At 41.3% G+C, this 261534-nt stretch overlaps 8 protein-coding genes across 17 annotated transcripts in view; 1 reads left to right on the top strand and 7 right to left on the bottom strand.

The window, feature by feature from the left end:
• Positions 1-11442, top strand: part of raph1a (Ras association (RalGDS/AF-6) and pleckstrin homology domains 1a) — a 65298-nt gene extending 53856 nt beyond the window's left edge. The window contains 9 exon segments of the mRNA XM_063888560.1: positions 1-98; positions 233-298; positions 611-754; positions 1363-1473; positions 2188-2286; positions 2436-2556; positions 3073-3203; positions 6025-7662; positions 7664-11442. The exon segment at positions 1-98 is cut by the window's left edge and continues 24 nt beyond it. Of these exon segments, the coding sequence (XP_063744630.1) occupies positions 1-98; positions 233-298; positions 611-754; positions 1363-1473; positions 2188-2286; positions 2436-2556; positions 3073-3203; positions 6025-7662; positions 7664-8287 (3032 nt within the window). The 3' untranslated portion in view covers positions 8288-11442.
• A 1013-nt stretch (positions 11443-12455) lies between these two features.
• LOC134867693 (acetylcholinesterase collagenic tail peptide-like) lies at positions 12456-19117 on the bottom strand. Of its 2 annotated transcripts, XM_063888446.1 has the most exons (15): positions 18944-19117; positions 17386-17471; positions 17190-17302; positions 16315-16356; positions 16142-16168; positions 15977-16048; positions 15605-15670; positions 15193-15219; positions 14849-14893; positions 14724-14759; positions 14544-14624; positions 13888-13984; positions 13585-13697; positions 13322-13441; positions 12456-12783 (listed from the first exon to the last, which is right to left on the bottom strand). In XM_063888446.1, the coding sequence occupies exons 2-15, from the start codon at positions 17459-17461 to the stop codon at positions 12769-12771; spliced, it is 930 nt and encodes a 309-aa protein (XP_063744516.1). In that variant the 5' UTR covers positions 17462-17471; positions 18944-19117; the 3' UTR covers positions 12456-12768. The 2 variants fall into 2 exon arrangements, with proteins under 2 accessions (XP_063744516.1, XP_063744518.1); XM_063888448.1 differs by lacking the exon at positions 15193-15219.
• A 2346-nt stretch (positions 19118-21463) lies between these two features.
• On the bottom strand, positions 21464-43218 carry rif1 (replication timing regulatory factor 1). Of its 3 annotated transcripts, none has more exons than XM_063888401.1 (36): positions 43026-43218; positions 42149-42197; positions 41752-41904; positions 41589-41667; positions 41379-41475; positions 41147-41277; positions 40956-41050; positions 40087-40276; positions 39803-39895; positions 39519-39657; positions 39271-39422; positions 38455-38569; positions 38178-38357; positions 37763-37873; positions 37500-37562; positions 36458-36558; positions 35418-35504; positions 35255-35328; positions 34388-34568; positions 33653-33760; positions 32632-32781; positions 32158-32257; positions 31794-32077; positions 30619-30821; positions 29789-29882; positions 29575-29703; positions 28733-28875; positions 28550-28639; positions 28408-28462; positions 24567-27788; positions 24347-24475; positions 24169-24255; positions 23250-23362; positions 23019-23169; positions 22807-22933; positions 21464-22233 (listed from the first exon to the last, which is right to left on the bottom strand). In XM_063888401.1, the coding sequence occupies exons 3-36, from the start codon at positions 41865-41867 to the stop codon at positions 21971-21973; spliced, it is 7452 nt and encodes a 2483-aa protein (XP_063744471.1). In that variant the 5' UTR covers positions 41868-41904; positions 42149-42197; positions 43026-43218; the 3' UTR covers positions 21464-21970. The 3 variants fall into 3 exon arrangements, with proteins under 3 accessions (XP_063744471.1, XP_063744470.1, XP_063744472.1); XM_063888400.1 differs by having other exon boundaries at positions 41752-41888; XM_063888402.1 differs by lacking the exon at positions 42149-42197 and having other exon boundaries at positions 41752-41888; positions 43026-43209.
• An 852-nt stretch (positions 43219-44070) lies between these two features.
• tnfaip6 (tumor necrosis factor, alpha-induced protein 6) lies at positions 44071-54548 on the bottom strand. Its single transcript, XM_063888292.1, has 6 exons — positions 54410-54548; positions 50967-51104; positions 50190-50351; positions 45005-45233; positions 44394-44434; positions 44071-44274 (listed from the first exon to the last, which is right to left on the bottom strand). The coding sequence occupies exons 1-6, from the start codon at positions 54507-54509 to the stop codon at positions 44153-44155; spliced, it is 792 nt and encodes a 263-aa protein (XP_063744362.1). The 5' UTR covers positions 54510-54548; the 3' UTR covers positions 44071-44152.
• Positions 54549-62381: 7833 nt separating this feature from the next.
• On the bottom strand, positions 62382-108056 carry itgb5 (integrin, beta 5). The gene is made up of 16 exons (XM_063887649.1): positions 107432-108056; positions 106371-106456; positions 106052-106259; positions 105158-105407; positions 103570-103738; positions 101134-101295; positions 98859-98954; positions 98642-98731; positions 96497-96631; positions 89812-89986; positions 88580-88834; positions 69452-69674; positions 67136-67236; positions 65209-65328; positions 64718-64884; positions 62382-64519 (listed from the first exon to the last, which is right to left on the bottom strand). Exons 1-16 carry the CDS (start codon positions 107508-107510, stop codon positions 64424-64426), a joined length of 2412 nt encoding a protein of 803 aa, XP_063743719.1. The 5' UTR covers positions 107511-108056; the 3' UTR covers positions 62382-64423.
• A 943-nt stretch (positions 108057-108999) lies between these two features.
• Positions 109000-118927, bottom strand: rbm44 (RNA binding motif protein 44). 4 transcript variants are annotated; one of them, XM_063887648.1, is made up of 22 exons: positions 118799-118927; positions 118309-118408; positions 117391-117418; positions 116258-116364; positions 115845-115919; positions 115710-115767; positions 115583-115617; positions 115187-115338; positions 114520-114728; positions 114263-114369; positions 113814-114139; positions 113702-113733; positions 113300-113443; positions 112757-112922; positions 112505-112539; positions 112349-112421; positions 111646-111766; positions 111449-111571; positions 111295-111362; positions 111030-111103; positions 110458-110674; positions 109000-109469 (listed from the first exon to the last, which is right to left on the bottom strand). In XM_063887648.1, exons 1-22 carry the CDS (start codon positions 118811-118813, stop codon positions 109188-109190), a joined length of 2547 nt encoding a protein of 848 aa, XP_063743718.1. In that variant the 5' UTR covers positions 118814-118927; the 3' UTR covers positions 109000-109187. The 4 variants fall into 4 exon arrangements, with proteins under 4 accessions (XP_063743718.1, XP_063743715.1, XP_063743717.1 ...); XM_063887645.1 differs by having other exon boundaries at positions 113814-114369; XM_063887647.1 differs by having other exon boundaries at positions 111470-111571; positions 113814-114369.
• Positions 118928-125529: 6602 nt separating this feature from the next.
• On the bottom strand, positions 125530-138260 carry etv5a (ETS variant transcription factor 5a). 4 transcript variants are annotated; one of them, XM_063887753.1, is made up of 13 exons: positions 138128-138260; positions 135719-135874; positions 135485-135581; positions 135075-135122; positions 134608-134658; positions 132167-132290; positions 131615-131887; positions 131131-131438; positions 129114-129176; positions 128698-128766; positions 127864-128033; positions 127644-127751; positions 125530-127386 (listed from the first exon to the last, which is right to left on the bottom strand). In XM_063887753.1, exons 2-13 carry the CDS (start codon positions 135764-135766, stop codon positions 127156-127158), a joined length of 1590 nt encoding a protein of 529 aa, XP_063743823.1. In that variant the 5' UTR covers positions 135767-135874; positions 138128-138260; the 3' UTR covers positions 125530-127155. The 4 variants fall into 4 exon arrangements, with proteins under 4 accessions (XP_063743823.1, XP_063743826.1, XP_063743824.1 ...); XM_063887756.1 differs by having other exon boundaries at positions 127650-127751; XM_063887754.1 differs by having other exon boundaries at positions 135485-135578.
• Positions 138261-145114: 6854 nt separating this feature from the next.
• Positions 145115-248613, bottom strand: LOC134867322 (diacylglycerol kinase beta). The gene is made up of 25 exons (XM_063887802.1): positions 248402-248613; positions 232599-233110; positions 227776-227852; positions 223148-223298; positions 219280-219534; positions 218927-219079; positions 218289-218338; positions 217303-217377; positions 216986-217105; positions 216500-216617; positions 216240-216328; positions 214390-214506; positions 212812-212910; positions 211360-211470; positions 211199-211272; positions 209924-209998; positions 206424-206509; positions 205865-205954; positions 201098-201258; positions 187413-187477; positions 177802-177892; positions 172982-173183; positions 154264-154384; positions 152753-152813; positions 145115-150802 (listed from the first exon to the last, which is right to left on the bottom strand). Exons 2-25 carry the CDS (start codon positions 232663-232665, stop codon positions 150704-150706), a joined length of 2607 nt encoding a protein of 868 aa, XP_063743872.1. The 5' UTR covers positions 232666-233110; positions 248402-248613; the 3' UTR covers positions 145115-150703.
• Positions 248614-261534: the final 12921 nt, after the last annotated feature.

Genomic DNA, 261534 nt, shown 5'->3' with positions numbered 1-261534 from the left:
ACCTGGTGGAGAACCTGCTGAACTGGACCAGAGACAGCCAGAACCGCCTGATGTTCACCGAACGCATCGAGAAGTACGCAGTGTTCAAAAACCCCCAGGTGAGATCCACACACACACACACACACACACATACATCATCATCATCATCATCCAATAATGAAATAATAGAGATGTTGTATTTCTTCACATTGCTAACGACTCGTCTCTCTATCTCCTGCTCCGTCTGCTGCAGAACTATTTGCTGGGGCGGAAGGAGACATGTGAGATGGCTGAGAGGAACAAAGAGGCTCTGTTGGAGGTTAGTTTGTTTTCTCCTCCTGCACCACACAGCTGCTTCCTCACATGCATCTTCACACAGAAATCCTGCAGAAACTCTCAGGCTCACAGGCTCTAGGATGACAACCAACATTTCCAGACTCTTAGAACCTTTATAATCCCATTTTAATCGTTAATATAAATGTAATTGAGGATAATAAAGTTTGCGGAACTCCTTAATACCCACAACAAACGCCACTTATTGTGACTTTGTTAATTTTAAAGAGCTCTTTTATAATAGCGTTGATAGCATGTTTTGCACTGAAACTGAAACCTATTTGTGTGTGTGTGTCAGGAGTGTTTTGGTGGCAGCACCGTGTCCGTCCCGGAGATGGAGGGCGTGTTGTGGCTGAAGGAGGACGGGAAGAAGTCGTGGAAGAAGCGCTACTTCCTGCTCCGAGCTTCTGGAATCTACTACGTTCCAAAGGGAAAAGCCAAGGTATGTGTGTGTGTGTGTGTGTGTGTGTGTGTGTGTGACTGTATTTTGTTACAGAAATTACTCTAAAATGACTGTAATCTTTAAATCTAGAAGTCATTTTTACTGGTTGCAGCTAATTTAATGCATCTTCTGTTATTTTTTGAACACATTTTAGACACAAAGGCAATTCAAAGTGCATAGGCAATAACAGAGTAATTAAAAACTGAATAAAATGATCAAACAAACCATTTTAGAGGGAGAAACGAGTTTAATAAAGACATCATAAATAGAAATAAGTGTTTTACTTCCTGCATACAGTCGGTAATTGTACAGCAAGGCAAAATGGGAATCCTTACTTCTTCATTCCCTTATTTCATTGGTGTTTTTTCTTTCAAAGCTCCATATATCTGGTACAACTGGCTAAACTTAGATGCATCAACTCCTTTCATTTCTTCAAGCCGTTTGTTTTTACTCATTTTTAAACAACCGACTTATATTCTGTCTTTTCCTTATTTTCTCACAATACCTTAGAAATGTAAATCTGGATTTTTAATGAGTAGGTGCATGCAAATGTATGTTAATATCTTTGTATGAGTGTGTGTGCATTTACATTTTGTGTGTGTGTGCAGGCATCCAGAGACCTGGTGTGTTTCCTGCAGTTGGATCACGTTAATGTGTACAGCGGTCAGGACTACAAGAGCAAGTACAAAGCTCCTACAGACTACTGCATGGTGCTAAAGGTACTTCCACACACTGATGCATGCAGACACACACAGAGGGATGCATTCTGGGATACGTTGCTACTCTCTGGTCTGTGGCACTGTGGTCTCCGATGCCACCTATTGGAATGAGTCAGTAATGACAGCTACTTCAGAGAAAACACAGATGCTCCAAGATGTCTTTGCAGTAATTCCCAATTTTTGAAAAAGCTAAATGTTCAGCCTCTCATGTATTTAGATATTTACTGTTTATTCTTCTCTGTTTTATATCATATTAAGTGGATATCTTTGGGTTTCTGATTGACACAACAACACATGTATAGACCCCAGGCAGACAGTAGGCAGATTTTAATTATGAAGAAATATAATCGTAAGCTGCACTTTTACTCGGGCAGGTAGGGATTGTGAGGTGATTTGCAACAGCTTTTTTCAGCTCTCTGCTCGGCTAAAACAAGCAACCTCCTCTTTTCTATTGGCCTTTGCCTTGGTTTAATAAACTGGCATTCATTAATAATAAACTCTTCTAAAGTTAGGAACAATTCAAGATGATGAATCCCAGTTTTTTATCATCATTGTTGTGATCTTGTTAAAAAGTCACAACAATACAAGCATTCTGTAGAGGTTTAATACTGTGTGTGTGTGTGTGTGTGTGTGTGTGTGTGTGTGTGTGTGTGTGTGTGTGTGTGTGTGTGTGTGTGTGTGTGTGTGTGTGTGTGTGTGTGTGTGTGTGTGTAGCACCCTCAGATCCAGAAGAAATCTCAGTACATCAAGTACCTCTGCTGCGACGACGTCCGAACCCTCCAACAGTGGATCAACAGTATTCGAATCGCCAAGGTGGGAACATTTTGCTTATCAGCGTCGCGGTGTCGAGTGTTGACAACCTCTGACATTCCCAAATTGACCAATCAGAATTGAGTATTCAACTAAGCCGTGTAATAAATGTGTTTATTCTCATGTTAATGTTGACTTTCTGTGTGTGTCAGTACGGGAAGCAGCTGTACATTAACTTCCAGGAGGCGATGAGGAGGACGGAGGCGGCCTACGATTGGTCCTCCCTCTCTTCCTCCTCCATCAAGTCAGGATCCAGCTCCTCCAGTCTTCCAGGTCTGTCCGTCCTCCTGACATAACTCTCAGTTTAATATTTCCTCTTTATGCCTCAGCACCAGGCTTTATGTTTTCGGGTTGTCTGTCTTTCCCTCCCATTCTTTGGATTTCTACATCTCTATCACAAGCGTCCTCTTAGACTCAGAAATTCAGTGTCCAAAGGTCAAAGTCACTGTGACCTTCTTAGCCAAAACTCAGAAATTAATCAGATAATTTGGACAATAAAAATGCTAAAGTAATGACGTTTTGAACAGACGTGGATTTTAAAAAGCAACTTGATTGTTTTGCTTACAATTTTGCATACGTTTTAAAAAGTTGTACAGTAATTAGAATTTCCCCCGACTTTCTCCTAAATAATCTACAACTGTTTTATTATATTTTGACTTTTTTAATCAAACTTTTTACGTTAAGATTTTAAAAATTAATCATACCATTACTTTTTCCCAATATTAACTTTATCCTTGTAAAAATAAACTGCAATGAGCATCAACCCTTCCTTCCCCTGTGTCCTGTCAGAGTCCCAGTCCAACCACTCCAGCCAATCAGACAGCGGCGTTTCAGAGATGACATCATCCGGTCACGCCCGCTCTCAGAGTGCCGTCAGCTCGATATTCTCCGATGCCTGGAGGAGAGGAACGCAGGGCGAGGTGTGAACACACACACACACACACACACACACACACACACACACACACACACTCTTCCCTGTCCTCTGTCATTGTCCTGTTTACTTGTGGACTACATTTCCCATCTCTGCTTCCCTGCCAGCGGTCAAAGGTGAAGGGACGAATGGCAGTTCCTCTTTGTGCTGGAGGAGGAGGGAGCGGAGGTTAGACAGGAAGTGATGTCACAGGCATGTTAACAGTTTGGCTGCAGCCTTTAACACACTCTGATGTTTGTGGTGGTGTTATTGTTGCACTGCTTTAATCAGAAGGCAGAGTTATTCACACCTTTGGATGTAGAGTTGGATAATACACTGAAATTTAGAAGAGAAAGATATATACTTTATTTATCCAAAGTCAGGAGATTATTTTGTCCTAGCTGCATTTTTTACAGTAATTTTCAAAGAATTACAATATTTTTAATTTAAATTAAAAGCAAATATATACATATTCAACGTAGAACATACGATGAGAAGAGTAGCTGAGAATACACTTTATAAAATATACAGAAAAGATTTAAATACTCTCTAATATACCAATCTACTAAAGGGACACAAAGAAATACGTATATATACATTAAAAAGTACTCAGATCTTGTACTTTAGTAAAAGTAGAAGTACTCAGATCTTGTACTTGAGTAAAGTAGAAGTACTCAGATGTTGTACTTGAGTAAAAGTAGAAGTACTCAGATGTTGTACATGAGTAAAAGTAGAAGTACTCAGATCTTGTACTTGAGTAAAGTAGAATAGAAGTACTCAGATCTTGTACTTGAGTAAAGTAGAAGTACTCAGATCTTGTACTTGAGTAAAGTAGAAGTACTCAGGTCTTGTACTTGAGTAAAGTAGAAGTACTCAGATCTTGTACTTGAGTAAAGTAGAAGTACTCAGATCTTGTACTTGAGTAAAAGTAGAAGTACTCAGATCTTGTACTTGAGTAAAAGTAGAAGTACTCAGATCTTGTACTTGAGTAAAAGTAGAAGTACTCAGATCTTGTACTTGAGTAAAGTAGAAGTACTCAGATCTTGTACTTGAGTAAAGTAGAAGTACTCAGGTCTTGTACTTGAGTAAAGTAGAAGTACTCAGATCTTGTACTTGAGTAAAGTAGAAGTACTCAGATCTTGTACTTGAGTAAAGTTGAAGTACTCAGATCTTGTACTTAAGTAAAGTAGAAGTACTCAGATCTTGTACTTGAGTAAAGTAGAAGTACCAGAGTGTAGGAATACTCTGTCACAGTAAAAGTATTCTAAATGTTCCTCCAGTGAAAGTAGAAAGTACTCTCCTCTAAATGTACTTAAAGTAGCGACAGTAAAAGTACTCATTGTCTGATTGGTCCATTTCAGAATAATATCTCTGATATGTTTTATAATGATTGATCATTAAAGTGTTCTCAGAGCTGGTAAAGGTGCAGCTAGTTTGAATGGCTTTGTATACTGCAGGGTAGCTGCTGGATTTACTGCAGGTGAACTACAGTCTGATTTAAGGGTTCATTATATTTACCATCATTAATCCAAATCTGCCTAGCAACTAAAGGGATTAAATAAATGTAGGGGAGGAAAAGTAGCGTAAAATTGAAATACTGAAGTAAAGTAGTTGATGTTTATCCCTGTCTTTAAACGGCTGCAGCTGAACTGTTGATTTTTTTTAACTTTGTGGTGTGACGAATGCCCTAACCAACAAATCGTTTAAGAAAAATGACACGGTTTGAAAGTTGTTTGCCTTGTTTACAGCAGTCACCTCGGGTTAGCCATGTTAGCATTGTTAGCATCACAGGTTGATATCTACGCTTTATTTTGTATTTTGTGAACAGCATAGCAACATGTCCACAGATAGAAGATGAGCAGTACCATATGTACAGTTGGTTTAATGTGGCACAAATAACACAGAAGAGCTAAAAATGTTATTTATCAAAGTGTTTTCTTAATGGTAAAATACCGAGACTCTATTCCGAATGATGGTCTCGGGTATGGCGAGGTATCTCCGAGTTTCACAGTAGGAAGTTTGACCTCAGAGGGCTTTCCCGTGGAAATTTCCGACTACGATCTTGGATATAAAAATAACTGAAGTCCATCCCTTCGGTGTTTAGGGACGAGGCGTAGCACAGCAGGTCCATGGTTGGGATAGATTTGTGTTTTGATTATAATTGACCTTTAATGTGTGTGTGTTCTCACACTGCACTGTTTGCTGTTTGATTCCTGCATCTTGTCTTGGATTGTTTTCATGCTCTTAAGTCAATTTATTGAATTTGTAATTTTTTACAAAGTATAAATAATAAAGTTCATGTACAAAAGGAGCAAGAAGAAGAAGAAGAAGCGTAAAAGTGTTTGTAGTCCTACCCCATCAAACATTGCTAATTGAAAGTCATACAGAGTTCAGTTCATGGTCGCCAGCGGCCTCGTTTTAAAAAATAAATCAAATTCATCTCTTAATACAGAAATAGTAATAAATAAAATAAAATAAAAGTAATAAAAATAGAAATAATACAGAAATAGTATAAATAAAATAATAATAATAAACAGTAATCCTGAGATCCTCGGTCCTGCTCATTTAGAGTTTGGTTCTGAATAGTTCTTTTTGTTTGATAAAGTTCCACAGTGTTTCGGCTCATCGATACCGTTAACACCTGTTGTTGTGATGCAGTGGAGTTGGGAATTTGTTCGTACAGGTGGTTTTCTGAATATGCGGTTTCCTCTCAGCATGTGTTTGTTTCTGTCAGTGTGAGACAACGCTGGAGTGTCTGTTGTAATTGTGTTTCTCTCTTTGTTTGCTCCCCTTCCTCTCTTTGTCCCCCCTTTCTTCCTCCTCCCCAGATGATGAGGATCGACCCTATCAGTAGGCCCATCCCTGTGCAGATCCTCTCCCCCCAGCCCCCTCCCTCCCGCTCCAGCTACACAGAAGGCCTCGTCCAATCAGAGGACTCCTCTCCATCTCCGCCCTCGCCTCCCCCGCCTCCTCCCCCCATCGCCAGTGTGGCCCATCAGACATCTTCCACCCCGTCGTACGTCAAGTACAGCACGCTGGCCCGCCTGCAGAGCCAGAACCAGTCTGCTAAGCCCAACTACAACACCCTCCCCGCCGCGTACAGCGCCTCAACCCCCCTACTTCCGTCTCCCCCCCCTCCTCCCCCACCTTCAGAACCGACTCCCGGCTCCGCGATGGCCGCTCTGAAGTTCGGTCCACCGAGCCCTTCTGCTCTCCCACCTCCACCCCCACTGGAGGAGGACTTGCAAGAGCCCTCCTACCTCCCTCCTCCTCCTCCCCCGGAGTGCATGAATGGTTTACCCCCGCCTCCCCCCCCAGAGGTCCTCATCCCCGCCTCCCACCTCACAAACAGCGGCCTCCAGGAGTTCCTGTCGCACAAGTTCCCCCACATGGTGTACGACTTCACCCCGGATATGTTGGAGGATTCTCCCCCTCCTCCGCCTCCCACTGAGGTTTCTCCCCCAGCCTCCCTCCCTCTGAGGCCTCTCTCCCCCAACGCACCCCCTCCCGCACCTCCCAAAACCTTCACGGGTGGTTTTCCTCCTCAAACTGCTCCCAAACCGTCGGGTCCTTCCTCCCTTCCCATCGCCCTTTCACCCGTTTCTCCCACGCAGCCGTACAGCAACCAGCCGCCGTTTAAGAAGCAGCAGAGCTTCTCCACGGGACACTCCCCCAATCAGCCTCCCCCAACTCTCCCAAAGCAGCACAGCCTCTCCTCCAAAAACCTCACCCTCTCTCCCTCCTCTTCCTCCTCTTCGGTCTCCATCGCGGCCGCTACCTCCTCATTGGTCAAACAGATCGTCAATCAGTTCCCAGGGAACGCCTCCCCGTCCTCCCTGTCCGCCTCCAGCTCCATGGAAGGATCCAAGTTCTCGGCTCCCCCGTCTCCCCCGGCGGTCAAAGCCAAACCAAAATGGCAGCCGGGGGGGGGTGTCGTGGCTCCACAATCCCCGGAGTTCCCCCCGCCACCTCCTCTGAACAACTCAGGAGATTTCCCTCCTCCTCCGTCTTCCTCCTCCTCCTCCAAGACGGGATCGCCGATCAAGAAGTCTCCCTCCTCCTCGTCCACCTCCTCCAACAAGCGAGGGCCCCCCCCCGCCCCGCAGAGAGCCTCCTCCATCCAACGCCACTCCGGCGGCGACCCCGCAGAGGAGAAGCCGAAGAAGGTAGAGAGCCTGGTCAACAAGTTCGGCCAACAAGCCCCTCAGACCGGCACCTCCTCCAGCTCCTCCTCGGCAACCGGATCTCCTTCCAAGGAATCCTCCTCGCTCCCCGCTCCGCTCCCCAAACCCGGGAAGCTGAATCTGGCGAACCTCCCGCTGGCGCTGCAGGGTCTGCAGGCGGGTCAGCACCATCAGCCCGCCGAATACCCCTCCCCTCCTCCCCCGCCTCCCCCCGCCCAGCCTCAGCACCTCGACTTGGATTACTTCCCGCCTCCTCCGAGTGACTTTGAGCTCTTCCCGCCGCCCCCCCCACCCCTCGGAGTTTCATCAACCGCCCAAAGTGGCCGTGGTGAACCCGCAGCCTCAGATGCAGCCCGCCCCCTCCACCTCCTGGAAGCAGAGCTCCCTGAAGAAGGGGGCCATCCTCCCTCCCTCTATGAGCCGGAGGACCAGCAACACCACCCAGTACGACAACACCCCCCTCTCGCCTCCCCCTCTGTCTCAAACCCCGCCTCCCTCCCTGTCTTCTTATTCCACCTCCTCCTCTCCCGTACCCCCCACCTCGCCGAAGTCCCCCGGTCCGAGCAGCCTGACGCTGAAACCCCACTTCCTGGAAGACCTCAACCGCACCCTGAAGAGGAAGTCTGTGTCTCGCCACGGCTCGCTCACCTCCTCCCACCTCACCCTTTCCACCAAGATGGAGCCGATGGGCACCATGGACGACATGGCGCTGCTGCCGCCTCCCCCCCCAGAGCTCATGCAGCAGCAGGGGGGCGTTCGAGGACACTCCCAAACTCTGTCTCGCCACCACACACACTCCCACTCCACCAAACACGCCAACATCTCAGGCTATGCAACGCTGCGGCGAGGCCCGCCCCCGGCTCCCCCGAAACGGGACCAAAGCACCAAACTGACGGGGGAGTGGTAGGGAGGGAGGAAGTGGGCGGAGCCTAAACAAAGTGACTATTTAGGAAGAAGAAATAATCCGTGTCTGTGTTGACTCGTCCGTCTCTCCTCATCCTGAAAGCATCCATGCGTTGGATTCCCGAACAAGTAGCAAGCGTCTCTCCTGACATCATGATATGATTGTTCCTATTATCCTCATTATTAGTATCATTACCGATCATTACATGAGTAAAAATATATATATATGTATATATATCTGTATACAAGCAAGCCAGAAAAATCACCTATCAAGCTTTTTTCACAACGTCCGTGCAGCTTTGCATCGAAACGAGAGACTGAAGGACAGCGGGACGATGTGCTGCACAATAACCGGTACTGCATGGAGCCGAGGAAGTACATTTACCCCCCAGCGGGCGGAGGGGTCATGGGACTCAGAGATGTGTATAGAAGTGTATGTTGTGAACTCGGGGAGGGAACAGGGGTTGGTGGGGGTGGGGGGTTAGCATTGCCATTTATTTCAAACTTTTGTGTGTGTGTTTTTATATAAGATTATTTAATACTGGAAAGATATTATTATTATTATTATTATTATTTTAAAAGAAGTGTCAAAAGAGAATGACTGGTCTGTGTTCTCAAAAAGTGTCTGAAATATTTGGATCATTTCTCAGATTTCTTTTAATTTCACGAGAGCTTCATGACAGGATAACATGCACAACAACGTGTAAGGCTGTTCTCAGATTACAGGACTTTTTAAAGGATTTTTCATAGAATTATATCGTTTTTTTCACATTTCTTCACTAGCCAGAGGCCTCGAGATACAATATTTGTACAGCACCGTATTATTGTGAAGATAAACATGGCCAGAAAATCTGAATTTGGAAAAAAAAGAGGTTATTTTGGCACTCTGGCGCCACCCAGTGGTAGTATCATAAAAGACACTGTGTCCCATATCCATACAAATACCATCTAATGCTATTTATAGACTTTATAAACTGCAAAATGTGCAGTTTATCATCAGCTGTTTTATCGAATAAGATAAAGGTTTCGTGCAATATTTGAATTTTCCTCTTTGTTTTGATCAATTTTCCTGCAAACCCGATCAGAAAAAAAACTGTACAGAATAACCACCATGTAGTAAACTGTAAAAGCACTTGTTACCAAAAAAGTTTAATTTGTATTTGCAGTATTAATAATTTAAACACAATAAAAAAGACTTGCCTTTACAATATATTGCAAAACATCCTAATACCATATTCATTTTCTTCCCTGCCTCTAATCAGGACAGTGCACATGTCTCATTGTACAGTATGTTTATTTATATGTTTATTATTATTCAGGACGGTCCTGCAGACGACCTCCTTTAATCTGAGCGCAGCCTTAGTTTTAATTTGCATAACATAAAACTAATTGTTGCACATCTGGTAACAGAGTAGATGAAACAGACTCTACTGTGTTCGTCACAGTCAGCTTTACAGTCAGTGTGTCAGGTGATTGTTTGGTAGCTATTGTTCCATGCAGCTACACGGAAGTCAGTCAGTTTGCTAGTTAATAAACCCGTCACTTGTCTGTCATCTGATCGCCTGGTCAATCGCTTTGCTTTTAAAAGGTGTGTGTGATCAGAGGAGCCCAAAGGAAGCCTTGGGAACAAGTGCCTGAACAAGTAAACGCTCAAACTGCTCACTGTGTGTGTGTGTGTGTGTGTGTGTGTGTGTGTGTGTGTGTGTGTGTGTGTGTGTGTGTGTGTGTGTGTGTGTGTGTGTGTGTGTGTGTGTGTGTGTGTGTGTGTGTGTGTGTGTCTGTGTCTGTGTGTGTGTGTGTGTGCTAACATCACACCTCGACTGTGACTTCTGTGATATCGACCGTCAGCTTTCTGACCTGCTGAAACCTGGAGTTTATGTGTACCATTCACACTGCCATCGTTTTTAAAAACTAATCTGAATTTGGGAAGAAAAATAAGGAAGCCTGAGGAGCTGATGTGAGACACGCAGCGGCTAAAACTGGTGGTGCCTCCCTGTGGTGTATCTAACAGACACTGTGGTCCATTGTAAGACTTTATTTGACCTTTATTTGGGTAAGAATTTCTGTGTTTTGCCTCTGATGTTTAACATGTTTAACTCCAGCTTCCTCTGCTGTTACAACACCCAGCCCCTCAAAATTAGACTTCAAATCATGAGGTGTTTCTGATGATCTGGAACAAGTTTATAAATATTTAAGTAGAGCTAAAATAATAAGAATGCACTGGTTGCAGCCTCTGAAATATCACCGGTTTTCTTTAGCAGCTTTGATTGGTTTTCAACTATCGTTCGGACAAAATGTCAGAAAGAAGAGCACTCAGTCGCTCGTAGCACTTAGGGAAAATGCCTAATGGATACACACTTTGGGAGTAATCCTGTAAGCAGACGATTATGTCAGACAGATTTTGTCTTACGAAACATGTCTAAAAAAAAAGTGTGTTAAAAACCCGGTCAGTTCATCAGAGGAACACTCCCTGAAAAAACTGAAACGTTGACTTTAATTAAATGCAATGTGAAAAGATCTCACATAACTGTATTAGGTGGATTGAAAGCAATAATATTAAGATGGAATTGAAAATATGTGTATTATTGCTTTTATTGAACCTAATACAGTTATGTGAGATCTGTTGACTTAGTACATTTAATTAAAGTCTGTTTTTGTGTCATTTTGAGGATCAAACTGTTTCCAGATCAGCTGATAAAGGCTTTCTTAATACATGTTCTCATTATAAGGTTATTAAACTCTCAGCTGACTTCAGGTCTGTTTCAGTAGATTTAAATGATCCACATGCCATGTCATCACCAGTTCAAAACAGATGCCAAAAATGTGTTATCGCTTCTCCAGCTTTGTTTTTTTTTGTATGTGCAATCGTTTCGTTTTTGAAGATTTAATTCGAATGTATAATTATTACGGTTACAAATTGACTTTCATTCGTTTTGACATCAGATGTGCTTTGTGATGTATGTTGGAGGGGGAGAAGAGAGAAGTACTTCCGACGCCCTGTGCCGGCCTGCAGGAGAGAGATCATCACACGGTGACGCTCGAGAACGACTCAAAAGTAAAACTGATCCATGTCTTGCTCAAGGACACCACGCAGACATCATGGCTGCTGATGGTGTCAACCCTGCTGTTGCATTTAAAATAAAAGAGAAATGAGTCAAACCGAAGTGAGAGTCTTTACACGGGTTGTTGTAACTGTGTTCAGAAATGGATATCTTTACAGAAATGTGTTTCAAATGTTTGCGCCACTCAAAAAAATGCCAGTGTCAGAGATGTTCAGACTTCACTTTTGGAGAGAACGACACCCTGGCTTTGCAACCGGCTTCTGCTATTGGCTCTCTGAAAATTGTCATAGGGTCATTTCGACCCTCTATTTGTTGTCTCTTTTCAACACTAAACTGTGATTTTTATCCCATTTTTTTTAACTTAATATACACTGACTTTTTTAAACGTTCCATAAAATAATTTTTGAAATTCTAAAATTCGGCTTTTCTTTCGAAATGAAATTTAAAATTTAATAATAGAATTCACTAAACTGTGGAAAATATCAAGAAAACAGGGAAAGTGCCGTCTTTTCAAAATCATGAAACATTTTCACAGTACTGTATGTCTAAAATATAATCAGTCATAAAGTTTTCTGATTCTTTAGGACTGAAAGGGAAGTGTAGTATAGGATGTTCAAATATCTACATGCCACTTGTTGGACGCTTTTACCCAATGCAACACTTCTGTGGACATTCCCCACAGGAGCAACTTGGGGTGAAGTGTCTTGCCCAAGGACACAATGACATGCTGACTGCAGTGGGGATTGAACCAGTGCTCTAACCCACTGAGCCACATCTTCCATAGCATAACAATGTGAAAAAAAAGTCACAGTACATCCATCCATAATCAGACCCTTGGTACTTATGTTCCACCTCAAACTACAACCTCATGTTTACACACACACACACACACACACACACACACACACACACACACACACACACACACACACACACACACACACACACACACACACACACACACACACGCATTATATCAATACATCTTAGAAAGTAAAACTAAATAACAGAAGAGCCAAAACTTGAATCTGACGGTTTATTTTAATCCACAGTAATCTGAACTTTATTCATCCTGCTGTGGGATCCCTGCAGCAGCATATATTGGGCAATACAATCAATAAATAATGCTTTATTAATGAATGTGTTAAAACTGTTCAGAGGTATGACAGCCAAAGAGAAACACTATGGAAAAACAGCCTCGAACTTTAAACATGCATGTGTAAAAAAGAATAAGGAATGTTAGAGTTAGAGTTTACTGTAATATATATTTACACTATATTCTTAAAGATGTACAGAAGACAGGCAACTTTTATTTTGACACAGGCAGATTTTCAGGACCCTTTACAGTCACTAAATTACATATTTTGACACCTGGAGGCTTGTTGGGGCGAGGGCACTTCAGCTGCTGTGGAATGGAGAGGCGTCAGTGTCTGGAGTCCTGCCGGTCCACAGGGAGCAGCATGAGACAGGAAGAGGAAGAGTTGATGAGGATAAATACAATAAAGTCATTTAAATGAACATCCATCTCTCGTTCTGAGCACTTTAAGGTGTCCATGCCACCTCCACAGGTCAACTGTGAGCCTCACTTTTAAAAAAACCTCTACAAATATTGAATTATTTTCGGTTCACTAAATGATTTTATTCATTGTAGTTTTCGGTGCAGATTTAGATTTGTTATAACCATAGAGCACAAAGATATCCTCTTCCCAAAACTGCTTAGAAAACTGTTATATATTCGTATTATTTTACATTTTGAAAAACCTGATAATAAATACGAATTATAAATGATTATTTAGAATGAATTTTAACCCTTTAAATATTAGTTTATTTACTGTCATTGTCACTAGTGAAGCTTTTTTTTGTTACCAAAAAGACGACTCAACCCAGGTAATGGGAAGATACCCACTAACTTCTAACTGCTATTGATTTTGGAGTGATTTCATCCTGGTGTTTTTGCATCTCCACCACGTAGTTACCAGTACGTTGATCCACTGGGAGTCGGAGTAGATGAACAGAGCGTTCCTGTCTGTCCGCAGAACCATCACGTTCTCCCCCCGCAGCCTCCGCATCTGCCTCTCCCCGTCTGCAATGAAGATCTGAACACAGACAGCAAGAATTCAGTGTGTGTGTGTGTGTGTGTGTGTGTGTGTGTGTGTGTGTGTGTGTGTGTGTGTGTGTGTGTGTGTGTGTGTGTGTGTGTGTGTGTGTGTGTGTGTGTGTGTGTGTGTGTTTCACTGACCGTCTGGACTTTATCCATCGACGGTTGAGGTGTCTGACCCTGACGTGAGCAGTTGCATTTGGCTGCAGGACCTCCGTCTCCTGCGTCTCCCTGCAGGCCGGGCAGGACGTACACTGCAACAGAAGGTATCAAAAAACAAGAGCTGATCCATGCAATCCCATCCAATAATAATCTCACATTTGTGTTCAATTCAAAACCAACCAAACCCTACTTCTAATTATCTTATCGGTCCCAAGATTAAGATAGAATCAGAGTCATATTTGTTCATGATGGTTCATTTTTTACATCCCGGCTGTCACACACCTTGCCCAGGTAGTCCAGGATCTCCAGTCAGACCAGACCGTCCTGCAGAACCGGGATGACCTAGCTTTCCTGAAGTTCCACGAGATCCCTTCAGCCCCTGCACACAGCAAACAGTTAGCTGGTTGGTAGGGATTAGCAATACGCCGTACTTTGCACTGGAGTTATAACTAATTAGATAAATCACAGATGGATACATACACACAAACGATTTGGATGTTGACGAATCAAAACTGCAGCTAAAAGTGAATCAAAACAAGCAGTGGTGTTGCATTAATGAGTGGGCTGTGCATTTCTTCCTTCAGGGAAGTACAATACTTGTGTCACACAGCAAAGTGCATCCCCACAAATGTATATCAACCAAGGGGCGTCTAAGAGAGGAAAAATAGTCAGTGTTGGCCGATACATGAGGTTGCATTACATCATCGGACAGTGTGTCGTCTATACTAGCGGCAGTAAATCAGAGACTTCAACCAGCTGTGTCGCTATAGGATCGTGGAAGAAAGTACGGCCAATTCTTCAATTAGCAAGTCTTGAAATAATGCCAAAAAACTGCAGCGAAAACTGAGTTATAGCTGACAGACTGGCCGGGACCAGCTGCTGCACGTCAGCCTTTAATATGAATATTTATTCACTTGTATTTATTTGAATGCACCCACCAAGGGTCCCCTGGCTCCAGGATCTCCTCTGGGTCCCGGTTCTCCCCTCTGCCCTGCACCCCCCCTCTGGCCCGGGTCTCCCTGGAACAGCACAGCACAGAACAGCATGCCTTCACAGCTTCACTCACTTTAATATTGATTAAACTGACTTTTATTTTATGTTCATTAGGGTTCCTCTACCTTCTCTCCTGACGCTGCAGGCAGGCCGGGCTCACCCTGAAGAGGAATTCATAAAAATGTTTCATGAATTCAGATATTTATGGCACATTTCCAGCATCAGCCAATAAAAGAGAAGTGTTCCTCACCATGTCTCCAGTGGGTCCTCTTCTTCCTCTCACACCTTTATCCCCCTGATGGAAAGCAATTAATACACAAGATGTGAATAAGTGGGGAAATAAGTGGTTTTCTCCAGAAATGCCACTTACTGTATTATCATTGCTAATTTTGACAAAAGGTAATTTAAGACAGAGAGACAACGCGTCAAAGAGACACGTTAGAAATCAAGTCAAATACATTTAGAGGTTCCAGGAAAATATTAAAAAAGGATAAAAATGGAAAACTAGAGAAAAATAAATAAGAAAGAAAGAAAAAAGTCTTAGAATAAATTGCAGTGCTGCGTAAGACATTGATAATTATATGTATAACCTACCCTGAATCCTTTACCCCCCTTACTGCCCTGTGAACAGAAAATACAAATGTTAATCTTTATATCATTTTTACCATAAACATTATGCTGCACATCAGTCCGCACTGACCTGTAGTTGCTCTGCTCATCATATCAGAATATACCGTTAAAATAGAGTTTAAAAAGCATCTTCCTTTTTGCAAACCAGTATAATACTGTGAGCGATGAATGAATGAAAGCCTGCAGCTAGAAGGGACCTGGTTCAATGAAGAGCTCTGCACCAGGTCAATGGTAATCTGTCATTATACATGTCCTTTCTGCGTCATAATATGTGTAAACAACAGGTTATTTATTTAAAAACAAGTCTGTAGGGGGCCAGCTTGTATTATGAACAATCTTGCCTTAGTCTGGATTTGATATGAAGTAAACCAGCTACCTTTATCATGCCGGGAGTTCCTATGTCTCCGTACAGGCCTCTCCAGCCTCTGTTGCCCTTCTCTCCCTGTGGAAACACAACATAACAATCATAAAGTTAAGTGAACTAAATAAATACACATTGTTTTCGACCCCAATAGGATCAGAGCGGTGTCAAAAGATGTGGAGGACTTTATTTTTGTCGTGGATGGATCCTTTGAATGTTTACTGGTTTCCACAGATATTGTTTAAGGGACTTAGTAAAACCATTCAGATTATCTGGATCCCTAGACATGCCTCCCAGGTCAAGAGCTTTCTAAAACAAATGTTATATCACATATTTTTCTAGATGCGAGAACGCTGTATATAAGGACATAGATGGTATTTCTGTGACCTTTGGACCCGGCTGACCGATGGCTCCTTGTAATCCATGTTCGGCCTCTGGACCCCTCACACCAGGGGGACCCTAAAGCAAAAAAGAAGTGTGTGTCAGAGGAAGAGCTTCCATAGTTTCACATGCAGAATAAAGGCATTTGTTTGTGGTTGTGTCACAGCGTACCCTCCGTCCTCTGGGTCCTCTGCAGCCCTTCAAACATAAACACCATTAAGAAAAACTGTTAGAGTAAAGGAGTAACGAAAAGGGACAGCTCACTACTTTAAATCACAAATGCAATTAGTTAAATAACTTTTCATTTATTGTCTTATGGTATTAATAACTGAGGTCTGTCCTACCTTGTCCCCTTTTGGTCCCGTTATGAGTTCTGTTATATCCACCTGAAGAGAGACACGCCCATATTCACACAGTGAGACTGTGTGTGTGTGTGTGTGTGTGTGTGTGTGTGTGTGTGTGTGTGTGTGTGTGCGTGCGTGCGTGCGTGCGTGCGTGCGTGCGTGCGTGTGTTTCTGTAGGCGGGAGGCATGTAAAGCGATGGAGAAGACGAAGCAGGAGCAGCAGGCCAGCTGCACCTGGTTTGGCAAGGAGACGCGTTTTGCGTTTTGTATTTGCAGTGCTTTTAGCAAAAGGTGTCTCTTCATTTGCACGTGTTTTGGCACATTTGTATTTTAATTTTTGCATTGTTTCTGAAGCTGCAGTGTCTCAATGTTAATATTTTGGGTCGTTGTAGCTCGTTTGCACCTGTTGGCCTCCGTACCTACAGTAATACCACAGCAGTCATCGCCTTGGTAGGCTACGGTAAGCAGCATAATATTTCATCTTTGTACAACTTATAAAAATAGAAAGCGTACAAAGACAAGTACCTGGCCAAGCACAACGCAGGTACCCTCACTCACACACACACACGCACACGCACACACACACACACACACACACACACACACACACACACACACACACACACACACACACACACACACACACACACACACACACACACACACACACACACACACACACACACACACATACATAATCAAATGCATGTGCACACGGAACTTCATGCTGCAGATCTCAGTGCATGCATGCTTTTTACATAATTTTTACGTGAGTGAGAGTGTGTGTGTGTGTGTGTGTGTGTGTGTGTGTGTGTGTGTGTGTGTGTGTGTGTGTGTGTGTGTGTGTGTGTGTGTGTGTGTGTGTATGGGATCACCATCAGCTCTTCTTGTCGTTTGACCGTAGGAAACATCGGTGGAGGAGGTGGAGGAGAGATGAAGATTTGGCATTTTGCAGCAGACCCCCTGCTGTCTCTGTTAGAAGGTAATCCTACAGACAGACATTCAAAATAATGCAGTTAGACCAACCAACATATCAAACTTTATATTTCTACAGTCTCTTGTTTTACTCACTGCTTGTGATGGAGGCAGCAGCTGGCTGGAGGCCGCTGAGCAAGGCAGTCCATCCCAAAACCAGCTGAGTCAGCATCGCTTTTTTCCTGCAACAACAACAACAACAACAACCAGATGTTAAAAACATCACTCACATGTTCAAATAAAGCTCTTTATTGTTCTCATACTGCCTGTGCTGCGGCACCTCTGTTCACCCTCTGTCTGAAACCAGAGCCCAGTCTGTTCTGATTGGTCAGCTGGCGGGCTCTGTTGTGATTGGTCAACCGCTTAGAGATGTCCCGCCCCCTTAGCCTATCACGTACAATGTGTTGGAGCTCAAGCCAATAGAAGTGCAAGTGTAACGTACTGTAGTGATGTCACTATGATCAGGAAATAAACAAAGGAGTCCAATGGAGGCGTTTCATGCAGGAGGGTCGGAATGTTTGGGAGAGAAGCTCATGGATTTTAACCTCTGCAGACCATTTACATGCACAGAAACCTTTATAGCACTACATTAACAGTACGTCTTTATGTTGTGATGAATAATGTACAGACATTTCTCCTGAGAAAACACACGACCTGACCCTGAGTGGGAGAGGCGCAGCAGACAGGTTTAATGCCCGCTCTATAAGATACAGCTTTCTTGTGTAATGGCGAGTTCTTTCAGACAGATTTAAAACTTGTTCCACTAATGCTGCACTACATTAGACCCCTTTACATTTAACATTGATTTTCCTGTCTTTCAGTGGCGTGTTAGCTTAGTTGCACGCTCAGCAAAACACAGATCATGGATTAAGTCTCTTATAGTGACAGTAAAATACTGTAGAAATACAGAAGAGTATATTTGACCATCTTTAGACACAGTTTCACTTGTTTTCAGGCTGCATTTTTCTGGAAAATGTAATTAAAAGCAATAAAAAAGGCGTGAAAAGACTTGAACTGTATCTGAAATATACCGTTAGACTTCCTCATGCCCTCTGATTGGAATTGAATTTGTTGATAGCCAAAGATAATGAATCATTCGTAGATAGAAAGATATAGATGGATGGGTGGACAGATAGATAGATGACACTGAGTGTGTGTGTTGTAGTCTTACCTCAGTGTGTGTTGTAGTCTTTCCTCAGTGTGTGTTGTGGTGTTTCCTCAGTGTGTGTTGTAGTCTTTCCTCAGTGTGTGTTGTGGTGTTTCCTCAGTGTGTGTTGTAGTCTTTCCTCAGTGTGTGTTGCGGTCTTACCTCAGTGTGTGTTGTGGTGTTTCCTCAGTGTGTGTTGTAGTGTTTCCTCAGTGTGTGTTGTAGTGTTACCTCAGTGTGTGTTGTAGTGTTTCCTCAGTGTGTGTTGTAGTGTTACCTCAGTGTGTGTTGTAGTCTTTCCTCAGTGTGTGTTGTGGTGTTTCCTCAGTGTGTGTTGTAGTGTTTCCTCAGTGTGTGTTGTAGTGTTACCTCAGTGTGTGTTGCAGTCTTTCCTCAGTGTGTGTTGCAGTCTTACCTCAGTGTGTGTTGCAGTCTTACCTCAGTGTGTGTTGTAGTCTTACCTCAGTGTGTGTTGCAGTCTTTCCTCAGTGTGTGTTGCAGTCTTACCTCAGTGTGTGTCCTCAGCGCTGTGTGTCCGCTCTCCTCCTGCAGCATCCGTCTGTTGGAGTCGTTTCTCTTCCTGGTCATCCTCCAGATCCAGCTGGAGCTCGTTCTGCTGGGCTTGCACGCTGAGTCCCACTTTCCCTCGATAAACTGTGGAAATGCAGCGCAGGCCCTGGCAGCGCTCTGCAGGAATAATCAGATAATTACCAACACAGCGAGCCAAAGAGGATGGAGCCGCGCCGTAAAGAGGATGGAGCAGAGGAAGGAGGAAGTGGCACCTTCTGTCAGATTGTATTATATTATCATTAATGCTCTCCATTTACAGTCCAGGCTGTGAGTCAAGATCCTCTGCTCACACTGCTCAGTGAGGTCCTATCAAGCTGTCCTCACAGGGGGGTCAACCGGGGAAAGATACTACACACGTTTGATTTGATTCATTTAGTGTTCTTTATAACCATAAAGCTTTATGATGCTCTGGTTCAGAGGTGGGAGAAGTACAAGTACAAGTACTCAGATGTTGTACTTGAGTAAATTAGAAGTACTCAGATCTTGTACTTGAGTAAAATTAGAAGTACTCAGATCTTGTACTTGAGTAAAGTAGAAGTACTCAGATCTTGTACTTGAGTAAAGTAGAAGTACTCAGGTCTTGTACTTGAGTAAAATTAGAAGTACTCAGATCTTGTACTTGAGTAAAGTAGAAGTACTCAGATCTTGTACTTGAGTAAAGTAGAAGTACTCAGGTCTTGTACTTGAGTAAAGTAGAAGTACTCTGATCTTGTACTTGAGTAAAGTAGAAGTACTCAGATCTTGTACTTGAGTAAAAGTAGAAGTACTCAGATCTTGTACTTGAGTAAAGTCAAAGTACTCAGATCTTGTACTTGAGTAAAGTAGAAGTACTCAGATCTTGTACTTGAGTAAAGTCAAAGTACTCAGATCTTGTTCTTGAGTAAAGTAGAAGTACTCAGGTCTTGTGCTTGAGTAAAAGTAGAAGTACTCAGATCTTGTACTTGAGTAAAGTAGAAGTACTCAGATCTTGTACTTGAGTAAAAGTAGAAGTACTCAGGTCTTGTACTTGAGTAAAGTAGAAGTACTCAGATCTTGTACTTGAGTAAAGTAGAAGTACTCAGATCTTGTACTTGAGTAAAAGTAGAAGTACTCAGATCTGTGTACTTGAGTAAAGTAGAAGTACTCAGATCTTGTACTTGAGTAAAGTAGAAGTACTCAGATCTTGTACTTGAGTAAAGTAGAAGTACTCAGATCTTGTACTTGAGTAAAGTAGAAGTACCAGAGTGTAGGAATACTCTGTCACAGTGAAAGTATTCTAAATGTTCCTCCAGTGAAAGTAGAAAGTACTCTCCTCTAAATGTACTTAAAGTAGCGACAGTAAAAGTAGTCATTGTCTGATTGGTCCATTTCAGAATAATATCTCTGATATGTTTTATAATGATTGATCATTAAAGTGTTCTCAGAGCTGGTAAAGGTGCAGCTAGTTTGAATGGCTTTGTATACTGCAGGGTAGCTGCTGGATTTACTGCAGGTGAACTACAGTCTGATTTAAGGGAGATTATATTTACCATCATTCATCCTAATCTGCCTAGCAACTAAAGGCTAAATAAATGTAGTGCACAAGTACCTAAATATTGTTCTTGAGTAAATGAACTTAGTTACTTCCCAGCTCAGCTCTGGTTATTATCTGGGTCGGGGGTGTAAGTGCTATAAATAGTTTGGTTTGATGTCTGCTATAGTGTGGACTTTTAATATTTCTAAATACTTGCAAGGTTAATAACATATATTTTATTGTACCATAACTTGCTGATTGTTGAGTCATTGCACAGACACTGTCCTGCAGGGTAACTCTACCTCAAACATGCATTTCAGTATAAACCCAACCTTTAACAAACACTGTGCGCTACCGGCTGCATATTTGTGGATCTGTTATTAGAAAGCACGTTTTTTTTTACTGTAATTCTGATTCCTTGTGTAATACAATGAAGAGGAAATCTTCCAAAAGAGTCTGGTTTTGTAGGAGATATCCCTCCACTAACAAGGAAGTAAAGATGGTATATACCCTTGGAAGATAATCTACTTCGATTGACAATAAAACCCAATGTTATTAAAGGTTGGAATATACTTTTTTTACCCAAAACAAATTCTTTGTCCGCTATCAGTTGTATTTAAATCACTTTATGGCCATTTGTATTAGCATTGAGCTTCTTGTACCCCTCTCCATCACAACGCTTAAACAAGACACCCGTCAATGCGATATAATAAACTCCTATAGTTCGTATTCTTTAAGTTTGTGTGCATGTAAATGCTCTTCAAAAGCCAAAATCCCTCCAGAAGCATTTAAACACGTCACAGTAGAGACACGAAATACATGTATGAACCTGAAAATGAGCAGAAAAGGGACCCTTTAACATTTGTTTTAGATCCAACCAAAACGTTATACCCTATACGGAGACGTTCTGTCTTTTCTGTGAAACAATCTTCGCAAGATTATGAACAAAGTAATTGAACTTCAACTCATTACAGGTTTTTTTTAATACAGAGTTCATTTAATTGCTTCAATAAAAATACAGAAGTGCAGACCGTCTACCACCACGCAAAGTTTGCCTCAAGACTTTAAAAATGACAGAATTTTGTACAAAATATACAAAAGCGCTGATGGGTTGAATTGTAAACAGCCTAGAAAACAGGCACATGGATTTAAATGAGGGGCAGCGTATGTACACAACCTAAACATTAGTCAACAGAAGCAATTCACTGTGGACACTAGTCATAATAATGGCGCTTTAAAAAGTGAGTGTGCTTCCCTTTGAGTGTTTCCTAACATTTTAGAAACTATCCAACAGCCCAGTCTAAAAACACAAAAAAAGTGCCGCTAGTATTTATTTTTAAAAACACTAAGGAAAATTCTTAATGCGATTCGAGGCATTCAGAGTTAAAAGCATAAAATGTTCTTCTGTGAAATCCATCAATGTAACACTTGTTGCTGCAGATCTGTCTTTATGTGCCGTTCAACAGGCGCCGTCAGCGTTTGCCCTCTTTTTCTCCGAGGCGCGTCTGCAGCTCGACCACCACCTGCCGCATCATGCCCGCTAGCCGGTCGTGCATCTGGACCAGCTGCTGAGCGGCGCAGTGATTAAGTTCCTGAGGCGTCATGCTGCAGCTCAGCGCCTCCACCTCCGCCTGCAGCCGTCCGGCACGTGCGTGTTCTCCAGCCGCTGTGTCAGGAGTCTGGTTTCTGGGGCAGTCGTGCTCCGCGGGAACCGCCTCGTCCATCAGCGCTGTAGCTGCAAAAAGAAGGATGGCGTTAATACACATTAGTTTGACCTTCTACTCGATGAGTGTTAGAGAAGTTTGGCTTAGCATATTGGCTGGAAACAAGTATTTTTAATAAGACTCTGGGGTTTTTTAACGTCTCTTCCGGGCTAAATTAAGCCCCGCCCACTTTCAGGTGAAAATCCTGCATTAGATCGAAGCAGAAAATAAAAGCTCCTTCATGTCTTAAAGCTGCTGAGTCATATATTGCACCTCAAACAACAAATAAATCCAGAGCTCTGGTTTCTTTGCTTCCTCTCCAGAAAAAAGGAGAGTAAAAGAAAGGATCAGAAATCTCAGTCTCAGTCTGCTGCCTGCCACTCGTCCCCCAGCAGACCCACCGGACATCCATCCCCTATTTATTCTCCGTAAGCTGTCTCTGCCGTCTGACCAGACATCTGACCCCATCTTCATATTTCTGGAGTCATTAAACCCTTTCTGACCAACAGAGAGATTGTTTTCTGGCATCACTTTATATGGTATTCTTCTACCTTAGAGTACAAATTGACTCAGCAAGCCTCACTTTATGAAGAGTTTGTACACACCTAGCGTCTCTCCTGAGGTCTTGTCCTCCTCGTCCTGGTTGTGAGGAGCCCTGACCTCCTCCAGTTCAGAGGTCAGCATCTCCATTTCATCGAAGCTCTTCAACTCATCAACGCCTCGTCCTTTACGCTGGAAGACAATAATCCAAACGGTCAAAATACACACCTTTATGTGTTTGTTTTGAATTGTGCATCCCTCATTTCCCCTGCCATACCTGTTGTTCATAGTTCTTAAGTGCCTTTTTGACGTTGGAGATCTTCGGGGAGCGGATCGGTAGAGTCTTGATTTCGGTGGGAGTGAGAGCGCTGAGGTCGCCGACGGTCTTGATGTTTCTGGCTCGAACCAGCTGCCCGAAACCCCGAGACCTACGAGGAGGAACGACCGCAGTTACAAACAGATGCTTCTGATGAAACAATAGATAGGGATACCAATGTACTTCACTCACCACATGTTGGAGGATATCTGCGGCAGCACGGCTTCTACTGGTGCCGAGCAGCCGACCAGGGCCGGGTAGATGCAGTCTTTGGAGACGGGGCGCTCTTGGCTCATTTCGGAAATCTAGGAGAAAAATGTGCATCCATCGGGACTGTAGCTTCTAACTGTAAACCAACACCTGCACCAATACATACTTCTATATTAAACCTAAATGATCATGCTTCCCCATGGAGCTCTGCAGTGAAACAAAGTATGTTTACCAGTCAAGACAACAATGGCCAACCACACTTGTGTTTGACCGGCAAATTGTTTACAAGTGCATGTCAATAAGACAGCTAGTTGGCTAAAAGTGTCTTTTGGATATCACAATCTCCACCTCTTAGAGCCAGACATTTCCCTGAGAAGTTGAAGGAAGCCCAAATGTGATGGAAACTTCTGGAGCAATGGAGCGGAAACTCAGAGAGACACGGTAGTGCTGGAACTTTGATAGCAAACACTGAAGGTTTATTATAGAGTTAACGGCCGGCGAATTGACAAGACATTTGCTGCAGCCGCGAGTTGACAGAGCGGTTACCCGACCAACTCTGAAGATCTCTTCCACAGTCCGAGGTTTTAACTCGTTCAGGGTGTATAATCAACATTCCTCACTAGCGAGACTAAACAAATATGGATCTTAAATCTACAGCAGTCGTCCATGGAAAATAATGTATGCCAGGGGAATCCATAAGAGGGGCATCTAGACGTCCCTAAACAATAAACTATATCATGTCAGCTTGTGCTCGGTCAGAAACTGAACCGCAAAGCGCCCAAGCTGCCCCTCAAGGGAGATTACAGCAACCCCAAGGCCGAAGAACTATGCCATTAACTAACTAAGCAAAATACTCCTAACACCAGTTATAGCTACAAGTTAGTAAAGTTTTGTTGCATACCAGGCATTTCTTGGAGCTCTTGTAACCTGGACTGTGCAGGCTTCTGGGGCTCAGGATCAGCAGGCCCTTTGTTGGAGTCGTGACGTACTAGAATAAAGAGAAGAAGGGATGTTAGATCGGGGTTCGTGTGGAACAGAAATGAAAGGCAACGTAAAACAAACGCACGCTTCCTGAATACCTTTGGCTGTGGGATGCCGCTGGCTTTGCTTCTTCTGGGGGAGCTGGTCCGGACAGCGGGGCTGCGACGATCAATGTCGTCCGCGATCTCCTGATGTTGGATCGGATTAGCGAAAGACACACGCCTTGACTGCCAAAGGTAAATACAAAACAAGTGTAACTTCACAGACATTAGAAACACATCCTGCATTTTCACATTTTACCAGCGAGTCGTCACTTACTTTGACGCTGGGAGAGGGAGTCTCGTCCTCCAGCGGTCTCTTCAGACCCTTCTTAAGGATACTTGTGGATGGCGAGGCTGTGGGAGACCAGGTTCCTCTGGTCCTGTCGCTGCTGCTGGGGCTTTGGCCGAGATCTGCCGCCATTAAAGCCTCCAGGTCCCTCTGCTTCGCTGGAGAAACATTAGCCAAAGCAGCCTCCAGATTTACGACAACGTCGGTCAAATTGTTGAGGGCCTGAGATTCCTCTTCGTACTGACGCTCCACAAAGTCGCGTTCTGCACTGGTTTCTGTGTGCTGGTTCGTGGATTCGCTTTCTTTGCCTGGAGCAGACCGTTCTTCCTCTTTTGACATATTGTCAGTGACATTTTGACAATCAATAGAGACTTGTTCAACGGAGGTATTGTCACCTTCTTCAGCTGCTTCCTCCGCCGGGGCGGCATCAAGGTCCTCCGCCGGGACGACCTCGAGTTCCTCCGCCGCGACCCCCTCCAGGTCCTCCGCCGCCGGGACCACCTCGAGGTCCTCCGCCGCCGGGACAACCTCGAGGTCCTCCGCCGCCGGGACAACCTCGAGTTCCTCCGCCGCCGGGACAACCTCGAGTTCCTCCGCCGCCGGGACAACCTCGAGTTCCTCCGCCGCCGGGACAACCTCGAGTTCCTCCGCCGCCGGGACAACCTCGAGTTCCTCCGCCGCCGGGACAACCTCCAGGTCCTCCGCCGCCGGGACAACCTCCAGGTCCTCCGCCGCCGGGACAACCTCCAGGTCCTCCGCCGCCGGGACAACCTCCAGGTCCTCCGCCGCCGGGACAACCTCCAGGTCCTCCCCTGCCGCCGGGACGGGATGTTCTTGATCGTTTGAATCTGAATCATCCTCTTGTTTGTCTGCAACTGCGTCACTAGGCTCAGCAGCTTTCTCCCCTGAAACCTCGGAGACCTGCAGTTTTTCTATCGCCTCCTCAGAGGGCTCCAGTGGGTCCTCTACAGGAGGCTCACATGGCAACTCTTCATGAGTCTGTTCCGTAGAGATTCCAGCTGATTCACGGATATCAGCAGAGGGCAAGTCTCCAGCATCTCCTTCCTGTGAGAAGGTCTTCTCAATGACTTGCTCCTTGCGGGGTGAAACGGTGAGCAATTGGCTCTTTGAGTCGTCAGCTTCAGTTTTCTCTTCAACCTGTACCTCCATCGGCGCTTCTACGCTTTGTGATTCTGCCTTTTGTGAAGCATCACCTTTTACCATATTGCCGGTAATTTGGCTTTCTTTAGATTCAATGGTGAGAGGACCTGGAAGAGACAGTCTAGGTTTCCTTCCCCTCTTTTTGGGCATTGGGGGATTTTCTTTGGCCCCTGGGTTTTCAGACTCCGAGGACTCTGCACTGGCGACTGCTAACCCTTCAGATGTTCCACGTCTTGATAATCTGCCTCGGGAGGACTGGGCGGTATCTAATGACTGAGAACTTTCAGGGGCTGAGGTAGGACCCGACTTTGACGGATCCTCTTGTACTTTATTCTTTCTGGGCCTACCTCTAACTTTGGCCTCTGGCTGACTGTCGGCCGACATTGAAGCCCGAGAATTAGACCTGCTCCGCCCTCCTGATGAATCCTTGTTCTCACTTTCAGACTCTGTTGCTTCAGACGATGCCTTGCTTCTTCTGGATCTACGCCTAGACTGGCTTTCGGAAGATGAGGGATCGATCACTTGAGAGTCCTCTTGAAGGTCATCATCTGTGGCTTCACTTGTCTTAAGTTGGCCTTTAACCTCCGATTCAGTCGCCAACGTCTTTGTTGTTTCTTTGGACTCGTCATTAGTTGAAGGAGAAGCGACCATTTGAGGCTTTTCTGTAAGCCTAGACTTGTGGGATTCACCATCAAGTTGAGGAGAAGCGATCATTTGAGAGTCTTTTTCTAGCTTTTCACCATCTTGTACAGTCTGAGAATCAATGTCATTGTTGGTCTGTTCTACAATCTCCATCTCTTGGGTGATGTCACTAGTTTGAGGGGAAAGAGTGATTATTTGAGACTCTTTCTTTGACTCATCCTCAGTTTGGCTGGACTCTTCTTTGTCAGACAAAACCTTCTTCTCCTTGGGCTCCACTGATGCTTTGCTCCTCCGCCTTGACTTACCCTGCGACTGACTTTCGTTATCAGACAGCAGATCAGTTTGGCTGGACTCTCTGGTGCTTCGCCTTCTGGGCTCGGGCGTGTCGAGGAACTCCTCCGAATTGCTGAACAGTTTGATCTTCTTGTTGGCTTTTTTCTGAGACTTGGTCAGGCTCGACTCACTCTTGTCCCTCTGAGCCCTCGTCCGTAATCGGCTGTTGTCCTCCTCGGCAGCCTGTTTACTTCTGGTGTTTGGCCTGCTTGACTTTGAAGAATCGCTTTTAGGTTCTTCTGCAGAACGTCTCTTCAACTGCGTGTTTTTATCCTCCCGTTTCTCCGGGTTCTTTCCAGGCAGCAGAGGTCTGACCTTTGGGCGCCCAGAACGTCTTGGTTCACTTTGAGAATTCTCAGATTGAGAATCATCCGGAGTCTCATCAGATTCCTTTTCTAGGCTTGAGGATTTTGTTTCCTCTGATGAGGAGGTCATTGTTGTACTTTCTTTGCCCTCACTTTCAGTTTGGGTGTCGGGGATAACGTCTTCGTCCTCTGTCGGGTCGCTGGTCAGTCTCTCAGTCAACTTCACTGGCTCACTTCTTTTTCTGGAGTCTTTTGGTCTTTTAGGGGACTCAAAAGCGTCAGTCACAGGACACGCCGGGCTCACTTTCCCTGTCTGGGAGGACTGGGAACTCTGGGGGTCAGGACTAGGGGATGTCTGTGAAGTCAGAGAGGACGACTTCTTGTTGCGGTTAGAGCGTTCTTGGCTATCGGAGGTCTTATTTAGGGGACCTGTGAAGGTAGACGCACTGCTGGGACTACAAGCTTTGCCCTCAGCATACTTCTCCAGAGTGATGAAGGACTGACGGCGGCTGTTGGGTTTCTGAGGAGTCCCCGAGACCAAATCTGAACATCCAGAGATATCAGGGCCTTCTTTAGACTGCATTTCCAAGTCTTCTGCTCTATCACTAGTGGTATCGTCCTCCATGGAAACATCTCTCGAATCGGGAATCATCTCTTCCTGCACATGGTTTTCAGACATAGCATCAACCGCTTTTGGACTGGCATAGTCTTGAGTGTCTTTCATTAGAACTTCATGGTCTTCCTCTTTTTCCACATCTTCCTGAGGAACCTGGAAGAAACCATGTGAAAGTAATGAAATAGATATCTGCAAAAAAGGACAAACAATAGCTTTTTATCTGTGAATATGTAGAAAAGGAAAGTTTATTCTGTGTGGCGAACCATTTAAAATGAGGTATTGTTTAGTTCAGAACATATAGAGTATCATCTGATTGTAATGCCTCCTCGATGCCTCATGGGGAGACGACTCCGGAGCAGCACATTACATAGAGATTAAACATCTGGCCCTGATCCCCCAGGAAGAGCTGGAGGGCCTGTTAGGAAACCCGATTAGAAATGGTTACGTGACTGACCTGATTTATTTAATGTATTTTGCCTTTTTCGTTCAGCAGTCTCCCTGGATACTCGTATAGTGTGTGAGCAGTGAGCTGGTATATGCACAATCCTGTCACTGTAGTTTGTTGTTTGGTTTGTTTACAGCTCCAATTATGTATGTAGTAGCAGTGTTACATTAATTATGGGAATATCTCAAACACAAACACAAGAGAGTTTCAAGTGCCAATAAACAAGGGAGTTTGTGTTTTATTCATTCTGGATTCAGAGAAGGACAAAACCAGCCCCCTGTGGAGTCTTTCCCGTCATTATTTTTTGCCTGTTGTGCATTTCATTACCTTGCCAGTAGCCTCTTCTGTAACCTCGTCAGCTTGTTCAGTTGCCAGTTTGTCCCTGTGGGGGGAGGGGGGGGGGGAGTTTTAGTTTATGACTGCTGTGTTTTTATCAGAGCAGGGATTTGTTTTTATTCTCAGAACTTACAAAGACTCCTCTTGGCTCTGCGTGTACTGGGTGAACACCGTGGTATCCAGAGAAGCGTCGAGGTTGTTGTACATGGCAGGGATGTCGACCCTGTGAGCCAAAGAAAAAAAACAGCTTTACACAAAAGACGTTTTTACAAACACCACTGACAGACTAATGCAAACAAAGGGGACAAAAACTGACCTTTTTGTCCTCTTCACCTCCTTCTGGTGCTCTGTCAGAACTCGCTCCTTGGTCTCGGGAGGAATAAAGACGAAGTCGATGGAGGCCTCTTCATCCAGAACTCCTCTGCTGGGGGGCTTAGGAGAGCCAAAGTCCAGCTTTGTCTGTTGTAGAGAAAACCGTGGAAACACAGTGGTGCAACGGGGAGATGATTAGTAATGAATAAAAACTCTCATCACACTGTAACACAACTCATCTTACTTAACACTGGATAAACATCTTTCTGCAGCACTCAATTTTAAAGTATATCATAGCCAGTCAAAAAACGCTGGCAAAGAAACTGGAAATGACTGTCTCTCTTGTTTACAAATGTATGTGCCAACACAAACAGCAACTTTTAAACACAATCACATCCATAAATCTTGGAGAAATCGCTTACTCTTCACCATCTGTAAAATACCTTTAATATATGAACTGCCGTTATTATCAAATGATCAAGAGTTTCCATCGCAGGTTTTCAGTACAGAATACAATGACAAACACCTGAGAGGATACGATCTAATTTGTCTACATATGAACATGTTAGTTTGTCATGTTATCCACCTCACAGTATGCATGCATGTTGGTTTAGGTACACACTTAAGAGCATTTTGTCTTAGTGAGACTGTAAACAGAAACAGAGCATCTGTGTCTTTAATTTGAGGGAGTCTCCAAAGATTTAGTCGGCTTTCCAGTCATTATAAATGATGTTTAGTATTTAATTTGCAGTCCTGTCGTTTTCTAACAGCATCATTTCCTCTCACGCAGTTTAGACGAATATTTAGTGTTTCCCCTCATGATGAAACCAGGTCTGGTGAACTTACAGAAACTAGTTTGGAGGTTTTTGGCGAGCTCTTGCTCTGGAGCTCAGCAGTCTTCAGCAGAGAGTCTCTCTTCCCCACAGACGCCATCTGGATCCCACTGAGTTTCGTCTCCAGCTGGGAACTCTCGCTCTGAAGGAACACACAGGATCAGCCACAAATAACAGCGACGAGAACTAAAATATCACAACAATAAAAAGTTAAAAAAGGAACTCACTGAATACTGTCCACTGTGATCATCGGGAACGTCGACCACCTCGAAGCCGGGGAGGATGATCGGGGTCTTCTGCTTCACCTGGCTCAATATTGGTCTGTGAAGAATATGGGAACCTGGATCAGACTGCTGTGATTACACCTTAATAAATCTACTGTTTGACACGTCACGAAACCAAAAGCCTTTCCATTGTTGCATTGCCATTTTAATTTATATGTTGGAAGTAAAATTGTGGCACCTAAGTTGGATTCAGTTATAGTTGATTTTTGCTGTTTCATTTCTACTTTGTTTACAGTTTTTAATAACGGTGTTCATTTCCCTTCATTTTGTTTCTTATTACGAATAAATTCTCAAGCCTGGATTATTTTTGTTCCATTTAAAATTAAAATAAAAGTGTGACGCCAAGTGTACTTTAAAAAACAATGTGTGATAAATAAAAGATTTAAAAGAAAGCCGGATTTTATTTATCACATGACACAGGTGAGGAGAGTAGACCAATGAGGAGATGTATTGTCAAAGATGGGAAAGAATTAATTGGCAAAACGTGGCGTTCAAGTCAAACGCTAATTGGCAGCCTGAGGATAATCTAATATATCTTATTTATGAAGCGCTTATCCCAGTGCTCAAACTAGGTCTGATGGAAGTGGAAGCTCCTGGAGGCATCTACACACACCTTTTACACACACCTTTAAGCAAACTGAAACCATGAGAGTACCAAAATTTGCTTTCCTTTCTGTGACTTGCCCGGTGTCACAGTGTCATGAACTCCCCTGGCTCTGTCTTCCCTACACTGCCGCATTAAATGTGACCTGAACATGACTTTGTTTTTTTACCTGATCTCCTCGGGGTAGGTGAGGCTGACCGAGTTCCCGAAGGTGGCGTTCCAGAAGTGAGCGACGGCGGTGCGCAGATGCTTGCTCCTGTGAGGAAACATCACGCACAGCAGGGGGGAAAGCAGAGCCAGGAGTTCGTCGTCGTACGCCAGAGTGGAGCGGGTCTGCAGGCAGCCGAGGACGTCGCCCAGGAGCTTCTCCAACTGGGGGAGAAAGGGAGACTTCAGTGGATTGACATCATATTTAAGATGGCAAGGATTACTTTTGCAACAGGGAATCTTTAGGGGAAGACGGATAATGTATGGGACACCAGTGCGACCATCATGTGGATTTTTCTTGTTTGAGGATCATTGAGGTACACCCCCATAACCGTGTTCATGCTCTTTATTTCATAGCAGGGTTAAAGGTCAGTGCCTCTGTATCGTCTGCACAACATGCAATAAATTGATGTGTGCTTTCATTATGAACTACAGAAAGCACAAAGAGAATACCGATATGAATATTTGAACAGGGTTTTGTGGATTACATTATTTAGTTGGACTATTTTTCATGAACTGAATATATATTGCAAACACCTTTCCACTCTCATGGGACTCCCTGATCATTCCTTACACACTTAATGTATATATAATATCCTGCTTCATATTTAGTTTACTGTAAATTTGTATTTCAACATGTTTCAACTTTTATTAAAAGCTATTTTATTTCTATTGAGATCTATTGTTTATTTCTAGTCTTCTTTTTCCTCTAATGTACGTCGCCTTTTCTTTTGATGCTGCTGCAACGCAAGAATTTAGATCAATAAAAGCACTCTTATTTGATCTTCGGTGCATTTAAAGAGATGAGTTTTGGTTCCAGTGTATTCATTTACCAGGGTTTAAAACTGAAATATTGCACTGGTTAAGCGGGGCATGTGCTGGATGGGTAACATGTAAGTGTTTGTAGGGTTTGACACGACCTTAAGTTTAAAAATGGTCAGGTCTGACCTCAGTTGCACCCTAGAAATGTTTGATCAAACCTCTTCAGTTAACGACGGTTGTATAGACTTGAAAAACTGAATAAAAACGAGGAAGACTTAGGAAATGTACCTGCAGGATTCTTTCCTTTGAGTTTGATCTTCACGGTTGAATGCAAATGTAATGATAACTGCACTGCAACTTGACAAAGAAACCCACCTTCGCCTGCAGCTGTGAGGAGAATTTGGGCGGCTCAGCGGCTGCTTGTTTGCAGAACAGAGTGAGCGGAGGAGCCAGAGAGGTCAGAGCCTCTGTGACGGTGTTGGGCAGAGTGAGGTTTGTGAAGAGAGCCGACATGATGGACACCAGAGCGACTCCTGTGGCTTCAGAGGACGCCTCCTCCAGAAACACCTCCAGACAGAGCACCAGCAGGGACTGGAAGGTGGACAGATTTCCGAGGACCTTGTTCCTCTTCTTCATCCAGTTCACCGGAGTGTGAGGAGCTGCAAGAACGAGTGATGACAAGTTCAATTATGGATTTTACCAGGGTGTGAAGACTGGAATAAGAAGGTTAGGTTCTTACATTTTAGCTTCTGCTGAAAGTGAGGAGTGTACGGGGAGAAGTTCACACACTCCACCATGACCTGGAGGATACTGGATACTGCGTTCAATGTGGAAGGAATCTGGAGGATCACAGCAGCAATGTGTTAGAGCATTTATTCATATTTTCACCTCTTTGAATGAACCTACCATGTTTTATTACGAGTACATTTTCTTTTCATGATGTGCTTTGATTAATGACATTTTAAAAGCCCTTTACCTACAGGAATATATTACATTATTGGAACTATTTTCCTGCAGATGGCACAGCAGCAGCAACCCCTCAATGTTATTATGAAAACTCCTGAATGCAATATGAAAACAAAACCAAAATGCACAAATCACACGATTAAGAACTGAAGGAGCGATAGGGTCGTTTCCTTTCTCCCTTCAGGATTATATTTTCTACTTTGATGATGTTCAATGACCAACACGCTGCCCTTCTCTCTCCACTCACCATCAGGGCATCTCTGTCGATCACAGTGCTCATCTTCACGCACAGCTCCTCGCAGCAGATGTTCTCCTCGGCTGTGACCACCAGCGCAGAGCAGCGAGCGAACACTCTGTACAGCTTGGACCACGAGGACAGCATCGACTTCTGAGCCGCCTGGACAAAAAAGCAACAATCGCAAAGATCACAAATTAAAACAGAAGAAGAAAATTCACTTTGGGTCAAACATGCAGCATTTAAATATAATATAACAATTCAATAAAAGTGACACAAGAAGGTAAAGAGTGTTATCATAAAGACATAATTAAAAAACGGATATACAATAAAATATAAAAACTAATCTAATAAACAAATAAAATAATAATAATAATAATAAAGACCAAATCAAAAAAGAATGTCGCTAATAAAACTATAAATTAACCTATAAAATAAATAAAAACCTATAAAATAAATAAAAACCTATAAATAAATAATATAAATTAACCTATAAAATAAATAAAAACCTATAAATAAATAATATAAATAAAAACCTATAAAATAAATAATATAAATAAAACCTATAAAATAAATAATATAAATAAAAATATAAATAACCTATAAAATAAATAATATAAATAAAAACCTATAAATAAATAATATAAATAAAAACCTATAAATAAATAATATAAATAAAAAACTATAAATAAATAAAAACCTATAAATAAATAATATAAATTAACCTATAAAATAAATAAAAACCTATAAATAAATAATATAAATTAAAAACCTATAAATAAATAATATAAATAAAAACCTATAAATAAATAATATAAATAAAAACCTATAAATAAATAATATAAATTAACCTATAAAATAAATAAAAACCTATAAATAAATAATATAAATTAAAACCTATAAATAAATAAGAACTGGGAGCCAATGCAGTGCAGCTAAAAACAGGAGTATATAGGCCCTCTTTTTCTGGGGTAAAAACAGGGCAAACCGTGGATTAAAGAATGCTCTTCATGCAGTAAAGTTATAAACGGACCTGCTGTAGTGGCGTATTGCGCAGCAGGTGTGTGACGGGGAACAGCAGCGCAGAGTGCACGGCGCTGAAGTTGTGCTCCAGAGCGTCACCCTGGTTGACTTCATTAGACTGTAAAGAACAAAAAGAGAGAGAGATTGATTAAACGTAAAGTTTATTTACCGCTGCTGGCAGACTCACAGCGCTGTGAGAGGAAACGCTTCGGTTTAACGGCAAAACAGCTTCACACACACGTTCAGGATTATATGTTTAATCATCCCAGACGAGAGCACGTATATTACCTTATAGCTTTTCATTATGTTAAACCATCTGTACTGGAATACAAATAGTAACAAATTATGAATACACACAAATGAGTGATAAAAACAGTTCCAAAAAATCATTTAAAATGAAATAAATACTAAACTAAAACTGTGAGGGGTCCTGTTTTTGTTTGTGCTCCTCAAATGATGTGCTTCCTATTAGACACAGGATCAAGTGGGTTTATAACTACCACATGCGAGGCAAATAAGTCCCCACTAACTTCTGTTCTTTACGTGGGGGGTTAGTTGTTGCACAAGAGTCTTACCCCAATGCTGATAAATAGATCAACACCCTTTCACTGACAATGACGCACAACAATTGGCTTGATTGGGACAAAAAAATCCACCCCAAAACAGATGTTGTCCTCTAGCCAAAACAATTGCGCTAACCCTTATAACGTTCTAATAAAGCCTCTAAATGAAAACCTCCGCCCACCTGTGTGATGGTGTCGGTGAGCGGGCTGACCACCACGCTCCACGTCCTCCACAGCTGGTCCTTGTTCTGCACGGACGCTGCGCTGCGTCTCACGGCCCCCAGCACCGCCTCCGCAAATGCCAGAGGGGAGGTGGGGCCCGACAGCCCGCAGCCCACCAGCGTCTGGAGGCACTGGAAAAACCTGCAGACGGAAAGGAAGCAGAAGCAACACACCTTTAGGACTTTTAATATGCAACCTGTACAACGTATTCTATAAACAGTTTAAAGAGGTTTATACATTTGATTAAATGAGTGTAATTGAACAAAGAATTAGAGTGATTTACTTTTTTAAAAGAACACATTTTTCTGCATTAAATCCAACAAATCCTGCAGGATTCTTTGGCTCTCTCGAGGCCAACCCTCTGTAGTCTACGACAACGCAGTTTAAATAGTAAGAAGTTAATTATTAAAGTGCATTAAGAAAAAACAGTTACTTTCACTTTGAGCCATTTGAGAACTTCACTCAATTATGACGGCAACCTGTGTTCAGTCCTGAAGTGAAGAAAACGGATTAAATACATAATTTTAAAAGCCAATTTAGCAGGACGTTCCAAAAAGGACTTTGTCACCACAGTAATTTACGTTTAACACTAATTATCAGGTAAATTGTGGATTCAGATTAGATTTCCCAGATTTTCCAGATGAAAATGAGCCTTTATGGTTAAACACATTTACAGGATGAACTGCAGTGCTGCCGTGGATTATTGTGCATCGTTGTCATTTCCTAAATGAATAGAAGTACACAGAATACAAATAAACTCAACTACAAGGCAACCATTGATCTTTAAGCACAGATTGATGAGACATGACAATGAACGTCCGCCCCACCTCTCGTCCTCGATGTAGGCGGCGAGCATGCTGCTGTTGTAGACGAGGAGAACCAGGAACAGAGCCGGCGTTCCCTGAGGAATCAAACGTGCATTTCAATAAGCCATCGTATTTTTACAGATTGTGAATATGAGCTTTAAAGAGGACAACGGGAAGTTCTTACATTCAGCACGTCCATCTTGCCGACCTGATATGAAGCAGAGCCCAGGACTCTCTGAGGAATACCTTTCACTGTCGCCTCCAACAGGATCTGAGATGTAAAGAGATTTGGTTAAACGGAGGTATTTGGATTTCAGCCATTTCAACAACTACTAAAAACTGTAACAGGACATCAGAAATTAAAGATATATAAATAATAAGCCATTTTAAAACAGCCAGACCAGCTTTAGGTCAATGAAACAATGAATGAATTTTAAAAATGGCTCTAAAAGTTGAAAAAACAGCAAAAAAGTGGAACAATATTTTTATATAATGAAGATTTCTTTGGTTTAACTAAGACTTAAACTAACACCCTTAATCGGACTTAAAATAAAGACTCTAAGGCTTTAATTTCATTTATTTTATCATCAAATCCTGAAAGATCTGTAGTGAATCATTCAAAAATACTCCATGTTGTGAAAGTGTTCAGTCTCACTTCTATACCGGGGGTATAGAAAATATAACATGAAGGCGCTAACGTGGCTCCTGGTGAGATCCTGCATCAGAGCGAAGCAGAAAATAATCATGTCTTAAAGCTGCCGAGTCAGATAGTGCTCCTCAAATAAACCCAGAGCTCCGGTTCCTTTACTTCCTCTCCAGTAAAAAGGAGAGTAAAAAAGAAAGGATCAGAAATCTCAGTCTCAGTGTCAGCCTGCTGCCTGCCGCTCGTCCCCCGGCAGACCCACCGGACATCCATCCCCTATTTATTCTCTGTAAGCTGTCTCTGCCGTCTGACCTGACACCTCTCCATATCTCTGGACTCATTAAACCCTTTCTGACCCACAGAGAGATTGTTTCTGGCATCACTTTAACATTTTACGGGGGAAATCTGCATTTTGGTTTGAGGGGGGGACACCCACAGTCAGAGGGAGCAGAGACCCTGACACCTGGTTTAGACAAATGATATATTTTAAGGATTGCAAACGTCATTACTAAAATCCAGACTGTCTTTGTGCCACCCTTAAGTCTTTTGCCTGAGTGAAACATAACAAAATGAAGCCTCACCAGCACTTTGGCTGCTGGCAGAGCTTCTGAGGTGACGATGGTCTGCAGAGCCTGAAGCATCAGAGTCAGGACCTCCCCCCCGTGACGATCCTTCTTACTGCCTGCTGACGCACAGGGACAACATCAAACTCAGCAGCAACAACAACAAACCTCTTTCCTATACTTGTATAGTTTAAGATAGTCATCATCAGGGTCGAACCCCTCAGAGTTTTCCTCTCTTCACTGCGGTCGAGACCACGAGGATCGGACCGCTCTGACTTAAACTGATGTAACAGTGGGAGGGGGACGGGTGGGGAGACGAGGACGGGGGTCTCTGATCCTCCTCTCATGTGACAGCCCGACCCAATCACAGTGCTCTATGTGGCGCTGCGAGGCGGGGACCACGACTTTAAGATCCCCACGGTGCTGAGCAGCAGCCACAACATACATGACTCACTATTAAGACGGTCACATAAAGCAGCAGGAAAATCACTCATTATTAAATCAAAGTTCATATTTATAGACCAATATCACAGATTAACCAAAGACATGACAAGCAAACAATGAAAAGACAGGATAAACAAAGTAGGGTGAGATTAAAAACAACAGAAAGATTCATTAGGAATAAATGTAGGACTCAGGAGGACAAACATGGTGTAAGGAAAGCCTTGAGCACACTCTTCACAGGTCCTGTGTTTTAAAGCCGGAGTTTAAGTCATCCGTGTTACAAGCACACGATAAAAACACAGGGTAAATAAAAGACAACAACATCAAAAAGAACGACTCGGAGGATAAAACTTAGGGTAAGGAAAGTCTTAAGCACACTCTTACCAAGTTTTTTAAGACCCTATGTTTTAAAGCTGGAGTTTGCATGTCATGGAAGCAAATAGGGGACGTTGTTAAAATGATAATGTCAAACTTTAAAACGAATACCTAAATAGAATTTCTTTTTTTTAATGTTTGCATTGTCGAAGACAGTAAATCCAAGAGCGTGGCATGCATTTCTTTGCTAATACTCTCCTGTAATTGCACATTAAAGAGGAATAAAGCATGAAGCACTCACCAGACTCTATGGATAGGTTGACAAAGCGGATGAGACTCGTCCATAAGACGGACAGAAGAGAATCTGTGAGGACAGAGGAAAACATTACCGTGTTGACTTTAAAAGCAGGGCTGATTTTGTTCTAGCTGAGAGAAGAGCAAGTTTGATTCAACTGGGAAAACACATTATTCCAAACGATGACGAAGGTGGAGAGGGTGTTACACCACAAAATGTAAACGTTACGCCACTGAAAAGAAAAAGGTGGAGAGTTTCTTTCGACTTACCTGGAGCGTCTTTGCCGATGTTGATGAATCCGTCTCTGAGGCTGGAGGTGAGCACAGCGGCGTGTTTGGTGAAAGAGGAAGAAGCGGAGAGGAGCGGGTGGTTCAACGGCTCTGGGGAAAGAAAGATCCAGAAGGTTGAACAGATGGGCGGTAACAAAAAGACTGAAGTGGCGTGTTCCCTCGATCGATTTCAAATGTCAGTCGACTTCAAAGCTGAGATTTGATTATTGGAAAAGTTCATATCTTTCATGCTAACCTAAGAGGAGGTAAACAAGCCACCTGTACTGCTGCCACCACCGTGCTTATTGCCATATTCCATCATTTTCAGTAACTTTTTGATACTGAAAGATGGACGTTCTGTTACCAACAAATTAAAACTGTAGAAGCCGTCTGAGTAGTTATGTGTGACTCTCACCGAGACTCAGGACGAGTTTGTTCTTGGTTGCTGCAGCAGTAACCTCCGGTCCCAGGAAATAGTGGAGCAGCATCTCCAGACCCAGCAGCTGGACGGAGGGGAAGCTGCAGGACACGTGGACGCTGGAGTTCAGACTCGTGCGGGACGTGTTGGCCGAGCTGTTGAAGCTCGGAGCGCCGCCTGAGATGGGAGGAAGGAAAATATAAATTAGAGGCTCCGTCAGCGTTATTGATGGGAGTTCAGTCTCTGGTCTACAGGCCTGGGGGTGTGAGCGTACCAGTCTGTAGTGTTCCAGGTGTGGCGGCACCGTTCTGACCCCCAGCTCTTGAGGGAGTTCCCGGGACTGAAGAGGAATCTGACCCTATGATGCATTGGAGCAGAGGAACAGAAACCTGCGGAGAGAAACACTGATCATCTACAACTCTGCAATAACTGACAAGATGCATCTCATTACCTCCCAGCATAAATTCAATTCTGCAGGGTTCATGAGGTCAAATGAGACTATCTAAGTCTTTCAAATGTAATGTATAAAGAGAAATGTGTAATTGCACATTTGGAACAGCATTCAGTTACATTTAATGAAGATGAGTTGGAATAATTCAGTTTATTTTGTTATGATTTCCATTTAGCATTAGGGAATAAGAAGCATCTGCATTTAAACATCCTGAAAGTTGTTTCATTGTGAAAGAACTCGAGTTATTAACATACTGCACCTCTTTTCAATACACTCAATGTTTCCTGACACTTGTAAACCAACGCTGACATGTTATGCATGTAAAAAAGTACTTAGAAAGGCATGTGCATGATGACAGCTTTCAGATTTGGCTAGCAAAAAAGGGAAAGAAGTTTGGATTTTTTAAAAAGGTTTTTAAAAGCATGATCAGAACTTTGAATTGGGTTTGGGCCTTTTGTTTGCTGTGTGGTTGATTTGGACACCAAGACTCCATCCAAAGACAAGAAGCAATGGCAGTAACGCAATTTAACTCCAACCAGAAAACAGGGAGGAGTTTGTATCTTCTTAAAATTCAGTCCAAGAGAAGTTCATTTTTCCATTGGTGCAGGGGTGTGATGCATTACAGTAGGCGTGACTAACCTGATCAAAGTTGGGTGCAAGGTTCGGCCCGAGCTGCACCACCAGGTACCACCAGACCTCCACCTTGGTGAGCATCAAGACCTCCGTCCTCACGTTGATGGAGGCCAGCGGCTGCATGAGGAGCTTCATACGCTTGCTGCTGCACAGGATGTCTTCAGGAGGGACATGGAAGAAATCAGAACACAGCAAAGCTTAATACAGAGCTCAGAAAGAGGTGACATCTGAGGGAACAAAAGCTGGGAGCTCACCTGGATTCAGTGCAAAGTTGTCGATGAGGCTCTTCCAGGCGATGAAGGCGATCTTCTTGATGGTCGGAGACGAGCTGCGGAAACCCAGCTCCTCCAGGTGCAGCAGAGAGTTGATGAAGGGGCCGCCTCTGTGCAGCATCTGTGCAGGAAATACAGTTCAATGAACCAAGTCCAACCACACGTTATACACTTATTGAGAAGGCTTACATCAGAAACAGTCTGACTTAAAAGCCGAACACTTGATCCACATTGAAAACAATCTAATAAATGAAAGCAACTTTTACCTTCCCTAGCAGTTTTACAAATAAGGGCCAGAGCTTCAGGACGTTGGTTTCATTCTTGGACATGAACAGCTTCTGCAGCTCTGGGATCAGCTTCTGTGAAGAGAAATATTAAAATGCAACATCAGTAGAATTACTTGTAGTTCCCATATCTTCTTCCTCTTTTGAAAAGAATAAAGCATCTTGAATATGGATCGTGTATGTTGTCAGTCACACTTCCTATCATCCCATATGCACAACAACAACAACAACAACAAGACTCTAAGCGCTACGACAGAGCTACTCACAGTGGACATCATGGGCTCGATGATGGCTGCCACCTCCGTCTGTTTCTCCAGCAGCAGAGGGAGGCCCATCTCCATGGCTGCTGCGGCACGGAGACGCACCTTAGAGGCAGAGTGCACCACCAGCGGGATGACCATCTTCGCCCAGCACAGCGCTCCGACACCCATCTGAGCCGGGACCTGCTCCAGCATCCTAAAGAACACCAGGTAAACAACAACAATGGAGACTTGTAACTGAGGAGGATCAAACTCCTGCTTTAGATCTGAACCAAATGTTATTTTTCATACATTCAGAGCCTCAATTTGGGTTTATGAATTAAGCTTTGAACATTTCTGTGCATATTGTAAATGTGGTTATTAAAAAGTAGATTATGGTGCCGTTAAATGTCTCATAGATCTTACATTTTTTATATTATTACGCATGTGCCTTCCCGTTGTGTGCAACAATCAGGGGAGCAAACTGAGTTTGAAACCTCATGAAAAGGCTGTTTTTCTTTAGGCTGAATCTCAAAAATTGCAAAATACTTTTGTTAGATAAAAACATTTGGGGAATTTTTCAAATGAATAAATCTCTTTTTTCAATACATGTTGACTTTTGGAGTTAATAGCACTCGAGTTATTTGAAAAGTGCATTAAAAACCAAACATTAGCCACCACAGGAATCTCACGCTACTACTAGCATAATGTTAATTATTTTAGAATAGCTTAATGTTTACCTGCAACCTGTGCAGAAATACCTGGTTCAGACACAACGAATAGACGGGCAGAGAATAAATTAAACTGTGCAGCATCCACATACTGATTTAAAGCTCAGATGTTATTCAGGAACAATTTAAGTATAAAGGTTTTGGGTTCAGGGTGAATAAATGTACCTGATGATAACGTTTAAGACCTCGTGCTCCATCACCACAGACTGGATGTCCTCTCTGCTCAACACACTCTCCAGTGTTCCCAGTATGGACGGCACCTGGAAACAAAGCGGCACGGATCAGTCCTGCAGCATTAAAACCCCCCCGAACCCGCCCCCCCCCCACTGCCTGGTTTTCAGCCATTAAAACCTCACCTTTTTGCCCACCATCTCTGGAGGAAAGCTCTGTTTGGAGATGACCCATAATGCTCTGATGCATGTGTTCTTATCTGTCCCCTTCACCACCAGGGAGCAAAGTGCTGAAAGTATGTCTGCGGCGAAGGTTTCTGGAAATAAAACCAAACATAATCCCCGACATCAGCGATTACATTCTCATAGAACCTAATCAAACGATGAAAAATTACGTTAAATATGTGAATGATCGTACCTGGCACTGCAGAGCTGACGTGAGAATGGTACAAACAGAAGCCTAAAGCCTGCAGGGCAGCCTGGGTCAGCTCTGCATTCGGACCGACTACATGAGCCTGGAAACCACATGAGCGGAAACAGGTTATGCATCATAGACATGAAGAGCTTTGATTTAAATATGGGTAAACGTAGAGGTTTTTATTTATGAATGAAAGTGCAGAAGACTCACCAAGATAACTTGGCCCAAACGAGGAAAGTGTTTTTCAACTGCAGGGAGAAACTGCCGGCCCTCGTCTCCACTGAGCCGACTGCAGGAGAGGAAAGATGGATTTTCTTACTTTACTGAGGCAAAGCATCCTCTGGCGCATGCAGATGCTGCACAAATACCGTACCTTGCGATGGTGAGGTAGGCGTCCGTCTTCTCAGACTGTCCCGTAGCGGCGTCCTCCAGAGACTCCAGCAGGGGGAGGAGGCTCGATCTACTCGGAGGCTCCGCCGTCGCCATCATTATTACTCCCCTCCTCGAGGACTGGAAGAACAGAAGCCTGGTTTGTTTATTTGCAATACTTTCTATAACACTTTTTTACTGTATTTTACACTTGAAGGCATTCTTTATGAACTTGTAACACTATTTGATGGCTGGTCTGATTTGCTGAGTTTGTAATGCGTAATTAATGAGCATTATTGGAGGGAGTCTACCTAGATTGCCAACGACAGCTACCCTGATTTTATGCATACGACAAAATAAAAAACTGAGTTGGCATGACAGGAACAAGGAACATAACCTACCTCAGTGAGAATTATGTAGAGCTGCGTTCACCCTCCACTGTATCCAGATCTGTAAGTATAATAGAATTAAGATCATTACGAGAAAAATACAGAGGTGGGAGAAGCACTCAGATCTTGCACTTGAGTAAAGTAGAAGTACTCAGATGTTGTACTTGAGTAAAGTAGAAGTACACAGACCTTGTACTTGAGTAAACTAGAAGTACTCAGGTCTTGTACTTGAGTAAAGTAGAAGTACCAGAGTGTAGGAATACTCTGTCACAGTAAAAGTATTCTAAATGTTCCTCCAGTGAAAGTAGAAAGTACTCTCATCTAAAAGGTGCAGCTAGTTTGAATGGCTTTGTATACTGCAGGGTAGCTGCTGGATTTACTCCAGGTGGACTAAAGTCTGATTCATGAGTTAAATACAATTCATATTCTGGAAAATGTAAAGTACTTGATTGAATGTTGTTACTTTAAACCACTGCAAACATGCGAGTGGATGACGCGTGTTTTTGGATGCTACCAGAGGCCAGAAGTCCTAATACACAACTTCCTCTGGGACACCCAGATGGACCAAAACAAGTCAAGTGTTTTCCAGCTTTAAGCATCATATGAAACCTTTTAAAAACACGCATGTGAGAAATGCACCAACTCAGGGACCGAGTCAGTGAATGTATCTTGTAGCACTTAGCAGCCTGCTAATGTAACCTAGCTTTGACAAGTTAGCCAGCAGCAGGCTGCAGAAAGTACCGACTCATCCGGGTAAAAGTGGACTAATCCCGGGTGACAACGCCTCAACAGCTGGCTCACATGTTTTGCTATATATATATTTCCTTAAAAGGATATAAACAAACATAAGGAACACAAATGTACACTTTGTTTTGACCCAACTGCTCACCTCGGAGGAAGAAAGGGAAGAAGCAGAAAGGACTCAAACACACCATGAAAACCAGTAAAACCACAGGCCACCCAGTCCACTCAGTGCCGGGGGTTTGTGTCGATGTCCTCCACTTTTTTAATGTTTAATAATTTAGCTTCCTTCTTCTCTTGTGCTTCTTCTTGCCCCGCGAAATAGCTGGCGCCAAACCACCACGCCGACGTACAAAATTACCTCTGACCCTGCGTACGTCACATCCGGGTCCGCCTCTTTTACCTTACAAGGAAAGCTGCAAAGTGACAGTGTTTTCATCTCAATTCTAATAATCCCTATTTCTCTGCAGAAGAAATGGAAACAACAAACATGATTAATAACATAAATGAGACTGCCCTCCTTCTGTGCTACAGTTAGCAGTTTAAAACATGTGTGAGCTGCAATGAAACAATTAAATATTATGAAATAAAGCAGGGGAAAGTACTTTGTTGGCTTTCAATATTATTATACATTTTAATGTTTGTGTTTACATTAACAAGGCTTAAGACATACTATAAGGCATGTTTCCTTGTTTCATTTATGCTGTACCTAAAACCCCAAAACCTGAGTTTCTAGTTTGAACATGTATAGATGAACTAAGTTAATACAGACTTTAAAAGTTTGCTTTTTTATTTATTTCAGATGTACTACAGTTGTCTAGCAGACCTCAAACCTTTCATTTTTGTTATTTTTACCTTTATTTTTTTTGTTACACAGCAACATTTATTTTGTACTTTTATTTTTTTGTACTTTTAAATGTCTCAATAAATAGTCTTTTACATGTAAAACCACCAAATCACAACCAGTGCTGCAAGAACAGTAAACACAACAACAAGTAATCCTTAATAAATGAATCCTGCATTATTAATGAGTGCATGAGGCTTATATGTACCCTGTACCCCCCCCGGTTGGGAACCACTGCTATAGAGTCAGCCTCAGGGAAGGTGAAAGCTAGGGTTGCTTATTTTATCTGTTAGGAAAGCAACACGAACTGCAACACAATTGAAGACAACATCATTTATTTAATGAGCTAAAGAACATATTAATTACAGCACAGAATGAAATCAACAGCATGATGAACACAGCAACAGTTTCACAGTGTATGGAGGAGTCTGTCAGTGGAAGTAGGGTGAGGGATTCTGAGGAAACAGAGACGCATTCATAGCGACGTATTGTAACTTGAAGCCTCCGGCTGTGACTGAAGCGTCAGACAGGAACTTCAGCGTCATCACGTTTCCTGCAAAACAAAAACATCACAGACGTTTTATCTGTTTGTATATTCGGTTATTGAGAGATCCATTAGTGTGCAGATAGAAAATAATGATGTGTTTCTTATTAAAGATGAGGAAATCTCACCTGTACTGATGATATCGTCAGGTAGATAATCGCCACAGTATCTGAAAACATGCAAATCAAAACCGTTTTGAACATTAAACTCATATTCCTTCAGTTCAAACACATGCAGGAGAAAGACATACGTGAATCAAAACCTTAATTGATCGTTTTGTACACTTTTATTCTATCTGTATTTTAACTTGATGATATTGTTTATATGTTGTACTCATTCATTATCTCGAGCCCTATTTATTTTAGTCTATTTTATGACAAAACAACCTTTCATTTTGTATTTTCTGACATTTGTTACGTGATGTATTTTGATGGCTCCCACAGGATTGTTGACATCCAAATGGATTCATCTTCTTCTGATTGATAGACACATGCGTTCTCAAGCTTTTGGACTACCTATGTTGTACATGTATTATCTCTGTGGGGTTTCTTTGGAAGTTTGTCCTTGTCCGATGTGAGGGTCCAAGGACATGGCAGATTTCAAACTTTTGTATTATCATATCATCATCCGTACACCTTGCACCTTATATCACCATATTGGTCAAACCCTGCTTAAGTTCTATAAAGATTTTGGAGCTACAAGGTAAGAATCCTCCCACTTTTCCTCTGAATCTCCTCACCTGCCAGCGAACCCGAAGACGTCGTCGTAGCTGTCGTAGACCTCCAGGTAATCGGCCAGGCAGCCCGAGTCCTCCTCCACGTCAAACTCCTGGAAGTGCAGCTGGATCCTCTGGCCCAGACGCACCCGGATGTGCCAGTAGCAGATCTGCTCGTCCTGGTACTCCTCCGGGAAGCCGGGAGACTGGATGATCCTCTGAGGGTCCGTCAGCACCCCCCCACACTCCTTAGCTGGAAAACACACAAATCAAATCCCAAGGTTAGAATTACATCAGCGTGTTTCTTCAGTTGCACTCATAAATGATTAATGACCTCCTTCTAAAAACTGTGTTCACTCGAGGGAAATTGAGTACATATAAATGCATAATGTGTTTATTGTGTGTAGAGGGTGAGGGGTTGTTCAAATTAAAATTAAAGTCTCTTACCGTTGATGTTGAAGACAATGGAGACCCCTTTTAAGAAGCTGCAGTGATCAATGATGTATGTGCATGTTGCAATTGATATGCTGCATTTATTTGAACCTAATTGTTGTGATTATTATTCAGTGTTTTGAGTGCATAAAACCATTTCATTTTTAAGTTTGATCTTATTTCTAAATGTGTTTTACTCCCATAATCATCCTTATTATTATAGTTATTATTGAAATAACTTTAATTAATTAGTGTATAATAATAATAGTAAATATATATGTCTAGAAAATATGAAGCATGGATAATTAAACATTCAAAGAGAGGTGGAAGGTCATCCTAGCCTGTGCATACCAGAGTGTATGAGTAACTCAGCCTGTGAAGGAACTTTAAAGACATAAAGAAATGATGCAAACCACCACAAAATAACATGAAACCTTCTCTGTTTCAACCAGTAAACATCCTGACACACTGGAGGCGCGCAGCATAAAGGGTTGGAATATTCATGCTAGAGAAAACATATTTTGTCTGCTTTCATACCCTCAGGTATTTCAGGAGTGTAGTATGCTTTCCTGCAACTCTTGTAGAGTCTCTGTCTTCGTATATAAGGGGAACATTTGAACATCAATGCAGTAGAAAAGGCAGCTCTGCAGTCAGCTAAGGACATGTGCATAAATGTGTGTTCTCAGGCAGAATTCAGGACTTTAATTTAGTGGGATCGTGCATCTGTTCACGTGCAGCCCTTTGGTTTGGGGGGTCTTTCTCCTGCGTGTGAGCTCTGGATGAATTAGGAAGAGAAGAGCTCTTTTGTGAAGCGGAGGAAATGAAACACATATGTGGAAACTGGTAACAATGGCCTCTAAAGCTTTTCCACTACATGTCCTGCAGGGAGAAGGACCGTTATGTTGTTAGACGGAGTTTCTCATTTGTGAATCATTCAAAAATAAACATATGCATCCATCACTGTGGCTCGAACCAGTTAACATGTCTCATTTAGACACTGAAATGAACTGGCGACGTGAGGAAAATAAACTTTATGGAGCTGAAATAAATCAAAACATGGAATTCATGCGATCATACTTCAATAAGTGACTTTCTTCTCTAACAATAAATATCAGAACCACTAAGTACGGATAACAAACTGTAAGAAATAAGAGTAATTATGTTAGAATTCATGCTCTTGAGGGGAGCAAAATCAGTTGTGTATATCTATATCATGTTCTGTTCATGTCAGCCAATCAGTAATTAGAATAAAGTGTTGCAATGACAACGTTTGTCCACCAAGCGCATCTACAGGTTTGTTTTTCGACTGTAAAATGTGTTGCTTAGCACTCATATAGAAAACAGTGCTTTGATAATCAAGTTCACAGCTGTTATAATTAATACTTTGCACATTAACAACAGATCACAGTGCCCTTCACCTTCACTAACACACAGTAATCCTGTCATTTCACCCCACTGTATTGAAGATATTTTCATTTATCCATCCGTCTTCTACCGCTTATCCGAGTCGGGTCATGGAGGTGGCAGTTCCAGTACAGAGCCCCAAACTTTCCCTTCCCCACGGCCACATCAACCGGCTCTGACTGGGGGATGCCAAGGCGCTCCCAGGCCAGTGAGAGATATAACCCCTCCACCTGGTCCTGGGTCTGCCCCTCGGTCTCCTCCTATTTTATTTATCTGTTTATGAATATTGTATCTATTTTAATTGAAACTCTTGTGAATAATGTTTTTGTAATAATTGTGTTTTAATTGCACACTTGATATACAGTGGGGCAAAAAATTATTTAGTCAGCCACCAATTGTGCAAGTTCTCCCATTTAAAAAGATGAGAGAGGCCTGTAATTTTTATCATAGGTATACCTCAACTATGAGAGACAAAATGAGAAAAAAAATCCAGGAAATCACATTGTAGGATTTTTAATGAATTAATTGGTAAATTCCTCGGTAAAATAAGTATTTGGTCACCTACAAACAAGCAAGATTTCTGGCTCTCACAGACCTGTAACTTCTTCTTTAAGAGGCTCCTCTGTCCTCCACTCGTTACCTATATTAATGGCACCTTTTTGAACTCGTTATCAGTATAAAAGACACCTGTCCACAACCTCAAACAGTCATACTCCAAACTCCACTATGGCCAAGACCAAAGAGCTGTCAAAGGAGACCAGAGACAAAATTGTAGACCTGCACCAGGCTGGGAAAACTGAATCTGCAATAGGTAAGCAGCTTGGTGTGAAGAAAATCAACTGTGGGAGCAATTATTAGAAAATGGAAGACATACAAGACCACTGCTAATCTCCCTCGATCTGGGGCTCCACGCAAGATCTCACCCCGTGGGGTCAAAATGATCACAAGAACGGTGAGCAAAAATCCCAGAACCACACGGGGGGACCTAGTGAATGACCTGCAGAGAGCTGGGACCAAAGTAACAGAGGCTACCATCAGTAACACACTTCGCCGCCAGGGACTTAAATCCTGCAGTTCCAGACGTGTCCCCCTGCTTAAGCCAGTACATGTCCAGGCCCGTCTGAAGTTTGCTAGAGGGCATTTGGATGATCCAGAAGAGGATTGGGAGAATGTCATATGGTCAGATGAAACCAAAATAGAACTTTTTGGTAAAAACTCAACTCATCGTGTTTGGAGGAGAAAGAATGCAGAGTTGCATCCAAAGAACACCATACCTACTGTGAAGCATGGGGGTGGAAACACCATGCTTTGGGGCTGTTCTTCTGCAAAGGGACCAGGACGACTGATCCGTGTAAAGGAAAGAATGAATGGGGCCATGTATCGTGAGATTTTGAGTGAAAACCTCCTTCCATCAGCAAGGGCACTGAAGATGAAGCGTGGCTGGGTCTTTCAGCATGACAATGATCCCAAACACACCGCCAGGGCAACGGAGTGGCTTCGTAAGAAGCATTTCAAGGTCCTGGAGTGGCCTAGCCAGTCTCCAGATCTCAACCCCATAGAAAATCTTTGGAGGGAGTTGAAAGTCCGTGTTGCCCAGCGACAGCCCCAAAACATCACTGCTTTAGAGGAGATCTGCATGGAGGAATGGGCCAAAATACCAGCAACAGTGTGTGGAAACCTTGTGAAGACTTACAGAAAACGTTTGACCTCTGTCATTGCCAACAAAGGGTATATAACAAAGTATTGAGATGAACTTTTGTTATTGACCAAATACTTATTTTCCACAATCATTTGAAAATGAATTCATTAAAAATCCTACAATGTGATTTCCTGGATTTTTTTTTCTCATTCTGTCTCTCATAGTTGAGGTATACCTATGATAAAAATTACAGGCCTCTCTCATCTTTTTAAATGGGAGAACTTGCACAATTGGTGGCTGACTAAATATTTTTTTGCCCCACTGTACTTGAAAATAATACATAATAAAACGTAATTATTCAAGATTAAATATGATATAATATGTGTACAGTTTTTATTTGTTTAACTTGTGAGACACATTTCCATCTCCTTTAATAGAGAATACAGTTTTTTTCTGATGCTGATCTAGTGATTATTCTAACTCACTGAAGTCACGATGGCTAGAAAATGCAGAGCTGCTTTTCATTTGGCTGTTTATTTCCAGAATATTGCTTTTAAATGTGTTTAAGATGCGTTTACAAAAAGGGCAAAGGACATATCGAAGTGCTTTGGCTCGTAATGAATTGGGAAATATGGCTGACATTAAAGTGAAAATGAATCATTCAGGCGTGTTACTTCTTAAAACCACTCACTCACTGTTCCACTTCCTCAGTTACTGTTATCCTCACCTCCGGTCCTGCAGGTTTATTCCTGGGCTCCTCAGGATAACTCACAGGGTGGGACACAGATTGTGGTTTGAAGTGAGTCTGCAGAGCCTCAGACAGGATGACTATTCTTAACCACCGCCTCAGTCATCACCTACGCTTTAAACCACAGTCTCTTTAAACCACTCAGATATTCACTAGCCGGGACGCTGGTTCAGTGTTCACCTTGTGAGTGTGTTTGTGTGTCATCAACGGGAATCCCCACAGAGGATTTGTTGTGTTGAGTTTATATTTCTCTGTCTGTCACCTCGGTTGCGTTGCAGCGGTGCACGATGCAGTCCCTGAACTTCACAGAGGTGTAGTTCAGATAAAAATGAAGGTCAAAGAAGGGTGTTGTCCGAACAAAGGATGTCTTTCAGTGCTCGGACAGCTATTGTAAGAAGTGGGGGGGGAAATTTGGCATTTGCGTGATCCCATTGCAAGACATTTTGCTTACGTGAAACCAGTATCAGTTCCACCTCTGAATATCCTCTTTGTGCATGCGTCAATGTTGGATTTGTCAATCAGAAGCCATCATGAATGGACTTTCTATCCAATTTTAAGCAATATCTCAAGCGTGTTACTCCCTTTGTGTTGGTCCAGTATCTATGCAGTAGTGAAGTTGACTAGTAAGGTTTTAGAGAAAAATGCATGTATTTGGGAAGTTGTGAGCATCCAACTGGATAAATGAGACTTTGACATCGGTCTTACTTCTTAAATGAATTGCTTGAAGCAGTTTTGATGTTGTTATATGCTGCCTCCATTTACGTACTCCTCACTTCATGATACTACTCTTTTTCCTATCTTGAATGGTTACTTTTATTGCTTGCCACTTAACTCAAAATTGGTCTAGCCTGTTTGCTTTGTCGATGACTGCAGAAGAATCTGAGAATGGTTACGCGTGGTTAGACATTGATATAGAAACGATCATTTTGTGGGTGAATTATTCCTTAAAGCCAACGTTTACTGCTATATATAAAGCATGTACTCACAGTCTGGGTTGTAGCAGTACACGTCCCATCTCTCACTCTTGTTTATTCTCGCTCCGTAGTCCACGATGCCGATCTTCCCGAAGCCACAGTTAACGCCCGGTTTAACGATGGGGTACCCAACATGCCCTCTGTCGAACCATCCGGCTGCACACACGTGGAAACCTGAACACGCGCACAAAAGGATATATATCTGCTTCATGCAACCACTGATAATAAACCACTGTGTTCTGCCAGGCGAGCACGGACAGTCTTAACAGCCTCAAAGGTAGAAACCTGGACTCTCTGTTTGTTATTTTGTTGTGGGGGCCTCAGAGTTACACTCAGCAGAGCCCCAGATAAAACAGGGACCTCCTGGGTGGACCGCTGTGGGAAAACTGTTCTGTCGGGGAGCAGGATCAAGTGACTGGACTCAATCTCCATGCCAACTACGAACGGGGATGTTACCCACCCAAGAAGGTGTTAACGGACTTTAACAATGCTCCTGAGGCCGCTTAAAACCTGCTCATGAAACAGCAAAGCACTCCTGGAAAGACGTGTTTCATCCTCGACCTTTACCCTCTGAACATGTGAGGTCTAAGAGCATTCCTTGTATGTCTACCCTTACAGGAGACATGGTGTTGTAAGTGTTTCACGGGAGAAAGGAAAGGTAAACCTCCCTGCTTTCATTGGGTGTTTCCAGTATGAGTCAAGTGATGAATTATGATGCATTCACTGCCCGATAGTAAATCTCCTTTAACAGGAGCTCTGCATGTGTTTGGGGTTTGAGTTTCTGCAGACCTATTTGACGAGCAGCCTCCAGTTGTTTGTGAGTGGCCAGCTTTCCTCCCTCGTACTTGCAGACGGCCTTGGCCTCTTTATATGTCAGCTGGTATCTCCCTTTGCGTGATTCCCGGTGGTAAACTCCAGCTGCTTGTTCTGTTAGAGAGAGAGAAAGAGAGAGAGAGAGAGAGAGAGAGAGAGAGAGAGAGACAACAAAAAGCTGTTACCTCCATCCAAGAGAGGAAGGACTGTCTGCAGAAACCACAGGTAACTACTTACACACTTAAAGGGGCCCTATTCTGTTCATTTTCAGATTAATATTAGTATGTAGTGTCTCTTCTGGGACATGTCTCCATGCTTTAATGTTCAGAAAGCTCTTTATTTTTCTCATACTGTCTCTCTTTCACCCTCTGTCTGAAACCAGAGCCCAGTCTACACTTTTGTATTCCCTTCGTGGCCATTGAAAACATTTTATCTCCATGTGTTGACTTTTGTTTGTTAAAGATTGAAGGATGAAGTGTTTCTTTATGTGTTTATACTCCTCCTTCTCAACATAAATACAGTCCTTAAAAGCCTCTTGGATCAGCGGGAAAATGCTTTGTCACAAAGCTGAAAACAGGCTGAAAAACTCAGTCGACTTTTCAGAGTTGATCTTAGAGAATATTAAGCATTGCTGCAGATTTCACTTTCCACAGTATGTTTAGGAGTTAAAATGAGCAAAATCATAAACATCTACCACAGTAAAGTCTTTTATAAACATTGATGCAATAAAAGAAACTCCCATATATCAATAACACACTGAAAGGGAACATGTTGCTGCACAATGACCACGTTTACATATTGTACTTTAAAAAACAGTGAGGTTTTAAATGAAGGGCTTTCATTCATTCAGTATTTTTACAATGACATTAATATCAACTAAAAGATCTTCTTCCATAAGTGCTGATCAGTTTCCAAGCTTCAGTGGGCTACTTAAAGTATTGCATTTTTCAAAATAGGTGACAAAGTTTAGTGAGAGGTTGAAGGCTAAACATATGAAACATTAAAGAGAGAGGCTTCCTGCGTGAGATTGTCCTACATTTTAAAAGCTCACCGTTAATTTGATCATTTGCTCGGTGCTCGTATCAGTGGGAGCTCTGATCCTGTTCTAGTTTCACTCATGGATGACTGCAGAACTGGGCACTCAGAAATGAGCCTCAGTTGATGTTTTGATCTGTTTAACCTGTTTGATGAATGTGTTCTACACTAATTAAACTCTTGTGCTCACAACTACAGGAAGTACTGCCTTTTAAACCCATTCAGTTTGTAAAAGTGCCCATATTTAGTGAGAAAACATGAAGAACTGTCCAAAACAGACATGAAAGAAATGTGATTCAGATATGTTAGGCCTATAAGCAATATGAAACACCTTTCACCTCGTAAAAACAACATTTGGGGGTTTATAAAATGAGTTGCAGGTGTTTGTAGAGTAATGCACTCGAGGAAAGTCTCCTGTAGTCGTTACAGCAGAGGTACAATAATGTAAAGCCACTCCTGAAGTTGAAATGTGTTGAGCTATCTTTTCTCAGATGTGTTTACATTTGGAAAGTCCTGAGATGAAGTCACTCCACCGTGTTTACTGGGCTCCTGCAGCACTGCCAGCCCATAAACATGCAGTTTGGCAGAGCTGCTGTGTTGCCCTAATTACTATTCCTCGTTAGTCCTCACAATGTGCCTTTATGTGAGGGGGTTTATTGCTGAGCTTGCAAAGACACAACACCCTTGCATGTAAAGTGGGTTTAGTGTAACATACATGAAGACTACATGTGAAGGAATTTGTCACTCTTGCATTAAAACAAAAGCTGGCTAAATCCAAACTGTGAATAAAAAGCGTGATGGAAAAACTGACACAGGCTAATAAAGTTGAAACTAAAGTCTGAAAATTGGAATAAACTGCAGGTTGATTTTGATCCATAACAAGAAGGAAAACATCTAGTAATCCACTCGAGTTATGACACTTATTAAGTCAATTTGGGTTTTAAGTTCAAATTGTAACCAACTTTTTTATTTACAGTAGCTTGAACTACGACAGCAAAGCAAAAAAAAAGTAATTTACCCAAAAATACAGAAATAAATCACAATAGATATCAAATGCATGTCGAATCTAATGTCAGATAATTGGAATAAATCGCAGATCTTTCATCTATAACAAAAAGGTATTAATCGTGTCTATTAAAGCCCTCAAGCTCTAATAGTTATTCTGTAAATAAAACCTCTTTACATCTCAATAATTAGGCTTCAACCAGTGGTGTAAAGCTACTAAGAACATTTACTCAAGCACTGTACTTAAGTAAAGTGTTAAGGTACTTGTACTTGGTGGTAAATATAATCAGCCCTTAAATCAGACTGTAGTTCACCTGCAGTAAATCCAGCAGCTACCCTGCAGTACATAAAGCCATTCAAACTAGCTGCACCTTTACCAGCTCTGAGAACACTTTAATGATCAATCATTATAAAACATATCAGAGATATTATTCTGAAATGGACCAATCAGACAATGACTACTTTTACTGTCACTACTTTAAGTACATTTAGATGAGAGTACTTTCTACTTTCACTGGAGGAACATTTAGAATACTTTTACTGTGACAGAGTATTCCTACACTCTGGTACTTCTACTTTACTCAAGTACAAGACCTGAGTACGTCTACTTTACTCAAGAACAAGACCTGAGTACTTCTACTTTACTCAAGTACAAGACCTGAGTACTTCTACTTTACTCAAGTACAAGACCTGAGTACTTCTACTTTACTCAAGTACAAGACCTGAGTACTTCTACTTTACTCAAGTACAAGACCTGAGTACTTCTACTTTACTCAGGTACAAGATCTGAGTACTTCTACTTTTACTCAGGTACAAGATCTGAGTACTTCTACTTTACTCAAGTACAAGATCTGAGTACTTCTACTTTACTCAAGTACAATACCTGAGTACTTCTACTTTACTCAAGTACAAGATCTGAGTACTTCTTTTACTCAAGTACAAGACCTGAGTACTTCTACTTTACTCAAGTACAAGACCTGAGTACTTCTACTTTACTCAAGTACAAGACCTGAGTACTTCTACTTTACTCAAGTACAAGATCTGAGTACTTCTACTTTACTCAAGTACAAGATCTGAGTACTTCTACTTTTACTCAAGTACAAGACCTGAGTACTTCTACCTTACTCAAGTACAAGATCTGAGTACTTCTACTTTACTCAAGTACAAGATCTGAGTACTTCTACCTTACTCAAGTACAAGATCTGAGTACTTCTACCTTACTCAAGTACAACATCTGAGTACTTCTACTTTACTCAAGTACAACATCTTGTACTTACGTCTTACCTCACCTCTCAGTGCACTTGATTCAGAACAAAGTGAATCAGCGCAGCAAACTTTTTTTCTCGCTAAATTGACCAAAGCCAAAGAAAGTGATTTACCCAGCCAGATGGAGTTATGAAATATCCCGTCCTTGTAGCCCCATGCCTGCGCCTCTTTGAGCACGAAGCCCAGCAAGCAGAGCAGAGTGAAGCAGTTCATCCTGCAGCTGTTCCTCCAGATGTGTCCGAGCTCTGCTATTCTGCTACTGCCTTTATACTGCTGCTGCCCCCCCACAGAGACACACACACACACACACACACACACAGCTACTGCAGGTTTCCGACAACCAGTGGTCACTTACAATAAACCAGGAGGAGGAAGTATTCAGATCCTTCTCTCAAGTTAAAGTGCCATCACCGTCTAACTTATCTACAACATTATCATGTCCTTTCCACTGTAGACATGTCTAGTTGCTGCTGTGTATTTAATACCTGAACACACTGCTGCTGTAACTAAATCACTCCCAATTTGGGATCTATGACAATACTCTATAACACATAAAGGTCCTTTTTTTTAACTGAATGAGTGGAAGTTTCAGTACACTATTCAAGATTTCAACATGACACCAAACATGCACTCACTCAAACAATTATTAAACGAGATAACACCGAGAAATGATTTGCAGAACAACAAAGCTGAAGACAAAACAGTTGTCATTGAATAATATTTCATCCCCACACATCATTTCAAAACAAAGGAAAAACAAACCCCCACAAAATTAAAGGTCTTACCTTCAGTAAAAGTATTATCAGTATCTAATCTGCAAAATAAAAGGCCTCTGCATGTGATGTGTTATTATATATACAGCATTACTGGATTGTATTCTCTGATTTGAATTAACATTAACTTTGATTTTCCACCACTAGCAGGCAGGATTGAGAAAGGAACAACATCTTGACACACTTATAATCCAAAGGGACAGATCACAATGAGTAAACATACCATCAAAGCGATCCAATTAAGACTAAGTGGTTTTTTAGGTCCTGATCAAATCCAGGTGGGACAGTTTTCTTCTTTTTGGAGGTTACAGTGCATCAGCTGTTTTGTGTGTCCATCCAAAGTCATAGTGTATTCTTATTGTTTACCCTGGTGTTGTTTCTGCTTCTGAGTCATAGTGTGTGTGTCATCATGTCACTCCTGGAGACACCTACTGTGGCGGGAGCTACAACAGAAGAGGTTTTCAGTCATTTAACAGATGTTTATTTTTCTATCTGGATGTGGACCGATTGGGTCACCACTATTGTGTTGCAACCGTGCAGGAAGCATCCTTAAAACTTTACAGATGTTTAGTAGTAAGTAAGTAGTAAGATCAAAATAGAAGCCAACCGGGAAGATCCGATAGATGTTCTCTGGTTTTAAGCAGATGTGGAGAAAAAACGTAGATCCTTTACAAGCAAAAAAGGGACCCTATCATGTTGATATTTGTATGTAGTGTCTCTCCTGGGACATGTCTCCATGCTGTAATGTACAAAAAGCTCTTTATTTCTCTCATACTGCCTGTGCTGCAGCACCTCTTTTCACCCTCTGTCTGAAACAAGAGCCCAGTCTGCTCTGATTGGTTAGCTGGCCGGCTCTGTTGTGATTGGTCAACTGCTTAGAGATGTCCCGCCTCCTAGCCTATCACGTACACGGTGATGGAGCGCTACACATCTTCTGGAAGTAAACAAAGAAGTCCAATGGAGGGGAACACGGGGATTTTAGCCTTTATAGACCATTTACATGCACACAAACCTACATAACACATAAGGGAAACGCATAATAGGACCCACACACACACACACACACACACACACACACACACACACACACACACACACACACACACACACACCAATGGCTGTTGGGGAAAATTGTCCTGAATTGGTTCCAGATCTGGGAGGAAATGAGGCTGCTTCTTAATTCCCAGTGGCCTCTCCCAGTGAAACCCACACATGGAAAGTGGGTCTCAGACGCACTGAGTGTGACACACTGTGAATTACAGCTGCTCTTTAATGGGAGATTCCTCACCATTTCCATGAGTTAAACAAATAGAGCAGGGAGACATGGTTACAAGACAATAAACGTGCATTAAATCCTTTATGCTACTGACATCATGTCCGTCATGAGTAACACATGCAACACATCGGGACACATGAAATAAGGAGACAGCTTCCCGTTGAGTTTGAGTTAAATCTAATCTGACGGATGTAGTTACTTTTAATTGAACACATTTGTTTCAGATGTTAAAGGTGGACCGATGATGTTGAACAGAGAGATGCATATCAGTCAAATTAGGCTCAATCAATCATTTAAAAAGTGCAGCTGAGGCGCTGGCCTTGTAGAAATACTGAAAGAGTAGACATCCTAAATAATGAGTGTGAACTTCTAACATTTAGTGACACAAACAAGCTTTTGTAACCCCGACAGTTCAAGGGTTTATGCTTCTGTCAGCTAATTAGCTTTAGCATGGGATGTGATTTACTGAAACCATAATTGATCTTGACGTTTTTTAAGAGACTGAGCTAAAATGTGTTAAGACTTACACGTAACAGATTTAATTATTTATCCAATTAACTTTCAAATGTAGCATTAGCATTTACACACGCTGTTTTTCTCACTACTAAATGAATTTGTAGAACATGTTTTCTCCGCTTTAGCTTCGTTTGAATGCTAAAGGCTCCATTATGTCTCAATAACTTTGCTTATTCTTAATATCAACATTTACTTCATAGCGTTCATATACTATCCTATGTTTATATACATTTTGTAGTGTATTCTGACTTATCCTGGATATGTTATCTTGTGTAATCTTTGGATCACCTGTAGATATACATCTTAGTTTGATGTTTAACTTATGGGCATGCCTTGTTCAGCTGGTTAACTAAACAACTACACAATGTGGGGTCAATAAAGCACATCTACTCTAACGTAATCTAAACACTGTAAAGAAAATAATGTCAGTGTTTCTTAAGGCTTATTTCTGTTGCACAGTTTATAGAGCTTTAAAGTTATCCACTACATGCTAAGTTTGCATTAAACTCACTACAAAACCTAAAAGAACCCGTTAAGGTAAACTTTAGTTTGGTCTTCAAAGTTTTTGTGAACTTGAACCATTGGGAAATCCTCGGCTCTACCAGGAAGTCCCAGAGTTTTCTGAACGTTGGGGGTAACTGCCCTGAGACGACGTCCTCTGCACACATGTCCAACACGTTTCTGGAGAAAAGCTTGTTTTATTGTTCTTTTTGTATTGTTTACACACATCCAGCCCAGATGGGGGGGGTGGGCTGGATGAGGATAATAGTGCCTTTGTTTTGTGGACGTTTCTTTTGGCTTTGACTTGGTTTTCTGTAACTCTCCTGGGCTCTACTCACCGACTTCCATGACTTAACATCCTGGCACTGGCATGTGTCAAACTGGAGCTGCTGCTGTTCCTCGCTCTGATGGTCTGACAAACACACACACACACACACACACACACACACACACACACACACACACACACACACACACACACACACACACACACACACACACACACACACACATACACACATCTGTTTATAGTACACATATCTATATATTATACATATCTGCCATATACATCTGTTATACATAATATATGCATCTGTTTGCATCCTCCTCATTCAACAGTGTAAAGTATTTAAATACTCTCAATGTATTCCACATACGTATATATTTCACATCCTCAAATCTTTATTGTTGTTATTGTAAATATTCTTCTCTCTTTTTGCACTATTTTATTATCTTATTTGCACCGTGTATGTTGAGTTGTTGCAGGAGCACGGGATATAAGATTTTCATTGCCAACATATACAGTACGTTGTATATGCTGTGCATATGACCAATAAAGCCTTGAAACCTTGAAACACACACACACACACACACACACACACACACACACACACACACACACACACACACACACACACACACACACACACACACACACACTCCCCAATGTATTGCTTAAGATCCCTCCTGCATTGCAGAACTCTCCCTTGTAGAATATTCAGAATGTATTCGTAGGTCTGAATTGTCCCAAACTGTGTTCTTCGTTCACCCCATCATGTTTTAGTTTTTTTATAGTAGCACAAAATCTTAACTGTTTGCAGACTGATTCAAATTCACAATGCAACCATTTAGAAGGTAAGGGCTTTGGACAGAGGACTTACAAACGTACTTCTGAAAATACATCTGACTTCCATTGTCAGCAGTCTGGAATATTTCACCTTCTGTCACTTTTAAAAAAACTTCCTCTGCCATGACCTCTGACACTCACTGGTGCTGGAGCTGAAGAGGGTTTTTTAAAACGGTGGTAGCGCCTCCTGGTGTTCACTGAATAAAACTACAATCTTCAAACTGATCTTTGTCTAGTTTAATCTTCAGACATATCTTATATTATACGTTTATTACTTTGTGTTTGCAGATTATTTTCAGATGCTTTTAAATGAATGTAGTTGAGTAAAAATATACAAGTATAAAAGGAGCATTAAATGGAAATGGGAGTAAAGTACAACTACTTTAAAATAGTACTTAGGTACAGTACTTAATGTACTTGTGCTTAATGTCCACCCATTCACATCTAGTGCTGGTTATTCTGCTCAATCCTGATGATTGTTATTTATACTGTATTGTTGTTTTCCTTGTGTAGTGGTAACCGCCCTGATCCATCCCTTAGAATCACATTGCTGTCGAGTGTGAAGGTGAATTCACAGATTTACTTATACATGTTCATTCACTAGATGGCAGCAGAAGGCAGGATCCTGGGAGCTTTAAAGGCTTCTGTGAAAAACAAGTCTGCCATAAAATCACCTTGTACACTCATGACAAATGTACGTTGTTGGCACCAATCCTTCTTAAGTCCCATCTAAAAACATGTTGCACGTCAGAGTCCTGTGGCCAAAATGAGAATAACAGCAAAAGATAAAACAATAAAGATTATTCACAGAAAATGAATCACCATAATTATGCTTTTTCTCATTTGCCAAACAAAGCATAATCTCCTTTAATAAATGACATATCCAATCTCCTGAAACTGCAGCTCTGGAGGTATTTCTGTCAAACAACACGACAGCTAACTCTCGGATCAGACTGACAAAAACAGCATTCAGCTCCATGAGGTCAACGGTCAAAACATAGTGACTTTCTAACAATGTTTATTTACAGGGTCACGGAGCTTTTGTTGAGGCCGAATGTGTTTGTGGTGTGAGATCAGGCACATCAATCGGGTTTGGGGGTTCATGTGAAAAATCTCCAGTTCCCCAAATTGTCTTGGCTTTCAGACCTGGGAACTGAATCCCGGGTTTCAACCAAACATTTCCATCACAAAGAAGTTAATGCTCCATCTCCCTCCTCCCGATTCGGAGGGAAACAGACGCACTTTATCAGAGAGGAGTGTGATAAAATAGCTTGATTTACAAAGTTATCACATCATCCTTGGATTCTTTTTCATCCCTCTTGACCCTCATTTCCTGTCATCTCTCCTTTTTGTATTAAAAAAAAGGAGAGATGTCCATAACGTTGACAGGGAAGTAAACAATGCTGTAGGCCTATTTAAAATGTAAATAAATGCAAATGTTTTATGAGAATAGGAATGCATTTATTTAACCTGGAGTAAATACAAACATAACATTTGGATGGATAAAAAACACACAGGCTGCCTTTAACTCTGCTTATGCTGCACATAATCTTCCTCTTAAAAACTAAAACATGTTCATGGAAACATAAGAACCTTATATTCCTTATGTACCTTGTTCTAATAAGACCAGATGCTAAGCTAATGTTAGCACATTTCAGATGCATATTCTTGATGTGACATCCCAATTTATGACTATTCTCGAATCCAGCTACAGTACACTACGCTTTAGCATTTAGCATTATATCACAACTGTGATATACATTTAGGCGCCTAAGCAAAAGTAACTTTGAGTGAAAGCTGTGTCCTGCTGCCTCATTTTCATTTCCTCTTTGTATAGAGAAAAAATGCAACCTGAAAATAAAGATGCTTTGCAAGTGAAATAAAGCAGAAGGGTGGTGGAAGGGAACTTTACTCTTAAACAGGGAAGAGGCAAAATAGAGGAACTGACAAAGGTCTGAAATAACTCCTCCAGTGGAAAACTTTGTCTCACAAGGGTGTGAAGTGTGGGAGGAGGAGGAGGAGGAGAAAGTATTACTTCAGCTGCCTGTTCATCACAATATAGCATGCAAAGGAAGAAGTTAGCATGCACACCCAAACACAGAGGTTAACACACAGCTGGATCCATGCTAGCTGAACTGTCAACCTGAATTTAGGCACAGAAGTGCTTTGAGACAAATACTCCCATCGGTATGCTAACATGCTCACCATCACAATTACATACACTAATGTTAAATGACGTGCTAAAAATAACACACAAATGTTAAATAACCAGGTTTACCATCTTAGTCTAATAGCTACTAATCACTAACACAAAGCTAAAGCTAATGGGAATGCTGTTGATCAATCAAAGCGTTCCTCCGATTGAATGTTTGACAATGGCTAGATGAAAAGTCAGAGTGTCACAAAAACCAGTAGGATTCATCCATGAATATATGTACAAAATGTCCAATCCCTTTTATAGATGTTGAGATGCTGCTAGCAGGGCTAAAATTAGGAGTAGGCCTATCAGTAGTCAAAATACATGTTGAAATTAGCACAGATTGTTTGAAAAACATTCAACCCTGAGGAGGGAATCCTTCTTAAACAACTGGACTGAGAGCATGTGGCTTTAAATATCATTAAACATAAAGCACATGTTATAAACTCTGTGAAATGCAGAAATGGACACCGGAAAGTGCTTTGAAAGGTAAGGCAGGTACCACTGTGTGAGTGCTTCAGAGACATAGTTGCACAGAAAATATAAATATGTTGGTGAAACTGCTGTTTGAAGTGAACACTCACCTTGAAGAGTCAGGTTTCTTAAAATAACAAATGCATACTTTGCAGAGACTCTCCTTAAAATATATTTCCCATCATCCCCCTGAGCCATGTGTAGTGTCAGGTCAGATAATTAGTACATTGATTTTGTTAATGAGGGTCAGACATCTGCTTTGTTAAGGCTTTATTTTCCTCCCAAAGACAGATTTAACCTGAGCTCTGTGACTTCACGTCAGCAAGCCGGCAGCTAGCGACCCTCACCCAGTCAAAGGGGGGAGAGAGGGGGAGGAAACCCACACGGAGAGATTTATGAACTCACCTCAAACAGGAACTACAGAACAAACATTGACTTGTTCCACATCACAGCTGTGGTTTCCTCATGCCTACGGAAATAGTTAGTGTAAGAAGTCAGAAAGAGGGGCTCAGAAGTTATTTTTCATCCTCAATCTTTGTCTTTCTGGCCTATTTTGTGACTTTAATCTCACTAAACTTGTCATTTATTTCTTGCAAATGTCTTACTTTATAATCTTGGAGTATACTCGAGTGTTCCCGTAAGTTTTTCAGAATTTTCTCCTGAATTTACCACTCAAATCTCAGAAAATATCAACGTTTTTTTCTCATAAACTCCTCACTTTAATCTCTTAGATTGTACAAATGTATTCTTGAAAATTGGAAAACTTTAGAAAATCTATACACCCCCCCTGTGCACACCATGGAAAAAAATCAAAGCAGGATCACACTGTTTGAGACAGTGGCTCTAGTAATGGCCCATTGAAGTATGGTACTTAAAAAAATGTCGATATGTTATTTTTGACGTGACTGAATATATAATTAAAGGGTAATTCTGTAAAAACTTCAGTGTCATAATGATTATCACACAGGGAGGGGTCTAACCAGAGATGTGTAAATTACAGCATCAGAGACATCAGACCGCCTTCCTGTCTGTGAGATCGCACATCAAACATGTAAGAGCATGGTTAGCACCGCAAACAGATGTTTCACTAAACTTTGAAGTGTGCATATATACACAGAACAGGCAGTAATATGCGATGTGTAAAATTAGCCGTCAGATTTACGCCACTCCTCTTAACGCCGACTTTAATTATGTAACGTGCAAAAACAAAACAGACTCCCCGCATTTTGACATAAGCAGATTTATTGTTCTTGCTCTGTGCGCAGTATTACATAGACATGAAGGGGTGTGAGTCTGTTCATCCATGTGAAAATGTTCACGTCTGTACAGGAAGACTGAAAGAGATGTGGGTGATTTTTCTTAGTAAATGTGCCAAGACACACAGCCGAACCTAGTCAAAACTGCACAACAGGAAACATTTCATTTGGCACGGTATGTACATACAAACCCATGTTATATTATTTACACACACTCTTTGCACTCACTCACTCCCTCAAACACACACATAAACTCCAAGTCCCTGCCACTTTTACTGTAAGACTGTGACAGAAAAGGCCACAGAGCACCCTCGTCACACTGTCAGATTTCCCTGCGACAGTTCAAGCTATTCCTGTGGGTAATTGCAGATTTATGACTCTATGTCTTTGAGCTTTCAAGAAGTTTCCACCCATTCCCAGTGGAGGCAGAGTGGATGCACCATCATAAGGACTTAGTATGGAAGTAGCCCTTCATTTTTAAAAATGTTTATTTATCCTTAATTCACCCAAGGATATCCCACTGAGATTTAAGATATGTTTTTCCAGGGATTTCTGGTCATACTGTATTTCCAAATCCACATTTTTTCAAAGTACTGCATGTGTCCAAGTTCCAAGGATCTCCAAGGATCTACTTTATCATCATATAAATGTGCTTTTACCACAGTGATGGATATACTCTATTAATTTAGGGGCTAAGGGTTTAGAGGCTGGTCATATTTCAGTTTTTTATTCAACCAAAAGACCAAAACCAACAATGATCTGAAGCAACTAACACGAGGATATCTCACTCCTCTGTGCCATGAAGCCCCCTTAACTACTACTGACCGTCTATCAATAAAGTCAGGGGTTAATCTTCATAATATCTGTCACTGTCTCATAATGCCTAAATGCAGCAAATTTAATTTTCTGAATAATAAAACTGGGACTAAAGAATATTGAATGTTTTTAATAATAAAAGAAAGACATTTAAATTATAAACCATCATAAAAATGGCTGCAGATAAACTATTCCCTAATTGACCAATCAATTAACAACTGGTTGAGCTTTACTGTAAATACTTAACTAGAAATATAAATGTGTATTCATCCTCTGCAGAAAATAGTCCCCAACATACTCACTGTTTCCTACTATATTTGAGCAAATTACTGCAAGAAAAAATGAACATTTTTGAAGTATTTCAAAGATTTCTGTCTCAGGAACAAAGGAATTTGGGTCTGTCAGAAATCTGAGAGTATTAAGAGACTTCCATATTCTTAGTTTTGGTCTTTTCATGGGATTAGTTAACAGAAAGACATTAAAAAAACCACTCGCTTTAAGGCGGGTGAGCTGGTACCTTATGATTCAGCTTAAGAGAAGGGAGTGCAACTGGAGTTTACCACAACACACACACACACACATATGCACACACACTACATAAAAGAAAATGTAAATCTTTATGAGACTTGACTCTTAATTTTCTCTGTGCAAAATGAGGGTAAGAAGTCTATTGCTTAGTGAATGTTAGTAGTACCACAACGTCATCATAGCCCACTTCAGACGTATGTGCTTTTGAATCATCCTGTGAATTTGAGAATATCTCCTGTTGGGTGCAAAGTTTATACTAAACAAAAACAACAAAAAAAAGGCATTTTTAGTGTTTATAAAAATATACCAATATAAGCCAATGTTCTGCCTGCTCTGTGCAAAGACTGAATGGTGGTTTTACGTTGGAGTTTTTATTTTGTGTAGCTGCAGACAAACTCACCGCTGACTCTATTCTCTCTAAACCTGACCAAGGAGTTCATGTTTTGCTTTTGCTGCTGCTCCTCCGACGGTTGTGCTGTCATGAAGAAAATAAAGATCACGTCTCTGTGGGAGGCTCCTAAAGATAAAAAAAGGCCACAGATTTCCCCTCTTGGAAACAGGAAGTTCATGTCACTTCAGTTATCAGGTGAGAAGTGTGCAGAGGGATGTCCTCCAGGGATGTGTTGTCGTCGGACCGGTCCTGCCGTGCCCCCGTGCCGAGGGATCAGTGGACCCCCCCGTTGTAGGACTTCCCGTACATGTCAAAATCTGTTTCTACAAAATGTGTCGTGACAGGATGCTTGTACAGAGGGTTGCAGGCCTGGAGGGGTGAGGGATGAAAACAGAAAGTCACACAAAGGAATGAAATAAACTTCAAAAAGCTCCCAATACATCGGCGCTGCTGAGGTTAGAGTTCTACTGCCAACGTTGCTCTTCTGTAGCTTCAGTTGGTTTATAAATCTATTCTATTTTTACTGAAATCGGGTTTGGTTTATCGGCAGAGTGTGATCGTCCTCACCATCTCGTATCGGGCTCGTGAGCGTGCGTTCTGGAAGCGTGAAAACTCCCTCCGGTCGTGAACGGTGATCGCCAACTTCCACACAGCGAGCAGCACCACCCCCACCAGCAGGATGCTGCCCACCACCGCCAGCAGCACCATCAGAGCGTCCGGACCACCACCACACTCTGGAAAAAGAAGATTCAATTTAGAATACGAAGTACAGCTTCTCTCTTGTGGAAAAGAAGGACATCTACAACTTGGACAAAGAAAAGTAATATTTTGTCAGTAAAACCTTTAAAAGTCAAGCTATTGTTCAAATGGAAGGTTCCTTTATTGTCATTTTACAACAAAAGGTTGCACAAATGAATGAAAGAAGTCCTCTTTTTATGCTGCAGGAGAAAAAACAAACCTACTGTTGTGGTGGTTGATGAATAATGAATACATCTGATCTAAATGCCCTCAGAGGAATGGAGAGTAAAGGAATATGTGATGTGTTGTTGTTTGCTGACCTGGTTCTTTCAGAGCGGTGAGGATGGATAGTCCGCTGGCGTGTTCAGAGTATGTGAACTTCATGACACAGTCGTTTTCTGTCTTATAGAGACAGAGCACAGCGGCGGGGTCGTCTGTGTCTGCGAGGGAAAAGACAGAGAGAGACACAGAGAGAGAGAGAGAGAGAGAGAGAGAGAGAAAGGGAGAGAGCGAGAGAGAGAGAGTTTTAATCATTTAAAGATAAGAATAAGAACATATCTTAGGTTGGATTAGTTACAGACAAACAGCATGTTAAAAACCGGTCTGATTAACTGTGACGGGCGTGTTTTAGTTCACTACCTTTAAGCTTATTTGCTCTACTTATTTTAGGGAAATGTACGTGTAATTGGATACAGATCCATCTACAGTTCGAATCGCTCCTTCATCCTGCAAGACCTCCCCTTTTATACTTGTGTTTTGGAGAAGATATGATCATCTTTATAATCTGTCGAGGTTTGGCTTCAGATTCAGGAGCAAATATGTGAAAAATGAGGTTGAGGGAAAAGCAGAAACCCCTTGTGAATGCTCCTCAGATATCCTGAATTTCTCTGCTGTGAAATCATATGAGAGAGCCGAGACACTGACAGTTTGGGTGCCCTTGTTTTCAGTCAATCTTCATCACCCACATACACTCAAACAGCTCCCAGGCGAGGGGTGAGGTCACTCTGCCCCTCTGTCAGCCCCTCCTGCTCTGTTTCATGCACAAAGTATCTGGAATGTACATGTGGAGTCCATTAAGGTCGGGCCGATGGCTGAACTAGCCGGGAATGCTGTGAAACATGTTGGACCCGGGCCAGGGCCACGCTCCGGACTGCTCTGATAATAGTTTCTGAAACTAAACACACAGCCGTCAGTCTCCCCTCTAACGGCACGCAGCATCCCGGCAACATGAAGGCCATAAATCACTGTGTGCTTATTAATGCATTCCTAAACATCTGCTGACTGATTCGCTCTGGACTGAAGAAAGTATTTTACTCAGCGGGATGCACAGTCGGACCTTTGGTTTTAAGAGGACTTTGTTTCATATTAGTAGTTAATGTCTCCACTGGGACATGTCTCCATGCTTTAATGTTCAGAAAGCTCTTTATTGTTCTCATACTGCCTGTGCTGCAGCACCTCTTTTCACCCTCTGTCTGAAACCAGAGCCCAGTCTGCTCTGATTGGTCAGCTGGCCGGCTCTGTTGGGATTGGTCAACAGCTTAGAGATGTCCCGCCCCTTAGCCTATCACGTACAATGTGTTGGAGCGCTAGCCAATACGAGCGCGAATGCTACGCAGTGATGTCACTTTGTTCTGGAAGTAAACAAAGGAGTCCAATGGAGGCGTTTCTGGAGCGATCTTTGGGATTTTAGCCTTTGCTGAAAGGCTGAAAACCTACATGACACACTACAGGAAAGGGAAGCATAATAGGGCCAATATATTATAGCATAAATCAGTTTTAAGTCTATGTAAGATTCAAGTGACATGACTTTTATAAAGGTCCGTTTATAATGCAGCTGCTAAAATCACATATTTAAATACACTTCATCTTGATTTAATTATACAGTCAGGGTGATTTGAAATATCTTGCATATTCGACAGCATGGTGTTAGGCTATAGTGTGTGTGTGTGTGTGTGTGTGTGTGTGTGTGTGTGTGTGTGTGTGTGTGTGTGTGTGTGTGTGTGTGTGTGTGTGTGTGTGTGTGTGTGTGTGTGTGTGTGTGTGTGTGTGTGTGTCACATCAGAGGTGTTAAATATGTCACATTAACTGAAATGACTGGCTGAACATTCACTCTGGCGGAGCTGAAGAGAGAAGTCTAATAAAAAGTGACAGAGGAAGAAGTATGTAATGTGAAAACTGTTGCAGATGCTTCAGATGTGAACACTCGTCTGGGCCAGTGTGTGTGTGTGTGTGTGTGTGGGAACTCACCGAGTGTCTCCACGGTGATGATTTCATCCTTGCAGAGGCGCTGGCAGGTCTGGTTGTCTGCAAGCCGTCCAGAGTTGAAGAGCCGGCACTCGATACACTCCCTGCAGCCGAGGGGAGACAGTTTTAACGGAACTTAACATCTTCTACAACAACTTCTTTTATCTTTATTCATGAGCTATAAAGCCCTCGGAAAGCACATATCAACACAACGCCTTCTTCCAAATGTGTTTTTTTTACTCTGGGTGCGTCAGCTGTTAGAAATGCCCCGCTGCACTGGGAACAAACACAGCAAACTGTCAGCAGCTGGAAACACAAATAAACTGCAGACTGTGACCTTCATTTCTGATGCTGAAGAAATGCGGGTGTTATATCATTGAGGCTGGACAAAAAACAGAAACACCTCTCTGTTGTCGATTTGTTGTTGAGTCAATGCAAGAATATCCAAAAACACAAATAGATGTTGTTGACGGACTGCAGGGAGACCACTGGAACAACCTCGAGATGCATTACTCTGCAGACTGCATTCGTTTTAACGGGTGTGCCAATTAAACTGAATGCATATTAAATATTGACTATATTGCATTACAAAATATATAGTATTGACTTTGTCATGTTACACTATTGCTCTACTATTAAACAACTTCTCTCGTTATTAGCCTACGATTTTGGATGCAGCTTCTTTGCAAAACTGTTGTATTGGACTAAAAATTAAAACACATTGACTTTAAAATAGTGTCTGAAATCAACTAAAAGCTGTACCTTCCCAATGCATGTTTGAACTACTCATCTAATGCAAGTCTCTATGGAAAAAGTAAGAGACAATTAGAATGTAGGACTGATTTGTGACACTGTTTACTTCAAAAAATGCAGTATCATGTTACACTATACCAATACTATTAAACTACTTCTCCTGCTATCAGCTTGAGATGTCTTTCTGCCGTTCCACTTCATCTCTGAATTCCTCCTCACTGCTGTTACAATTGACGACATGTCTCAGTCAGCGGTCAAAGGTCGTCCCATAAAGATCGCCACTGCTTTGGAAAGCTGGAGCCATGTGTACGTTAGGATGACTCGGCAGTTATCCTGTCCTGAGAAGAATCCTCTCTTTTTACTCGACGTCTGACAGGCGTTTAACCTCGACCTCTAACACGAGACCACACCGAGTGAAGCTCAAGTTCAAACAGGGGGGGGGGGGGGGGGGGACAGCTTCATTTCTGAAGGTCACGAATGGCATGAGAGTTATCTGAACAGCGCTGCTAGACCGCAGTCATCAAAGCTGCGATTGGTCGATAAGTGAGTGAGTTATGTGAAGGTTTTTTAGTCTTTTTGAGTTTGATGGTTTGACCTTTCCCCTGCAGCCTGTAGTTTACTGAGGGCACCTTGTTTTGATTCTCCACATTTCCTCACATCATAAACCCATCCACTGCCTCTACACATGATATACGCCTCACAAACAGACAGGGTAATGTAACTCAGTACATTTACTCAAGTACTGTGCTAAAGCAAAGTGATGAGGGACTCAGTAGTTTATTTTCATGCTACTTTATACTTAAACTTCATTACAATTAACATTAGAGTCATTTTTACAATTTATTTTGAATAATTGTGAGTTTTTTCCAGGGTTTTAACATTTTTTATTTTAGATTTTTACTTGAATCTATCAACAGTTCCAAAGCAGGAATGTTTTATTATTACTATTATTATCATTTAAACGTTTTTACTGTGTATTAACTCTAGAAACTGAATGCAGGGGTGGAATGTATTTAAGAACATGTATTCAACTCAAAGATAAATACTGTATTTTTGTCCTTAAAGAAATTTATTTGACATTTTTCTTTATTGGTTTGCTTTTTTCCATTAAAGAAAATCGTATTTTCATGATAAATAAATGTTTTTATTGTCGATTAATCAACTCGACACTAATACATTGTATTTCTCAACATACAGAGACTTTTCTAATTCATTTTGATGAATTTTGTTATCAAAATAAAAATAGTGTTGAGTTTTCGATGTTTTCTGAATTTTTTTGAATTAGATTTTTCTAAATTTACATTAAATGGTTTAGGAACATTTTGATGAGTACACTTTATTTCACTTCTAACATCATCATAAACCATATAATAATATTCCTAATGCAGGAATTATAATTGTAATATAGTATTTTTACGGTGCGTTATTTGTACTTAATTAAAGGACTGTATTATTTCTTCCACTGCTGTAAAAAAATCATGCAATTAAGCCGTTTTTGTCTCCATCAGAGGTGTAGAGTGCTCATTATAGAGGGTTTTGATCATACAGTCCACGGTTTTTATTTACCTTTTGGTGCCACATGCGTCGGGGCAGGTGGGGCACTTCTCGCAGGTGTCTCCGAACGCCCCGGGCTCGGTGCACTGACAGTGGCCACACACGCAGCTTCCTCTGCCGCTGCACATCTGCCCGTCGTCCGCGATGCAGGTGGACGTCTCTGTGGAGCAGTTACAGTTGTCCCCGATGAAGCCGGCGTGGCATTTACACTCCCCGCAGTGACACTCTCCGTGACCTGGGCAGGAGAAGGATAAAGAGGGTCAGAAATCATCACTCTGGGGGACAGGTAGTATAGACATCACAGAGAAGCAGTCTGTAGCAGATATCATCAAAACAAGTTAACTTTTCGGGAAAAATATAACAAAAATAGTTGGAATGTGCGTCAAACAGGAGTATAAGAACTGCACAATCAATAAAAATGAAAATAAAAAGGAATGCAGTAAATATATGCATAATGGCGAGGAATACCTTTAGATAAACATGGATTTAAACAGGTTTTAAAACAATAGTAAACATATAAGAAGGTTTTTAAGATTTCAATTGGATTTATTTTATTCTGAAGGTATAAAAACCAAAAAGGCAAAGTTCAAGTTTCAAATAAATCCAGTGCAACAAGAACTAATTCATTTTTATGATGCTAAAGCAGAACAAATTCCCTCTTTCTGGAATGCATTTTTCCAGATTTCAGATCCTGGCTGCAGGGATCTGCCCCCATTCAACGTTTCAATAAATCCTGAAGGGTGTTGAATGGTGTTGACGTCAGGCCAGTAAAGTTTTTCCCACTTCGAACTGAGGAAACCATTAAAAAAAGAGCCTTGAAAAACGTCATTACTTGCTAAAGCATCACCTTTAAGGAGCGAGGCCAAGACATGGAGGAACAGGCCCAGAAATAAAGTAAACAAAATGCCAAAATCCTACAAGCAACGAGTCCAATGGAAAAAGAAAAGTCACTTAATCCAGATATTTAATTTGAATTAAATAATCATATAATTGGTTTTTCGGGCATCTAAAAATGTGTCCTCACACACACAGATACACACACACTCTTCCTGAGAGAACATTTTGAATTTCCTCTGCAACAGTGAACAACTGGAGCAGCTGGAGCTTTGCACCATGTGCTGATCCACATCCACACGGATCAAACCGCTCCTTCCCTACCACACTCATTACCGTGTTATCTGCAGTGGAATAAATCCAACTGAAAGGCAAGTCTTTTGGGGGGAAGGCTGTGTACCACTATGTTTGTTTAGACTCTGATTTCTCTCGGCCGAATGTGTGTCCGCTGAGCCTCTGCAGACAAGAGCGCTCCTTGATGGAGGGAGGACAGCAGCTGTAATCAGGGAGGCATTACATGACAAGCTTATTTCACACTCGCTGTTCCAGGACCCTCCACAAAGACTACATTCAGCCGGCTGCTATCAGAGGGATAAGCAGCAGACAGGAAGCCCGCACTTTATCAAGACAGCGGGTCAAATCCAGGAGTTTACAGTCTGTATCAGGAGAAATATGCAGAGAAATAGCAGGAGGAACATCAGTACTGCGAAGCGATGGACACACAAAGGCAGCTGCAGATCTTCAGGCCCTGCAACGACGGCTGGTGATGATCCTGCAGTGGGAAACTGTTCTAATCCCAAAGGATCTGAGCTGCTGAAAAGAGTAGCATATGGCTTTATTAAGGGTCCTAAAATCTCCCTTACTGTGTGAAAACTGACTTTTCTGGATGTATTTCAACAGTCTTGGACATCAAGGATTAGTATATTGATCAATCCTTTTGACGCACAGGAAATAAATCAGCAGCTTTTTTGAAAATCCCAAAATTATTCGTTTTTTATTTTATTTTTTGTTTGTTCAGACAGAAAAATCTGAACAACAAACCATTAATTGAAGGAAATTAATTGATAATGTATTTCATCAAAATAATAACATGAGATGAGTATGGGGTTGTGAAGATCCATACTATTGTTTATTGTTAAGTCTAACGTTGGAGGAGCCTGGGATGTTAGATTTTCATTGCCAAAAACTACGCTGTTCTGTTGTGCATGTGACAATAAAGTCTTTCTCTGGAATCGTTGAAGAAACACACAGTCTGAGATTGAATCTGAGGTCAGAGACTTCTTGAAAATCAACAGGAAACATAAAGTTTAATCATCAATTTGGTGGTCAGGGTTGTGCAACGTACCGTCTGGAATTGCTGACACTATTCCTGTTTTTGTATTAACATGCCTCCATATTTAATTACGCTTTCTGTCTGTATAGTTTCAGAAACTGGACTTCGAGACTGATCAAATTAATCCTTACTGGTTTGAGTCTGGAGCACCACTCCCACACTGAGTCATGGTACCAACCCTGGGAATGTGTCCTGAAATGACAACCGAGAGGGCGAGAGGTTTGTTTAGTTTTTTATTGATGGGTATGAGTGCAAGATCAGCTTCAACAAGTCCTGACGAGCTGCTGTCTGCAAACACTATGTTTGTCTGAGGGATTATGCGTGTCTGAGCGTATGTTCCACAGCTTTTCATTTGGGAAGAAGTCCCCTGGTGCACCGTCTCAACTTTAAAGCTGCAGGAATGAACGATAAATGACCTTGGCTTGTATGAAAGGGTGTCAAAACTGTGCAGTTCCTCTAAGCTCTACCAAGCGTTTTAGCGTCTATCAGTCTGTTGTTTTGGTTTTGTCGTCCACAATAATACTGTCACACTTCAGTTTCATTTCCAGATGCAGCAGGCAGCCTATTTCAGCAAAAACAAGTCTCTAATAAACCCACTTCCATAAACGTGATGGGAAATATGTAAGTGGTGAACACAGTGAAACCTTTAGCTGCTGAATAGGCCCGATCAGGAGGTGGTGGAGACCAAAACAGAGCGACAAGGAAACAATTACACATGTATTTCCCCATAGAAAAACTATCCTAAGGGAATATTGATGTGTAAATATACAACTGGCTGCTTAAACTTTACAGCAAAACACAGATTAGTAAAGATATACTAACAGATGCAGGTGAAAGGCAACCTACTGAGATAATGTGACAGCATGACACACAAACCTGATCAAATTTGGTAGACATCAGGTCAACAGGGGATTTAGACAGCCATACCACCTCTCATCTGCAAGCAGCTAGTATATTATACCAGAATAACGCTCTTTGTCATGCTAAATAACAGCAGTATGAGTCTGCTAGCTTATTTCTTATCCCTGCACGAGTTAAAGTTGTCTCCACCTTGCCAGACTCGGCTCAGGTACTGCCTCTTTATCCGGATACTGATAGCTTTTGGCTCAACACACCATATCTCTTGAGAGGAGCTTGAGCATACCAGCACTACAACAGAGAATATTTCAATAATCCCATGCCTAAAAACAGATGTTTGGAGCAAGTGCACAGACCCTTTGTCCTGCCATTCATTTCTGTTATTGAGCTGCTGAAGCGTTGTTCCATTTCTCTTGGCTGTACTATGACGGTGAGATTAAACATGGCTGTGGAGAGGAGGAGATATGAAACGTGTTCAGATGATTCCGAGCTTCCTCTTTTTAACAACTTTTCCATGACGTGTCTCTAGACATTCAGAGGAACACTTTTCCCCTGACGACAGAAAAGGCTGTTTCCTCTTTTCCTATTTTAAATCTACTCCTGACAAGACAGCTGATAGTTCCAACTTTCTGTTCGCTCCATTAGCTATCTGCAAATGGAGAATGGTATTGAAGTATTTTGAGGAAAAACAAACAGATTGGAGCGTGATTTAGTCCGAGAGTGACGTTTGAAAGCACGCTGGTATGGCTTTTTAGAGCAGAAGAAGATTTGTGTGCAAGGGAGGACAATATCGTGAGCACAACTGAAGATTTTAGCATGCAAGAGAAATTGTGTGACTGCTTTTGAGTGGATCTAAAATGTTTGAGAGTCATGAAAACAGCTGGAGAGGATCAGGATTGCACGCTCAAATTGAATTCTGCTCTTAAAGGTCACATTTTATACACTTTTGTGGTTGCTTTGCCACTAGAATATGTTGAAATGATGTATTGTTACGCTTTATTATTTATGTATTCATCCTCTGTTTGAACCTGCTGATTCCCCTGAAGACCCCACCCAAAAGAAGCCTGTATTTGCTCGTCTCAAATGTTGACTCTCTGTCGTCACTGTACTCTCCTCCGTTGTGGCAGAAAATAAGCAAATAGAAACGGGGTCTCCTCCTCTCGCTGCTCTCTTCCTCTGCTGAGGGGATTACAGACCACTGACTTAATTCACATCTTGCATCATGATCGCAGAGCCGGAAAACCCAAGTGCTTTTGATGCATTGCCTTTCAGTTCTTCACATTACACCACTGGCTTTTTAAATCTTCTTTAAATGCTAGGGACTGGATAGGACTATGTAGGATTTAACCACAGATTTTGGTTAAAAAATACACACGAGTGACTCGAATAGCGCTTTCTGTCTCTGTCTCTATCTTAGCATTAGATACAGAACAGAGGCGGCTGCTCCTAAATGCATTCCCACAGTTTTCTGCCTGGAGAAGGCTGGATTTTAAAATCACTTTCGAAAAGGCTTATGTAAATATTTGGAGATTAACTGAGAAGGAAATGAGTAGCGGGTTATTTTTAGAGGGATAGTTGTTGCACCAACTCATGCAAATGTGGGCGAGAGCTCTGAAAACAAACGGGGGATACGTCTGAGGCTGATCTTTTCAAAAAAGCATTCAAAACAAACAAAATGTCACCAGAGTAAATTATATCTGACATCTGGAAGCAACAGACCTTTGTGCATATCAAAATATTTTCCATGTGCAGTGATAGAGCGTACCGAGGAGCGTTTGAGACATCATCGTCTCTTCTGCATGTGATGGGAAAAACAAGTGAGACAGGGATGTGTTATCCTTCAAATGACAACAAACCTTCTCCAATTTTTCTAAGGGAGCCCTATTATGCTCATTTTCAGGTTCATATTTATATTTTGATATGAAAAAGCTCTTTATGTTTCTCATACTGCCTGTGCTGCAGCACCTCTTTTCACCCTCTGTCTGAAACCAGAGCCCAGTCTGCTCTGATTGGTTAGCTGGCCGGCTCTGTTGTGATTGGTCGACCGCTTAGAGATGTCCCGCCCCTTTGCCTATCACGTACGATCTGTTAGACGCTAGCTAATAGAAGCACAAGTGTCACAAAGTGATGTCACTATGTTACTGAAGTAAATAAAGGAGTCCAATGGAGTAAATTCCCTCTGGAGGGACTTTAGGAAGTTAGCTTTTGCAGATATAACACGCACTACAGGAAAGGGAAACCCCCAAACAGCAGGATAGGGCCTCTTTAAAGCAACATCATGTCTCGTTTTGTGAGAGTTATTCCACTTTCTGCTTTTGGATTCAAACCTATGATCGACATTTTTAACCTACATGCTGCTTACAGATTTAAAAAGAAGACTTAAGCATCCCCTTTTCTTTTTATGTCGAGGAAAAAATGTTCATCTAGTCCGGAGGAATCACGCTCGAAGCTGCAGAGGAGGTGGCTCTAAACCCAGTAACCCTCATTAGGAATGCAGCGTGTGATATGAAGAGGGAGCATGCAGAGGGTCGGGATGGAGGGATGAAGTGCTCCCTCTCCTCCCCTCTGTTGACGTAAAAAAGTCACTTCCTGCAGTGGCGGTCAAAGAGCCGCTGTGTCCCAGAGATTGTGTGTGTGGAAAGAAAAACGTGCCCTCTAACCTCTACCATCTCCAGTTGCAGTCTGAAGCTTTGCCCTATTTTCTGCTCTCAGCTGATGAAAAGCCTCGCTGAATATTTCAAATACTTGTGGTGCACCCTGAATCGCCTGTTAAGAATTCGTACACTTGGAGACAAAAAAATCCCAAGGGTGGAGGAAGAAGGCGTACAGGCTTTACTTCCTGCCTGCCAGTTTCCCCTGGGAAATCCTGCACTGATTTGTTGGCAAACCTGCAAAAAACTTTTCAATTATTACTGCTGAAAAAACCTGGATTATATCGGGTAGATATTGAACCAAAGGAGCCGTCTGTTTCAAACTGAAGGCTACACAGTCCCGTATTCCGAACATACACACAGCACACTCAAAAATATTTTCTCAGAAGAAAACCGATGGACTGTCCACTCCAGGTAGGGAATGAGGCCTTACCCCAAGTGAAGGAGTTTAAGTATCTCGGGGTCTTGTTCTCGAGTGAGGGAACAATGGAGCGTGAGATGGGCCGGAGAATCGGAGCAGCGGGAGCGGTACTGCAGTCGCTTTACCGCACCGTTGTGACGAAAAGAGAGCTGAGCCAGAAGGCAAAGCTCTCTGTCTACCGGGCCATCTTCGTTGCTACCCTCACCTATGGTCATGAAGGATGGGTCATGACCGAAAGAACGAGATCGCGGATACAAGCGGCCGAGATGGGATTTCTCTGCAGGGTGGCTGGCATCTCCCTTAGGGATAAGGTGAGAAGTTCAGTCATCCGGGAGGGACTCGGAGTACAACCGCTGCTCCTTCGCGTTGAAAGGAGCCAGTTGAGGTGGTTCGGGCACCTAGTGAGGATGCCACCTGGGCGCCTCCCTAGGGAGGTGTTCCAGGCACTTCCAGCTGGGAAGAGACCGAGGGGTAGGACCAGGTGGAGGGATTCTATCTCTTCGCTGGCCTGGGAGCGCCTAACTAACAACTAACACCACACATGTGTGTTCGTGCTTCTTTGTCTGACTCAGTTTAAATAAAGCCAGTAGTAGGAGTGCTTTGTGTATTCATTTCAGAGAAGCTTCAGCTAGACAGATCTATCATAGCACCCGGCCCCTCCCAGCCCCTGGGACGGAGTGCAGAATATGAGTGTGTGTGATTTTAGACGAGAGCTGTGACAGCAGAACAATATCTCCACAAACACGGCTGCTAATTACACGGTGCGCTGCGGGGGGAGATTACGGTTTGGTCGCAGACTCAAGACGGGTTTCACAGGCTGTTTACTTTCTGTGTGTTGGAAAAATAAAAACACACATGAGAGAGAAATTAAACAGAAGCTTTCAAACTTGGTCCGAAGTCAGAACAGCTGAATTGAAGGGAGGGTTGTGAGCTCCAGCAGACGGTTATGTTTGTTTCTTTGTCAGGAATATTATAGAAAAACTACTCGCCTGATTTTTATTAAAACTTGAAGGAAAGGTGTAGCATGAGCCAAATCAGAATCCATTAAAATTTGGAGCCGATAGAATCATGAAGCAGATCATTTTCAGAGGTCTCTTTCATTTATTGTTCTTAAATCTTAAAATTACCCACTTTATAATAGCCACTAACAGTGAAAAGGGGAATTTTTCGTAGGTTTTTAACTTCATATCCTCTTTTTCTATATTGTACATGTTTTATTTTATGTTTGAAATGAGCAAATACTGTGAAAAACCTAATAAAAATCTACTTTGGGAAGCCATGTCTGTTTTCAGACGAGCGTCAAAGACACACAAGAACAAAGAGGAGCAGTCAGGACAGGTTTTAAAGAGAGGTAAACAAAGATGTTGATTGTTTAAAATGTATTTCCAGTTGACTTATTGGGCACTAGGGAAAATATTCCATAAAAAAATGCATCTTTTTTCAATTTTTGTTCAATAAATGATCAGAATCTTGTGTATTTTTTGATTTATAAATGTGTAAAAATGCATAAAAACATCCAAGAGTTGTCTTTACTTCTAGCTGTGGTTGTTCTGTTTCCAAAGAGGTGTGACACTTTAATATAAAAAGAAACCTGAGTAAAAGGTGACACACACACACACACACACACACACACACACACACACACACACACACACACACACACACACACACACACACACACACACACACACACACACACACACACACACACACACACACACACACACACACACACACACACACACACACACACACACACACACACACACACACACACACACACGATGGGTCTGCTGTACAGAAACCTGCACTTTTGTGGTCGACCATGATTTTAGCCTCTCAAACTCCACATCAGCAGAGCTCCCCTCCCAAGACCGTCAGAAACAGAAGTGATGCTTTCAATACGACCGTCAGAAAAACCACACAAAAACCTCTCAGCTACCTCTGCGAAACCCCCCGAGTGACAGCGGCTTCTGTAAACAGCCAAACTGCTGATCAGGCAAGAAGGGGTTTTGTTTTTTTTCACGGAGAAGAGACAGAACCACATCTGTAAGCACAGCTGGTTTAATATCATTTTGCAGAGATATAATTCAGGTCTACTCCAAGACAGGGTGAGGGTTTCAACGCTCACATTTTCTGTCATTCATGAGGAATGATTCGCTTCAGGGCTGAATAACAAACTGTCCCGATAAGACGGGAGGAACACACTGAGGCTCTTGTATCTTCCTCTGCAGACACACAACTACTGGAGATATACCCAGCAGGCTCAATAAGCAAACTCAATAAAAAGGAAGCTGTAATAACTGTCAGGAATCAAACGGCTATTTGAGCAGCTAAATACTGCACAAGATTAATAGCGTTTTCAAGAGGCTTGCACAAAGTGAAGCCGGATGAAACCAATGGATTTGGAGGATTTGATTCATATGAAACCCACGTGTGATTTAGAGACCCTTCAGTAGTGTCAACACCCAGTATTACAGCAGGTGAGGGAAGTGAAACATCTTTCTGTGGGGAAATCGACAAAATGAAGCCCAGTTCCCGACAGAAACGAGACTTGGTTTCTTTCGGGCTGGTCTCGGGTTGGTTCCTTTATCTATGGAGTTACATACAACAAAGTTCAACAAACAGGAGGGCTTCATCTTTGCGTGCAGGATTTATTCCAAGTAACTGTCCCTAAAGTTTGTCCTGAACTGGGGTAAAAAGGACCATAACATTTGAAATCAGCCAGAAAAACCACCTGATTTTTGAAGGACCTGTTCTTATTAAACACATCCAAAGGAACTTTGAATCAGGAACACCGGGCTGTAGATGTTTGAGTGTTTTTGAAAGTATTTTGGTCGGTTATAATTGTCTTTCTTTGTGTCTTTGTTTCATTTGAAATGGTTTGTTTTTATGTCTGACACCTTGTCATTTTTTTGGATTCTCAATAAAAACAATTACAGGGTTAAATGGAGATAAAATTACAGTTAAAAATGTAAAAATGTGTTGGAAAGACAATCTTTTCCCATTGCTCTCCAAGAACAGTCAAAGCCCGGAGCTGGCTTTACAACTCCAGTCATTTATACTCCTGTATGTGAACGCATGAGGTAAACATGACAACGTTTTAACTACTTATTGTTATCTCTGCTCCGTGTCCAGCCTTAGCTAATCATCTTTTGTCTCCAGCTCTACATTTAAAGTGTTGTGGATCATCTTTCAGACAAGAAAGAAGACAAAAGAATAACGTGTGTTTCTGCAAGTGTCAAACTTCTTTAAGGGCATCTAAATAAGCTTTAAAAGTTACAAAGGCAAAATGAACAGTACTGGCAGAGGACAGTTGTAAAAAAATACTATTATTCCTAAGCAAGACTTCATATACATTTACAGTAAAACATATTACAACTAATTCCACTTCAACTTACATTTCACTGTAGGAATCCAAGATGTGTGTTTTTTTATATGCTAACCAATTTTCATCTGATGTGCTCCTCTCTGAAGCATTTCTGAAAAAAACAGTAATACCCCTGTGTGTGTGTGTGTGTGTGTGTGTGTGTGTGTGTGTGTGTGTGTGTGTGTGTGTGTGTGTGTGTGTGTGTGTGTGTGTGTGTATTCAATTTTACTTTGGGACTCCTAAGATGTGTGTTTTCTACATGCTAACCATTTTTCATCTGATGTGCTCGTCTTTGAAGCATTTAAAAAAAAAGAAGCAATACTACCCTCTGTGTGTGTGTGTGTGTGTGTGTGTGTGTGTGTGTGTGTGTGTGTGTGTGTGTGTGTGTGTGTGTGTGTGTGTGTGTGTCTCTCTCTCTCGTTCTGTCAGAGAAAGGGTAAAACAGCTTAAAAAATGTGGGCTATTAAAATGTGCAAGCCAAGACAAGCTCTGTCTTTGTGAGCAGAGCCAAGCTGTTCATCTTCAGAAAAATAACCAGAGACAAAATCTGCTCTTTATGAGACGTGGGGGGGTGAACGCCTCCAAAGACACACTTCTTCTTCTTTGGTTCTGGTTATATTTGTGTAACCGGTAAAAGAAGAGGAGTGCCACAGAGCTCACTGCAGCGGGATCAGATCGACCTTCAATTACAGGCATCAGCGGCGGCTCCGACGTGTGCTTGTTTTTTTACCTGGGTAACATCACCTGGCTGACAGACAACAGTCATTAGCAGCCGTGAAAACAGTGTTTACTTCTATCGTAGGATACCTTCACACTACTCAGAGGACAAAAGCCTATAAAAAGAAGAATGTTAAAGGCTGCGTAAGCATTTCAGTTGTTGACACGGCTAGGAGAAAGGTGATAATTATCTGACTGCGTTCAACAGCAAAGAAACAGAGAGGGATTTTGCAAGCTATGCATATTTGTTGTCAGACTATAAAGAGGGATTTAAGCTGCTTTTGTACTGTAGATGGGTGGCGTCGCAGTAATCCCAGTCAAAGGAATGAAGCAAATCTCCTCTGAGCTACCAAAATATGAGAAAGGTCATTACCCTCTATCTCAGTAAAGCATGTTTTCTGTTAATGCAATAAACAATAATGATCTTTATTGATTTTCTCCTCAAGATGCACGGATCAGGCGGCTGAGATGTGAAACAATCACAGCTAGCTGCTTTGAGGATCTAAATCCCCGTGACCCAAGAGACTGAGCCCGACAGACTGTCAAATAAGCCCTGAAAACAGCTGCTGAGCCCACTGAATCAAACCCAAACACCTCCAACACTTCTTTAGCCCTTTTACAAAACATCTGGAGATCCAGGTCTTCAGGTTTGTCGGAGTTTCCCTTTAAGACCTGTAGCACCCAACAGGACGCATTTCAACTAACCGAGGTAGTGAGCGTCGCTGTACTAGGAATCAGGCAGGGTAAAGTTTGTTTAATGTCTGATCAGAATGATTTAGACATCTCCTCAGAGTGGATTCCTGAACCCAAAATTGAGTCAGCATTTAGGCACTCCCAGGCACCCTCATTTCAAAGTCAATGTAGGTGAGATGCCTGAAATAAGGTCTGTGGTTAAACACAAGCTGAAGACATTTCCACGTTTTTACAACCTAAGTGATGTCAGTAAACACTACACTGGTATACTTAAAATAATGTAGTGATGAAGTGTCTACTTGAAACTACTAGACGTCATTACGGCGGCGGACATTAGCCGCCTTTAGCTTAGCGGTTGTGGCGTGAAGGCATGTGACCGTGATGTAGTTCGTTTGATTCCTAACTTCAGCTTTATAGTTGCAGCGAGTGCATCAAAAAGCTGTAAAAGTGGTTTTAAAATGTGGAGATTGTCCGTCTGAACAACATGTATGAGTAACTTAAACCCAGCACTTATTTTCTGCAATATGTGATCACTGCAGCCGTGTATTTCAGGGATGTGGTGCATGTGTGCAGGGCATTCATGTCCGGTAATACATGGAGACTGTTGCTGCGAGGCCGGTGTCAAACTGGTAAATATTTGAGCTTTGCTAAAAAGAAATGCAAACCTGTAGACGATTTCTAATTCTTGGGGCATAAATGAATATTTCTGCATTGTCCTGTGCCACATTTTGATGCTGACCTCTTTTGTTGCCATTCTAACTCCAAGCACACCCTGATGAAGTCAGATTGAGGCCTCAAAACACACCACAGCTCAAAGAAACACCTGCAGGTTTCTGAGGAACTTTATTAGCACACACAGCGGTAGGCTCAGGGTGCGGCCTTGTCTCTGCAGAGAGAGCTCAAGTCTTTGTCTGCTGTGGTCAAGTTCAGTCAAGTCTCAAAGAGAAGAGGAGGAGTCGTCCGATGTTTGTTTTACCCCGAGGGGGCGAGGAGACTGTCAGCTGCTGCTCAGGTAGCTTTGTTTAGTCAGACACCGCCTTTCAAGTTCAGTACGCCCCGAGACTACGTTCCCATTCAACGTGGAACCACTACTGTGTGCACGGTTGTGATTTAAATACTTCCACAGAGGCAAGAGGAGGAAAGGTTCACAGTTATTGATGACATGAATGCTGCCTCAAACTGACACTCACATTTTATCTATAGCTTAAGCAATACTGAGAATCAATTTAACAAATATCTGTTTCTTTTTGTTGACTTTTCATCGCTTAGAAATGAAAATCTCACATAGAAATGATCAAAATTGTGCAATTAATCCATTTACAAAGTTAAAACAGCATTTTCAGAGACTGATATATTGTTTTTATGTCACTTTTTGTGCCTGCAAACCCTCTAAGAATTAATGTTACGTACAGAATTGACAACAAAAATGTATGAACAAATATTAAACGGTCAGATTTTTGTTGTATTTTGGTTTAAAGTCGTCACTTTTCTATCATTTACTAAACTTTTACAATCAAATTTAACTCATAAATGTGGAAATAAGAAGTGAAACGCATCCAGCAACAGGTCAACATAATAACCAAACCTGCTCCATCCAAACAGGGGATTTTAATGTGTTCCTAAAAGACACTTCGGGATGTTTGATAGACGTTTACCTCATCCTCACTTTGATTTTGTTGCACCTACATACGTTTAAATGTAATTGCCTCCCTTTAATTGGATTATGACAACAATTATGTTCTTCTACTTCAATCAATTAATTCCCATAACCCCTAGCTTAACTCCACCCAGCTTAAGACAGAGCAGAGGTCAGGGGCACGTCCTTTGAGTGTGAGATGACGGGATGAGAAGGTCACTTTTTAAATATGTGAAGCAGTTTAACATTCAGAGAGTAGGATTGGTTCTGGTGTAGCCGGTGATGTCCCGGTGACTGTTAGCCAAACATTAACAAAAACCAGACTCACTAATTGCTGTGAGTTTAACTAACGACACATAAAACAGTAAAGTGAACCACAGCCACTGGAACAACACACACTCTACACACACAACACACAGCAGCTCACATAAAACCAGGCTTCCATGATGACTCGCTCCTTTCAGTAGATGATTTGATATCCATTGCGACACGCTTTAAAGCACCGTTGAAAACAAATTTCATACTGTATTTCATCGTTCATCTAACGGGCGAGCTGCTAAAGAAGCAGAGAAGGGAAACAATGATCTCATTGAACCTCCAAACAAACAAGACACTTGTGGCTCGGACAAAACAAGATACTTGTATCGTAAGACGACAAAGGGATCTCAGTCTGCAGGAGCGTGATGACACAACAAGCTTCTGATAACGGAATAATGCAGCATCTTTTAATGTCTCTCTGGTTAAGAGCGGGGCACAACTTTCTCCCTCGACATACCAATGACCGTCCTATTCTGTAATAATGTACAAAAGCAGACTGGTATTAGCTCTTTAAGGAAGTAAAATACCTCCTTTGTGCCCCCCCCTTTTATTTCTCATTCTTGCACTTATTGTATTTTATTTCATTTTATGTCTTACGTATGTTGTATGTAGCATTGTTGGACAGTCCTGGGACTTAAAGGGGCCTCCACTGTGACATGTCTCCATGCTTTAATGTTCAGAAAGCTCTTTATTTTTCTCATACTGCCTGTGCTGCAGCACCTCTTTTGACCCTCTGTCTGAAACCAGAGCCCAGTCTGCTCTGATCGGTTGGCTGGCCGGCTCTTATAGACCTTAGAGATGTCCCAGCCCTTAGCCTTCATCAAGTACGATGTGTTGGAGCGCTAGTAAACAACGGAATATTATACATCTTCTGTTGTGACAGCTCGTCTGGTCTGAAGCTGCACTTCAACATGTTTTTCTGCGGCTAGGAATCTCTCATGTCACCTGCTCTGTCCCTGCCACTCAGTCTGGTCTCTATTTAGATCATCTGACGAGTCCTCAAACAAACAGATCACTTAAACGTAAAGGCTGTTTTCCGTCAGTGAAGTACGGTAATGTTTGGCACGAACACGACTGCTCACATATGTTCCCGTTTACCCTATAAGGAGACGGACACGTGCTGCACATGCATGCTCCCTAACAGGCCACAGCTTCGGGACAGCAGGTTTATTTATGGGGTAAAAGTGGGTTTGTGTCTGGAAATAAAGTCATGCTATTTCTGGAAACCGCTGAGCTCTTAGATCATTATTTAGAACCAGCTGCAGACAAGATGTGGGTCAGGGGGGCAGGAGGACAGTACTGAAGACAACAAACAGCAGAGGAGAGCACAAACAACAACGGCCTTTAAAGGCAAACAATGAAACGATTATAAAGAAAACACAGGGTAAAAGCAGGCCTCAAATATCAGCTGTTTTACCGAAGAGTTCACACATGCTTACCTTTAAGGTGGTGACCCTTTACATTTGGTCATAAAAAGATAGGTCCTGAGGCAGTAAATGCTTCAGCTCAACAATAAACTTTACTGTCTCAGATTAGATTTACAGTAAATATCTTGTGCTGTCATATGAAAGCTAAGTATGTAAGCCCTGGTTTAAGCTGAGCGAGTACAGAAAGGGTTTAAACCATTAAAAGGAGCATTTCATCATTCGGTTTATATGCAATAAATTCCAAAAAGCGATGATAAATGTGTCTGTTTTGAAGATTACACGTCACTATTTGCTGAGTCTCGCAGTAAATCTACAGCTACACCAGTTTAGATGGACACTGGGGAGTTGTGTGATCTGCTGGGTTTGGCTGCCTCGTGTCACCACAGCTCGCACACACACACACACACACACACACACACACACACACAATTACAGGTCTGAAGCCAGCAACCAGTCCGTCCAGCAGGTGTGAGCCACAGCTGGGAGTGGACTAGTGTCATCACATTCAACTCTGAATGCATCACCTGCAGATTTAAAGTGGACAGGAACTTAAGGGAGAAGTTAAGTTAAGTGTACTATGACTTAGTCACATCCCCTTAACAGATATAGTATAGTAGAACTGACTAGTTCTAAGTGATTTTGAGTTGGTTTTTATTTATTAAACTTGTATTGCAGAGGCGGTGGCAAAGTCCATAGGGGCTTGGCCTGGGAACTGGAAGGTCACCAGTTCAAGTCCCCGAAAGACCAAGTGCCACCGTGGTGTCCCTGAGCAAGACACTGGTTACCTACACTGCTCCCCGGGCGCCGTACATAATGGCAGCCCACTGCTCCTAACACTAGGATGGGTCAAATGCAGAGACCACATTTCGTTGTCCTAGTACTTGTACTCTGTGCAATGACAATAAAGTTGAATCTTTCATCTTTCTTTTAAATATGGACTAGAATGCTCATATTTTAAACTACCACAGACTAGAGATCCTCAAAGTGCTATGAATAAATTCCTCTAACATTCACAGAAGTGTCTCCACATGATGAAACTCTATCCAGTGATGAAGACCATGCAACACTGAGTAGGTTTTATTTGGTGGAACTGCATTCTTTCATTTAGAAAAGCCAATAAATGAGGCCTAATCTCCTTTAATTTCCTCTCCACAAAAGAGGTTTGAGTTGAAGCAAAGTCAAATACAGTACAGCAGCGGAAAACGGACGAGGCAACAAAGACGGAGAGAGAGACAACAAAGTGCTGACTGAATGACACTATCAAAGATAAACAGAAACATTTCACTGAAACAGTAAACAGCGACACAGTGTTGAGATGCACCGAGGACAGGCGGAAGATATCCTCTAAAAACAGGAACAAATTCAGAAAATTACCTGAATGTCAAGTCTGAGCTTTTCAGAGATACAGACAGAGTATATATCGGCTCAAAAATAACTGCCACAATGCACAGCTGTCATTAAAATCAAGGCAATATATTGATTATTGGACCCTGTGTCCCGTCACCTTGACAGAAGGACAAGCTGTCTGTTAACTGATTATCTGTAGTGAGCTTTAGTGGTGAATGGCAGAGCGTATTACAGCAGTACTGTATTTAATCTAGAAAAGCAACATATCTAGTTTAATAAATGTAGAGATTTGTGGTAAACAGTGTCTAAGTTTGCACATAAAGTAGTGCAATGATGTTCAGTGTTACTTTGACTAATGCACAGATCTGATTGCCTTAATGTTTACTTTCTTCCTTCCCCTTTGTGTCTGAAACGTGCTGTATTAATAAAGTTTGATGGATTGATTGATACGTGACTCGCTCTGTAAGTATGTCTTCAGATTCCCAGGCGAATAGCTGCACCTCGGTGAGCTCCATGGGAAAACTACTTTCAGGCATCCACGGAGACCAAGTCTCATTTAAGCTCCTCGAGGAAACAATGCCAGCTGATTTCCTCTTTAATAAAACCTGCGGTGCCTTCAGGCGCTCATCAGTCGGATTTTCCCAGACATGAAGCTACAAATGAGCGGCAGTGAGACCAACGCAGGTGGAGAGATTTCTGCTTGCTAAGGGAATCCAAACAGACTTTAAATGGTATTTCCTCTTGGTTTTTAGAAACATGCGTGCACTAAATAGTTTATCCAGCATGTCTCACACAGGGCGCTCTGCTATAATTACCTGTCAGAATTGGGAGGACAGTGTGGAGGAGGCGTAGCGTTTGGTATCATTAGGAACTCATTACAGCTGCAGAAACAGGGAGAGGGGAGCAGCAGAAGGTAGTGAACCGTTAAGATTTAATGACTGCTTATGGATGACCGGCACAGACAAACAGCCCCTCTGCATCTGAGCGCTCAGCGTGTCCTGCTGACTCAACCAAAGAGTTCTGTTTCCAAACCGGCCGTAGATAAACACAGGCGGCCATTGTGTGAGGAGGGATCGCGCCAAAGATGGCCCCCGCCGGCACAAAGCCCTCTCTGTGGTTTGACGGCAACAGTGGCTGGTCTGGGGATGAGCCAGGAGGTCCGGAGGCCTGGACCCAATGTTCTGGGAACAACAACAACCCCGGCCTGTTCGGTGGAGCCGAGACACGGAACCAAACCTGGCTTCTCATGCCGAGCCTGTTCGGGCCGCAGAGGAATGCTCAGGGAGAGGAGGGGGATTTCACCTTGGCACCGAGACATCTCTGAATCTCTGAGCGTGTTTATGCCGCAGGATGGCATCAAAGTGTCACCGTACAATCACCATGTTGTTGCTTTTTAATCAGAACCTTTGATTTATCCTTAGGCGTTGGACAGTTGCTACAGTTTAGAATGAAATAAAATGCACATAAATAAAACTAAAATACAACTTTAAAAAATGTATATAAACATAAGATGATAAAGTGAGAAGTTAAATTAAAATACAATTAAGATATTAATATAAATATAAGAAGTGAAATGTCCTATTACTAATCTAAAAGTGACAAATTTGAACAGAAAAATATAAAGAATTTGAAGTAAAAACGTGCAAAAAGTACAAAGATGTATAATAATATCTTTATATTACAATAAATCTGTGGCACATCTCTTGTGGTCAATCTGTCTCACACTTTAACTTTTTGAACATAAATCACTGGAAAAGTCCAAGACACTATCTTTAAACTATTAAAAGCCTTTATTGTGAAGGCTTAGTCATATTGGCAGCTGTGGTCTTTGAACCAGAAGGTTGTGGGTTCAATCCCAATGCAGTCGATGTATCCTTGGGCGAGATACTGAACCCTGAGGTGCTCCCTGATGGCCAACGGTGTGTGAGTGTTAGCTTCCCTAGAGCAAGTGTTACTGCTCTGTATGAATGGGGTGTGAATGGGTGAACGACTCGTAGTTTGTGAAGCGCTTTGAGGGGTCGAGAAGAGGCCTGATGAAGAGCTGTATAAGTACAAACCATTTACCATTACCGTAGTGGACTTAAAAACTAACTCTTTAATACTGTACTGTAAAATAAATACTGTATACTGCAACAAGGTGTAAATAAGTGGAATATGTCAAATGAACACTGAAGGTCTACATGCATCCCTCTCCAAAGAGCGCCTCTAACAAACCAGTTTTAAGTCCTGGAAGCTCTTCTACTAAATCCCTGGATTTACCTCCATCTCTATTCCTGCAAAACAACGAAAAGGAAGTGTCTTTCCACCTCTCTCAGATCCTCCATCACTCCAAGACAAGCATCGTACCAAAACAAGCCCTCCGAGGCACACAAGAAAACAGGATCCGAACATCTGAACAACTACTATCACAGCTGCGGCTTGGAGCTTCTCTTGGGAGCGCAGCCAGCCGCCCTGCAGGTGACTGCAAACATCACATCTGGGTTTGGCTGCAGAGGAGTCAAGAGAAAGGCCAAACCACCAGGACACACCCAGAGCAGGTATGGCAACGTGAGCCGACATCACGCATCACTTTTTAATTACAACCCGCAACAAGAAGCAGATCGGAGGAGGTTACAGCATGTTTGACGTCAGCCTGTTTTTCTCATTAAGGCGAATATCCAGGGAGCAGCTGTGGTTCAAAACACCGCCTCACTACAGGAGCACACACTCACACACAAGGACACAGCTTCAGAGGAAACGTACAGCTTTGTTTGGATGTTACCCAGCAGTCAAGTATAGTAAAGTATGTATTTACTGAAGGACTGTACTCACATTAACATGAGTATTATCCTTCCATAGTACTTTATACTTCTATTAAACTACCTTTCATATGTACATATTGTACTTTTCACTCAACGACATGTATTTAATTACTTTATAGATTCAGATTATGAGCTAAAACTACATTTTAAAAATAAATAATTAACATTGATTTTATTTAAGGGTTAATTAGATCTCAATGGTCATTTTTATTTGATTTATTCCTGCATTATATTTTTATTTTAATCTGTCACTCAGGTGTAATGCCTGTTACAAGCTGCTCTGACAAAAAACACACTTTAATTTTGGATGAATACATATAGTATAACATCATTTAATCAGTACTTTAAAACATCCAGCTACTTCTACTTAATTCTCCTGCCATGTCTGTGGCAAATCTGACCAATTTACTGCTTTCATCATCACTAATATTGTGATTTCATTTGATTGCCTCATGATATCTTCCGCAGTAAGCATCAGAACATTGCTGATCAACACTTCCATTTCATTTTGAGTCAACGTTGTAAGACCTATGATGTTCCCGGTCAAAAGCGACAGATAGAACACACCCACAAATGAATGAAATGTATATTCACTGCAGTCCCTCGTACAAACCAGTAGTTTGAGGTATTGTGTGCAATGGAGATGATTAATGGATTTTGTTTCAATGTAAGAGCAGTTAAAACAACAGTCACCCAGTAAGATATCTGGGTACGTCTTCCCCCGCTGTTCCTACCTGAGCAGAGGATGCCTTTGTGTCGGGCGCAGGAGAAGTCATCACACTCGCAGTAGCTCCCGTAGATCTTTCCGAACTCGGACTCGTAGCAGAGGCACTGGTTGCAGCTGCACTCCCCCCGCCCGCTGCACACCTGCTTCCCCTCGGCTTCGCGGCAGGCGCTCAGGAACGAGCTGCCGGACTCGCCCTCCTGACACTCGCAGCGGGCGCCCAGGTACCCCGGCTCACAGTGACACGTCCCGCAGTTGTAGGTACCTGCAGGGGGGGGGGGGGGGGGGAAACACACTTTAATGTTGTGATCATTTTAATTATATTCAGTAGTTCCTGAAATCTGAAATGTTTCCTGCCAGATTATAGTGTTTTAAACTTACCCACTTAGTCATTTAAGGCACTCACTTGCTTAAAGATCGAATGAAAACTGATACGACCGTATTGTATTTAGAACATCTCAACATCCAGAGTGTAATTTTGGCTTTAATGTCCATCATTATCTCAACCACAAGTGACAGCCTCTCCATCATTATGCCAAGGAAAGTGGTTCAATTTGGGGGTAAAAAGTAGAAGTTAAGTTGAGCTGAAGTACAAAATACCAGGTCTGCCATCCCTGATTGAGGTGTTTGACTTCCTCGAAGGCGTAAACACTACAGGAAGCTGAAGAGCAGCAGGTTTCTGTCCTGTGATTAACAAGGCTCAGGGCTGTGGTGTGTTTTACAGGAGGGTATTTTCACATGGATATTTGTGTCCCCTTGCTCTTGAAATAGCTTTGTTTGCTGCTGGGAGATGCTGCTAATCTCTGCTGTTTAACTTAAAAATAAGGTAAAACTAGCTGCTCATAGTTAGCGGGATTCACAAAGACAAAAACAAATCTGAAGACTTTTTACTGCAGATGTCAAACTTTTAGCAGGCAAGTGATATTTTCACTATTAAAACCCAATGCAGATACATCCTAGAGTTGTATTTAGGGGGTAAGAACATATGCTAATGTAGCATTTACTCAATATCTCATCTTTTGAATGCATCACCCACCTTTCAGTGTTGAAATTAACTCTTTTGTCCATTGGCCAAATATGCAAATCTGCAGCCACTAGCATGTTCTACTAGCATTTAGCCTGTACGTTTGGCTAGTTTTGTGCCCTGCCGCTCTTTAAAACCATTTAAAAGCTATTATTCTTATTATATTTGTAACATTCAGCTCCTTAAATCCATGTGAGATGTCCAGTGTAATGCTCTACCTATGGAGCTGCAGATACTGCTGTTGGTTTTGGCCGTCCGGCTGCAGCCGCAGTCACACTGGTAATCCACAGACACCTGCAGATGGTCTTTGAAGCCCACCGGCTTGATGGTGAAGCTCTGGTCGGTGCCACGGGGGGGGCAGCTTCTCGCCTCCACACTCACGTTGAACGATACCTAAAGAGAAAGAAGGAGTGGTGTCATTAGAAAAATGTACAAACACTCGCACTGATAAGAGAGAAAAGATAGTGACTTCCTGTTTGTGGAAGTTCAACTGAAGTCCAGATGATTTGAGAGATAGAGGAGACTTTTCTGACTTTATATACACTTTTAACTACAACACCTTTAATCTCCTCTCTTTCTACGTGATGTGTTCCCACCCTACTTCCTTTTCATGGGAGCAAACACAGCCTCACACAGAACTGAACGTGCTGCCAGCTAGCCTGTGGGCGTGACCTCCACATGACCCCGTGTTCGCTCACACCAGCGGGGGTTTTTTTCACACCAAGACCAGTTTACAGGGTGCAGCTGATGTGGTTTTTGCCTGTGGCAGAAAGCGTGAGATGACATAAAACCAACACCCATCTGATTGCTCACAGGAAGGAAGTCTTGACAAGAACAGAAACCCAACCCCGCTGTTCTGTTCCAACATGAGCACGTTCGTCTGGTATTTTCCTCAGCAGCCATCCTCAGCGCTGTCTGTTCAACGGAGAGCTTGGGGGGGTTTTCTTTTATGTTGCCTCGACTTAAGTTGATGAAATCATGCTGCTACAAATGTACAAACCCACTGCTTAAACACCATATACGAATATGATGAAATGCTTAAAGAAACCCACATTTTCTCTTGATAATAAGGTGTATTTGCCAGATTTCCACTCTTTAAAGCTGAGAAGGCATGAGGTAAGGTTGCATACTCTCATCAAATATCCTTCATAGGCTAAGAATATTTCATACTTTGAAGCTCTGACTAAAAAGCGCTTAACACACAGAAGACAAACTGAGGTTTCGCACCAAAAAGCAAATATCCAGCCCTCACAGCACCTGCTGTTCTTGGCAGGAACATCTGAGTGATTGGATCTGAGTCCTGTGAGTAAAGGGCACGTCGAGACCAGACATGTCACAGCCTGGGCAGGGTGCTCAAATGTGTAGAAAAAAGGTAAACATAACCTCTGCCTGGGTATGGAGGATACACGAGCTGTATGTCTGGCAGCCAAATCTTTTCATTCAGGACAACAAAATTGTGAACAGCACGATAATCGGATTTTTGGTAAAGCCACTACAGGGCGCAAATTAGGCTATTTCAATTACTTTGATTATTTGATGCAGCTTATTCTCTAGATTAATCATTGAATATGGTAGTCTATAAAATGTCAGAATACAGTAAACAATGTCCAGACCATTTTTCAAATCCAAGGAGATGTCTTTAAATATTTAATAATTAGTTTATTGTGTATAAAAAGAAAGAGGAAAGCAGGAGATCTTCATTTTTAGGCTAAAAACCAGCATTTTCTGCCATTTTTGCTTGAAGAGTAAAACACATTTAATTGAAATAGATAAATATATGGCAATTTTTCTATTTCTTTTTAGCTTATTTTCACATCTGTAGCCTAAATGATCTCCACAATAAGATTCCAGGAGGTTAAAAATGACTGTAACAAGAAATGTATGCAGATTATGATGGGAAAACAAAGTAAGTATGATAGGTAAGCTCACTGTAAACTCTGGTATCATTAACTCACTTTGATTTAATCACTTTATTTCATCTTTAAGAGTTAGATATTTAATGCATCAATAGCTTTGCTCAAAGAAATCCAGCAGCAAAAATCAAACAGCCTCTCAAACATTTGAGCCATAAATACCAACGACTTCCTTCCCAAAAAATCCAGATATCGCTTTTAATTTCTTCATACATAAAATGCCCATTTATTTCCATTTATGGGGATTTTGAGATGAGATATAAACGCAAGCTGATTCATGACAGAAAGGGGCCTACGTCACATGCTGCCTGGACTCCCCCCTGCACTTGAGCGCGGGAAGCTTAACGAGATAACGAGGGACTCGATTAGATTAACTGTAAATATAAGTCAGGAGGATCATGTGGCTGCTGAGGACAACTGGGAGGTTGTGGGGGAGATAAAGGTTCGAAAAGTTAGCAGGAAGTAGTAGTAATGAAGCGAGGGAAAGAGTGAGGAGATGATGCATTGAGGCTAAACTCATTGAGAAAACGGTCGGGTGGGTAATGTAATTCCAGGAGAGATGTATAGTAGGGAATCAGTTCAGGGAAGGATAGGAGGGAGGCAGTGTGTTGAGTTTACTATGAACGAGGCGGGACTTCTGAATGTATACAGGACAACGTAATACAAGAGCAGAGCAAACCTCCACTAAGGACAAATGGTGCATTCAAGTACTCTTTGGATCATACTTTCACCAAGTCTTGTTCCAACTTCAGGGGGAGGTCCAGCTCGTTCGTTACAGACAGAAACACGTTTCAAAATGTAATGTCTTTATTTCTTGGTCCGTGCTACACACTAAGACCAAATTAGAAGAACATTTGGCCAGTCATTTTATATTAAAGAGGACATTTTATGCGCACTTTCAGGTTCATATCAGTACTTAGTGTCTCTCCTGGGACATGTCTGCATGCTTTAATGTTCAGAAAGCTCTATATGTTTCTCATACTGCCTGTGCTGCAGCACCTCTTTTCACCCTCTGTCTGAAACCAGAGCCCAGTCTGCTCTGACTGGTCAGCTGGTCGGCTCTGTTGTGATTGGTCAAACTCTTAGAGATGTCCCGCCACTTAGCCTATTATGTACAATGTGTTGGAGCACTAGCCAATAGATGCGCAAGTGTTACATTGTGATGTCACTATGATACAGATGTAAACAAAGGAGTCCAATGGAGGCATTTGAGGTGGGGAGCGCAGGGATTTTAGCCCCATTTACATGCACAAAAACATACATAACATTACAAGAAAGGGAAAAACCCCAAAAGCATAAAAGGGTCTCTTTAAATTTGCCAACAAACAGACAGAAATTGAGCAGAAAACGTAACACCCTCAGGTAACAGCACTGATGGAAACATAGAAACTGTATTTCAATCAAATATTTTTCTCTTTTTGGATGGTAGAATTTTTGTTACTGACTTGAAATCCAATTAACTGTGATAAGACCCATAACTGAAGCTCCAACTAAACAACACATAATCAAATTAAAACGCCAAAAAGCGACCTGTGGTATGTTAGCGCTGATTTGCATGTAGTCTATTCACTGTCATACATTTCTGTAGCGTCTTAACTCCACTCCAGCTAGCATTTCTCCTCCTGCCAGTTCACTTCTTTCAGGTTCACAGGCCTCCTCCTCCTGCCTACTTTTGTGTGAGGTCATTGAGATGCAGAATGGCGAGCTCACTCAGACACAGGGAGTGAAACCCGGGCCGGGGACGGGGCCACATCCTCAGAAAACACTGGGAAGTTTGGCACCCTGCGCACTGTCCTCAATCTCCTTTCACTGCTGAGGATAAAAGACAGGAGGAAGGCCCATCACCCCCCCCGAGAGCCCCCTTTCTATTCACTGTTGCTATTCTGCCACCCTTTCCCATCCAGAACCCAGGAAAATAAAGCCGTGGAGAGAAGAGCACGGAGGGGTTCGGGGAGAAGAATTCCCACTGTGTGACAGCATGTATGAAGCTGCCCCTTGCTAGCACTCTGAATAGCTCCAGGATTCAAAACAGATCTTAATTGAAGCCTGTATAGAATATAAAGTGACCACCAGAGAGAGGGCTGTGCAAAATGCAAAGCAACTAACACGTACCATCGCGCAGGGTCAGCTGACCTGGGCTTTTGTTCAGAGACTCAGCAACTGAGAAGCATCCCAACAGCCATGGAAACACAGCAGTCTTCAAACATTCAATATATTACTTTCCTGTGTGCTCATCCAGCCAGAAATCCACCCCAAGGATAAAAAACAAGCTGCTCCCCAGGTTGGAAGAACAGAACACAAGAGCTGCCTTCATCAGAAAGTGAGTTTCTGGTCCTGTGCAAACACATTATGTAATAACTCCACTTCCTTTTCACTTCGTTATGCAACTGAGAAAGCATCCTGACTGCATTCAGATCCTCTACTTAAGCAAAAGTACTAATACTCCAATTTAAAAGTACTTCATCTAGAACGGAAAAAGCATGATCAGTCAAATCTAGGAGTAGAAGTGTAATCATTGCAGAAAATAACTCTAAATTAAAAGATATTTTAAAGGAAAAGTAAAACATTTCAAAAGTTAAAACTGAAATATTTTCATAAAAAAAGGAAAATCATTAAACAATTATTAATACTGACACCAATTAATCAATGCAACATCTAAAAATTCACCCTAAAAATAAGGAAAGCAGCTACGTAATGAACTGGAATAAAGCTGGGCCTGGCTGCACCCCATAAAGATATATGATGTAATAACTAGAAGCCATTTTCACATTGTCATGTCTTCATCTGCTGCCCTTTGTAATTATCAGCGTACATGTCATAATAAATGTCATTATTTTAAAATAAATTGACATTTGTTTATGATGAAAATATTACAATACATGCATTACGTAATAACCAATCAAAATGCAACTACTGATGCCGTGTTGTCCAATGAAAGACAATCTATTGAACTTATTGATCTTTTAGTCAGTATGATTCATTGAGGTCATAGCTGATGACGTCCATTTTGGTTGGTTATTACTCAATACGTATTATTTCTAAATGTGAGGTGATCAATTAAATGTTGTGGGGGCTGAAATGATATTCCTGGAGCCGGACACCGAGCTGCGAACTCAAAGGGATTGTTCTTCCCGTTGGTAACAAATAATCTGCTAATGAAATGTCCCACGGTGCAGATTCATTGCCTTACAGTGAGACTGTTTACATGTTTTGATCACATCCTCCAGCATTGTCATCTACCTTGACACGACGGTGTTATTGTGCGTACTTGTTGCTGCAGGCACCAGATCCAGGAAGTCCATTTGAGAAACAGATCCGTGAGCTTTAACAACTTATCAGACTGCACGTCACCGTACAGGAGTTTAATAACAACATGAACACAGCCCGGAGACGGAGGGAGAGACTCAAAGCTCTGAGATGTATCCGCTGCAGATTAAACCCAGCTGAGAGGCAGAACGTCTCCTCAGGAATGATCCGAGTCTGCCAGGAGCTGTTTGACGGTAATAGGGCCTTTCCTTGGTTACGATGTATTAGATAAGCATTATTAAGCAATTAAAATATGAACAAATCAGCTGAGAGGAGATCCACTCTGACAGGGAACAGATTTCCAGATGAAGAGAGCAACAAAGAGTGTGACCTGGAGTAACCTCACGCAGAAACTCAGACTCGATGTAACTTTCATTACCGCGACTCCACATGTGCCAGCGCTGTCTCTTCGGTTACAGCAACATAAACCGTATCCCCCACCCCCCCCTGGATCCCAGACAGGAAGTCCTTTTAGACGACTCAAAGGTCACACAGATTGCCAAGTCACAACGTGTTGTCTTTAGTCATTGACTCAGATTATTATTAGCACTGTGAGCAGAGTAGAAGGGATCAGGCAGGACAACATGACCTAACATCTAAAAAAAAAAGGATTTATTTTTGGGGGATTTTCCCTTTTATGGTCAAATAGCATTACCAGTTCATAGATAAAGCTGCCACAAAAAAAAATGGTAACACTTTCTATAATTCCCATGTCTATAATGCATTTTAAACGTACTGATACTGTATCATTACCACCTTACAGCGCTGTATAATTATGTTTTCAACACTTCCTGAATCCATATAACTCAACCTCTACCTACGACATGCTGCGGGGCTATTCTTTTGACTTAAACACCTTTTCTTTCTGCTGCTGTTAATCATAACATGGGGAGCCATTTACTGGGAACAATGGCATCATCAGTGCCAAACCAAAGTTATTTCATGGAAAAAAACAAAAATTCAAGCCCAAAAGTTAGCCACTTTTAGGTCTGTTTGAATGTGCAGCCTCTGCACTCTGAACAACTATTTCCATGTGCCCTCCATTAGGCTAAAAATGTTTTTCTAAATGAGACGCAAAAGTGATTTAATGTCTGGACGACAAGCCGGGACTTTTTCATCCCATAAATGCAAACAACACCATCGTAGAAGGGTGACTACGCTTCTGCATGTATTGATAATACTACAAACCAAGTGATGGACCAACAACGGCATCATTTTTCACTTGAATGTTTTTTTCCAGGACAGTTTCTTCTGCTGAGACTAAATGCACCCTGAAGCCCACTGCATGGAAAATGTGATTAATTCAAAAACAGCAATCCTGAAGAAGACAAACACAGTAGGGCTCCTCCTCAAGATCCAACAACATGACTCCAAAGCTCCTCAAAATAGAACTGGAGATACAGAGCTACAAAGTGAGACTGGAGCACTCTTTTGTGCAACATTTAAGGTAAATAGGCTGCTTAATTCCAGATAACATGTAGATTACAGGCTCTGGATGTTATTATAATGTTATGTTTAATGTATGCATTCAACTGGAGCTGCTGTGATGCAAGAAGAATATAAGACTTGATCTGACCATCGAGTCTTTGTCCTGATTAAGATACTGATAAAGGTGTAGAGGAAGAGAACCACACTGCAACAGGATGCTTCAAGCATTCATAATGACAGGAGAGCTGGGACTCACTGTGTCTCCTATCTTCAGGTCAGCACACTTCCTCAGGCCCGGCAGCGGCTTCCCATCCTGGCAGGTGGCGGTGAAGGAGAGGCTGATGTCCTCCGGGTGATCCCACACCGACAGCTCCACTTTAGAGCGGATATTCTGAGGAGGAAGGGGAGGACACACTGTGGGAGTTAGAGACTCAGGGTTTGATAAATATTTTCCAGTGTCCTGAACGTAGTCACCATAACGCCTCCCACGCAGCCCTTTATATAAAACCACCTCAGTTTATCTTCACCAGGCCCGTAACCCCGGAGTAACGGCGTGGAAATGAGTGAAACATGGGGAATGTGTTGCTTCGCTTGGTTGCATTTTTATAGTTAATCCCACCAAAAAAACCACAGGCGCTGTGCCTGGACGCAGGTTGTGTGTGTGTGTGTTGATGTAAAATACCATGGTTGCTTGCAATACCAGCTGCATGTGGGTCTGTGCAACATGTGCACACCCAGCTGTAGACACTAACACACATTTACTGCAATAAAACTGTCCCAATGGTACTTGGACATGGATAAGCAACGTATGACACATTATGAATATCGCAACTGTGCACACTTCCTTCTTTGAATTTAGGTGTATGGGACGTATTTTTTCACAGTATTTGTCATAATTTTATCTTTTTTTTTGTTATTTTATGTATTTTTTTGAACATTTCTTTCGATTATTGATGAAATCTTTTAAAATATGAAATGTTCCAGAATATTTTCCCTCTTTTTTATTTGAATTGAAATAAAATTAAATCAACCTTATTGATCCCAAATTATAATATACTAATATTTTATTAATCCTAAATTGGGAAATTATTAAAATTCCCCAAAACGTAGCTGAATTTGTTGGAAATTTCCCAATTCAGGATCAATTTTCGATAATTCCTCTAACTGCGTTTATCTTTGCACCATAAGACAGTAAAGCAAATCCCTTGTATGTTTAAACATGGCAATTAACCTGATTCTAATTCACACACACACACACACACACACACACACACACACACACACACACACACACACAGACACACACACACACACACACACACACACACACACACACACACACACACACACACACACACACACACACACACACACACACACACACACACACACACACAGACAGAGTACTTTGAGTCAGACTTTAGGAAAAACACAACGTAACCTCACAGTGTTTAGTGAAGCCCATGGAGCTAAGAGCCCCGAGCACTGGTTAGAATGTGGCGCAGGAATGTTAATAAGGCCGTGAGTCAATGCTCTTCATTCAAACCCCACTCCCACACGCTGAGCGAGTCAAGTCTGCATTGACAAACGTTTCTGTCGCAGAGAATATGCAAAAAAGGTTCCTCCTGATTGAGGCAAGGGAAAATCTGCACACTCACACAGGAAGACATCCAGGGAACGGCTGACTTCAGAAAGCTCACTTAAGAAAGTTAAGAGACGCAGGAAAACATGTTTTAGAAGACAGCAAGTATGATAAATATCAGGCTCCAGATAAAGGTTATTAAGGTGTGTCGTTACTGTTTGTACCGGGCAAAAACAGAGCACTTTTTTAAATGAAAGATGAGCAAATCCTGCAGGAAAAGGTCAGCCTTTTGTGTCTTTTGGTGCTCGCTCTTCTCAAGTGACACAGATATTTAATATTGCATCGACTGAAGTCAGGCTTGAATTTATTTGGACCTTAAAGCCTCTTTTTTTTAATTTCAGATGTACTGAGCTAAACTCAAGTTTGTCTTGTGAGGTAGGATAGTTTGGTCAATTTAAACCATTTCTTATTTGAATTTGAATTGAATAATGACTTCTACATCTGTCAATTGATCCATCCATTTTTAATTGCTATCCCTAGGAGAAGAAGCTGCACATGCATGCATCAAATGTGCTAAAAGTCAGCTGTTAAAACCACTTCCTGTCGACTGAGATGAGAAACCCAGCTTGTGTGTGAGCAGCCCTGTCAGCTGGAGGCTCGTGAGCAGCGTCTCAGCAGTGCGACGGCTTTAAAGAATTTCCCCTCCCTCTTCCTCTTGTCTTTCTTCTCAAATCCCTGTCTGTTGTTCCTCGGATGTCACACACACACATAAAGGGGAAACCACACACACACACACACTGACAGATTTCCTTTACTCACGTTGTACGCTGCGATGATCAGCTGAATGACATTCTTAGAGTCCGTGTCCAGGATTTCTACCGTGGTTCCAGGTATGAGTGCAGTGAAGTTCTTCATGAGGGAAATAAATTAAAGATAGCGTTAAAAATTCACCCGGCAACTGAACGTCCTTTAACGTCATTGGCCCTTACAATAAATAATAACAGTATGCAAGATAGAAAAGTGGAAATCAAAGCACCTTATAAATAACGTAGAGGCGCTTCGTCACGGCGAAGATGAGGAAGATGTTATTTTCTGCCAGTTTCTCCCCCAGCAGAGCCAGAGAGGGATAGTCCTGTGAGGATGGAGAGCAAGGCATTGTGGGTATTTTCACAAACAGGAAGCTGACTACCGGATGCCCTTCTGACCCGCGCTGTGTTTACATTGCTCTGCCGGCTCCCTGACACCACAGCTCCAAGTGGTTCCTTCATCTTATCTCATTTCAGCTTCACAGAGAGTCCAGATCACACTTTGAGATGTGGTTGTGTTATTGGATTCAATTCTAACCGAGAGACCTTTTTATTTAAGATGGATGGAAAGTAAACAAACTCCCAGTGATTTGTATCCATAACCAATGACATAGTTGAACTAGGAAACAGAAATGGGCCTCGTGCTCAAAGTCTTCTTCTATTATATAGAAATAATTAGTCAAGATGATGAAGATGATGATGATGATGATGATGATGATGATGATGATGACTGTACTTATACAGCTCTTTATCAGGTCTCCTCGACTCCTCAAAGCTTCACACCTCATTCATTCTGGCTCATGCCCAAGAATTGGAGAGACACTTTTAATTTAAAGAGAAACGTTTAAAACTAATTTATTACCAATTCTTCTTTTTTTTGGGGAGAATTGAAGAAATGCCACCAAAAAAAAGTTAGAAAGAAGAACTTCAACAAAGATTTGAGTTTTTATTTGTGCTAAATTAAAAACGATTGAGAAATATAATATCTGCAGCCCACAAATGTAATAAGCCAATCATGAAAGCTACTCTAAAACATAAGAGAATATATTGGATTATATTAATTTCATGTGGACAAAATTATTTTCCAAATTTCTGATCAGTGGACCGCAACAACAGCATTATCCTGTTAGGAGAGCTCTTGACCTCTTGTAAAAAAGGACCTTGGAAATCGGGGATGGAAACACAAATAAGAGGACGTTTTGTTTGTATATCACTTCCTGCATGAGGCCCGGTGTTTCCTCAAACCATTGCATCTTGTTTGAGGAACAAAGACACTGAGGTGAAGAAAGCCTTTCCTTGTTATGCTTCGAGTGGACACAGAGATTCACCCATTAAATGAGAGCACAGTGCAGTTCACATGATAATGATACGTTTGATAGCATTAGTCCTCTGGCATCTTCAGACGGTATACGCGGATCATGTGAGCAGAACTGTTTCCGTGCTGCTGTTAATGCATCTAACACTAACCACTCCGGAGCAGCATTATCACTCATATCATAACTGTGAGGGAATAAGGAGCGGGATTTGGACAAATGGTTTTAATCTATTTGTATCTCTGCATGCTGTGTCAATCAACAGGTCTATTCTGAGAGGGTCCTGGCAGGACTGCAGGTATACTGTGTGTATCGGACCTTCTCTCTGCTATTAATACACACATGTTCTTCCTCAGGTTGCCGGGTTGAATTTGAAGCTGAATTCACTTGAGTAGTTCTTTGATATCGAATCGGATTAAGTTGATATTAAATAAGTTTGAATCCAGTAATACATGCTTGAGTTCGAGCCAAGTGCAGCTCATACAAGACACCTCGTCATCGAAGAAGGAAGCTGCTCAATGGAGGAGACATTACTCATTCTTTAAGTCAACATTTGTAATTCCAATGTCCATTTACAGCTGAAGGTGTGTTAGACTTTGGTGATGTGTGACTACAGGTTAAAGTTAGAGGGTTTAAAGCGGCAGTGTACATTTACATGATTTCTTCAGTCATTCCTTTTGGGGATTAAACGTGATAAACAATAGAACAAGTCAAATGTGCCACATGCATTCTGTAGCTGGGATTTAACGCTCCTCTTTTACGTGGGGTCATAAAAATAAAGGATCCATATGAAATAACCACAGTTTTGTACACTCCTGTGAATGAATTACCTGTCAGAAAAACTAGATAAAAGGAGAAAACATTTATTAATTTTGTGAAGTTCGAGCCAGCCTTTGCTTATTCCTCAATCCAGACGACACATTTGCATAATTTTGTATCATGAGGTCTCAAAAAATAATGAAATTGAAGATATGATTTCATTGAAGGACAATGAATGATCATAATTGATAACCGCCTAGCCTCACTCTTTTGGTTAGGGTAATGTATTATTTAATAAAAGTCTACTTATTAGTCAGAAATATCCGGAACAGGTCTCTCTCCAGATTCAACACAGACAATCCAAATGATAAACATGATAATATGAGTGTGGACCCAGGAGGATCTAAAAAGAGCTTCCCAAACGTCTCCTCACCATCTGTGTGGAGGCGCTGTACTCGTTCTTGTCGTTGAGGTGGCACTCCCCGTCGTGGGGCTGCACGAGGCCCCCGAGCCGGCCGTCCAGAGCCAGGTGAGGAACATCATCTGTGGCGAACACCAGCAGGTGGTACGCCTCCTTCCTCCACCCGATCTCCTCCTGTGAGGGGACATAGCCGGTCAGCACCAGGGATGTATAAAGAGAGCTGGACACAGCGTGGGAGGTGGGACCCGATTTATTCCTATGAGAGTGGCGCATGAAGCCAAAAAATGCCTGACTCCAGAGCAAAAATACCTGCATCTGGACCCATAGACGCCTCAGATGGAGATGGAAAATAACTGGATTCGGCTTTTAGTGCATTTTATAACTTTGAGACCCTAATGATTTAAAATAAGGGCTCAAAAAGGGTTCGTTTGGGGTAGTATTCTAAGTATTTTGGGCCCAATGACATCAGGGGCTGACATGGATGTTGTAGTACTGCCGTTTGGCCACTAGGAAAACTAGCTTCTCCGTCAGCCACACTTCCTGGGGTCTTGGTCAGGACCCAGAAGGGTTCATCTAATCCTGTAACAGAGTATTTCTATACTGTGGTATTCCACTTTACCTCAGCACTTCATCCACCTCTGTGTACAGATGACAGAAGCACCCTATCATCACACAACACAGCTTCATATTCCAGGTAAACTTCCATATTTAACTAAGAACTCGTTATCAGTTTCCTGAAGTTTCCCACTGAATCCAAACACAGTGAAGAGGCACCCAGAGTTTTCTACCACAGCCGGCTGCTTTATGCCTAATGCACGCCACTACAGAAACATAACATTAAGCCATGGAGGAGGAGGGGGGGATCAGTCTTTTGTTCATGATTTGGCCAGTACAGTATACAACAGAGCTGTGGACACCCAATCAGAGGCCAGAGAAGATGTTCACCAAGACAATAAGCTAATGTTAGCTTTACACACACACTGATGACTACTCGAGCTTTTCTATATTATAATACTTCTATTTCACTACATTTTGAAAGAGCCACGGTGCAGACTGAGTACTTTTACTCGTCCAACTTTGACAACATTTAGCATTTTACTTGTGTAAAGTCACAAATTATACAAATATCTAAGTATTTGTACTTTTACCTGGGTCAAATATCTGCTAACTCCTCTGCAGTTAATCACTTTCTCTCCTTAAATCAACACTCTTTTTCACACAGTGCCACGGGGAAAAATAAGAGACCACTTCAGCATTTTCATTTTCTCTTGTGTTATTATTTATAGGTCTGTCTTTGAGTTCAAGGATTATTTTTTTATTGTATTCTATAAACTACAGACATGATTTCTCTGTGTTGAAATTCAACAGACACTGGACTGGCTGCCATACATGTAGAGATAAAGATTCAAGAAACATTCGGAGTGGTCTCTTAATTCTTTCCGGAGCTGTATTTAATTCTGTTTATTTGAACTCCACTAGACATTAAACTTATGACCAGTCCTTCACTATCAACTGAAGAATACGATGAATGAGTGTTTGGGGCGGCTCCCGCCTCCTGAGCAGCGAGCGTTTGAAACAGTGCGGCAGGAGTAAATTACAAGGCAGGAGCCGCTCGGAGGAAGTCATTCTCTTCCTGTAGAAAACAATTAAATTGGCGCAGGGATCTGACTCGTCCTCATGTTGAGCCAGCTGCAGCAGACGGCACTTCCTGTCTGCACCCCCCCCCCCCCCTGGTGCTTTTAATTAACAAGCAAATAGGGCAGACGCTTGTCACGGGAGCATCTTCCCCTCCATCTGCACCAAATGTCACTCAATTGGGGGGTGGGGGTTATGTAAGATAACAGTGGGTGCATGGCTGTCTCTGAATTATTCACATCTCACACTGCACTGTGACTTTCATTCATGTTGTTGTTTTCTGTTTATTTTATCCTCTTAGCTTTTTAAGTTAGTTTCTAAATGCTGTTTAATAATGGGTTTAATTCTCAATGCTCTAAATTCATTCTTAATTGAATTGCCTTGTGTTGAAAGGTGCTTTATAAATGCCCTGACTTTCATTCCTTTATAAATGGATAAAGATTGTACTTTATCGCCAACCATTCCTTGCACTACAGTTTTTAGTTATTTGTATGTTTATATTTGCTGTAGATACTTGTAAATATGTGAGTCAGTCTATGCAAGAAAGAAACAGAGGATTGCGGAATACTATTCAAGAGTGAGGAGAGAAAACGTTGTCAATGGCTCTTCTAAGGGAAGAAATATGTTCTTAAAACCCTAAATGTTTGGGATCATTTGTAACTAAATCAAATCATTAATTATATTTCAGTTTGTCGTTTTTTTCCCGACCCTCTCTACAGCTTATTTGCTTACGTTGTTTATGTTTGCACCACCAAAGCAGATTCCTTGTAAACGTGCCTGGCAGTAAATTCTGACTCTAAAGACTTAAGTCACCTTACAAACGGCCGCCTGCAGGATGGCGTCGAACCCGCCCTCCGGTGCGTCCCGGTTGCGAGACACCATCTGCTTCTGCACCTCCTGGTTGAAGCGGTCCACTTTGTCCGTCAGCGAGAGGATGTGGCGGAAACCGAAGGTGGGGACGCAGTTGGGGAACAGTTTGTATCTGTGAAGGGGGGTTAGGGTTAGGGTTAGGGTTAGGGTTGGGGGGGGGGGCAGAGAGGTAGAGAGATGTAGATATATTTCCTCTGAGAGACACATCTGCACAATATTCAAAGCAGCAGAGGTTTGACCTCATTTTACATATTTAATGTACTGTAAAAACAGGATGAAGCGGACTTTATCCACATTTAATGAAAACTGTGCAGAAATCCAAGCAGAATTGGTTAAAAAGGGGAGACTTTTGGGTCATTTTTCTCTGATATTGGCTTAAATAAATATGATATTTAGAAAAAAGAAAAGATAATGACAAAGGGAGTGTTTTAATTCACACTGCTTCCTTATTGCCAATCGTTATTACTTCCTGCACTGCAAGTTGATTCCATTGTTCCCAGTGAAATGTTCTCAACGGTCTTCTAAATAAAATCCAAGTAATCAAAATAAAGTACTCTCATATCTTATGACAATGATCATTTTACGCACTATTTTTGTCAATCTCAATACAAATAAACAGAAATGATGCGGGTAGGATTCTACATTTGCAAGAATTTCTACAAAACAAAATGTTTTCCTGAGTCTGAACTTCATTTGCAGCCCTATCAACACCACTTTGTATCAGACTGCTGTTTTGACATATTCCGCCTTTTTTAAATACTTCCCCTCCAGGGATTCATGTATGGCACAATTCCGTATGAAACTCAGACTCATTGTTGAGCTCTGCTTTTACATAAACAGGATGTATACTGGCACGAGTGAGCTGGGTTGATAAGAGGTCAAAATGTTGTCATCTATCCCTTTTAACACACACACACACACACACACACACACACACACACACACACACACACACACACACACACACACACACACACACACACACACACACACACACACACACACACACACACACACACACACACACACACACACACACACACACACACACACACACACACACACACACACACACACACACACACACACACACACACACAACACACACACACACACACACACACACACACACACACACACACACACACACACACACACACACACACACACACACACAACCTAGATGGGAAGTGATGCGCGATGCTGGGCGCTGGGTTAAAGCAGAGCGCTCTCACCTCGGGGGCAAACATGTTGTGCCGCAGCTCCTGACCCTCTGTCTGTTCCGCTGCCTGACAGTTTGCCCTCATCAACAATCCCTGCTTCTTCCCTCGGCTTTATCAAATATGAACAATCTCTCAACCCCGCAACTGGAGGATATCCAACCATGCATGTTTCATGAGAGTGCAGAAATAGAACGAGTGGGTTTGAGTAAATTATTATTTCCCTTTCATCTCTTGACAGCGCGCTTCTTCAGTCTCCTTGTTAGAGCTACATTCACATTCACACTTTGAATCCTGCAGCCGCTACTCACCCATTGCACGGATTCTCCTGGTACTTGGTAGCGGTGTAGGAAAAGGGCGACATGTTTTTGTCCACGAAGGAGCCGAAGCCCAGCCTGAAGTTGCTGGTGAGCTTGCCCATCTCCTGGGCTAGTTTGGTGCCGAGGTTACGGATGGTCTCCAGATCATCCTTCATGGAGAGAGAGAGGTCCATCAGGTAGTAGAGATCCACGGGGTAATCCTCCACCTGCCGCACCTGCAGCTCAAACCACGTCTGGTCTCCTGGATGGGGAAGAGGCTGTTAGCTGCTTTACTCCCACAAACACTTAAAGGTGTACTTTACCTCCCAAAGAAACATTTGTATATCCCTTTATCACCTTGTGTTACATTCATTTCTCAAAGAAAGGGATTTTTCCTCGCTCCAGTGTGAAAGAAAAATCCAAAAACAATAGAAACATCTTGAGGAATGGAAGATTTATCCAGTCCTATGCACACTACTTTACAAAAACATGCATTTTACTCAATCCTGATTATTTGCTTTTGGAGGCATGATGCTCTGTTTTCAAACTTTTATAAAAAAATGCATGTAAGTTACAATAGTGATCATACAACTGGGAAAATAAGACTTGGACTACCCTGCAGGAGTGTTTGTAAACAGATGTTTTGATAAAGTGTTGCTATTGATTAAACCTGGCTGCCATTTACTTCGATTCATTCAGACTTTTGTCAGATGTTGCATCCTCTTTCAACGTCTTCATCTTCAAAAACTCAAGGTAACACGTGGTCATTCATTCATAAATATACGGTCATTCTTTGGCTGCGGTATTCCATTAAGACTCGAGGAAAGAAGCTTTGAATTATTCATGATGTGTCTTTTTTTAACCGTAGCATCTCTGAGGCGTGTGCACTCTAAAGTCTATCTTTACCTGGCCGCAGGCTGACGGAGATCTTCTGAGGCTGAATCTGGACCACGTCGTTCTGGGTCCACCCGGATCCTTTAGAGCTCAGAGGCATGTTGTGCAGCACCGAGATGCTGCTGCTGGGATACTCGATGAACCGAGCCTCGCAGCCCCTCTTCTGCAGGTTCTGACTGAAATCGCACCGTGAGTTCAGAGTCCGTCCCCTCCCAAACTCCTGAAGGATGGAGAGGAAACACACCTTGCATTATTGACAGCGGTGGAGAATAGAATGACACAAGTGGCTTACAGTCATCGTGGAAACTAAATCAAGAGAATAATGCGGTACCTCTTGTGCGCACCAGGCGCAACTGCGGTGGATCAGGAGGCATTCTTCACAGGAAGTAGCGCTGCCACCCATACACATGTTAAGACCTGAGGAGGATCACAGACAGGGGGGGGGGGGTTACAGCACAGACACAGTTGTTCTAATAGGACTTAAAGTTAGGGACCAGAAAACAGAACTGAAATCCTTGTGAAGTGTATGGTTTTCTATGGCAGTTTTCTCTAATGTTTGGAGCTTGTGGTGTTGCATTGAAAAGCACTATATTATGGATTTTATGGTATGTATCTGTAATTGAGGTGACAACAATGCAATGACATCCCTCAGTAAAGAATGCAGCCAAATAAAACTAACAGCAGCCAGAAAAAACATACCAAATACCAGTGATCTGACTCAGACAACAGTTAAACATTATAATGTTCACAAAGGAGGTGTGCATGGCATTGCAAGGGTGTGTTCAGGTCAGTCAGTTTAAAGTGTTGACGTTTATCTTACTTTGAAATAAAGGCCTACAGGGACCTTTTGTTTTTGCTAAATGTGGTTTATTTTGGACAACTTATGCAGCTTAAACACACATATAAAAATGTTTTAATGCACAATCTGATATTCTTTTAAAATATTGACAGTATTTAAATAATATTGCACAATTATCATTAAATGCACCCACTGAAAATGATTGAAACTAAATAATTTGTTAATTATTCCTAAAAAGTCCCAAACAGTAATGCACAACACCTTGTTTTTCATACACCAGCTCTAAATGTGATCATCACCTTATTTTATTTGGCTTTAAATGCATTCTCCTGAAAGAGTGTGTTAGGCACAATGCAATTCCATGATTTGTTATGATGAAAGAGGGTAGAAATGATTTTTCCTCAGTCATTTCTGCACCGTAAACAAATATCTAGATGTTGACTCTCCTGCATGTGGCTCCAGTTTACAGTAGCTGCACTCTCCCTGTGTGTGCCCCAAACACTGACCCACTGTGTGATGTTTCTGTGCAAACAGGCTTGATATAGGATGGCAGATAATTTATTGTAAAAGCAGACAATCCTGCTTTGTCCTACCTCTGGCAGTGTGCAGAAATGTTTCCAGAAGCATGCAGCACACAGCCGCTCTCCACAACCACGTCCCCGGGCTCCACATGGTGTCAGCGGCGTGTTGTTGAAATACCAGATTTGAGTGTCTATTCGCAGCTGACACCGGTAATTACTTTACCATCAGCTCTCTCATTGGATTAACTCCTCTTTATGTGTGCAAACCTCCACAGAAGAGTGTGATTTAGACCATCTCAGCTCGCGCGTTGTCTGGGCTCATAGTGCTGTATCCGCGTAAAGACACGGAGACTCTTCCATTGTGTTTGAGATTGTGCAGAAAGGGAGCGCTCCTCGCAGTCCTGTTGATCCTGAGGTTCTGTTTTGGGACTTCTCTACCGCAGGTTTCCACGTCCTAATGACTACTTCACCCATAGCTGACAGCAACTCCACAACTTCTCCATGGATTTCATGGCACTCCTCGGTACCACACGGGGGAAAATCTGCGCCAAAAAGATGAAGAGGCAACAAAAAAGGCCGTAAAAAGGATAAATAATGCACACAACTCCAGCGGTAGGTTTCTGCTCCAGGTTTCTGTGTTGCCTTTTCAGTTAGTCCGGTTTGTTTCCCAGCTGGAATCTCCGCCCATTCCCCAGCAGGGATTACATTAACCCCTCCGCTGCTGGTTGAACAGTTGGCACCACTGTGGTTTAAAACCCGACCAGGAGGCAGAGGAGCTGCGGACACCTAGTGGTGACTCCTGGGGAATGATCCAGGAGCTGTACGGGGCCACAGATCTGTAGCTGGGGTCACGTTTGACTAGCATTTTAACTTCCTGTTTTATCACCTAAATAGGTTGAAGCTGGCAAAAGACTGAAATCTAAAATTTGGTTTCTGGTGTAAATCGGAATCTCTGAGAATCTGATCTCATGAATTCTGATATTGTCTACCTTCATATGTGGTCCTAAATCAGGTACAGATTGGATTTCGTTATACCACAAGTAAAAAACAAACCAATTTAGGATAGGGTTAAATGACAGTTTGGAAAGAGCTGGATGTAAACTGCCACGTGACTGAACGGCGGAGGCATTCAACCGAAAGATGCTACTTCATTGGAATTGTTTTACTGTTTTTCTTGCAGGAGGGTCTGTTCAGGACTGTAACCAGTTCACATGATTCACCTGCTTTTACTTTTCACCTGTCCCTTTGAAGAAGATTCAACTTTATTGTCATTGCACAGAGTACAAGTACTAGGACAACGAAATGCGGTCTCTGCATTTGACCCATCCTAGTGTTAGGAGCAGTGGGCTGCAATTATGTACGGCGCCCGGGGAGCAGTGTAGGTAACCAGTGTCTTGCTCAGGGACACCACGGTGGCACTTGGTCTTTCGGGGACTTGAACTGGTGACCTTCCAGTTCCCAGGCCAAGCCCCTATGGACTTCGCCACCACCGCCCTTTGTCTCCTCCCGTTAGAGTGGTAAATCAATGAATTGAAACAGAGAGAGACAAATGTGTCCTGTTTATTGACCGAGGACATCAAATACAAACAAAGCTGATGCATAAACAACTGCATGCAACATTTTCTTAATTTCAACGGCCAAATAACTAAACAAAACTGTCTATGAATATACAACTCAGATGCTTGGAAATAACATCAACTGTTGGTAAAGTGTAACGAAACTTTTGAAGAAAACCTAATTCCTTTTGATTAATTTCTTCCTCTGAACTGTAGAGTTGTAAAGAATAACTGGAGTATTTATGATGCTTTATATCTGTAAAACTGCTTCCTCAGCGCGGTGTGGCGCTCTCTGCCCCGGTGAGGAGCTCGGAGGTCATCTCCCTGATGATGCGGAGGGGCAGGCCGCTGAGCACCCCCTTGTGCTTGACCTTCAGCTCCAGCAGAGCGTCCACAAACCTCTGCCTCGGCACGCCCGGGTGGCGCTGAGTCAGCTCCGTCATCAGGGTGTCGAAGCCTCCCATGGTGCCGTAGTGCTGCGGCACAAAGGTTCCCTTCCCTGTGGGCGAGATGCTCAACACCTTCCTGTTCCTCAGGCTGGAGCTCAGCGGCGGCTGCAAAGAGGGAGTCATCAAAGCAGGGCAAAGATATATCCAGCTGCTCATGTAAATTAATACTATGATATAAAAGCTGTGATTTATGTTTATATTCATCATGGTTTTGTTTATAAAATGTCAGAAAACTGTGAAAATTGCCCAGTAAAATGTTCCAGGTCTGCCTAACCCTCCGAAGCTTTAAATGTGTTCCTTTAAATATCAAAGCATTGTTATATGATATTCACTGCCTGGTGAAAAAAAGGTCACACTCTAGTACTCGTTGGACCGCCTTCAGCTCTGATTACAGGCACGCATTCTCTGCGGCATCGTTTCCACGAGCTTCTGCAACGTGACAACATTTATTTCTGTCTTGCATTAATTTTTTCCCCAAGATCTCGTATTGATGACGGGAGATTCAGGACCACTGCGCAAAGTCTTCTCCAGCACATCCCAAAGATTCTCAATCGGGTTCAGGTCTGGACTCTGTGGGGGCCAATCCATGTGTGTAAATGATGTCTCATGCTCCCTGAACCACTCTTTCACAATCTGAGCCCGATGGATCCTGGCATTGTCATCTTGGAACATGCCCGTGCCATCAGGGAATAAAAAATCCACTGATGGAATAACCTGGAATGAGTCAGCTGACCTCATTCTTTGGGCACATTGCTGAACCTAGACCAGACCAACTGCAGCAACCCCAGATCAGAGCACTGCCCCCCCCCCCCCCCCCCCCCCCCACAGGCTGGTGACCTTTTTTTTGGCCGGGCAGTGTATAACAAAGGATCTCCACAATAGAGGAGCAGAAATCAGAGGATGTTTGGCATTTTTTGCTTAATAAATGACTGAAAGATTGATTCATTATCAGTGTTGTATGAAGGATTATTACCACAGTCAGGACCCTGGGGTACTCTACACACGGTGACGTTTCATTTAAAGCCGCTGTATCTAAGATCCTGGCATTTTCATCCGTTTTCCTACATGAAGTGAACATTGCTGAACTTTTCACCTTCCTCTCCGCTCTGCTGCCGTCAGACTCGGAGGTTTGTGTTTTGGCGGACTCCGGCCCCCTCACAGTGCCCGAGGCCTGGTTCTGGCTCTGGCTCTCGTCCCTGGCTCTGTTGATGTGCTCCACACGTAAAAAATGGCCGTGCACGCTGCAGCCATCCAGCTCTCTCACTGCAGCCTCGGCACACTGGGCTCCACTTATCATCACTATGGCAACTCTACAGAGGGACACGTTACACTGACGACGGTTTGGGAAAATGTGGCATGAAAATATTCTTAAACACACTGCAGGTTGGAATATGTAATCATTTCTGGGAGTTCTTTTAGATTCTAATTTATATTTGGTGTAAATACTTCTATATTTTCTTATAACCTATTCTGTTTAATGTTGTTTATGTTTACATCACCATACACCACTTAACATAACACAGTTACAGCTGGAGAACATCGTGTGCTTCCTCATGCAACCACACATCTGACGGCTGCATGACAATTCAGAAAAAACGTGTGTGTGTGTGTGTGTGTTTGTGAGAGTGTGTTGCAATGTATATGTTCTTTAGAGCAGACGCTGACCTCAAATCTTTCTTTAAAGCAGAGATTCTGACTTCAGAGGCATGGTATTTCTCAAACCACAGCATCACATCACTCTGGGGAAAACAAGAGTCAGTTAGAGCCTGTACTGCCCCCCGGTGGCTGCAACGCTATAACACACGGCAATAACATTATTGTGTCCAACATATGTTAATATTAAACAACATATGAGATCTACAATAGCATGTTTTTCTTATGAGTATTGCTTTAAATGTTCATGTTTGTGCAGTCAGCAGCAGACTCTCACCTCTGTGGTGTTACTGGGCAGGTTTGAAACATAGAGGACTGAGCTCTCCACTTCCCTGCTCCCTGATGCTGTGGGTAAAATAAATTCCCCACTAAGGATTTGATTCAAAACATATTGAAAACCCTTATGGAAATGTGCAGCTATAGTGCTTTACCTTCAATCCCTGACCCCTCACCATTGGTCTCATCCTGTCCTGTCCCAGCAGCGGCTGCAGGCTGCAAGTCTTCTTCAGCGTCGAACCACACCTCGCCCTTGCTGACATCTGTACAAGCAGCTGCTGCTCACACACAGAACGGCACATCTTTTGATTAATAAATGAATTACCATTTGATTGTGGGTGCTTCTGCTTACTTGTCTGCTTTTCTTCTGGGTTGTGTGCATTATAGGTAGCATCTCTCTCCTGCGGGACCAAAGTGACAGCCTTCTTTGCTGTGCTGTTCTCCTTCATTTGTTTTTCCTTGTTGTTACTCTGCTGGCAAAGACATGAAGCAAAACACCAAAGATGGTCGAACTGATGAGGATGAAACATCACATTTGAACACAAAGCTGCTCAAAGGCTTTGTTGTAGACGTGCTGTTTTAAAAAGTCTCCACAAAGAATGGATGCTGATTAAACCATGAACTTAGCATCATGTGTAACCGCTATCCGCCCCATCTAAAGGACCTTTGACAAAAACTATAGATGTGCCATCGCAAACACACCCATTAAGTTTCACAGCCGGGTTCAATTCACCTTTGTTTTCATTAAATCCTTCAGTTCCGTCTTTGCATCCTGTCCCTAAATCCCAAATTGCATGGGTTTCACATGGCTACAATCACTGCTACAATTATCAGTGTAAAGTCTGGCCGTGACAACCTTTATAAGTGTAGTTCAGGTACCACCAACTCTCTATAGACACTAGTAACCTCACTGTCACTGTGTGGCTGTTACAAAGTAAGGGCTCCAAATGTAGGCAAAACGCAGCTGGGATTTCAGATGTGCTTTGTGTATAACTCATATGTGCAACGTTTACCAACCCTTTAGTGAATTCGTCCTTCAGTGTGTGTTTGCTTACCTGGGAGTCACTTCTGATCTGATCATCAGGACATCCAGGGTCTTCCCTTGGTGAGGATCCTTCCTGGGAGATCCTTAGGATCATAAACAAACACATTACAGCATCTAGAGAGTCTATTCTAAACTGTTCACACACACATGCACGTCTGGAACATACCCTGATGGATCATTTCCCAGCACGTCACCAACCATCTAAACAGGACAACGGAGAGTTGGATAATTACCATCACAGCTGGGGTTAAAATATATAAAGACATCATAGAAAACAAACTTTACTACTTTCTGCTTCTCTGAAAAGTGTCTGCCTCTGACGGCATGGGCTCGGTTCTCCTTGGACTTGGCGCTCGGAATAAGGCGCTATGTGGACCCGGGCCTTGAGACATTACAGGGTTAGCAGGCCGAGTCTCACCTGAGCAGGGATGTAACGCCCCCCCGTGGTTATCTCCTCAGAATCAACCGAGAGAGGCTTCAGCTGCTCCAGAGGGACGCCTGCAAGGATCTGATCCCTCATGGCTTTATAGTCAGACTCCAGTTTCTGCAGAACACTGGCAACGTTGGCAGGAGGGTTATTGGACCTACATAGAGGGGGGAATAATAAAAGTAGAGATCAGTTTTGCACGATAAAGCCTTCATCTGTTTGCTATCATCCGCAACATATTTAATACTGCAATAAACTGTCTTTATTTCACTGTGACGTATTTATTTGTACATTCTGTGTCTAATTCTATTTACATGCATATACACTCCTGCATTTACTCGGTCTCTTGCTATATTCTCTGGAACATTTGAGCTTTGTAAATGTTTTATTGTTTTCATATGTACTTTATGTCTTATATATATTATGTTGCATTGTTGGAAGAGCTTGGGACCTCCATATCTAGACTGTAGCTCCTGTGCAAGACGACAATAAAGCCTTTGAACTCTGGTAAGATTTTGATTGATGTGTCCTTACGGTGGGGGGCCTCCCTCAGTGGAGGTGTAGTACAGGCCGGAGCAGTGCTGTCTGCACATGCTGTACTGCAGGGCCAGGAGGCTCAGCTCGGCACGCTGAGCTCGCTGCAAACACTCACATTCCTTTCTCTGTTTACAACTCCAACTGGGAAAATAAGTATATCGTTAAAGGTAATAGCACTACTGTTATGAGCAGTCAGACATCAACCATATTAATGAACCGCTGTCGTCCGTTTGTTTAAAGGCAACTGAGAAAATAGTCAACTTTAAACTCATAAACAAACGATTCAAGTACGTCCTAAATCAAACGGCCACAACCACGCCTATATGTGTCACTATTATTCAATGACCACATCAATAATAAGAACGGCTTCAGAACCACTGTGGAAGAACTGTCTCATACCTTTTCTCTTTTTCCTTGAGTTTGATGAAAGCCTGAAATGGACATTTTTAGAGAGGTTGTGTCACATTTTCTTAAAGCCATGATAATAATTGCTCTTCAGTTTGAACCTTACCAAAATCAGACAGTCCAGATCTGCTATCTGGACTTCAGTATTGACATTTTTGTCGGCTGCTTCTGGACCCTTAGTCTGGGTGCTGTCTGACGTGCACGGTGGCAGCTCGGTGCCAACCATCGCATCACAGGTAAGAACCTGTGGGGTAGAGGGGATGTACTTCTCTGCAGTCTTCATTAAAGACTTCAAGATGTCACTGGTGGCTGCCTGAGCTTCACCATCAGCTGAGTGAAGCCCGTTGTTACGAGCTTGCATATCTTCAACGGCCTCACAGGCGACGATGCTCTCATCCTTCTCCATGATGGTATGGAAGGTGCTACTCTGATCTTCAAAGCGGGACATAGATTCATTAGATTCATCTGCGGGGTTTTTTTTGCCATACATCGTGTGTTCTGCACATCCTTCCTTTGTGCTGGTGTCCTCCACCAGAGGAGGGTGGGTCTGTTCACCTGACTGGATGAAGCTCCTGTCATTGTACTCCGTCTCTCCATCCCTCTGAAAGCTGTCCATGCTGTAATACTCAGGAGAGTCTGTTTCCATATTGGGCCATTCTGACCTGAAACATGAAGCAAACAGAACCAGATTTTTTGTCAAGAAGGTTTTAAACATACAAGAAATGTGCTTTGGTGGATAATAGTGCCAAGATAAACAAAATAGAAAAGGATACAAGTTGCATGACATGAACAAATGTCACATGCATACTCACTGTGATCGACTGACTTCAACATATGTGTAGTGAAAACTCTGGCCTTGGGAGCTTAACATCTGGCTCTCCAGCTCAGGCTTTCCCCACTGCTGGCTTCTTTCCAGATCCTTGTCCAGAGAGAAGTTGGTCAAGGTTGCTGGATCTTTGTGCACAGCTAATCTGCTGGACCTCGCCCACAACGGAATGTGTTCGTATGGCTGTGATGACCCCTTCAAAAAAGCCTGCATTAATCTTTTTGCCCAAAAAAGGGAATTTAGTTTTTACAACTCAGCAGAGAAGAAGAGTAGGATGTTTCAGATGTTTGCACTTCGCCAACTACAGATTCAATCTCTGTTGGGAACGAGCTGCCGTGATGTTTCTGCCTCACTATATTTGCATTATTATTTCCTAGCTTCCTCTCGGATGCATGCTTTTTGTTGCACCTGGTCGCTACGTTTTTATAGATTGATGCCGGCAGACGTCAAAAACACAAGAAAATAACAAAACTAAAGCAGAGGAAAGCTCTCTGCAGATACAGACACCCCCACGCACTCTGAGCGGGTCATAAGTGGTGATTGAGAGGTGTAATTACCAGGGGTTTTACTAGAAAATGATATAAAAATGGCCTTCATGTGTATATATAATTATATATGGGACATTTCTAGATAATATTGTTGCTTCCCTTTACCTGAGAGACGGGGCTGCTGAAGGCGGTTCGGTAGCCGTCCTGCGGTTTGGCGAGGCGAGTTTCCTCAGGTTGATGTTTTTTCGATTCATTCCCGCTGCTTCTACAGCCAAGAGGGGTTAAAGGGCCCCTCACATTGAGAAGCATCTCCAAGTCTAGATGTGCACAGGAGCAAACAAACATTATGATAAAGAAATGAAACCTTTGAGTTCGAGAGTTGAGTTTTTATCTTTAATGTTACTAAATATCTTTCAAGCGTCAAGCCTAGGAGAAAAGGTTCTTTCCAATTATTATTATTATGTCAAAAAAACTATTATGTATTCATTTTAAAAACATGTCAATGACTTCAAATCAGCAAATGAAGTGCATTACTGGTAGTGTATGAGGTTCGTAAGTTACCGGTTCTGCTCGTTGTTGCTATAGCTGTTGCAGGTCTGAAAACAAAACAGCATCAACAATAAATCACTGTAAAAATGATGAAGCCTTCCTTATTTTGATGAACTGTCTTAGTATGGACTGTATTTACGTTGAGACATGCGTAGGCCCGTTGGATGTCTTGGTTGGCCGTGCAGGTAGGTTCTCAACTAGGTGAATAACAACTGCAGTCATTATTTGGTCCGGGCACAGCTATGGAAGATTACATTAAATGCAACAGACTTACACTTCACATAAACATGATGATGGGACATTTCCAGGGCGGGATGTCTCAGCAAGAACCACTGAAACCCTCCGATGTCTAGGAGAGAGGAAAACAATTACATATGAAGATGGGCCGCAAATTGAAACCAAAAGGTCTTACACAAAGGCCGGCAGGTAGACACTGACTTTATATAATAAGATATGAACCATTGGCATTACTCTCTATATTACCATATCTTTCCCGTCTTCATTCCATTATTCAAATATGAATTTCAATTAATAACACACCAAAACAAATGATACAAATGCCCATACCAACTCCCAACAGTCAAAGATGACCAATTTGAAAAGGGTCTTATTTTTTCTCATCAACAGTCAAAAATCAAAAAGCTATTTGGTTTACAATTCTGTAATTATTGACAATAAGCAGCACACCTTGTATAATCAGCCTGTCATACAGAGTCAAACAGAGGTACCACTGCAGCAGCTTTGGGTCCGTTAACTCCAGGTAGTTACTAGATTTCACCAGATCAAATACAGATCTGTAAAAGGAAAAACACACGTCTTGTTTATTCATACATTAGTTAGGCTGCAACTTAAGGACGTTTGAATTATTGATTCATTTGGGGATAATAGTGGTAAAAAGTCCATCCCGGTTTCTTAAAGTCAAAGGGGATTTCATAAAAAGTACTTCTTAAAGTTAATCCAAACCCAGGGATATTTAAGTTTGATATAAAAAGAGAAAATAAAGATATCCATCTCAACATTTGAAAGGCAGAACCAGCATTTTCTGCCATTATTTTAGGGAAATGTACTTAAAGATTATCGATTGTCAATTATTATTATTTTTATTATTGTCAATGTCCTGCTGATATTCAGTTATGTGTAACTTATTTTCTTGATCTTACATTATAAAACATTAACATGACACTATCAACTTTGTACAATGACATTTGTGCTTATAAATAATCATGGCAATAAAGCCCAGTGTTGGAGGAAGTACTCAGATCCTTTACTTAATTAGACATACAAGTACTATGGCCTAATGGTCTCTATTACAAGTAAAAGTCCTGGTTTTAAAGTTTAATTGAAGTAAAAAAGGTAACAATACAAAAAGTAAAAGTACTTATTCTGCACAATTACCTTCAGAATTTAAAAAAATGAAGAAGTATTACCTGCTAAATGCACTTCAATATCAAAAGTGAAAGTACTTTTCAAAGTATTACATTATTATCGTCTTTATATTATCCAGTTTAACACATGTAAACGTATTTTAGATGTGTAGTTTGTGGACCAAATGAAGATACTAGAACTACCAAACAGATTAGCAGTACAGTAATGCAAAAACCATAGTAAAAAATAACACGTAACTGTGAGAGTTCAATTATAAATGTAGTGGAAGTAAGAAGTACATTTGCCTCTAAAGTAGCATTAAATATAAACACTCAAAAAGTACAAATATGTCAAGATAGTACAATACTAGAGTTATGGTACTATAATATATTTATTTCCACGACTGATGAAAGAGTAAGAGTAAGGTAGGAGTGAGGATACAGATACCCACATACCTGTTCAGTAAGAATAACCGGTTTCCTACTGTTGATGAAGAAACCACAGTTAGATACAGTCTACAGAGAAACATGAGGTAGCACAGAGCCAGAAACAAGTCATGTTGTAGAGCAGCGGTTCCCAAACTTTTTTTGCGGCTGTCTTCTTCTACGTTTCTATCAAAAAACTAATAAATTATAGTTTTTTGGTTTAAAATAAAAGTGATTACAAAGGAAATGTTTATTGTTCCTGTTTTTTTATTGTAGCCTATGGAAAAATCCCACTTAAAAAACAACACTTTAATATTTTTACACCAGACCACCGTTACATGTTTCATCTCGCGCACCCCCTGGTGGCAGCTCGCGCACCCCACACTTTGGGAATCCCTTTTGTAGGTGAATCAAATGAAGATACGCTTTTTAATGACATAGCCGGTACAAAAAAGAACAAGCATCTGAATTGTAGTGAAGTAGAAGTACAAATTAGCACAACAACTACAACTATCTCCAAAGTATACTTCAGTAGGCTACAGTACTTGAGTATTAACTGCAGCCAGCCTCCACTTCAGAAAACTGCCTTCAAAATAAAAGCGCCTTTTCTTACTTGTCAATAACAAATATACCTTAAATATACCTAAAATATTTATATAAACGGGAGCTTAAATTTATGAAATCACTAATAATTTACTACCACATTATAACTGAGTGAATTGGTGTTGATAAAAGCCCTTCACAGAAAGTCACTCCAAAAATAACATGAGATTCTGATGTAGTTTCAAAATAAAATACCCTTATATGAGCTATCGTCCCTCGGTTTTTAGATAAAAACTGTCTATAATCAAAGACTAATTCCACTTCAGGGTGGTAGCAGGCCACCTCAGAAAGTCACTTAAGTCTTAGTTACTTAGCACAACATTGTGTTTGTGGGTCGTTACTTACTATGACACGGTTTATCAAATGCCAGATTCCAACCAGATGGCGCCAAGTAAATTAATGTATGAGCGCAGTACCCGTTTGGCACATAGGCATCCCTGAATTTCTGAAACACAGAAATTGGTTTAGTTTCCGAAATATCGTCCAAGAATGTAGTAAAATTAGCAGTTTTGGAGGTCGATATAAACGTTTCGTTAATGTGACTCCATTACAACTGAAGCACAACGGACGTTAACGGTTATCCATGTGCGTCACGTTACTGTGCTATTCAGCACACACTAGTTTCCCGATTATTACAGATTAAGAATTATTTTAACAATGTTTAAAGTTTCCTGACATACAATTGCACACCCACCATTCATAACATTTATAAAACTTTCAAAAGTGTGGACATGCGGTTATTACATTAGCTAAGCTACACAAATATCAAAGCAAAACGCCAATGTCTTATTAAAATATTACATTTTGACCGAGATAAATGTGAATCGCATGTTACCTGTTGGCTTGCCATGTTCAGTATCTTTGTAAACTTAATATTAAAGCAGGCTTCAGCTGGTTTTAGTTGCTTTTACTTGACCTGTTTGGAGGCAGTGGCGTTAGCTTACTAGCTATCTCTGCTAACAATCTGGCAATTGCTAATTGATATCAACTGTACGGTGTGTGGGTGTGTGCGTGTGTGTGTGTATGTAAAGGGTCGGCCCCCCGAATCACCAACGAATCACTTCCGTCTAATGGTATGCAGCTACGCAGTTCAAGGTTTAGCCAAAAATAATATTCCAAAATAGGTTCATTTGAAGAAGCAAAAAGATCATCTTTATTGTCCTACCTTGTGATACTGCAGTTGTTACACAAACTATGCACGAGCAAGGAAGAGCATAACTTCTGCTGCATATGTTTCACCCACTCTTCTTTTGTTGACTCACACAGAAAGTCATTTACTGGAATAAGAGTTCACCAAAGTGGATTATCATTCCATATATCAAGTGGTGGGAAGTACATTTACTAAAGTACCGTTTAAGTACACTTTCCATTTAATGCTGTTTTATATTTCTACCCACTACGATTCAGAGGTAAATCATGTACTTTACACTACATTTATTTAATCCCTTTAGTTACAGAGATTTGGATTAATGATGGTAAATATAATCAGCCCTTAAATCAGACTGTAGTTCACCTGGAGTAAATCCAGCAGCTACCCTGCAGTATACAAAGCCATTCAAACTAGCTGCACCTTTACCAGCTCTGAGAACACTTTAATGATCAATCATTATAAAACATATCAGAGATATTATTCTGAAATGGACCAATCAAACAATGACTACTTTTATGTATAATAGTATATTTTGATGCTAATGCTTTTGTACTTTTACTTGTAACAGAGTATTCCTACACTCTGAGTACTTCTCCCACCTCTGCATATATCAAGCTTGCCTAAAAGTTTCTTCATATTTGAAGTGAAGTTTGTTAGTGGTCAACACCCCCGAACACCATGCAAGGATTCTGCTGTTGTGGTTCTCTCCCAACTGCCACTGGCAACAAACAATTATGTAAGTTTGACGTCAGCATGTTTAAAATCCAGAGGATCATATTTAGTGACTGTATTGTTGTGCCACCAGTACATATATGTCCCAATCTTACAAGTGCTAACTTTTATTTTAAGCAGTTCAATTTAGTTCAGAACCTTTATTGTCCTAGAGGGGAAATTCAATGTGTGGCTGACAGTGAAAAACACATATTACAAGAGCATAAATTCCCAACTCCCACACTCCACCCACGATTTACAGAAGAAAAACAACACAGAGAAAGAAAGCTGCAGCCTCTGAAACATTCAGCTGCAACGGGGAACAGTTTGTTCAGCTTTTGCAGTGTTTCATTGTAAAGTCTGCAGGGCACTTTATGTTTGACCATTTGTTCTTTTGCTATTTTTTAAGCCAGTAAACTAGCTCCATGGTGATGAAGCTAGTCCGAGGGATAAATGCATTTCAATACTGCATACTCAACCTCACATTATCACAAAACATATCACGTCAAGTAAATTGAAATTAAGAACCTCAAGTGTTTGGTTTGAGGCTATATGAGTATGAGTAGTAGAGTAGCAGTAAGGAGAAGCTAAATTATTGTTTTCCTTTGCAATATGTTGCATTATTACAATTTTAAACAAGTGTTAGAGCCTAAAATCCATTAAAAAGTGTGGCAACAAACTTAATATCCAATGAACCTTCATACTGATCACTTTATTTAGGTTGTAGATACAGTGGCAGTATGCCTACTTGTACTTGTTATGATAGGTGGTAAAATAAACGTGTATGTAAATAAGCAATCTCAGCTCTGGGTGATCTTGAAGTAAAGCTGCAATGTTTTTTGTTCTACTGCAGTTAGTTTGTCTTCTGAGTATCATGCTTTTGCTGTCTTCGCAAGCTCTATTTTTTGTTAAGGTGCTATATAAATAAAGTTATAACATTATTGTTATTTTGCATTTGAAATTAGTCTATTACTGCCTTGTTGTGCATGCAAAATATCCTTCAAGTCATGGTCTGACGGGCGAGATACATCCACTAGAGGGCAGCGAGGGTCAATGTAAAATAAAAAAGAGCTCCCTTCAAATTCTCCAATAAATACTGAGTTGTGTGTGTGTGTGTGTGTGTGTGTGTGTGTGTGTGTGTGTGTGTGTGTGTGTGTGTGTGTGTGTGTGTGTGTGTATGTGTGTGTGTGTGTGTGTGTGTGTGTGTGAGAGAGAAATCAGTTATGTAACAGAGTTTTAGGAGCAAGGTCTCACCATGGTAATTAGCGTTGTGCGAACACAGCGCGTTGGCCAAATAATGTGAAAGATTTCTGCTGTTCCCATCCCCGCAGTATGACCCATATTTCTCAGCAATCGTAGCCAGAACAGAGTGCTTAGCTTTCTCAAACTGCAGTAGATGGAGCCTGTGTGTGAGTGCCTGCCATGCTCTGAAGCTTCAAAGCTGAAACCACATTAAGTTTTGAGCTGCCTCATCCAATATGTGGATCAATAATTCACTCTGGAGCAGCAAGTGGTCATGTGGTATGATGTATGTTGAAGGTCTATGTTCACTTTTCTCCCAGGCAGGGCCATGTGTCAAGCACCCTGTGTTACTATGAATTGATTTAGTGTAATGTTTATGATGCAGCCTTGTTTGTTTCACATGTGGGGCCCTAAATCATTCCTGCAACATACCCAGTCCATACCTCACGGTAAGCCTTTGACAGGTCAGTAAGTGGTGAGGAGGAAGCATTCTGTATTATGGAGCGCATCAGAAGCCTCTTGTTAAATGGATCAGCATCATTACATTGGGTTAATGGCTTAATATTTACTGTGATGAAGGAACGAGTGGCACTTTTAGCTCTAGGCGTCAGTCTGTTGGTCCAACACTGTGGTCTGGAAATATCTCAATAAGATTGAAAAGATCTTGTGGTTTTAGATGATGTTGTGACAACTCTAGGAATGGATTTTCGTAAAATGTAAGTACATTTATGTCCCCAAGAGGAGGAAGCCTAATGACGTTTCTTCTCCACTGTAAGGTTCATATTTGTGGTTTTCGAGTAAAATGTTTTGACAACTATTGGATGAATTGCCATGAATTTGGTACACATATGTTCCCCAGAGGATGAATTTGAAGAATTTTGGTGAACCTCTGAACTTTCACCTATATGTGGCCACCATTAGGTCAACGTAACATGATAATCTAAGGAGGTAAACATGGTTAATATACCTGTTAGTATTGTGTCAGCTTGCGATGATAGAGCTCAGTATTGTTATTCCAGTACTATCCAAAATCACCTGATCGGACATCTGAGAAGCCTTTACAATCCGCCAACAACCGTCATTGAGGTAATGTGATTATCAGTAATAACTTATTTAATGTGGAATCTTTAAAAAAACGCTGACAACTTTGTCTGTGACAGTGATGCATTGTTACATCTGAATCTGACCAGAGCACTGTGGGAGTCTCTTGAGAATTCACAGCTAAGGTGTGAATATATTTTATTTTCTACACAAATATGAATTTTTACTGTTGTTTATCACTCAGCCACTGCTCAATAAATGAAAAGGAGAATTGAAACACAGACAAACTGATCTCAGAAGTAGTCATAGACAGTTGATTGGACTTAGCCTAAGCCACTTTCAAAAAACACTGAGCAGGAAAGACACATTTAGCATCATTTTCAGATAGAAATGCATTAAAATGACTTGTATTTTATTGTGTTGTATTCATTTCTAACAATTTACTAAAATATTTATAAACCAGATGAAGGATTTTTGGAGATGAGTAAACCTCTGCAGATAATTCAGCCACTGGTGAAAACCGTTTACTGGTTACTGTTCAAACTGTTAAGTTATAAAAACAAGGAGAGCACATGTTAGCGTTTAGCTAGCAGCCACTACATCATGGTTCAACCGAAGAAACATTGATTTCTAAAACCAAACTGCTGTATTTTGTGTTTTTATTAGCTTTACCGAATGAGTGCAGCTGTTTTGGCCTGTGGAAAATGTGGCTTTAGTAAAAACCTCCAAAACAATGTAGTCACGTTAACCAGGAGAAGCTGAAGGTAATGACACATTCCCATCTTCTACATCACCACCAATAGCCTATGGTGGTAGAAAATTACATATATTTCGTAATTTACAAACAATAAAACACATCTGGTATGAGGTCTTGCAGCTCACACAATCACACACCATCAGGGCAGGGCACTTCCCATGAGTACACTAAAAGCTAAGCATTCAAATGCACTCTGCACCTCGATCAATGGAGAGTAGCCTGCCAGGCTGTTTCTGGAGACTTTTACACTCTGTGGTTTGATGGGGCTCTGACTCAACACCAGCAGAGTGCTGCTGGCCATCAAAACAAAGCACGAGTCTAAAGCTTCACATCCTCCATCATGCTACGCATTTCAGCTCGAGACACATTTAACAACAAAGAAAATACTACAAAGCAGGCAGTGTAATAAAAATAACGCCGCAAACGCCTCAGAGAAGCTTTTCAAACAGTGGGAAATCTTCAATGAGTTGTCAAAATGAAACAAACATCACAAGATAGTCGTGAAACATAGTCAGCAGCTACTGTTCACAATGATTTACTTTATACTTCTACTGCATGCCTGCCCCATATTAATCAAGTTTACAGATTAAGATTCAAACAAAATCTATTATCTGTTCACAAAAGGCTATTTATTTCAGAATTGTATTGGAGGAAAGGGTGTATATGTTCAAGAAAGGACCTTGCATATTAACATGAGCACTTGAGTCTATTATGTAAATGGCCCAGATTTACATAATTACGACAAAAGCTCAATTAAAAGCAAAAAATATACAGAACCATGAACCATAAGCACATAAGCAAGGATGAAAGCTCCTGGGAAAATACAATTAGGAAACAATGAAATAACCACTACTCCAGATTATGAAAACATGTTTGATTGTCTTTGAGATGGAGAGGAGGTCCTTATAGGAACAAAACATGGTAAACATTAAGCTCATAGATATTAATAATATAATAATTAAAGTAAAGCCAATCAAAACAGGAAACAATCAACATGGGAACAAGGACACACAGGCTCTCGCTTCATCCTAAACCACATCCATATTACATGGAAATAATGAAGAGCATATTTAAAAATCAGTATGTGAAAACAGTCTTTGTACAAAATATAAAATGAATACAATAAAAAAACAAGAAGAAGTAACAGAAATTCTATCTGAGTAAGTTAGACACATTATTTAAAGTACAATATACTTTTCTTTAATTCTATGCACGAAAGTATGTCGTAGAAACACTGAAGTAAATACTCTGACTTCTTCAGAGAGGCTCCTTTTCTACTGATTTGATTATACATGTTCATCATCAATGCATGCATTTTATTGTTGTGGTTCGAGACAATATCTCCGTACTAATATTATTTGTATTTATAACACAAATAAATGCAGTGCAGTAAAGGTAGCCTACACGTACTTTACACAGTAGTTTGATCCACTGTTTTTAAGTCAATTGAGTGTCAAACATCAACATATGCTGCAGCAAAGAAAACAATATTTGGGACAATATTAAGGAAGATGTGTCTCAAAATGTAAAACCGCCTTTTATATTTTCTAAATCGAATAAGTGTCCTGGTGCCATCTCGGCTTGCAGACCGCACTTTAACCTCTTAGTCATTGTAAAGTTGCGTGTGTATTTAATATTTAAATATTTATGGCTTTCTCTGCGCTCTCACTCAAGTCCGGACTCATGAATAATTCTACTCACAGTCTTACTGGGCCACATACATGTGGAGCTCACTGCGGGTTTTACACCAGCAGACTGTGAATTATTTACTGATGAATCACGCTGGAGCACGAGAACATTAATGTGTAACTAATCCATAAATATTAAAATTGGCAATACATCTTCTCTGGTTCTCGGACACTGTGCTCTGTGTTGACTGGAACGAAGCCCTGAACTCAGTGTGACCATTTCCAAAACATTCGTTCAGCTAATGTTTGACTGTTCGTAGTTTTGTTTGGTTATGCTTTGTTAGGAACAACCAGGTGGCATTATGACTACGATACATCTATTTAGTTTCTTTTGTTTTGGATTTGTTGATATTGTGGAAAGGCAAAAATGTGATGTTTGTGCGATTTATTTTCTTCCCTTGACTGCAATAATAAATACTGAGAATCTCAAGTTAGATTTAGGAGATTTTTGGAGCCATTTTTTGGCTTCATTTTCTGCTATTAGCACGACGTTAAAGCAATAATAAATAAAATACATGTCACATCTTTACTTTAATTTAGACTTTAAAATGCAATTCCATAAAACATATAGTCCCACTTCCCATGTGTCAGCACTTTTAAGAAGATTTTTATATATTCTATATTCTAAAATTCAGGCCTTTTTATTTGTATATTAAAGCATCGTCATGACATCGTTTTAAAAAATAATACTGACAGTAAGATTCCTCACTTTAGCATTTAATTTTTGTATAAATTAAGAAAATGCAGACATGGTTTTTCCGCTTGTACACAGCTTAGCAAACACACTGTCCACAGGTCAAGAGAGAGTAATAATTTACCCAGAAATATAGAGAAGCATGTGATGTAGAAATGAGCCAGGTCAAGCAGTGACTGCCAGACCACAGCAGCCGGGAGTCAGCTGACTGACCCAGAGCAAAGAGGAGGAGAAGGAAGAGGGGGGGGGGGGGTATGATGAAACACACCAGGACTGCAGGCAATGAAGCATAAAGGACCGTTTATTGTACCCAGTACAGATTATCATAAACTCAGCAGTGTAAGAAACACATTGTGAGGGGAGGGGACTGAAGCCTATATAAGTGCAGACAATCCCTGTGCCTGGGGGTGGATCCCATGATATAATACGTGTGTTCACTTTTGGTGGAACTCCGGCCTTCACACACACACACACACACTTTGACAGGCAGGAGAATAACATCTTCTCCATTCTCCAACCGTGAGGCCTGTTAAAGAAACAGTCTGCAGTAGTAGCGTCGTAAAGGATTGAGATTTAAAAAGGTACATCGTCTATGAGAGCCAGAACTATACAGCTTTTACATTAAAATCAAAACAAATGCAGCCTTATAGCAAAAATATATACTTTATATACGTTTGTCTTCGCCCGCCCCCCCCATATTCAGAAACAGACATAATGAACACACACAAAAAAGATGCAGAGAATATCGCAAATATCTTCTTTGTCCAGAGACAGTAAAGCGATATGTTAGTGGACACCATGCAAAGAGAAGTCTCCTGTTGACCACTGGGACTGGCAGAGGTGTCCGGAAGAAGGACAAAAAGTCCCACTTCTTTATTTAGTTTTTACTTTGCATGCAACATCCGGATGCATCCTGCCATACTGGTGCATCAGAGTAACTAGTACACTGCCGAGGAAAACGTAAAGCACCCAGACAGAAATACAAAAGAAAAAAAGAGAGAGGAGCAACGCGACCATTTTATCATACATTTATCTGGGAACATACTTCCCTTTTGACATGGAGGAGATGGAGTGCTAATCATCTCTAAGAGTGATATAATAATAAAAAGGGACCCAGCAGTGATGAGCTGACATGAGGAGTGTACTGTATAGACTGCAGTCTCTAAAGGGAAGCGGATACAATCTCTTACACGGGCAGAAACGGTTAAAGAACATTTACACGAGAGAGAGAGAGAGAGAGAGCAGCCCGACCAACTAGCCTGAAATACAGCAACGCCCCAGAAACCTGAGAGGCCGGGGTCTCTAAAGAACAGCTGGCGTATGCAAAGGAAAATGTACTTCTATCTACAGAAAACTAACTGATGTGTGAGTTTAGGATATACGTTTGTTTTCGTGAATCCGTTTTATGCAAATTAAAGCCCTTTCACGGATGTGGTCGACATAAAAATGGGGGCCCCCCAAAAAAGGCAACTATAGAATAGTGCTGCATTTAGAATTAGTTTGAAACTCTATTTGTTAATTGATTGTTTTTAAGAAAAGCAGATTGTCACAAAATCAGACGGACTCTTTGCAGTCTTGTACAAAGTGGGTTTTTCCCCCCAGTCAGATGGCACCACGCGGCCTCGCTTTGATTTGGTCTCCACAGCAGAAGCGGCCTCTTGCAGTCCCCTTCACGGGTTTCTCAACCTCTCTCTTGGACTCGCAGTAGAGGAGCCTGCGCAGGCCTTTTCCCCCTCATTCATTCTTAGCTTGGGAGCTTTCTCAGAGTTTTATGAAGGTTTTTTTCCCAGGGAGCAGGAGAGGAAACAGGAGCCGAGGAATATTCCCTCCGAGCGACTCAACAGTTCCAGCTCTGGATTTTTTTCGGGCGACTTTGGGAGTGTTTGCGTGTTACAAGTGTGTTTTGCTTTTAGTAGCCGTAGCCGTCGGGGAAGGGCAGGCCTGCCACACACTGCTCGCCCGCGTCCAGCAGGTAGGGGGCGCCCTCTTCGTAGTGGGTGAGGGGCACCGTGTCGTCTTCCAGGCCCGGCAGGCTGTCTGGGTCCACCTTCAGGTTGGGCCTCTGGTTGTCGGGGAAGGCCATGGAGAAGAGAGCCTCGGGGTCGCACACAAACTTGTACACGTACCTCTCACCGGCCACCTGAGGAACAGGAAAACAGACATATTTAATATCTTAGCATATCATATTAAGACTCACATATCAAACATCCTCATCGAGTCATACTTTTTATTATGATCAAATATTCCATATTCTGATCTGAGGCAGCAAAATACTTAAGATGAATAGAATAATACACAGGATTATAGATTCAGTAGAAGAAGAGATCAGGCCTAGACTCTATGGGACATGCAGAGGGGTGAGGGTGTGGGGAGAGAAAGGAAAAGGGGTGAACGTGCCTTTACCTTCTGCATGATGCCCTTCTCGTAGTAGTAGCGCAGCGAGCGGCTCAGCTTGTCGTAGTTCATGGCCGGCCGGTTCTTCTGGATGCCCCAACGCCGAGCCACCTGAGGACACATCAACACAAAGAGATTTCTTTAGAAGCTGCAGGGAATAAAAAGCTAGTTCACGTCTGGTATGAGATCGGGACAGAAGACATGAGTGGTTTGAAGGACTCACCTCCTCGGGCTCGATCAGTTTGAACTCCATGCCGCGGCCGGTCCAGGCGATGAAGTGCCCGTTAGCCGGGTCGTCCAGTAACGTGACCAGGAACTGCCAGAGCTGCAGGGAGCCGCGGCGCTGGTAGGGGGGCCCGTCACGGTACACAGAGGGCTCCTGCTTTACTTTACCTGTGAGAGGAAGGAGAGCAGGAGAGGAGAGAGGATGGAGGGATGGAAAGAGGAGGCAGAAGGAGAAGGGAAAGTGTCAGTGAGGACTGTACTCAGTGTGGTGAGACATTCCTGCCAGACGGAGACTGTGAAGTGGACTGGCTGTTCATTATGCACCGTGAGCAGAGCCAAAGGACTGGACTCAGAAAAAGTCCAACAATATCAAGTACTTTTGGGCTAATCGTGAGGTTCTGGTCTTTATTACAGACAATCTAATATATTTATCAAATCTTTTGATACTTGAAGACATAGACCAAGACAGAACTAGTTACATCTCGCAGCAGATCTGAATCAATTTGCTCATACACAAAATATTTTGTCCCTTTTATTAACATTTCAAGATGAAATGCATTCATGTAGGGTTGGAATAATCAGAAATATCATTAAAAGACTGGGAAAATCCACATGAACTCCCCCTTAAATCCTACTCAGACACAGCAATTAAAGTGGTAATGGAAATTTCAGATGATTTAAAAGCATTGTTACCAATTAAAGCTCATAAATACACAGACTGACTTCCCAATTTGGGATGTGGGACTATTCTAGGGGCCAGTTAATGCAACATTGGCCCTGGTGGATCTGAGCTCTATACATAGATTTCTAGCTGTATTTTTTCCAGTCTTACCTTCTAGTCTCTCCGGGACCACACAGGTGTCGTCAAAGTACAGCTGAGTCTCTCTGTCAAAGGAGAAACCTGCAATGGAAGAGAGAAAGAAATGCAACATAAATCAGATGCAGATAGAGCGTGGGAAACTGAGACCCAGACCCAGAGACCCAAACTGCATGCAAAGCAATATATCTGGGCACGCTTCCCAAGACTGGAAGCTTATACTGAGCCGAGCTTGTGCCAACTGCTGATGTGAGAAATGCACAGTATGTGTGGAGCAGGGACACTAGATTCATTGATACTTTCACTTCCCCTTTGAGCTGTCATTTCACCGCTGCTGACCCGCTGTCCTCTCACCCAGCTCCATGAGTCAGGGGGTCACAGCCAGAAGGACTTAACCTATTAAATAATTCTGAGACATAAAAATAACTTACTTTCATGGTTATTCTGGTAGAAGCTCCCCGCTCTCCCAAACGTTGACTGACAGTTAGGCACTTCTGTAAACAAAGAAAGGCGATATATTTAGACCAGAGACATCCTCACTGTCATATCAGATGTTTAATGCATGAAATCCACCGGCAGCTGACAGACATATCTGGATCAGTGCCACCGTGTACAAAGAAACACCGCTTTGATAATTATCCGCCGTTTATAGATATTCAGTCCACGCTATATTAGTGTTTCAAGTCAAATTTATAAATATAAGCATGGGTATTAAGGGTCCAAAAACATGGTGGCTGCTATGACTCGTTAAGGTGGATTTGGATAATTAGTTTAATTCACAAACATCCAATGGGTGAGCTCCCCAGACTCTTGTGGAAGAAGGCTGCTTTTTTGACCGAGCAAACACACACACACACACACAACACACACACACACACACACACACACACACGCACACAACCTCCCCCGCATGTCCACCAAGCCTTTCAATAAGATTAGCACCATGGTTGCTGTATTAAATCTCAATGACAATCGAGTTACACCAGTCCTCCCCCCGAGGGGTCAAAGCCTGTCTTTCCGTTTGTAAGTGTGTCTGCAGTGAGCAGCACCCCCCTCACTCAAGCCCCACACCATCTATTATTCTGCTTCCTGTCTGCTGATAAGGCAACCAGACATCAATCTTGAGCAAGTGTTTCCTTAAGTCTCTGTCTCCGCTTGTCCTCACTTAAGAGAAGAGTCTGCAGGAAGTCGCCGGTAGATCCAAGTCTTACGAAAGAGGGACAGAAAACTTCCTCTGATCATTGCACCCATTTCAATTATGGCTCATTATCTCCTACATGAGTTCCCTTAGTAAAAAACGGATGCATAGTGTGTTTAATATGAAAGGTTTAATAAATAAGATAAAGATCCACTGAATAATGCCTTGTTTACAGAAACACTGTATCATTAGAGTGTATCGTGATAAGCATCGCGGCTGCACACCCCTGCTGACATTATTATCCATGTTGGCATGCCCTTCCTTCATCCATCTACAGAGACGAGGCCTCTGTGACGCAGGTATTTAAAAGGCCATAAGATGCTAAGAGGATTTGTCGTCATTACGTCACAGAGCGGCAAGCCGCTCAGCCAACAGGCAGAGAGGGAATGACAGATAATACTGGAGATAGTGAGAAAAGATTACAAAAGTGGTTTGAGTTTCAGGAAAAGAGGATGTAGGAACAACAGCTGGGTGTGTGGGCGTTCGGATCAAACAATGCAGCGACGATGGCTCCGGCTTGTTTGATTTGAACCGAGTAAACAGCCTCTGTTTGCGGTGGCTTTGTTTAGAGGACTGGCACCATTCGGCCCCTTTATGCATTCTGTATAAACCGAGAATCAGCAGGCTCGTACAATCGTCTCGCTGTGCTGCGGGTCACTCAGTCCTCTGAGGGCTGCGACCCAGATCTATTCCAGGTAGGCTCAGTGAAGACGCTCCCTGCACCTGGCTGCATGACCCATTTACTTTTTGCCCTTGGAGGCTTAGTGCTGGGATAAAAGACCCACTTTTACTTTGCTGGCAGACCTCTGGAGGAACCATTCAGATTAGGCTTTAAAGGGGAGTGTGTGTGTGTGTGTGTGTGTGTGTGTGTGTGTGTGTGTGTGTGTGTGTGTGTGTGTGTGTGTGTGTGTGTGTGTGTGTGTGTGTGTGTGTGTGTGTGTGAGAAATGAGCACCTGAGTGGCCATGCTAAAACTCACAGGCGAGTGTTAGCACCCAGAACAAACACGGAGAGGCACATTCCTCACCCTCTATCCGCTCCACTTTCACACAGCGATTACACACTCCGTGCTTGATATGCAGAGAAATAGATCTGCAGGAGTGGGGGTGCACAGGTAACGGACATTTAATCTACGGGGCCGTGCAGGATTCAAACTCGCAGGAGGTGCAATGTTTGTCACAGGATAATATGTATTATATTATTCTGAATTTAGTATCGTGGTGCTGCATAGAACCACCCATCTCTACTCACCAGAATCGAAGCAGAAGTCTCGTGGCTCTTGCTTGATGGCCATGGGGTGGAAAGCCTGGCGCTGGGGGCCCTGTGGAGGCCCCATGGTGGGCACGCCCTGCTCTGCGTATCGCGGGTCGATGAGCTCTTGCTTGAAGCCCTGGGGGGGCACGGCTACCAGCGGCTCGGACATCTGGCGGTGGTACGGCGGCCGGCCGTCACGGGGCAGGCTATGGTGGCTGCTGGGAGGCTGCGGCAGGTAGTGGGGGCGCCCCTGGCTCTCTGACGGGGGGAAAGGTAAGCATGGCTCTGACATCTGCCGCTGGAACCTGAAGATGGAGGGGAACGAGGGATAAGGTCTCACTTATACTTTGATACAACAAGCTTTGAATGCAGGACTTTTATTTGTAATGAAGTATTTTGACATATTGTATTTGTACTTTTACTAAATCCTCTGAATACTTCTCCCCCCCAACGATAGAGAGGTCAAACAGCGACTGCTCACCTGTGCTCGGGTGAGAAGTTGTTGGCATCCTGGCTGATGGGGGCACAGGGCACGGCGAAAGGGGGGCTGTGCACGTTGAGCGCCTGCTGGTTGGGGGATCCTGCGCTCGCTGTGATTGGCTGCTGAACGTGCACTGGATGCGGCCCCGGCGTGGGATTGGCTACGTGGGAGTGAGGAGAAGGGGTGTGCTCGCTGGAGGGGTCGCAAGGAGAGACCGGCGTGGAAGGGGGGGTTAATGGCTTGAACCCGGGAGAGGGCTTCCTGTCACAGGCACTGAGGATAGAGACACAGAGAGAGTCAGAATCAAGACGCTATCAAGCGGCAGCCATCATGGTCTTTGTAGTAATAATAATAATAGCAATAACAACAACAACAACAACAACAACAACAACAACAACAACGATAATATTTTTTTTATGTGGGGTTAAAAAGGTAAGTCTGAGTAAAGGAAAACACCCAGGCTCATAGCTTCTGGTTAAACTCTAGGACTAAATTGTCATTTCCTGTGAGACCTCGCTCTCTTTCCGCTCCACAGAACCCCCCGGGATGTACCTGTAGCTGTAAAGGCACTTCTCTCCGTAGGGCATGGGACTCCTGTCCTGGCGACAGGGAGAGAACTCTTTGGCGGGATTCAGCTCGCGTTTGATCTTGGCCGGTGGCGGGCCATGAAACATCACTGCAGAGGAGCAGACACAAAGAGAGAGAAAGAGCATTAGATAAACCCCAGATACCAGCTAACTGAAGCCATACACCGAAGTGCAGCAGTTATCTTAACCACATTTGGAATTGATGGATAAATGGACGACGTCTGTGTATTCCCTCGACTGGCAGAGACACTTAGCAGCAATTTATCAACCGCCCTAATGACAGTGGACTCTGAACACAACCCATCCATCCAGCTCTGCTAGGTAGCACCATACTGACTGCACTGCACACACAGAAGCTATCAAAGTCCTCGTCTGATTCCCATTAGGGCCCGCCAATACCAATACCCATGAATCAGTGTGGCTGTAATCTAATGGCGGCGAATGATTTTCTTCTCCCGCGCTGTAACCATTAGACACTAGCTGCTGCTCTCTGCGTATCGGCTGCAGTTTCCGAGGCGCCACATAATAGCCGGGCAGAAACTGGATCCCTTGGCGCAGAGGAGCCGAGGGCCAAATAAATCACCCGGCGCGCTGATGGACCCGAGCAGCAGCAGCAGCAGAAAAGTAAGTAATGAAGACATCAGGCTTCTTCTCTTACTCTACACAAGTGGGCCTGTCCTAGATCTGCATCATTCAGCTGACTAACAGTTAATCACACACTATTTTGACACCACTTCAAGTACATTTTAATGCAAAACTAAGTCAAAAATAATGTTTTTTTCCTACAGAAAAACGTTGAACAACCTGCATCTTATGCACACATTAATTGCAATGTTTGACACACTTGGACGCTCACTTTCACAGTCAAATGCACATTTATCTATCCTATCCATAGCTATTTACATCCATATATGTGCACAATTTCTTCATTTCATTTATACTGTCACTTGTATTTTAATGCAATATTCTAAATATCCTTGTTTGAAGGCTTGTCTGTCCTCCTGTGGTTCACTTTTATTGCTTTTTATCATCTTAATACTATATTAAAGTGGATATTTCTGAGTATATTTAACATCTTGATAATTATCTATTGCCACACAGGCAATTGAATTCAGTACTGTCACTTAGATTTGACATTTTTATTGTTATTATCCTGTGTTTCACTCTTAGGCTGTTGCTGCTATGACACCAGAACTTCTCTATGAGGATAAATAAAGGTTTATCTGATCTTATGTAATCTTTATACTAGAAATACAGTTACATTTTTTTACTTTTGGGCTGAAAAACAAGACATTTTAAGACACCCCTTTGCAATTTGAGACAAGTAATTTGTTGCATCAATAGACTTTACCCTCTGACCTCAAAACATTAGCACCACACATCTCCTATAAACCGTTAAGTGTTATTTTACTCCGAAGCAAACTTTGTGATGGTTCAGCTCGGGTCAGGGAAACGGCGCTTCAGCCCATGTGATGTCCCACTGACTGAAGCTCACATCGGAAAATTTGGTTCTGGTGAATAGGCGACTTTGTGAGAGGGAATGGCCTGCAGCATGGCAACAGAAGCCACTGCCAAAATCTCTTCTCTATATAACACCCACCCACCCACACACACACACACACTGGAAACTAACAACCCAAGGTCACGGACCCACATCTGACAGTAAGCAGACTATAAACCAACACACTTAGATTGGGCCCTCCATAAAAATGCATACATGCCGATGCATCACTCTCAATAACATGTTGCTGCACTCAAGGTCAGTTTGCTTGCCACATTTACTAAGATTTTATAGTAGCTACCACACCCTGTCTGCACCTCCTACGCATCAGACCAAAACATAAACTCAGAAGGACAGAGGGGAGTGGAGGAGGTCGTAAAAAGCTTCATTGGGCATAATTCAAACATATCCCTCAGCTGCACCCTAAAGGAAATGTGCAGAGGAGGCTGTATGGGGGAGGCTAAGCGACAAGGGTTTTTTTTGGGATGAGTTGTGTAGAGCGAGACAGATCTGAAGCTATCCGCTGGAACCTAGTGGGCTTCAGCAGCAGGGCCAGAGTGCGGGAAAGTGTGAAATCAGATTAGGAGCTTGGCTCATGTGATGCCCCATGCCAATCGGCTGATTAAACTCAAAATGGAGGGGAGGGAGGAGAGCAGCCTTTCCCAGAGCTGTGGCTGGAAGAGTTGATGAAGACATTTCCATAAAAGAGAGGTGACCTGAGCATTAATCAGAAACAGTAAGAGAAGCACCTTCCTCTGATGCAATGCCGCTAAAAGAGACCTGTTTTTTTAGCCTGTGCAATTTGAATCCCTCTGCCAAGAACCAGGATGAGCTAAAACACCAAAATAATGGCCAGGAATTGACCCGGAAAATCAGAGATGATCAATTTAAAATCAGGTACTCACAGCTATCCGACTGGAAATCTGGGACAAACTGTTCGTCATCAGGCACCTGGGCTGTGAAGACATGAGAGAGGGTTTCACATGTGAGAAAAATCAAGTCTTTTTTCTGCAGCCAACATGTGTCCACGAAACGCGGAACATTGAGGAAAGGTCTTTAGAGTAACAATGTAATCTAACTAATGGAGCGAAAGTTACTTTTGGAAAATCAAACAGGGTGTTTGTCAGCAGTTTCTCATGCACAGGACTTTGCTCTTCATGCAGGAATTGCTAACACACAAAACAACAATATTTCACATTCTCAACAAGTTAATCTTCAATCAAAATACTTCATCTTGTTCACCATTTAAAAAACTAAAAAGACTAAGAGATGCATGTCAAACATAAGCGATTATTCCACACACCAAAAATGATGTTCAGCGTAAGACACTTTGACCCCAAAAAAAGATAGCTTCATTTAGAACATCACTCACCTTCTGCAATCCAGATCTCTTGAAGCTGACTGAGGTCTTGGAAGAGTTCTGAAAAAAGTAAGTAAAATATACTAAATAAGGGCTTAAAGGTGAATCATGATGTTCAAACATGATTAATTACATTGTCATTAACCTGTTGAATATCATCATTAATTATTGCTTTGTTTTGGGTTTAGAAATGTCGGGAAATTGAGGAAAGAAATCAATCAGTGTTTCCCAAAGATAAGCCAAGAAAACCTCTTCAAATACCTTTGCACACAACTTCAAACATATTTAGTTTAATATCAAGTAAAAGGAGAAAAAACCCCAGAAATAATTCACTTTTAAGAAGTTGGCAATTAATCAGATGATTTACAACATGAATCCCGCAGTCTTTTATGTGAACCGTTTATTAACATCATGAGGTTTACCTTCTGTGTCCTGGGCGAGCTCTGTGTCCACAAACTTCCTCTTCCTGTCGTTCACAGGCCTGTTGTGACACGGTTCCTCCACGTGAGACTTGTGCTGCTGGGAAAGAAAAGACAGAAATGTTAAAACATGAAGAAGAAAGAATGTAAAACAGTGGGTTTTTAATGTACAGTGATCTGTGGTGACCAGCAGGAGGTCGGTCAATGGTGCAGAGAGGCTGGTATGTGTCCACTTACACTGGGTGGGACCATAAATGGGACTTGCTGGTCGTAGAATCCGTCCATGTTATCTGCTTGATTGAGGGGGGAGGGGGGGGGGGGGGGCACCGATATTTGGGGGGAGGGGGAGGTGTTCGCTTTAAAGCGACAGCGCCCGGGTCACTTCGAGGGTCACTGGAAAACACAGGATTGGAAAAACATACAGCAACGGTCACAAAGGTGCTGTTTTTGCAAGAAAGATGACTTTTAGCAAGACAGGGGAAACGTGTTGATTTTTAACTGTGAATCGATTCCAAACTTCCACAAATATTAACTTTTAAAACCCGGTTCAAATGTAGAGTCAAAGTTATGACATGCATTTTGTGGACAAATCACATAAAATACAATACAAGAGTTTTTTTGTGATATATTGTGTAGTTTCGTCTGTCTCAGCATAAACTGACCTTTTTAATTTTATGAAACATGTATTTTTTGTATAACGTGGGCTTCCTATTCTTTACGTCACTGAGAATCAAAAACTTTACAGTACAAACTGTTTATTTGTGCAGGTTTTGCATGAATAAATGTTCCCTTTGTCTTAATTATAACTGCAGGCGTTTTCATTATTGCAGTCAGAGAAACAACTTTTTAAAATATCCAAAATCCTCAATCTTAAACACTTCAATCTGCTTTCATGTCATCATTTCACAAAAAAAACAAACACCTTTTATTCTTTCGCAACTGAGTTAAGACTCTGACAAAAAAAGAGATTTTGAATTAGATACTGACCCCCCTGAATAAAAATCTACTCCGGATAAAGCGAGATATTTACTCCCACGCTTGTCCAAGAGATAAGGGTAAACACAATGTTCAATGTCAAATATGTTATTCCCTCCTGTTGCCATTATCAAAGCCATACCGTGCTGCACTATTTTGCCATGTGTTTATATAGCAGCAAACGTGATCATATTCTGATGAGGCCACCATCTCCTAACAGCTTGTTATTTAACCAACAAACAGCTCTTTGAACTGAGCCAAACCATGCATGAGAGGGAGCAGCACAACGTAAACACACGGCGCATTTAATACACTTATATAACACTCACTGGCCATCTGTAGGCACTACTTTCCACTATAATCAGCTTGGAAATGTTGAGGAAAAAACCTATAAAGAGTGGTTTCCAACATTTAAGAGTAAATCTACACTTTTTGGCATGCATTACAACTCTAACACTTGCACAACAAAACAAACAAACCCAGTAATAGAGTTTATGGAGGCGTCAATCTACAGCTGTGTGGTATTATTGATGCTACAACTTGGAGAACTTGAACTCTGTGCACCCTGGATGTAGTCAGAAACACTGGTAATAAGAAAATCCCTTTGAAACAACAATAACAGAAAAAACTAAGCCGGTAAATCTGCCCTCTATTCTCCCTCAGCAGGCTGATATGACTCACTCTATATCTCCTGTTAATGGATGACGAACACAGGGTAGCTGCAGGGCAATAATTACAGACGCCTAGCACATATTACACTTACAACATCAGGACTCACTGTACTTTTCTCCATGTAGATCAAACCATCAAAGACTGTGGCACCTCAATGAAAAGTAGCTACTGGTTAATTTTAGGAAAAACCACAGTGATGAGCTACTGAGGGGAAACGACAGCAGAGTAGATTATCATAAGGTTGAAGTTTAGGAAAACAAAAAGTAGGAGGTGGTTCATTTTAATGGCATTGCAAGAATTTTACTGCAAGATTTGGGACTTTTAATATTAAATATGGGGCAAAAAAAGTAATGAGGGTAAATGAAAGCAGAGTAGATTTTAATAAAGGGGTCCTTAAACGCACCAAAAACAAGACCACCCTTGCTCTTTATTTTTTCACTACTGCTTTACAGACATTGCCGAATGATCAAGAAAGTTTACTTGTTTACTGCGCGTTTGACACCAACTTTCAGCACTACTGTAATGTGTACAAATCTGCACATTTCCGGTAGAAGTTTTGCACTGAAGCTGGGGTGGGGGGGGGCTCCACTGGGGGAGGAATGTCACTCCCCCCCCCCCTTACTCCTCCTTCTCCCCGCCCTTCCCCCACCCACCCATCCCTCCCTTGTTTTGCTCAATGAAGTGAAACTCGACCCGTGTGGAAACATAGGAGAGAAAAAAAACGGCCCGTCCATTCATAAAAAAAAAGAGGAGAAAAATCACAAACAGTCCGCGCTCGCGCTGATAAACTAAAACCACGCAGATAACCTAAGCTGATTAAACATACACTGGGCGGCTTGAATACAACACCTAGCGTGTACTTCACACTAATACGAGCCGATACAACATATTTGTCAAAGTAAATATGTTTAAATAAGATGGCGAGAGAAAAATATCGACCTCGTTAACACGGCTTTAAAAAAAAAGCAAGTTTTCGCATGAATAAATAATGCAGCTTACCTTGTCTGTATGTATAGGCGTCCTCTTTAGAGAAAGAATACGGTATTAATATCCACAAAAATAAAAACAACGTGTCTGTAGTCGTGTATTTGTCTGCGCAACGTTACACTGATGTGCTCTCTTCGACTCACAAAACTTGACTGAGCTGTTCGTTAATGGACCGGTCGGTTTTTCCCTTGGGCTCGGAGCGGCACGCAGAGACAGCCGCTGATTGGTTGAGCCGCCCTGTCCGTCAAGTGAAGTAGCCAATGTCGTCTTTGGAAATCATGAATTATGGATAAACTTCGATTTGGCCAATCACAGCGCAGCAGGAGCCTATTTTTATGAATGGCTGGATTTCATTCACATTTTTTTCAGCCATCAATGCCAAGATGTGTTTCTTAAAGGGCCAGCTGCAGTGGAAATGTACTAAAGATCGACCCTGTGGCAACGTCAGTCTCACGCAGACTTCCCCTTGACCCTAATGATAGATTATAACACTGCGAGAAGGAATTTTATTAAAACTGACACACTTGTATTAAATTAAAGTTATTAAAAATGGCATGGTAATGCAACTGTGAATGACGCAAATGGCTGAGGATTAAAAAGGATTATTAATGAGAGAATGTTTTTCAAGTACAGGATAGAAATGAATGAATCATGGAACGTAGAGAGAAGCATTACAATCATCAACAAGCATGACTGACCTTATTTACATTTCGCTTGTTTGTTCACAATCTTTAGTCACTACTTCCTAAACAAATATAATTAACTTCTGTCTGCAGACACATTTGTACACAATCTGATTAGTTTTACCTAAGAGGAGAAAAGGTGATGATGAGGTTAGTTGACCTGCTTATCTATTTATTGACGCTAAAGAGAAGTATAAGAAGCTCCTCAGAAGTTGAACCATTTCCATCCAAGAATATCAAACAGTCAACTTTGTACACACAAGCTTTCATTACCATGGTGTTTGCCGAGTGAAACAATGAGTGACTTGTTTACTATTCTATCAACATCGTGAACTTTTCTCCAGTTTCACAGCATTTTAAGCTCCACTGTTGATGAGCATGGGGCGTAATATGAGACAATTAGCCTCTGGACACAGACGTGCAGCAGGCCCCACCTCCTCTCCAACAAACAAGACGCTGACTTAAAAGATGTTAAGCCTCTTTTTGTTGTTGCTTTGTGAGTCTTTGTGATCATTTTGTGTAATCTGTGTGTCTTTGCAAAGGCATTTCAGGTCTATTGGGTTTCTTTGAGGTCATTTTGTGTCTTTTTTTTGGTCACATGGTGTCTCTTCGTGGTAAATTGTGTCAATATGTAGTGATTTTATGCCACTTTGTTGCCATGTTATGTGTATTTGTGGTTGATTTGTGTCTCTTTTTGGTCATTATGTGTCACTTTGTAGTAGTTTTGTGTTTCTTTGTTGTCAGTTTTTGTTTCTTTTTGGTAATTTTCCAATCCACCCGGTTGGTACATGTCTCTTTACGTTGTGCAGGTACATTGTGGGTCCTTGGGGCTATACCTCGCTTAATAATCCATCTATGTTTTAACAAGTGTTCTTCAATTATAATAAAATACCCTTTACTTCTACTGTTTAAAATAACAAACCAACCTAAATGAACTGTGATAAAGTATAAGAGAAAATAAGACTGCATGTGACTGTTTGCACACAAATATGCATGTAAGGAACGGCTGCTGAGGCCCAAATGTCAGAGATCATGAACCTATAACCTTTGTCATTATCACCTCTGTCCCCAAATTAGGAATCCTGCATATAAACTCTGTGGCCCCACACACACAGATTCCAGCAGCTGGTATGAAAACTATAATCCCCGTCAAATCCCTGCAGCCGTGATGCAGAGATTATGAGCCTGCAGCAGAGGCAGTAATAGAAAGAAAAGACAACATGCATGTAGTTGTGACACAGGGCCGTACAGTGCTATCTTCATCCCCTCCAGGTCTAAGGCCAAAGGCAAACAGCTTGTCTTACAGGATATAAGCTCCATTTGGAGGTGTAGCGCTTAAAACATGGAGCTGCAACAGCTTTAAAATATCTCAATATATATATATATATATATATATATATATATAGATAGAGTATATCTCTGTTTTAGAAGCCTGCAGGTCCACTGTATGGTGCACCTCTTAGCTGGTGCGGATGTGGTGGGTGGTCACTTGGAGGCGTGTGGAGAGTGAGCACATTGTGTTGCTGTTCTTACTCTTTCCTTAAATAAATGTGCCATATGCAGCGGGTGACATGCTGCTTGTGTAAATGCCTCTCTCTCTCTCTGGATGAATGTGAGAGTGGGTGTTGCGTAGGCAGGGTGAGATTTAAGGCGCTAATTTCCTGTTCCCTCGAAGACTACAACTGTAGGTTAGTGTGACACTGACACAAGATCCGGGTCAGCGGGCAGCCTGAGCACAATGTTGGATAATCCTGATTCTGAGGAACCTTCACTAAACCAGGTGAGGATGAAAACACTACACCTGAAAGCTCTGCACCCTGATCCTGTTCTGATGCTTTAGTGAAGGCGAGCGTTTTTTTTCTCAGTTAGAGAAAGTAATCTCCACATGAAGGGCAACTCTAATTTAAAAGCTGACATTTGAAAAAAAACAACAAGTAAATAATAGGGTTGATCGTCACACTTTTGACATGCTTTAATGTTAAAAGGCTCTTTATTTTTCTGATCCTTTTCACCCTCTGTCTGAAACAAGAGCCCAGTCTGCTCTGATTGGTTAGCTGGCTGGCTTTGTTGTGATTGGTCAACCTCTTAGACATGTCCCGGTCCTTAGCCTATCACTTACAATGTGCTGGAACGCTAGCCAATAGAAAGGATTTTAGCTTTTGCAGACCATTTACATGCACCAAAAACCTATGTAACACAATAAAAGGATAACCCCAGAAGCATAGGGCCTCTTTAAAACCCCAATACATCTGTAGATTACCTAGCCTAAAGTTTCAGGTAGTAATGGAGTAACTTCATTTCTTACTCAAGCATAAAAAATAATGTGTAAAATCTAACTCTTCAGTCTTCAATAGCTACCTGAAACCAACTCTTTAAGTAAACAGAATCAACTTTAATATGAAACTAATTAAAACCACCGCACCTACAACTATAAACATGAACACACAACTTCTTTCCTTTTGTAATTGAAGCTCTTATATACAGTATATTCGCAGTCCCTAATCCCATCAGTGAAGCCTGGCCTTCACAGCTGAGAGAACCGTGATGAAGCACAAGTGGGAGAGAGCATAATAATGGAGTCTCTCTGCAGTCTGTCCTAGCTTGTAAAATGTCTGTCAAACTGCACATTTCAAAAAGAGTTAAAATGGGAAGTAGTGCCTCTGGGTATAGGATGCTCTCTCACTGAGGGACAAGATGTGACTTGCCTGCTATTAATAGCACTTTGGGAGATAATTCCTGCCTTGTTATCTTAGGAGCCGTACTCAAGAAGCCTCGCCACAGGCAGGCTCTGAGTTGTATAATCATGCTTTCTTTTATCATCTGTCTCCCCCCTATTCTTAATTCAATGCCTCCTCCTCCTCCTCCTCCTTTGACATTCTCTCTTTTCTTGCAGATTCTCTCGCTCTCTCTGCTTTCCGTGTGAGAAGCTACAGGGCCACGGATCAGAGGCCGAAAAGGGCAAAAAGAAGATTTTTAACGCACTGCAGGAAATAATGAGGAGCTATAAAAACCCCTTCCCTTTGATCTGCTTTAATTAGCTTATCAGGCCATTGTTTCCTATCTGGCTTCTGATTTTAATTCAATGACACAAAACACATGTTAGGCTGATTAGGATGAAGTGAATTCTTACTGTGGGGGAATAGCTATTTTCTGAAATTGTTAAATACGAACGTGCTTCGTTGTTAATGTTTCCTAAATGTCTGTGTTGGCAGAAGGTGGAGGAAAATTCCATTTAGTTTAATGTCATAGAAAAACAAGATGTTCTTATATTGTTTAATGTAACACAGCACATTTAATTAGGTACTTAAATTTGAGATTAATCTACTTTATTTATTTTATTAACAGATTGTGACTTTTTAGGGTTATAATACCATAGAATATATTTCCAATATAATACAAAATAATACAATATTAGCTTTACCTTAGCCAACTACAACAGCAAATCACTACTTTTACATAAATAAATCTATAATATCTTACCAACAATTTACTCACAGGGGCCATTTATCTGTACAAGAACGTTTTTTAATAAATATTTAAAGTAGTGTTTTTTGCAGTTCTGTTAATTTAACGTGTTGGTGTGTGCTTCCTCCACCATTGACCATTTGTTTTCTTCCAAAACGGCATCAGAGTTGGTTCAGTTGGTGTTCGTCTGATTGCATTTACAGTTAGATATTATTCTGGAGTCTACTGGGGAAACTGGGTCCTCTTTAAACCCCATTGTCTCTTTGTTGGTTCACTCAGTCACTCATCACCACTGTTTAATGTCATCAGTGACTCACAGTGCCAGGTATTTGTTTTGAAATGATCCATATAGAAACAAATCTGTGTCCTCTCAAGCCTCACATAACACATTGTGATTAGATCAAGCATAGGTGGTTTGTCTTGAATAACACACGGTACTGCATTCGAATCCAACCACCTTAAAGGGACTTTTCACCCGTGTTTTATCTAGCTTCTTTCAATATAACAGAAGTAGATGTTACTCAGCTTGTGGGGATCAAAGCGCCAACAAGAGGAAATTAAAAACCTACACAGCATTGTAATTTTCTGGAAACCATGAGCCAGTTAATCGAGATAATCCGCACACCTTGTTGGGAGCAGTGCTATGAAGGAACTATTTTCTTTAACCAAATGACGCGCGCCATCATGTCACTGTGCAGAAGGAAGTTTGCTTCTACTCCTGGAAGAGTAATACAATTGCACAAGATGATACAGTGGAAAGAAAAACGTTCCTAACACAAAGGTCTCTGGATCATCTCAAATAAAAAGGTCAAGATTGTTGGAAACAAACAGTGATGTTAAGTTAACATGTATGTTTGGAGCTTTAAGTGCCATAGTTTGACTTTATTAGAGAGAATGCGCACAACACTTGGGTACTCGCATCAAAACAAGATCTAGATTGATGATATAGCATTATAAGTAAGAGGAGCATGAGCTAAGAGTGTTAGATGTATGTGATTCAACAAAAACAGGACTAAACAGAAGTCAACATCCTTTGCTTTATCTTCACTAAAATGTCAACAAACATTGAGGTTGACATACTGTAGAGACAGACTGCAGATGTTTGATATAATGATTTTTCTGTTTTATTTTACCCAATCGAGTCCTGTACATCACAGGGGTTGGTGTGTCCTTGACCCTCTGTGGGCCGAGCCCCCGAGGGGCAACCGAAGGCAGATCACCAACACAGACTTTAATAAATCAGATAACCTGATTAACTGTCATCTTGGTTTCTTACCGCAGTTTTTCCCCCGGAGGCTGTGTGATGACGTTGCTATTATGATATGTGGTATCTGATCTCTGATCCACTCTATTTCTATTATTTGATGGTTTATTGTACATGTGGAGCAGCAATACGCTGCAGGGGGTCTGCTGGGCCTCTGATGTCACTCAATAATGATGATCTGTCCCGGGACGAGATTTGGATCATCCTATCGAGACGGTAGAGTCATGTCTGTGAGCAAAATGTGGGGGGAGGGGGCTCAGATAGTCGCACATCGGGGGAACAGATGGAAATGTGATTGCCAGATTTGGAATAATTATATCATATTGCCATCTGTTTGATCGATCATGCCCAACACTTTTTGCAGCGTTTACAATAAGTAGTTGGTTCTGATGCATAAAGAGAACTGGATACAGCTTTAAGTAGAGCCCTGTTCATTCAGGTGCCAATGAAGCGGAAATTGCACGATCACTTAGTAATAAAATTAACTAAATTCATCTGGGATCTTCCGCATTTTGGGCAAAATTGAGCTAGTGTTTTTCTCAGAATCGAACCCCAACCTTCTTTAAAAGCTGTCTTGGCTTTTTCAAACAAATCACGGAGGAGAAATAACTCTGCATTTGATGTTGAGTTTATAACATTAGTTTCCTAATGATTCAAATTGATGAAGATTCAACTTTATTGTCATTGCACAGAGTACAAGTACTAGGACAACGAAATGCGGTCTCTGCATTTGACCCATCCTAGTGTTAGGAGCAGTGGGCTGCCATTATGTACGGCGCCCGGGGAGCAGTGTAGGTAACCAGTGTCTTGCTCAGGGACACCACGGTGGCACTTGGTCTTTCGGGGACTTGAACTGGTGACCTTCCAGTTCCCAGGCCAAGCCCCTATTGACTTTGCCACCACCGCCTCTGTTAGGGCTATGAGAGTGCTTGTACTGGGAAGCTGATTTACCACAAATATAACACACTTACAGGTGTGTCTTTCCCAATGTAAGTCAATGGGAACAAGCGTTTTTGGGCCCAATTGCATCATGTGACGGAAACTCATTTGAAGGGAGTTTGTTCGAGGGTGTGATTAAACACTAAGGCATTGTATGCATTGAATTCAGATTTCATTACGTTGAATAACTTTGGTCGATATGATACATCCTTGTTTGTCTTGCCTTGTTTCTGCTTCTTGTCTTTATGCTTTAAGCCTCAACAAGAAAAATTATTCCTAAGGGTTAAATCCACCAGGAGTTTTGGTCGATGCATTCCATTTCAGGTCATTTCTTTGTGTGTGGAGGTGTGTTTTGTTTTGTTGTACTGTGTTATGACTGATAGATGAGACACTCCAGTGAGACTACAATATGTCATTTGAAAGAGTGAAAAACATCACTGTGAGGCGAGGTTGTAGTCCAAGGACTTTGCTCCTGACTCATCAATTTGTGCTTGAAAACTCACACAGCAGAGATAACGGCATTTCTACCAAAAGGAACTTGAATAAACCAGAGAGTATAAAGGGTTACACTTCCTTTGCTTTACTGAAAACTGCTCTCTGGACGTAAAGCCTGCAGACATCCTTCTGATACACAAACAAATGTCAGTGTCCGGGTGTGTATTCTTTTTATTTTATTGCACCTGATGAACTAAATGTGCCTTTTCACTGCTTTCACAATCAGTCAGTTAAGACAATAATAAAAAGAAGCAAAACAGAACAAAGGATAAGGTTGGTGATTTTCATATGATGAACAAATCCTCTGAAAAGCCAACAAAACCAACATTTAATTAATATTAATAAACAATATATACTTTTGTTGCCAAAACCTTATGGGAACATACATGCAGTACTTCTGCCAGATATACCCCAAAGAGCACCAAATGTGAGTTCATCCACGACTGGAAATGTTCCGGAAAATGTCCTGTTTAAGCAATGTTTGCATAAAAACTCCTGCGTTTTAATATCAAATGCATGAAAAAAAAGGTGTCTGCCACCAAGGTTAGGTGATCTTTAAAGTCTCTACAATAAAGGGACACAAAACATAAAGCAGTTTCAGGTGTCTCTCTGATACCGTTTCATTTAAGCTGACATTTGCTCAGCTTGTTTTTTTAACAGTCTGTGTTTCTGCTGCTGTTTTGGCTGTTAGGATGAAGACGTTCATTGCCTAAAAATCTTTCATCTGGTTAAAATATTTAGTTGAGAACGATCAAAATCTGATCTAAACATTCAATCGATGACAACTCCTGGCAGGCAACGCCGACGCATTCCTTTCCACTTTTGCTAACATTAGCTTAGCGTTTTACTTCTGATAACTTAAGGTACTGAAGTTCAGGTGTTCAGGTTTTTTTACCTAGAGCTGAATTGTCTGTAAAGCCTCCTTTGTTCCAAAACACAGAGACCCTGGAATTAAAACCAATAAAACTCTAATTAAAGCCTTTTTATGTTAAACATCTGTGCTTCTCTGATGCCGTTTGGCTGCTGCTAACATTAGCTTAGCTTGTTTCTCTGTTAGCTTAAGATCAAGACTTTTGATTACTAAAATCCGATCATTAGAGAGTTGAAAACCACTAATAAGTGTATGGTAAAATGTGGCTTAAAACAAGATCACAAACTCAAACATCTGGCAGACAAGTCAATCACAAGAGACCAGAGGAAACACACCGTTACTTTGATTGAATTACAGAAATCTCCAGGTTTACAAACAGTTGGAAACACTTGGGATAATGTGAGCACACAACTCAATAACATATACCATAGCTCTAGTTGTTTCGAGACAGTTTAATGTGGAAATGTCACAGATATTTTAAGGTATTCAGTAAAAACAAATGGACTAAAAAGCAGATGTGAGATGGGATTTGTTGCCTTAGCTTATCAGGAAACTGCAAATATCACTTCTCTCGTTTTCATTTCAATGATTGCAAATTACATCAGCACACAAAGGGAACCAACAAAACTAACTGAAGGTTGGGAGGACACCAGAATGACTATGTTTGTCTTCCAAACATGGATAAAACCGTCTTGTTTTTTTTCTAGGGTAATGTGCTGCTACAAGTAATCATCTTTGAGTATCTTTGTGAGCACTGTGCAACGCTGTGAGCTCAGAGGGCGTCCATGCATTTGTTAAGGCAATTGATTACTTCAAAGGACAGGAATAGACATGATTTGTGACACATATTGGAAATTCACTCAGACGGGCTCCGTGCGGGCGTGAGTGTTTCCACCCTTTTGATTTTACAATAAATCACCAATGGATGGTGTAATGGCAATGAACTTCATCTGGGAATAGTACTTTTGTTTCCTTGTTTTAATGGAACAAGACAGCTTCTTCTTCTTCTCTCTCCTTTTCTTGCACATGATTCTAAACATGCTGCCAACAGAAAATGAAAAAAGAAACTACAAGAAATAAATATATCAGGTAAATGGTTTTAAGCAAGGTTTGAATCACTCTTTGTTCACTCTTCTTTTGTCTCGGCAGGCATGCGGTGATGCATCTTCAGATAAAATATTATAAACAAATATATACACTCGGTAATATAGCTCGTCTAAAACAGTTCTCTCAATAAATGTAAAGTTACTGTAAACATGCACTCTTTTCTCACTGAGTACTCTCAGCGCCCAGGCTCCATTGTGGACCTGAACATTAAGGATTATGATATGCTGTATTTCTTATTTGTTTTTTGGGGGATAAAAGTGACACATGACTCACTCCATACACTGTTTCTATTCAGGGGGCCTGGGTGCAAGAGTCTCAGTGGTTTTTTTTTAAAGGGAAAAGGGTATAAAGGCATTTAAAGCCTGACCCTACAGTGGAGCTCAGTTTGAACCACCAGTCTCCCTCTGTGTTAAAACCCACTTTATAGCAAAACAGTTTCCCACAATCTTCTAGCTCTAATCACATAATGGATGATTTGAGTTTCTCACTTTTACGTGGTCTTTGAAAAGAGCAGTTGTTTTTTTCTGCAGCCTGGATGCTTGTTCTGGTATGTCAAAGCAGGAACAAATCCTTTGTAACATGTCAACATTTCTCAGGACTCTGAGCTGCAATGACTTCAACTATCCCAAACGCGCGTTGCTCGCCGCAGCAGCTCTTCATAGGCACTGCAAGGTAGTTTGCTGCAGGCCGAACTTCATAGCTTCTCTGGTTTGGTGCTTTTGGGTTACGACACAAGGTCCATTATCTCATTTAACTACGTCATTATTTCGCTGCCAATATCGATTTTTGAGAATTAAGAAAAAGGTGAGGTTAGGTCAGGTTATATTTCCTAAAATGTTAGGATATTCATTATGTGACATTTTACCGTTTTGGTTTTAAGTATGGCAATTTGTATGATGTATGTTTGGCTTTGGTCCAGACTGATTTGACTCAACAATATCTGGATGTAATATTGTTGGTCATCAGATGATAAATCCTCCTGCCTTTAGGGATCTAATGACTTCTCCTCTTGCGCCACAACAAGCTTAAGTTTGGTGGGTTTGAGCACAACGTCTGTACACTGCCATTTGTAATTTGGCACAGCCCATGAGAACGACCTTAAATTTCAATGCAAGAAATTTGAATCCAGGGCCACCTAGAGGTCAGAATTGTACTACTTTTTACCAAAACTTTCATACAAATAATGACGTTTTGTGCTAATTAGCAAACGTTAGCATGCTAACAAGCTGGAAAATATGGTGAACCCCTCCTGCTTAAAATAGCATGTTAGCATGTAACATAGCATTTAGCTGTAGGTTATTCTTGTTAAATTTCCCTGAAACGCACATCATTACATTTCATCATTGCAATTTCTCGTGTCTTTTTGGCCGACATGCATACGCCACTACTGATACATAGGCCTACCTACAATCAGCCTAATCTGTGTGTAGTTTTACGACATGCACTTTAACGGCTCCATTTACCGATGAAGAGCATGTATAAACCTCCAAGTGAGAGATCATTTTTGCCACACATTCTGTCCTTTTGATGCATTTGTCGTGCATGTTTCTTCATCAAACAAAGGCCAAGCCAAGATGAAGCAAAACCAAACAAATCCAAAGCAATGAGCATCAGAAAAAGTGGGGAAACTGCCTTCAGAGAGAGACTGCAGCGGCTCTGCACGGCGAAGAATACTGATCCGAACTCCTCTAAGCTAAGATTTCCACATTAATAACAATGATATATTAAAAACACATTCGTGTGTATAGTATATGTGAGCTACTCCTACTTTCCAGAAATATACATATACTCCTTCTGCACACACTGCATGATATACTTTGCCATATTGTGGGGACAGTCACATGAATACATTCTTTAAAAACACTGAATTCAACTCTCCATAGTTTCCCAATGACATACCTTTCGTCCATCAAACATAAGTCCTGCTAATATCTCTTTTACCTCCATTACAGTCCCATTTTATCTGGTGCAACTCATTGTGAATGCATTAAAGCAGTAGGGACCGGCTCTGGGATTTGCACACTTGACATTGTGAGTTGATGTTTGACACGGTAATTAGGCGTAGAGTTTCACTAGAGGAGAGATAGACCCTGAAATAGAGGGGTAAGTTTAGTTCCCCTGTCAAAGCTCTGGTAAATAAAAACCCCAGGGCTCTGCTGTTAAACCCTTGAGGGGATTTATTTAAATTCTGACCCGCTGGAAGTGTTGTTTGGCACACGGTGTACAGTAGCTGTTGTTGATATCATTAGGATTGTTAGGGTTTCTTAAGGAGAGACACTACAGCTGGAGAAATATAATGAGTACATTAAGACAATATTTTTTAGTATTACATGTTTTATGATAAGTTTAAATATGCATATGAGGCATTATGTTATTAAATATGTGCTTAATCTAAACCTCGGACCAACCCAGACTTAAAAAATCTTGTTTGATTTTGTTAAACTGAAAGGTTTTCTCGGAGGGATTTCTGGATTTTTCAGGAAATAAAGGCTAAATAAATCAGGATCTGATTGACAAATACACAGCTCTCTGTAAAAAGCTTCACAAGGGGTAAAATTGGAAAGTTTGGTAAACACTAACATGATGTTATATATGTATGAAAAAACTCCTACATTTGTCCAAACAGGAAATCATTTGAATAGACCTCACCATGAACCAATTCACACAAATGTTCTGTTTAAATATGCAAATCAGGGTTATGTAATACTAACTTTTTTATGATTCAGGAGAATCTAAAGATGTAATTAGATACATTTAATAAGACAAGCACTTGGATGTGTATGTCTCTGCTGTGTAAAAGAAGTTATGAAAGCAAAAGTAGTGCAGAATCTGAGAACTGAGTGCATGTTTGGGCCTGTAGTGTCTCTCCTTAAACCGCAATCTCTACTTTCCATCTAGACTAATTTACACGGTAAAACATTTTATTCTGTGCACAAGGGGACAGGAACCTCCTTTGCCTGAAGTCAACCTCCAGATCATCCACACAGTGCGTAAATACGGTTTACAGGATGTGTTTTTGTAGGCCAGTGATGCTCAGGGGCTAAGATCATTCCCTGCATGTTTCAGCCCATACCAGGCCGCTGTTCCGCCCCGCTGCCATCAACCCCACAAACAAAACAAGTCAATAATGGATGAGGGCTCTCCTCTTTTCTCCACTGTCAGTCTGTGGGGAGGCCCTGCAGCGAGGGCTCTTACAAGCCGCCGACGTTTCATTATTCATTTGTTGTGTTTCGACAGAGGTGGATCTCTATTTACTCACCGGCCTTGCAAACAACAAGGACTACAGCCACCGCTCCTCCTGCTTACTGTAGTGTTGGAGCTGTTTACTTCCCATCAAACAACCTGCTTTCTTTAACTCAATTTCACTTTCTGTACTTCTTTGTAAGGGAATCCCAGCAGACAGAGTGTCGTTTAGCAGGCAGTGCAGGTCTCGCTGAGTTTTTGGGCGCAGAAAAATGAAAATCCTATTACTGGGATGGAGGTTTTGGAGAGTAGCAGATGATGGTTACACAGGAAAAGGTCGATACTTGTTACTGAGAGTTTTCACTTCCGTCACGGCAGGTTCCTCTGGGAATAAATCGTCTGTAGGCATCCTGACTTTGGGAATGTTCCACAATGTGATCCATGAACTTCCCACTTTAAACCCCCAACAGTGGAGCTGCCTGTACAGTGGGTGGCATGTGTGTGTTTGTGCATATATGTGCTGTGTGTATTTATGTGTGTGTGTGTGTGTGTGTGTGTGTGTGTGCGTGCGTGCGTGTGTCCTAGTCGCGACTATGGTTGCGTTTCTTGAAGAAGAAGAACGGCGTCTTCTGAGGCGGGCCCAGCAGAATGGGGACCTGGTTCATGTGTGTGATCTTGATCTGTAAGAATCAGACGGAGAAGGTTAGCGTACAAGATACCGTCCAATTCTTTATTTGATCTAAGACAAATCATAAACATGATGGTAGCAGCAAAACACACCTCCTCTATACTAAAAGATAAGAAATAAAAAAATTGAAAAAATTGAAATACTTAAAAATAAAACCCAAAATAATAAAAATAAAAATAAATAAAAATCAAACATAATTTAGAACAATAATTTAAATAACAATAAAAACTGCACAGAATTTGCTAAAAACTATCCAAGATAGAAATGTAAAGAAAATGTCAGTAAATAATTAGACATCAGGAATTACATTTGTCTTTTTTAAATGTTATTAAGCAATTTATAAATATTATCATGTATAAAAGGTAATTAATTGGTTAATTAAACTTATTTTACCATTAAAAAACAATTAAATTATCAAATAAAAACAACATTGTTTGGATAGCTATCATTAAACTGAAGTTAAATGGATTAAAAAGGATTTTGCATAATCATTGTTTCGATAGCTTGCACTTTGTCAGTGGTTTATAATTGCTTTCAGGTCTTTATATCATCTCCTGTGTAGCTTTGATAGTATATAAAATGTATTCAACAATTTGATATTAAACTAAGGATAAAATAACATCAATTCCTGCTGCTCATAAATAGTAAACATCACAATCATGCCATTGTTTCAACACTAAAATAACTGTTAACTCGTAAAGTGTTTCCCATGGCCGATACAGTAACTCCTCAGCATCTGTTTTGTCATGATGTCCTGCTCTTCACAGCCGAACGTTATAAAATCCCTCACCGCGGCCTTGTAAGTCACCTACATAACACAACAAAAAGCTTTTCCATCCTCCGCCTCCGCCTCGAGCAAATTAAAGTGGTTGAAATGTCGTGAGGACAAATACGTAATAGTTGATTTTGTCCTTTTTTTTATAAAGCTGAACTGTGGTGTTCGGCTGCATGCAGGGGGCCGGACAGTGAGGATGTGCAGAGGAGGAGGAGGATGAACAAAAGAGGAAAGGAAATTATCTGAGACAAAAGGTGAGATGACTTATCAGCTCTCAAGGATGAATGGCTGTCCTATGGCATCAAGAAGGCGCTCAGAAGACAGAAGCAGTGGTGGTCTCTGGGACGATATACTGGACCTACATTACTCTAGCCTTTGAGAAGGACGATGTGCGCCATAATTCCTGTCATTTTTTCACCGGTTCTGATTCAAGCGGTCTTTTCAAACCACCTAAAGTATTCTGATTACTTATCGCTAGGGTGGGTAATGTATTTAAGGATGGTTTTTTGTTATATTAGTGTATAAAAATACTCTTCACGTCCAATTATCTGAATTCTCTGACAAAGAAAACAACAAAACGTTTGTATTTTGTTATATTAAATATCCAATCGTTTGGTGGAGTCATCCTCTAGCTGCCTCCATGTTCTGTGAACACCTTAATTATGATATATTTTAATTTTGTATATTGGGGGAGTGGCTTAAGAGGAACGCCTAAAGTGATTGGCTATCAGTCTCACTAGCTTTGCAACTTTCACTCCAGATTTAGCTTCTTTTGGAGCTAGTGCTGCTAGCTACTGTCATTGGAAAAGAGTTGACCCAACAAGGGGGGGTTGTTTATTTTGTTGGATTATAAAAAAACCATTTAGTTGACTTCTTATCTACCCGAGCATTAAGTTGTCCTGCCTCCTAAAGGCCAACTTACTTGCACTTCAATAGAGGAGACTACATGCCTACGGGAGCAATTTGGTGTTCAGTTTGTTAAAGCAGCCGCTCAGAGTCTGCTAAAGTTTTCATGTGCAGACTTACATTAAATGCACCTCTAAAAACAGCGTGGTTATGATCTTTAAAAGGAGATTCAGCCTGTGTTGTTGTTGTTGTTGTTGTTGTTTTATTATTGGAGTACTGATTAGGGCTTATGTATCTGAAAAGTATTGACTGAACTCTCACCGTGCAGGGGGTCTGTATCCAGGGCTCGCCATCAATCTGCATGGGCAGCCGCCGGGACGTCCTGCAAAGAGAGAGCAGGAGAGGTGAGGGGGGAGGCAGAAAGAGAGAGAGATGGAGGGAGGGAGAAAGAGAGAGAGGGTGGGGTTGGAGGTTGTGAAGGTCAGATCACACACACCTCTGAGGCACGAGAGGCCTGTTCACACTGCCCCAGGACAGGGTCACACACTGCACCCTTTGTTCCCATGAGACCCATTCCCAGACAGGCCCCCACTCTTTAAACTCACAGACCCACTGTATGCACACACACACACACAGTTGGTTTAAGACTTTCATGCATGCCTCTCTGGCTAGAGAAACACAGTATGGGAGAATGACTGAGATGAATGCTCTTTTAATTAGGGTCTAGGAAAGAAGCCGGTCAGTTTGCACAACAACTGAGAGAATGACGTGCAAACGGCTCCTCTCTGCTACAGTACCGGCTCGCTGTAATAGGCTGGCTAGAGGAACAAAAACATCTGAAACAAAACCATTTTTTCTTTGAATAAAATAAGCGTTTCAGACCCAGAACCCACAGTGGCTCAGCAAATCGGTCTGTGGTTGAACTCGCTACTATTGGAGCCTAATATTTTGTATGACTGTATGCTCGAGGACTTCTGGTGGTTGCAGTGTTTGAAATTGTTGTAAAAATTATCCAATGTAATCCTGCCTCATTCATGTTGTACACATATGCAACCCCCTGCCTTGAATTAACTAAGTATTTAGTGAAAATGTGTCTGAGTTTTCTCAAAGTGCCACGTGCATGAAAGGGAAACTGTTATCTGGATTTTCCCACGAGTTAATATGATAAAATGTCTCTCAAATGTCTGTTGTCGGCATCTTTTCGTTCCTGGACAACTGACTTTATTCAATACCAAATATGGGTCCACTTTTCCAGTTCAATCTAAATCCAGTTTTAAATACGCTTATTGTATCTGATCTATTCTACTTTGTTCCATATTTGTTACATCAGCTAGCTGAAGTTATATGTTATATGGTTGAGTTTGAAATAATTTCAATGCAATCTCAAAGTAAAGCACAGACAGCTAAAAATAAGACACCTTAAAGCTGAGAGCTCTTTGTTGAAGCACAAGAGGGAGGACGGATAAGAGAGTCATTATGTTGCTGGATCCAAACTCCACACCACAGACGGATCATTCTTCATCCTGTGATTGTGACCCAGCCCTCGCCTCCAGCAGCTCTCTCAGTAAAGCATGCACATATGAAATGTATAATTGATCAGACACAGCGGCATGTTATTGTTTAGATGCTGCAGGGGTTTCACCCCTTGCACAAAAACACTCAGAAGGAATACATTTTTGATCATACATGTATGGAACGGAGATTGTTTTGTGCAGAACGTTTCCAGTTGGCTGACCAGAAGGAGGAGAAATGGATGGGAGTGAGAGGAGGCAGAAGAAGGGATGGATGAAGGTTTGATGAAGTGTGGGGGAAAGATGGAGGAGTTCTCTGACCTGATGGTGACGTTGGCACACTGAGCCAGTCTGCGTCCGGCACTCTTCAGTCCAGTGTAGATCTGTCCCATCTCTATCGCCCCTTCCAGACCCACCACCTCCAGCAGCTGGTCACTGAAGTCTGCAGAGAGACACAGGGATACGTTAGGATAAGTTATAGACACTCTGCATGACCAAACAGGCACAAGAAAAGGTCATTTTGTGTTCTGAAAAGCAAGTTTTCCCCAGACGTTTATCCCACATCTGTTGCTGATTTGCTTTTCACAAATCCAGCAGTAACATGGCAGCATTATCATTCATTTGGAGTTGTTTATGTGTCCGTCTGATGAATGTAAATCCAATATGCAATCTCTTATTGACCTCCCAACCTTCAAAACACTGACCAAAACTCACCTAGCTTTAAATGTGTGATCAATGTTGTGTCCTTGACCTCATGACTGTTTCTTTTACCGGGGAAAGTCTAGCATGATTTTTTTGTAAGTATACGTAAGAAGAGTCTTTTGGCCTGCTGCCTGACAACAACAGAAAGGAAACGATAAGAGCAGTGAACAGAATTGAATGTTAAAGTTGAGTTAAATCTTGCTATGAAGCTTAAAATATCCCAGAAATGAGCCTTTTCCATCTAAAAAATACACACTTCCGTTGGCTAGCGCTCCAACACATTGCACGTGATAGGCTAAGGGGCGGGACATCGCTAAGAGGTTGATCAATCACAACAGAGCCGGCCAGCTAACCAATCAGAGCAGACTGGGCTCTGGTTTCAGACAGAGGGTGAAAACAGGAGCTGCAGCACAGGCAGTATGAAAAACATAAAGAGCTTTTTGAACATTAAAGCATGGAGACATGTCCCAGGAGAGACACTCAGTACTGACATGAACCTTAAAATGAGCGTAATTTGGCCCCTTTAAGTTACTGTCTTGTCACTCAAAGACTACCTAATGCACAGAGCATGTTTACCTGTTTAATTAATGACCTGTCCAACTTTTATCAGGTGCCTATTTTATTATCTTACCTGCAAATTCCCCCTTTGTGTCCTCTCAGCGTGTGACGCCTAATGGTTTATATTTACAGGCGTGATGTTAAAGGTCAGTGATGGTGTCATTTTTGACATTTCACTTTCAATACACATTAAATAAATATGAATATGATTTAGAGAGTGTGTGTTTGTTTGGTCCCAGCAACCTAACAGGTTTTGAGAAATTAATAATTAGACAGAAATCTGAGAAATGCTTCATCTTCACAGCCCGCGTGTGATCATTTGTGAGGTGCTACAGCAGAAGCACATCTCAGACACGCTTATCTAACCGCTTGTGTCTGCTCAGTTTCATTTAATATCTGTGGTTGTGTCTGTAGATGGTCACAAGCTGCAGGAGTAGACCTTTACTTTGAAAGTCAGCATTTTTAGGCTTTTATTTTATAAAATTAGACAGAGAAAAGTAAAGATGCATGCCTTATCATACTTTGAATTAGGATAAGCTACTAATGCTTATTATTCACTTTTAGATTCTGGATCTTTCAAAGGATAATCACATGTACTATGTTCATTAGTTAAGCTGCTACAGTTAATGTCAAATCAATATTATTCAGTACAAAACGGACATTTGTTTCTCAAACCGTGCTGAAATTTCTCAACCTGTATTGTAATAACTGGACAGTATGGTCTGGAGCTAGACACAAAAACAGACCCTGGATTGAATCAAAGCTCTGCCTGTGCATCTTATTCTCTACAGATGATCCTGCAGGTTGGTGAGGCGCTCTGAGAGTTGATTAACTGGATCCAGGCAGGCTCCGGCCGGCTGAACACCTCCAACATTCTCCAGTAATTTCTCATGCACTCAAAAAAAAAAGGCACCAGGCTTCCTCTGATTGCCTCTCTGAATCACATCGTCAAATGTCAGACAATCTGCAGCACTTCAAATTGTTGTTGAGTACATGTTTCTAATGTTAATCCCTGACAGAAGATGCTTCAAGTATAAGAGTTTGAAGTAAGCCTCGACCAGTTTGCTTCAGCGGAACAAAAGTTTGCGAGGCATTCGAGGTACCGGTCAAACGGTTCCCCGAGGGTCACAGACCTGTTGTGACGGAGCCACAGGTCTGTCTGTCTGTTACTGTAAACTATGGCAGTCATTTCCCAACGTTGTCACACCTCGCTTAGCCTGTTGGCTTTGTTTCAAACCACAAACGTATTTGTTCTGTGGAGCAAATGTTTTCTGTAGAAGCATTGTGCAAGAACGGGAACAGATCAAGTCTGAGTCATGACTTTGCATGGTCGGAAGAGTTTTAAAAAAAAAATCCAGGGCCTCGAGCAGGAAGCGATGCGGATCAAATGTCCTTCAATTGATGTTTTTATCCAAGATTTCTGGGATTCACCAATGCTTTCTTATTTTTGCTGCACTTTGAGCAGATCATTTTGCAAATGGTTGAGTGTACTCTTACACACACACACAAAATTAACATCTTGTTGCCACAGTCCACAAACTATTGTCCGACACAAGGACGAAAACACTTTACATCTGAAGAACATTTAAGTTGAATTAACCCAATTGAGGTTCTTCTTGCAGTATTTCTTTTGGTGGCATCTTTTGAATTCTAAGGCAGATTATTTGCACACCTGCCCTTAGTGTTTAAGAGTGTTGATCAATAAACAATCAGAAAACACATCTCCAACACACGAACAAGTGGATTCATTTTTCAGCTCTTCATCAGGTCTCTTCTCGACCCCTCAAAGCACTTCACATTCATGAGTCATTCCCCCATTCACACCTCATTCATGCAGAGCAGCACCACTTGCTCTAGGGAAGCTAACACTCACACACACTCACACACGGTTGGCCATCGGGAGCGACTCAGGGTTCAGTATCTTGCCCAACGATACATCCACACGTTGACTGACTGTGGTTCTGGGATCACAGCCACAGTCATCGGCTTAGAGCAGATTTCGACCATTAACAACGTTGGGAACATCTGGAGTTGTACATCCTTATCTTTTCTTTAAATGTAAAGTTGACATGATAAATGAGAGACAATGAAGGGAAATGTAAGATAGTGTTGCTTAATAAGGACCATTAAGCTTACCAGTACAGAACCAATTTGAATTCCTAAATAAAATCCCAGGCGCAATCTATTCTAAACCTTCATTGATACAAAATGTGGATGTTGTTTTAGTCAGTTATTCCCACAGTGTTCAAATTAAATCTATGCAACACATCTGGGTAACGTAGGTTTTTAACATCTGGCTGAAAAAGAACGAGTGTTGCTTCACGTGTGGACCTGCTCTCGTACACGTGTGGCATTTACAAAGTGCTGCCATTTCGTGCCTGGCTTCAAAGAGGGTCACTGTTTATGTGGGAATTGTTTTTGCTGCTGAGTCACTGGCACTCTTTAATATTTCAGATGACAATTCAAAAGGAAATGTCAAAGCATGCAGAGAACAAACGTTTTTAAAAAATCAATCAGAGGCTGTACTTTTGAATATAAATGCTTCCGAAACATGCTTTTATGCAAAAGTGCTCGAGAGGAAATTAAATAAACTGCAACGATTCACTATAAAAGAGGTGTGTAGTGATGCAGCTGCTTTGTACTTACAGAGGGTGATTACAGTGGTAATTCTGCAGAGCGTTACTTTATATTTTTAGCTCTGAGTGAATTTGAAGCTGTTCAATCATAATTACAATATGTATTCAAGTGTCTTGAGTTGTGGTGCATGAATGCAAAAAACAGTTATGTAGCTTCAAGAAACACCATAATTATCAGGGCTTTTTTGTAGAAAAATATGGCACGAGGCACTAAATTCACTTCCGGTCCAAATGATGGCCCCGCCCACTCTCCGGGGAATATCCTGCATTAAATTGCACCTCAAATAAATAAAATAAAGAGTTCTGGTTTCTTTTCTTCCTCTGCAGAAAAAAGGAGAGTAAAAGAAAGGATGTGATTCAGAAATCTCAGTTTCAGTGTCAGCCTGTTTCCTGCCACTCGTCCACCGGCAGACCCACCGGACATCCATCCCCTATTTATTCTCTGCCGTCTGACCGGACATCTGACTCCATCTTCAAATTTCTGGACTCATCATACCCATACCCTTTCTGACCAACAGAGATATTGTTTTCTGGCATCACTTTACTGTTACTCGGTTTAAACAAAACCCTGATAATGCTTTGTACAACATCTATGATAGTAAAAAGTCATCTTAACTAAAAATCTGCATCCTATTTCAAACATTTCCCCCATGGTAGAAGACGTAATCCTGAATATCTAATCATTTATTCCTCAAACAATAGGATCAGCCGATAAAAAGCAGTGTTCACTTGTAGAGTGAACTCCTCAGAGGGTTGAAACAAAAGCAAATACCCAGAAAAATTACTCAGTACATGATCTCATGAATCCTGATTACATGTTCATTATCCTGCATCATAACACAGACACGATGCCTCATCGGTTTGTTTGGATCATCTGAATCCCTCTGTGTCTCTGCAGAGTTTTCCAGGAAATAATTATAATAGGATTGGGCATCCATTAAGAGTTATAGGGGACCGTTGGAGACTGAGGGATCAGGAGGAGTGACACAATGGCTACACTTGGCAGATGGGAATTAAAAGAAGGGCTGGATGTTTACTAAAGGATTTAGATGTTTTACAAAGCGGTGCAGGAATGAGTCCCTAAACCCAGAAATGAGTCGGCAAGTCATCTTTTTTTATAAATGTGTTTGTGATTAGCAGAACAGATATTTTAATGTTGTTTTCTACAACATAAAAGACGTCAGTAAACAACCCACTGGTGAATTTGAAAACAAACAAAGCTAACAGGTGTCTAAATGAGATGGACAATCGCCATCACGTCCAACATTAGCCGCCTTTAGCTTAGCGTCAGTTACCATGATGTAGTTCCTTTACAGCATAACGATAGCTTTTTAATTCTGGAGGATGCATTCACCCTTTAAAAATCCTAGAAACAGAGGTTACCTGTGGCAATATCCTGCTGAACAAAACATGTTATTGAATTTATTATCTCAATAGTTATTCGTAGATCAAACCGTATTTAACTGGATTTCTCTGTACAGTATCTAACTTACATTATGATGTTTTATATTTCATTCTAATTACATGAACATAGAATCCTGCATTTACTTTCAACTTACTCTGCATCATTAAAGTCATTGTGCCTATTTATTTTTCTAACATGCATATACTTCATCTGCAGTACTTATAGGCTGGTCTAGCAACATAACCTCTCTGAATAACTCTGTTTCATTTTGCACTATGACTAGTTTTACTTTCTTATCTGGTCTTATGTCTTATAATATGAGGAGCTCAGGACCTAGGATTTTCATTGTCATAAATACACTTTAGCTACTGTGCATATGATAATAAAAACCCTTGAACGTGTAAGTATCATAAACGTGTGTTTGCCACAGATCTGATCTTATCTAAAATAACCCAAAAAGTATTGGAAAAAATCCCGTAGCTTTTTGGGGAGGGAGCCCGGGTCGGCCTGCAAAATATGCCATCACTGCACCACTCTATTTTCATTTGCACAATAGCAACAGTGTACTTTTTGGCAATGAATATCTTAAGTCCCAGGCTCCTCCAGCAATGCAACATATAATATATTTAAGACATCAAATAGTGTAAGAAAATAGGAATAAGATGAACAGAATGTAAAGTTAAATGCTGCAGAATGGAATGAAATACTTCTTATACTTGATACTGGATGTCTCTTTCTGCAGTGACAGTGTGTGAGGCAGCACTCTCTGATGCTGCAAGACACAAGAGGTAGCAGCGTGTTGGCATGTCCTATTTTAGGATGTTATAAACAGTGCTATTCATTCCTTTTCAGGGTGCATTATTAAATATATAAATCATCCTCCTTTGCACACCCACCTCTACACCTCCACTTCCTCCAAATACCAAACATTGAGTGGATGTAAAGAGAGATGAAATGTCATTTTTCGTGCAGTTTAAAAGACAGACAGTGAGAGTCGTTGGTGCAATGACAAAGTTTTGAAAACAAACTTTGCTTGAAACTTATCAAACCAAACCAAACAAACTTTGTTGATTGTACGGATAATTCTGAGGGTTCCAGTTAAAAAACAGGAAGCAGCAGTCTTTCGTGCAGCTCTCATATTCTGCAAGACAGAAAAGGTCCTATTTTGGTAGAGAAACAGTACGTTACCAATACATATATATAGATACATATATTTCCTCTTTTGCACACCCCTTATACATTCCCATTTACTCCAAATAGCAAAATAGAGACTAATGGATCAAGAGCGACACAATGGTTACCATGCAATTAGGTTGCAAGGTTTTATTTGTCATATGCACAGCATATGTAACCTATATGTTGGCAATGGAAATCTTATATCCCATGCTCCAACAACAACTCAACATACATGGTGCAAATAAGATAAATAAAATAGTAGAAAAGAGAGAAGAGTATTTACAATAACAACAAGAATATTTACAATAAAAGAGACTGAATGTAAATATGGCTGCAGTGTGTCTGTTTCTGCAGTTGACAAACAGGAAGTGAGAGTTTTGGTGCAGCAGTCTCTTATAATGCGACAGAAAAGGTCCTATTTTATGAAAGCAGCACAATTCATATAGCCTTTGTCTGTATTTCTATAACAATATATAAATCCTCCTCCATTGCATGCCCACATTTACACCTCCACTTCCGTAGAAATACCAAACATGGGGAGATTTGTGACACAATGTCTACACATGGCAGATAGAAAATAAATGGCAGGATGTAAATAAGGATGCAGCGGTTCTTTCTCTTCTTTATCTGCAGTTTACAAACATTGAGTGTGTGATGCTGCAAGACAGAGAGGTGGTGTTGAAATGTCCTATTTTAGTACAACAGCACTATTCCTAAATCTTTTGTTTGTTTTATTATTAAAAACCTAAATCCCCCTCCTACGCACACCCACCCCTACACCTCCACTTCCTCCTAACACCAAATATGGACATGCCGTGCTGCCAGTGTCCCGGTGTGAGGGCCTGATGGCAGAAGAGCCCACTGCGCTGACGATCATCAGATCTCTGCGCTTTGGACTCTCAGGCAACCAGCACAGTTACTTCTCAGTGAGGTAGGGCTAAGAATAGACAAGAACAGCCTCTTACATAACGGCAAGCCCCGATGCATTCTGGGACGGGATGGCACTGCATTTGCCAAGCAGCGGGCAGCGAGAATCGTCTCTGCTGTGCTGCTCTGTTTCCTTCTGACTGCTGTGCATGCAACCTGAAGGCATTCGAAATGTATTTATTATTCTGGAATAAATCAAGCCTAGAAGTGACACATACACATATTTCCAAATACATTATGACAGAGTAGGACTGCAAAGACGAAGATGCAAATGCATATTAAAAAAGAAGGGTGGAAATGTTCTGCTTTTGAGTTATGTTTCTTCTGATTAAATACCAAATCCTTATTCCATTACTCAGTTCCTTATGACTTCAATTCCGTTTAGCTCGTTTGTTGTGAACGGGAAATGTAACTGCTGTTGTTCTGCTGCAGCATTCATGTCTGTCTAAGGGGTTAAAGTTATAGATTAGTTATTTTTCCTTGCACACTTAATGTAAATAATGTCCCACTTTTATATTGTGTTAGCTGTAAATGGGCCCTTTAATAGTGTGTTATTCGTCAGGTAGTTTACAGATTTCTATCTTGACGGTCAGCTTTTATATTTTCTACTCTTTAGTTCGGTTTAATTCCTATTTTTGAAACGTTTTTATTTATAATGTTTTATTTTCTACTCTTCTTTTATGCTGCTGTCACGAAAAAAATGTCTCAATTTGGGATCAATAAAGTATATCTATGGTATCTTACATGATGGAGCTGCCTAGCTTTTGACGTCGACAGGCCCCTTAATCAGACTGAAAAGAATAAAGATTATTTTGAATATTTTTCCAAACATCTTCATCATTTTAGTAAATAAAAAAATGACAAACAATACATAAAAAAACCTTGGGTATTATTGTCTGTGTAAGCACTATCGCACCATGCTGAATCTTTTGAGGTGACTAAACAGAGGATTTGTCTGATAATAGCACAGCTTATTTCACTTTTCCAAGAACTGGGTCAGTGAATTCAACACTTTCAGTCGCTATTAATGGCTGTTTTAAAATGGCCTGTTTTTTGCAGGAATCCTGTGTTGATTCTCTCCTATTCATCGGTGGTCTGCAGCATTCAGATTCTAACCATAGCATCGACCCACCTTTTAAACTCGACCAAGGTAAAAACAAAACAAACATTTGTTTATGATACTTAATTGGTTAAAAAGCTAACGTTAGTCTGTAAAGGAACTACAGCTCGGTCACATGACTTCATGTCACCACCGCTAAGCTAAAGGCGGCTAATGTTGGGCTATAGAGGAACTAGAGCACGGTCACATGACTTCACGTCACCCCCGCTAAGCTAAAGGCGGCTAATGTTGGGCTATAGAGGAACTAGAGCACGGTCACATGACTTCACGTCACCACCGCTAAGCTAAAGGCGGCTAATGTTGGGCTATAAAGGAACTACAGCACGGTCACATGACTTCACGTCACCCCCGCTAAGCTAAAGGCGGCTAATGTTGGGCTATAGAGGAACTACAGCACGGTCACATGACTTCACGTCACCCCCGCTAAGCTAAAGGCGGCTAATGTTGGGCTATAGAGGAACTACAGCACGGTCACATGACTTCACGTCACCCCCGCTAAGCTAAAGGCGGCTAATGTTGGGCTATAGAGGAACTACAGCACGGTCACATGACTTCACGTCACCCCCGCTAAGCTAAAGGCGGCTAATGTTGGGCTATAGAGGAACTAGAGCTCGGTCACATGACTTCACGTCACCACCGCTAAGCTAAAAGCGGCTAATGTTGGGCTATAGAGGAACTACAGCACGGTCACATGACTTCAGTCACCACCGCTAAGCTAAAGGCGGCTAATGTTGGGCTATAGAGGAACTAGAGCTCGGTCACATGACTTCACGTCACCACCGCTAAGCTAAAAGCGGCTAATGTTGGGCTATAGAGGAACTACAGTACGGTCACATGACTTCACGGCTCCACCGCTAAGCTAAAGGCGGCTAACGTTTCGTCGATGGCAACTTGTTATCAACCTGCGTTTTTTTGACGCTTCAGACATTGTGGGTTATTTCCTGACATATTAAATGTCGTGGGACAAAGTGTTTTGTTAACCACAGACCTTATTTCAGGCATCGAACCAAACACACGTCCAAAAATAACATTGACATTGAGACGAGGGAAAGGGAAGTGGTAAAATGATGACTCCTGCAGCACTCTATCAAGTCACTCAACTACAACAAAGGCATCTCACAAAGACTTCATGTATCTCCTTCTCTTTGCAGCATTTGTTTAGTCTTTTCATGGTTTTTATGACAAAAATCAAAATGTGGCTTTAAAATTCACCAATGAGATATTTATATCAACGCCTCAATTAGAAGACGATTAAAAAATCCCCCAGAGGAATAGCTGCAGCTTTTCATTGTGTATTAGCTTGGAGGTGTTGGGCTATAATTACCAGCAGGCATATTTGTGTTTCCTATTTCCACCCACATACCCTCCTCCCCCTCCTCCCCCCCCTCGGCCTGTTATTGTCTCAGGGTGGTCCGAGTCATGGCAGATGGTCACGAGGAACTGAAGCTCACCTCGCCAGCACCAACAGAGGTAAAGGTAGCGGGGCGAGCCCTTGGACTTTTGTCAAAGAACAATATGTTACAACACACACACACACACACACACACACACACACACACACACACACACACACACACACACACACACTCCTTACATGGTCTGTTAACAATTTGCAGCTACTTTGCACAGTTGTAATGTTTATATAAGCCGACCCAATGTGTGTCTTTATATATTTCTATATATTCTTGTATCCTAGGGAGAATGTATATTGTAGGGTACTCAATTTATTCAATATATATTTGTTATATTGAATGTTATTTAAATATTCTACTGATTTACAGTATGTCCTTTCTATTGTTAACTTGTACTTGCTGCTAGTATATCCATCCATCCATCCATCCATCCATCCATCCATCCATCCATCCATCTATCTATCTATCTATCTATCTATCCATCCCTCTATCTATCTATCTATCTATCTATCCATCCCTCTATCTATCTATCCATCCCTCCATTTAAACACCCAGACAGTAAAATATCAGTTTTGTCCAGAAAACATGAGCACTTTTTACCAGATGGGAGAAAAACAACCATGGGAGAGAACAGATTATATTAAGAAATGTCACTTATTTTATTCCCCCTGTATTTTAAGTGTCCATTTAACAGATGGGGATTGATTAACTTGGAGTAAATGTATCACTGGAAGGTCGTCCACTCTCCCACCATCCACTGAGAGCGAGTCAGCAGTTTGTTTTATACAGGAAACGTTTATTTCTAGCCACACAAATGCGTTAGGAGGAGGTGGGGGGTTCAGAAGTAATTATAGTATGCTGTTTTCTGTCGTGTGAGAAGAAAACAATATGCAGTCTCTGGATGGGATCGGCCTAATTTAGCCCGCTTCATGGTGCGACACAGCTTGGACCTTGGGAAGCAGGTGAGGGGGTGTGATGTGGGGGAGGAGGAGGGAGTCGGACGAGCAGGGAAAGAAAACAAATGAGTCACGGAGAAGAGACGCAATGGGAAGAACATACCTGAAATAGCACGTTTCTTAAAGTGTCCTGCCAAAGACTTCATTCATTTCACTAATTAATGATTGGAAGAACAGATGAGTTAGCACGGCCTCCTTAAGGGGCAGGAAGTCACTAAGGATATTTACATGCACACTTAAGTACAGTACATTTACACTTACAGTAAGTGCATTTTTAAGGCATTTTAGTATTTATAATTTATGCTACTCCATACTTCTATTCCACTTCAGTTTGGAAGTAAAAACTGCACCTTTTACTTCATTTATTTGACAAGAACAGTGACTTTTCAAGTTCATATAATTAATACAACTATTAAATGAAATTCATTATCTGAGCTTTTTATAATAGATTAAGATACCTGGTAATCCAAATTATGTTCATATTAAAAGATCATTAAATGAAATCCAGCAAAAATAATCAATAATACTGTGATTCTGCAGAATGAGCATTTTCTATTTTTGTACTTTACTTATATTCTGATGCTGATACTTTTGTAGTTTTACTTGAGTAACATCTTCAATGCCCACCTTTCACTTGTCACAGAGCATTTCTACACTATGGTATTATTACTTTTACTTAAGCAAGATTCAAGTACTTATTTCACCTCCTTTTAAGGAGAGAAATAACAGAATAAGTAACAATGACTCAGTTTTAAAACATGGTCAACAAATGAAATGAATAAAGTTTACTTAGTTTGTGAGAGATGATCTTTAGTTGGCTCTAATCTATTTGCCCAAACTCAATTTTTCTTACACATTTTCTAGTGCCTCTATAGTCCTGGATAATTGAGGGAAGCCTTAGTTCTACTCTTCAACAGTGACGTCATTTATTTTACAAAGGACTCATCCAAAGACGTAATGATGAAATACTACAGCCTCGTTAAAGGTGCTATTCAACAACATTAAAGATAAGGTGGACATATGTTTCATAAAGCTGACGAAAACTCTGCTGACAGAAAGAACTTATATTTATCAGCAAGTGATTTAAAAAAAAACTCTGTCTGTTTTCTTTAATTCCTTTACTGTATACCAGGAGTTTGATGGAGGGTTGATCTGAAATTCAGGTCTTTCTTTTAAGTCAGGGGTGTCCAAATGCGGCTCGCAGGCCATTTTGAATCGGCCCTCTGCAAATTCTAAAAGTATAATGCAATATGACCCACAGATTAACCTTTTGCTTGTCTTATATTGTACTTCTCAAATGTACATGTTCAGATATATTAATGAGCCCAATTTAAAATAAATTTTGTCATTTAAAATTCAAAACATGTTCTAACAAATCTTATTTGATATAAAGAACCCCAATAACTTACTTCTATAACGAGCTTTAAATGGAACCTTCATATTTACTCTTGTTATCAGCAGTCTGAGGCTCCTGTTTTAAGGAATGAGCTGCCAACAAAATAAATGACGCCCTTAAGACAGACGGGATGTAGGCTGTTCTTTTCTGAAAGTGTTTTCAGGTATCGCGCATTACTCACCTGCATTTGATTTGTTTTGCTAACTTATAACTTAACTTATGAGGCGATATTGACCTCTGTAACTGGCCCAGCTCTCCGTATGTTTTTCTGTATGTGGCCCTCGGTGAAAAACGTTTGGACACCCCTTTTTTAGGGCACAAACATGGACTGGATATGGCTCATTTAGCTCTAAAATAAAAGCAGGATTACAAACCTAACAGCAACTCCAAAGGTTTTTGTTAAGTGTTGTTCCTTCCCACCTGGCTTGCTGTCCATTTCTGTAAATTGTAGTGAACAGGAAATATAAAGAAGCTTATTATTGAAAAACTCAAGTAAAGGTCCAACAAAATTGCACTTAAAGCAGGACTTAGCAACTGCTGGTAAGACAGAAAACAAGCCTAGTTTGGACTAATTGAAGGAGGGTTAGGGTTAAGGTTGAAGTAACTGAGCATTACTGGGATTATTAACTCCAAATTTCAGACTTTCTTTGCACTTGTGGAAACTGAAAAAACCACAACATGATTGTAACATGCCGGTAAGTCCAGCCCATTGTACAGCAGCAACAGTTCCCACGTTTCCATCCCTGGACTTCTGCGTGCTACATCCTCTGTATTTATGTGCATCCTCTCCAGCTCAATCCACAGCAGGAAATTGAGGAAATCTGATCCAGGAGCAGGGAGGAAATAAACATGGGAGGGGAGCGATGGTGCACAGATAAGGGTTGAGGAGGAGCAGGGAGATGTGGATCCTGTTCCTGTCTGCTCCTCTCACCGTTATCCGTCTTCGGCTGACAACGGCGGACTTTTGACCTCACGTCACTTACACATCCAGACAGGTTTTCTTAACACCGCAACACATTTTGAAACCTGAGGCTTTACGTCCACTCTAAGGTTTTCTTTGTCACATTCATTGAGCATAGTTTACACCTGGATGTCAAAACGGGAGGCAGGTTTTGAGTATAGATTGTTAGAAAATGTTCTGTATGTTTTCTCCTTACCTGACATAGAAATCAGGTGTTTGCTTCCCGTCTAAAACTACAATATTTTGCTGGAACAAATAAAGAAACAGGGGACAATTTACAAGAGTAATGTGCAGGGGGGCATTAAAGTAAAGTCAAACTGAACGGAAACTTAGGTTAGTTTATCTGTTTATTTTTTAGTGATTATTCTAAGTGATTTCAACAGTTTTTGGGTCGATATTTCTGAAGTGTATAATTCTAATATTGTTTTCTGCGTGATTATTGTCACCAAAATAATTAACAGCAGCAATATTATTAAGATGACCTTCTGGCAAAAATGAAATAAAGATACTCTCAGTCAAGAGTTTTTTGTGGGTTTGTGACGCTTCAAAATAAAAATAATGCAGTTTTATTTTATTAAATGTATTTGCATCACGGACGATTTACAAAAATATAGTTATTTAAGAAGGGAGAAAAGATGCTTCGTAACGCTCGGTTGTCCCTGTGCAGCTGGAAGAGTTTACACCCCGTGTTCTGGGAAAGAAAGATTATAAATGTACAATTTTTGAAAATAACTTCCTCATTGTGTTGGGTCCTTAGTTTATTAGGTGAGTCATGCTGCTTGACGTTACAGAGTGTCTATTTTTTACATTTTGACCTTAACATGACTCAGCCATTATTTCTCTAAATGGGTCAGAAGCCTGAGACTGAATATCTCAGATGTGTTTAGTGTTAAGTGATGTAAAAAAACAGATTAAAAAATCTATTAGAAAAAAGGGGGATGACAGAAATGGAGGAACAGAGAAATAATTGTTGCTTCGTTTAGTTTTCGGACATACTGTTCAAACTGGTTAATACATGCAATGATTAACAGTTCTATGACTCAAGTGACTGTATAACAATAAAAGCTACTATAGGCTGTCTCTGTGCGCCTGTCCCAGTTGCCGTTTTGTCCGTGCAGAACAAAAAGCAGAGCGATCCGCAGTGACTCAGAGAACTGAAGTTTCATCACTGAGGTCAGAAGAGCCCAGGGCGTCTCACAGTCACTCTGGGTAACCCTGGCTGATTGCATTAACTGCAGCAAATGGATTTAAAAGCTTTAGTTTATTGCGCCAGAGAAAGCAACTGCCATAAACAATTAGTTGTATGATAAACATGCAGGCACGCTACACACTGACAAAGGCACGCCATAGTGTACGCACACACTGTAAGAGAGACTGAGGCAGATACCTCCTGAAACTAGAGCAGTCCTCTCTCTCAGTCCTGTTTCCAAATAGCATTAGCAGGAGAAGCTAATTTGATAAAGGTTAAATCCTGAGGGACAACTCTGCAGAACCAAGATTCCATCAGACACCGTAGAACTTGCCCGATGAGAGTGAATTCACACGGAAATATTGAGAAGTTTTACTGACATTAAAAGTGTTTCCTGAACTTTTATACAAGCATTTAAAAATGCAACTACGTGTGTAAAGTGCGAAAGAATCTGGCTAGAGAGAATTTATTTTGAGAAACCTTTATATGTCTGATGAACATGCAACGTTGCAATGAAAAGCAGTATTTGTCAATAAGCAATAATTCAACACATTTTTGGGGTTGTAATTGTATTGATGGGATTGCTCAATGTTTTTAATCGATAGGATTGCTCTACGATTAATTGTTTGACTATAAAATGTGAAAGATAAACCCAAGAAACCCACAGCCTGAATGGGAGAAAATTCCTCTGTTGTCCAACACTAGAAAAACCAAATGATGTACGACAGAGGAAAACCTTTTTCTTTGATAAATGACTTAAACAATACACCAATTAAGAAACAATCCTCTTATCCTCTAACTAATCGAGTAACCTTTTCTATATACGCATTACATAAGCAAAAAACTAACGTAACGTGTCCACAGCAACATTCAGGCTGCAGCGTTTCCCAGCATTGGACACCTGATGGTCATGGATTGGATGAATGCTTTTACTCTTGGCCTTTCTGCTCTCAAACAGACCAACATGGAAGCTCGTTTAGAAACAGTTTCTCCTATATCATGAGAATAGTTCATCAAAATGTGTTTCTGAAAACGGTTCAGGTGAGAAAATAAGTCATGCATTCACTAAAACTGTCTTTACTCAAGATTAAGAGAGGCGGCCCCTGATTTGCATAAAGTAACCTCATCTTTATGTAAATGAGGAGCTGGAGTTGCATAGTTTCCTCGATGGATTGCACGTCTGCTTACATATACAACACTTATTCATTTAAAATGACAGAATACAGATCATGTGGACACGCATGAACATTAACCCCTGCATTCACCCCTTCCTCACACCAACAACGACCTAAATATTCACCTGATAACAGGTATTCCTAGACTACAGGGCCATTAGACTGTATTACAATGTGCAGGGCTAATGTTTTTTCCTGGTCAGCACATGTAATGAGATCAGGACAATCCTGTGAGGACATGTTGGTTACACTTCTTTAAGAGGCTGCATCAGGATTACAGCTCGTGTTTACGTCAAGAGTTAAGACTGAAGGTGGAAGATTTACAAGATGAACGATGAGACAATGGCTGCAAAAGCTTTCGCATTCACACAGAGAGAAAAGTGTCTGCTTGTGTGCACAGAGAGAAAAGTGTCTGCTTGTGTGCACAGTGCGAGACGTCTGATGTGTGAGCTGTGGCTATAAATAGACTATTTGGAGTTGTGGATCCTTTGGAGGCAGCAGATAATGGGGCTGTAGAAATGACCACATTGTGATGTGAACTGTATCTACTTCACTTTACTGTATGTGTTTCAAAGTCACACAAAAGCAAAATGAAACCGACTGATCAAGGCAGCAACTTCCATAATCTGTGAGGTAAAATTACTGTCTCTGTCTGGCGGCTTTGAAAAGAGCACAACAAACAGTTTTAGCTCACGGTATATATTATAAATATAGCATACACATAAACTGATATGAATTATTTTAGGTTGGTCTTTTTAGAAGGTAGCTAAAATACATTTTGCTCTGCTTTTAGCCAGTTTCTTCAAACTGAATAGACACAACATTTGCTTTAAATGGGCTATCCAGCAATTAAAGGGGCCCTATTGTGATTTGTGGGTTATTCCCTTTCCTTTTAAATAGGTTTGTGTGCATGTAAATGGTTTGCAAGGGCTAAAATCCCAAATGTCTCTCCGTAACAAACTGACATCACTGTGTAACACTCGCACTTCCGTTGGCTAGCGGTACAACACATTGTACGTGATAGGCTAAGAGGCGGGGCATCTCTAAGCGGTTCACCAATCCCAACAAAGCCGGCTAGCTGACCAATCAGAGCAGACTGGGCTCTGGTTTCAGACAGAGTGTGAAGAGAGGTGCTGCAGCTCAGGCAGTATGAGAAAAATAAAGAGCTTTCTGAACTTTAAAGCATGGAGACATGTCCCAGGAGAGACACTCAGTACTGATATGAACCTCTTTAAACATTGACTCCCATTTAAAACAGCAGGTAATGATACAATTAGCACAGAGAAAGAAACGAGATGTGGACACTAAGACATCCGCAGGAAGAGGAAAGAGAACTGTCATATCCTTCCCCAGTAATACTTAAACCACACAGTATGAGTTCAAAGACTTCTTTTACGTAGAGGTAAAGTCCATCACTTCACAACCACTGACTTGTATACACGTCACGGCTGTTGCTTCTTCCGCTATGTTTTCTTTCACCATGTCTTCCCTTTTTTCTCCTGTCTTTTTTTGCTCTTCCTCGCATCTGGTCTTTACTTCAGTATAGCCCTGAGATCTCCATGGAAACAAGGTTTAGTTCAGTCAGCAGGGATGTAGAGAGGAGTGAAGAGAAAGTGGGACGATCGAGAACAAACGTTGACGAGAGCATAAAGTGCGTTTTATTTTTATGCCTGTGGACATTATAGGCAGAGTTAACCAGCGGCTGGACGTCACTCGTCCTGGAGATATGTATAGATTATAAGAGAACATGTACTGATAAACAGTTTTGAATAAACACAAAGCACATTTATAACCGGATCTGAATTTAGCGGACTTTCTTGGATACCAATTACCCCATCGCTGGTGCAAGGACTATAACTGTTTACATTTAACCTTCAAAATATAGTTCATACATGCAAAGAAAAGCTGCTTAAATAATATATGTTAATATGTCTGAATATAATATTCTTTGGACCTTCGTGCTACTGTACGGTTTTTCTTGCTGCTGTAACAGAAACTGCATGATAGAGCTCAAGAAGAAGTAGAAGAAGAAGAGGGAGAAGTACGAAGAGAGGGTGAAGTGAGAACTGTCCTTGACTTGATATAAACCCTGTTTCAGTCATGCATGCAGTTTGAGGAAGAACATGACCTCAGAAAGAAACTACACAAGAATTAGGCAGTCAAATATATCTTCAAGGAAACAGGAACTTATATTACATTTAAGGAAGTCCACCAATCATTTCTTATTGACTTCCATAAAGCTAAGGGCCTGGGGAAGTACATTGTTTATTTTCTCAGTCTTGAAAAAAGCTCCAGAGCCACAGAGGTTTTCTTGCTTTCTTTCTTAAGTCTTACTTCTTAGAGTAAACTGACCTGTGTGCAGTAGCAGCAGGTAAACCCTACAGTCGGACAGAGAGCGCACAGAGTGATTATCTTCTGAAACGGCCGGCACTTTTTGTTTGAGAAGCTCTCAGGAATAGCAGGGGCCAAAAAGTGTTTCCTAAATCTGTAATTTGAAAGAAGCGTCTGTTAATGGATGCCGCAATGACGTGAGTCAAAGGCCCAGTTTTATAGAGTGAACTTTGGGAGAGTTCAAAATAAGCAGATGGATAGCAGAGTGTAATCAGATGAAAACATTATTTACCCAGGCAGCACCAAATGGTAATGCTGGCCCTTTCAAAGCCTGACTGGAAAATGGTTTCTCATCTCAGATAAAAACAGACCCATTGAGTATCAAGAACCCTAATGCATTTCCGAACGTCCAAAGTCAATTTTAAGTAAGTTAAAGCTACAGAGAGAAGTGAATAGAAGGTTACTATGAATCACACTTGTGTTATTCCAGTTCGAACCACAAACAAGCTGTTGCCACACATTCGGGAACCAGTAAAGGGTCAGACACCCTGCTGAGGCTGATTACTTTGGTTATAACCTTGATTCAAAATCACATCACTCAAACTACAGTGCAGGGTTTCCCACGGTGATATTAGAGTGGTGGTGCACCGCCTGACCCTGTTAGAGTCTAAAAATATGATTTTTTTATGAATGTAGAACAGAGTCGAAGGGTTTGTGTGAAGAGAAAGTCACCGTATGAGCGGCACTGCAGATTTAACACCAGGCGGAGGTCAGATTGGAAATAATAAACCACAAGCTGTACAAGTGCTTCACCTAATAGAGACCAGGATCGAGTGGAAGTAAGTTTAGAGTCAGATAAAGACCACTTAAGGGTTTTTAACATGGTAGTCTGTCTTCATTGCACTAATGCCTCTGATTAGATACAAAGAAGAGCCTAAGAAGAGCACAGATTGGCATCTCTACCTCTTTGTTTGCTCTTTAAAATGCTGTGGCTGAAATACATTTAATAGTATTTGTTTATTTACTAAACACTCTGTTGTCTCGTTCATGATGCAAAGTTGAAATTGCACACATCATTCATCTGCCTCCACTCACCTTGCATGCAGAATTTGAGTTCTTTAGCGTCCGTGACGGTGCTGGCTGGCATCCTGTCGGGAACTTTCTTGCTCATGCGGTTGTAGTTCCTCCTCTTCTTCGACTCACCCCACAGGTTGGAGCCGCCGTGCATGCTGGGAATGTTGAGCACAGCTATGCCCTCCAAGGAGGTGTTGCTGAGGTCCAAGATGATACCGTCGCACTGAGGGAATATTGAGAGGAAGACAGAAAGATAGGGACAATGAAGAAACATGTACATCAAAAGGTTGAAGGAGCAGGTTTCTAAACTGGATGCAGACAGTAACACAGCCAGGGTATTTCAGGGAGAATTGGAGTAGTGTGAAAACATTTGGAAAGGTTGAATACAAGGCATTTGGATCTGACACCTGGATCTGAACCTGGGATGCCTCCCCCTGTTAGTCCTCTTGATGTTGTAAAGGAGGAATTCATCGCGACTTCTGCAATGTTTGTGGACAACATCATTTTGATGTACAGGGTCAAGACCACCTTGGTGTTGTTAATGGTGATGGACTGGGGTGAAGGAACCCTTTCCCCTGAAGGAACACAAGCTCAGTCTTGACAAGGGTTGAGCTTGAGGCGGTGCCGCGACAATCAATCCAAGATGTCAGCCGGGCAAGCAGAAATGTGTCAGATGGGGGGAAATTACATGAGTAGCTGGGTATTTAACATAGCATTTGAGCCATGACAGTTTATCACGAAACACGTAAGCATATTGAGTATTCTTGTGCACAGATGGAAGGTTAGAGGGCCCAGGATGGAGCCTTGAGGAACTCCTCTTATCAGAAACAAAAACATTTCCATGAGCAACTTGTCCTTGCAGAGCCTGGTACTCTAAATCTGTTCTATGTTGAGAGGAGGAACTGCTTGCTCACTGTGCAGCCTAAAGGTCTTTATGATTTAGAACAGAGAAGAAGGAGTTGGCTCGGGCAAAATGGAGTTTAAAATGATTCTTTTTAGTTGAATTGCGAGCGAAACCGGATTACGCAAACAGTTAAAGCCATGTTTAAGTGTCTAAGTAATACTGATAAAACAGATACAGGTGTGTTGTTCAAGAAAGGACTGGGAAAATATCCTGAGAATTTAGATGTGTTGGTTACAAAGTGCAGGAGGTGAAAAGTAACAGAGAAGAGGCAATAGGGTCAAAAGGGTACCTTAGAAGTTACAAGGTCAAGGACCCCAACAGTTGGAGAGGGGGAGATCGACAGCATGGTAAAGGGAGTAAAACTAAAGAGGTTGAGGGAAGGGTGGATGGCAAGTGAGTGTGATCCATGAGGGTGAACTGATTTTAAAAGATATATGTTGATGAAGATGGTCTTTTCTGGGATTCACAACAGAACTCTGGAACATTTAGTAACTTGTGATACAACGATATCGTAATAGCCAGTTTCGTATGATCCACCATATGTTGCTTCCATCTGTGTATAAATCATATTATTGGGAAAGTTATTTTGGTCTTTTGTTCCTTCAATGCATTTCACTGTCAAATGCCAGGATCTTTGCTGCGTAGTCATTTATATAGCATGTATTTCCAAACCTCACAGGTAAACCACGCTGTTACATGGGTCCGACAAGACTACTACTGAGTGCAGGATTCACATGTTCTGTTGACGTAGGGATGACACAGCAGCACCAGTTACAGCCTGGGTTGTAATCTAATGGTTTAACTGGGATTTGTTTACAGGCTCTTCTAGCATCTACTGAACATCTTAGCTGTACTGTATGTAATTAAGTTAGCCGTTTCGTCTCACTGCCGTCACTGAAATCAATGCTGCTTTACAGCTTAGCCCTTCCACTTCTCTACTGCCAGCACTGTCAAGCCCCCCAGCTTTAACCACCTGGGGGTCTCTGATTGGCTGTTTTGTGTACAGCTAAACCAATCTAATCTACAGGGTCAAACAAAATTCATGAAGCTTTTTTTGTTCACCCATCTTGTTTGTTCTTTGACCTGTGATTGAAAATAAGAATCACCACATCTATCACCATAGAAATGTTCTGACCAGCTAAATGCAGACATGTTCCCTGCCACCAAGAAATCACAGAGCATAACCATGATTTTCCCTGAGTGACATAGCTAAAGCAAATCTAAGATACCATAGAGATTAAGGCTGCAGTGTATTATTTGCTGTATCATAGAGTGAGATAGATACCCGTGCTTGTACTCCCTTTTCACACCAGCAATTTGTTAAAGACAGCAAGATTTATTTTCTCCCTGACGCATTACTTGGACAGAGGCCAGATGTGCGGTTGTCTGAAGCAGAAAGCAACTACAAGGGCATTCAGAGCGCACAGACCTCCATCAAGGCCTTTTTCAGTAAAAAAATATCTGTTTTATCTGCCCTGCGATTCTGATCTGCTCCAAATGTGTCTCAGGCTATACCCTTCTATCAAGTTAAATGAAAATGTGACGGGTAGTTTTTCTGTAATCCGGCCGAGCCAAAACCAAAAGCACAACATCATGGTGGAGGTAATAAATGGGCCAAAGTCAAATCATACTGTATGAAATGTACACTCTTGGCCTAACTCTGAATTACATTGTGCTTCATAGCCTCGGCTAGACTCATCAAATGAATCAAATGGAGAACTGCAACCACACATTGCTGTGACTCAGCATGCAGGGTTGATGCTTGCTGTGTGGAAAACTACATAACACATAGCAGCCTGGTATTGGACAACTCTACAACGCTTGTTCACACTGCAGTACCTATCCTGAACAAGTGATTCAATAATCCGACCAAGTTATTTCAACAACATCATTCTTTCTGTGCCGTGATGCATTCAAGTCACTTTGCGATCTTTATGCTTCTGCTTGTAAAAATGTTCTATTCTCCACCGACTCGCCATGAACTGTTAATGCTCAGGTTAATCTCGCCCCGGCCTCCGACCTACACCTCCTACTAATTGGGTTCTCCGTTGCCGTATTGCAGATTGTCAGTTCCAAATACAAACCAGTTTTAGGGGGTTGGAAGAGAATATACAGCTCTGGAAGAAATTAAGAGACCACTCCAAAATGTTCTTGAATCGTTATCTCTACATCCTAGTGTCCTTTGAATTCCAACACAGACACAAATTGTCTGTAGTTTATAGAATACAATAAAAAATATAGATATGACTGATAGCTGGAAATATTCTATCCATCTATGGAAGCTGTGGCGCTGAGGGGTAGTGCACCGATCAGGGGAGAGTAGGTTTCAGTCCCACTGCAGTCAGCGTGTTGTTGTGTCCCTGGGCAAGAAACCTCACCCCAAATTGTCCACAGTATGGAGTGTATGCAAGTGGCTCAATAGCCTTCTAACATGCATGTGAACGCATGCTAGCAGGGCAAACTTAAGGGACCTGTAATGATCAACGGTCTCGTAGGACTTATCCCTCAAACAATAGCTTCACTACTGTTGAATGTGTTAAGTCCTGTCCTCCCCTGCTGAGGTCATAGTAAAACAAGCCAAACAATTATTGCAGCTGCTTCACAGTAAAAGCTGTCAAGACAACACCTCCGCTGTAACCCTCCCTACTGTCTCCTGGCGTTTATTTTCTACACCCGCTGTTTTAGCACCTCTCACTAGGTGCCCTCCAAAAGTTTCCTGCCTGTGCTCGTCACATGACCACCCTTATGATCTGCTACCTGCCTACACAGCTGTCACTCAGTTTCTTATTAGAGTTGATGTCACCTTACGTGGAAACAATAACCCTCTGATTGTTAAACAAGTCCCCGTCGTCAGTGCATTCTCAGGAAAGAGCGTTTCAAAAGCACATTTAAGAGAATCCATAAATTATAGTTTCCAAGAGAATGTGTTACTCACGACACACCAGGTTTTCTGAGTCAGATGAAATAAACTCCAAGTGTCTTTTTTAGAAAACTACCAAGAGTCAAGAGGCTTGAAAGTCCTTGAGATTCAATCAGGCTGACAAATGCTGCGTCAAAGCGGGAGCACGGTGTATAAAACACATCACACACCTGCATGAAGTACAGTGTTTGATAAATACGCCACAGTGAGTAAAACAAATACATTTCTTACGTTTTAAATGGGATCATCTCACGAAATGCAATGAGAAATACTATGTTTTTATGTCAATTGCATAACTTCTAGAGCACCATTTATATGTGTATTAATCTACCCCTAAAACATGTGTTTGTTTTCCGACCGGGCAAGCTTAATGTTTAAGAAATAAAGAAATTCACTAATCTAGCTAACAACATCCTGAGTACTTCGACGAAACATGCTAAATAAAACCAAAAATTGGCTCTTTAAAATAAATGAAACACATGGAGACAGGTTGTTTGCTATTTTCCCAATGGTTTTTGTAATGGTGTGTTTATCGAGTGTTTTCTCGGAGTCTTGCTGTGCTTCCAGCGACCATGGTGACAGATTATACCTCGCTGTATGACAGAATGAGGCAATCAGTGACTTTATGGAGCATTAATCTGATGGTGTACTATAAATAACCCACCTTGTTAATATGAGAAAACTACTTTGTTGTGAATATCTGCAACACATTAAAGAACAACAGCATCTAAAAGGCTGTCAGTAAAAAAAAACAGCGACGATTTTGACATGTAGTGCAGACAGGATGTTGGTTTTTGCATCATATATAAACTCAGATGTTTTCCAGCTATCACTTTTGTCACCAGTCTTGCATAAGGCTTAGCTGGGAACTGGTTCAAGTCTCCCAACAGACCACAAACTGTGTGAATATAATAGCTCCCACTGCTCCAAGTAGTAGGATGGGTTAAATACAGAGAGTACATTTGATAGAGTGCCAGTGCTTTGTGACAATTAACGGATTTTAAGACTTCGACTCACCTCCACTTCTATGCATTCGTTGAGTTTCTTGCAGGTGGCCGATATGGTCTCAGTGGTGCCGAACTCAAAGTACCAGAGCTTGTTCTTCATTCTGAGGAGAAAAAGAGGATGTTTTTTGACAAACACATACACAAATATTTGCTTGCACACGAGTATAGTGTTTGAAGCCTACAGCGCGTTTTGCCTTTGGTTTCACTGGACACATATTGAAGCTGTCCGACGCCTTGAGTCACATCACATTTTTGGATTTGACAGCCCTTGCAGCCATATGACCCTGAAGGTCAAAGCTCCATCCATGCATCCTAAAGCCTTAAAGTGTAGACACTGGCCCTGATGCTGAAACACAGCCAGTTAACCCCCACCATCTGTCTGTCTGTTCTCCACGCTTTTCATTGAAACACAGTCCACACAGTTGCCTCAGTAAACATATGCTGAGAGTTGAAATATCCACATTGCCTCTGGAGGGGACACAGGGTGAACCATTGCTGGTGGAGACTGAATGATCAGGGGGAAATATTTGTGTGATTCACAGCACTCGAAAGCATGCCACAGGACTGACTTAACAACGGTTCATTTGTGCCCTGCAGAGGATTTGTCCGAGGTGACCCGATGGATGCGGTGCTGTTTACGTCCTGATGTCGCTTGGTGCAGTTTTGGCACGTGACGGCGGCTGAATGACACAGTCAAGGTGAAATCTCTGCTGGACAGGGGAGTTTTATCAACAGTGATAAATGAAGGGAAAACAACTGCTGCAGTAACTGAGGACAAGTGGAGGTAAATGGAATCAAATCACAAGGACTGCGCGTAGAAAATAGCTATTAGCTTATATCCATCCGTGCAGGTACACGATTAAAACAAAGCATAGTCTCTAGCACACCAACAATTATTCAAACAGATCAATGCACGGATCACCTTACAAATACCAGGAGATTTATCAGTAATATTCTGACCTTTCTGTTGGATCACAAAGACTGTGCAAATATCAATCATTTGGATGCATGAATAAAGGAAACACTGGTGTTGGTAAGTGTCTTTGGCCCTAGTTTGTGTGGTGTGTTCTGCCCCTTTGGCACTCCTCTGAGACTTTCTATCCATTTTAGCATCTTTATTTGGAAGGAGAGCCAACAGTCTGATTGGCTGCAAAGTCATGAGGTCACAAACAACAGGCTCGTCAAATTTGTCATTTTCTGAATATTCGAAAACATGTAGCCATAGCATGTTGATCCGCATACTACATTTTTTGGTTTCCATTGGAAGACAAATTGCTCCCACATGTTGGTACGGAGAGTCATTTACTCTCACTGGCGCATAACGTACATGTTAGTTGACTGTTGGCCGAAGTCTTAGTCGTGTTTAAGTGCTACTTTTTAGCCTAGATACAGATGAGCCTTTATCCCTGCTAGGTCTTACACATTACGCTGGTTAGTCTGCTTTACCAGTAGCTCTATCAGGCTGTGCTCAAACAAAATGACAATCCTAAACTCGTCTCTGTCTAAGGATGGCTGTCGGGGGAGGGGGAGGGGGGATGTCCTCCTTGGTTTTATCTTGGCCCGTCAACTGCCTCCTGGTCATGCCTTCAAAGCTTTCCCAGTTGACCCTTTTTGATCTGATGTATCTCAATGTTTGAGGAGACGCCGGGGTTATCGACTCTGCCCTGCTATCATTTACAATATTTGTGTGACAAAGAGCAAGACCTACCTCAAGCTTTCACCTTAAGTCGACAAAATGATTTGCGAAGGCTGAACTCGCCAATAAAACCCAGAGAAACCTTACAAACATCCTATCCGATGTCTCTACAAAGACAAATACTTCATAGATCATTTGACAAGCTGCTGATACTGATAACACAGCTATTGCCACAACAGCTCAGTGCCATGTGGGCAAACCAAGGCCACCTTGGCACCGAGAGCAAGAAGAGGACACTAATCAACCTAAAGAAATATTCACACTGTGCCAGAGACATCTTTCTCTTCACTCATGCACAATAAAATAATCAGGAGATAAAACTCAAAGCATTCAAATAATTCATGATGTTTATTGAAACCTGAATGTGTTAAGCCGCTGCACTCGCTCACATGTTTTTCTCCTCGCTAATTGTCTTTCTGTCCCTTGTTCTCTGTCTTTCACCTTAATGTCTCCCCAGAAACCTCTGCCGCTGTCAAATCAGGGGATTATGAGCATATTTGAGATCACAATTAGGAGCAGTTGCGATTCTCAATGAGGCGAGCTGCCTAAACTCATTAAGCCGCTTCCACTTGAGACGGTCTGTAAAAAATGCAATTAACTCATGTTTTTTTCCCCCTCTCGTATGGACACAGAGTGCAACAGGGAGACACACTACTTCTTATAAGCCTTTCCTCTTTTATTCCCATGTTTATGAACCACAAATGCAGTCACAAAAAGGATGTTGAATCTTTAAAAAAAAGGGGGGGTATTTATCCAGTTATGCCAGCGTGTTTCGTCCCATTTTGAGTCCGATTGTTGTCGCACAGCACTTATGAATTATTTTCATCTTAAATGAATGCAGTCGCTATGAAAGATAATGTCTCGTTCTCCTGGTGGATTTAAAACTTTGTCTAAGAGAGAAAAGACATTGGATTTTAATTCAGTGAAAGGTGAAACACTGTTCCTCGGGGCTACAAAACTCTGTGGCTGTGTACTGTAGCTATCTCTCCCCATTGTGCCCCTCCCTGCAGATAAGCATCTCCCTTAATCCCCAATATGAGCGGTGACCTTATGACCCTCCCCTCCCCTCCCTCCACCTCTTTCCTGCCCCTCCTTTCTCTCACACATTTTGCATTAAGTTAAAGAGGGTGATTATTGACGTTTCTTTTTTAATGTGATACATCCGCCCTCACCCAGCGCTCAAAGAAGCTTGCAGACTACTTTATGATTGAGTCAAAAGTATAGCAATACTGAAAGCACTCTGGTTCAAGTCAAAGTCCTGCATTAACATTTCTACTGGGTAGAAGTACACATCTATTGGCCTCAGAATACACTTTAACCCTCTGAGACATTTCTGTTTTTGTATATTCCGTTTAATGCACCTGGAAAATGGTGACACTATCGCAATCTTTTTCAAACTTCACGCATCCGTACTACCAACGCAAGTAAACGACTCGAAATGACAAACAGCGCTAACGTTGTTTAGCTCAAACTGCGGAGAAGTTACGGCGCTTTGAAGAAGTGACATTTCGATCCCGTGGGTCACAGAGGGTTAAGGGGCCTTGTTATGCTTCTAGGGTTTTCCCTTTCCTGCAGCATGTTCTATAGGTTTGAGTGCATGTAAATGGTCTGCTAAAGCCTAAAATCCCTGTGTTCCCTCCAGATGTTTCTCCCCCACACACATTGAACATTAAAGCATGTGGACATATCAAAGAGGCACGAAATACTAATATGAAACCTGACAACTACCAGGTTTGTTGATCTGTGATGCAGTTTATTTACATTGAGCATTTGATAAAGATAGAAAGGACACTTCATAATGCATTGAGCACTTGAAATCACATTTCCTGGGGCAGTTTTGGATGGATCAGGTGTTTGTGCTGCGCAGTGTTTTGTTCCCGAGCAACAACAGTGCATTTTTCTAAATTTGCAGAAGCGATCATACGTGCCTCTTGCTGTGTTTTTCTCCATAGCAACACAACGTCATGTGATTCATCGTTAAGTTTATGAAATATTGATCAATAGAACTCCCTCTCTGCCTTTACTGCAGATGGTGTGTAGTCACCTGAATTCCCCAAAAGTCAGGATTAATTGAATGGGAGAAGTCTGGTAGGATGTTCCTACAAGAGATATGCTGTTAGTGACTTAAGATAAGAGAAGTAGTGTTAGGAAATACTTTGATTCTGCTTTGATATTGAGGAGTTTACACAACATTTTAGAAGAAGTAGCATTATTTCCACCACCACTAGCAATCATTGTTCAGTTTAGTTTATGACAGTATTTGCAGCACATGAAAAAAGGATCCTGCCAAATTTAAAGTTATGTTTAAATAAAGAATGAACATATTTTTAAATGATCCAGTGTTTCCCCATTATTACCCTCATTATACCTGTTGTCTTTGCTACAGTAGATGCTTTCCAGGTAAAAAGGTCCCATTGTATAAAGGAACTGATGCGTCTGACTTTCTAGGAAACAGATAAAGAAAGAAAATCCTCAAAGTTAATCGACTGTGAAACCAAAAAGGAAAGACACACTGGCAGCAGAGTTTTGGGACAAACAGGTGTTGATATCGGACCTCTGCAAATTCAGTCAGCTGATAAGGGTCCCCGAAATGCTCTATATACCCAATGGTGACTAAATTCACCAGGCAGGTAATGTAAAATGCTTTGGAAAAACAACGTTCTCATTTTTACATACTCGGTTGTAATCACTACCATGAATACTGAAAAAAAACCTGCAGGGGAATAAGGTCGGAGCGATGGGGGCGACTCTGGTGGTTTTTCTAGAAGTCTGTGAGAAAAGGACCCTACTTTTTACATGTTTATGACTTCAGTTCACAAGACTCAAGGTAAATATATTACCCTATTATAAGAAATGAGTTTTAAAAAGGGTGGGGGTAACTTGTGATTGACAGGTAGCTACCACAGTATGATCCAGTCTTAATGTTGTCCGTTTTTCTATTTACAACTTCAACCTGTTCACAGTTTGCTGTTAGCCAAAAATGTCTTGGTCAGTGTTCAGTTTGATCACTTCCGGTTGAAAAATGCAATGGCTCAAATGGAAAACTCAAGGCTATGAAACAGTGGGCCACAAACCTTTGAACATGATGTTTCCTCTCAACTTAAAACCCAACTCAGTTCCAAACACCTCTTAAGCCTAGCCACAGTCCTGAAACAGCCCTCCTCAGGGTGAAATCCTACCTCACTAACAGACGCAGTTCATTAACATCAATAACTGCACTTCCTCCACCGCTCCTCGACCCGAAGGCGTCCAACAAGCTTCAGTGCTTGGTCCCCTCCTCTTTATCCTCTACATGCTCCCCTTGGCAAATTCATCCTGTCGCCACCACATCCCTTTACAAACACACCAACGTTCTCCCCAAAATGTAATCCTGGAAGCGCAAAACAACCATCAACTGAACAGCACCTACGTCACGTTGCTAACGTCCAATTCTTTTACACAGTCTAAGGTCAGAGTTCATGATTCAGTGAATAAAAAGGGCATTCTTTTAACTCAGAATCGGAAATAACTGTCTTTTTTCAAGGTTGTGTCTAGGGGTTTGCATTATGGGATGAGTCGTTGGTATTTTCTTTGACAACAGTGTTCGATTATGTGCTGTGAACGTTCTCATATGTCCTTGTCTGTCCAACAGCTAGCGGAGTGAGGGGTCGATCTTTCCGTTGATACGCATCACATTCTTCAAATATTCCGAGAGACGAGTCAGGTAGAAACTTTTCCAAGTGTCAGATAATCAAAAATACATACTTTTCCTCTCACCTGGAATGCTATTCATCAATCTAAATTGTTTTCACTTGAGTTGCCAGGTGAAATGGGTGTCATCTCTCCAATATCATGGAGCGGAATAGTACGGTGGGGCTCAAAACGCAAAGGTATACATATTTTAAGAACTAAACAGGGATGTCTCTTTCCAGAAATCATGACCTGGTTGTCGGGGGGGAAATTTAATTCAAGAACTTGTTTTATTTCTTCCAAATTACACCAGATATTTATACTCTTTGATTGTCTTGTAAGGTGTTGCTTGGTTCAGGGTAAAATAAACTAAAACTTGAATCTGTTTCGGCTGCATCTTGGCCAATTTACTTTGACTAAAAGTGTACTTATTGAGAGCCACTTTGGATGAAAGCATCACCTAAATGAAATGAAATGTATCCCTGTATATGCATCGGTTGATTTGAGGCAAAAACCAGGAGAGAAAGATTTGAAAATGATTATATTTCCTTTGAGTTTCATCGTTTATCGCCATTCCTCATGTTCCTCATCCCGCATTTCTGTTCGATTGCTAAATCTTATTAAAACGGCACAGCTCTGCACATTTGATGTTTTTCAAACTGTGCTGTATTTGTTCCTTTATGACGACTTCATTCCTCTTACTGTGTTCATGTCTGCACAACTATACACAAAAGCAAAGTCCCTATGTGTAAGCCCCCTCGGCACTAAAGGGGGGATTCAACAATTACAAATCTGTTCCTTCTTCTCTAATACTCCCTCACTAGGGACAACACACACACACACACACACACACACACACACACACACACACACACACACACACACACACACACACACACACACACACACACACACACACACACACACACACACACACACACACACACACACACACACACACACACACACACACACACACACACACACACACACACACACACACACACACACACACACACACACACACACACACACACACACACACACACACACACCATTGTCTTCAGTGGGAGAAGTCATTAGCACCTGGGCTTCGGGCTCCTGGAGGTCTGGACTGTGCCCGTTAGATGGCGGTGGGTCGAGGTGTCAGGAGTCACACATCCCCTCTGTCCCAACAGGCCTGGGGTGACAGTGAGGGGTGTATGTGCTAGTAGACAATTGGGGGATAGTGTGAGTGTGTGAGAGAGACACACACACCACATCACAGACAATGTGGGACTTTGAGTGGCAGGGTGGACAATAAATAAAGCACCGAGCAACTTTTCTCACCGGGTCAGAGGTGATCTATCGTCCGCTCACCCGTAGAGCAAACGCTGCTTGTTCTCCACTCTGACTCCTTTGAGTTTGTTAATAAAAAGGACGGATACACCCCCTGCCAAAACATCAGTCAGACAACAACAGAACAGTGGAAGTTGTCCATCAGCTGTCTGTCTCTAACTCTGTGCAAAGAGGACAACTCACAGAAGAACAACAGCCTCCAGTGTCTCTGTAAACAGAGTACATTACACTGCTGGTTTCATTGTGAGTGTCAATACAGCTGGAGCTGAGCCAGGAGTTGCGCACAATGCAGAACATAAATAGTTTGAAGCATCAAAAAGCAACAGAAGAAGAAACTGTGTTTAACCTCCGGGTTTATGTGAGCTGAATATGTTTGTTAACAGAAATGCTTTACATCTTTTAACTCTGGAAGATGTTTAATGGACCAAAGAGGAAGAAGAGAGATTTATTGAAACTGAAAAACAGCTGCATGCTCTCCCTGGCATAAAATGAGAGAATCAGATTGACCTCCTTCATCTACCAAATCTCACATCTGTTTTATCCTGTGATTAAAAAATGTAGGCTTTATTTTTTATATTGTTCTTCATTTTAAGTATTTTTTTAACCTCTTTTATGTTTTTTTTCCAAAATGTATACAAAAATAAAACAAGAATTAAATAAACACTAATAATATTTAGTTTGACTTTTTTATTTTACTTTTTTGTATTCATTTATTTGTCTTATCGATGTTTTATATGAATTTATCATCAGCATTATCCTGCACAATAAGCAGTGATTTGCTTCTGTTGTTGCTGTTGTTGTTGGAGCTGTTGTTGTTGTTGTTGGAGCTGTTGTTGCTGTTGTTGGAGCTGTTGTTGTTGCTGTTGGAGTTTAAAAAAGGTGTTTCTGTAGAATATCCTCTTTCATGTTCAAAAAGGTATTTCCTTGTAAAGAAAACACGTTATGTAGCTTTTGTTCAAAATGTATAACAACTATGAGCAATACTGTATGTCAGTAAAGCTATTTGAATTTGCCGTTGACGCTGGAAAAATATCTGGGGCTCGGGATAGAGACTTAAGCATTAATAATTGAATTTCAAAGAGCGAGTAATCTCTCTCTCTCACTCTCCCTCCATTTCCTGTTGCAGTACGAGACCAATTAACTGTGCAGGGAAGCATACATGTTGTTGTCATGATGCAAGCAACGCGAAACACCAGCTACACAAACACGGGCCGCAGCTCCCAACTGACACTGTGGCATCCGAACAAGCTTTTATAATTTACTGAGCGGCGCAGTGCACTAAAGACACACACTTTGATTGTTTTTACGGCCGTTTTAAAGGATTTCTAACCTAGAGTGATGTTTGCTCACGTGCTTACTTGAGCAAACATTTAGCTCAGTTTACACAGAACGGCTTTTAGGCAAATTAGTGTGCACATCTGCATGCACGCTCCTTACACCTGAGAGCATCATCACTTCACAAACACACCAATTATTTGTTCACACACACACACACACACACACACACACACACACACACACACACACACACACACACACACACACACACACACACACACACACACACACACACACACACACACACACACACACACACACACACACACACACACACACACACACACACACACACACACACACACACACACACACACCTCGGCCTGAGGCAAAGACAAAAGGCAGCAGCATACACTCCTCCTCCGTGATTCCCCTCAGGGCTACAGTGTGTTTCTACAGAGAGCATACTGCTGCTGTTTGTTCTCTGAATAAGTCTTCAGAGGAAGTGTGGCCACAGCAAAGGCTGCTGGGAAATCAAAGCAGGGAGACTTCAAAGGCCGTGTTTCCCCCACAACTTCTGATATTTGTGGATGGTATGGATTCAGAACTCAGGGTTTCACATGATCATATTTTAAAAACCAGGTGGGGGATATTCTTTGTTTCTCCTCTTCTCTACAAATCTCATGGAAATACTAAAAGTAACATTTGTTTATTTAGACATAGATATGCATAGACTTACAACACTATGAATATTCCCATCAGCCTTAGCTGTTCTTGTGCTAGTTTACCATGTTTTGTTTACCATAGTTCACCCCTTGGTTTTGGACTACCTTTTTTAAAGCCTTTAATTTGGGAATATTGCTAATGCTATCTTGTTGGTTGTTTTTTTTCTTTGCCAGATTTTGATAAAAGGGTGCAGCAGGAGAAGAAACACTAGCACTATAGCTAGCCTGGTTTGGCTTAGCAAGGTGCATCCGTAGTTTACGTTAAACTCTGATAATAATTGGGATGCTATTTGTAGTGATCAAAAAACATGCTTAAAACAAAATGTGCCTCCAAGAACCAAATGACTGTAGAGGGTAATGAGATGTTAGCTAAAATCCGGCATATGTCATCTCTCCTCTTGGTAATATTATGTACTTTTTGCACGGTCTTTGTTCAATACAGACATAAAAGCAAAGTAAATTAAGAAACACAGTTTTCTTATCCCAAACAGTTCAACTCAACAAACAGTTGCACAAGACCCTGACGAAGTACACTTTTTCTGGGAGGACATTTTATAATTAGCTGAGAACATTACAAAAAGTTTGATCCATCATATAATTGTCTCCTGACCCTGGAAACCATTGAAGCCATGGCTCCTGCCCAGTTGAACTTCACTTCCTCTCACATCATCGGTCACTCCGGTTTTATCACAAACGCAGAACTGCCGATATATTGATTCAAGAATGCAGGCAGCTTTTGTTCTGCTATTGATTGCTGACGATCGCGGCTCAGAGGATATCGGGTTTCCAGATTAAAGTGCAAGGTCACTGGTTGGTTATGAGGTCTGCTCGTTAGCTAATGTAGTTAAGGCGTCGGAGAAGGGGAGGTTATTTCTGACCGGTACCAAATATATCTGCCTCTTTCGTTCCTCTCACCTGCTGTTGAACTTCTCTGGGTGCTTTTCCCTCATCAGATGAAAACGATGGGCAATGGAGGCATCCTGCAAGAGATAACAGAAGAGATTAGAACAAGAATCATAATTCTTTATATATCCCAGGGGAGAGAATAAAATAATACATGTTTACAATTTAAATAGAATAAATAAAGTGAAGTAAAATAATATAATGTGTATTTTAATAAAATAATATACATTTAAAAAATAACAAATAAATAAACTTTTCAGTAGAAACTAAAAAGGATCACAGAAATAAAATAAAGAGTAAAATAAAATAAATGTAAAAGTGTTTAAGACTTAATAAAGTAACATAAAATAAAGTAAATTAAATAAATAAATGTAAAAGTGTTTAAGACTTAATAAAGTCACATAAAATAAAGTAAATTAAAATAAAATATAATTTTCAGTCAAAACTTCAAATTATCACAGAAATAAATAAAAATAAATAAATACAATAATTACATTAAATGTATTTAATTTGAATAACATGAAGGGACATAAAATCATATCAAGTTAAAATACAAATATACAAATATTTTCAGTACAAAACACAAATTAGGGGTTAGCTGTTTGTATTTATTTTTGCTAAAAAGTTTATTACTAAGGGGAAACTAAACATGTTTCACCTTAAAGCATCACATTCTTAGGACATTCATCACCTTTGGTCTCTTTTGAACATTTTATAGACAAACTACCCATTAAATATTCACAAAAATAATCCACAGATGAATCAGTGATGAAAATAACCCGACCAGCACGGCCAAAATAAGCTCGGTGTATTTGGTCTCACTTCCACTACAATAGACTACTCCTGTTCTGTATATATTCAGTCAATTTAGGGTAAAATACTCAGAGAAATAGAGCTTGGCCTCTTTACACAGAGCAGCGTTGAACTGGAGGTCAGGAGTTAATGGGAGCAGGGTTCAGCCCCCCCTACCACCCAATTTGTTTAACCTCTGACCCCTGAGTGTAACCCTGATCAGTCACAAGAGCAGCCTCAGTGTGACCTCGCTCACAGACACACACCAGCGGAGATCACGCTGTCACCACGTTATTGATGTTGTACATCATTAAACCACGCTGGCAATTTCCTTATTGTCATTTTTCACTCGTCAGAGGAATGCCACACTGTCGAAAGAGCCTCAAAAGGTTTGGTTCCTAACATGGTCAACTTGCTTTCCTAATAATGAACTACATTAGTCGGATAAATCCCATGCAACCAAACTGCTTTGCCAATTAGCGAATTCTAGTGAAGTAGTGACGTTTGTTGTTGACCTATTGCAAATCCATTTCTAATCAAAGTCTCTGGAAGTCATACAAAAACAAATGGGACGGTGTAAACAATGTCCGTCTCTTGTTTGAAACCAAAAGCCAATGGTCACCAATTTAAATGAATACGATTGCAACTCAAATAACAAGTCAAACAAATATAAACCAGTGACCCGCAAACATTTATCGTAAGCTAAACCATGACGTCCGACTAGCATAACATTTGTGTGTGTGTGTGTGTGTGTGTGTGTGTTTACAGTTTGCATATTTATTCTTTATTTTAAAAAGCTGTATTTTATTTAACTACAGTGTTCAATTTATTTACTTGCACATTGCACCACTATTTAGCTTTTATTTCTTTGTTTTTATTTTTATTTATTTTTATTCTTTTTTATAAATATTTTAAATTTAATTTATTCTGTTGATAAATATTTTAAATTGTATTTTATTCTGTTGATAAATATTTTAAATTTATTTTATTCTGATGATAAATATTTTAAATTTATTTTATTCTGATGATAAATATTTTAAATTTATTTTATTCTGTTGATATATATTTTTTAATGTCTTTATGTTATTTATATGTATTTATTATTTAAATTGTATTTAATAATGTATTTCTTCTTGACTTTTTAATAAAAATGTTTTATGCATAAAGTACAATTAATATATCGCATTGTTGGAGCCTGGGAATTACACTATAGCTACTGTGCACATAGAACAATAAAGCCTATGAATCGTGAATATCCACTCGCAGCCTGTAGTCTCACACACAGGATATGCAGCAGAGATCTGGACACTTTCAGTGGCTGTGATGAATCGAACAGAGCAGCTTTAATTTGACTGTAAATTGAGATTGAGCAGAGCGTCTCCCCAGCAGCCGGTGATCCGTCTCTCGCAGATAAACAGCCGCTGTGCATTTTAAATAATCGCAAGATGCACGGATTCAGAGATTACATCAACTTTATGTCAGAGGAAGCAATATAGCTACCGTGGATGTACATGTGACGGAGATGGAGATGGTGGATGTAAAGCTTCACTCTGATGGTGGAGTCAGTAATCACATTAAAGTCTTTTATTTTATAATAACATCTTCTGATCCTTCCTGAAGTGCTTAACACAGACAAGACGCATGACATAAGCCCACTTACTTCCACCAGCTAAAGACGATAAAGACGTGGTTAGAAATACCCAGAAAAGGGAGGAGCTATTTCATTCCTGATAATAAGACCAGAAAACTTCGGGGGGCGAGAAGGATTTCAGATTTCAAGTCAAAGTTAGCCTTTGTCGTGTTATCTAATAATTACGTGAGTCTTTATTTAGCAGGGCACGTTGTAAACATCACAGAGCTGTATGCATTACCTGTCGTACCTTGATGCCATCACTTCAATACTATTGGCTATTTCGACAACACATCCCTACCAATTATAGAACATGTAACTTTTTATTCTTTAAGCCACTAAAAACTAGGATATTATCACAATCAGATTTCTAATAATACTCCACAATCTCACTCACACTCCATCCTCTGCTACATTGCCTTTGTAAGAGCACAGCGAACTGGAGTAGATCCTAAAATAAGCAGCCAAACCTTCGGATCGTTTATGAATCGATAATCTCTTTAAATCAAATCATGACCCCGAGATTTAAAATCAAATCCTGAGATACCTAAAGATTCATATCCCCTTACTGTCACTATAAAATACAAACCTGGAGATACGCAACGCACCTTGCCACTCTTACAACCAACCAAACGCATTCTCCTGAACCTGCCGCTCTACTGAATCTGCCAGATCTGCCTGCCTCTGCCTCGCTGCTGCTGCTACTGGCCGGCCCCACAACTTTGGGGATGAAGAAGAATCGGAGGATGAAACCCTCTTTATTGTCGCACACATGCACACAGCAGAGCACACACAGTGAAATTGGTCCTCTGCATTTAACCCATCCTAGTACTAGGAGCAGTGGGCAGCTACTGTGCAGGCGCGGGGAGCAATGGGGAGGGGGGATTGGAGATGTCCGGTGTCTTGCTCAAGGGTACCACAGCAGGGCCTAGGAGGTGAACTGGGACCTCTCCAAGTAGCAGTTCACTTTCCATATTTCAAGTCTGTTTGGGGACTTGAACCGGTGACCCTACGATTCCCAGTCCAAGCCCCTACTGACTGAGCCACTCCTGGACACTTTGTTTGTCTGTCCAGGAATTGGTCTGTGAACGTTTCTCTTTAGGTGAATTGGGTTTACAGTTCAATATATTCATGTAAAAAGGTGGTACAATACAAAGAGCCACACTTAAGACACCACAGAACAGCAGCGGAAGTCTTTACAACATAGTGCTTTAAGCAAATGTGAGTACTAGTTTGGATATTTCTCAAGGTATGATTAACCATTCCCGTTTCATGTTATATGATATTTGGGACTAGTCCCTTACAAACTCATCAAGAGTTCCTCATAACATGTATAATATCTCCATTGGAAAAATTGACAACCAGGCTAAAAATATCTTAATTAGGGTTTATAAAATAGTCCTGCATCAAGCATCTCCTGACAGGCAAAAGCATGTGTGATGGCCGTCTGGCACCCTGCCCGTCTGTGCAGGTGTGAGGTGTTTCTGCGCCGCAACAAGGAGAACGAAAGGTTGTGACAAGACAGGTGGACAGGTGCAATTATACGCATCCTCACTTGTCACCCTCAGAAACATCCACTGGTGCTGCCTTCTCTCCAGCAGACACTGCGGCGGTGTGCTGACATCCCGCAGCATCAGCAGGAACCAGGTCTTTAAATAGAGCTGCATCTGCTGCTGTGACTGGTGCAGAATCTGATACTGGAACCAGGGCAGTGAGGTGACATCACAGGTGAGCTGCTTTGCAAGACACATAGAACTAGTGGTGCAGGAATGAGTCCTAAAAGCCTGAAATGAGTCAGCAATTAAGCACTTCCCTTTTTCTCAAAGTTAATGCTTTTTTTTAACGTGTTTATGGTTGGATGTCTGAAATAAAGTCTGTGGTTAAAGGGGGCCTTTTTTTTGGTTTCCCCTTTCCTGTAGCGTTATATAGGTTTGTGTGCATGTAAATGGTCTGCAAAGGCTCAAATGCGCATACTTTGGACTCTTTTGTTTTCTCGCGATAGGCTAAGGGGCGGGACATCTCTAAGCGGTTAACCAATCACAACAGAGCCGGCCAGCTAACCAATCAGAGCAGACCGGGCTCTGGTTTCAGACAGAGGGTGAAAAGAGGAGCTGCAGCACAGGCAGTATGAGAAAAATAAAGAGCTTTTTGAACAGTAAAGCATGGAGACATGTCCCAGTAGAGACACAAAATACAAATACGAATGTAAAATGCGTCAGTAAATACTCGACTGGTGAACGTCTAAAGCTATTGGACGAACATTAGCCGCCTTTAGCTTAGCGGTGGTGACGTGAGGTCATAAAACCATGTTCCTTTAAAGCCTAACGTTAGCTTTTTACTTCTGGCTATTGCATTTCTGCTTTAAATATAATAACATCAATATGTGGAGATTATCCTGCTGAAAGTACCATAAACGTGAGCACGCCACAGAGGTTATTTCTCTCTATAATCCAATGGAAAAATACCATTGGCTTTTCGACGAGGGAGCCCTTCAGATGTTAACTCATAATCAGTGCACCACTTTATACCACTGCCTAGAACTCAAATTAAAAAAAGGTGATTCTCATGGCAAGGTTATTCATCCCAACAACACAAAGTAGAACAGTTGTTTATGATTTGCCTGAGGAGCCTTAGTTACAAAACATGGAGTTCAGTTTCACTGATTTTGGTACAATGTGTGCAGCACAGCGTGTGGATCGCGGCCAGACAGTGACACAAAGTGGCCGCGAAGCTTTCCAAAACATGACGGGCTGTTTCATGTCACTAAATCTGCTCTCGGTTCCTCCGCTGCAGGCAATCTCTGACCAGCCACACTTTTCTGCATTCTGTCCCCCACTGATAAATCTGTCCGTAACAATATGTGACATTTGCCGTCGCCTATAGTCGCCCGTGTGATGAAGGTTGTTTTGATCTTGCCGTTTGAAGTCGTTGCACATGGTGCGTGGGGGGCGAGAGGAGGTGCTTTTGGATGGGTGATGTGAAAAGTAGGAAGGCAAAAGGGAGAGACAAACAACAACACAAAAACTAACAAAAACGATAGCTGGGAAATGTCACCTCAGTGGGACCCGCAGCAGAGAAGTGTAGTGTTTCACTGGCCTCTGGTTAGGGGCTTGGGTAGCTTAATGTCAAAGAGAAATGTCAAAGCTTCTAGTCATATCCTCTGGTTATACTGGAAGCTCTGGTTGCAATCTTAACATACACGTCTTTGACTCAATCCTTTATGTGACTATTATATATTTTAAAGAACCTACACTCCTACAGAAGACATGTAATACAGCTCTGCAAAGTAAAGATAGAAATAGAAATAGACAAAAATACAGGGAGTCAGAATTACGTGATATTAAATCCAACCTTTGTCTCAGTTTTTCTGAAATCTTGATCCATTTTTACGAGTTTTTTTGTATGTTTGATAATCTCATAATTTAGACATATATTTATCAAGCATGCATTTTTTTTTACGAGTTTTCCCCAGTCGTTTGTTACTTTTCCTGGCAGAAATGGACCCCTCTTTATTTATATTTGATGTATAATCGGATTAACAGCACGTTTACTTTTCTTAAAATATTCCTCTATCCTTACTAATCTTCTCTGCTGGTATTTTATTATCTGAAACCCGATGGTACCTGGGGCTGATATGAGAAAGAGCATGTGTTTATTTATGTTTTTGAGTCTGCAAAATAACATTAGCTTCTGAAACGCATGAAAAGATAAAGGAGGAACTCTGTGGGGGTGTTTTATTTTTTAGTTTAATGGAGCAAGGATCCCTTTTCAAAAGACATGTAGAGCAGAGGTTAGGGTTGTTCCATAATTAGAATTGAACAACACTTGAAATGAAGCTGATTAACAGAGTTTATCCAACATGTTTTTGTAGTTTCTTGAGTCATGCATGTTAAAGGTCACAGAGACATGCTTCATGATGTTTGAAGCCAGTTCTTTTTTAGAGGCTTTAAAAACAGGCTTTGACTCTTGGCAGAAGAACCCTGTTCACCAAACATCAACTATTCCTTTAAAAAGATGTTTGCGGCTCGCAGTAAGACCTTGGCTCTTCTTCACATGGTGTTTTAGCAAGAGCAGTGCTAGGTGTGTGTTAAAGTCCACATGTTTGAGCATGTGTATGTGTGTGTGTGTGTGTTCCTCCCATCTTGAGGAGCAGCCAGGTGTCACTCAGCGCGGTCATTCATTAAGAAGTAACCTGGCCTGAAGTTGGCAGCCGCTCACTTCCTGTCACTGATACTTCCCCTGACCTTCAGCGAGAGCCAGCGCTGCTCCATCTCTCGCTCGCAAACACACAGATCATTTTATACACACACACTTTCTGATCCTTGTGGCCCTGCTTGTTTCCTGAACAAACACCAACACAGGACAGGATTACGTTTAATCTAACAGAGTCTGTTTCTTTCGTGAACTGACCTCACCTCCAAGGTCACGGAGCAACGTTACAGCTTTTTACTGTAAAAAAACAAACATGAAAAACCTTGTGAATTTTTATAGGCAAACACTCAGCAACCATTGCATCAACCTGCATCCAGTTTGATATGTGTCCCTTTACTATAATCTTAAAATATTTTATGCAGGAAATAGCCACATTTTAGTTGTTCCAATCTATATCTGTCTTTAAAAAAGGTGTCTCCTATCGTAGGGAAGAAGAGGTAAAAAGGAAATGTTTTACAACCACAGACAAAATGTCCATTAGTTCAATTCTTGTTCCCTTTTGGAGTTCATAAAACAAGCAGTAGTGATTCACTGTTTGAAGCACCTCACTCCCTCGTTATTAAATACTGTAGGTCAAATGTGTCTGAATTGCAAAAAGCCATCACTTTAACAAAAAGGATGAAGCTGAACATGTAACATATTCGATTCCTCACCGATGGGAAACCAGGTGAGAGAGCGTTTGCTTGAATGCATGAATTTATCGAGTGTCGAACACTTTGACTGAATCTGCAGCTTTTGGGAATGTAAGGGCATCGTTTACATCCTCTGGTCTGTTTGTTTTCTGACTTAGCTGCTTATTTATTTTCTGTGCTTTTGACTTGTACTAAATCTGGGGAATATATCAGTATTACGACTGAGATATTGAGCATGAGAGTTTTCTTTCACTGATTTTAAAGGCTGCATTACAGACTTACAGGCCAAAATTACTCAAGACACAAGTTGTTGGTGTTGCTTAAAGACTGACAATTAGAGACTGTAAGTTAATCATTGGAAAACGTAGATAAAGAAAACACTTCGACCTCATTAGATCCATTTTATAGCGGTGAAATCAGACAAAAGAAAACTACATTTCTCAAAAAAGTCATGAATGTAGCTGCAGAAAAGATTCAAAAAGAACCTGAAGTAAAAAATGTTGCTCAAACTGCACTAAGATTCAAGATGGCTGCCATGAACTGCATCAACAACTTCTGCCAATCAGGAGAAGGAAGCAGCTCGAGACTTATATGTCCATCAGGAGAGGACCAGGATCGTCTAATGGCACGGTCAGGGATCGTGCATGGTGCACATTAGAGGTTGGCTGTTAACCCTGGGAATCATCTTGCAGGGCACATACATCCCCATTCACACCACAGACACTCGTTCCCAGAGACTCGAGCAGCAGAGGGATCGGCTTCCTCCCCGCAACACGAGCAGGCATCTTTAATGGCTGCTGACATGGTGTGATTTCCTCCTCTCCAATTCCTCTCACCAGATTCTTTCCAGGCTGCAGGTCAAGTGAAAGCACTTTAAGACCCGACACCGACCTGCAGGCTTACACAGATGCTCAAATCCACCACCGCTATTTGTAGCAGGTTTGTTGACATAAGTGTTTAATAATTTAACAGAACGCAAGTTCAGAAACTAATACTTTAAAGGTATCATTTTAGCATCCGCCACTGAACTTCAATACTGACGTTTAAAATGAATTATCCCACGGCTTTGATGAATTCTGATTGGTCAGTTTCGACATTCTGGGGCCCATTATTTCTCTGACGTTCTGATCATAAGTCCGCTTCTTATCATATTAATCTGTGGAAACAAGTCTGATAAACGGTGGCCAAAAAAACCACACTGGTTTCCATTACTCCCATCACAAAACACCACGGAATATTGTTTAATTTAAAAGAATGTGAAGAAATGTTTGATTTACGGTGGATAAACTGTTCCCAAATGAAAAAAACAGAGGTTAAAAGGATCAAAAAGATGGACGACGGCGGGATAAAAAGGAAGGAAATATGTGTAACTGCATCTGCACTCATCCTGTTACTGGTGCAGCTATAAAATACAGCAGTATAGAATTATATGGAGCCACATGAAGATGTAGAAGGAGGCAAGAGGCTTCACCACTTGCTCTCCTATTTCTTATTACAGGCAGCCACTCTCTCTCGCCAGAGGCTGAACCTACAGCAGTTAATCTTCTATAAAAACGGTCCTATAAGACAAGGATTTGCTGCTATCTTTCTCATCGTTTTTGAATACAAGTATACTAAAAGAACAGTCATCATAAAGGATACGTTTGATTTTTACCGAGAAATGAATGTTAGTTTAATATGTCTAGAATAAAGATCACGCCACCTCCCATGTTCAGTTTTCTATCGTCCAGCAAAGGAAACTCCTCCGCTTGTGACACTTGCAGAATAAAAGCTGGTTGTGTTTCCTCCACTCTGAAACAAACGATGAGTGGATTTTTGTAAAACTACATTAGAAAGACCAGGTCAAACACCAGGTGTCTCTTCTGCAGTTAAAGGGATAACATGCGGTGTGTGTTTCAAAGCCATTGCAATATCACTGCACCATACAATCTTATGCAATGTATTATTGTTATACAGGCTGCTGCTTTAATACATATTATAATAATGATAACAACAACAACAACAACAACAATAATAGATTTAATTTATACAGTGCCTTTCAAGGGACCCAAGGCTGCTTTACATGGGGTATGGACAGACAAACAAACTAAGTGGGCCAAATAATAAAATAATAAATAGCAGTAGGAGAGGAAGCAGGGGGACTGTGATTGGTCAGGGGTCAAAGGTCATGGTGAACAGGTGAGTTTTTAATGCAGATTTGAAAATGTCCACGAAGGCAGCATAGCAGGTTTTATTTAATACATTTTTTAAAATCTCATTTTACTCTTATTTTATTTGTATGTTATTGGAAGTTCTATCATGTAATTTTAATCTCTTTAAATCGTCATTATGTTTGACGATCTGTAAAGCAACCTCCGACAATTGGGTTTTGTGTTATTGTAAATATATATATATAAAAGGTATTTGAAGATGAAGAAGATTCAACTTTATTGTCATTGCACAGAGTACAAGTACTATGACAACGAAATGCGGTCTCTGCATTTGACCCATCCTAGTGTTAGGAGCAGTGGGCTGCCATTATGTACGGCGCCCGGGGAGCAGTGTAGGTAACCAGTGTCTTGCTCAGGGACACCACGGTGGCACTTGGTCTTTCGGGGACTTGAACTGGTGACCTTCCAGTTCCCAGGCCAAGCCCCTATGGACTTCGCCACCACCGCCCTACATTTGATGACAGTACTACTTTAATCTTTATTTAGTTATTTAATTCACTATTACACAGTTATGTTTTATCCGTCACCTTCATTTGAACTTCCCGGCTGTGGGACTAGGATTTCTGATGTCTGATTATTTTCCAAATGTAAAATCCTTTCCAAATTTCCACTTCATCTCAAATCTGTGAATATATTGAATAAAGTACCCTCTGATTTACAGTTCTGAGAGCCCACCACATGCTCCACACCATGTCATCCACATTAAGTCAGCGAGATAAAGGACAGATGACGGTGCAAGTTTGCCAGCCTCCCGTCTCCCCGGCAACCAAACCCTGAGCAGCGATGGGCCTGCGCTGGGATGGCAGGAAACACAAACCCTGTATGGTAAGTAAACCAGATTTGAGGGTTACTAATGGCTACCTCATTGGTGTGAGTCAGAGATTGGTTTGCTCAGGTGTCGTGCGCGCTCAGATACTCAGCCATCTGTCACCGTGGCGATGTGTTTAATGGCCGTGAAGCGCTGGAGTGTTTGTCAGAACTCGGGGAAAAATAACAGACTCACCAAGGCGGTAAATACATGAATGCTGGTGCTGTTGTTTACTTCCTGGTATTTGTCAACAAAGCGAGGGAAAAATTACAATAAGAATGTGTTCTCCAGTTTGTGGCTCATGCTCATTTCAGGTCCATATCAGTATGCAGTGTCTCTCCTGGGACATGTCTCCATGCTCTAAAGTTCAAAAAGCTCTTTATGTTTCTCATACTGCCTGTGCTGCAGCCCCTCTTTTCACCCTCTGTCTGTCCGGTTAGCTGACCGGCTCTGTTCAACCCCTTAGAGATGTCCCGCTCCTTAGCCTATCACGTACAATGTGGTTACACAGTGATGTCATTTTGTGGTGGAAGACTTTGCCAATGCTATTTGAAGGAAATGGAATAAGCACGTTTGTTTATTGCGTTCTCACTCCAAAACCATCAACATTTTAAATCGAAATAAAGCATCTTGGTGAGAGGCCCCAAGTGTCCAACTGTGTCGTTCCCATATCCTGTATATGGTGTCTGTGTAGTAGCTGCAAACGGCTACTGATACTGAGATGCATACACTAATTGCAGGGACAAAATGCACTGTGTATGTGGTGCTTTGCACGTGTGTGACCAATCAAATGTGAGGTTGCAACTGTCCGTAGTTATAATGGCGGGAGTAAAATAGCAACCTGATTGGGGTGAATTAACGGTTCACTAAGTAACACAGGACTTTTTTGATCCAGGAAACCAAGAGTCATCTTTGACCTATTATTACTCAAGTCAACCAATGAAACGCAATTCAATTTGTCACATGCAAAGTCACATAAGAAGCCTACTTATTAATTTGAACCCAGATCATGATCTAACACGAAACCAAGTTCGAGCCAAACATAATCGACTCACGTCATGCAACGTAATGCTAAACATATGTGGCACTTAAGAAACAAGATGCTAGAAGACTGTGTCAACAAGTGACGTCAGCGACGGACCCTCTGCTGTGTTCGACGAGTTGGAAGTGAGAATATGGAGGTCTGTTATATAGATGCACATAATGCATTAGAGTGAGAAACACTGGATCCAACCCTCAGTGTTCCCAGGATCAACCTGTTCATCATTTCAGTGAGGACGTAAACAAATCCAAATGCATCATACCGTATGATCTTCTAATATACGATACTAAAAGTGTGGAAGAACTACAACCATCATTAACTAAAAGGAGTTTAAAGTCGAGTTGCAGACTTCAACAGCCCGTTAATACAGTCTTCTACCTTAAGTGCTGCATATTGGATTAAGTACACATAAGAATATGCATATGAATGCACATATGGCAGGGTCATGAAGATTAGTATGTCAATGCATTTCTGTGTGACGTTATGCTGACGTGTATGTAAATACCAGTGGGGGTGCAGTTATACAGCCTCACTGTGCCACATCCTCTTCTTGCCAAAACCCTTTTTTACTTCTACCTGCCTCTCCTCACATTATGTCCTCTCCACACATATGTCATTACTGCTTATGTCATTCACATCCATGCGTATGTGCTTTATAGATGAGCTGGGCTGTTTTTAGCTTAATGGTGCTTGATTTGCATTTAAAGTGCTGGATGAATTTAGTTGCTCACAATGACCAGTTTCAGGGATAATAAAGTGCAGGTTAAATATAGGATGCATGCGAAGTCTGTCTGTTGATGAAAGTGGAGTTAATTTAAATAATAAATATGTATGGCTGCCTTTTAGTCCCAGATAAATACTGAAGCCACACATATGTCATTACTGTTGATGTCATTTATGTACTATATACACGATGAGTTTAGCAGTATTTTTGGTATTCATTAGCTTAAAGGTGCTGGGATATGAATTAAGTTAAGCTCACAATGACTTGTTTCAGGGATAAAATAAAGGTCATTTTTAGAAGTCTGCACGCTTATGAAAGTGGAGTTAATTTAAATAACTCAATACATACAGTATGGCTGCCTTTTGTCCTGAATAAATACTGAATCCTCACATTGCTGCGGTGCAAAGTGCAGACAAATCCCCCTTTTTGAAGCCAAATGAGCCGAGCAGCACAGCGATAACTTCTCAAAAGCCTTTTTTCCATCACCTCTTTATAAACGTCCCTGAGCCTTTATGCTAGTATCTCCATCAGGACACGGTAAAAAGGTTGCTAAGCAACTGGGACCTGGCAGCATGTTTCTTTCCTCCAATTAAAAGAGGGACCCTGCCCTGGAGAGAGCAGAAAGTCACTGATGAATCTGCTAATTGCTCGTGTCCACACAGACCAGGTAATCTTCCTCACCGTGTTGTTATTGTTGCAACACGTCTCAGGGTGGGTAGATTTAGTTATTTACTAGATTTTATCAAGTGTTTTTTAGCATTCAATTAGTTATGGCTCTACATACACACTGATCCCTGCTTCCAAATTCCATTTAAATCTCTTTTGAGGTCATTTATTTAGATGATTTCCAAACTTAATTGGCCTTTTTTGCCTTGAAATGCATCTGCATCTAATCAAGTAAAGGTTTCTGATGTTTTCATTTCGTGTGATACCAAATTAAGAGGCAGACGTAAAGGGATTGTTAATTGTATTTAGATAACAGGACCTTTTTTCAAGGTTGATAAAGAAAGAACGTTCGGTCAATACTTGTTGGTATGTTGTTAAATCAGAAAATAAATGTGACGTTAAATTATATTGGTGGGAAAATACCATCGTTGTAAATGTCTTGCATAGTTTCAGGTTCTTTAAGAAGAATGTGTCCTCACTAAATTCTTAAACGTGAATACAATTTAATAGCAATCCATTTGATTAGCTGCAGAGACATATCAGGAAAGATAAGAAATGTCAAGCTTCTGGCGAACACTAAAGGATAGGCAAAGTCAGCAGGATTCATCCTCTGGGGACCATGAATGTGTGCAGAACTTAATAATGAGATATTTCACAGGACAAATGAAATGTTTGACACTAGAGGTGAAGTCAGGGGATCCCCAAATATCAATTCATCCAATGGGAAACATGGAGCTCAGTCCTCAATATAACTCAAAATGTATGTGAACTGGCTGCTGTTACTGTCCTCATTGGGAGTACCCAAGTACCCTTCAAGTCTATTTTACTCCCTATCTACTTACTTGTCTCCCTACATATCATATATCATTCTTGTGTTTGCCCTGCACAGTTTCAGGTTCTTTAAGAAGTATACAGTAACTGAACACAGACCGAAGCCACACCAGGAAATAGAAGATTCAGACTCATGCTCAGCTTCCTTACCACTCCAATAGAGAAGTAGTTGTTGACGATGCTGTAGGGAACGGGGTCTCCTTTCTCCTCTTTGTCATCGGGGACGATGTCGATGTTCCAGCGGTCCAGCACCACCTCTGCGCTGTGCTCGATGTCCCGGAGGAACTTCAGCAAGCTGCCGCCCTCGTAGCCTGCAGGCAACAACAAGAGGGGAAGGTGCGATGAGGTAAAAACACAAGATGATGCACAGACGAATCAACAGAGAGGATGCACAATCGTGTGAAATGGTACAGGTCCATTGTTGAAGTAATGTTAGGCTTCTTTTAGGAGACATTTTAAGGCTTTTGTGGGAGCAGTTTGGGGAATACTGTTTCCTGTTTCAACACGACAATAACCTCGAGTCGTGATTCATTAAGAAATACATTTCCCAGTTTGATTTGGAAGAACCTGATTGGAGTGCAAAGAAGCCACAGAGTCTGAAAAGTGAAGCTAATGTGGAAGTTTAACGTGCATCGAATTGCAAAATAAGAGAAAATGATTCTACTTCACACAATTTCCTGACAGATGACATCTGACATGCTTCATAAATGGAAGGGTATGCTCTTGGTTGTGGTTACCTGGTTTTAAGCAGAGTTTTGCTAGCCAAAATTAGCATCCCAACTCAAATCACAGCTAACTTGAATTACGAATGCTTCTGAAGCTAACGAGACCTGGCTCCTTTCCAGCTCCAGTCATCCAAATATGGTACCTTGTGGCTCCAAATACAGAGCAACAAGCAAACTCCCAATAAAATAATCCACGTCCACCAAACCTACATCACACTGACTACGCTATTAGGTATCTACAGTGTGTGTCGTGACCCCATGCAACACCTTTGGGATAAACATTGACTGAGGCCAGGATTTATTGCCTGAATCTTACCTCACTAAGACTTTTGTAGCTGACTGAGTAAATCCCCAGAGCCAGGTTTGTAAATAATCTGGAAATCCTTCAGAGAAGAGTGGAGGCTCTCTTAGCAGCAGATTACGGCATTAGAGACATTTAGCAATCACATACGGGCGTAATCTTTGAATACAGGGCATGTCCACATACTTTTGGTCAGAAGGGCACATGCAAAGACAGGATTCGCTCAGGCTCTTCTAGTAAACAGTCATTAAAGGACATAAAACACCCAAAATGTTGAACGTAGAATAGATTAAAGGGAAGGAAACGTATCGATCAACCCTAGATCCATCGAAGCTCCTTTCCTACATTTTAAATGACTGGTGTAAGATTCACACTTTGTCTCCCAATCTTTTTTCCAAACTTGAATTTCCAAATATTTCTTCAAAAATGATCAAAAAAACTGATTATTTTGTAAAAATTCTGACTTTTTCAAAATTTCAACTTTTTCAATTCCCGACAAGGTTTCCAAATTCTCTCTTTTTCCTCAAACTTCTGACTTATTTTCTAAATTAATTGACAAAATAAGCTTTTAAGATGCCCTATTCTGCTCATTTTTAGGGAGATTTTAGATGAGGAACACCACAAAAAGCAGAATCGGGATAGTTTTTCTGGATTTGTCGACCAAATTGACTGGAGCCAAACACATAAAGCAAATCGAGTTGCGTCCACCAGGTCCGTGACTCTTACTGGGTTCAACCAGCATGTTTTTTGACAAGTGAGATGATTATGCTGCCATTTCTTCCCTCACTAGCTCCGATCCGAGAACAGGGCCCCTGGGAGCCCTCCGGTTTTGCTCCACAGCTGACAGCCCGCTTCGGCATCCAGGCGTCTCATCAGCAGAGAGGCGGACGTACGTTTTAAAACTGTCACAAGAGCGTGACGCATTAACGATCACACAGGGAGCATCGTGTGAGGAATACGAGCGTGTTTACATAATCTTAAAAAAAAATTAATTTCAGAAGGAACAATTTCCGTTTCGTGTAAAAACATTTCACACACACACACACACACACACACACACACACACACACACACACACACACACACACACACACACACACACACACACACACACACACACACACACACACACACACACACACACACACACACACACACACACACACACACACACACACACACACACACACACACACACACACACACACACACACACACACACACACACACACACACACACACACACACACACCCCTTACTCCCTACCCACTTACATCCTACCATCTTGTCTCCTTACCGACTTTCATCTCTACAAACTTACCCCCTACCTCCTTAACTTCGTACCTACTTACCTCCCTTCTTTCTCAACTCCTTACCTCCTTTCCTCCCTACCTACCTTCCCCTTCCTTTCCTCCCTACCATCTTATCTCCTTACCTACTAACACACTACCTCACATTAACTCCCTACCAATTACCTCCCTACAAAATACCCTCAATACCAACTTACCTTCCTCCCTCCCTACCTACCTTCATCCATCCAATCTCCCTTCCTAGTTACCTACTATCTCCCTCTCTTCTTACCTCGCTAACTACTTACTACCCTTTGTCCATCCTTCCCTATCCAGTCATTACTACTTACCTTCTTGCATCACTACTTAGCTTCCTTTCTAAATACTCACCCCCCAACAAACGTACTTGCTACGCTACCTACCTTCCTTCCTATCAACTTCACCTACCTAGTTACCTACCCCCTTCCCTGCCTTCCTTCCTCCCTACCTGTCTGTAAGCCAATAGCTGGTGGCTTTCAATAAAAGTGAGGTGATAATATTCAGTTGGATCCATCCGTTGGGGAATATGAACGTAGAAAATTATTTCCAATCCATCCAATATTGTTATTCAATTGGCAACAGCAATGTCCGCAGAGATTTCAACTTTATTCAATGTCTATTTCTGGAAAAAGATGATCTGTTCAACAGGTCCCAGCGGCGCCCCCAAGACCAGGAAGCTTCTTCACAAAATGCCATTCATAAGCCGGGCTAATTGCCCCGCTGGTCCTCCAAGCATCAACAATCACACAGTAATAACCAGCCCTTCTGATTACAGACCCCAAATACTGCAACAAATTAATGGAGCTTTGCTTATTAATGTTTTTTAATCTGATACACAAGAGCTCCCCGTTTCCTCTCCCCGTGTTTCATTTCCAGTAGACGTGACACACACGCCTGCCTTTTGATTCTAGTGACGAGTACTGCGGCCACGATCATAGCCCTAAAATAAACCCCAACAGATGTCAGTTCCAACTTCTGCAGAGCCTTTAACCTACACATTTTGATCCTGTTCAGACTTTGTTAGACCAAGAAAAGCCTTATAGATAAATAAAGTATTTGGAGCAAAACATAGATCTCAAATCACTGTGTTACCCCCTTAATTAGCTTTGAGTGTAGTCCAGTTAGCATTTTAGATCAGTTTTTCCAGAGATCTTTGTTGAATTGATGTGAAATGTAAAGTAGAGGACCCTTTAAGAAGTGTTGAAACATCTCAACCAGGTGTTCCTTCTTCCTTCTCTACTTTTCCAACAAGCCACTAGACGACTTAAACATTTTCCAACGCTCTTTCTGTTGTTCAGATTTGTTTTACTAACACAGTTGTTGAATTGCTTGGCCTCCGATGGTGGGGATGATATTGCGATGTTTGCTAAAAATAAAATAACACTTTTTGCAAGACAACAAAGAAAACAGGCCATTCCAATAGTGAAAAACAAATCCAACAAAAGCAGCAAAACTCTAATGAATAATAAACACCTTAGGTAGTCCTTCCCCTCTTCCTTTTCTATTTAAAGGAAAGCATAACTTCGAATAAGCTATCCTCGACGGCGTGTTTTTCACAGGTTGCCCATCTATCGCTTAGAGGGTGGCACCGTGGGAATTGTAGTCCTTTATACTTGTGGACTACATATGTCACCATTAGGTGTTCTCTTTTTTAGAAAATGTAAATACTGACTCTAACAGGTGTTCTTCTTTTGGATAGACAAGTTGTATTTGGTTAGGGTTAGGCTAAGGGATTGACTTTGGCAGTATGTTTGCATCCTACGTATGAAATAAATCTCTATTGATTTAATAATTGGGAACTTGAAATTGTTTGGAAAAAGAATCCTGACTGGAAACATGTTGAACTAGTGTGAGGGAAAACTGCCCATGATCGTCACTGGTACCAATATATTGAACGTCTGTGATAGTTGGAGGAAAAGGTGACCTCAAAGAGCCCAGAAGGGTATTTAAGGACAACCCCATCCAAAGCCTGTTGACCCTGCAGACATCTGGAAAGAGATCCAGAGGAATCCGTTGTCGTACCTCCAGACTACAGAGCAGCTTCTTCCCCTCAGGCTGGGAGATTCCTGAACTCATCCTCTGCCCTACTTCTTCTTTTATAGTAAAATGGGTCTTTAACTGTGTTTCATTGCACAATTATATGCAGAGAGGTTAGATAATCCTTGCATTGTGCGACACTGACCTCTGATGTTTACATATACTTACTTAAATATATTTAATGCATATAACTGAGTAATTCTTCAGTGTGGTATTAGTACTTAAAAGGATCATACACAATCCTTCCACCCCCACATCATACACACTGTTAATTCCAAGTATTATTATAGTATGCAATCTGTTTTATCTTCTGCTATTTTATATGTTTATATTTCTCTTATTCCTGCGTTTGAAGCACATCTTTGACTCTCTAGATTTTAATTACACTTTCTGGAAGTATTTTCAATTGTGAATTCCTTGAGCTGGTCTGGTTCTACTTGTTATGTTTCAGGAATGTCTAGGATGGACTTGCTGTGGAAGACTACACATGCAAACACAGACACACACACTTGATAGAGTCCCTCACCTCCTCCCCAGCGTAAGCAGCGTGCGAGGTCGTTCCCGGTGCCCAGAGGCAGGATGGCCACTGAAGGGGGCTGTGAAAAGTTGGCCTTATCTGCAAACACAAAGACAAACCAATCAATCTTATATTCTGTTGGTCAAACATCCTTATAGAAGGCTTTCAGGGCCTTATTTTCATCACATTGTCCAAATCATATTAAAGTTTTTTATTAAATGTTACTGCAGAGATCTGGATTTGAACTCGTTCCGAATATTTGCACCATTATGTCTTTGTTTTCTTTTGGCAACTTCATTTGTAATAGCAATACAAATACGTCTTTGCACACATATGTACAGGATGACATCGCCTAAAAGTTTGGATATAGTCTGTAATTGATGGATGTCTATAATGCACAGTTTAGGAGAAAATAATGTGGTTTACTTTTCAATTTCCCATCCCAAAAATGTTTTGATTGGTCTGTTGGTTATCCCACATCCCAGTCATTAGTTTAATGAGTGCCATGTTTTTAATAATGTAAATAAGGCTGTCACTAAAGGTCATTTTGGAATTACAATCTGTGTACCTATACAGTCCAGGATCCAGCCCACAGTGCCGTCACCTCCACAAGCAAGCACCCGGAAATCAGGGACATCGTGGAAGAAGTTAAGCCTAGAACAGAAGATCAGGCAGATTAAAGGGACACACGCAGAAACAAAACAAGGCGCATTGTTTGGCCTTTTTGGTTCTTAATCTCAATGTCAAAGTGTATTACAGGCGATAAATCTGTTGATTGGATTTGGGAGCAGTTGAGACGGGGATTTTTCTAAGCTCTGAGTGATTTAATGGCACGAGCTAAAAGGCTGATGGCCGAGAGACGGAGGGAAAGAGTTTAATCAATGTGTGCCCTCTCCAGCTGCGCTCGCTCCTCTCCGCTCCCCAGAAACCACAGTCACAGAGAGCGCGCCCTTCAAAGGGACCTTTAATGTGCGTCGGGACAAAGGTGTCGACAGTAGCTTTTCATCTCGCTGCACCATGAGACAGCTGCATCACACCCGCCTATGGTCTGAACTATAACAGGCAGAGGTGGGAGTGCATTTACTCAAGTACAAATTTGAGGTACTTTACTTGAGTATTTCCATGTTATGCTACTTTATACTTCTAGCCAACTACATTTAAAAAGGGAAATGATCTAATTTTACGCCACTACATTTATTTAACAGCTTTAGCTACTTAAACCAAAATGCACCGCGGACTCTTTAGGTCACAAAATAGTCTAATTACTTAAATACTCAACAAAGACTCAATCAGAACCGCGGATGTCTATAATAAAATGATTTGATGCTACAATATTATCTAGTAATGTCACATGTATCAATATACTTATATACACACATAAAGCGACTTTTTCTGCACAGTAATTACCTTTACTTGTTATACTTTAAGAACATTTTGCTGAGTACTTCTGTACTTTTACTCGAGTAGAGCATCTGAATACTTCTTCCTCCACTGGTAACAGGCTCAAGACCCTCAAGCAGCTTCTCAGAAACGTGATATTAGTGAGGAAACATTTGCCACCTCGAGTTTAAAACCTTTCTAAACTGCTGTGCTCTGCTTCGGTGTCTGATAATACTTCATCTTGATGGATCTGATATGAAAATGGACTTCCAAGAACTGACATCCACCCTTACCAATACCTGAGAACATATTATTGCCACGCTTTTTAACCACGAAATCCTTAATATCCTCCTCAGTGTTTGCTCTGATGTCTTGCCAGTGGTCCACTTAAATCAAAGTAGGATTATTTCTGGATGGGGTCAGATGAAGTGGAGGCCATGAGGGAAACAGCCCTCTCTTACGGCCATGCAGAGAAACTACAAACATGCCTCCTTCCAAAACACACGGGGCTTTGTTTCACATGTTACCGAAAACACTTCCATGTCAACTGAAATATTAACTAGCCCACCTACTTGTGTCACTATGCTTTATGTATGTCAGAAACATGTGCATGGAGGTTAATGGAGGTTAATGGAAGGAGGTGGAACACTGTTTGGAATGACCTAAAATACGGCGAGGAAGTGCCTCTCCTCAGAGAAACGCTGCCTCTCAGCTCAAAGCCAGCTGAGCCTGTTGCTAGGGATCGCATGGTAACAGTTGTGTGGAGTTCAGGTTAACCCTCAGCGTGTCAACAGACCTTCATTCAGCGCTGCGTGTTTGTTTTGTATGCATGTGTTAATATTCACTTGTGAGGCTCTCTGAGCAGCAACAACGGAGGATTATTACATCACCTCTGCTCTCAGATGTGAGTTATGGGAATAAAAGAAACATGCACTTGATGAAGTTAACAAAGGAGCTTCTTTGTTCAAGAGGATTTATTATATTCCTTTTCTGGTAGCATTTAGTGTCTCTCCTGTGACATGTCTCCATGCTTAGTGTCTCTACTGGGACATGTCTCCATGCTTAGTGTCTCTACTGGGACATGTCTCCATGCTTTAATGTTCAGAAAGCTCTTTATTGTTCTCATACTGCCTGTTCTGTAGCACCTCTTTTCACCCTCTGTCTGAAACCAGAGCCCAGTCTGCTCTGATTGGTTAGCTGGCCGGCTCTGTTGGGATTGGTCAACCGCTTAGAGATGTCCCGCCCCTTAGCCTATCACGTACAATGTGTTGGAGCGCTTAGTGATGTCACTATGTACCGGAAGTAAATAAAGGAGTCCAATGGAGGCGTTGCAGGCAGTGTGAAAGCATTAGGATAAAACATTATTTAAGTGTGAAAGGAAATAATGAGTTTACTGACGGTGTGATAAAAATGATGGCTCAATTAATCCTAGAGGTTATTATTAATGATGCTAAGGAGAGTCTCATTGAATGCCTCTTGAACAAACATGAACATAGTTGTTATTATTTAAACTCTGTTTGGTTCAGGAAGTCGGATCAGCAATCTGTAATCCAAACAACTGTATGACCCTAACCACACAACAATCAAACAGTATGTTTTCCAGAGTGCCATATCACATGAGAGTAAACAGCGTGTCTGACGCCGTTTGTATGATTGACATCATTTCCCCCAACACCTGAGTGCGTCATTGGGTCACTTCTCATATAACACACTCTTGAGGGCAGAAAGAGAGAGGGGGGAGAGACACACACGCAGGATGGTGAGAGCTTCACCTTCGAGCTGGAGCATCTACAGTTCCTTTTTTTCTATGAATGGACAAAGGGTGTGACAGCATTCATTTCAAAGTACAAGCTGTGCTCAACTCTGACGTATGGGCATGTGTTTGTATTTGTGTCAGTGTCGGTGTGTGTGTCAAGAGGTCAAATGCACAGTATTGGCAGTATTGCAGTGTCCCCTTCACTGACCTCCAGGTTGACCTGAAGCACAGAGGTTGTCCCTCTGACTGACGACAACAACAGACTGTTCTTTATATTCATGTTCTTGTCTATGCAGAAACACAAACCCCCTAAAACATCAATAGCACACCTACATTTCGTATTTACGAGTCGTGTCTGTGTCTATATACACATTTCTGGTCCGCTGAAAACAGTCCTAAAGACGTCTTATTAGGCTTTGTGGTGTTTTTCCTTTCCTGTAGTGTGTTATATAGGTTTTGGTGCATGTAAATGGTCTGCGAAATCCCTGTGTTCCTTCCAGAGAGAGTTTCTCTCCCACACATTTCAGCCTCCCCTGCCTGAAACGCCTCCATTGAACTCCTTTGTTTACTTCTGATACATAGTGACATCAGTATGTAACACTAGCGCTTCTATTGGGTAGCACTCCAACACATTGTACGTGATAGGCTAAAAGGCGGGACATCTCTAAGCGGTTGACAAATGACTACAGAGTTGGCCAGCAAAGCAATCAGAGCAGACTGGGCTCTGGTTTCAGACAGAGGGTGAAAAGAGGGGTTGCAGCGCAGAGGTTCAGCCACAATGTAAAACTGTACTTCCAGATCAGTTCAGCAACAAGGACTCAACCACAACAATGACTGGTCAATAGTTTGAACCCTAAGTGTCCTTGTTATTAAAGTGGTTGTCCTTTCTATCCACCAACATTGCAACAAAGAGATGAAGGCAGCAGACTTACCCTACCATTGGTCCCCCTTGCTCCAAACTGTACACCTGCCGGGGGTTTAGGAGGTACCTGAACTTCCTCAGTACTCTGGAAGAAGAAGAAGAAGAGAGGAAGACAGACCATACTGTGAAATAACAGCAGGTGTAATGCATGAAACTGTGCAGGACACGTCTAACAAAACCATGCAATCTCTACTAGACAATATTGCTTTTATGGCTCGTCAGATGGTGCTTTAACGTCTGGCACATCGCATCACTGTTGCCTCCGATTGCACCGAACTGCATGATGTTTATGTAAGATTCATACGTTTACAGAGATATAAAACACATGTTTATTAGGTTGATTTTCAGGGGAATTAACATCTTAAATATGATAATTAATGTAATGGTGCAGCCGTAAAAAGCACGGCACATGGGGGTGTCATATTCACAACGGTTTGAGCACCGGATAGCATCTTTACAACCTGCTTGTGCGTCTTTAATAATCTGTTTTGCTGCAGGTTTCTGTCTGAAATGCACAGATATAATCACTACAGAGATCAGGAGGAGGAGAAAGATGAAGAGGAGGAGGAGGAGAGAGATGAAGAGGAGGAGGGTTTGCATGCTCCTCCATCTCCTCACGTCGACGCAGCAGTTTCCTGTAACCTTGTGGCGGTTACATAAAACAACCATTGAAGCTTTCACAATCACCCTGAAGCACGTCTCAGGAAAGTTATTCTACTGAAGGCTGATATTTCATTTCACAACAGGAGGCAACTCTATTTCATTAGGCTGTTATATTAACAAGTTGACAGATATCTAAACTACACCAAGGTAGTCAAAAGGGACTTACGTTTAGATGAGTAAATGGATCATGTAGATGTAGATCTTTAATTATTCAACCTAATTTATTTACTACTTCAAAAATAATTGTCTAATCTTTCCAATATTTCTTATTTTAATATACAAAAAAAGATTTAAATGAAAAACAAAAGGAGAGAACTTATTATCTTCTGACATTTAAAAATGTAATTAAAAAAAATATACATTTTTGTTTTGTTTTTTCAAAAGTCGTCAACTTTAGAAAATAAATAGGAAAAATTAAATTAATAATTATGTATGGCCTTCATAAATAAATTCATAAATAAATAGCAGTAATTATCTTTGTCCTTCAAATAAAACAAAAATAAATAAAAAAATGAATAAAATAATTTGTTTTCAAAGACAGTCAACTTTGCGCATGGTCTCCATATTGCCCAATACATAAATAACTAGAACAGCATAGGGACGGAGGGCGGTGGGCACTTACCGCTCCCCCTGCCTCCCTCCGCTCTTGGGGTTGACCAGGACGAGGAGCGGGTGGGTCCCTGGGAGAGGGGTGATCTGCAGACAGGAAGTAGAAACAGCCTCAGGAATCTGTAACTAGCTTCATGTCGTCACTTTAACAAACCTGCAGGACGGACTCCATACCTGCAGAGCCTGTCCGTCCCCGGGGGAGAATTTAAACGTCTGATTGATGTCGTCGGGGCTGGTGCTGGGGGGCGACTCCCCCTCCCCACGTTTCACCACAGAATGACGGTCCTGTGGGGAAAAAAAGGGGAACGGGCCATGTTGCAAAATTTGAAAAGTGAAAGTGGAGTGCTGTCCTTTTTGGATCAGATAGGCAACCATGGGCCAGAAGAACTTAATTAGGACTTCCACAAAACAGAAGCAGAAATCTGCACTCAGAAATAGAACCATTTTTAAACACGCATTGAATCAAAATGAGCTTATATATTCTGCAGTTGCATGGCTCCTTGTACTAATGTATGAACTGTCAGCTATGAATATGGATGATATGCATAGAGATGCACCTGCCAATGAGGGGTACTGTATGTGAGGATAATTGAGGAGTCAGTCCACTAACACACATATACAAGTGTGAAATTGAGGCAGGTGTTTGGAGGACATGACGGTCTGACATGAGATGTTGCAGGAAATCTGATGAAGGGCGGCGTGTCACTAACGCAGACATCTCATCAACGCGTGTATTCTATACTGCCGACACCGGTTAGCGGTTAAGAGCTAACCTAAACGTCTTACTGGACCATCTGTAGTCCCAACGGTATGTGTAGGAATGTATCTGGTGAAAGGTTTGTAAAAGTTGGACATTTTTATTATTACCAGACAACAGCAGCTCTGACTCAGAGTCCAGAAGATGAAAACATGAAGGTTCAAAAATGTTCAAGTTCCAACTTTTCAAAACAAATTTAGCTTAAAATGCTACTTCTGTAAATTGGCCAAAACACGAACATTGATGTTTGTTAAGAAATGATTTTTAAATAATGAATACATTTTATTTTATATATTTTGTGAGTGTATTTTATTTTGCCACTCTTAATTTCCCCTTTGTGTTTACAGAAATATATTTCTTCTAGGTTTTTAATCTTTTATTTGACATTTAACTTTAACCTACAAATATCTGTGTTTTATTAATCGTTTTACTGCACATGTACACATACTCAAACTGTTATGTAAAGGTGGAACATATACTTCTATTATTTGATTTATCTATTTCATTTCCCTGGATTAAATGAAGCATTCTTATTGTGAAAAATGCAGAGTTTATTGGGGGAATGTTGTAAATCGAATGATGTTGTTCTAAATATGTAATACACTCTACTCGATTGTTTAAATGACAGATGCAGAAGAAGACGTTATCACTTTTATATTATGTTTTCTGTCACTAAGGAACCTATTCACTTTTCTAAAGCAGCCCTCTACAGCACACCATCAATAACAAGCGTGCAGTCATGCTCACACGAGGCGTTGTTAAAGATGTAATAAAGACAGCTCTTCCTCCTCCATCTGCTGAATGCACACAGTCTGTAATGTACACATGTGCAGTCTGGTATGTGAACAGCTGAGAAAAAGGCTCCTCACCAGGACCACAGGGCAGATGTAGGAGGGCAGCAGTGTGTGGTCCCTCAGAGAACCTCCATCGCACTCCGGCTTCACGTTGGATGCACATTTATTATGGAGCTGAGGAGAGGGAGGGAGGGAGGGGGGGGAGAGAGAGAGAGAGGCAGAAACATAAGAAGTGTGGGCGGAAATCCATCTGTGACACTCAAACATTCCCAGTGTGAAACGCTTCACTTTTTAGCTTGTTTACCAGGACTGTTTACTGATCTTTTGACGGGCCAAACAATATAAATCAGAAAGTTATCCACTAGTGTTTCAACGTAGAGTAAATATGAGGCTGGAACGAAAACGACTGCGGTGTGGATTTAAGAGATCTGACACGAGCTAGTCTGTTTACATTTATCTCCAGGTCAGTGCTGACATCTAGTGGAGACGAAACGAGGTGCAGAGAGTCTGTTTTACAGACATTGTGGGGACATGCAGTTGTACTTTACAAAGCACATACATGGAAGGAAAAAAAAAGACTGATCCCTATAAAGTAAGTCTAAAGAAAATGAATGTTACGCTATCTACAGCTAAGGGAAGTTAAAATTCCAGTGTCAATAAAACATCAAGACAAAAAATGATGTTTTACCTCAAACAAAATACTACTTTTTCTATTCCGTCACATAAATCTGTAAATAACTGGAATACATACCATTTATTATCTGGCTGCTACCACACTACATTCTATATGTTTCACTTAATTAATGAATTTATTATTATTAATATTAATAATAATAATGAATTAATTATTATTATTATTAATAATAATAATAATAATAATAATAATAATGAATTTATTATTATTGTTAATAATAATAAATATACTATTATTATTATTATTATTATTAATAATAATAAATATACTATTATTATTATTATTATTAATAATTGTATATTTATTATTTATTATTATTAATAATAATAATAATAGTATATTTATTATTATTAACAATAATAATAATAATAGTATATTTATTATTATTAATAATAATAATAATAATAATTGTATATTTATTATCTTAATATGTGCATTGCTTTTATTTCATAATATTATATTTCTGCTGGAACAAAGCAAATGTCTCCTCTGTGGGATAAATAAAGGAATTCTGATACACGGCACTACGTATACATTTGCTCTAAACTATTACGAATTATTTTGAGACTTTAAATTAAGACTTCCCATCTCTCAGCATTTTCTAAGACTGAAAGATAGATTTGAGACATTATTATAGCAACAAGGGTTAATATGTTTAGATTACTGAATGTAATACCTTTTAAAATAGAAAATCTACCTGAACCGTGATCCCAAAATGTGTGTGTGAAAGTGGGAAAGACAGACTTTATAACTTCTATAACTCATTTAAATATGTCATGCACTTAAAGGAGGGCTGACTACAAAAACAATAATACTCTGCAGTGAATCTTTTGATGGAATAAAGTACCTACTACTTTTCTATTGGCCAATACAGGGTCTGATAAAAAGGCCTCAGCAGACGTGAGTGTATAGTGGTGAGATGTGTGAGTGTGTGCTCATGTGTGTGTGTGTGTACTCACGGTGATCTGACACCACACGCAGTGCAGGCCGGTCAGGCCCTGGTAACACTTGATGCTGCGGTGACAGCGGTCACACTTAGTGGGAGAGTTTCCCTCCATCCACACATGCTGCATCGCCTGCAGGCCGAGAGAGAGCACTGGGTTTCACCTTATTCAGCATTTAAAAAGCTCCATCTGGCTTTTCAATTAGTCACACATGCAAATATAATTCAGGGTTTATGTAACAAACAACATATTACAAACAAATTCAACTTTGAAGGTTAAAACTAGACTTCCAAAACACAAACAGAAGAGAAACAAAACATTCATGGAGCCCAAAAACAAAGACAGAAAAACAGGACATGTTTGTGAGTTGGCTGCACACAAACACAGGACTGTATTCTTGTTTAGCTTCAACAGAAGTCAAAACAAGCAGAGTAGAAATGAGCTGATACAGTTTGGTGTTGTGGGAACCCAGGCTTCAGGGCTGCAATCACCAGGAATTTTAGCTTTCAGATTGTATCAACAATGAATCCTCTGAAAATGTCAAAAAGTTGCTGAAAGAATACCCCAACAGTCTTAAATGGTCATATCTGAAAGTGTAAAATACAAAGAGAAATGCTTCAAATTTCACAATTTAAGGGACATAACTCTAGAGGTTTGGATCTTGGATGTCGTGCTTGTATTAACAGGAAATCTAGGAAGTAGATTCAATTCAATAAAAAGTCAATTGTTTAATTAATTATTAGACTAATACATCATAACACACTCATAACCAGAAGAGCAGCCAGGCGCAGATATCCACCAAGGCCTTATCCCCTGTGCAGTGCTAACACTAATACACAATCATTTGTGTATCCGCCCCGTGATTCAGATCCACTCCTAATCATTATGGGATCTTCTTTGACCTTTCCGCAGAGTCTCATAAGTCCTACTGACAAACAAACAAACAAAGGAGACTTTTCCTACAATGAATCCACCAAAAATAATGGGAAAGGTCCATCAAATAAAAATGAAAGTCACACAAAATGTTCACTTTCAGTAATTGTGCATTAGAGGATTTGACGAGTTTTATAAACAAACAAATATATAAACCTGACTGGAAGCTTTTCCTCAAATGAATCATCTATAAATGCCCCAAAAAGTAAAACAAATGTCTCATCTTGAAATGGCTTGTGTAGCCAAAACCATTTTTCATAGCAAACAATTTGCATAATTTGGGCAATATCAAAAGGCAAATGGTCAGTGTTTTTGTTTGCTATAAAACTTAAATGAGTATTGGAGGATTTGACCATGTATATAACCAAACTGAAACCTTCTCCGACAATAATTCTCCTAAAAAAGTGTTCCTAAAAAGAAACAGAAAGAATGTAACCTCCTGAAATGGAGAGAAAAGCATCGCATTCTCCTATTTTGGGGGACTATCAAAGGCAAATATTTGGAGTTTTTGTCAAACAACTTAAATAAGTATTGGAGGATTTACGATTTCTCATTACAACGAAAGTAACTGGCCTGCTGAAAAACAAACACACTGAAAACCTTTGCTCGTTGGGGAATGAAGAAAAAGCAACCTGCCCGACGACTGACCCAAGTTCATGTCCTACAGTAACTCAGAACTGCAGAAAGACACACAGTAATCATCATGTGACCCTGTGAGGCAGAGGAACTACTTTATGGAGCCTAATCACGTCAAAGCTGAAATACAGAGGATATTGGACGGATAAAAGACGGTGCATAAACAATCCCGTGATCCTCCCTGCCTGTAAACAGAGCGCTCAGTGTTCCTGTATCTTCCCCCTGCAGCATCAGGGCATGTTACTGTGTCATGTGCACAGTTAACCCTTTTTGTGTGCGTCTGTGCGTGTACTCACATTGGTGTGTCTGCGTGACTTGGCGTAGGTACTGATGCAGGGGGCGATGTCTTTGGACACACAGCGCTCGTGCACCGTGTACTTGCATACTGTGGATGAAAACAGAAAGAGACAGAGTTTGCGAAAGCCTGCATACTTTACATCATTACGACTCAAAAAGTGCTTATCTTTAACAGGAAATGCTACTTTAAACACACTAGACATACGAGTCCTGACAGACAAAGAGATGTAAACAGAGAGTGAACCAGACTGAGACTCACAGGAGCAGCAGAGGCCCTGTTTGCGGACCCCCAGCAGCATGGTGTGGCAGTAGTTACAGTAGGCCGGTTTGTTGAAGTGCTTCAGACGCCAAACATGCTGCCCGTCTTCCTGTACGTTCTGCGTGGAGACCACAACAGACTGGTAATGAGTCTATACGGGCCTTTCAGTGGTTTGAAAGTCGAGGATTGGATAACATAATATTACTGAGACAATGAAATGCACCTCAGCATAAGCAGTCAAATTTAAGTGCAACTGTGGTTAGGCTTGTGACTATTTTTCCCTGTGTCCCTGAAGGCATCACCAATTCACAATTTGCTATTAGTTTGATTTATTATACTAAACACTTCAATTAACCAGCTTCCATCGTGTCCTGTCCTGCTGTCATCAAGGTCTAGTAGTCTGGTTAGGACAATATGTATTTGATTTTATTATAAGTATGCTGTCATTATGCAACTGCTTAGCCACACACACAGACTAATACACACCGTTTCCATGCCCAGCAGCACCAGCAGAGGGATGGTGGTGAGGCCTCCTCTGATCCACTCCTCCAGAGTCACGGTCCCATCTCTGTCGTAGTCAATCTCCTCCATCATCTCCTTCAGTATCTACAGGAACACAGACAATAACACAAACAATACACACCGTTTGTCTTTGTACCTGAAATCCTTTTTCTTGGTGTCACTTGAGGTTTCAGCTGGTACAAAGTCTGAGTAAATCAGAACCAAACCTTCACAGAGAGGCTGTTTACATTTCCCTTCTTGTTTTAGCTTCAGACTTTATTCTCCTGAGTGTGTTTGCTCACCGGTCGCAGCTCCGTTGAATCCCACTCCAGATACTCTGCCACGTGCACCATCTGATTTATGATGCGATCCAGCTCCTACAAACAGAGACACAACACAAAAGACAAAGTAGCTTTACCTTCTCCTAAAATAATAAACTCTCATGCGATCAAATTTCGACTTTTAAAAATGTCCCACTATTTTCTCATTATTCTAACTCGTCTTCTTTTAAAGATTCACACTTTTTGTCTCCAAATTTCGACTTTTTGGGAATTTCCGATTCTTTCTTCAAAATCACCACTTTTTTCCTAAAAGACCTGAATTGTGTTCAATTTTCAGAAATGTTTTCTAAATGTCTGATAATTTTAAAAAATCATCACTTTTTCCTAAAAAATCTGCCTTTTTTTTCTAAATTTCTACTTTTAAAAATGTCCCATTTTTTTCCTCATTATCCTAACTCCTTATCATGTGGCCCTACTCATCTTCTTTTTAAAGAAAGAATCACATTTTTCGTCTCCCAATTGTTGTTCCTATTGTGTGACTCATTTCAATTTCTTCTGAGCTTCTAAAAACAATAACATTTTCAATTCAGCACTTTTCCTTGCAATGGTGTAGTTAAATGTAATATTTTGTATACGTTTACTATAGTATGTGAATTCTTCTTGCAACCCTGACTGTAAAATGTAGTTATTTAATATGCCAACACCTGTTTCTAGCATAAACTAATAAACAAATCTCACTTGAACGTCTTTTGAAATGTTAATGTATCAGCCAGACAAATCCGAGGAGTTTCAAAATGTTTGAATAACTCTGTGGTCCACTTCTTGCCATCTCCTAAAATCTGTTTACGCGATCGCTGCAGCTCATATTAAACATTGTCCCTGTGTTCAGGTGTCTATTCTTAGACCTGCAGTGTGCAAAGGGCAAATAGAGAGACCAAGAGGGGGAGGAGAGGGGGAGAGACAGAATAAAGAGAGGGTGAGAAACAAAACCAAGAAGAGGCACTCACCGAGCTGTCCAGCACCCCGTTGCCGTCTGTGTCGTACAGCCTGAACATGACTAGAGGGAGAGGAGAGAACAGATCTCATGATGATGCATAACTACCCGCTAACATTTGTTCCTCTCTCTGCCGATGGCTGCAGGGTAGAAGAAGAGCAGCTTCGTCAAGCATCGGCTGGTTAGCAGAGATTAGCCGGAGACCTAAAAGAGGCCCTATTTTCTCTTTCCTGTAGTGTGTAGGTTTTTGTACATGCCAATGGTCTGCAGATGCTAACATCCCTGTGTTCCCTACAGAGGGAGTTTCTCTCCTACACTGAAACGCCACCATTGGACTCCTTTGTTTACTTCTCAAACATAGTGACATCACTTTACCAATCAGAGCAGACTGGGCTCTGGTTTCAGACAGAGGGTGAAAAGAGGCAAGATGAGAAAAATAAAGAGCTTCTGAACATAAGAGAAGGGAAGGCTCTGAGTACTTGTTGTGTAACCACAGAATGTAAACCCCCTGGGGGAGGAGGGACAGATTTATTATTCCTGAGCACATTCACACATGACATACGACAGCTGCTTCCACTCGACCCCCCCCCCCCCAGAGGAGTCAACCCTACGCCTGTGTCCTCATCATCCTCCCCTATCCCTGTCACTCACACTCCAGCTTGTCCTCCGGCGTCCCTCTCTCCAGCAGCGACAGGTAGCAGACGATGTCCTTCAGGAATACCACCTGGGGCGACGGCGGGGGGGGTCCCTTCTGAGGCGACGGGCTCCTCCGCAGCGACAAATGCTTTTCAGAGCGACTCCTCTCTGTGGAGGTACAACACACGCTTTTAAAGCAGATATCACTCTTTTTTACCTCGGTGTTGTAGTACATATATATTTAGAACTTGGTTTTATCAAAGCTTAAAGACACAGGAGTAACCACACATACAACTTATACTCCTCAAATTCAAACGGATGCTTCAGTAGTCTGTCCCTGCTTGCAGAAACAGTGTAGCTGAGCTCACCTGGGGAGAGTTTGGGGGATGCTGGTGACCGGGCAGGACCTACGTTGGGGGTCAGGGCGTTGCTGCCGGCCTCTGAGGATTTAACCTGGGAGCAGGGGGACCGGTGGGGCCCCCCGGGTGTATGGGCCCCCTTCCCTGAGCGCTGCGAGGAGGAGCGAGATGAACAGGGGGAGGTGGAGCTCGCCGTGGTCATCACTGCAGAGTGCTCCGGGGTGTGCCGACCCATCGCTGACAGGATGCTCTTCCCATTTATCCCTGAGGTTGAAGAAGGTGCAGAAGAAGAAGAAGACAGAAAGAGAAAGTCAAGAAGAAGAAGTTAAACATAAATGTTATCCAACAGGACTTCATCATACAAGAAAAAGTAAAAAATCCTTTAATTTAGTGGCTAAATAATCAAAAACCCAACATGTTTGTGGAGCACGGGTCTTGCTTTCCCTATAGTGGGAATAGCCAATGGGAGGCAGTCACATGACCTACATAATAACATGACAGGTGAAGTAATAAACCCAAAATAACATTAGATAAGGCTACACTGAAAAAACAAACGTGTGTTGAATTAAAAACTATGTATAATTAACTGATTGCAGAAACTAAAATAATTTAGATCCAGATATATATTTTTTCTTAATTGATGAATTATTATTTAACTGTAAGGAGCAACACAAGTGGACACTGTAAAACCGTACGATACAAATACAAAACAACATCATAGGAGGTACAGGAAGCAGATATACAACACCGCGTTAAAACCAAATCCACAAAGCAAAGTCATCCACTGATCCACAGAATACTATAGAGTCACATCAGCACAACAAGAGCACAGAGAGGAGGGAGCGGGAGGATTTCAGTCCAATTTACGGTGAGGGTCCCCGGAGAAACGGGCTACCTGTAATGGGGGCACAAGCCACTTCAGTCTGAATAGAGATGCCTGCGTCAATGGAGCGGGCCTCTGCAGTCAGTCATTGTTAGCAGGGGGAAAAACAGCAGCAGCGAGAATGAGTGGAGGAAGAGGTATATATATATATATGCATAGCATCTGAGAAAAGGACCCCATGGGTTCAAAACAATAAGGCAATTATCAGCCGGTCAGGATTATATATATGCATGAGAATAACAGAGCATTTAACTATGCATCATAAAAGAGGCCTCTGATGTACGCAGGAGTGGAAAAATACATGTCACCATTACTTAATCAAATGCATGGTTGCAAGATAAACAACTTCTAATGCACTCGTTGAGTTCCACACATTATTTTAATGAGTTGTGTTGATATAATATAATATATACTGTGTTAAATGAATCAAAACAACACGTGAAATTAATGGATTTGGCCGGATAACTTCCCTTTTCTCCAACGGATTCAGGATTCGAAGTAAGCTATGTTTTTATTGTACATGAAATGTGGCTTTTGAATTTGCTTCATCGATAAAGTTGAATAACATGTTGATTATTAATCATCCAAATCTGAATCTGCAATGTGAAGTAAAGCACTCCAATGGAGAGGAGTAAAAAGAACAATATTTGTCCCTGAATTTGAAAGGAAAAGAAGTATAAAGTAGCAGGAAATAAATAATGCTTCACCAACTCTTTTGACCTTACCTCAAGTAAAGGTAAATGAGCTTAGTTATTGCTCACCACTAGCTATGTGTTAGCAAACAGAAAGCACTGTATTATATAAAGTCAAACATTCACTACAGATATTCAAGCAGCATGTCACATCTGTGTCTTTAGTCTGACGTAAGCCTCCTTTATCCCTGCAGACATTTACCACTGAAATCTAAGGACACTAAAGGGTTCATTCAGTACAGAAATGAGATCCATCTTCACTGATTCATGCCAATTTTAAAAAAACAAGATGTCCACCAGGTGTCAGTGCAAGCTCTCCATCAGCTGTAAGAAACAAACCTAAACACACACTGAAGCAGAACCAACCACTGATCTGAGTCATGCTTCATTTTTAAATGGTGACGATTTACTAACCATGTCTCTAAGAATTTATTTTGGCTTTCTAAGTAGCACTCATGATCTATTTTGGTCTACACACACTCGCAAAGCCTTGTTCACATAACTGCAATGTGTACTTTCTGTTGTGCTGCAGGATCAAGACGCATATCCCAGTCTGACCTGGGAATATATAGACATACACTATGTAAGGATATACTAGATTCTCCAGCTTTCTGCAACGATGTCGATTTGAGTTCGTATGAACCCTGAGTATATATTACCATGGAAGCAATTTGCAAACAGAAAAGACGATTCTTATTTGTTTACAAGGTTCCTACAAATCTTCTGTCATAGCATTTTTTCAACCTTCTTAATTGAATGAATTTATTCAGAGTATTTTCAGACTTTTTAAGGATCAACAGGGACCTGGTTAAGACTCTACTGACCTTATATTATATTCGTATAAACTGATAAAACAAATAGTCATTGTAATCATTATTCAGTTGACAGAAAACTAACCAGCAACTATTTAAGGATAAATCATTTCAGTACATTTTTGAGAAAATATTCCAAACACTTTGATTACAGCATTTGAGAATGTACTACTTTTAATTTGAATGTATGACGGCAAAGTGAATATACATTATATGGGCCAAAATGATAAAGGCACACATCCTTATTTGTTAACAAAACAATGATCCACTAATATTAAAAATAACGGTCACAGTTAAATCATTTTAGCCCACAAACCTTCCCCTAGTAACTGAAGCTTCTTTTTTAAAACCTCAAGGATGCAAAGAACGAGTCTTGAGGAATAAAACTGAACAGACACGTTTGTTTGTTTTAAAGAGAACTCCTCAGGGCACATTTTATCTTTGAAATACCCCCGGAAGAAACACATGTTCTGCATGTATTAGATTATTTATTAGAGAGCGCAAAGTAGAAAAAGGGCACATGAAGTGAAAGCTGTGTGACGTCACAAACCAACTGAGACTCTGAGCCAATGATGCTGCACCAAGTCTCTGACATTTGGCCTCCCTGCACTTGTTGCCTCTAACTTTTAGAACGACACAGAAATAGATTCACAGTTCAGCCGTCCATCTGTCCCCTCAGCTGCTCTCAGTGAGGAGCAGACAGCAGGCCCCGGGGCCCATGCAGCGCTCACATGGACGGATGGACAGAGGCGGACACAGTTTACACCTGCAGCAAGGTGCAAACGATCTACAGCACCTGAACGCCTCATGCACACAGTGATTGGTGAATATGTCTGTCTGTGTGTTTATCTGCAGGACCTTTGGTTGGTTAATAACCAAAAGGGTCAGTTGTAGACTCTGATATACTGGACACATTTGTTCAGCGTTTTTGGAAAGTTTCTGTTTTATTTTTGCCCCTTTTTTACTGATTCTGATTTGGAAAAGTAAGAAGAAAACGATAGAAAGAAAGAATTAGAGACTTCCAGCACCTAGATTTTGTGCATACTGCATTTAATTTGCATTTTTGAAACACCTCAAAACCTCTACGATGATAAACCACAGCTGCTTAAGGGTTTCCTGCTGTTTCTGTTTCAACATGAGATATCCTGGCTATGGTGTTTGAGATTTGCTTGTATACAATTTGCACATGACAAATACTTTGGTCAAAGAGCCCCCTTTCCATTACTTAACAAACTCTAAATCTTATATTCTGGTAAGATGATTTAAAGCTCCCTTGGGTCGGATTGTGTTCAATTTCCAGACCTTGTTTCAAAAGAGTTGTGGCAGATTTGGTTTATTTTAAACTGAATCTGCACGAATGAAATGAAAGTAGGGGTACACTGGATCATCGCTTTGTTGGATCATTCTCTGACGGATGCAAAGAGATGAATGCACTTACATAAAGAGTAATGGATTATAACTGTCAGTCACTGGTGGTAAAAGCAGCCTACCCAGTAAGCTGGTTCCCGCTCGAGAGTGATCGGGGGAGCCTCCTCCGGTCTTGCTCTTGAAGGAGGTGAAGAGGTGCTGACACAGCTCCTCTGGGATATCGATCTCCAGGTATGTGGCCATGAAGAGCTGGAAACCCTCATAATCAATGGGCTGCACGGGGAAGCAAAGAGCGTATGCGTTAACACAACACCTGAGGACAATGAATGAAGTTCACACCCACCATGGACGGAAACAAGAGAAAGATGAGGGAAGCGATGGACCTCCATTCGATGGTCTGCCCTGAAATGAAGGTCTGCAGCCTGGATTGTGATTGACATGCCGGGTTCTTCTTACAAGTACAATAAAAGGTGAATGACGATATGGTTGGAAGCTATTAATGAGATTTTAGGCTAGCACAATTTTAAAGTAGGTCTGGGTGATAAAGCTGAAAAACCAAGACTATAAATGAAGATGTATTTTATTTTAAAGTCGAAATTAGCATGCTAACTGATTAGCTTAGCCCTCGTTGTTGCGGTTGATGACTGAACCGCAACTTATACTTTAAGTGCAGACAATAGTTCCAGTATTTTTTTGTTTTTCTGCCACTTTGGATTAGTGAAATTAACAAACTATCGTAGCATAAATGGAGGGTAAAGAGGGCAAACATAGAAGGCTACCGTTAGCTTTGGGCTGGCGTAAAAAGGGAAATTTTGTTATTGCTCTTAAATGACGAGTAAACCCCAAAATATAACTGTTGTATCGCCCAGGTCTACTGTAAAGCTGTTACTATCCACCACAGATTGTTTTCTTTATGGTTAGTGACAGCAGACTGGAGACGAGGGAAGCTGCGTCCAGTTAAACCTTTGACAGCCTGATGGAGAAGAAAGCAACATGTCATTTTAACACTCTTCAGATCCTTCCTCCTGCCAAACGCCCATCTTCCACTGCCATGTGGCGGGAGCACAGTGGCACTCAACTCAACCCAACGCCCCCATGACCTCTGACCTCTCCCCCCTCTGACGGGGTACGGACCATCTGCAGCGGGAAGGCGGCGTTATGTTATGTTAGTGGACAGAATGTGCATGCAGTCTGCGGACACAGACACCACACAGCATGCAGAGCCCGCCGGGCCGAGGCTTACTTGGTTGAGAACGTCTTGCTTCTGTTTAAGAGTTGGGAGAATGAAGAAGAGGAGGAGGAGGGGAGGAAGCAGTGAGGAAGGGGGAAGAAGAGAAGGTTAGCTGCCGTGTGGAGGGGGGTGGTCAGGGTGCAAAGTGGTGGAAGAAGTGCTCAGATGTTAAGAGTAGGATTTCTTAAAAGGTTAGTTAAAGTCCTGCATTCAAAAGCTACTTAAAGTACCAAAATTTAAAAGTAATTTCTGAATGTCATTTCATTTTCATCTCTGGGTACAGGAAGTTAATATTTTAGTAGATTAATCTGCTTATTAGTTCAACTCGGTGCCATCAATGTTTGCCAAGTGGTCGTGAATATCTTCCGGATCTGCACAAACTTTGAAAAATAATGAGGGTTTAACGAAGTTCAGCTCTACATCAAATCAGAGCGATCATTGTTTATCAAGTTCAGTCCAAGTATGTGGTCAGGAATTCCTCTCTGGTTTAAAAAAGACCTGAAAAATAAATGCAAGTAATCTAAGAAAACATAATGAGGTTTTAATACGAGCCATTTTCCTCCCAGAGTAAATTTAGTTCACACCTTAATAGGAAAGCTGGTTACTTTAGCACGTCTACTGGTAATATGCTCCTCACGTGCTGTAGCTTGATCACAGAGGCACACTGTACTGTGATGCAGGCATCTTCATATCTCTTCTCCTTATTTGGCCAAACAAACCACGAGGATTTAGCAATATGTGCATCACGGCGGGTTCAGATAAGTACGCTCACATGCCAGAGAGAGTACACACAGTCTGTTTACTCCAGTTTCTGTATGACATCACGAAACATTGATGTATGAGCGTTTAATGAAATATGCTTTTGTGGAAATTCTCGTCCCGCTGGAGAACACCTTTAGCCCCGAGTCTTATTTACCTCGACACGATGCTCCCTGTGGGCGGGCTGCCTGTCTGTAAACATCTCCCGAGGGCCGCCGTGACACATTTACACGGTTCATTTATTCTCTGTTTAGCGCTGTCAAGAGGATTGATAGACTTTCTTCTTAGCATAAAAAGAGAAAGGACTACTACTACTGTCGAGGTCTCGGATTGGCATCTACGATTTAGTCTTTTGCTTTATACTATTGATTTCTTACCTTGTTTTGGAAGTCATTAAAATGATGTTGCATATTGAAATATTCAATGCGAGGTGTGTACACCCTCCCTCACTTGGTAAAATAGTATTTAAGAAAATTAAATCTGTGGTAAATTGAATTCACCGGGCTTGAAGACATGAAGAAAAAGGGGATGAACACCTGTGTTGAAAAGGTCATTTAAGGCTTAATATTTCAGAGATCATTTAGAGATTTTAATAGTGCTGGTTTCATTTTAGATTTATTCAACACTTTAACCTGCTGTAAAAAGACACTGTTCAGCAAAGTTAATAGTGAATAAACTAACGTATATCATAATGTCCTTCTGCAACAAACGAGTCAGAAAGAAGACCTCGTAAAATAAAGAGAGGGTCTTTATACTTAGTAATAATGAACTGCTTGTGCTGCAAAGAGCATTTGTATAATTACAAGTACTGTTTTTATCTGCATTAGTTATTTTTAAGAAGCAAAGACAGATTAATTCCCTTCTTTTGACAACCAGGACAGATTGCAATAACAGCAATTTCCGCAGCTTGCTTGGAAGTTTCTCTTTCTGTCATTTGTTCTGTTTGAATGTTGTCGACACATAGAAAGTTTCTCCACTAAAATAACCTTTATGGTACATCAACAAACAGAGCAACCCTTTTAACACGCTTTCAATCTGCTTTAAATTGGCAGTTTTTTCTTTATGCGACAATCATGTAGGACGTATTTATGTTACATAATTAATTGTAGCCTCCTGCAAAACCAGTTAAGTTAGATAATTGAATCATGTCTGTTGGAGCCTTTAAAGGGAAACCCTGTGGGCGTAATGTGTCTCTCAGTCACTCATCAATCAGTGGAAATGATGCCGTCGCTTTTAGTTTTCTAATCTGTTCAATGGCGAAAAAACAACATCACTGACAGCACAAAAGTGTCAATCATTGTTCTTTTCTAATTAATCAGTTTTATAAAGTCCTTCAGGCGAAGCAGAGCGACACTTAGGCTAAAAATACACTCCATTAAAGCCCAAAGAGAGGTCATAGTTTTTATTCTGTCGCCAGCTGGCTGAGTAGATTCCACTACAGCTGGCGTAAAAGGACTGAGTCATTAGACACACAGACACACAGACACAGACACACACACACACACACGGCAGAGGCCCGCAGAGGCCCACAGTGGCGCCAGGTGATGGTGTGGTCCTCACATGAACATTAAATCTGATTTATATGGCGCCCAAAGTCCAGCCGGGCTGCTAGTCATGTGATCACAAAAACAGCAGAAGCTCACAGACGAGTGGAGGTGGTGATAAAGAGGGAGAGAGGAAGGAAGAAATGGGAAAAATACCTTAGGGACATGTTGGAATGGAAGAAGATAGGAGGAAATGAGGTATGACATAACTGTCACTATCTTTAAAGAGGCCCTTTTAATGCTTGTTGTGGTTTTCTCTTTCCTGAAGTGTGTTCTGTAGGTTTGTGTGCATGTAAATGGTCTGCAAAGGCTAAAATCCCTTTGTTCCCTCCATTGGAATCCTTTGTTCACTTCCGGCACATAATGACATGACTATGAAAAACCACGTGCTTCTATTGGCTAGCGCTCCAACACATTGTACGTGATAGGACAAGGGGCGGGACATCTCTAAGCTGTCGACCAATCACAACATATTATCCATTATCTACAGTAGACGCCGGCATTCGACACGTCTCCAGTTCTGAGAAAGGGGCACCAGCGAAGAAGCAAAGTAACGTTCTGCTGTGGGGGGACGCAGCAGCATGATTTATTTGAGACTCCTGAAAAAAGGAATCAATATCAGTTTAAGGGAATACTATATTTAGAACATGTTCACCACTTCACCTTAGTGTCAGACAGCCGTTTGAACAGGGACTAAAGCCTTTATCTGTGCTCTCTGCAAAGCCATTAGTCAACAGTGTTTCTTCACTCTGACATTCCCATAAATGTTTCTAGCTGTCTGACAGAAATACCTGCACACTTTAAGATGAAAGAGACCAAAACTAAGAAAGAGAACGAGTTAGCTAAGTTAATAAATCTTCACACAACATATAGTTTAAGTATTTCAGACAGGTTTGAATTGTGACACGCAATAAAAGAAGTAAATATTAAATGGCATTTCTTCTTCTATTTCTGCACAGCAAGTAAAGCAGAAAGTAGTAAGAGTGTAATGTAAAGAGACAAGAAGAGAGATGAGAGTAAAAACTGAATAAAGCCCAAAGTTTGGACCCGAAATTCAATCTACAGTCAGAAGCCTTTTTCTAAAAATGGGACGAATACCTTAGCTTTTCTTTCTGAGATAACTCTGAAAACAAGCGTCACACCGTGTGTTTGTGTGCGCAGAATATCAAGTGAAGATAAAGTGGATGAAGGATAATGGAGAAGGTAATAAACACACCTGCTCTGGATTGTATTTGGACAGAACTCCTTCCCCGTGAAACTCCTCCAGCACATCCTTCAGCTTCTTACTCGAGTCTGAGGAGGAGAAGAAAAGCAGAATTGTGTCGTTACATTTTGAGCATTTCGTTTAATACACTTCTGAACACCATGCGACTACACAGCAGAGCATTTTCAACTGCCTGTGTAATCACATCTCTAAGAGGAAATGCTCCTTTGGATAAGGCGCTTTGCTGAAAACTGAATTAATATGCAGCATTTCATTATAAAATGTCCTGATAAATATTCATCTGCACCAGAAACTGCAGCATCAGAGGGGCTGAGTCACCCCGGCAGTGGAAAGTAAAAGGGGACACGGTGTCTTTCTCACTTTTAGGTGCAATTCCCAATCCACACACACACTGACACACACACATACGTCACAGAGCCACCCCTGATTCAGAACTCTAACTGACCTCCTCCTACGATCATCTGTTGAACAATTTCTGGGGACAAATGTCCTCCTGTGCATGGACGAACACCCCCCCCCATCCCCCACCCACCCACCCACATTATGCACGCTCAAATCTTCAACGATCATATAATCTCTCATAATCAACTGGACGACACTTCATTATTCTTAGTGCTCAGCAGATTTGCAGCCGGTAATGCCTTCCTATTTTTTGTCCTGCATCAGATATGCAGAGAGACAGAGGGGAGGACAGGTAAGATGAGAGACATGTGGTCACAGAACATAAGCCGCTGCCGGGGGGGGTTATTGATCGGCGAGGATGAAGAGATCCAAACTCCATCAAATGCATTCCCCTTTCCTGTGGTGCGTTATATAGGTTTTAGTGTATGTTAATGGTCTGCAAAGGCTAAAATCCCAAAGTTCCCTCCTAGCGCTCCAGCACATTGTACGTGACAGACTAAGGGGCGGGACATCTCTAAGCGTTGGACCAATCACAACAGAGCCGGCCAGCTAACCAATCAGAGCAGACTGGGCTCTGGTTTCAGACAGAGGGTGAAAAGAGGTGCTGCAGCACAGGCAGTATGAGAAACATAAAGAGCTTTTTGAACATTAAAGCATGGAGACATGTCCCAGGAGAGACACAGAATACAGATGTTATTTGAATTATGTCGTCTTTGAACTACATTTTTAGAAATGACAGAAAAATGGTGTATTTTTCACAGTTAGATATTTTATGAATGAAATTTTCACATTCAAATACAGATTATTTGGTATGGAAAATAATTGCTGCTTTTCAGGAAAGTCTTGCTTTCAAAATGACAGCTTCAGCCAGTCTGAGAAACTGAGGTTTTTAGTTCATTTAAAGGCTGAAACATTATGTCCACTTCCAATGAACCCTGTAGATCTTTCTTTAAATCAATTATTTAATCCATTCAATTTCAAAAACTAGCGTAAATTGTATTGTCAATCATATGTCCCCAAAGTCACAGCAATTGATTGGTCTATAACCAGTTTTATTATAAAACTAAAGAAGCTAATCCTTGCAAAGCTGGAACCGTTTGGCGTCTCTGCCGGATCAATAACTTCAATGAAAAAGCAATTATCTAAACTAATGCTGATTAATTTCTGTTGTTTGACTAATAAATAGATCAACAGACTGCTTCAGCTCTAACTGATTGTGTTACAGCTGCAACTAATCCTCATTTTCATTACTAACTAATAACAGGATGAATCACTTTGTTTATAAAATGTGGAGAAAAGTGTGTTCCGTCCAAAACACAGAAATATGAAGTGACAACACAAACAAAACCATCACATCCTGACAATAGAAAAACAGTAAAGAGGTTATCGATTACTAAAATGATTTCTGAAGGATTGATGAACTAAGGGTTTCCGTTTTATTTGATTACACGGCTTATTAATGACCCTGGCTCTTTAGCACGATCGTGTTTCTCCCTCACATACGTCTGTCTGCAGCTGAAACCCAGGCAGTGTCCTTCGTTAAGTCCTTGATTGATCTGCTGCTGATACACTGGGCTTCCTGTCCCTCCTCGCCATCAGTTAAAATCAGACCTTCCCCGCCTGCAGGGGCCTTCCCAGTGTGCCCATCTATCACATTTCCATTATAGTCTCCACTGCAACTGGCTCATAAACCAAAACTCTGCTCCACCACGGAGACAGCAGCAAGAAGGAGGGGAGGATTAGGACTAGATTACTTCAGCGTCCGCTTCCACAAGGGCTTAAAGGAGAAGCAGTTCAAGGCACATTTCATCCTCATTTGCATTCAGTTTCACATGCAAACTTTACAGATCCTCAACACTCACTAATGTGATTTCTAATGTCCCCTAAACTTTGCATTCCTCTGCTAAATGTATGCACTTCACAAAAGATTCAAGTGTACCCTGTGCAAGATACAGTAAATAAGGTGCATCACAAACAGCCAATCAGTGTCTAATATGCAAATCCAAAAGGTTTCGACAGCAGACAGAGTGTGCAGGTTTTAAATAATAACAGAAAAATCCCACCAACGCTTTGTCAGCCACTGGCAGATTTAAGACCTCAAGCTACCACACATAAACACAGGAAAGATGCTGCACAACACTCCACCTGAGTCAAACGTGTGAGGCTAAATCTCAGCCGATACAAAATAAACAAAGGCTGAATATCAACGTGCCGCTCTGCCATGATGAAGAGAAGGGGCAAGAAAATTCCAGCTCCTACCTGAAGATTCAGGGTTCCCAAGAGCAGGCTGAACGGCTGTAAGCAGTCATTCCTGCCTACGTCCATTGAGCTTCTCACACTAAATGTCTGTGTATGGTGTATGAGTGATAATATGTCATTTCATGTAAACAATGTCTGTTTACGTACATGTATGTGGAAGTGGAGTCGGGAACAAATTTCCTTACAGTGCAATAAAGTACACTGCCCGGCCAAAAGCCTGTGGGGGGGGGGGGGGGGCAGTGCTATGATCTGGGGTTGCTGCAGTTGGTCTGGTCTAGGTTCAGCAATGTGCCCAAAGAATGAGGTCAGCTGACTACCTGAATATACTGAAGGACCAGGTTATTCCATCAGTGGATTTTTTTTCCCCTGATGGCACGGGCATGTTCCAAGATGACAATGCCAGCATCCATCGGGCTCAGATTGTGAAAGAGTGGTTCAGGGAGCACGAGACATTATTTACACACATGGATTGGCCCCCACAGAGTCCAGACCTGAACCCGATTGAGAGTCTTTGGGATGTGCGGGAGAAGACTTTGCGCAGTGGTCTGAATCTCCCGTCATCAATACAAGATCTTGGTGAAAAATGAATGCAAGACAGAAATAAATGTTGTGACGTTGCAGAAGCTCGTGGAAACGATGCCACAGAGAATGCGTGCCGTAATCAAAGCTAAAGGCGGCCCAACGGATACTAGAGAGTGTGACCTTTTTTTGGGCCGGGCAGTGTGTATCGTAAGGATATTGTAGCTCCAGTCACTTTTCAGAAACCCATGACAAAAAATGGGGCAGAATATTCAGTTTTACAATCACTGTAACGATGTAAAAAAATGGTGGCTAATTGTGCGTCCTGGGGTGGAAACAAAATAAATAACCTTCCTTTAAGCTAGAAGAAGTTAAGCTCCATGAACAACATCATTCGCCTACCTGCATAAAAGTGACATACAATATAGATTCTTTCATTAGCGAGCCCACACACACTGTCCAATCAATCACAGCCTGACCCGTCTCACCTCGCACAGGTCTATAAAACTGTGATTTATGCATGATTGTCTAATTACTCTGCAGAATAGGTCGCGTGACAGACTCCATTCATCTCCATGAAACCGATGACAGATGCTCTTTTGACTACCAAATATTAGAGAGGGTAGGAAACCACACCGCTCATCCTGCAGGCTAATGAGTGTCATTGTGGGGAAAAAAACACGCAACACCAAACATGCGACAGACGTCCTGCTGCAATGTTGTTTAATGTGTGAACTTACAATGCAAACTACTGTCGCTCATGGAGTAAATTACAGAGCTGGAAATTGCTTATTTCCTTTAAATAAGTCCTTTTGATATCATGAAAACAACACGGAGAATCTGAAATAATTAGATAGTGAGATTAAATACACTAAAAACAACCAGTTAAAGAAAAGTGAGAACATTTGTAATAGTGTTTATTTTATTGACTTAGAGGTAAAGGAACACTCTTCGTTCTCAAAATAGATTTTAAAAATGTTGTTGTTTTCTACCAGCCAAACATTTATCAAAAGAAGAAACGCGCTGCAGTTTAAAACACGATGCAAATGTTAAAACACATGTTCCAAAACTCATGCAAATAAGAAAACATCTTTACCAACTTGATGAAATATCCACTGCGCTTGCTACTAGGTAGTTTATAACTAAAAAACAAACAACCATAAATGCACACGGCTGGCCACCACACACACACTTAGCCTGAATAGCCTGAAATCCAAAAGCAGGAGGATTTATTTGTTCAAAAGATATATACGTAATAAATAACATATATATATAAATGTATCCTGTAATACTTTGTTGATGTTATTAGTGACATGTGTGGCATCCAGATCTGCAAACCTACTTAAAGAACTATGATGAATTTGAGTTGCATAAAGCATCCGGCGGGCTAACACACACACACACACACACACACACACACACACACACACACACACACACACACACACACACACACACACACACACACACACACACACACACACACACACACACACACACACACACACACACACACACACACACACACACACACACACACACACACACACACACACACACACACACACACACACACACACACACACACACACACACACACACACACATCCTCGTGTGTGTGTGTCTATACTCACACTCGCTGTATTTCTGCAGCTGGGTGAACTCGGCCGGGCTCAGACACACCCAGCTCCCGTCCCCCATCCTGCCTGCAGCCCGAGGCTCTGTGTCCGGGAGTGTGTCGGTCCAAAAGCGCCGCTCAGAGGATCGACGGTTATCCCTCGGTCAGGTTGTGTAACGAGGCTGAGGCGAAAAGATTTTGGGATGTCATCTCCGCCTCTTCACAAAAAACACCTTGCAAGCCCACAGGTTGAGAGTTCAAATGACCCCAGGCCACATGAGCCGTGAAGGAGGTGGAAAAAGGATGATAATGTTCAATCAAACTGGGTTTTCAAGTGTTTATCTGGAGTCAGAAGTTGTCCTGATTATTGCTGAGCTGCTCCAAATATTTAGATTGGCACGTTGGATGCCAAAAAAAACAAATGGATGTATGGCGATTGTCTGTCACAGAACATAAATATTCCTCATGATTTGGAGATGGGACCAAGTGTTTTTCAGCAGGTTTGCAACAAAAAACACCTTCCCTGACCTGCAGGAAGAGGGAGAAAACAAGACCATAAATAACGCTTTCAGGAGTGTATATTTTATAAAATGCATGAGAAGCTTTAGGCATAAACATCTCTGTAACATCTCAAAGTCATTGTAGAGAAAGCGGAGGATGGAGGCAGAGAGGTGACAGTTAAGTATGAACAGAGATTTACAGCAGAGAGGGAGCAGGAAACAGCGAGCTGAAGGAAAGGCAATTACTGCGCTGGAGTTATAGGTTTCAATCTGCACTTGATTTATACAGTAATTGTTTCTTTGTCAAAATCAAAGGAAGTAGAAATGATAGTGATGTGTTTACAGCACAGAGGGAACGCTGCCTCACTTTCATTCAAACACTTCACTCATTGTTTTTAATAGAGGATTGATTAGAGCCGCTCTTATTAGATACTGCAAGTTAGTTTTATGCTAACCTCTTACCTTAACAGTTTATTTGTTATTATCTTGAATGTAGACACAATTGGATTGAATTGATTTGTGGCGGGAAATCATTTGAATTACGTTTGGGAGAAAATAAAAGTACATTTTATTTTACCGGGGCTTTTACCAAGGCTCAGGCGCTTTATAAAAGATAAAAAATAAATGTAAAAGTCAAAATAGAATTGAGCTCCCACAACCTCATTTAACGCTAGCGCACAACATTAATCACATATTTAAAAAATAAATAAAATCATTTAAATACATTTAAAAAATAACCACCACATCTCAAAAAGAATAAAAAAGCAGAAGAGCAAATGTGGAATAAATTGATCCAATGCAACATTTCTGAAAAGATGAAAAGAAGAAGTGCTGTTCATTTTTGTAGAGCACTTTGAATTTGTTGAAAGGTGCTATATGAATAAACTCGCCTGGCCTTGATATTTGTTGTGTTATTTATTGAGAGATTTTATTTCCAAGGATGCAATTTGGCAGAGTGGACAAATAAACCGAAACCATGCATCGCTAGAGAGCTCTAACAATTAAGAAGTACATGTATGTTGTTGTTGTTGTTGACTCTTTTTAGGTTTGAGTTGATGGAATATTGTAACTTGAATGTTATTTAAGTTTTACTCCCAAAATGCTGAGGTGGTTTAAACTGGAATTCAGTCCTTGTCCTCAAACCGTGACACAAAATATTCTTACCACCTCTAAATTTATGCATTTTCTGATCTCATTAAGTCCAATTCAATGTTTTTCAAATCAAATAACACAAAAACTAAATGTAATGCACCTAAGATCCCGTTCACACGTATACAATGCCATATATGTCACAGCAGTCGGTCTTCATCATCACCGATATATCTGAAGCATCAGTGAGAGTGCTGCGCTGCTGACTCAGCTCCTGGATCACTCTAATTAAACACAGCCGTCGTTAATGTTATAAAATGAATCTGTGTGCTTCTTATTAATCCAGTTGTTGTCGAGACTGACCAGCTGACATTCCTACAGAGCCTAATGCAATAAAGTCACCTGAGAAACAAACTGGCCTCTGTTGTAAACGTTTCATTTGGGATCTCGGCTTCAGTCGGGATCTTAAGCCGAAGCGTTTTGTGTGCGTTGGATCTGATGTTCTGACTGATGCCAGAGTACACACAGTTCCCAGGGAGAAAAGATAAAAGCATGGCTGACTTACTCAAATTCACCAAGGGAATACAAAAAGAGTATTTTTAGGAATGGTTCTCCACTGCACAAGGAAGAGAAAACGGTTTTTGATTTAGCATAAAAACATCACATCATGATACTAGCCACCGCATATAGGGACTCATTATATCTGACAAGAAGATGTAAAATATTTGGGGAAATTGAGACGAATCCACCAGCGAATACAAAAATATGGCTTACTTGAAGCTAAAGGATTACTACTTAAAAATACAATCACAAACTGCACCTGACAGGATCCCTTTAAGCAGTTTATTTTTAAACACCCGTCCCTGTCTCAGAGTGTTTGTGTACGTGAGAACAGATCTGCATAATTTGACTGCGGTCGCACAACCATTTGCATAGAAGAGACACAGAATGTAGAATGTGTTTGTATAGACCTGCACACCAGTGATCGGATGAACTCGATAAACTCATTTCTACTGAACACCGTCTCTGAGTGGTTCGGCTAAGCCCTCTCACACTGTGCTATAACCATTAACTGTCCTACTGTGGTGCACCGTTACCTTTTCTCCTTTTACACCTGTCTGTAAAAGCAAACACATGTTCTTACTTTGTTTACATCCTTCCCATGTCCTTATCTCTCTCACACACACACACACACACACCTCATTTTTTTCAATAGCATAGATAAGCAAATATAGGTCATACTATACGCCATCAATTTCCATACTGTTGTAAACCATTACATCCATAATCACTCTCAGTTCTCTCCTATTTTACTACGAGCTGAACTTTAAAAGTCAACACGTATTCTTAACGTCCTTCCTCTCTCTTCTAGTCAGCTGATCCATTCACTCCTTGACCACACACACACACACTCTTTCCTAGTGTTCAAGTTACAACCATAATGTCCCTATGATTTTCCTCTTTATACCTCACGAACCAGGCGTTAAATATGTATGAACATCTTACTTTTCCTTACCTCCTTCCCCTCTCTCCTGATCAGCTTCCCTCCTCGCTGCTGGAGAACACACACTCACTTGTATCTGTAGATAAACACATGTGTGCTGTAGCTACAATAAACCATCAACTTTCAGACTGTGGTTTACCATTACAACTCTATCTCCCTCATGTTTCCACGAGTAGGCCTTACATGATAAACCAGATTTTAAAAAGGCAATACATTCTCTTACTTTCCCGCCTCACACCCTTCAGCTCTGTCTGTATCACTCCTGGTGTTATCTTCACATCATCTCTGTTTATCAGCTGCTCTCCTCTGTTTTGGACACACACACACACACACACACACACACACACACACACACACACACACACACACACACACACACACACACACACACACACACACACACACACACACACACACACACACACACACACACACACACACACACACACACACACACACACACACACACACACACACACACACACACACACACACACACACACACACACACACACACACACACACACACACACACACACACACACACACACACACACACACACACACACACACACACACACACACACACACACACACACACACACACACACACACACACACACACACACACACACTTTCCCTCAGTTTTCTTCAACACATAAAGAAATGTTTGCTGTTCTTTAACCATCAACTCTCCAACCATTCACTTCATTCTCATAACAGTCTTTAAAAGTGGTCTTACATTCCCTCAGCGGCTCTCCTCTCTGCCGGTCTACATGTTGGACAGCTGATTGGAGGATAAAGGGGTGCGGGGATCTGCATGTATTTGCTGTGAGAGGAGCACGTGCCTCCCCTGCGGCGGGGCCTCCCCTCGCAGCCGAGAGGGAATCTGTTTTGCTCACGAGGTTGCTCCGGCAACAATGACGTCACCGGAGAGCGCCACAAAGAGGAGCACGGTGACAGGAGATCGCCACGGTTACTGCGAGCACATGGAACTACAGGACATGCATGGACTGAGCCTGAAGCAACAACAACAACGACGACAGATACAACGCATCAAGATATAAAGATTAGAACAAACAGTACAACTATTAAATAAATCAAAATGTCAAATGAAAAATGTAATCACAGTCAAATTTATGAGAAGGAATCATTGCTGAAATATCCATTTTTATGCAACATGGGAAAGACTGTGCACGTTTTGAGTCCAGCTTAATGTCTCATGTCCTTAAATGAAAAGTATGTAAGACACCTTAGTCGTGAATTTCTTGAGCTCCTAAGCATCTTAAAAAACAGCGATCGCTTAAATGAGACTCCTAAACGTCATTAGTCTGCCCTAATGGTGGTGACAGTAGCTTTGAGTTTGGTTTAATCATACCAAAAGTGAGAACAAAGACCCACAGTGAGGCGTCTTCTGTTATGACGGCCCACGACTGTGGAACAGACCTGAGGGCAGCAGAGAGCGCTCATGTTTTTAAGAGCAAACTCAAGAACCTCCTTTTTAATTGAGCTTTTTTTCTGAATCGCAAAGCTATGTGTTATTAACCGGGAAGGGAGAGATATTATTGTTTCTATTTGTGAAATGTCTTGGTGTTTTCGTGAAGCACAAACATTTGTTTAGAAAAAAAGCTTAATTTGATTTGATTTGATTTTGTTTCTTCAATTTGCATTTATGCTTCAGAAATCATCGGAAAACTGTGGAGATTATCCTTGTAAAATATCACCAAAGGGTTGATTTTGTGCTTTGTTTCAAAATACATTGAAAACATCCTATTGTCTTTTTGTCAGTGCTATACAAACCTCCAGAGTGAGAGTGCAACAACTAAAATGCCACTGTTATCTGTGTGTGAAATACAAGCTGCAACCTCCTTGCCTGAGAGAAAACCCTTTTAATAAGTTGTAATAAGTGTGTGTGAAAATAAGACACAAGGAAAACAGAATACCATAACTGCAGCAGAAGAGATACTGGGTGAACAAAAGCTCACATGAAAGGAAACACAACTGTAGTCCAATGAGAAACAAGGTTCTCCTGCATCACCATCAAATAAACATGCAAGTGAGTGTGAAGACACACCAACACACATGTTGCAGGAATGCATCAAAGAGCATCTGTGTTTTAATCAATTAACCACATTTATTTTCTTAAACACTGTGTATGTTTTGTTAAGTGGCCACAGCTTTTTTCCAGCACAGACGGAGATCTGTGATGAGCATAATGTGCCTCGGAGGTGTAAATAACTATTTTACTTCGCCTCTCTCCTCATTAACATCAAGCGACTCTGTGAGTCACTGCCTTTTGTTAAACCCTCCGCACAGAGGCAGCAGATTTGAAGGAGGTTGTCCTTTTGGTCCGGTCTGTTTTCCCTCACTCATTGAGAAATAAAAGGTGGTGAGATACCCTGAATTAATAAATATGTTCAATTACTTTCTGCCGGAGAGTTCAGTTCAACAAATGCTACTTCAAATTATACATAGAAGAGAAAAAATGCTGGAAAAACAAGATCCCATTCAAGATATGACTCAAGTGGAAAGTTAACGGAAACAAACTTAGCAATTAAATCATGACGTCCACAAAGGAGAAGAAATAGCTTTAGCTTTCAGACTGGAAGAAACAGCTAACGGTACAGAAAGTATGGTTGTATGAGTCTCTGTTTTATTAGTCTTTAGATACTCGAGATACATTCCTGCTGTTTGTATGTTTACATTTATTAGTTTAACTCCTGCTCAAGGCCTGTTAATTAAGATGTATTTGAATGCAAAGACTTGAGACTAACTACTGACCTAGTCCCACCTTTGAATATAGCTGTAGACTCACAACATTTTCAAGACGTTTCATCACAGAAATATGTAAATCTCCTCACCCTATTTCCTTTAACTAAACCTAATACAGCACAAAGCTGAGGGTGGCTCGTTTAATCTCCATTAGAGCGAGTCCAACGCTCCGGTCTGCTGTTGTTACGTCTGCACATTCAACAACCGAGAGGTGTTCCAAGACATGAAGCGTGTGGAGAGAGCATCACTGCCAAATTAGGACACTGACGAAGATTAGAGTGAAAACACTGAAGAGGAGGGAAGGTAAACAGAAACTGGAGCTCTGACACAATTATGTCCGCAGAGGGCTGATCCAGAGTCAGTCCAGGAGAGCGTGGAGTTCAGCGTTAGCAGTGGGCTTTAGTTTGGTCTAATGCAGAACAGCGCCGTACACTGAATGAACTTCATCTATAGTCTCACTCACTGTTATAACCTCCTTCCTTAAGGTTTGAAAACAGCGACGATGTTCAAATATTAAGTAGAAAGTACTCCAATATGGTATTCACAGTAACGTACTTGAGTAAATTAAAAAACTGTGTTTATCTTGAAGACGTTGACATGTGTAGGACTATATAAAAAGTCTTTTTCAAGCAGTCAATGTTTTCATGTCACTATTTCTTTTGGGACTTGTCTTGGGAACCGAAGGGTCGCCTTTCAAGCCCCAACGTTTGAACAAAAATACAATGTACAAAACCCAAAATGCCCAATGGCTCCAAACCAACAGCAGCATATTTGTACTGAGACCTTTGCACTACTGCTTGTGTGTAGGGCCGGTTTGTGCATCTCTGCATGTGAGTGTTTTTATGCGTGTATGAATCTCTTCCAGGAATTCATTAAGTATGTCTTACTCATTTTGTTGCACATGGTCAGTTAGGGCAGCTGGTTTAGTCAGGACGGATGCAGACTTCCTATTGGAGTATAAAATAACGTTCACTCCCCAGTAGTTGTTTGGGATCAGCTCTAATGTAAAAGACCCTCCATGCAGATGCACAAATGCAGTGCAAGTGGGGAGGGAGAGGGTCTAGGGGTCTGTTCGGAATTGGGCTTGTAAAACTGAAAGCGATATGCCAGACAGGATGTGTCTAACTGACATTCCCCTGCAGAGCGCGGAGCAGGAAGCTGTGGGCTCGGCAGGCCATCGCTACAGGAAGAAGCTGTCGAGGTCCTGATAGCAGCAGAGAGGCTCGATACAGACACTCGGTGTGGGCATGTCTGCTGCAGGAAGCCAAAGGAGTGTGTGTCGATACGATTAAACGGACACCAACGTCAGCTTTGCGGCATCAAACACCAGTCATTTTCAGCACTTAGATAATCTTCAGAGTCCATGCACTTGCTAAATATAGACCATAAAACTGGGTCAGGAGCTTACTGAGCAACTCCAAGAACCCCAAAAAATTCAAGCTCCAATTTGCACCTGCATTGTGTGGAGGCTCCTTACAGATGCATTGCGATGGTTGGACATGTTGGTAAATGAAGCTCAAATGTTCTGGCTTTTAGTGCAAGTTTTCTGCAGAAACAAACAAACATTTGGAAAACAACTGAACTCTGCGTTGGCAAAAGAGCTCAGCTGTGTATGCCAGTTCTTTCCAAATAGAAAAGTGAAGTGCTCATTAGGCCACATGCTCTTACTGGATTATTATTAGTGCTGAATGTGTACATCCCTTTAATTACGCAGCTGGTAATCGAGCTAATTTCATTGACTTTACAGAGATGTGCTTGGTAGTTCAACAACCGGTTCATTTATGGAACTGAGATAGAAAAGCATTCAGATAAATGAAGTGGAGTTAAACACCGCATGATAGAGATACTCTACATGTGTTTATTTGTCTCTACAGTTGATGTGTGTGTGTATCTAGGTTTATTTTGTGCAATGTCTTCTTGTTTATTTGACATCTTGGCATCACAAAACAATTTCCTAGATTGAGATCAATTGAGTTAATTTAATCTAAATGTTATCTTTGCTCCTAAAATATAGTGAAACTTAGGTATAAAGAATAAAGTGTTTCCACCATAGAAACATCCTTAAGCCGATTAACAACTATAACAGAGCTAGAACTCCATCGCCTTTCGATGCAGCATGGTGAGAAATCGAAGTTTCAGGTAACAGAAATGTAGTCAGCAAAATGAACGACAATCACCCAAAGGACTCGAGGACACTAATTGTCTCATGGGAAGCCATTTGTTATGCAAGTGTTCATAATAACACACAAATGATGCCTAACTGCTACAACCCCCTGGGTGCTACACAAATAAATGAACACCACCACAGGAGCACCTTCCCCTGTCTTCATCGTCACTGTTTTATCATGTCAGCTGGACCATTATGTGTGCATGCATTAGCTCCATGCATTATGAATTTGGCAGCATGCTTTCTGACTGTAAGAGCGTTGCACACCTGCAGAAGTAGAGTACGTCTGCTTTGCATTTCCACATGACGCACGCATGTGTAGTTTGTGCGTGGGCACTTGAAATCCTCCGTTTTGCCCTCATCATCGCTTTTCTTAGAAGAAGGAAATCAAACGATTCAAGTGTGTGTGGGCTGAGGTTTAAAGTCTTTCGCCCTTGAGACCGAAAGAGGGCCAATTCTTCAGTATTTGTAACTGAAGCACTTCAATCACTTCAATTACCTCGATCCAATGGCAGGTTTCCATGCCTTTGTTCAGACAAATTAGCGGCTGTAATGGCTCGTCCGGCTCTTTGTAGCAATCTAGGATACTTAAGAAAGCGCTCACGGTACTTGAACAAAAAAGAAAGGCCAGGCAATTTGTGGTTTTGATAACGTACCAATATTGTTTTTGTGTGCGTTTCTCTCACTGAAAGAGAGTGTGCATAAAGGGCTGAAAAAGTCAAACACTGATTTCCCTGCAGCTCATTCCTGGCTCTCATGGACTTAATGGATCAAAGTCTGTGAGTGAAACTGGGCACATCTTAAACTCCTGCAGGGCAACACATTAATGCATGTCCGGGACAAGAGGAAGGGGACTTAACTGCGTGTCCAACAAATTAAAAGTCATAAACAAAAAAAAAGTGTGTCTTCGGAGTCAGGATTAGTAAATGAGTCAGAATACTGATTTGAGACAAATGCATTTTTTCCAGATGACACGTCTAACTGAAAGTTGATTGATCAATCATGAGTAGATACTAGAGGTTTCCCTCAGAAGAACAGTGTGTGATGTTCCCTCAGACTCTACAGCTCTGCCAAGTGCCAGGGAAAGCAGACGAACACAACTGCAACGTGCAAGGAGAAAAGAGAACAAAACAAGTTGGATGGATGGGTTTGAAAGGCTCTGTGCATTTCATCAACATGTAGGAGGGTAGAGTCCTGCGGTGTCTGCTAGGAGCAAACTCATTTAAGTGCGTGAGCTAGCTCGCATTAGCTGCTATGTGATTCACAACAACGATTATGTTATCTATCAATCACATCTTGTTTATATTGCCAAAGATTACACATTACACAGTTGTCTCGGGGGGTTTACAGTGGGTACGATATATACTACACCATCTGTGGTTGGATCCCGCAGCATACAAGGAAAAGCTCTCAAGAAACCAAACAATTAAATGGGGGAAAATGGAAGACATTTCTAAGCAGCAACCTAAGCTAAACTACAAACATACCTAACTCTTTTAACATCTGAACATCTTTATCTGAATTGTGATTTGCATTCTCAAACAGAAAGGAAATGTACTTAATTTGTTCCAGATATTAGGAGCAGAATAACTGAATGCTGCTTCTTCTAATTGTCATAGTTCAAAACAGTTGAAGGCAAATGTACACAAAGGCCATCCCTACTATAACACAGCTTTAGGAGCAACAATGACACTGTCCTTTCCTGATCAGTCACTTCAACAATAGACTAAATATCTTTAGCGTCCAAGTTAAAAAGCCATGTATGAAGTCAGGTGAGCCTGTGCAGGACTAGTGAGAGGACCAGAGAGCCGTTTGTTTCCTAAGTGCTTTTTTTAAAAGGCATGACCCCCACCTATATCTATCCATCTTTACCATCCATAAAGTCCCCTTCACTTTAACATAGCACTCTAACATCATAACACTGATTTTATGGTGTGCATGAGAAAATGAACTTGATGGGGAGCTGCACGTAGGCATCTAACGTACCATTAAATGCCTCTTTGTTTCCTGCGTTGTTTGCACTTTATCTTATACCTGATTGCTGCAGTGCATCATGTCGACAGTGTGTAGGTGCTCCTATTGCATATTATACCTTCTTGCTACATAACATGTTCTCTTCTTATGGAAATAATAGCATCTTCAGCAATGCTACGACCACAGTACAGGGGGAGGGGGGGGGGGAGGTCAACAGGCTAAAGACATCATTCAAGACAAATTTAGTGTCACAGAATGAACTGCAAGTGGGCGCAGTTAACCTTAGGGGCTGCATAGCGGGCTCCATCGTTACCCATATAAGGAGAGCTGCTGATCCCTTGTCAACTCACACACACTGCACCGAAAATCTCACACACACACACACACACACACACACACACACACAATGCTTCTCGTCCCAGACTATCTTCACCTCTCGCCCCCGTTATTAGAAATCATTGTTTCCACTTAGTCATCTTTCTTTTTTTATGTGATCTTTTCTTTCTTTCCATCTGCAGAGAATGAATCATGGTTTTTTTTTCACATCTTCCTCGCGCCATTAGTCATCGGCTGCCTACAGCAGGTGTTCACAGTCGACAGTGGAGCCGTTTGGAGCTTTGGAAGAGTGTTGTAAAGATTTTGGTGCATGTAAATGGTCTGAAACGCCTCCATTGAACTCCTTTGTTTACTTCTGGAACAGTGACATCACTATGTAACATGTTTCTAACATCCAACACATTGTACATGATAGGGTAAGGGGCGGGTCATCAGCAGTAGACCAATCATTAACAGACCCGGCCATCTAACCAATCAGAGCAGACTGGGCACTGGTTTCAGACAGGGGGTGAAAAGAGGTGCTACAGCACAGGCAGTATGAGAAAAATAAAGAGCTTTTTCAACATTGAAGCATGGAGACATGTCCCAGTAGAGACACAAAGTACACATCTGAACCTGAAAATGAGCATAATAAAGCTGAAGATTAGCCACAAGTGCACTACTGCACTAATCTGCTTGTAGCTAGCACCTGTAGCTTCCTGGACAAATGTTGTGGACTGACCTGTGATTTTTCTGCACTGCAGGCCGGACTCACATGCTCTCTGTTCTCTAACCTACAGGGGATGTAGCCTCACAAATACCACGAGGATTTATGGACAGCTTGGGTGTCATGGCAACTAAAAACGCAGAGGGGAATGGAAAGGCCATGCTACACACAACCACTGATTGCCCTGCGTTTAAAGGGGAATACCAACTGATGTACAAAGTGTGGTTGTGTGTGCAACATGTGCTGGAATATTTTAGTAGGAAAAGTAGCAACACTACATTGTAAAAATACCCCACCGCCCAACCACTGGAAGACCTTTGGTGTCAAACAGATAAAGCCTCATTTAGCTATTGTCACCCATGATTAAGACAACACTGCATAAAACAGCTCAAAGCGTCTTCAAAAGGTGGGAAATTTTATGCATAACTGTTAAAAATCCCCAAACTGATGACCTAATTTTCCTTGAAAGCCATCCTGAACACTGAGGTTACATTCCAGTGAAGGCATGTATATAATAAAACTGCAGGCCCGTAGTTACGAGACAAACGATAGCACTGCAGTGTGTCCTGTGTGCAGGATATATTCAATTAGAGAGGTTAGCCCTGTCTGCAAGCTACTGAATGAACTCTTTTCAGATACCATGGTGACCTAAATGCATGCTGTTACTTAAAGGTCGCATATTATCCTCTTTTCCAGGTTCAAGCTTCTATTTTGGGTTACTTCGAGCACATGCTATCATGCTTTATGTAACAAGAAACTGTTTAAATGCACCAGTATTTACTCTCTGTCCATTTGGACTTTGGAATTGCGTCACTAGGCTTGTGTTTATACTTTCTTCCTGTTGTCATTCACATACATTGCATCCGGAAATATACTGTGAAAATGTACCACTGTTACGTTGAAGAGATCTGTGAAGTTGTTAGACACTTTCTGACTGGGTGCGTTCCTCTACAGATTGAGTGATTAGATAACGTGCTATAGCAGTGTTTATACAGCCATTGGTCCTGATTTAGAATACTAAAAGATATGATCTCACTTTTTGACAATGCTTGTGAATTTCCATCTGTCTAGAGTCTTTAATTCCCTACATCTCAGTCAAGTTTTCAGGTGGAAAAGTGTGTCGTTAAGACGTTACTTCGCATATTCACCCAACAGAAATGCTACAGAAGTGTCACGTTACAAGACAGTACGCCAAAGACGCATTAAAAGAAATGCTAACAGTCGTCTTCTTCCTCTGATCAAAAAACGAATTGCTTGCCAGAGTTTGACAGGAGGGTGTGTGGGAAACTAAATAAAAAAGGAGCTGCTGATTTGAAGACATCGCAAATCATCAAACTGTTGGAGCCCGTGCTTAAAACTGATTATGCACAACACGGTTAAATTGAATCAGAACGACAAGTATTAAGATGTCCTGTTATTGGTTTGTGTCTTCATTTGAAAATAGGATTACACTTTAGATTAGGTAGAGAACCCACATCCACTTTGTGTCCAAAGATTTGTGCATTGCTTTTGCGTTATACAGTATTTCTTTTTTTTATAAAGACAGTGGGGAAACAGTATAAAAGCGATCGCTGGTAGTGGTGCACAGATTTATCGACTGATCTGCCGCTCCTCCCGGCTTTACTGAGCTTTATAGCAGCCTCAGCTCTATGTTCAGTGTCAGGTCTTTAGATTTACTGTTTGGTTTACTTTCACGGAGAGAATTAGGACTACAGCAGACCTACACATTTTCACTGTAACCATCCAGCTCAATGACAAACAGCAGCTATGGAGTGAACAGAGACCAAACTCAACAACTGAACCAAGAGACGTGATTTCAGAGTAAAAAAAGACATATTCTGCTCATTTCAGGTTCATACTAGTATTGTGTTCCTCTCCTGGGACATGTCTCCATGCTTTGATGTTCAGAAAGCTCTTTATTGTTCTCATACTGCCTGTGCTGCAGCACCTCTCTTCGCCCTCTGTCTGAAACCATAGCCCAGTCTGCTCTGATTGGTTAGCTGGTCTGCTCTGTTTACGATTGGTCAACCGCTTAGAGATGTCCTGCCCCTTAGCCTATCACGTACAATATGTTGGAGCGCTAGTCAATAGAAGCGCAAGTGTTACACAGTGATCTCACTATGTTCTAGAAGGCTTGGACTGGGAATCGTAGGGTCGCCGGTTCAAGTCCCCGAACAGACTTGAAATATGGAAGGTGGACTGCTACTTGGAGAGGTCCCAGTTCACCTCCTAGGCCCTGCTGTGGTGCCCTTGAGCAAGGCACCGGACACCTCCAATCCCCCCCTCCCCATTGCTCCCCGGGCGCTGCACGATAGCTGCCCACTGCTCCTAGTACTAGGATGGGTTAAATGCAGAGGACCAATTTCACTGTGTGTGCTCTGCTGTGTGCATGTATGTGACAAAAGAGGGTTTCATCCTCCGACTCTAAGAGAGGGGGGGAGTGTGTGGGAGAGAAACTTTGGGATTAAATTCTTTGCGGACCATTCACATGCACTAAAACCTATACAAACGCACTACAGGAAATGGAAAACCCCCAAAAAGCATATTAGGGCAACTCTAAAACAGTTCTAAGTTTATTAAAGTGGCGTAAAACGGAACTCTATTTAGCCAAAAACACAATTGAATAACTAATGTATTATGTTTCACTGCCACTGAAACTGGGGAGGCCTGCTAAGGAGTATTACCAATGGGTTTAACTTCTTAAATACCTTATAGACCTTATAATCCTCAGGAGGATGCAAACACTCATAATGATGCTCTGTGGTCACATCCCCATACAGATGATTAAATAATAAGCAAACCTTTTATCATTAGGTCTTGGATTTCATTAAATATGTTGCTTCTTCAAACAGATTCATTCATTTTAGCATAGGCCCACATAACTACCATCAACAAAAGGTTAATGACTAATAACCAGAGCGTTCACATCATCCTCTGTGTGATTTATTAGACTGTCAGTCATTATTTTTACCTGTAAATAATACTGTGAGAAACACAACAACGCTTTCAGTCACCTGCGAGGGGAGCTGCTATCCCAGAAGCTGCTGAATCAGTGAGTGACAGTAATGACTCTTTAAAGATTCATGCTCAAAACGCCTCCATTATTTAGTTTATAGTGATTTACGGGGCTGTTATTCAAATGTTGCTTTAAGGGGAAAGACACAGAAGATGCTTCATTTGACTAACAGTGTTTTCTCTTCTTAAAAAAGCTCCAAAACCAGGTGTTGCGAAACGAGTTGATAATCTTCTGATGAGGTCAGTGCGGAAATTATGAAAGGAACCGATTTGAGTAGGTCTGTGCATGCTCTTTCCTAATCACATAGATCCATGTTCAGACAGGCGATTGTTCACCTCTTAATCCATGTGATGAATTACTGTCTGATGGCAGAGGGATCATCATCATGAGGCTCCATCTTCATAGGACCTGCACTGACTCACCACCAGCTTCCCTTGCAATCACACACACACACACACACGGATATACACTGTATCAAGTGCGTATTCTCTTGTGGGACTCAACAGAACGTGAGCTGCATATCACAGCGCTGCTAAATGATCCTCTTCCCTTCACCCCTCTTCCTTCCTCCTCTCTTATTCTCGCTGTTGATCCTCTCCTCTGCTCTGCTCGCTTATTATCCTCGCAGTGGAGACTCAGGGCAGACATCTCCTCATGTTTATCACCGACCAAGTGCACGCCGTCAAGGAATAAATAACCATCACATCGGGTGATTGCTTGATGAGATGTAATTAGGCGTGCCGTCGGCAGATTAATCACGAGAAGTCAGACGTCTCATGGAAAAAGCACTGCTCTCGGTGAAGAGGGAGAGACATTAAGACGTGCAACATATACTCCATTTATTGTTAATTATATGAAAATATAAAGTGATTACAGCTCACGATAAACTCTCCGAACTAAGGGCAGCACAAGATTAAAATAACCTGAAAAAACATACATTCTTGGTCTGTTACTTTAGGTAATCAACACTTCTTCTTCCTCTGCTAAAACACTTGTAATCTTCTCCTTGTGACTCCCCAGCAAAGGTCACCTTATCGTGGTTTATTTTTAGTTCATTACATTAGCCTTGCAAGAAAAAGGAGCCTTTATTGATTGTTTTTTATTCTCCAGAAAAAACAGACCTGACCTTTTGAGGTGATTGGCACGGTCACTGACCGATCCAAGTACAGTACAGATCTTATTGTTGTTTTTCTGAGGTGCATGGAGTCCGAGACATTTTGTTTTTGAATCCATCGCCACCCAAACACACATCGCATCCACTAACCCAGACAAGTTGTGATATGTAAACCCACATCGCAAGGAATTTTCAGCGAGTCTAGTTCAGATACGGTACACAAAGAGAGTGAATTTTAAAAGTTATAGTGTGAAAAGGCTCAACATTTCAGAAAACGAGAGGGCGCTTTGAATGCACATTGGTTCTGCACATGTTCTTTTATTTCTAGTCTGTTTCTTCTTGCACTATTCGAGTTGTATTTAAATTTGGTTTATTGTTTAATGTCTTGTGTATGTTGCATTGTTGGAGGAGCCTGGGACTTACAATAAGATGCCCATTGCCATAACTACACTGTAGGTATACTGTGCATGTAACAATAAAGCCTTTGAATGTTTGAAAGGAACAAGGAGTGAAATGAGAAGCAGCAGAAGAGAGGCAGAGCAACACAAAAAAACACAGCATGAACATCGACATAAAGGCAAAGGCGATCAAGACAGAAATGTGACGACAGAAGGAGTAATCACAGAGAAAGTCTTGCCTACCTCTGGCTATTCCTGCTCCCGCTATAGTCCATGTAACATCCCTGGTTGGCGGATTAAAGGAGACCAAAGCGACTCAGGATGTGGAGGGGAGCCTGGTGTCTGGTTCCCTGTAAGCAGCAGCCAAACGTCCTCAAACAAACACTCGGCACGACAGCAGAGGCACTGGAGCCTCGGCAGGGATGGCAGCAACATCCCTCCCATCCACCCTGAATTCATTAACCCTCCTCCTCTCTCTGAATCTCTCTCCCTCTCTCTGCTTCCCCCTGTGTTCAGCTTCCTCTCGAGCTCTCTTCCTCCTTTCTGTGTCACTAATCAACAGCTGAGAGTTTCTTCTTCCTCCGTTTACTTGCAGTGAACAAAGGAGTCAGTGAACAGGAAAATTAACTTCAGATATTCTTATATTTTGCTTTCAACGCTTTAACTCCCAGAAAACTGCAACTCTGGCTGGAGTCATGTGTAAAATTAGAGTAATTACAGTGTAACATGGGGTAATATTGGTGTTACATGGGTTTAATAACAGTGTGTTATGGATGCATTGACACTGTATAGTCATTGGTGTAACTTGGGTATAATAGGGGTGTATTTTAATGTCGTAACATGGATGTAATAGGGGTCTAAATGTGGAAAATGGGTGTAATAATATAATTTGGGGATATTTGGGGTGTAATATGGGTAAAAGTATATAATATGGGTGTAATACATGTGTTATTATGGTGTAACATGGATGTCATAGTAACCCGTCTTGTATACTGTGTAGACCTGAATAAAGTTGTGTTTACTAAAATCAACTCAAACCGTATAAATTTGACTCTCAAACCAAGAATAAAATCCAGTATTCACTTTATGTTAAACAACTGACACTCCTTTGACATTTCATCTCTGTGGTAAAGTCCCCCCCCCCCCCCCCCCACACACACACACACACACTTGTATCTCATATTGACTGACAATATGTCCCAAACACTCCTTAGAGTACATCCGGCACACTGTGTCACACAACTCTTAAGGTGTCACCTCAATATGTCGGCCTGTTGGTGTGCTGCTGGTTATCTCTGAGGTGAAGTCATTGATGGAAAAAGCTAACTATTTGATTCCCCTTCCTCAAAGCTCCTCTTTACACAAATATATATGTTTACGGGCATACATACGTGTGTGGTTTTGCCTCATTTCACAGACTTGTGCTAATAGACGATGATCCCTAGAGAAATGAAGGGTGTGCTTTATTTTTCTCCTCTCCCCACAGTTCCATCTTCCTGGGTGTTACACTGAGCTTTCGTCAATTTCAGTGAATAAAATGTCCTTCCTGCTTTTTTTTATTTCTGTCAAAGAAAGCTCTAAGGATTCTCAAAAAAAAGAAAAGGAGAAGCTAAGAGCAGAGGTTGAACTGTAAAACCTCAACCCCAAAGATGGGGACAATCTAACGATGGCAATGGGAACTCTGTGGAAACTCTACAGGGCACAAACTAATCTTAAAAAAGAAATTGGCTCTCCTGCGGCCGTGGGTCTCCAAAGTAGCCCACAGGAATGTGATTGTGTTGAAGGACAAAAAAAAAAACACACAAATCGCTCCAAGTTTCTAAAACTCCCCGAAGAATTCACTGATAACTTTAGAGCACTGGGTGGGGTTGTTGGGATTTCTGAGACGGACGACGGAAAGAGGGGAAGCCTGTTGAATGTCAGAGATGGTGATGTCATTTGAATATCCGACACCAGAGAGAAAGGGCTTAAAATACAGCAAAAGCAAATAGCTCTCAGCTTAATTTGAGAAGCAGCTAAACAGGATAAAAAAATAGCACATTTTTGCCTCTTTTGTGATCAAAAGCAGATTGTGTTCGTCTGGGTTGCATTTCACTGACATCCACATTACATGCTCGCACCGAATAACTCAATTACATTCTGCTTAAAAAAAGATCCTTTGATGGATTTTGTTTCATGCCATGTATGTTGTGATGGGCGACTGAGTTGATGCCTGATTATTTAAGCAGACGAGGTTTTTCCGGTGTTTTTTGCGAGTTATATGGAGTATGTTGGGATGACAAACTATTGACAATAAACCAGCCATTTGCATCCTGTCTTTTGGTCAGTTTAATATTATTGACACACTGTCGTTTGATTCGTTATTTGTTAACTACATCTTAAGCTCTTTCTTTCTAAGAGTTGATGAAATGTTAATTTTGAGTCTGTACAGCAAATGAAAGCTACCTCCTGTAGCCACTTAGCTTAGCCTAGCCCACAGATTGGAAACAGCTAGCTAAATATTGTCCTACTAGCACCTCTGAAGAGCAATACCTCATTTAGTTAATACTTTAAAAAGGTTGAATGTTTCTGCAGGCATACTTCCGAGTCCTGGAACATGTTGCTGTGTCCCTGCGAAGCTAAGCTAACTAGCTGCTTGTTTACCTAGATGAGTTATCACCTGACCCTCTGGAAGATAAGATTACCCAAAAATCTCAAGCTAATTTTTATGCTTTAATTGATATAATTGGATCTCCATGGAAAACAACAGCAAATGTGTTGGCAGCATTATGTTTATCTCAAACTGTATTCTCTGTTGTGATAGAAGATGGGTAGTGTATGCAGGTGTTTCTTTACTATCTCAATAACAGTGTGATTAATTTGACTCTCAGGAAACAACCGTCACTACAGACAACCACAGCTCTGTGTACATCTGAAGAAATGTACAGTTTCATTAATTGTTTTTTGTAGGGTTTGTGTCTATTTGTCAAACCTGCAGTGTGTGGGCGTAAGATGTGGGCTCGGACACAGATGGCTTTTAACCGATCAAGAGATGAGATGAGAGGACATCGGGTAGGTTTCATGTCAGAGAAAAACTGGCAGTTGCAACATAAAATAAAGTGTAACGCAGTGCAAACAAGAAGATGTGACACTCAAACTGAAGCTTTGTAAGGTCACACGTCTGTCAGTTTCATGTGACACCTGCTGAAAACACAGTAGAGGATGCATCTACTGCCACAACCTCTTCTTGTTTCACTTCTGGAGATCCTTTGTAACCACAGTGGTTGGGTTAGGGGCTCCACAGTCATTTCACATCCTGTAAACTTCTTGTTTCTTCATCACAGCGCAGCATTGTTTATGTGTCAAAACCACACAGATTCACCATCAGTATTTTCCAGTTGTCCTTGAATCAACGGGTCTATACACACACATGTATTGTTGACTACACATCCACCCACGCAGTCACACACACACCTCACGACCACGTATGCATTGTTGAACGACACACACACACACACACACACACACACACACACACACACACACACACACACACACACACACACACACACACACACACACACACACACACACACACACACACACACACACACACACACACACACACACACACACACACACACACACACACACACACACACACACACACACACACACACACACACACACACACACACACACACACACACACACACACACACACACACACACACACACACACACACACACACACACACACACACACACACACACACACACACACAGGAAGTGGGGGTGGAAATAAGTGGACAGACGAAAAGGACAATAACAAGACAACACTTAAAAGCTTTGTCCATCTCATGGGGTTGCCTTATGTTCAGCAGTTTCTGTCCAAGTATTAAAACTGATTTCTTTATCCTCGATTACACGCCGAAAATGATAGCAGCTGAAGTCACTACACCGTCTGTCCAGCCTACTCATCTGAGCTCCATTCATGTCCATCAACACCTCCTCCACAACATACGACTCAAAAGCAGTTCACAAAAACCAGACAGGGACGCTATCCAGAGCCATTGGAAACTTTGGTGCACATTTCATAATGGAGCACACTCATGGCTGCTAAGGGGCCGACAACTCAATTACCGCAAAGAATGGGTGTTTTTCTCTGTGCGGCGGCGTTGACATCATGCATTCATTCATTCCTCTTCTCAAAAGAAAAAAAAAAGGCATGTACAATCGAGGATTATTTAATAACTCTCAGACAAGAGTTGATCTAAAAAAGGCATCAGGCTTTCAGGCAACCTTTGAGTTCAGAGTAAACACTGAGCTAAACATGAGATCACATGGGTGTTTTGGCAGAAAATACAGCAACTTAAAAGATTTTTAAATATCAGTTTTTAAAACAAGATCTGTTCAACACTACTGTTCCCGAAACGAGCGCAACAAACGCATTGTTTTAATTAAGAATTCAGTCAATGTGAGATACGACTGCAATATGGAGCTCATCACACAACAGCAAGACACATTCAAGTCTCTTTCCTATCACCAGGGGGCTGCCTCCTGCTCTGAAAGGTTAAGCCAGTGCCTTAAAACCGTCACACTCTCTAACATCCAGCAGGGGGCGACACAAACTATTCAGATTCTACAGAAGTCTATGAGAGAATGACCAGACTTCTCACCCGATTTTTGGGGACGAGTTAATGGTCTCAATCTCTAGTGATGATGTGATTTAAGATCCAATACAATCGTTGATAAATCAGGGAATGCTACCACGGTGCTGTACTTTTTTTTAGTTTGATTTAACTTAGAAATCCTTTTTTTGTCCCATTTTAAGGAAATGTACAAAGGGAGTCACGTCTGGTTCTACCAAAAAAGATGGCAATGCCCAAAACATCACAATAAAGACTTCAAAGACCTTGTTCACAAACGGATTGGTGAAATCATGGAGACTAAGTCTACTTCATACTTAAAGACTATAACTTATGGGGAGAAAAAATAATGCGAGTCACATGACCACATTTTAATATTTTATTTGTTAGAATTGTTCCAAAAGTCAATGGGATTTTGAACAAGATTTCCACTCGAAACATTACCCATAAATTCCACTTTGGCTCTTTATAAATGGTGCCACTTGGAGAGATACAAGTATTGAATCGATGTGACGGATTTAGCAGAAAAAAATGTAGACCTAAAAGCGAGTCTATGACCCCGTACAATCTTAAGGATTGAAAACCAAGGACAACATTCTTGAGGACATGAATCAGTTTCTTTGCTCTGCTGGATGAACTGCTGTAATGTATGCAGCCAATCCAGATAGAGTACATCACAGCCAGCCAATAATGGGATTTACTTTTGGAATATTGAGCAGCCTGAACTTCATCTGGGGAGCAAAGGCATAAGGAGGAGTTAACGCTGAGCTGCCACTGTGGCCAACGTCTGGTTCTTGATACAGAGAAGAATTCATGTGTTGGATTTACAAAAAAACCCCAGTGATTCATATTCTATAGTCCGAAAAGGATTGCCAATATTCCTCTGAGTAGCTTGTACGGGCATCTTGAAATAAACTCAATGTTAGCAGATGCAGAAATTCCCATTCATAATGGAGTCTGGTCTTTTATTCATTAATTAACGAAGAGGCTCGGTCGGTGCAGAGTGATGGCACTATCTATCTATCTGCTGCTGCTTTAGGAAAACACAGTCACCTCTCCGTTAATCCCACGCACCGGCTTGATACTTGTGGCTAAAAGGGGAGAAAGTGAATCACTAAGAATCAATGTATTGATCGACTTCTCCTCGTGTAGGACGTGACATTTGCAAGCCCAATTAAACCATGACACATGACTTCCTTTGTCTGGGTTTTAATGCAACAGGAAGTCAGAAGTTGAATGTGTCTGACAGATATAAAGGAGGTCAGTGTACAGATAAAAGGACTTCTCTTTAAGAGGACATATTCTGCTCATTTTCAGGTTCATATGTCTCTACTGGGACATGTCTCCATGTGCTGCAGCACCTCTTCGCACCCTCTGTCTGAAACCGGAGCCCAGTCTGCTCTGATTGGTTAGCTGGCCGGTTTGATTGTGGCTAACCGCCTAGAGATGTCCCGCCCCTTAGTCTATCATGTACATTCTGTTGGAGCGCTAGCCAATAGCAGCACGATTAACATAGTGGTGTCATGACAGAGAGAAATTAAAAAATGCAACTTCATTTTGTTAGTCTTTTTAAATGAGACTCCTTTAGAGAAACCTTTTATTCCTTTAGTGCAAACCTGCGGCATTGATGTTTAGTTAACAAATCAATGCAGCAGGACAGCAGCGCTGCTTGGACTTAATCCATATGAAAATGTCGCAATTTAAAGAGGTGGAATCAATATAGCATTGCAGTGATGAATGCAAGTAATCATACATCAGTCACATCATCTTCAGCTCTTCTCTAAGGATGGTCAAAAACTCAAAGGTCAACCTCTGGGCCGACTGGAAAAAGCTTCAAACATCAGGCATCCAAATTCATCAGGAAACGTTTGAAGATTCCTGAACGCTGCATTTGAAGAAAGACAAGAAATACGTGACAAAAATGACGGGTCGACTAACAACCGACACAATGAGCAAGAAGGATCCCCAACCTTTTGGATTTACAAACATTTAGATGTATTTGTAGTGATACTTTTTATTTAGCCTCTTTCTCAAGTCACGACTGAGATTTGTCCACCTCTATTCAAATCGCATGATGCACGATCCATAACTTCTCGTGATAATTATAATAATCACGTCGTGTTGAATCTGTGGATGAACAACACATCTAGTGCCTTCTTCATTAACAACCAGCATGTGCAAAGTGGAGTGTGTCAGTGACATCAGAGAGGGATTCACCTCGTAGGATCAAAGCCATCCTTGAAATTAATGTCCTTCACAGCCTCCTCTGCATCCTCCCTCACGAGTGGGCCATCTGGGAGCGTTTCAAGAGCCTCGGTGCTTCAGATTAGGACATAATGAGCAGGGGGAATCACTGCATTGTTCACCTGCACATGTATATAAAAGCGCATTCTCATTAACTTGGACGTGTTGTTGTTCTTATTAAATGAAGCCTGGATAAAGGTGTTTTTAAAAATGCAGTCGATACATTATTTTACATTTCCAAATGTATCAAGAAACAACATTCAAGTCTTTAAAACCTCACAATTACACCTATTCGAGTCCACAAAAGTCTTTAATGTTATGTAATCAGTTTAATGACCAGAGTTAACATCCTCCAAATGCACTTAATGATAATGTTGTTCTGAATCCTGAAAAAGGTAACCCTAAATAAAGACCCTGTTTTTAAAGTGCAGAGAACAGGTTTTAAATAAAATGCATCGGATGTTTTTTATTCCTTTTGACCAACAAACTGAAGTCTGGGAAATCAAATGGACCATAACTTTACCCCAGCACTAGCCCATTCCTTCTGTGTATGATATGCTGTATGTATGGTTTTGGATATTTGAGAGAAATCAAGTCAAATGTAATATTTGGTGATCTCCAGCGCTTGTGTACATTGTGTTATTCATAAAAATGTACACTACTACTGTGGTCTGATCCTGCTGACCTCAGCTACCCAAGCAGCCACTGAATTATTTAAAGGTTCTGTTCAATTATGTTATCTTTAATTCAAAAGAAAGTGCAGAAATTAGATTTTAAATATTCAAATGCATTAGACCTACAGAAACGCTGCAATAAAAGCAGCCGAGTTCCACTAAGAGAAAGGTCGCAGCGACTCCAATGATGCCTCATGTTTTATAGCGTCTATTTATACCATGATGACTTTTATCATTTCCCTTTCTCCCATTTTAATCTTGATTGTATGGGTGATTTACTTCCTGTTAATAAAATGGTATATTGTGAGGAAGCCAACCAACCATTTCTGTTTATCAGCATACAAAGTTATGATCTTAACAGGAAGAAACACCAACTCCACAGAAGGAAATTGCAACTTCAAACCATCCATCCATCGCTTTAAGTTATGTTTCTGCATATTTCAAAGCTTCATTAATAATATGTGTATGTCTCCCCTCTCCGTGCTCCCACAGATAAACCCACAGACATTGATCAACTCTGAAGTTTCCCTCAGCTGTAGTAACATTTTGATTTACCTCCCGGGATCGATAAAGGCTCATTTTATCCTAACTTCTGATAATATACCTCTCACATTATAGGACTGTGTATATATAGCAGTAATCTGAAACAGAAAACTAAATAGGATCTTAAAATATCAAATAAATGTAGTAAGTTGGCTCTGAACCAAGTATAATTACTCTACTTAAGAACAGTAGATGAACAAATGTACTTTCCCCCACCAGTTGTGTGGAGATCTCATAAGGAAAAAGAAAACTCCTCTCACTGAACATCCCATATCATTAAAGGTGGAATGAATTAATACTGGATTTCTGAGACTAAATGTGACTATATCAGTTTGGTATTTGCTGTCTCTTTCAACTTATTAGATCAGTTCATAAGAAACAACAACAGGCTCATTTTTGATCCACATTTTCCACAGATTTAGAGTGGCTGTATGCTGCTCCAGAGCGAGTCGGTGGCACTACACTGCCTCACCTGCACACCTCGGTCTGCTTCAGGGTTTCTGCTCTCCTTCCAAGTCATGCATCTTTTATCTAGCTTTGTAGCATTTATAAAAAACATTTCTCACACTCCCCTGAAACACAGTTGTATGGTCCTTCATAAGAGGTGTGATAAATGATTGAGTTGGCGCCGAACCACACAGAATGGTTTTGGTCACTCCTGAGAAAGGTGGAGATTTAACTGTTGAAAGAAACTGTAGATCTGCAACCTGATGCGTCTTTCCTCAGCTATAAAAGTCTTCACCTCTCAGAGGGTGTGAAGGCAGCAGCTGCATGTTCCCTTTAAACGTGTAAATGAAGTGATATGCAGGCAGAGGATCGAGCCTGTGACATCTGGACAGACTAACAACGACAGCAGGCTGCAGAGGTCACTGCTCAGAGAAATGGAAATGTCACGTAGACCTTTGTGCTCACGACAATTTGACATTCAAATTAGTCACTTGACATTTTTTTCGACAAAAACTGAAGGACAAACATAGTAATACTGTGGACACACACACACACACACACACACACACACACACACACACTACCATAGGCATTAAACAGAACAGCATTACAATAAAACTAACACCAACAAATCATAATGTACAACTTGGATTTTCCATTGAGTGACATGACTGAAAAAGTAAGTTTGACTGACCGGCAACTTCGGTCCAGACTGAAAACCTCAACAATTATTTAATGGATTACCAAAAAACTGTTGCACCAACATTCTTATCACCCACACAAGCTGAACGTTTATAACTGTGGGGATTCCCTGACTTCTCATTCAGCACTGACATCACCGTGTAACTTCGGTTTCTCGTCGAATACCTGCAAAAATAATGGAATTCCCATCAATCAGCCTCAGCTGTACTTGTGTTCCGTGCTAAATGTCTAATATTAGAAATGTATAATCGGGACAGAGGCAGAAATGTGACAATATCGGTAGTTGAAGTTCCATGTAGCAATATAATTAAACTTTGCATGGTTAAGTTAAGGCACAAACAGACCTTTAGTTAAGTTAAGGGAAAGATGCTGGTCTTAACCTACAGTGACTTGATGCAGTTTAGATGCTCTATTGTAGTTTTAGGTTAACATGTACATTTACTGTTGACTCAATGTACATTTATGTTGCTACTTCTGTATTTGAATCCCTGGAAACCCTTTTATAAATGAATATTTAGAGTTATTATTAATGCAGAATAGATTTATGTGAGATATGTGTGTGTGCATTATTGATGCCATATGTATTAATTCATGCTCAAAAAGAGTTTTAGTGAATTTAGACATTATTAATGCATCATTACATTTCCATTACAGTCTTTCAAAATAAGTTACAAGTCTGAAAATAAACTAACATTTTGGAAATGATTACATATTGTTTCCAATGTCAGTTATTTTTATGTACGGTACATCTCGTCTAGCTGATGGAAAGTTCATGACGATGCGTTGCCCTTTCCGTGCAAACTTCTTCTAGTTTAAAAGATATTAATCATGTCTCCCGAAACAGCGGAAATAAGAGTGAGATAGAGGCCTCCCCAAACACTATTACACATGTACAAGCTGTGTCGTGAGGAAAACAGAAGGCCAAACGTGCAATTAGTGAATTAGTGAATCCCCAGCTGAATGGCCATGTGATTAGTTTGGCCCTTAAGCTTTCTGTGATCACCCTGGATCATTTTCTTTCATTTCCGCAGCTGGTCATGGATGTACTCCAGCAGTTTGGAGTAAACACACTGATGGTCTGTTATCCATCAGCCAAAAGCTGCACCGCTAATGTGATTAGCATGCTTTAGTGTACCAGCCCCACTGTGGAAGTTTAGATAACCAATTACAGAAGGGAAGGCAACCCGGGCGGAAATATCCCCACAAACTGCAGAGTTAGGGGGAAAAACCGAAGCAGTGATGATGATTTACGTGGTGAAAGACAGAGAATGTTCATCCAGTGTTTATTTATCACTAGTGAGGATGATACAAGCATTCATTTGTTTTATTTCCTCAGTGGAGAAACTGCTCACCATTATTAAAATGTCTTACAGCAAGTGAACATGAAGATTTAGAGGGAAGGCTAAATCCAATTTGTGAGGAACTTTAATGATGCAAATAAAATGACTGCTGAGATTCTCTGCTCAAAGCTTGATTTAATCAGGGATCTATTTTAAAAGTAAATGGGTGCATGGACTTGGTCACAAAATCAGCGGCTGCTCAGGCTCTATATCCTGAAGCCCTGTGCAAAAAGTCCCACACATCAGTTGTCTGAATGTTCAGCCTGATCTCCTCCCTACGTTGTTTCTTGCCTTAAAAAATATGAAAGTTTTACAGTAAATTACCCAAAATGTAATGGAGTTAGCACAACCGGAAACATCTGCAAGCCATACAAATAAAAAATAAGCAACAATGCTGCAGTTAAAGTTAGGAAGAGCTGATACTAATACTAGTGAAATTCTACAGTCCTCCATACCAGACTCCACGGAATTGGAACATATCATCATAAGGTTCCAATTAAGCTTTTTCAGATACTAATATTTGAATAAATAGAGCTTAAACATATCATAGTTTTACTGAATGCAACATCCCGTAAACTGTAAGCTTGTTTTTTTTTGCCAAACAGGACAGTTCTATCCAGTAGTTCAAAGAGCTAATGCTAACTAGCTCATCCATAGGTGGATTACTTGGGCCTCAACAACACACTGGCCATCACCTACAAAATGTCACTCGAAAAAGGGACGGCAAAAAGGAACATAAAACTACAAATATTCACCAAAAACTGCAAAGATTTACTATAAGAATACTACAAAGAGACAGATGTTAAAACTGCTGCAAATACAGAATTAGACACATAATACAAAAACAAGCAAAACGACTGCAATTACAAAAAAGGTACAAAACTTGGCACGTGTCCAGGGGCCTGTCTGCCCATACAGACATCTCCTGTAATGGGAATGCAGCGCAGCCACAGAGCTGTTCAACTGTAAAGTCTTTATAAAGATTGATGCTGCAGTTTGTGGTCTGCGAGTTTGATATTGTACCACAGAAAAAGAGATTAAACCTCGTTAACAAAACAGTTGACTTCTGCATCTTCAAACAGTGCATCTGTGTTTCTATTGGCTGCTGCACAGATAAGCGAGTCCACCGAAAGAGTCCAACAAAAGTGAACTTGAGTCTGTTACAAAACAGGAAGTGTGTGCTTCAATTTGTCAGTTATACAGCGGATATATGATATATATTAATATTTGCAGGACTGAAGAGTAATGTGAGCGTACCATAAGTGCATCAGTACTGGGAAATCATGTTACCCTGACCGAGGCATCTCTGAGGGCGCTGAACTGCAGGGCTCAAGTTTCATGTGAGCTTTTGTGTGACTCACATACATCTTCTGTATCATCATCATCATCATCATCATCGTATCATTAATAAACACAAACATACACCCTGATTAAAAGAACAAAACCTAGCCTGTGTTTGCTGCTAAACGACATTCAAACTCAACCGTCCCAATATGTGTTTGTAGACCACCATCGTGTGAGAAAAGAGGGAGTAAGGGAGGCTGTGGCGCAGTGGGACAGTGGGCTGATCTTCGGACCATGGGAAAGAGTATGGTTCGAGTCCCACTGCAGTCAGCTTGTCATTGGGAACCTCAGATGTATTGTAATATAAAGAAATCTTACCGACAGTTCAACGACTAGCTGCGCTTCTCTATGAATAGGCATCTATTTTTGGAAATACATCAGGGTCTAGTTTTAAACTCCCCAAAAAAGTAGTTGTGTAAAAAAATGTCATAAAGAGAGCCCGATAGAAAGAGAGGCTAACCACTGAACGGTGTTTTTACAACTCCCCCCCCCCCACCCCCATAATTTACTGCCTTATTATACCTGTTCAAAGTGCCATGAAAACAAGATTAGATTTATTTAGTTGAGCCTGTTAATGTTTATATTATAATATATATACAAACCATTTTATTTTTAATACCACTGGATAAAAGTGTGATGGAAACCTCAACACAAGCTCCTCTCTGCTATACAGCCTCGCTCCACAGTACACAAATCTGTAGTTCAAACAACACAAAAAGCCTGTATTGTTTGTTTGATTGATTGATTGATTTTAAAAAAGGGTCAAAGGTGAAAAAGTTGGAAGGCACTGATGTAATTGATTCGCTATCTTTAGTAGGATTCCTGGAGGAATTGCATATCGTTCATTATATGGAACTGTACCGCTGCACGTCACAGGCTTCAAATGAAACACCTGTGCAGACTATTTTTTGCCAATCCTCTAACAACTCAAAAAGTGACTGGAAAACAAAAACAGCAGACTCTGGAACAGCTTGGTGTGATCTTGGGCTCCCTGTTAAGGTAATAATTGGGAACCAGTTATTTGTTTTCCTCAAATAAATTAGGTGCGTCATAGCATGCCGCCTACAGGAATGGGAGGACTTGACGCCGGCTGCCAAAGCTTCCTCCAGCGTCGCTGTGTCTCAGCAGATTTTAATTAAAATGCTCCTTTTGTGCCACCTATCCCAGAGAGACAATACGAGAGGGTAAATTACTGCCGTCCCTGCTGGATAAGCTCTACTGTCTCACAGCATTTCATTAGGACTGACTGATTTTTAAATCAACGCCTGGCAGATTGCTTTCATTTAAAAGAGGCCCTATAATGCTTTCTGGGTCTTCCCTTTCTTGTAGTGTGTTTTTGTGTATGTAAATGGTCTGCCAAGGCTGAAATCCCAAATTTCCATCCAGAGGGAGGTTCTCTCCCACACCCTGCCTGAAACGCCTCCATCGGACTCTTTTGTTTACTTCTGTGACAT

Source organism: Eleginops maclovinus, chromosome 7 (genome assembly GCF_036324505.1).
Source record: "Eleginops maclovinus isolate JMC-PN-2008 ecotype Puerto Natales chromosome 7, JC_Emac_rtc_rv5, whole genome shotgun sequence".
Taxonomy (NCBI): Eukaryota; Metazoa; Chordata; class Actinopteri; order Perciformes; family Eleginopidae; genus Eleginops; species Eleginops maclovinus.
Note: the sequence above shows the minus strand (reverse complement) of the source record. Positions and strands in the feature narration are given on the sequence as shown.

What these genes read in the sequence shown, in the direction of transcription:
- LOC134867322 (XM_063887802.1), bottom strand. Translation starts at nt 232,665, where the DNA reads ATGGGGGACGGGAGCTGGGTGTGTCTGAGCCCGGCCGAGTTCACCCAG. An exon ending in GCGTGTGGTGTCAGATCACC is followed by an intron (nt 212,911 to 214,389) that starts GTGAGTACACAC and finishes CCCTCTCCTCAG; the next exon opens with CTCCATAATAAATGTGCATC. An exon ending in ACATCTGCCCTGTGGTCCTG is followed by an intron (nt 211,471 to 212,811) that starts GTGAGGAGCCTT and finishes TTTTCCCCACAG; the next exon opens with GACCGTCATTCTGTGGTGAA.
- rif1 (XM_063888401.1), bottom strand. Translation starts at nt 41,867, where the DNA reads ATGATGGCGACGGCGGAGCCTCCGAGTAGATCGAGCCTCCTCCCCCTG. An exon ending in ACCTACCCCGAGGAGATCAG is followed by an intron (nt 29,883 to 30,618) that starts GTAAAAAAACAA and finishes TATTCTTCACAG; the next exon opens with ACCAATATTGAGCCAGGTGA. An exon ending in CAGAAGAGGCTACTGGCAAG is followed by an intron (nt 27,789 to 28,407) that starts GTAATGAAATGC and finishes GGTTTCTTCCAG; the next exon opens with GTTCCTCAGGAAGATGTGGA.
- LOC134867693 (XM_063888446.1), bottom strand. Translation starts at nt 17,461, where the DNA reads ATGCTGACTCAGCTGGTTTTGGGATGGACTGCCTTGCTCAGCGGCCTC. An exon ending in TGCTGCCTCCATCACAAGCA is followed by an intron (nt 17,303 to 17,385) that starts GTGAGTAAAACA and finishes GTCTGTCTGTAG; the next exon opens with GATTACCTTCTAACAGAGAC. An exon ending in CGGGACCAAAAGGGGACAAG is followed by an intron (nt 16,169 to 16,314) that starts GTAGGACAGACC and finishes TTATGTTTGAAG; the next exon opens with GGCTGCAGAGGACCCAGAGG.
- rbm44 (XM_063887645.1), bottom strand. An exon ending in GTTGAAGTCAGTCGATCACA is followed by an intron (nt 114,370 to 114,519) that starts GTGAGTATGCAT and finishes TTCATGTTTCAG; the next exon opens with GTCAGAATGGCCCAATATGG. An exon ending in GGCGTTACATCCCTGCTCAG is followed by an intron (nt 112,540 to 112,756) that starts GTGAGACTCGGC and finishes TGTCCTGTTTAG; the next exon opens with ATGGTTGGTGACGTGCTGGG.
- itgb5 (XM_063887649.1), bottom strand. Translation starts at nt 107,510, where the DNA reads ATGTGGAGCCCGGGGACGTGGTTGTGGAGAGCGGCTGTGTGCTGCATG. An exon ending in GCCTCTACGTTATTTATAAG is followed by an intron (nt 98,732 to 98,858) that starts GTGCTTTGATTT and finishes TCCCTCATGAAG; the next exon opens with AACTTCACTGCACTCATACC. An exon ending in CATCACCGTGGAGACACTCG is followed by an intron (nt 65,329 to 67,135) that starts GTGAGTTCCCAC and finishes TTTCCCTCGCAG; the next exon opens with ACACAGACGACCCCGCCGCT.
- etv5a (XM_063887753.1), bottom strand. Translation starts at nt 135,766, where the DNA reads ATGGACGGATTCTACGACCAGCAAGTCCCATTTATGGTCCCACCCAGT. An exon ending in AACTTCTCACCCGAGCACAG is followed by an intron (nt 131,439 to 131,614) that starts GTGAGCAGTCGC and finishes CTCCATCTTCAG; the next exon opens with GTTCCAGCGGCAGATGTCAG. An exon ending in CTACCAGAATAACCATGAAA is followed by an intron (nt 128,767 to 129,113) that starts GTAAGTTATTTT and finishes CTTCCATTGCAG; the next exon opens with GTTTCTCCTTTGACAGAGAG.
- tnfaip6 (XM_063888292.1), bottom strand. Translation starts at nt 54,509, where the DNA reads ATGAACTGCTTCACTCTGCTCTGCTTGCTGGGCTTCGTGCTCAAAGAG. An exon ending in GGAGGCTGCTCGTCAAATAG is followed by an intron (nt 50,352 to 50,966) that starts GTCTGCAGAAAC and finishes GCGCGTGTTCAG; the next exon opens with GTTTCCACGTGTGTGCAGCC. An exon ending in TGACGATATCATCAGTACAG is followed by an intron (nt 44,275 to 44,393) that starts GTGAGATTTCCT and finishes TTTGTTTTGCAG; the next exon opens with GAAACGTGATGACGCTGAAG.